A 275,659-nucleotide genomic window follows, 5' to 3' on the forward strand; every position below is an offset into this window, starting at 1 on the left:
GCGAGCTCCAGCCCTCAGGGTGTGACTGACCCTGTGTCCTGAGTGTGTCTTGGCAGGGACCAGCCTTGGCTCCCAAGCAGGGGGAGGGGCAGCAGCCAGGGCCTGTCCTGTGAGCCAGCCTCTGTGCTGTGGGCCGGGAGGCGGAATCCACTGCTCTTTGCGGGGGGGTGGGGTGCCCGGCGGGACCCCCACCCACCTCACACTCACCTGAAATGTGACTTCCTTTGGAAGCTTCTGGTTGGGTTGAGCGGTCTTCCTGGCAGCCAGCCTGCGCGCCCCCACTGCCTGGGTGGGGTGCCCTGGTGGGCTTAGAGGAGCAGACCTGGGCTCCCTCCCACCCCCACCCCTCGTTGCTCCACCCTCATCCGTAGAACGGGGGAGGTGGTAACAGGCTCTCCTGGTGGTTTCCCCGACTTCCCGCCTTCGGCCTGACCACAGGCTCTGTGCACTGTTGCTGCGGGTGAGAAACGGCAGATAATAACTGAATAAACAAGCTGCTTCCAGATCCTTCCACGTTGGGGAGAGAGCACATGGTTAGCATGCACGAGGTCCTGGGTTCAATTCCCAGTACCTCCGCTGAAAAACCAAATAACTAACTAAACCTACTCACCTCTCCCCGCAAAAACAGAAATTCAAAAAGGAAGGGAAAAAACAAACGTGAAAACTGACTTCAGATCCTTGCAGGTCCAGTCGCGTTTGTTGTGCTGCTGTGATTTTCTGGAACCGAGTGAGGAAATCAGTGCTCTTCTGTTGGGGGCAGCAGCTTGGGAGCAGCAGGGCTGCTTCTGCAGACATGCGGGCTGCGTGCGGCGGGGACACGGGGACCTGCCAGGGCCACACTCACCACGTCTGTGTGACTGCAGGGCTGGCCAACGGTCCCGACGTGGGGGAGACGGACGGCCTCCAGGAGTTGCCCCTCTGCAGCTGCCGGATGGAAACCCCGAAAAGCCGAGAGATCACCACTCTGGCCAACAACCAGTGCATGGCCACCGAGAGCGTGGACCACGAAGTAAGTGGGTTTGTGTCCGCACTGAGCTTGGCCAGTGCCCCCGGTGAGGGAATCAGAGCCCCGTGCCTGGTCTGGGGGACGTTTGCAGAGCTGTCTCCACGTGGCGGCCAGCTGGCATATGGGCAGGGTGCGTTGTGTTCTGTTGCCGCCGCCCCCCCATGCCACTCCTCAGACCCCTTCCCTCCTTGAGAAGAACTTTCCATGATGGAAAAGTGGTGGCCGACCTTCTGAACCTGCTCCTCAGATCCGAGTCACCAGCATGTGGGTCCGCCCCTCCCTCCTGCTCTCAGGGTTTTGACCTAGTGTTCTGAGCAAACCCGATTTTACCACTGACTATCTCGGTGCGCAGCTCTCAAGAAGGAGGAGAGCATCGTCTTGTGTAACAAAAATAGCAGTAATTCTGTTATTACACAATGCCTACTTCAAAGTCAAGTGTCTCTGAAAAATGCCATGTACGGTTCTTTCCTCTGGTTGAATCCAGGTAGGTGGGATCCGTCCTGGAATCCGTCTTCCACCTGCTGTAATCGGAGTGCCCCACTGACCCCTGCTGCAGGCCTGGGCTCAGCTGGTCACTTCTGTTTGAGCTCAGTCCTTCCCCTTAGCTCCCGAAAGTGAGGGCTGGAGACCAGAGCACATCCAGGCTCTAAGATTTTAATCTCATTCTGACCTAATTTTGGCAAGAACGCTTGGGGTAGGTGCTGTGAGGTCACCGTGCCGAGTGGGTCAGGTCGTCCATGGCTGCCGCCGATCCCTTGCTTACGGCTCCTTCCCTGCCGTGTCCCTGCCTCGGTCCCCGTTGCCTGAGTCCACCGTCTCATTAGAAGTGCACTGGCCCTGGAATTCTCTGGGTCGGGAGAGCTTTGCTCACCCGCTGGGCCGCTTGGTACCCTGAGATGTGCGTCAGCCTGGGTGCGTGGACTGCACAGCGACTCTGGGGGCTCTCTTTCACTTTCCAGAGCGATGCGTTGGTGTCTTAGCGACTTGCCGCGGGCTTGGCTTTGCTCCCCCGCCCTCCCCGCGCTCGTCCTAGGGACTCAAGCTCTTTTTTGTATTCAGTGTTTGTACGTGAGATTTTTGGTCATAAAATGAAACCTGGATCCAGAAAACAAAACACACGTGTGGCCTGATGAGTCTCTGGGATGGGCACCCTGGGAGCCACCACCGAGGGCGAGAAATGGACTCAGCCCCAAACAGCCGCCCCCGCCCCCCCTCCCGCCCCCGCCCCGTGGTGGTCACGTCCCCATGTTTTCTGGGCGGCATCACCGCCCGTGCGTGTGCCCCAGACGCCGTTGCCCACTTGCCTTTTAATTTACATTTGCCCTCCCTCCTGCCCCTTCTCCCCCGTTTATCTGTGGAGCAGCTGGGCCGTCTGACCTGCCGTCTGAGGCGGTGGCCCCCGTGCCCTGGTGCCTCCAGCCCACGTGCCCCTCGCGCGTCTGCGGCTGTGAGCGGCCTGGCCCAGGCCCAGCTGAGGGCCTGGCTTGCTGTCTTCCTGATGGGAGCAGCTGTTGGCCTCAGTGCTGCGGGCGTTCATTCACCAGCAGTTCCAAGGTGGTGGTGGCGTGCCACTCACTGTTCACTCACAGCTGGGTGGTTTTGCAGACTTGTCGTCCCTCTGCTGCTCCGTTGCGCGCGGGGTGTCTCGAGGGAGGTGGCACAGGTGTTTGAGTCTTTCTCGTTTCCTAGTCTCTCAAGTGATGAGTTTGTTCTCTGTCATCTTCTGAGGTTGACCAGTTCTTTCCTTTAAAACGCCATTGTGAACTCATGTGTTTAAAGCTATTTGACGGACTGTAGTCTTGGTGTCATCATCGTGATCGTTATTAAAGCTTCAGCTCCATCGGACTCTTCCCTAGGATGTGTGAGGTCAAAGCGGTTTTTATGACAAGACTGAAAAGCAAGTGCCTCTTCTGCTGTCTCTCAAGTGCAGCGTGGGGTTTGCACGTCTGCGAGGCCTAGTGTTACAGAATCATCCTCGGGCAGGACACACGGGCGGGTTAGGTTGGGGTCCTGAAGCTTGTGGAGGATTGAGGTTTGTACATTGCAGCAAGTTGTTTAAGAAACTCCCCTTGTAGAGTTTTGCTGTGGTGTCGAGGCAGAATGCCCACGGGTGCCTGCTCAGGGCGCAGAAGCAGACATGAGGCCCCGCTGCTGGTTAAGCCAGGTGTTACTACAGAGTTTTATGCTCAGTGTAAAACAGTGACACGCTTCTCATTGAAATTTCTAAAAATTTTTTATTAAAACGTAGTCTTCATGTAACAAGTTTATTGCTATTTTTAAATTCGGTAATTAAAGAAACTTTTTTAAACATTTTTTTATTGAGTCACAGTCATTTTACAATGTTGTGTCAAATTCCAGTGTAGAGCACAATTTTTCAGTTACACATGAACATACATATATTCATTGTCACATTTTTTTTTAGCTGTGAGCTACCACAAGGTCTTGTATACATTTCCTTGTGCTACACAGTATAATCTTGTTTATCTATTCTGCATATGCCTGTCAATATCTACAAATTTTGAACTCCCAGTCTGTCCCTTCCCACCCTTCTCCCCCTTGGCAACCACAAGTTTGTATTCTACGTCTATGAGTCTGTTTCTGTTTTGTATTTATGTTTTTTGTTTTCTTTTTTTTTAGATTCCACATATGAGCGATCTCATATGGTATTTTTCTTTCTCTTTCTGGCTTACTTCACTTAGAATGACATTCTCCAGGGACATCCATGTTGCCGCAAATGGCGTTATGTTGTCGGTTTTTATGGCTGAATAGTATTCCATTGTATAAATATACCACCTCTTCTTTATCCAGGCATCTGTTGATGGACATTTAGGCTGTTTCCATGTCTTGGCTATTGTAAATAATGCTGCTATGAACATTGGGGTGCAGGTATCATCCTGAAGTAGGGTTCCTTCTGGATACAAGCCCAGGAATGGGATTCCTGGGTCATACGGTAAGTCTGTTCCTAGTCTTTTGAGGAATCTCCACACTGTTTCCCACAGTGGCTGCACCAAACTGCATTCCCACCAGCAGTGTAGGAGGGTTCCCCTTTCTCCACAGCCTCTCCAGCATTTGTCATTTGTGGACTTTTGAAGGATGGCCATTCTGACTGGTGTGACATGGTACCTCATTGTAGTTTTGATTGCATTTCTCTGATAATTAGTGATATGGAGCATTTTTTCATGTGTCTACTGATCATTTGTATGTCTTCCTTGGAGAATTGCTTGTTTAGGTCTTCTGCCCATTTTTGAATTGGGTTGTTTGTTTTTTTCTTATCAAGTCGTATGAGCTGCTTATATATTCTGGAGATCGAGCCTTTGTCAGTTTCATCTTTTGCAAAAATTTTCTCCCATTCTGTAGGTTGTCGTTAAATTTGGTAATGTTTTAAAACTTTCTTTTTTTTATTTCTAACACGTTAAATGTTAATCGATGCACCCCCTTGGACAGAAGCTCTTTGGAACCTTCAGTAATTTTTCCGAGTAAAGAACGTGGAAATGAGAGGTTTGAGAACCTCTGGTCTTGATCTTCTTTTCTCTTCACTTCTCTTGTTCGGCCTGTTCTGTTCAGTTCGGCTTTGCCTGGTGCTCGTGCCCTGCACTAGAGGGGCCCTGGCGGGTTGGTTTTGTTGGGCAGCCCCGTGCACGTGCTAGGACTGGGCGGGGTCTCTCCCAGGCCTTCTCAGGCCCAGGGAGGACTGTTGGGCACCTCGCTGCCCTCCTGTCCTTGGGTCCGCGAGGTGCTGCCTCCGTCTCCCAGCCTTCCACCCCGTCTCGCAGCCTCACTTCCACCCGTTTGTGTTCTGGGTCCTCTGGTTTTGACATCAGCGTCTGTGGGTTTGGTTTTGCCGTTGAGGTGCTGTCTGTTTTTCGTGGGATTTCAGGAAATTCTTAAGCTGGTGCTGTTTTCCCAAAAATATGTTTTATCTTCCAACACTTAGGCTTCCTCGTCTCAGCCCCGTGTCCTTTTGTCTCTTCCAGACACACCGGTCGGTCGTGTGCCTGCACAGCTGGGGCCCGGCGGCCCGGCCAGTGCTGCTCTGCCAACGGGGTGCCCCATGCCTTCAGGCACAGTGGGTCTGATGGCCGGCCCCGGGCTACGTGCACACGTGTCTTGGTGGCTGCACTGTGTCCTTGGCATTGGTGCTGACAACTCTCCCCCCGCACCCCACTCCCTCCTGCCGCCTATGCCTTGATTGGGCAGGACCTCCCGACTGCCCGGCATTGCCGCAGGGCTGGCGGGTTGGTTGGATGCATGTCGGTGCCCCTCCTGCGCGGACAACCGCGAAGAGTTCCTGATGCAACATTTCCGTCTGGCCCTCCAGCCCGCCCGAGCTGACTCTGCGCTTTTCTCTGCATCCTGAAGTCCCATTTCCCCTCTCATCTCCTGGCCTCTCCTCGAGGTGTCATCTGAGGTTTCTTGCTGGGGGACAGGCCCCTAAGCCGGCCTCCGTCCGCATGGAGGTGTCTGCAGGAACAGTGGTTTGCTGGGCCATTACCTTCCTGAGAACCTTTCGTTCTCACAGTTCTGTTGTTCCCTTTGTACCCGTCGCAGGGTCCGTCCCCGGCTGGTGGGCCCTCAGGTCTGGGGCCACACAGTCCTCTCCTCCGTTCACTCCTCAAGACAGTTAGCTTGAGGGGAGGGAGATATGCTCTGAAGACGCCTCCGCCCAAGTCTCGGGGGCCCGGTGTGGTTTCCTGGCATGCGGAGACCACGTTGTCTTCTGCCCGAGGTCTGGTCCTCGCCTGCGCCGGGTTGGGGGGTCACCTCGGAAGCTCTGGAGAGACGTTGGCTCGGTCCTTGGCTGCGTCTTCTCTGCCTTGTCTTAAGTCTCAGGCGGAGCTGCCGGCGCTCTCCCTCCTTCCCGTTCTCTGAACTTGGGAAGCTCTATCTTCAGCACCTCTGTGGGGCCTCTCATGTCTCCTGCCTTGTTTCTGATGCTGAGAGCCCGTTTCTGTTCCCCGCCAGGTCTCCCTCACAGCCTCCTGTGCGGCTTCAGGGTGGCCACGGGGCCTGTTTCTCCGGGCGTCAGCGTCGTGTCTCTTGCCCGCTCCCCTGGCTTTTCCCTGCGCCCCGTGATCCCCTCACTGGAGGACAAGGCCGATGGGCTGGCGGGGGCTGCCAGAAGGCGCCTGGGCAGTAGCCGGCGTGGCTGGGCTGGGTCCCAGGTCTGTGTGGCTGACCGCTGGCCTTGGTCCGGCGTCTTGCTTTGGCCACCTCGACTGCCTGGGGGTCCCGTGGGTTCTCTGCATCCCTGCTTCTGGCCTGGGGTTCTCTCCGTCCGGCCTGGCTGTGTTCCCTGGCATGTCCTGCTATCTTTCGTGTGTCCTGCCCGGGACACTCTCCTGGCGTGGCCAGTGACCACCTGCTCCTTAATGCTGTGCGGGTGCAGCTCCTGGCCACGTTGGTGGTCCTTCTCCCGTGGATGGGGGGGGGATCCGTGTCCCTCTTCATGCTCCTGACAGCCTGCCCCTCCCGTGCTGTGTGTGGCAGCTGCTGGACGCTCGGTGGCCAAGCCCTCCTCCGGGCTGACCGGTCTTGTCCAATTGCAGCTGGGCAGGTGCACAAACAGCGTGGTCAAGCACGAGCTGATGCGCCCGTCCAGCAAGGCGCCGCTCCTGGTGCTGTGTGAGGACCACCGTGGCCGGATGGTGAAGCACCAGTGCTGCCCCGGCTGCGGCTACTTCTGCACAGCGGTAAGTGGCCCAGCACCGAGGGGCAGACGCGGCCTGGCAGCCCGAGCCCCCGGCACCCCCCCCCCCCCGCCCCGTTCCCGGGCCTGAGCACAGTGCCTCTCGCTGGCAGGCCCCTCCGTGGCACCTGGGCTTTTCTTCTTCTGGTCCTTCATCCACAAATGACAGTTCACAGTGCGCGGTGCCTTCCCCCGGCCCACCCAGCCCTCACTCGGCACTGTGGGCTCCGTGCGGGCTCTGTGCTCTGGGCCGAGAGCTCCTCCAGGGCCTCCCGGGACGTGACGCCCGTGTGCCCTCACGGTCCTCCGCGTCCTCTCCTGCTTCTCGGGTCTGGGAGCTGCCGCTCCCGGCAGGAGCCCGCTGCCCTTGCCCTTCTTCCGTCTGGAGGTTTTCTCGCAGGCGTGCTGCCCGGAGAGCCATGGCCTGAGGCTGGCGGTGATCCCCTGGCTTTGTCACAGCGCCTGCTCCTAGGGCTCGGTTCCGAACCTGTCGTCTGACCCGCCCTCCTTGGGTTCCTCTTTGGACCTGGTCTCATAGGCGGCTTCTCCCTGGTCGGAGCGGCCTCTCCCGCTTGACTTTCTCCTCTTTGGGTCCGGGCCTGGGGAGGCCAGCAGACGTGGGGCCTGGTCCCCTCCTCTCCTGGCGGGGGCTGGGAGCTGCTTCCTGGCGGCTCAGTCGTGCTTTGCTCGCTTTTCTGCCCCAGTTCCAAAAGCTGATTCCTCATCACTCTTTCAGGGTAACTTCATGGAATGTCAGCCTGAGAGCAGCGTCTCTCACCGTTTCCACAAAGACTGTGCCTCTCGAGTGAACAATGCCAGCTACTGTCCGCACTGTGGGGAGGAGACCTCCAAGGCCAAAGAGGTGACCGTCGCAAAGGCAGACACGACCTCCACCGCGATGCTGGTCCCCGGGCAGGAGAGGAGCCCTGCACTGGAGGGCAGGGCCGACACCACTACGGGCAGGTGCGTCCGGCGTCCTGCGGGGCCTCCGGGGGGTTCTTCCAGGGAGGCCTGTCTGGCGGCTCCCAGCCAGTCCCCCAGCTGGCTTTGCGGGGGCGCTGGGGTTCACTCACTCAGCGCCACTGTGCGTCCGTCTCTTCTGCCCTCAGCGTGGTTCTGTGGAGTGTCTGCCTGTTCCCAAGCCAGTGTTACCCTGCCCTGCTCGACACGGGGCACTGTTTTCTGTCAGAGCCCAGCACGCCCACAGGCAGCTGTGCAGATGCCTGCACTCGAGTCTGTGCCCATCTATGCCCACGGGTGCGTGTGCAACGTGAAACACCAGTGTCCGCTGCTGGAGTCCATTCCTGCTGCGTCACTTCTTGAAGGCAGGCCCTGGCTGAACAGGGAAGACACGGTCTCAAGGAGAAGGGTTTATGTTGGAAACTTAGCTTTTCTTCCTGAGAGGGTTCTGTAGAAATAGCTGAGGAACTCGTGGAGTTAAACAGCCAGACAGATGGTCAGGCAGGAGGAGGGGTCTGGAGCCTGGCTTCCCCGACGGCGTCTGGCCAGAAGCCAGGGCTGGGGAGCCCTTCCCGAGCAGCAAGACCTGCAGCCTGCATGGAGGGGACCCTCGATGTCTCACTGACGTGAAGGGGCCGTCACACTTCGCTGGCGGTCACTTCAGAGACTCAACTTGTAGACAAAATTAGAAATTGAATATTGGGAGGGGGTCGGTTCCGTCGTGGCATTCTATACTAGTCACGTTAATCTGTAAGTTAATGCTCTTTGAGTCAAAATTCCAAGGGGATTTCCTTCTGTTGGGGAGGGCAGTGGCCTTGGTGGATTCGTCCTGAAGTTCACTCACTAGAGCAGCTCCGAACATTTGGTGGAAAGCCCTGGACAAGCCGCCCTCCCTTCTGCGTGTCCTTTTTCTCTGGGAATGTGATCCTCAGTCGGGCTCTTCCGTCCAGGGACTGAATGGAGGAGCTGCACGGGGGTGGGGGTGGGGTCGGGGATCGGGGCAACTGTTCCATATTCGTGTCGGTTTATGTAAGAGGGAGGGTCTCCCCATCTCTGAACTCGGATCCCTCTGTCTCTTCCCCGAAGCACTGCTGGAGCCCCGCTCTCAGAGGACGACAAGCTGCCCGGCGCCGGCCCCCCCGGGCCCGAGGGCCTCGACCCTACCGGGCCGGCCGGGCTGGGGAAGCCGGCCCCCGGGAAGGAGACCCTGGAGAGCGCGCTCATCGCCCTGGACTCGGAGAAGTAAGGCCAGCTTGGCGCTCGCTCCCACAGGCTCTGCTCCCACCCTCCCACGTGTCTGGCAGTCCTTGCCCCATGGCGTCAGGGACTTGCCCGGCCCTCCTGTCCTAGGCACCTGCACCACAGCAGGGTTGCTGGACAGCCCCGGGAGGTCACTGAGGCGTGTGTCAGTTTCCATCAATGTTGTGCAGCAGGGCTGCTTACGTATTCTCACATTATTTGAGAGAATTATTGCAAGGTATTGTCAGTTTTGTTAAGAGCAGAGTGACCCTTTGAAGTCATAGTGGGGACGTTTCCCCGGACACTGTTTCCCGTGGCCCCAACCTCAGGGTGTCAGAGCAAATGAGGGGTTGGACTGAGCGGTCCTGGTCTTACCTGCGGCTCCCAGATAAGGCAGCCCACTCTCCGCCCACAGCAGGGCCTGGCATCCCTGACCCCCGGCCCTGCAGGGGTCCTCTGCTCACGGCCACGGTCAGGGCTCGGCCTGGGCTGCCATCGCCCTCCTTGGGCAGCGTGTGATCTCTCTTCCTGGGAATTTGTGATGTTGAGACCTGTTCCCAAGTCTCTCAAGCTCTGGCCCTGCTCTTCTGGTGACTGTCCGGCCCCATGTCCCCTCACCAGGCCCCGACTCTGCACTGGGAGGAGGGTGGGCGTGGCTGGGGGTGACATGCTGTCCCCGCCTCCTTGGGGCTCTGTGGACCTCATGCCACAAAGAAACGGTTGGTCTGTGCCCTGTGGCTTGCAGAAGCCTCAGGAAGCTTGTGCCGTGGGTGGAGGAGGCAGCTGATCATTGTTTTTTTTCCCTGTGAGAGGCCTCGGGCCTAGTGTTCATGGCATCCTTGACCCTGAGGACTCGGCACATGGGCACCACCCACCTCCCCAGCCTGCAGCTCAGTGTGTACGGTGTAGGTGTGTGCGGTGAGTGTAAGTGGTATGTGTGTGGTGAGTGCAGGTGGTGAGTGTGTGCGTGGCGAGCGTGTGCGGTGAGCGTGGTGGGGCCTGCGCTCACGCTGTCCTGTGCTCTCTCGGCAGACCCAAGAAGCTCCGCTTCCACCCGAAGCAGCTGTACTTCTCGGCACGGCAGGGGGAGGTGCAGAAGGTGCTGCTCATGCTGGGTAGGTGGCCGTCTGCCCTTCGCTGGGTCCCGCCCGGCTGGCCGGTGTGGTCGGTGTGGCAAGGCCACCCAGTGGTGGTCAACTGGCTACTGTCAGTGGTCACAGTAGTGGGAGCATCCCCTCTGAATTGAGGATGAGCACGTCATTATTAAGTTAAGAGGAAGTGCGGATTCAGTGAAAGCAGAATCAGGGAGCCAGGCTGTCGTGCTGCTGGGGATGTGGAGGCAGGAGTGTCCCCTGTGCTGGTGCTCCAGGAGGCAGGAGTGCCCCTGGGGAAGGCGGCAGCTCTGGGGACAGAGAGGGCTGCGGTGACATTAGTGTGGAGTTGGCTTCTGCAGGCTCCGTGGTGTGTCCCTGCTGTCATGGGTCCTCAGCTGAGCGCGCTGGCCAGGCCCCAGCCGCGTCCCGTGCGGAAGAAGGGATGGTGGTTTGATTCTGAACTCGTGGCCTTGGGCTTGAAGAGGCGATTCAGAAGCCTTGGCTTGACAGCGAATCAAGAAGGAAGGTTAACAGTTTGCTCTGAGGGGAAAAAGGTTTTCCTTTACATTGGCCAGAACGGCGACTTGAGTCATTTCCCCGCAGATTTCGTGTGGTGCTGGGTGGCCTCTGCTCCGGGGTGCCTCTTGGCAGGGTGACCGCTTCGGGAGCTGTGCTCCGTGAGCTGCACTTCCCTCGGGCCTGACCTACAGTGTCCCCACCCGAGGCTCAGGCTGGTGCCTGGTGGGGACACGGGGGAGGCTGCCCCAAGGAGCCCCAGAGTTAGACCAGGAGTCGGGGAAGAGCCTGTGTTGTTGGGGGGCTTCCGAGCAGACCTGCCCATCAGTGTCATCCAGACCTGGTCACTGCCTTCCGGTCTCCCCCCGCAGGACCGGCGGTGCCGTGTGACGGTCCCCTGGGGCGGCAGCGTCCACACTGCCCGGCTGGGGGTCTGCACCGGCCGCCATGCCTTCCTGGGGCCCCAGAGCAGAGACTGCACGCGGAGTAATTGGTACAACCCTGTTTGTTCACAGTCGACGGCATTGACCCCAACTTCAAGATGGAGCACCAGAACAAGCGATCCCCCCTGCACGCCGCGGCGGAGGCCGGCCACGTGGACATCTGCCACATGCTGATCCAGGTCGGACGCGGCCCCGGGAGTCCCCACACGAAGTTACGCGGCCTGCGGGTCTGAGAGCTGGGAATCGGTGGTGCGGGAGGCTTCCGGGGAGAAGCAGCCCTCCTGTCACTCCCGCGGGGACCGGCCTGGTGCCAGCAACCCTGGCTTTTTCTCCTGCCGTTTTCCGCCGTTGGCTCAGCATTGGTTGTTCCGGTTCACTCTCTGTGTCTAGTGTCCTTTTGACTGCTGGGGCAGGAGGCTTGGCCCAGGCTGAGGGTGCCTCCCTCCCGGTCACCACCCCCCATGCTGCTCTGCGTGCTGGCTGGTCAACGCTGGGCACTGTCATGGGGTCAGGGGCATGTCCCAAGCTGAGCCACACCTGCACCTCCTGCCCCCTCGTATCTCTGGGGTGTCCGTTCCCTAACCCTGTGTCCCGAGACTGCATTTTAGGTCTGGTTCTTTACCTCTAGACCCTTCAGGAGTCCTTACGCCCACTGATCTGAAGTTTCTGTCCTGCAGGCTTCCCGCCTGGTCTCCTGGGTTTGGACGTTGGCCTGTCTGGACCCACCGTCTGGGCCCGGCTTTCCCATCACGGGCCGGCTCTCCGTCCTGATTCCGCGTTCTGGGCAGTGCTCTCGGTGTGGCCCTCGGCTCCTCCTGGGGTGATACTCTGCACCACCACGCTTTGACATCCTGAGTCTCTTCTTGCTCGCCGACAGTTCCTTTTCTGTAGCCTCTGGTTCTCTTCTTGCTTCTCCGAAGGTGTCACGGTGTTTTGAAGCTTCGTGCCGCCCCGTTTGTTTTGGTCTTATTTATTTTAGATCTTCCGCAAACAAGTGGAACCTGTTTGTTTGTATTTAAAGGAAAGGACTGAGGGCTGGTGGTGGGTTCCTGACTGGGACCGTCAGCTGGTGGCCTTTCCTGGCATCAGGAGAGGACTGTGCACATGGCTGTCCCCAGGGCGCTGTGATGGGGTCCCCGCAGTGCCGGCCGTCCATGCGCCCATCTGCTCTGCCTCCTGTCCATCCACGGTCACGGCACTGCCTCAGGTCACCGTCAGCCAGAGCGGCGGCCTCAGCCTCTGGTCCTCGCCTGGCTGTGCGGAGACCGCGTGTGTGCTTCACGGGGGTCGAGCTTGGTTCAGATTCTGACTTGTGGGGTCCCTCAGCTTCGTCCCACCACAAAGCCCTGTTTGGGCGTTTCTTCGAACGGCATGTGACCGAACTTGAAGCAGCTCAGGCTTCGTGCTTTCATGGGAACCTCTGGTTGAGCTGTGCTTGCTGGGATTTGGGGCGCTTATTTCTAGTTTCCTACCTTGTGGTTTTGATTCTCAGCCTGTGAAACATACCTTTTTCACTCTTGTCTGTTTCTTCCTCTCGGGTTGACTTTTGCTTCATCTCACTTTTTTTCTCTTTATTTGCTTTCTCGCCCCTGGATGTTGCTCTGTGACCCTAAGGAACTGCGTTCCTTGCTCAGCTGGAGCCTGAGGGAGGAGGGGTGCAGGGGGCACAGGGACCCTGGAGGCCGAGGGGGAGCTGGGCAAGTGGGGGCTTCGGTGGAGGGGCCCTCAGGGCTGCAGGCGTGAGTTCCACAGAGAATATGAGGGGGTCCAGAGCCAGCAGGTGGGGTTCTGGTCACTTAGGTGTCCATCTCGGCCGTGACCGTGAGAGAGTGGCCGAGCTCGCTGCAGGGGAGGCTGGGCTGGCCGGCGGGGCACTGGTGTGGACTTGGAGGCAGTGTCGGAGGGGCGGCCTTTGGGAGACCACCACCGAGAGCGCCGGCCCCCGTTCTGAGAAGTCACGGAGGGATGTGCAGGTCGCCGTACTCCTGCTGAGGGTGGCCGCGACGGCCAGTGCCCGAGGGATTGTTGCAGGACCAGGGTAGGCAGGAGGCAGGGCGGGGGCGGGCTGGCCCCACCGTCCCTAGTGCTGACGGGCAGGGCCGCGACCCAGGCTGCTCTCCGTCGTGGGAGGTGGTTTCCTGGCTTTGGAAGCTGGGTCGTAGTTGTCTTCCTTCGCTTCCAGGTGGGGATGGTCCCCTGTCTTCTGACTCCCTTCTTCCTCTTGAGGAGTTAGCTTGTCACTCCTTTGAAAGGACCTGACCTTCCCCTCCCTTACATTAAAATGTGTGTGTGTGGTGGCGGGGGACATACAGAAAAGTCTTTAAAGCGTAAACCTTCTGGTTAATAAATGGCTGCAAAGGGGCCATCCTGAGCTCGGGTCAGGACTCAGTACCGCTCGCTCCCCAGAAACACCGTGTCCCGCCCCTGACCCCCACCCCCGGGCAGCTCTCCAGGCTTTACTGTGACGATCACGTGTGCGAGGTTCTGTGTGTTTACTGGCATGTGAGCCCCTGAAATAGCGTGGCCTCGCTCTGTCCCGTTAGCTTCGCTTTAGCTGCCCCGTGATGTGAATTCTTTGCCTGTTCCAGTCAAAGAGCTAAAGCCTGACACAGGGCCCAGTCGCTGACGCTGATGCCTGTTCCCGCCCTGCCTCGTGGTTGTGAACAGGACGCTGGAGCCCTGTGCTCTGCTTTGCAGCTTCTCGTGCAGAGTAAGACACTGTCTACACGGGTGGGCGGGCTTTCTTTACGACTCTGTGTAGCCTGGAGTTGTGACCGCCTGATTAGAACTTGATGCCCCAGGCTGCAAGCTCCCTGAGCCTGGGGGCCATGCTTTTGTGAACTTGTCGTCCCCCAGGACCTCAGCAGGAGGGACACCAAACGGATTTACTCTGTTTTGACCTGAATCCAAGGGTGGTGTTTGCCGGAGGCTCAGCTCTGTGGGTGGGCTTTCCCTCACTCTCCCCCTGGCCAGGCTCGGCTCCGCAGCAGGAGGGCTGCCACTGTGTCTGCAGCCGCGGGCCCTCGCAGGCAGCGGCTCCTGCCTCAGTGGTGTGGAGCCGGGTTGACGTTCTTCCATCCACTTCCGTCTTCATTCCGAGTTCTCACTGGGAACTGTGGCCCTACCGCACGTGGCTTTAAATGATGAAGTGAAGTTAAACCCCAGCAGGACTTCACCGTTGTGGGGCAGCTGTGCCCTCGGAGCACCTGCTGCGGGTCACTCCTGTCCTGGGCCCAGAGCTTGTCCCCACGGACAGTCACTCGGGGCTGCTTCAGCCACTGGGCGCCTCCACCTGCTCCCGGATCTGTCGCTGATGTCGCATCCTTACGTGTTGATGTGTTTGCTTGTGTCTGGGGTCTGTCCCGTCTGCTTTGCTTTTTAAAGGCTGTGTAGGCTATAAGCCCCTGAGACATCTTCTCATAGAAAAAGGTGTGTTTTCTGGTGGCTATAGGGCCAGAGGGCCACCTGCTGTAGTGGCCCCCTGCGAGCCAGGACCTGCCGTGGGCTGCACACAAGTGCACACCCTCGGGGCCCTGCGCACATACCCCTCGTGCCCAGAGGGGCCTCTGCGCCCAACATGGGGGACTGCCTGGGTCCGGCACTGGCAATGTTGGCAGTGGTGTGTCTGGCCTGGAGCTGCATCAAGTCCACATGCTGGACACATCTCCTGTGCTCCCCGTCTCTGGGTGGAGACCCCCGGTTGATGCCCTCCCCCTGCCTCCTCCCTGTGGCTCAGAGCTCTCTCGGCATGTCTCTCAGCCTCCCCTGGGCTTCCTGGTGACAGTCACTTTCCTATCAGGGTCCTAGTTTGCTGGGGCGGATTCAGACGAGCACACGGAGAGTTGGTAGTGGGTCCACCCTGCTGGCCCTCACTCGCACCTGAGTCTCAGGGAGCTCTTGATCATCAGACCGACCGTCCAGGTCTCCTAGGCGCTGCTTGGTCGGAGGCTGCCTGGCGTGTGGGCCCCACTGTCCTGGGCTGTCCCCTGGGTGGGCCCGAAGCTGGGCTCTCGCATTTGCTTTTGGTGCCCACGCCCGGCACTCCTGTGCATCAGGGAGAGGCCTGGCCAAGTGTGTGCAGTTTGCAGGCAGCGCCTGGCCTTTCCGCGGCAGAGGGTCCCTCCGGCTCTGTGCATCCTGGCTGGAGTGTAGCCGATCCCACACTGGCCTGGTTAGTGCCTGGCCCTCACTCTGCACCTGTCTTGTGTTTCTAAGTTCATCTGTTAAAAGTCACTGCTGTGGAATCCCACCTCTGCTTTGCCCTCAGGCTGGGCTGTTGGACCCGTGTCCCTTCCCGTTTCCTTCCTCGGGGCTCCGCTCTCTGATCTCAGCTCTGCCCCGAGAGGAGGGAGCCGCTCTCCGAAACAGCACGGTCTCCCTCAGGCCCCTGTTTTCCAAGCCACCATTCTAGGTCTGTTTAGAAATTTCTCACTAAATTGTGTTACTTTTGAAATGTAATTGTTGATAGTAAAAATAGTATTGTTTTCAACCTTATAAATACTAGCTTTTTGCACGTCAGCCGTGAAGTTACTCTCTCCCCCGTGTGGAGAAGGTTCAGGCGCCACTTAATGTGCTTGTAGCGCACAGCCTGCTTTGAAGGTGGGCTTCTCACGAGTCAGACAGCCGTTTACTCTCATATACCTGCCGGCTCTCTGGTTTTCAAGTACACATGCTGCTAGAAAATTAGAGGTTTCTCCAGAATGCACATTGGAAATCAGTTTTTGTTCAGTTAATTTTGGCAAGCGTTAAATTAGCTGGAGGAAGAGGCCTCGGAGGCCACTGAACCAGGTCCTCAGTAACCAGGCCGGGTCTCCGCCTGCCGCCCAGCCCAGCCTTGCTGAGGCCCCTCTGCGCCACTTCTCTGCCTGCCATAGCGGGTCTCACCTTTCTTATTTCTGAAAGTGTTGTCGCTGATGTGCTGTAAACACTTTTTGCCAGATTAACTTAGAAATGAAAGGCTTTCTTTGAACTAAAGGTCTGACGGTGGTAGTGATCCTGTCTCTGAATTCAGGTTTGGGCGGCTCAGCCACGGTCTGCAGGAAGAGCGTAACGTAGCTCCTGAGACTTCTGATTTAGGGGTCTGAGCCCGGGGGGGCGTCTCCTCACCAAGCAGCAGCTGTCACACCTGAGCTGTCCCTTGTCTCACCAGGCGGGCGCCAATATCGACACCTGCTCGGAGGACCAGAGGACCCCGCTGATGGAGGCGGCCGAGAACAACCACTTAGACGCGGTGAAGTACCTCATCAAGGCCGGTGCCCTCGCGGACCCTAAGGTACTCGTGGGCCAGAGGCACTGTCTGGGGTCGGGGTTTCTCACGAGGAGGAGCAGGGCTCGGTAGCCGTCAGACAGACACTGCAGGGTGTCTGGAAGTGGCTGGTTCACCCTGCCTGGTTGCCGGTCTGTTCGCAGGAGATGCTGGTGAGCACTGGACCTGACGGCGGGCTGCAGCTGGTGGGGGCGTGCAGAGGCGCGTCCCCCCTTGCCTGGTGGCTCACCCGCCGTCTTCTGCCTTCGGCCCGAGCAGGTGGGCAGAGAAGAGAAGTAGGAGAAGGCACTCAGACGGGCAGGGGGACATGGAGGGGGCTCTGCTCACAGGTGACGTGCTCCTGTGTGTGGAAAACCATAAAGAATCCACACAGAAGATCGTTAGAACTAATAGGGGAAGTTGTAAGGCACGAAATCAGTACAGAAAGACCAGTTGTGTTTCTGTGCACTTGCAATCAGCTATCAAAAAAGGAAACTAAGAAAACAGTTCCGTTTACAATAGCATCAAAAAGAATAAAACACTTAGGAATAAATTTGACCAAGAAGGCAAAAGATTTGTGCACTAAAACGTTGCTGAAAGAAATTGGAGATACAAATAAATGGAAGCGTATCCTGTGTTCACAGATTGAAGGGAGACTGTGCGTTCATGCCCTGGTGTCGGCGGAGCACTGGTCCCAGGACCTGCCGGTGCTCAGGCCCCTTACTACATAAGGTGTGCCGCAGTCAGCCTCTGCGCCTGGGGGCCTGCACCGGGGATGCTGGTCGTGTCGTCACCACCCAGAGTGACCTGCACTTCAGTGCAGTCCCCCTCCGAATGCCAGCGCCGTTCCACAGCCTGAGACTCATAGCGACTCTCACGGGGCCCTAAACAGCCAACGCAGTCCTGCAAGAGAACAGAGCTGGAGGCCTCACCCTTCTGACTTCAGAACTTATGACTAAGTCACAGTGACCAAAGCAGTGTGGTCCCGGTGCAGAGAATAGACAGCCAGAAATAAACCCGCACACGTGCGATCATGGGATTTTTGCCAAGGGGCTAGATCGTCCGTTAGGAGGAGAGATCGGTCTTTTCAGCAAGTGGTGCTGAGGAAACAGGGTGTCCACACACAGAAGAGTGAAGTTGGGCCCCTGCCCTACAGTGTGTTCAGAATTAACTCACAGTGATCAGAAACTGAAACTTAAGAGCTAAACCCGTACGACTCTTAGAAGAAAACAGGAGAATCTTTGTGACATTGGATTTGGCAGTGATTTCTTAGTTATGACAACCAAGAACAAAGAAACAGTAAAAGAAAAAAATAGATAAGATTAAACTTCATCAAAATTAAAAACTTTTGTGCATCGAAGGACACTAGTCCAGAGAGTGAAGGAACAGCCCACAGCAGGGGAGGAATGTTCGTAAATTCTGTGTCTGAGAGGGGTTACTCTCCCGAGTATATAAACGCCTCCTACCACTCAGCAGCAAAATCCAGCCCAGCTCAAAAACAGGCAGAGTTTGGGTAGACATTTCTCCAGAGAACGTGTATGAATGAATGGTCAGCTCACACAGGAAAAGATGCTCCGCGGCATTGTGAGGCACCACCTCATGCCCTGAGGACAGCTGTTAGTGAAAATCAGAAGAGAAGTGTTGGAGGTGTGGAGAAATTGAAATTCTCTAACGGTGCTGGGGGAGCGTAGAGCGATGCGGTGACTGGAAGGCAGTTTGCTGGTTCCTCAGAAAGTTGAGCTGTGGGTCACTATACGATCTGGCAGTTCCAAAGAAACGGGAAGCAAGGACACGGGCAGGAGTGCCCTCTTGTTGCAGCGTCGCTCACAGGGACCACGGGGTGTCCTCCGGTGGACGGTGGACAGGCCAGGCTGGGGCCATCCCCACAGTGGAGGATTGCTCAGCCTCGCGTCAGGAAGGAGGGGCGTTCTGGTGCAGGCCGCAGCGTGGGTAACCTTGACAGCGTCGCACCAGGTGAAGAAGCCGGACACAGGAGGGCAGGTACTGGTGGCTGCACTCGTGTGAGGGCCCGGAACAGGCCGGTCTGCAGATCCAGAGTAGTGGATCCTTGCCTCCTGGGCACCAGCCTCTGCTTGGGGGTGGAAGTGCCGAGCGAAAAGAGCGGTGGTGCCCCAGCGCTGCGTGGGTGGTCAGTGCCCTTGATAGTGGTCAGAGTGGCGAGGTTTATGTCTGGTGCAGGCGTGTGTATGTAGTTCCACCACAGCAAGAATGGGAAGGAAGTCTCGTAGTCTCACTGTAATACACATTTTTTCCAATGAGAAAGTGACCACACTGTTTATACTAATTTATTAACTCCTTTTTCCCATCAAATTAAATTCTATTTTTTGTTAATAAGTATTATTCTACAGCATTGTTTCAAGTGGCTACGTTATTTTTTCTTGATATAATTTTTAATCTTTACAGATTTGCTTATTTAGTATTTGTCATTTTCAATTTTTATTCTACAGTTATTTAATAGACATTTTCATAGCTAAATCTTTGCACGTGTTTCTTGTTTTTCTTTTTAAGTTCTTTTTTACTTCCTATTTTTAAAACTTTTATTTATTTAATTTTGGGGGGGTAATTAGGTTTACTTACTTATTTTCAGAGGATGCACTGGGGCTTGAACCCAGGACCTTGTGTATGCTAAGTAAGCATCTGCTCTGCCCCTGAGCTACACGCTCCCCACACGTTTGGTTTCTTTAAGTCAGATTTCTGGACGTGGAATTGCTCATTCAGAATACATTCTCATTTTTAAGGCTTTGATACCTGTTTCTGAATTGCATCTAGGAGTGTCTGAGCACTAATTTCCCTGCAGTTTTACCAGTGCCAACTATTAGTGTTTTTTTTAGATATTAACAATTTGATATGCAAAAGTTGTTATTCGTTCCTTTTTTTTTTTTTTAGTACTCTTTTAATTTGCTTCTCTCAAGTGAACATGTTTTCGTGTACAGTTATTTACATGTGTTGTGAATATTTTTTTCAAGCTTGTATTTGGCCTTTGTTCTGGGTGAATTTTGAGATCTGGAAACTTTTAGTTTTTCTGTAAATATGGATAACTTATTAATCCCCTGTCGTGGTGGGTGGGCAAGCTCTGCCCAAGTCTCTCCAGCAGACAGTTTCCAAGCTTCGTCACGGGAGTCAGTGCCCGCCAAGCAGAGCACCACCGAGGGCACAAGGGCAGTGTGCGGGCCTCACAGAAGCAGCTGGCGCCAGCAGCTCAAGGGACTGGAGCAGTGGTGGTTTGGGGAGCAAATGCTAACGTGGGCAGGCTGCCCACGCCCTTACCAGCAGACTGAGTGCAGCAGGGAAGGGCCCTTGAAATTGGAGCCCAGTCAGAAGTTCCTCTGTGTGAAAACCAGGCTGTAGATCGTCAAGCTGTTTGACGTGTAGCTGGAGTCCCAGAACAGAGAGAAAACCAGTGGGGAAAAATACATTGAAGGGAAGGTGGTCATAAATTTCCCAAATTTGGTGAAAAATAACCTACAGATCCCAGAGCCTCTGCAGACCCCTGCTGGACGCACACAGGCTGCCGCCCCCAACCCGCTGTTGATGCCAACACCAAAGACGAAACTACCTAACCTGCAGAAGTTAAGACCAGAGGTTATTTTTGTGATTCCGCATTGGGAAAGATTTCTTCAGTGAGACACAGGAAAGTACAGAAATGACGGATATGATCAGGTGCAACAGAACTCAGGATTTCTGATCAGCGAAAGGTGTCACGAGGCACAGGGAAGGCAGGCTGCCACCTGAGAGGGTTTTGCAGCCATAGAGCATCAGGCTGCCTTCGATGAGGAGGGAGACCAGGCAGCTCCCAGGAGAGGGCGTGTGTGTGACCGAGGGGTGCAGGGAAGGCGCCCGGTCTTTCAGACGCCCAGACACACCCATCCTCTGGCCGCTGAATCCATAAAGGCCATGTTGGTGTCGGGTGCCGTGGCAGCTCTCGCCCGAGGAATCAGGGAAATGGGAACAAAACAGCCAGAAACCACAGCCTCAACCAGGAATGTGCAAAACCGGACCGGTTTTTCAGCATTGACATAATGTGCTACCTGCCCTGTACAAAGGCGAATCTCAAAGTCAGAATGTTGAACTAAACATGAATGCAGAAGGGTATATGATAAGTTACCTGTGGACAATTTAAAAACATAAAACCATCATTTAGGACCACCTACATTTGTAGCAAAAGTGTCAAAAGAGGTGTCAGTGTAACAGTGGTTGGATTCCCTGGGTCTGACTGCACACTGAAATGGGCTTGGATTTGTTTTGAGATGGTTCGGCTACTGTGGTGCATCGAATGTCCTTGAAGAGATGGAGCTGAAAGCCGAAGGAGACGGGCCCCCTGTCCCCGGGAGCGGCTGGAGGCGGTCAGCTGTCAAGAGGGGTCAGGCTGCAGGACCAGCTGCCCCAGCCCCACGGGGTTTCTCTGGTCCTAAATGGCGTTTGTGTTGCAGGACGCAGAGGGCTCCACCTGCCTGCACCTGGCTGCCAAGAAAGGCCACTATGAGGTGGTGCAGTATCTGCTTTCAAATGGACAGATGGACGTCAACTGTCAGGTAAAGCCTCGCCTTCCCCTGCGGCACTCACAAGACGGTCTGGCCACAGGGCTCCCTTGGCGGCAGTCCTGGCCTCGGCCATCCTCCACGGCCTCCCCGGTGAGGTCCTGGGAGGCCTGGCCTTGTCCCCCCCCCCCCCCCCCCCGGCCTGCCCACTGGCTGCTCCGCAGACTCACATACTCAGACTCTGTGCTGCTGGTGTCTGCCTGGGCCACCTGGTGTCCCTGAGGCCTGTGTTCAGATGCTGCTCCCTCCAGCAGGACACCCTCCCAGCCCCCAGTCTTCCTTCCTGGTCGCAGCCATCAGCTGATAGTGCACCTCTCCCCAGGACCTGCCTCTCGTCTGCCTGTGTCTCCACCACTGCTGGACCCCAGGGTGGGCTTGGTGTGGCCTCGGAGCCTGGTGTGGGGCAGGGCCTGTAAGTGCCTGCTGAGTGAGCAGCTGGGAGAGCAAACCCAGGGGCTTCCAGGACGCCCTCAGCTGAGACCCCTCCACCATCCCCTCTTTGCCCCCCCCCCCCCACCAGCTCTCCGGGACCCTCCATACTTAGGAACCAGAGCTCTGAGATGACTCCATTGTCACAGCGGCCCATCTGCCTCCCCAGCTCCTAGGCCCCTCACCCTGTCTGTGAGACCCTCCCAGGTGGACAGAAACACAGCTCCCTATGGTGTGGTTTGTGGGCTCCATGGGCCTGACCCCCTCCTGTTTCATCTTTCATCTCCCATCTGGTCAGACTTGGTGACTCGCTACGGCCGGGCTGGCCCCAGGGGCAGACTTGTGCCGTCTCTGCCGTGTCCCCAGTGCCCCTGGGAGGCCCAGAGTGAGCTCGCTTTAGTTGCAGAGGCGTGTGTCCCCCTGGGAAGTGTGATCAGAACGTCAGGAAGTCGTGTTAGGATGTTTGGAGGATTGAGCCTTTGGTCACCAGAACAAGAATTGGCCATGTGGTTCCCATTTCCCGAGTTGCCACCTCCTGGTTGAAACAAGGAGCTCGTTGGAACCATGACCCAGCCTGCAAGTGGGGTCTGCTGGGGGGCTTCTGCTCCTGCCCTTACCGGAGGGGCGGGAGCTCTTCATGGCCTCCGTTAGTCTCTGGGCTCCGGTGTCCGTCTGTCCGCAGTCCTTGGCTGCTGTTCTTGCTTCGTGCTTGACGTCCGTCCCTGGGACCCGCAGGACAGGCAGAGCTTCCTGCCACCCAGACGCGGACGCTGCGAGTTGGGTCTGCTCTGTGTCACCCTGGCCCTTTACCTAGGAGATTCCGATGTCAGGTGTGCTCGGCGGTCCCGGGCTGCCCAGCAGACTCTGCCTGCGCTCCCCGCCCCGCTCCCGCCCGGGGCCGCCTTGCGGGGTCTGAGCGTGCTGTTCTCAGGCCACGCGTCTCTGGGAGCTGTGCCGCATTTCTGTTTCTTTCTTTTGGAATTAGGACGATGGTGGCTGGACGCCCATGATTTGGGCCACGGAGTATAAGCACGTTGACCTCGTGAAGCTGCTGCTGTCCAAGGGGTCCGACATCAACATCCGAGACAACGTGAGTGTGGCCTCCGTGTTCGGGCCTGGCGAGGGGGCGCGCGGGGCGACGGTTGTGGTGGGGGGAGGGCGCGCGGGGTGACGGCCATTGTGGGGGAGGGCAGGGCGAGGCCGTGAGGAGGGGGCTGGGCGCGCGGGGCGACGGCCGTGGGGGGGAGGGCGCGCGGGGTGACGGTTGTGAGTAGGGGGGCGAGCGTGCGGGGCGACGGCGGTGGGGGAGGGCCTGGCGACCTGGCGCGCGGGGCGACGGCCGTGGCGGGGGGAGGGCGCGCGGGGCGAGGCTGTGAGGAGGGGGCTGGGCGGGGCGACGGTTGTGGTGGGGGGAGGGCGCGCGGGGTGACGGCCGTTGTGGGGGAGGGCAGGGCGAGGCCGTGAGGAGGGGGCTGGGCGCGCGGGGCGACGGCCGTGGGGGGGGAGGGCGCGCGGGGTGACGGTTGTGAGTAGGAGGGCGAGCGTACTGCGGGGTGACGGCGGCGGGGGGGGGGGGGAGGCGAGGGCGCGCGGGGCGACGGCCGTGGCTCCTCCTCCTCGAGGCGGGACCCTGGCGCCTGGCCGTGGATCTGCCCTCTTTCCGCTGCGCCGGCAGCGGTGCGGTGACCCAGCCGGTTCTGTGCTTACTCTGTGTGCGGGCCGGTTACTGGGTGTGAATCAGGGGGTAGTTTCCTGACACCCGGCCCTTGGGCGGGTCTGCGTTTTCAGAGGTGTGTCCGGGCTGTGACCGCGTCACTGACTCCCAGCTCTGTGCTGGGGACCAAGGGCCCCAGGGCACACCCCACACTTGGCGGTACAGGTGTGACCGCTGCTGTCACCGCAGCAGCCTCCTCGGAAGGAAAAGAAGGGGGAAGGGTTGGCTGCACCGTGGTTTCCAGGCTGTAATCTAAGGTACCCGCCGGTGGTTAGTTTCATAGGACAGATTAGTTTGCCTGGAAAACGGGGTTTCGGGCCGAGGTCAGAGGACTCGCCAGTTTCTCTGGGAACAGGCCTCAGCCACGTGTCAGTGTGGCTGTTAGGTCACAGGAAGCACTAGGCAAGTCTGAAGAACTTAAAGTGGGAGTCGTCGGGGACCCATAGGCCAGTGCGGTGCTGGGGGTGGGAGGGTCGTGGGGCTGCTCCACATGAGACCCTGTGCTGCCCCCAGGCAAGAGAAATGGGCTCCCAGGACCCAGACAGGGCGTGGCCTGCAGAGCTGGGTCCACCTTTACAGTTAGCAAGGCCGCAAGTGGGAACTCCAGCACAGACCCATCCGGCTGATAAGGAAATAAGAGGCCGACTGGGCCCCAAGAGAGGAGTCTGAAAGCGCTGTTATGGATGGTGCGTGTCTGCGCGGCACCCCAGGGTGTGAGGCTGGAGGGGGAGCGCACCCACCCTCAGCTCTGAGCCCCGCAAAGACCTGTTCGACGGAAGGATGGAGCAGTGGCCGGTCCTTCCTCATGGCTTCTCAGCCCGGGGACCTTCCCCGCTCAGAAACCGGGGCTGCAGCTCGCAGCCGAGGTCCCAGCGTTGGGAGCAGGAGCGGCTGTGAGCGCGAAGCCCTGGGGGGATCGGGTGAGGATGGGCAGGAGGTGCCCGGTCCCATGTGGCTCCTTGGGGGATGTGGCCATGTTTGGGGCAGCACCAACCCCATGTCCTTAGGCAGTGCACAGCCTCGTGGCATCCAGCGGTGTTGGCTCTGGTGCTGGTTTTTCTCGCCAGAAAGAGCTGATTAAACTGTGTACTCGTTATTTGTGTGAAGAAACTTTACTGTTTTATTTTACCAGCTTCATTGATGCACAACTGTACTGTGTAAAGTGTGCAGTTGGGTACCTGTTTCCCCAGCCTCCCTCACACAGCCAGGAGAGCAGAGGCCACTTACCCCAGGTTTCTTTCCGCGCCTCCTAACTCCCCCCCCGTAACGTCTGCCGCCGGTGGGTTCTCTCTCAGCCCTCTCCTCGCAGGCCTGCCCCGCATCAGTCTCCCTTCCTGTCCCTGCAAGCTGCCCCTGCCTGCTTGTCCTGCTCTTGTGGCTGGCGGCCGGGTCTCCTGGTTGGTGGCATAGCAGCTGTGTGACCTTCCTGTCCAGCGATTCCCCTCCTGTGTGGGGCCTTTCCATGTATGAGAAACCCAACACTTTCACAGTCAGTCTTTATCTTCCCTGGCAGAGGGTCTCTTCAGATCTTTTGCTCGTTTTTCGTTGGATTGTCTATTTTTCATTCTTGAGTTGTGAGAGTTTTCATGTATAGTGGATATGAGTTTTTGTCACCAGTCCTAATCTCTGTCTTTGGAGCAGTGTGAGGTCTGCATGGTCAGGCCCCATTTATCCGTTGCTCCTGTGTGGACCGTGCTTCGCTGTCCTGCTGGAGAAGGCGTTGGGATTAGCCAGGACCTCAAGCCCGTCCACACCCTGTAGGGTTAGGTGCTGGCGCCCCACACGGGCCTTGGCTTGTGGCCTCTGGCTGCTTCTGCAGTGTGTTTGGAAAGCCACCCTTCCTCTCTGGAATTGCTCCCTGGCCCTCTGCCGCGCTCAGGGCCCAGGGATGGGCCCGATCTCCTGGCCCCAAGCAGGGCGCCTATCGTTGGGCCAGGATCCGGCTTCCTGATGACCATAGTAGCTGTGTGGTCTGCGGGGAGAGCCCTCCAGGAGCAGCTCCCGGCTCCCTCCCCAGTGGTGTGCATTCCTCTCCACTTTTCACTAAGCACTGCAGCACGTCGTTGGTTTACACAGCAGTGACCTTTTGAATAGACAGTGACAACACAGGTCCCGTGCATTAGCCGGTGTCCCCTCTCCTCTAGCTCCTCCTCGCCTGCTTGGTCCCTCGTCCATGGCTGCATTTCCTGTAGTGCCGGGCACCTTGTGATGGATCCACTCAGCCTTTTAGTACCCATGAGGTCCTTATTTTACCTTCACTCATGAAAGGTATTTTGCTGGATACAGAATTCTAGCATGACAGTTTTTAATTTCAGTACTGGAAGTGCATTGCTTCCCTGAGTCCTCACACGAAATGTTTCCAGTGAGAAGTTCCCAGTGGCGTCCTTGTCTCTATTTCTCTGGACAGAACTTGCTTTTTTTCTTTTGGCTGCTTTTGAGATACTGTGTTTTGCAGTTTGATCACGCCATGTCTGGAGGGGTGCATGTGCTCAGGGTTCGTGGAGCTTCTAGGATCTGTGGGTGCGGGGTTTGCATCAAACTTGGAAGTTTCCTGGTCGTCATTTCTTCCAGGGCTGCTTCTGCCCCACCCACTTCCCAAGGCCCCAGTTCAATGGGCGCCACGCAGCTGGAGCTGCTCCGTGCTCGCTGATGTGCTTTCTTTGTGAGTTATTCTCACTCTGGGTCCCGGCAGGGGCTCTGTGCTCTGTCTCCAGGCTTGCGGCTGTCTCCCCTACGCTGACCCCGCTGCGCTTCCATCAGCCCTTGTGGTTTCCAGCTCTGAGTGTCCTGCTTGGGTTTTCTCAGTATTTTCTGAAATACGTCTCTTCTCAACATACCAGCTGCTTTGACTTCCTCGTTTGCTGGTCTAACCTCTGTGTCTGTTCTGGGTTTGACTGGGCTGGTTTTGCTCTTCATTGTGAGTCCAGTTTCTTGGATCTTTGTGTGTTTGGTCACCTTACGCTGGACATCAGACATTGTGAAATTACCTCGTGGGGAATTTGTATTTGTGGAACTGTCTCCATCCTTGCTCTGGGTTCGGCGAAGCTGCTTGGAAACGATCCAGTTATTTTGGGTTTTGCTTTCCAGGTTTGTGAGGTGGTCCAAGGAGCTCTCAGCCTGAGGCTGGCCAGCCCTCCTGTTTGGGGCCAGTGCTGAGCCTCAGGTGTCCCCCAGAGGTCCAGGGCAAACGCACAGCTCTCCAGAGCCCCTTTCCTGCCCCATACTGCTGCGAGATTCCCTGGGCCTCCCCTCCTCCTGGCCCCTCGGAGCAGTGAGCGGTGGTCACAGGCCCCTGGCTGGTTTCCCTCCCGGGGACAGCCCTCCGTTGCTGGTGTCCGGTTCTTGGAAACTGTTCTTTCACATGTTTTGACTGTCTTACTCTTTGGTTCTTTCAGGTATGGGGTGAACTCTGTGGTCCCTCTTGCCCCAGCTGTGCTGGGACCCCCCCCCATCAGATTTGTAGGCCTGTCACAATGTGACAGGTGGACCTCAGAGAGGCTGGGAGGTGGCACGGCCCACTATGAGAAGGCTAGGGGCCTAGAGGGTTCTCAGGACAGATTTCTGACGATAAAGACACAGACCCTTCTGATGAAAGGAAGAGGAAAGAGGGCCCTAAGGAGACTGTTTGGCACAAAAGCTCACAGATGTGTGGAGGGTGGAGATGAGGGTGGGGAGCTTCTGAGAGTAATACTCGGGGAGGGGCCAGACAGGGGCCGGCTTCTCAGGGATCCTGAGTGTGACCAAGGCAGCTGCATTCCTTTGGGAAGGAGAGAGAGGGGTGGTGGGGGGCACGAGACCACTTAGCTCCTACTTCACTCTTTTCTTTCCCGAAGTTCATGGGGCTGGAGGGGAGAGTGGACGCAGGGTGGAGGTGGGGCGCAGGGTGTCCGTGTGGTGGGTGGGCGGGCCCGGCCCCCTGCTGGCATGCATACCTCTGGCTGGTTGTACCCGAGGAAGGAGGGAGAAGTGGAGCTGGAGGCTCATGAGGAGGGGCCAGAGGCTGCTCAGCCTGGTGGCCCGGCCGGGGTGTGCGGGGCTCTCCTGTCATTCCGCTGTGTCCCCAGCAGCACAGGCCGAGCGTACCTGCTGCTGTAATTACAGCCGTTGCTGCCAGGCAGGGCCGGGTGTTTTCTCCTTTCCATGTTTATTTCTCAGTTTAATTTTATATAAGTTGTTCTTTACTTTCCTGTCCTTTGCACGTTCAGTGTTTTCAAAATTGCAGTGTACTGTAACTTAGTGTGATAGTTTTATAGTCATGTGTATGGTCTGTGTGTGACAAACCATGTATTTTTCACATGGCACAACTATTTTCCCCATTTCTCTTTGCTTCATTAATGATTTTTATTTGACAGAGGCCCTGACGAAATAAAACTTTAATTTCATCAGGGTTATCTGTTCAAATCTTCTACAAGTATAATCCTGTCCTGCAGTTATAACTCTGCTCCAAAGTGAATGTGGTTCTAAAACTAAGTAAAGCACCCTAGACACTACATTAGTGACATGCTGTATTCAGGGTGGTCTGATTCTGGCTGACTTTTTCTTCTACTTGTGACATATTCTGTACTGTGACAATGTCACTTTTATAATGAAAACAAGATAAAACAACAGTCTTGGCGCCGCATGTGCCCTGGCCTCACGCGCCCACTGTCTTTTGTGCAGGAGGAGAACATCTGCCTGCACTGGGCGGCCTTCTCGGGCTGCGTGGACATCGCCGAGATCCTACTGGCCGCCAGGTGTGACCTCCACGCCGTGAACATCCACGGTGACTCGCCACTGCACATCGCTGCCCGGGAGGACCGCTACGCCTGCGTCGTGTGAGTGTCTGCGGGGCCCTGGGGAGGTCAGCATGGCTCGAGGAGGATCCTTATGGAAATCCCCAAATCCCCAGGTCGACCGTGGCGGGCCCCCACTTGGGGCCGGAGGAGTGGTGCCCACGGGAGGGCCAGAGGGGCTTGCAGAGCTGCTCGGGGTCCCCTTCGTCCATGAGTGCCCCCCAAGTCGCTCTTGTGTCTGCTGGGCGCTGACTGAGCACGTGGCCAACTGGGCGAGGTTTACCTCTACCATCTCTGCCCATTTATCCTGAGGGTGCCTCTGAATGGAAAAACTGAGAGAAGTCAAATACCGGCCTAGTTCTTATGTGCTCTTTCTGCCAAGGGGCAGGTGACTTGACAGTAAGTGTGGGGGAGCAGGGTGAGGAGCTCTCGGTGAGCACAGACTGGTCCTTCTGAAGCCAGGGCACCTCCCTTGCTCTCCCTGACTGTAGTTGCCGTGTGCATCTCCCTCGCTTCTTCACTTGTGGGTCTGATCATGGTGTTGATGCGTTGTTCTTCAGCCTCTTCCTTTCACGAGACTCCGACGTCACCCTGAAGAACAAGGAGGGGGAGACGCCACTGCAGTGCGCCAGCCTCCACTCGCAGGTGTGGAGCGCCCTGCAGATGAGCCAGGCACTCCGTGACGCTGCCCCCGACCGGCCTGCCCCGGTGGAGAAGATGGTGAGCAGGTGAGCCTGAGCCCGAGGCCGGGTCCACGGCGAAGCCCCGGGCCTCAGGGTTCAGCCCAAATCTCCGGGCCGGGCCTGGCTTGGGGCAGCACTGGTACAGGAGGGTGACTCCCACTTCCCTCTCAGAGACATCGCTCGGGGCTATGAGCGAATCCCTATCCCATGTGTCAACGCTGTGGACAGCGAGCCGTGCCCCAGCAACTACAAGTACGTGTCTCAGAACTGCGTGACGTCCCCCATGAATATCGACAGGAACATCACCCACCTTCAGGTCAGCGGGGGTCCTGGGGAGGCCCGTCGCAGGAGGACTGCGTTGTGGGGCTGGGGAGGCTAACAGAGCTTCCAGGGAACGGGTCCTGTGTCCTGTGCCGTGAGCCCCCAGGGCTGACCCGGCTGCCTTTCCCTCTGGCTGTTGGCCCAGGTGCCCCGGGTCCCCTCCCTCCCGGGCCGCAGCCTGGTGCCTGAGCGCTTTCTCCTGCCCGCACTCCCCCCTTCCTAGGGGCTGCACCCCAGGTGTCCTTGAGAATTGGGGCGGGGGGTTGTGCAGCTCTGTTCAGAAAGCACACGTCAGACTCCGGTGCGGCGTGGAGAGCTGGAGCAGAACTGCCGCGCCCCTGACGCCTGCCCGCCCGCCCCCCAGTACTGCGTGTGCATCGACGACTGCTCCTCCAGCAACTGCATGTGCGGCCAGCTCAGCATGCGCTGCTGGTACGGCAAGGTGAGCCCGCCGGGCCTGCCCTGCCCGGCCCCGGGGTGGGAAGCTCGAGGCCCCTGGCTGGGCAGGGCCTGGGTGTCCTGGCTACAGGGGAGACATAGGCCCCAGGTGGAGTCTCCAGAGTTGACACTGGGACATGGGTAGCAGCAGAGTGTGTTGTCTGAGCGGAAGGCTGAGGGTGTCATAAGCAGGGTTCACATGTCCGCCTGTGCTCTCTGCGGAGGGGCAGGTTCTTACTGTTCAGAGTAGCCTCTGAAGCTGCTGGGGCCTCAGTCTCGGCCTGTACAGCCTGGGCACTGCCCCATGGCTTTGAGGCGTCCAGGTTGTAGGACAGAAAGATAGGTGCCTGATGCCCCCAGAGCTAGGGGTTTGCAGGCAGCAGGGCCGAGGGTGCAGAGTGGCAGTGGGTGTGGGCAGGTGGTCCAGCCTGGAGGCTGCAGGACAGGAGTCCAGGGCTGCTGGCCACTGAGGGAAGTGGAGGATCCCCCCAGCTGGCAGCCTCAGTGAGGCTGAGAGGATGAGGGGAGGCAGAGAGGCTGATTGGGGGGAACAGAGACTGGCCACAGTCGGGGGACCAGGGAGAGCTGTCCAAGAGGTTTCAAGTGCTGCGTAGAGCTCTGGTTGGAGCCTCCCAGTGGACTTGGACAGAGCTCCTATCACCCTAGGTGTAGAGTTGACCAGGAGCCGTGGTTTCCGGGCCAGGGCTTTGGTCTGCAGAAGTGCATTGGTGTTTGTTCAGCGAGGGTGCTGAGCGCCGGGCCTCACTGCGTGTGTCCCCAGGACGGCCGGCTGCTGCCCGAGTTCAACATGGCCGAGCCACCCCTGCTCTTTGAGTGCAACCACGCCTGCTCCTGCTGGAGGACCTGCCGGAACCGCGTAGTGCAGAACGGCCTCAGGTGAGTGCCGCCGGGGTGACACCAGGGTCTCTGGAAGTTTGGACGCAGTTGAATCCCTTAGCAGCTCGCTGTGTCTCACGCGGATGAAAGGGGCATGTGGCTGGGTGCATGCGTGTGCGTGCGTGCGTGTGTGTACGTGTGCATGTGTATGTGCGCGTGGAGGGAGGTGCACCCCAGCCCTCGGCCTCCGAGGATATTACAGGTGTTACAGAGAACAGAAGCCCCACCTCCTGCCTGCCCGGATGGCTGAAGGCGTTGACAGGCTCGCCAAGCAATTTCCAAGCCCAGAGCTGCAACGTCGGCCCTGAGTGCGGCCACCCTGACCCTGTGTTAATGCGTGTGGGGTCCCCAGTGCTTCGTCCTCTAAGTGTCTCACAGCCGTGGGGCACAGCTCCTCCCTCAGGCATACGGGTACCTGGTTCACTGACTGCCCAGAGCCAGACCCTGGGCTTCTTGTCATGACCCGTCCCTCCGTGAATGTGCCCAAGATTTGAAAAATCCAAGGTTATAAGGGGAAATTCATATACAATGTAAGTTTAGCTGAATAGTATTTTGGGGTCTCTCAATATCAGTAATTTTATAGTACTCGTGACCAGTCCCTACTTCTGTGGCCTTGTGTGGCAGGAAGTCCTTTGTCCTTTGGGGGTGAGGACAGACATGCTCATATCCCACAAGGGCCACTGGACACACAAATGCAGGTGGGATGCCCATGGCTCTCAGGGCCTGGGCGAGGCCTCCATGCCTTCCTCTGGAGCCAGTCCCGCCCAGTGGTTGCCACACTGCTGGAGCTCACCTGCATTGCAGCCTGGGGCCAGCAGACGTGCTAACCCCTTTGTCCTGTCACAACCCCATGGCTTGGCTCAGACCTGAATTCATGTTAGGGGCGAGGACACAGGTGCATAGAGGCTGGGGCTGCTTTCCACACGCAGGCCTCCCGGCCCCTGGGGGTGTGAAAGGTGCCATGAGTGACCCTTGGTACCCAGGTGTGTGGGGTTGGGGCTGCCCTTGGGGTCGCTGCTCCATCGCACCTGAAGGTCTGAAGTATCTCCGGACAGGAGAGCTGGTTACTCACTTGTGTCCTGATGTGAGTGTGAGCTGTGCCGTGGAGTGTGGCTGTGAGTGGCTGACCCTGTCTTCCAGGGCGAGGCTGCAGCTCTACCGGACGCAGAACATGGGCTGGGGCGTGCGGTCCCTGCAGGACATCCCCCTGGGCACCTTTGTGTGCGAGTAAGTGCGTGCCTGGCCGCTGTCCTGGGGCGGGTGCTGCTGGGTGGGGGGCCCCAAACTCACTGAGGGGGCAGCCCCGCCTGCCTCTGGTGTTCTGCCTGCACTTTCTCACCATCCTGTGGCTCACTTGAGAAGACCCACCGGCATTTGGAGATTTCGGGGGTCTGTCATCTTGGATCCCTGGTCAGATGGAGAGTTTCTGTGTCCTCATCTTCACAAACCCAAGTTAAATCCCAGTTTGGTCCCAAGCAGAATTGTCCATGATGCTCAGGCAGTTGTGTTGGTCCCTGTGGTTGCTCTGAGTCAGGGGTAACCAGGCAGCTCGCCTGCACTTCTCCAGGTACGTCGGGGAGCTCATTTCTGACTCAGAAGCGGACGTGCGGGAAGAAGACTCCTACCTCTTTGACCTTGACAACAAGGTAATGCGCCAGGGGTTGGGGCAGAGGGGTGGGGGTGTGAAGGGACTGTCAGCGTGGAGGCGTCTGTTCTGGCCAGGTAGGGCATTAAGGAGGTTCGCCCAGCGTCCAGCACTGGCCTCCCTTCTGGGACCTCGACCCGGGAGGTCCTAAGCTTGCCCAGTGAGCTTGGTGTGAGAGCGAGGGGTCTGGGACGCACCACTGAGCACCACCTCCCCGGTGTGGGCTAGAGCTGCCGAGCGCGTTGGGGCCAGGCGTGCGGGCTGAGGGCCACACGCGTGCCCAGGTGGGTGCCTCCTCCCATGGCCCCGGCCATGGATGCAGGTGGGGAGTGGGACCCAGGCTTTGTCCACCGCAGGGCCCTGCTCTCCAGAGCCTCTGAGACCACTGCATGCTGCCCCCTCGCCCCAGCCTCGGCCCACCGTCCCTCTCTGAGTGTCACAGGAGAGAAGCCTGGGCTCCGGGAGGCTGTGTCTGGGGCACGGTGACCCGTCCTGTGCTGCGTGCACGTGCGGAGCTGTAGCCACGTGGTCACCCCTGCCGCCACATCTGCTAAGTGATCGGCCTCTTCCTACTTGGGTTCTTATGGGCTCTGGATCACGTCATCCGTGGCTGCTGGCTGCCCCGGGTGGGTTGCACGTGTAAGCTATCCCAGGTCACGTCCCCTTCCCTTGGGGTTCTCAGGCGTGTCTGCTCTGTTTTCTCTCTTGAACTTTCTGTGTGAGTTTTAAAACCGACTTGCCAAGTTCCACAGGACTCTGTTAGGGGTGTGATCGGCACAGCCCCGAGCTGTGGGCCAGGTCGGATCACCAGGTCTTCGCCACCACTTGTAGGTTGTGAACACGGAGTATCTCTTCACTCGTTCTCACTTTTAAAATCACCCCTAATAATGTTTGTTTTTGTTTTGATGTAATTTGTATTTTCTGTTGTTGTTTTTAACAGTAGGTTTGACAGGTTTTTTTAAATCAACTTTATTGCCAATAATTTGCATCCAGTGAACCTTCTTCGGATGTATGTTTTAGTGCTGACAGGCGCGTCTGCCGCTATAGTCGCCTGCACAAGGAAGACGTGGCCACCTCTGTCACGCCGAAACCCTCTGTTGGCCGGGGCCCCGTGGCTGGAACCCTGTAGGTGAAATCTGGTCGCTCTCCTGTGTCTGGCTCTGCGCCTTCCTGATGGACTAGGTGACTGGGCCGGCCGGCTGGGCTGCGCGCTTGCCCTGGGCAGACCACTGGTTCCAGTCTGTGCTGGGAGTGGCCTGCGTTGGGCTGACTTGGCATCTGTGGGTGCACGCGTCTGTTTCTCTTAGGGCGAGTTTTTGGGGTGGAACTAGCCATCCTGGTGGGTGTGCTCAATCGCTTTAGAAGAAACACAGTTCCCACGGCGGTGGTCTGTGCCACCCACACTCTGCCAGCCTGGAGTGGTGCTCGGACCCTGACCAAGGAGGCCCTGGGCGCAGAGCCCTGCTCACACCCTGGTGGGGGCCTCCTTGGTCTTTGTGAGCAGCAGTTCGCCAGCCTGACGGGGCCTGACTGCCAGGCCGCAAGTCGTCAGAGTGTCACAGGAAATCTTTTTTTTTTTTTTTTAATATTTTTTTTATTGATTTATAATCATTTTACAACGTTGTATCAAATTCCAGTGTAGAGCACAATTTTTCAGTTGTACGTGAACATACATATATTCATTGTCACATTTTTTTCTCTGTGAGCTACCTTAAGATCTTGTATATATTTCCCTGTGCTATACAGTATAATCTTGTTTATCTGTTCTACAATTTTGAAATCCCAGTCTATCCCTTCCCACCTTCTGCCCCCTTGGCAACCACAAGCTTGTATTCTATGTCTATGAGTCTGTTTCTGTTTTGTATTTATGCTTTGTGTGTTTTGTTTTTTTTTTAAGAGTCCACATATGAGCGATCTATATGGTATTTTTCTTTCTCTTTCTGGCTTACTTCACTTAGAATGACATTGTCCAGGAGCATCCATGTTGCTGCAAATGGCGTTATGTTGTCGGTTTTTATGGCTGAATAGTATTCCATTGTATAAATATACCACCTCTTCTTTATCCAGTCATCTGTTGATGGACATTTAGGCTGTTTCCATGTCTTGGCTATTGTAAATAGTGCTGCTATGAACACTGGGGTGCAGGTATCTTTTTGAAGTAGGGTTCCCTCTGGATATATGCCCAGGAGCAGGATTTCTGGGTCATACGATAAGTCTGTTCCTAGTCTTTTGAGGAATCTCCATACTGTTTTCCACAGTGGCTGCACCAAACTGCATTCCCACCAGCAGTGAAGGAGGGTTCCCTTTTCTCCACAGCCTCTCCAGCATTTGTCGTTTGTGGGTTTTTGAGTGATGGCCATTCTGACTGGTGTGAGGTGATACCTCATTGTAGTTTTGATTTGCATTTCTCTGATAATTAGTGATATTGAGCACTTTTTCATGTGCCTATTGATCATTTGTATGTCTTCCTTGGAGAATTGCTTGTTTAGGTCTTTTGCCCATTTTTGGATTGGGTTGTTTGGTTGTTTCTTATTAAGTCGTATGAGCTGCTTATATATTCTGGAGATCGAGCCTTTGTCGGTTTCATTGTTTGCAAGAATTTCCTCCCATTCCGTAGGTTTTCGTTTTGTTTTACTTATGGTTTCCTTTGCTGTGCAGAAGCTTGTAAGTTTCATTAGGTCCCATTTGTTTATTCTCGCTTTTATTTCTATGGCTTGAGTAGACTGTTCTAGGAGAACATTTTTGAGATGTAGGTCAGATAATGTTTTGCCTATATTTTCTTCTAGGAGGTTTATTGTATCTTGTCTTATGTTTAAGTCTTTGATCCATTTTGAGTTTAATTTTGTGTATGGTGTGAAGGAGTGTTCTAGCTTCATTGATTTACATGCTGCTGTCCAGTTTTCCCAACACCATTTGCTGAAGAGACTGTCTTTATTCCATTGTATATTCTTGCCTCCTTTGTCGAAGATGAGTTGACCAAAAGTTTGTGGGTTCATTTCTGGGCTCTCTATTCTGTTCCATTGGTCCATATGTCTGTTTTTGTACCAATACCATGCTGTCTTGATGACTGTAGCTCTATAGTATTGTGTGAAGTCTGGGAGAGTTATTCCTCCAGCCTCTTTCTTTCTCTTCAGTAATGCTTGGCACTTCTAAGCCTTTTGTGGTTCCATATAAATTTTATTATGATTTGTTCTAGTTCTGTGAAACATGTCCTGGGTAATTTGATAGGGATTGCATTAAATCTGTAGATTGCCTTGGGCAGTGTGACCATTTTAACAATATTGATTCTTCCAATCCAGGAGGATGGGGTATCTTTCCGTTTTTTAAAGTCTTCTTTAATTTCCCTCATCAATGGTTTATAGTTTTCTGGGTATAATTCTTTCACCTCCTTGGCTAGATTTATTCCTAGGTATTTTGTTACTTTGGGTGCTACTTTAAAGGGGATTGTTTCTTTACTTTCTTCTTCTGTTGATTTATCGTTAGTGTAAAGAAATGCAACTGAGTTTTGAACATTAATCTTGTAACCTGCTACCTTGCTGAATTCTTCGATCAGCTCTAGTAGTTTTTGTGTGGACCTTTTAGGGTTTTCTATATATAGTAACATGTCATCAGCATATAGTGACACTTTTACTCTTCTTTTCCAATGTGGATCCCTTTTATTTCTCTCTCTTGCCTGATTGCTGTGTCTAGGACTTCCAGGACTATGTTGAATAGGAGTGGTGATAGTGGGCAGCCTTGTCTTGTCCCAGATTTTAGTGGGAAGCTTTTGAGTTCTTCACCATTGAGTACTATGCTGGCTGTATGTTTGTCATATATAGCTTTTATTATGTTGAGATATGTTCCCTCTATACCCACTTTAGTGAGAGTTTTTATCATAAATTGGTGTTGAATTTTATCAAATGCTTTTTCTGCATCTGTTGAGATGATCATGTGGTTTCTGTCCTTTCTCTTGTTGATGTGATGTATTACATTGATTGATTTGCGTATGTTGAACCAGCCTTGTGTCCCTGGGATGAACCCCACTTGGTCATGATGTATAATCTTTTTTTATGTGTTGTTGGATTCTATTTGCTAATATTTTGGTGAGGATTTTGGCATCTATGTTCATCAGCGATACTGGCCTATAATTCTCTTTTTTGGTAGTGTCTTTGCCTGGTTTTGGTATCAGGGTGATGGTGGCTTCATAGAATGAGTTTGGGAGTATTCCATTCCCTCCTTTTCAATCTTCTGGAAGAGTTTGAGAAGGACTGGTATGAGTTCTTCTTTGTATGTTTGGTAGAATTCCCCGGTGAAGCCGTCTGGTCCTGGACTTTTATTTGTAGGGAGGTTTTTTTTATTGCTATTTTGATTTCATTTCTAGTGATCATTTTCTTCAAGTGGTCAGTTTCTTCTTGATTCAGTCTTGGTGGACAGTATGTTTCCAGAAACTTGTCTATCTCTTCTAGGTTATCCAGTTTGGTTCCATATAGTTTTTCATAGTATTCTCGTATGATATTCTGTATTTCTATTTGTTGTAATTGCAGGAACTCTTGATGAGCCCGATTGGGCCCTTCGCGAATGTTTCCCCCAACCTCCCCTGCCCCTGCCCGTTTCATGGAGCAGAAAACACTTCTCATTGTTCCTGCTTTATGTGCCCTAAGAAAACTGCTGCAAGGCTGTGAGGATCTTCTCAGAATTTTTACATTTTTAGCAAAATTATGTTTGGATCCACGATCTGTTTCCAGCCAGCCTCTGTGTGTGGTTGAAGATGAGATTCGAGGTTCACTTTTTTTTTTTAAGTCACTTTTTTTTTTTTTTTGGTGAGAACAGTTAAGGTTTCGTCTCTTCTCTTAGCAACGTTCAGTTCTACAAAACGATCTCATGAACTGTAGTCACCATGTTGTACGCTGGATTCTCAAACCTTTCACCTTGTAAGGTGACCAGCCTCTTGTGGTTCCCCCACTCCCAGCCCTGGTGACCACGGTTCTACTGTGCTTCTGTGAGTTTGCTCCACATGGACAACCTGCGGTGCATGTGTCTGGCTGCTCCCTTCCCACAGCACAGTGTCCTCGACATTCGCCTACGTGTCCCAAATGGTGGATTCCTTTTTTTTTGTTTAAAGGCTGAGCAGTGCTCCATGGTCTGTATACACCACATGTTTTTCATCTTTTCATCCATTAGTGGACACTGAGGTTGTTTCCATGTCTTGGCTGCAGTGAACGCGGGGGTGCAGACGTCTCTTCAGGATCGTGGCTTTGTCTCCTTCGGGTTAATACCCAGCAGTGGAAGTTCTGCTCTTAGCTTTTTTGTTTTGTTTTGTTTTTAACATTTCTTATTGAATAATAGTCATTTTACAATGTTGTATTAAATTCCAGTGTAGAACACAATTTTTCAGTTGTACGTGAACATATATATGTTCATTGTCACTTTTTTTTTTTTTTTTTGCTATGAGCTACCACAAGATCTTGTTTATATTTCCCTGTGCTATACAGTATAATCTTGTTTATCTATTCTGCATTTTAAAATCCCAGTCTGTCCCTTCCCACCCCCTGCCCCCTTGGTAACCACGTTTGTATTCTATGTCTATGAGTCTGTTTCTGTTTTGTATTTATGTTTTGTTTGTTTTTAGATTCCTCATATGAGCGACCTCATATGGTATTTTTCTTTCTCTTTCTGGCTTACTTTACTTAGAATGACATTCTCCAGGAACATCCATGTTCCTGCAAATGGCATTATGTTGTCGGTTTTTATGGCTGAATAGTATTCCATCTTATAAATATACCACATCTTCTTTACTCAGTCATCTGTTGATGGACATTTAGGCTGTCTCCGTGTCTTGGCTATTGTAAATAGTGCTGGTATGAACACTGGGGTGCAGGTGTCATTTTGAAGTGGGGTTCCTTCTGGATATATGCCCAGGAACGGGATTCCTGGGTCCTATGATAAGTCTATTCCTAGTCTTTTGAGGAATCTCCATACTGTTTTCCACAGTGGCTTTCCTTGCTTCCCTCTCCCACTCTTAATGATTTAGATGTCTTCTTTTACAATTCTGTGTTTATTCTTTTTGTAATTCATGGCAGTTATCTCCTTTCCAGTTTCGAGTTTCTCATTTTTGTAGCATCCTGCTTCTTTTGTATTTAGAGTAGACCTGACAGTTTTTCTTTTAGCATGGGTTTGGTGTCACTAAACTCTTTTAGTTTCTGCTTGTCTGTGAAGTTCTTTATCTCTCTTTCTATCCTAAATGATAGCCTTGCTGGATAGAATATCCTAGGCTGCATCTTTTTTTCATTCAGGACTTTGAATATATCTTGCCACTCCCTTCTGGCCTGTAGTGTTTGTGTAGAGAAATCAGCTGAGAGCCTTATGGGGGTTCCCTTGTAACTCACTCTTTGCTTTTCTCTTGCTGCCTTTAGGATCCTTTCTTTATCCTTGACTCTGGCCATCTTGCTTATGTTATGTCTTGGTGTGGGTCTGCTTGGGTTCTTCCTGTTTGGGACCCTCTGAGCCTCCTGTACTTGGATATCTGATTCCTTTAGGTTTGGGAAGTTTTCAGTCATGATTTCTTCCAATACCTTTTCAATCCCGTTTGTTCTTTCTTCCCCTTCTGGAACCCGTTATGCGTAGATTGGCACGCTTTATATTATCCCATAGGCCCCTTACATTGTTTTCATTGGTTTTTATTTGTTTTCCTCTCAGCTGTTCTGATTGGGTGCTTTCTGTTGTCCTGTCTTCTAGGTCACTTACCCGTTCCTCTGCATTATCTAGCCTGCTTTGTACAGACTTTAGATCAGCTCTCATCTCAGCAAATGAGTTTACTAATTCTACTTGGTTCTTCTTTATAGCTTCTATTTCATTTTTGACATATTTTGTATCTCTAAACACTATTTCTTTTAGTTCCTTCAGTACTTTGATCACTCCTTTTTTGAAATCTTGATCTAGTAGGCCATCAACATCTATTTCCTTAATCGTGCTTTCAAGGGATTTCTCTTGATCCTTTATTTGAGAGTGGTTCCTCTGCTTCTTCATATTGCTCATATCTCTCTGGCACTGTGGCTTAAGGAGTATTAGTTATCTAGTTCTCCTGGAGACGGTGTGCTCTTAATGATTTTATCGAGAGGTCTTTGTGTCTTCGCTCTGTTTCGCGAACTCAGCTTGCTGTTTCCAGAGGCCCTCTGTTGGCGCCCTCTTCTGTGCTGCTCCCAGTGGCGGTTGGCTAGCAGATCACACCCCCTCCCAACACTGGGTCAGGTGCTGAGCTCTTACCCGGTGGGCGGGCGGGTCACACACCCCCCACCCCCCCCCCGTCGATGCTGCAGTCAGATGCTACACTCCAGGGAGGCAGGTGGGCGGATCGCGCCCCCTCCCAGCACTGTTGTCAGGTGCTGCCTTCCTGCCAGGAAAGCGGGTTGCCGCCTGCCCTTTCCTGCAGGTCTCTCCGCTCCTCTCAGCCTCCGGTGGGCATTCTGAAGGCGGGCTCGGAAGACCAGTGGAACGGCCCTGCCCCTGCTCCATCCCAAATCTCAGCTCCTTGTCTTGGCGGAGCAAGTTCTCTGAGGTGTTAGGGCAGAAGGATCCTATCTGCCTCCAGCTGTAAACAAGTTTCAGTCCTGCCTAGGAGTTTGCGGAGCCTGGGTGGGGATTCAGGTCTTGGCCCCGCCCCTGCCCGGGCGCTGCACACAGGAAAATATGGCGGCTGTGGCTGCACCCCGCCTCTCTTCTCGCGAGAAGTGCCAATAATGGTGGCGCAGGTCTGAGGAGACAAAGGCTGTGGCGCCCCTCCCCCCAGGGCACACCAGCCATGTTGCTTTGCTTTTTTCGCAATTTAGGGGGGACCGAGCTTGTTCTGCTCCGTATCCTGTCCCAGCCCCCAGCTGCCGGCTCAGATCTCAGGCTGGGTGTCGTAGGGACCGTTCGTGCCCGTTTAACTCAGTTCTGTCAGTCAAGGGGTGCTCGGGGCAGATATGAGCCTTGGAGGTTCCCCCTCCGCCCCACTGGCCTCTCCGTTGGAGAGGGGAGACCCAGCGAACGAGCGCCAGTTCTCCTTTGCCGCTCCCTCCCCGCGGGATCGGTCCCGCACTGTTTTGCTTTTTCTTCTTTCTTTTTTCCTTTTCTCCTGCCAGATTTTTGGCGTCTTTGTCTTTCGAAGAGGGCGACGTTCTGTCGGAGTTCGGCAGGTGCTCTGGTTGGCTGAGTGGGTCCGTAGATGTGAGTTTTTGGGTGTATTTGTGGGAGAGGGTGAGCTACACACGTCCTTCTACTCTGCCATCTTGCTTCTCCTCTGCTCTTAGCTTTTTGAGGAGCCTCCATCCTCTTCTCCGTGGTGGCCACACCAGTTTGCATTCCCACCAGCAGTGCTCCAGGCTCCCTGCCTCCACCTCCTCGCCGACTCTTCTCATCTCTCGTCTGATGATTTTCTCACTCGTGTGAGGTGACATCTATGTGCTTGTTGTCACGTTTCCCTGATGATTTGTGACGTTGAGCATCTTTTCGTGAGCCTATTGGACATCTGTGTGTCTCCTTTGGAAAAATGTCTGTTCCATTCCTCTGCCTATTTTGTGGGGGGAGGTGATTAGGTTTATGTGTTTACTAACAGGGGTGCTGGGCACTGAGCCCAGGACCTCATGTTCCTGAGCACGCACTCTACCTCTGACCTGCACCCTCCCCTCTTGCTGCCTGTTTTTCAAATTGGGCTGTTCGGGTTTTTTGCTTCTGAGTTGTAAGAGTTCTTTATGTGTTTTGGGTATCAGCCGGTTTTCATATGCATGATTTGCAAGTATTTTCTCCCTTTTGGTAGCTGCCTTTTCATTTTGTTGATGACTTCTTTTGCCGTGAGAAGATTTTTAGATTGATGTGGTCCCACTTGTTTATTTTTGCTTTTGTTTTTGGTGTCAAATCCAAAAAATCATTGAGTCCAACGTCAAGGGGCTTTCACACCTGTTATTTTCTAGAAGTTTTATGGTTTCAGGTCATACATTCAAGCCTTTAATTCCATCTTGCATTGGTTTCTGATTTGGTGTAAAGTAGGGGTTGAGGTTCCCTTCTGTCCATGTGGAGGTGGTTTTCCAGCGCCAGCTGGAAGGTGGGCTGGAGGTTATTCCTTGTGCCGTTGAAGGGTCTGTGTCTGGACTGGAATTTGTCCCTTTGCCACGTCTGCTGACTTGGTCCCATATCGCACTCTCCTGTGGCTGAGTCCCAGACCCCGTGGTGAAGGAGGCCCTGCATGCGTTTCTCTGGTTCCAGGCCCTCTAGGAGTCAGGTTTACACTGCAGTCTAGGCATTGTGTCTTAAACATACCTTATTTAAAACACTTCACCACTGAGAAATGCAACTTGAAATACTGTGAAAATCACCAGAACATGACGCAGATAGGAGGTGAGGGGCTGCTGGGAGAAGGGCCGTGGACCTGCGGGTGCAGGCTCTTCTGCGCACGTGGCCGTGTCACGTGTGGACAGGGCTGTTTTGCTTCTTCCTTTCTTGTTGGTGTCCCCGCCATAAGCCGGGCTGGGATCCTGGTCGCGGCGACAGGAGGGGCACCCTTGGCCGTCTATCGGGAAGTGCGGTCACTCTCGGACTGTGAGGTGTGACGTGCGCTGGAGGCGTGGTGGGCCCCCCAGGACTGTGCTTCTGGTGCTGGTTTGCTGAGGATGTTTATCGCTGGTCTTTCAAGCCAGATGTGCTGAGGTGTAACTACGCCTGCCCTGGGCGTGCCCAGCGCTGTCGGTCTTGACAGGTGTCTCTCGTGTTGCTGTGGGGGCTGCTGGCAGCCTCAGTCTGTGGGCCTCTGCCCAGGGTCCTGGCCGTCCAGCTGTAGCCAGGCTGGTCCTCCTTGCACCTTGGACCCCGGGGACCTCAGGCTCACTGCTCAGTTCTTGGCTGGGAGCAGGGGCCCTGGTGTTGGGATATTTCAGTGCTCCTGTGAATGGGTTTTTTTTCCTGACTTAGTTGCTGGATAAACAGAAATACAGGTAATTTTTTTCAACGAACTTTTAAACCTGTGACCAGTTAAACCCACGGCCGAGATGCAAGTGTCTGCCCGTGAGCCCTTGTGGTCCCAGTGGGTGCGTCATGTCATCAGCACGGGGTTCCCTCCTGGCCGGGCCACGGTGCCGTGGGCGGAGGAGGCTTCCTGAGCCTAGGCTCCCTCGTTCACCAGGAGTTCCGTGGGCGGACATCAGGTCGTGTTCAGTATTTTCTGCAACTGTTAAAATGACTCTGCACCCTTTCTCCTGGTCATAGCGTGCTGAACGACCTGACTTTGTCCATTGTCACTGGTCTGTGACCTCATGTGACATAGGGCACCGTTGCTGCCTGTGCTCAGCCTGGAGGCGTCCACGCACTGGCTCTGTCTGTCCTGCGGTTCCCGAGCCCGCGGGCCTGTCTGGTGTCTGGTTTCTTGCTTATATTTGCTATTTCCCGTGTTGCCTCTTGTTCCTGATTGGTTTCTGTGTGGGATCCACACACTGTTTGTAGACCTGCTTGAAGACGTGTGTCCAGGCTTGGGACTCCCAAGCTGCCTGGGGACCACAGTCATCCCGGGCTGAGCCGTGCCGCTGGCCTCTGGTTCCAGCCAGACCCACCCTGGGTGCCCCCCACCCTGAGGTGCCCCTTGCTCTGGGGTGCAGGGTGCAGGAGGGTCCACTGGGCCCATGGAGGGGGGGAGAAGTGTCCCTGAATGCCCCAAATTGTCTGCCACCCCTGAGCTGCCTCTGTTCCCCTCTGAGAACTGGCTCCCACATGAGCCCACCCGCCATGTTCCCTCTCCTGTCTGGAAGGACCCTCTGTGCTCCCAGGCCGTCTGGGCTGGGGCTTCTGTAGCAGGACTGTAGACCCAAGCATGCTTCTTGATGAGCAGAGCAGATTGCTATGCAGGCTCCTCAGTCCCTCCCCGAGCGGCTGCTGGACCCCTGCACCCCCGACCCCTCCCTCCAGCGACCTCCTTCTCTCCTCCTGTGTTGAGGCTGCTGCTCTGACCCTGGCCTTTCACCCCCTGTTCAGCTCTGTCCACTGGGCTGTGCCCCTGGGAAGGTCCTGGCTCCCTGCGCCCTCAGCCCCTACCCAGCTGTACCGGGTCTCTTCCTGGTCCAGCCGCCCCTGGGCCTGGAGAGCAGCTCCCCTCATCCTCACCCCATGGTCCTTCATTCTGAGCACGTGAAAGGCCACCCCGACCCCCTCCAGCTCAGAGCTCGTGTCCCCAAGTGCTGGTGAGTCCGGAACTGAACCTGCTGGGCCCACCTGCCTGCCCGCCCATCTGAGCCATCAGGGAACTGCCCTCAGGATGTTTCCTGGATCTGACCACCTGTCTTGCACCGCCTGCCCACACCCCTCCCACCCCCAGGCCGTGGTCTGTTCTTCTCCTTGCTGTTCTGGAACCTTCCAAACACCCCCCTGCGCTGTCCCCATCTCCGCCTCAAGCCTCTGCCTGAATTCCCCTGGGTGGCCAGGCACCTGCGCACCCTCAGCATCTCCGACTTGTGACGTGGGTGGGCTCGTAGGGGGAGGGCCTGGGCTTGGGGCTCCCTGCCCCCAGAGCCAGGTGTGGGTGGCTTCTGGAGCAGAGACGCTTTCAGAGGCTAGCACATCCATCCTGAAAGGACATATTTTTAAAGACCTGAGAAAGGTCTTTTGTCGCAGGAGGGATGCAGTGTTCATGGGGTGCGTTCACGGTGACCAGGCTGAGTGGCGGTTGGGTCTGGATGCAGTGTTCATGGGGTGCATTCACGGTGACCAGGCTGAGTGGCGGTTGGGTCTGGATGCAGTGTTCATGGGGTGCATTCACGGTGACCAGGCTGAGTGGTGGTTGGGTCTGGAAGGGCCATTTGCTCCAAGGGCAGGTGGCCCTCACCTGGCAGGGCCTCTAAGCTGGTGCGGCAGGCAGCCAGGAGCCCAGGACACGCCTCGTCAGGACAGGTCCTACGGGGTGTGGCCCTGGGAAGTGTGGGCGGCGTGTGGGGGGCCAGGGGCAGCAGGTGCACGGCACCTGAGGGGTGCATGGAATCCCCACTTGTCCTGAGAAGCCCCAGTGTCCCTGGGGGCCTACCTGCGTGTCCTCAGACCTTGGGCGGGGCCTCCACGTGGGACCCTCACAGGCCAGATGCCTCCCCTTAGGGACCCTGGGAGAGGGAGTGTCCTGGCTGCCTTGGCACCCCCTGGGGGCAGAGCCTGTGTCTCCGCTGCTGCAGGGTCCAGCCTTCTTCCTGCCTCACAGGGTACCTGCCTCCCACCTTGTTTAGCTCTTGTTTAACTTAGAAAGAGAAGAATGGAAAGTGAAAGCATGTTTCACTTTTTCCAAGGGTTCATTTTTCCCAGCTTTATGGATAATTTCTTTTTTACTTCATGTTGTGAAAATCCTCACATGTGCAGAAGTGCAGAAAGTCCGTGTAGTCGAGCCCCTCCTTGGCCCCCAGCCGGGAGGCTTAGGCTGCGGGACTGTGTGAAGTCGCGGTGTCCTGGGGAGCACCTGCTGGTTCAGGGCTTTGGGTCAGCGCTGGATGGCTGACGTCAGCTCTCCAGGGAGAACCCTGCTTAGCTCAGAACACCCTCCCTGTCTTGTCAGGGCAGCCACACGGGGGGCCTGGCTCCACCATGCTCCTCTCTGCGACCGCTGGGTTGGCAGGTTTTGCCCTCAAAACCACCGCCATGAAGGGTCTGGCAGCCCGCGGCCCAAGTGAATTTTCCCTCCCTCTGTCCGTCTGTCCCTCTGCCCTGCCCGGCACGCCCGGGTCTCCCGGCCCCTCAGGATTCTGCCCTTCCTTCTCTGTCCCCGGGGCACTGGGGGCAGCGCTGCCCCAGGATCTTGACGGGAACACACATTCCTCACCCACCCCCGCCTCATGCTGTTCGCGTCGGTATTGAGGGGGCGGCCTCATCCACATGGGGCCATTTGGCCGGCCATGGCAGTTGGGGGGGGCGCCCCTGGCCTGGGCTGAGCGCGTGTCCCCCCAGGATGGGGAGCTGTACTGCATCGACGCCCGCTTCTATGGCAACGTCAGCCGCTTCATCAACCACCACTGCGAGCCCAACCTGGTGCCCGTGCGCGTCTTCATGTCCCACCAGGACCTGCGCTTCCCCCGCATTGCCTTCTTCAGCACCCGCCTCATCCAGGCCGGCGAGCAGCTGGGGTAGGTGCCGTCCAGACCGCGTGCCCAGGGCCCTGGGAGGTGCTGGTGGCCAGGCCCCTAGCTCTGCTCTCTCCCCAGGTTTGACTACGGGGAGCGCTTCTGGGACATCAAGGGCAAGCTGTTCAGCTGCCGCTGCGGCTCCCCCAAGTGCCGGCACTCCAGCACGGCCCTGGCCCAGCGGCAGGCGGGCGCCGCCCAGGGGGCCCAGGAGGACGGGCTGCCCGACACCAGTTCCTCCACCGCCGACCCCCTCTGAGACCCCGCGGCCCAGGGCGCCCAGAGCGGATACTGTCCTGCTACACTGAGGACCAGAGGAGAAGCCACCCGAGGGTCCCGACCTGGCCCAGAGCAGGCGGGCGGGGCTAGAGCAGGTGCCGAGGAGCCTCTGGGACTCTGCACCGGCGCCCCTGCGAGTTCCTGATGGTGGTTTTGTCATTTCCCTCTCTCCGTCGGCCCAGCTCCTCCATGGGGCCCCACCAAAGCCACCGTCACCTGCCAGCTGCTCCATTCGACCTGCCCGCCCGCAGCCCACTTGGCCGGTGCTGGCTCCCAGCTCCCGGCGTGGCACAGACACCGTCCTCACTGCGATCTGAGAGGTCAGGGCCAAGCTGCCACTGACTTTGGAGAAAATTTGGGTTTGCTTTTTAAAGAAATCCTGTATCTAGTCCTGTATCTCAGACCTCTAACACGTTTCTTTCCAAGGAAGCGGTTTGGTGGGTGCCAGAGGGCGCCGCAGCCCACGGAGGCCCTGCACTTGCCCCGCCAGCGCCATGAGGCCGGCACCTTCTGTCGATTTCTAAGCCACATGCTATGATGATGAATAAACTGATTTATTTTCTACCATTACTGAACATTAGGACAAACAAAAAATAAAAAACACAAAATAGACAATGGTGCTGATTCTGGTGTGGTTTCTACTCACCATGTGAAAATAACTATCAACTGTATAAAGAGAACAAAGTGATTTTAGAATAAAATGCAGGAAAAAACTTTTTTAAAATGTTAGTCTTGTAGTGTGAATAAATCTGCCATCACCTTTTGTGCGATGGCCTGCCAGGTCACATGCTTTTTTAAATACTGTAATCAGTGCAGTAACAGTGGGTTTTTTTGTGCGACTCTTCTAAAACATTCATAATGCAGTCATGTTTATTTTTTCTGTTAAAATGTTTTTGACAGTTCTAAGAGCAGTCTTTTGGCTCAGACCATTTCTTGTTCTGTTTTCAATGAAATCAATAAAAAAGTACTTTACTTGAGGTTTTTATTATATCCTGTTTCATCCGGTTTCTGCAGAACACCTGCGCTGTCGGGGGGCAAGGTGCTGGGGGGTGTCACACCCAGGCCTGTGCTCCGAGTCTGAGCAGGCGGACCCCCACACACACACCCCGGCAGAATTCAGGAGGGCCTGTGTGTGCGTGTGCGCGCAGGTCTGCTGTGTGTGTCCAGCGCCCTAGAGGCTGGTGGAGGGTCTGAACCACATCTGTGCTGGGACGTGGCGAGTGAGGCGGGAGACAGCAGAGCTGGGGCCCACCTCCTGCTGTGCAGGCCTGGCCTGTGCCTGTCTCGGGAACCCACCAGTCCTAGCCTCACCCAGAGCTGTGAGCGTGAGAAGTGGCGTGGATGCTCCGATTTTATACATGGAGTCGTTCAGTTAGCAGACACTTTGAGACGTTCACCCAGAACCGCAGCTGCTCCCCTGCACTTTACAGAAGTCCAAAGATGTGCCTCCCCTGTGGCCCTCAGACCAAGGCCTGCGTGGCAGGAGCACAGCTGACCCAGAGGACTGTGTTGTGCCCAGTTTCTGAGGGCTCAGGCTGGGTCCTCAGGGCTCCAGGACCACACTGGGGGGGGCTCTCCCAGGAGCGGGGCTTTCAGACCATGAGACCTCCCAGCCCTGTGCACCACAACCCCTGCCTCGGGCTGGGAGTCCAGTGCTGGGCAGGTGAGGACTTTGTGTTCTGAGGGTCCACCCATTCTGTGCATTGGGCCAGTGCTGAGTGGATAAACAAGCTGTCTGTTGACTTAAGACTCAGTGTAGTTGCAAACCTTTGGGTGCTGGGCAGGCCTGTGGGGTCTGGGCAGTGGGTGTCTGGGCTGCGGTGTGTCACCCGGCCCTGGGGGCTGGCAGGGATCTAAGTGCCAGCAGATGCTCCTCAGCCAGTCCTGCCAGCGGGGTCTGGAGGGAGAGGCCACGGCGGGGCTGAGGGGTGAGCGGTGCAGGGTGGTGGCAGAGAGCAAGGCCACCACAGAGGGGCCACCGGCACCTTGTGGGGTCGTGGGCACAGGCGGAGTCTCCCCCAGGTTGCAGTTACTTCTGCCAAAGGCAAACCTTTTGTTGCCCAAAACCCAAGTAGCACATGAACACTAGAAGAAAACACAGACCCCAGAAGGCCCCTGCTGCCGGCCTCAGGGGGTGTCTGTGGGGCTGGCCCAGCCCTGCGGTGCTCCCCGCCCTGTGTCCTCCCTAGTGGCCATGCCAGCTGTACCCCAAGGTCCATGCAGGGTTTTCCAGCCTCCACTGCTGGAACAGCGCCGGGAAGAAGAGCTCTGAGCACGATCTTCATCGCTTGAGTGATTGTCCTCACACAGAAGGCATTGAAGGGCGCTGTGTAGCGCACACTTGAGAATCTGTCCCCCAAACCCCATCCCTGAAATGAGCTGCCTTCTGCCTCCACCGAGAGAATACACTCCCGTGTTCAGCGTTGAGTGTGGTCAGACTGCCTTTTCTGATCGTCCAGAGAAAACATGACCTTCAGTGCGCCGCACCACGCTTCTCTGATAAACTGAATGTCTTTTATATTTATTACAGATTGACCTTTCCTCTTGCATGAATTGCATTTGCATGAAATGTTATCGTGTGGTTTGTATTTTCCTTCTTGATTTGTACGAACTCTATATATTGTGGCTTTACACCCGTGCTGAACCTGAATTTTTTACGTGGTTAAAACCTGTCTTGGGACCTGATTTTGTAGTATGTTTAGAAAGGCCTTCACCTCCAAATTATAAAAATATTCTCCAGTACTTTTTCCAGCGTTTTATTTTCAAGTTTAGCTCTTGCATCCATGTGGAGCTATTTGGTGTGGAGTGTGAAATAATAAGATTTAAGGGGTTTAATTGAGGAGTCCTTTGTGTGCAGTGCAAGGCACAGGTCTTTTGGGGACCACTCAGTGGGTGTTGAGACATGCCTTTGTCATGTCACCCGCCCCTTCTGGAGACGCAGAACATCCCATTACCCAGGAGACCCGGTCCCTGCATCCTTGAGGCATGCCTGTTCTGGGACCGCCTGTAATTGGAAGGGCAGTCAGCTTATCTTTCTTTCCAGCTTCTCTTGCTCCCCTGCTTCTGGCTCACGTTTCATAGAGCACCAGGTCACCGTCCTTTGTGTCGCTGAGGCTTCCACAGTCGGAATGTTCCAGGTTTGTGTATCCATGCTGCGGTGCAGGCATGTCCGAGTTGTTTCCAGTTTGGGGGCGCTGCAGACATCCTGTGCCAGTCTGTGTCTGTCTGTCTGTCTTGTGTGTCTGTCTTGGTGGATGCCCAGAAGTGGACTTGCCAGACCAGGTGGTGAGTGCATTAACACCACTAGTGGGGCCGGTGCCGCACGTGTCACCCCGCCGTGCACAAGGGTCTTTGCTTGTGTCCCCACTGTCGTTCCATGTCTGTCTCTTTAATCCTGCAGGTTCTGGTGGGTGCATGGTGGCATCTCACGCGTTTTGGTTCATTTCCCCCAAGTGATGTTGGGCACTTGTCAGCGGCTTGTTGCCCACTTGTGTGTCTTCCTTTGCCAAATGCCTGTTACGTCCTCTGTGCCCTTTTGAATTGAGCTGTCTTTCCATTATTGAGCGTAGGAGTGCAAGTGCTCTGGCACAGAGCAGTGTTTAAGTATTTTCTCTCAGTTTGTAACTTCTTGCTCATGTTCTTAGAAGAAATTTAAAGTTTTGACCACATCCAATTTATGTTTTTTCTTCTTTGGTTAATATTTTCTCTGTCGTCAAGTATCTCGGCGAACTGTGAGAACGTGCCAACTTTGAGAAGACACTCTCTTGCTTTCTTCTAAAGCGTCGCAGTTTCACCTTTTATATTTGGGCGGATGACCCACCTTCATTACTTTGCATCAGTAGAGTAAGGTCGAGATCAAGATTCGTGTTTTTCGGCATGGATGTCCGGTTGTTCCAGCCTCGACTGTTGATTTTTTAGGAAGACTTTCCCCCTCCCACTGGCCTGCATTGGCTCCTTCGTAGAACACTGACTGATGTGCTGGTGTGCAGCCTTTATCCCACTGGTCTCTTTGCCTGACTCTGTGCCAGCATTGTACTGTCTTAATTCCTGTAGCTCCATTGTAGGTATTAAAACTGCATGTAGTGTAGGGCCTCCACCTTTGTTCTTATTCTTAAGGATGATTACAGTCATCCCTTGTAATCCATGGGGGACTGGTTACAGGACGCCCTGTGGCCACCAGAGATCTGCAGATGCTCAGGGGCCTTCCAGTTGGTCCCTGGATCCACGGATGCAGGCCTGCACACACAGAGGGCTGTTTTCCACCACTTGGGTTATTCTTCCCATTTTTGTATAAATTTTAGAATCGGTGTATCAGTTCCGATGAACATCAGTCTTCTGAGGAAGACTGGTGGAGTGTTTTAAACTTTAAAAGCCCTCTTTATTGAGATACAGTTTGCATATCATAAAATGTACCCATTTAAAGTGTTTCATTAAGTTTGACAAATTATCTTCTCGTGTAACCAGCACAGTCCTGGACATGCGCACATTTCCTCCCCAGAGCTTTCCTGGTGCTGCTCGTGGTCGCCCCGCCCTGCCCTGCCCCGGGGGCGCACGTTTCCTGCCCTGGGACCTGCGCACGGTGCTGTGTCTGGCTTCTTGGGCTTCACGGGTTCCTGGTGAATTTTGAAACAATCTCAAACTTACAGGCAAACTGCAAGCACAGCACAGACAACTCCTTCCCTCCGAGCCGTCAGGGAGCAGACTGCCGACGTGATGCCCCTTCACTCACGCCACGCTGCCTGTGAAAGCCGGCTGTGCCCCAGTGCCAGGGCTGGTGTTGCCCTGACGACTGGTGATGCCAGGCGTTTTCAGTGCACTCAATAGCCACCATTGTATGTCTTCTCTGGAAAAAATGTATATCATGTCCTTTGCCCTTTTAAAAATTGAATTCTCCTTTTATTGAGCTGTAAGTTTTTTAATATATTCCAGGTGGAGACTTCTTATCGGATATGTGATTTGCAAGCGTCTCCCTTCCTGTAGGTCGTCTTTCCACTTTTGTGATAGTATCTCTTGAAGCACAAAAGACTTTAATTGTGATGAAATACAGTTTATCCATTTTTTCCTTTTGTTACTTGTTCTTTTGGTGCCATGTTTAAGAAACCGTTGCCTAATCCAAGGTCACAAAGATTTACACCTTGGTTTCCTTGTGAGAGGTCTGTAGTTTTAGCTGTTACTGTTTATGGCTTAGCTGCTATTTAGATCTGTTATGAACTTTGAGGTAGTTCTTGTCAGTGGTGTGAGGTAGGGGTCTAGCTGCATCCTTCTGCCTGTGGACGTCCAGTTGTTTCAGCTCCGCTTGTTAAAGAGGACGTTCTTTCGCCATGGAGCGGTGTTGGTGCCCTCGTCAAAAATCAGTTGGCCAAAACAAACAACCCCGTCAAAAAATGGCCAGAAGACATATATAGAATTTCTCCAAAGAAGACATACAGATGGCCAATAAGCACATGAAAAAAATGCTCAATATCACCAATTATCAGAGAAATGTAGATCAAAACTACAGTGAGGTATCACCTCACACCAGTCCGAACGGCCATCATTACAAAGTCCACAAACGATTAATACTGGAGAAGATGTGGAGGAAAGGGAGCCCTCCTGCACTGCTGGTGGGAATGCAGTTTGGTGCAGCCACCATGGAAAACAGTATGGAGATTCCTCAAAAGACTGAAAATAGACTTACCTTATGATCCAGCAACCCCACTCCTGGACATGTGTCCAGAGGGAACTCTGATTCAAAAAGACACCTGCACCCCAGTGTTCACAGCAGCACTACTTACAGTAGCCAAGACATGGATACAGCCTAAATGCCCATCAGCAGATGACTGGATAAAGAAGATGTGGTGTATTTATACGATGGAACACTACTCAACCATAAAAAGGAATAAAGTAATGCCATTGGCAGCAACGTGGATGGACCTGGAGATCTTCATAATAAGTGAAGTAAGTCAGACAGAGAAAGACAAATGTATGATGTCACTTATGCATGGGATCTAAAAAAGTGATACAAAGGAAGTTTTTTAAAAGCAGAAACAGACTCACAGACACAGAAAACAAACTTATAGTTACCAAAGGGGTAAGGGGAGGAGAGATAAATTAGGAGTTTGGGATGAACATATACACACTACTATATGTAAAATAAACAACAAAGTCCTACTGTAGAGCACAGGGAACTATATTCAATATCTTGTAATAACCTATAATGGAAAAGAACCTCAAAAAATATATATGTATAACTGAATCACTACACTGTACAACAGAAACTAACACAACATTGTAAACCAACTATACTTCAATTAAAAACAGCCTGGAATCCAAAAAACAAAGTTTAAAAAGATAAAAAAATTTAAAAAGAATTACAAGAAATTGAATTGCGCATGTGTGTGTGAGTGAACGTTAGCTGGAGAAGGGAACGGGGTGATTTTGCTGGAGCCACGCAGTGTCTCTTACCTGCTTGGTGCAACCAACGTAGACTCCTTTCTCCATCAATATCAGCTGGAGAGCTTTTTCAAAATTCACAACAGGCACCCCCACAGGGTCTATTCACCACGTCTGGCATGAGGCAGCCCCTTTGCTTAAGGAGTCTCCGAAGGTGATTTCGGTGCCCATCCAGCGGGGAGAGCTGCGTGTTTAGACACTTTGAACACGGAGACAGAGCAGTGCATAAGAAGAGGCTGACTTGCATCCAGGGCAGCTGCGTTAACACCGCTGGCCCGCAGTAGGGCTGATCATGCAGATCACGAGATGAAGCAACTCGAACAACAGCTGAGAGAGGCGCGTGGAGTTCACGTCATGGAAACGCGCACGAGAGAGAGCAGCGCGGGAGGCTGTGCCTGCTGACGGCTGGTGGAGTGACGCGCCCCGATGCGGAGCCAGGAGAACACCCGCAGTGTTGTAAACTAGGGGATTTTGTTTGTCTACAGACTTACTAAGTGTGCAGCTAAGATTTAACTAAATATAAAACATTTTTGACAAGATAAAATTTACTTTGTGTTATGTAAAACAAAGCCAAAAACAAATAGACTCACAGACATAGAAACAAGCTTACAATTACCAAAGGGTTAGAGGAGGGGAGGGATAAATTAGGAGTCTGGGATTAGCAGACGCACACTGCTGTATAAAAAATAGATACACAAGGTCCCAGGGTAGAGCACAGGGAACCATTCAGTATTTTGTAATAATCTATAATGGAAAAGGATCTAAAAAAGAATATATGTGTATAAGTGAACCACTTTGCTGCTGTACATCTGAAACATTGTAAATCAACTATACTTCAGGGGTTTTAAAAAGCTGGGAAAAATCAATTGCCAATAGACATTGGGTCAGTTCCTGGACTCCAGCGCCACCCCCGCGATCCCTGCGGGAGTCTCTATGCCAGAACCGCGCTGATCGGACGTCCGCACCTTTGAGATGGAGAGATGCGAGTGCTCCAGGGTTTCTTCTTTCTTTTAAAGGCTGTTTTGGCTACTCTAGGTCCTTTGAGTTTCCATCTGAACTTTAGGGTCCGTTTATCCGTTTCTGCAAAGAAGCCAGCTGTGGTCTGATGGGATTGTGTTGACGCTAGCCGGTTATCCCTTTTAAAATAGACCTTTTACGGAGTTTTTTGATTTTCAGAAAAGCTGAGAAGATAGTGCAGAGAGTTCCTGAGCACCCCGCACCCCACGTCCCTCCTGCCGACATCTATTGTTAGCCATGTGGTGAATGTGTTACAGTCAGTGAATTAGTATGATGCGTTGTTATTGACTGAAGTCCACAGTGTGTTCAGATTTCTTTAGATTTTACCCAGCTTTTTCCATTTCCAGGACTCCTTCCTGGCGTCATGCTGCCTGGCTGCCAGGTCTCCCGAGGGCCCCTTGGCCGTGGCGGGTTTTCATGGTGGTGGTGATGGGGAGTGCCGTGGGTGCTGGTCCGTGTCTTGCAGCCCCAGCGTGGCGTCTGTCCAGTGCTTTCTTCCACTGAGACTGAGGTGATGGGCGGGTGGGAGGGGGACACCGTGTTGTGCATTTGCATCGTGTCACATGGAGCTGTGTCCTGTCCACATGACATGACCTGCTGGTGACCTTGGCTGCCTTGACAGTCACTCCCCCCATCGTGCTCCGGAGCGAAGGGGAGGCAGCCACTCCTGCGGTGAGGGGTGTGTTCCCATCCTCTGTCTACACAAATTATTTGGAATTGTCCACACTCAAGCTCCTGTGTCTTCTGACCTGTTTATTCATTTATTTCAGTCGTTTATATCAATATGGACTCATGGGTATTTATTTTATACTTTAGGCATTTATCTTCTCAAAATGGCTCAGTTTTAGCCACAAGGAACTGTTTGGCAGGGCTCCTGTGTACCCTCGGCCCACCCCACCTGTGTGTGTGTGTGCGTGTGTGTGTGTGTCCCCGGCAGTTCCTTTGTGACATTTTCCTCTAATCACTGAATAATATTTCACTGTCTGGATGCACCACAGTGTGTTTTTATTCACCTGTCGAGGGCCATCTTGGTTGCTTGTGGGTTTTGACGATTATGAATGAAGCTGCTGTGAAGGTTTGTGTGCAGGTGTTGGTGTGGAACACCAAAACTCAGATCTACACAGACAAAGAAAGTGTCAGAGAGGGAATAGAAGCAGGGAAAGTAAACTATTTTTATGTTACCTGTTTTCACATCAGGCAGGGAGCTACGTCGGGGCGAGGACGCCGGGTCGTGTGGTCAGACTGTGTCGCGCTCTGTCGGGAACTGCTCGGCTGTCGTGTGGCGTGGCCACCCCCGTCCTGCACCCCACCGGCCACAGGTGAAGGTTTCCACACCCTCACCAGCATTTGGGGCCGTCAGCTTTCTCTTCTGGTTGCGTGTTCTTGTTTTAATTTGCAGTCGGTGCCCAGATGACAAATGACACTGAGCCCCTGTCAGTGTGTATCTTCTCCGAGGTGTTCTTTGCGATCTTTTGCTGTTTACTTGGGTTCCTTGTTCTCCTAGCGTTGAACTTGAGGGTTCTGTGTGCACTTTTGGACGTGGCCCTTTGTCAGACGTGCGGTTTGCAGGTACTTCCTCCTGCTCTGTGACTCATCTTTGCTCCTCTCTGTGTCTTTTTGCAGAGCAGAAGGTTTTAATTTTTCAAAGTCTGAGTTATCAGTTTTTTCCCTTTTGTAAATTATGCTCTTGTTCCTCTAGGAAAGAAATAATCACCAGACCCGAGGCCGCATAGGTTTCCCCTGTGTTTCTTCTAGAAGTTCACAGTAGGATTGCATCTTGTGCCCAGGCCTGCGACCCATCCTGAGGTAGTTTTTGTGAAGGGTGTGAGTCGGGTCTGTGTCCAGAGTTTTTTGTGTGTGTTGACGTCAGTGGTTCCAGCATCACTTGTTGAGACGACTACGGTTTTTACATCGAATTGCTTTTGCTCCTTGGTCAGAGTTCAGCTGGCTGCTCGTGTGGGTCTCTCTGGGCTGTGTTGGGTTCCGCCCGCAGGTGCGTCTGCCCACCGTGTCCTGCGTGCCGTAGCGTTGGGGGAAGCCTTGATGGTATCAGCCTTCTGACCTTCCTCTTCCTCGGTCTTTGTTGGCTCTTCTCCGCCTTTTGACTTTCCACGTAAGCTCAGAATCAGCTTGTTGCCGCCCACAGAATAGTTTGCTGGAAGTTTGGTTGGGAGCGTGTTGACTTCATCGGTCAAGACAAGAGGAATTGACATGGTAACCGCACTGGGTCTAAGAGTCCACGAACACAGACTATCTCTCCATTTATCCAGATCTTTGAATTTTTCATCAGTATTATGGTTTTTTTTTTTTTTTTTTTTTTTTTTTTTGCAATAGATCCTGGGCCTACTTTGTTGGATTCATACCTATTTCCTCCTCTCGATGTTTTATTGTATCTATTACAGTTCTTCTTAATTTAGTGATTGCACCAGAGTTTGCAGTGTGCGTTTGTGACTAACTTGAGCCCACGTTCAGGTGACGCTGTGCTTCGTCACGGGTGGTACAGGGGCCGCATGACAGAGTGTGCTCCCAGGTCCCTCTTCCCGGGCGTTGTCACGTGCTGCCATCCGTCTCACAGACCCGAGGGTGTGAGAAGAACCGAGCTGGCTCTTTCTCAGCATTTACGCCCCTCCTTACGGTGCACGTCTGTTCTCGCACGTCTGCTTTTTCCACCAGAGCACGTAGCACACTGACTGCGGCTGCTTTAAATTCCCTGTCTGACAGTTCCCAAGTCGGGGCCCCGTCTGGGCCTGGCTCCGTCTCTTCTGTTTCTCGTCTTTGCCTTGCAACCTTGTTGAAAGCCAGAATGATGTGTGTGTGCTGGGACGTGAGATAGCAGGCCTTCAGCCTGAGGTTTTGTGTTAATCCGACCGGTAGCTGGGCTGTAGCCGTGGGTGCCAGAGGCTTCCGTTTCCTCCAGGGCCTCTGTGCTAACCCGCTTCTTGTGTGGGGCTTGTCTGTACCTGGCCGCTGTTGGGGCTGCGGCCCTCACAAGCAGTGACAGGCCGCACAGGGGGCCGGGGGCGGGGCTGGTGGCTGACGCCCTCAGGGGCCCTCCGGGCCCTTCCCCCGAGCAGGCTGTAGTGACCAGCTCTCCAGGCGGGTTTCAGAGGGGTTGCTCCCTTCCCCAGCCGGAAGTGTGAAGGTTTTTCCTGGCTCTTCACTGTGAGCGCCTGGTGGCGCCCCAAGAGGCTACACCCGCAAAGCAGGGGCCCGGCGGCTTCTCAGTCCCCTCCGAGTCCGCGCGCTGCCTCCAGCAATGTGTCCGAATTCCTAAGCGTGTCTGCCAGGCCACCAGCAGGTTCCGGCCGTGACCGCCTGTCCGTGCCCGTCTGCGGGTGTCGGGGCCGGGGGGCCCATCCTCTGACCTCAGCTCTCTGGCAGGTTCAAGGAGAGGCATGGGTTTTCAGTGTGTTCAGCTCCATCCTTACTGCGATGATGGGAGGGACGACTCCCAGGCTCTTCACGTGTCAGACCTGAAACCCGAAGTGCAGGTATTTTCCAGAGAGACTGAAGAATGAGAGGAAAGGTATCTTATCTTCATGCCCATTTACAGTTTCTGGTGCTCCTCACTCCTTCCTGTGGATCGAAATTTCCAACTGCTGTCGTTGTCTTTAGCCTGAAAGAACTTAAAAAAATATTTTTTTTTTGGCACAAATTTTTCTGGCAATGAATTGTCTCCTCTTTCATTTGTTCAAAGGTGTCTTTGTTTCACCTTAATTTTTTTAAATTTAATTTAATTTTTAAAGTTTTTGTTTGTTTTGAGGGGGAGTTAATTAGGTGTATTTATGTATTTTTAAATGTACTTTTTGTAATGGAGGCACTGGGGATTGGACCCAGGACCTTGAGCGTGTGGAGCACGTGCTCTGCCCCGGAGCGCCCCCCTCCCTCTCACCTTAATTTTAAAGGTCATCTCAGTGGGTCTAAAATCCTAGGTTGGATGTTCGCTTCGTCTTCTCAGGGCTTGGGAGCCGCGACCCCACTGCCGCCCGGGCCGCCTCATTTCTGGGGAAGCAGCCGCGGTGGCTCCGCAGTGCCCCAGCTCCTGTTCCCCCTCCAGGGCTTCTCCGTTTTAGATGTCTTGACTTCCCATTACAGACGGGCCATCGGATTCTTTTATAGCTTCGGTTTCTGTTGTGAGATTCACTCTCTGTTACGTCATTACGGTTATGTGTTCTCGTAACTCTTTGAACATATTTATGGTGGGTATTTTTCACCTCTGTGTATTAATTCTGTCATATCTGGTTTTGTTTCTCTTGACTGATTTTCCTCCCCATCAGGGCACGGTTCTGTGCTGCTGTTCACGTCGGGTGCTTTTTACTTGGACGCTGGGCAGTGTGCGCCCTGTGCGGCTCAGCGTCTGGCTTTTGTCTGTCTCTGGAGCATGTAAGGGCTTTGCTCTGGCGAGTGGTTGCTTAACTTTTAGACCAGCTTGCTCACTGCACGTCCTTTTTTAAAACGCTTTCCTGGAGGAAGGCCTAAAGTGGCCTTTGCTCTGGGACCAGTTTGGTTCTACATCTAAGCTGTGGCCTCTCTAGGTTCACAGCAGGGTTTTTCTCCTGTGCTTGCTGGAGCTCGGATGTCTCCCAGTCCTGCATGAGGGCGCGTGTGTTCAAGTCGCAGCTGCTCAGCGCTCTGCGGGGTCGCGGTGAACACGAGCGCAGCTTCGTATGCGGCAGAGACAAGGGCCGCCCCCGGCGGACTTCTGCAGCTCTGTCTCTGCAGCCCTTCACCTCTGCCCTCAAGTTCCGGCCACCGGGGCTTCCCCAGACTCGGGCCTCTCCTTCTCGTCTCAGCAGGAGGGTTTTCCTCTCCTCGTGCCGTGGCTGGGAAGTCGTCCCCTTTGCACAGCAGCCCAGGGCGAGTGTGAACGAATGTGCTTCCTCCTTTCCTTTTTCTCGGAGCTGGTGTCCTGCACTTCCTGTTGTCGGGCATCTGAAAACAGCTTCATGTATTTTTAACCAGTTTCACAGTTTTTATGACAGGATGGTTATCTAGTGCCAGCCACTTCTTTGTGACGGAAACAGAAGAATAACGGAATTTTACTTTCTTCCAACGTGAAAGTCAGGTTTTCTAATACCACTTGCTGACCAATCTCCCCTCTCCCACGAATCTGAAGTCTCACGTGCTCGATTACGCACACACACACCCCCCGCCGTTTATATTCTGTTGCACTGCACTACTGCTTCATTCTATTCGTGTGTGTATTCTATTTCCTTATGAGTTTATGTTTTTAAATAGGAAACATCAGTTGTAAATACAGAAAGGAAACAAGTTGGAGCTCCGCTCACCGCAGCGTCTTCCTCAGATTAGCCACTGCTAACAGGTTCGTGAATGTTCTCACAGACGCTTTGTATCAAAAGCAGTAAGAGAACAATATGTAATGTTCTGAAAGCTCTTCCTGTTTTTTTTTTTTTAACATAGTTCTTACCATGTCCAGACACTGTTCTGAAGTGTCTTACACACACGATCACTCAGTTCTCACGAAGATTCTGTGTGGTGGGGTTGTCCCCGCCTCAACAGGCGATGAGACAGGCGTTCGGGACGGGGCCGGCGGCCACACAGCTGCAAGTCCGGCGTCGCGGGTGGAACCCCAGGTGCCTGATCCCAGAGCCCATGTCTCCCGGGGCTGCTCCCGGAACCGGGTCCATGAACTCCCAAGCCTTTCCCCACCTGAACCACTGTCTTCCGTGGTGCGCTTGCAAGTCCGTCCACGATTCTCTGTGTCTCTCTCCGAGAGGCGGCTTTTCATGTCCTTTGACTGTTGTCAGTGGGCTTGCTAATTTTGTTTTTAAGTTGAGCTGGAAGAGCTCTTTGGAAATGAAGAAAATTCATCCCTTATTTTGCGCATTGGTATTTTACAATGTGCTTATTTCTTCTGTTTATGACGGCTTATTTAAAAACACGTATCTGGTTTTGAGTGCTTTTTTGCTGCTGCCTTGCAAGAATTTCCGTTTCTTCTGCAATCCAGTTTGGCAGCCTGTTGCCTGAATCTGGTCGTCTCCAGGCCCTGGCGGTGCAGTGTCACTGGCGCGGCAGCCCCAGGCGTGGCTGCCCCGAGGCGCCCAGGCCGGTGTCGCACTAGGGCTTCCTGCGCTTTAACATTAAACCCCTTTCTCCTCTCCTCGCCATTTTACTTTGTGTTTGCGTCAGTGTGTCTAGAATTTCTCTTAAGGGGGATGACGACACAATGTGATTATTGTCCGTTTTTATGTTGTTGGGGCTGCTCTTTTATTGTTCTTTTCTATTTGTCGCATCATTTTATTTGTTTGCATGTCCAGGTTATCTTTTGTCACAAATCTATCAATTTCCTTCCAACAGTTTTTAAAAATCCCACTTCTCCAGGGGGAGCATATCCAGAAACAGACGGCTCCCCGGTCTGAAACTCAGGAGAGAAATCTGCACTGGCTGTAGGATCTGGGAACCACCAGGGAAGAGCGGTGGTCCTCAGCCTCCAGGGGCAGCTGAAAGGCCGGGAGACGAGTGTGGTTGTCACAAGTGAGGACCGCAGGGGAACTCAGAGGCACCTGGCAGGGATCCCCCAGGGCACCAGCGGCCCCCACGACAGGGATTCCCTGCCTCCGAGAGCCAGTGGTGCCGAGCTCGACCCGCCCTGTGCTGGAGAAACTAACTGAAATGGCGGGGGAGTGTGGTGAGGGCAGTGGGAGTGTCCAGGAGGCACCCAGGGGCACCAGTGAGACGGTGTCTGGCTGAGGACTGAGTTGTCCAGGCACAGGGACGGCAGGTGGCACCTTTGAGGGACCTGTGGACCAGGAGGACTGGCGTTGATTGAGCAACAAGGCCAGAGAAGTGGGCAGGGCCGGCAGCTGAGGGGAGACCGCAGAGGGCCTCGGGCGGGGTGGTGTCGCAGTCAGGGCTGCAGGGAATGGGAGCACACTGACAGCGGGGTGGGGCGGGGCAGGCGTGGGGACAAGACGGGGCCCCTGCCCCACCAGGGAGGAGGCGGCACTGGCTGAGCTGCTCGGAAGGCGGCTGTGGTGAGGAAGAGATGGAAGAGATGGAATAGCAAAAATTCTGCTAAAGAAGAAAACAAAATGGGAACGTTACCTTATTGTAAAGCTTTAGCAGTGAATTCAGGGCAGCAGAGATAGATAGACACATCGATCATCTGAGCAGAGTGGTGACAGCTTCATTGTAAAAAAGCATTTATATTTTTATTTCAAATTTTTATTGGGGTAAAATTCATGTAACATAAAATTTACCATTTTAGCCATTACAAATGTACTACTGTTCAGTAACTTTAATACATTCACAATGTGGTACAACCTTCACCACTGTCTAATTTCAGAAAATTCTCATCACCCCAAGAAGAAACCCCGCACCTGTTACCCCCGTCCTCCCCGCCTCTGCTGGAAACTGTCATCCACTTCCTGTCTGCGGACTTCCCTGTCCTGGAAACAGTCCATGAAATAGTCCTGTGCTAGGTGACCTTGTGTGTCTGGCTTCTTGCACTTGGCACGACGTCTCTGAGGTTCATCCGGGACGAGGTGGGATTAAATGACCCGGATTTTATTGGATTAATTGGATACTGTTCTTACCAGAGAGGAACTGGGAGGGCGTGAGGGGGATTGCGAGAGTCAGACTGTGATGCAGCTCTAACTTTTAGTGACAAGAAAGGGACAGAGGCCGGTGGGACACCCCGGCCCTGAGCGTCTGAGGCCAGCTCAGCAGAGCCACTGCAGAGCCCTGGCCCCGCCCGAGGCACAGCTGTGGTGACAGCCCAGCACAGCGTGGCCTCTTAACCTGCCGTACTTCCTGCAGCTGGAGGCTCGGGGCACGTTTTCAAGGAAGCCACGATGTTTAAAATAATAATAATGTCGTGTGTGTGTGTGTGTGTGTGTGTGTGTGTGTGTGTTTTAAAGAAAGGCTGAAAATGAATTGGTTAATCATACACGTGAAGAATCACATAAACCTAAAACAAAGGAGAAGAGAGGAAACAGAGCAGATTTTAATGAAATAGAAAACAAACATACGATAGAGGCAATTAATAAAGCCAAAATCTGGTTCTTTGACAAGAGTAATAAAATGGCAAACCTCTGGCAAGACTGAGACAGAGACAGACAGACAGACAGACAGAGACAGAATACAAAAGGAACACAGCCACAGACACGAAGTAGATTAAAAAGATACCATGAACAGCTTTAGGCTAGTACATTTCTGGAAAAATATACCTGAATGAACACTGACCCAAGAGGAAATAGAAAACTTGAGTAGTCTTGTAACTGCCGAACAGATTCAGTAATTAAAATCCAGAGGAAATACCAGTGAGTTCAGCTGAACTTTCAAAATACAGATTCTCTGTAGAAATGCTCCCCAGCTCACTTATAAATCAGGCCAGTGTCTTATAACCTTGGTGCCAGACTCTGATAAGAACAGTGCAAGCGAGGAAGAGTGTGGGGCAACGTCGTTCAGAGACCCAGCCGCAGACACTCTAGGCAGACGTCAGGGACGAAGTCTCACTGGTGTGTAGCAGCAGTGATCGGTCACAACCAAGTCTGACTTAGGAACTCGAGGGCGAGAGGCTGGTTTACCTTTAGGAAACCAGCTCCCACAAGCCGCCAGCCCCGCAGGTAGAAGGAGAGAGAGCACGTGGGCTCAGTGCAAAAGAGCACCTGACGGGCCCTCGTCTGTCACGACGCACCTCCTAGAAACTAAGGCCGGGGGACGGCTTCCTCCCCTGGTGAAGTGTCTCTGCTTTTTAAAAAAGAATGTAGCAACCCTTGTAATGGTGAAAGGTTGAAAGTGTTTTATTTCAGACGAGGAATAAAACAGTGCCGCTGTCACATCATCGGACCACAGGAAGATGAGAAGAAGAAACAAAACATAGAAGAATTGGAAGAGAAGAAATGAACCATTGTTTTAAATGTTATCTGCATGGAAAACAAAGAAATCTAACAATAAATTATTAGAATTAGCCAGAAAACTTAGCAGTGTTTCTGTGTGCAGAGAGCAGCGCATTTCTAAACATGAGCAGCGGGAAATGTGACTGTGAGATGGAACCGTTCATTCTAGTACGAAAACATAAAATACCTCGGAATAAACGTCATGTCAGTGCGACCTTCGTAGAGGAAATTATAGAGCTTTACTGAGATAAACTGAAGACCACCCAAATAAATGAAGATATATATTTTGCTTATGGACTGAATGTCTAAATATCACAAAGACACATTTTTGCCCCAAATGATCTATTGATTCCATGCACCTCTTGTCAAAAGCCTGCTTGTGTGTGTATAGTCTAACAAGTTGATTTTAAAAATTATACAAATTAAAGATTAAGGACAGCAAAAATTCTGCTAAAGAAGAAAACAAGGTAGGAACATTACCTTATTGTAAAGCTTTAGCAATTAATTCAGGGCAGCAGAGATAGATAGACACACCGATCATCTGAGCAGAGTGGCGAGCCCAGAGACAGACCCACACGCTCACAAAAGCTTGATACATGCCACAGCTGACTTTGCAGTGGGGAGGGGTAGATACCTTTCCATACTGAGGTTCTGACAATTCAATTACATAGAAAAAAAATCAAAGTGGACTTTGCCTCACATACGGAGAAATTAGGGGGAATGGGGTCTAAAATGCAAAAAGCCAAACGTGCAAATTTTAGAAGAGAGGAGCATGTATTCTCAACATTCCAACTGAATATACAGAAGAATATTTTCAATAAATTAAGAATTTTCTGTGATTCAAAAAACACAAAACATAAAGGGAGAGTTGGATATATTTGGACACGTTGTGGTTGAGAACTTCGGCACATCAGGAGTGAGGGAAGATTTTGCAACACGTCAGCCTGACAAAGTGTAAGAACGTCTACACGTGAGTAAGAAGAAAGACGATCCAGTTGAAAAGTGGACCTGGGATTTGAACGGGCACCTTGACCAAGGGGAAGCCGTAAGTGGGTAACGGGTAGGCGGAGAGCTGCTCGACCTCATCAGTGGTCAGGGAAATGCAGGGTAGACGCCGCTGCGAGGTACTCTGTATGCCCACTAGATTGACAAAAATATGGACCACAGCGGAGTGTCGGGGGCGCTGGGCCTGAGCGCTGCCGGGGCCGCTCCGGGCACCGACGGGCAGCAGCACGCTCCCCTGCGGCCCGAGAACCATGAGGGCTGTCCGAAACACCGGAAACCTCAAGCAGCAGAATCTCCTCGAAGTAGAACAGACAATTCATCATCGCACAGAGGGCTGATACACGGTTACAGCAGAAGGTTCACGTGTGTGCGGGGACAGGCACGTCGTTGAGGGGAAGGCAGGCTGCAGACGAGTGTCTACAGCTCGGCTCTGTTTATGTGACGGAGAGGAGCAGGCGCACCTGTGCAGGTGCTGCGCGGGGCGTCCCCACAGCAGGGAGAGGGAGGGAGAGGGGTGAGCAGGGGCTCAGGACGGAGGAGGCTGCTGTGGGGAGGGGTCTGGAGGGGCTGCGGGGCTGTTTCCTGAGCTGGTCGGTGACCGCACAGGAGCTTGTGGTGCTGCGGGTCCTCAAGCCTGATACGCATTTTATAACACGTCTGTACTTGTAGTTTGATTTCAAAATGCACACACAGAGATGGGGGCCGTGAGGGAGAGTGTCAGAAGCAGAGGGGCAAGGGCAGGCCAGAGAGGGTGCAGGGCCCTGGTTCAGAAGGGCTGGGCTGCACAGTGTTTGATGGGTGAGGACACAGGCAAGTCCCTCTCCTTCACGGAGCCACTCCTGGCCTCTGCACTGCTTGCCCTTATTATTTTAAAAATTAACCATTAATTATATATGAAAACAAAAAAAATTTTCTCCTAATTTTCCCTCCCCAGCTCCCCTCTGGGAACCCAACATGCAGTGGCAGAGGTGGGACCTGGAAGGGGGGTTACATCCTGGTTACAAAGCATAAAAACCAATAAAATATTCAGAAATAAATTCAGCCAAGGTAAGACCTCTATGCTGGACAATAATAAGACGTTAAGGAAAAAAGCTGACGACACAAGCAAATGGGAAGACGTCCCCCGTACCCCCTGCTCACAGGTCGGAAGAGTTCACGTTGTTCCAAATGTCCACCACGAAAAGCCATCTCTAAGCTCCGTGTAATCCTGTAAGAAGTTCCAGTGGCATTTTTCATAGAAATAGAAAAAAGTCTTGAAACACGTCTAGCACCCTGCGGGCCTCAAATAGCTAAAGCAGCCTCGAGGCAGCGGAGAGCTGGAGGCACCACACCTCCTGGTTTCAGACGGCGCTGCAAGCCGCGGTCGTCAGGACAGGGTGGCGCTGGCACGGACCAGACACGGACCAGACACGGACCGACGGGGCGGAGTCAAGGCCCAGAAGTGAAGCCCCGCGTATGTGACCAAATGATACGTGACACGGCGCCGAGGACACTTGGTGAAGGACAGTCTGCTCAAGACGTGGTGCTGGGAAAAGTGCATGTTCACACGCGGAGTGAAGATGGGTCCCGTCTTACAGCACTCACAGAATTAACTCCAAATGGATCAAAAACTTAAGTGTAAAACCCGATGCCATAAAGCATAGGGGAAAGTTTCTTGACACTGGTCTTGGCAAAAATTTTTTGGCTATGACGCCAAAAGCACAAACAACAAAAGCAAAAAATCAGCCAGCGGGATTGCTGCAACCAGCTGCAACCAGCTGCAACCAGCGAAGGCAGCCGTCGCCAGACGGAAGGGCCGTCTGTAGAGCGGGAGGAGATGTTTGCAGACCAGGGTCTGATAAGGGGTTAGCATCTAAAATGTATAAGGCACTCTTACAACTCAGCAGCCAAAACCCCAAATAATCTAATTTAAAAATAGGCAGAGGACCAGGCATTTTTCCAAACAAGATGTTACAAATAACCAGCAAGTACTTGAAGAAGCGCTCGACGTCACTAGTCATCGGAGAAGCGCGGATCACAACCACAGTGAAGCGTCGCAGCTGTCGGGATGGCCGTCACCAGACAGACAAGGGGCAGAGAGGGTTGGGGAGGCCACGGGGCAAAGGGGGCCCTTGTGCATTGTCGGTGGGAATGCACATCGGTGCAGCCTCTAGGGAGTCTCCTCAGAGAAGTGAAAACGGAGCCACTGTGAGATCCAGCAGCCTCACTTCCGGGATTTGTCCAAAGGAAGTGCAATCGGGGTGTGGAAGAGGCATCTGCACCCCCGTGGTCGCAGCAGCGCTGTTCGCGAAAGCCCAGACATGGCGATGGTCCCTTTGCCCACTGATGGATGAATGGACAACGAAGGTGTGAGAGAGGTGTCCAAGGACGCATACGAGGTGCAGACAGCCGTAAAAGAGGAAGCAGTCCTGCCACTCGTGACACTGGGATGCGCCTAGCCTCGAGGGCGTTGTGCTGAACAGAGTAAGTCAGGGAGAGACAAATGCTGTGTGATCTCATATGCCAAACCGAAAAAGGCCGAACTCATAGGAAGAGTGGAGCGGTGGCTGTCGGGGGCGGGGGCTGGGGGAAATGGGGAGCTGCTGGTCACAGGGAAGAACTTGCAGTTAAGATGAGTAGGTTCTGAGCATCTGTGTCCTGCGTGGTGACCATAGCTAACAATGCTGTACTGTACACTTGGAAGTTGCTAACAGAGTAGCTCTTAAGCCTTCTCACTTCAAAAAACTAAAGGTAACTTTGTGAGGCGATGAGTGATGAAGGTGTTAACCAGCCTAACTGTGGTCCTCATTTCACGACACGTATGTGTGTCAGATCAGCTCTTGTGCATCTTAAACTCACACAGCGTTGTATGTCGATTCTGTCTCAATGAAGCTGGGGGCTGGGGGCGCATCTCAGGAGGACGGAGGACGTGCGGGGCCGGGTCGGGGACAGTGAGAGAGTGGTTTCCACGCTGTTGCCAGGCACGCAGCAGGACCAGCTCGGGCCCCTGAGGACTTCCTGGGGGACAGTAGGTGACACATGCCTGTCTGGTGTGTGGCCTTATGCAGGGGCTGGAGCCTGGTGGAGGCATCCCCAGAGGTTTGAGGTGAGTAGGACAGAGGGTGAGGGACCAGGGAGCCCTGCCAGGAAGGGGGTAGGGGCAGGAGACCCTGAGGTCATGGGTGAGGGAGCCAGCCGGAGGCCTGGTGGGGGGAGGGGTGCAGCTGAGGGGTGACAAGGTCCAGGCTGTGTCCTGACTCCCTCAGGCTCAGTCTTCACCCCTGTCGTCGCACTGTCGTCCCACCACGTTCTTCAGTGACTCTTTTTTGCGGCCCTGGATCTGGGTTCAGACCTGCTCCTCCTCCGTCTGACCTGCAGTGCCCTTTTCTCCCTCCCTGAAGTACCCTGTTTCTGGTTTCACTGATGAAGCAGAGCCATCAGGAGACAGTCCCCTCCCCCTACCAGTTAATCCACCAGCCCACCTGTACCCACGCTGCCTCACCTGTCTTCCCTTCCGCTGCAGCCATGAGCCATCTCAGTGCCCAGACCAGGCAACACATCTTTCTTCTTGCATCAGCCCCTGTCTCTCTGTGGAGTCATTTCAACCAGCACAGTCCGGTTACTTCCCTGCCTTCAGACGCACACAAAACTCCCTCAGTGCCGCGTCTCTCTAGCTGTTGTTCCATGTCTCTGCTCCCTTTGTAGGAAAACTCACTGAACAGACTGTGCACCTGCTGTATGCACTCCCTCCCCCGAACAGGCTGTGCACCTGCTGTATGCACTCCCTCCCCCGAACAGGCTGTGCACCTGCTGTATGCACTCCCTCCCCCGAACAGGCTGTGCACCTGCTGTATGCACTCCCTGCTGTATGCACTGCCTCATGAACCGTTCTTGTTAATGCACTCCACTCAAGCTGGTTCCCACTCCTCTGTGGGAACTGCTTTTGTTGAGGTAACAGGCACCTCTGTCTTTCTGTGCCAAGGACTGATTGAATGTTGGCCCTCATCTCTCGGGATCTCTCGGGATCTCTCAGTGTGTTGTCAGACCATGACGACTTCTCTCTAGACACGTGCCCCTCCTCATGGCCCTGGAGCCCTCACTCTCCCATTCCTCCCCTCCCGCAGCTCCCAGCTCCGGCTCCTCCTCTTGTCTCCTTTTCATGCTCTCAGTTCTCGCAGGGCACCCAGGGGCCTCTACGCTGTCTACACTTCCTCCCTCATGATGACAGCTTCGGAGTCAGGCAGGGCTCTGGCAGGGCAGCACTCTCAAAGGGACCGCCTACTATGAATTGTGAGGGAGCTGTGAGTCCTCCCGGGAGAGGACTAACGGCCCCAGGCATTGGCACTGATCCTAAGCTTGCAGAAACAAGGATGGGGCGGCCGTAACCTGATCGGGGAGAGAAAGAGGAGGGATGAGATGGCCCCCGACAGGGGCTGGACCTGCAGTTGAGGCTGCTAGCCATCCTAGGTGGTCCAGCAGGAGGGAGCCAGGAATGAAGACCTTGACCTCGCTCTCTCGTTCCTCCAGGTGCAGAGGGGCCACAGGTCGAAGGAGTGAGCTCTGGGGTCACCATGTAGCTAAGTAGGACTCTGTGGGCCTTCCCAGGCACAGACACCCCTACTCCGGGTCCCTGCCTCTTGTTTGTAGAAAGGCTGTAGCGCCCTGGGCCTTCCCCAAGTTCCAAAGAGCAGCATCTAATCAGAGACGCGATAAAACGCAGAAACAAAGGAAAACAAGCAAGAAGAAATAGTAATAGTTAGATATAAAACAAAGTCGAGCCCTTGTTCCCCTCAGCACCTGTAGATCATATTCTGAGCCATGTCTTTGAGTTGTTTGACGGACACTGAAACCCCACCAGGTGTTAGACCTTTACTGCACGCTGCCCACCGGCACACAGACTCCAGGCGGTTAGAACCAGACTGTCCATGGTGCTGGTTCCCAAACATCACCCAGTTACCTCACCACCAACCAGTCAGAAGGGTGTCCGAGAGCGGATCACACACCCTGAGGACCCCCCCCCCCAACCCTGTCTTTAAAACCTCCTCCCTGAAAGACCTGAGGGATCCTGGGTCTTCTGAGCATGAGCTGCCTTCTCCTTCCTCGGCCCCACATTGGACGCCCTGCTGTAAATGCTGCACTTTCCTTCACCACAACGCAGTGTCTGTAGACTGGCTTTACTGAGTGCGGCTGAGTGGACCTGAAGTTTGGTTTGGTGACGTGCACAAGGTCAGCACATGGCACAGAGCACAGTGGGGGTGGGCGGAGAGGATGGGAGCGGCAGACAGGAAGTATTCACACAGATTCCCGATTCTTGTCTTCAGCTGTGACCTCCTGCAGCCTTCCCTTTTTCTTCCCAGCTGAGTAAACCCTGATTTGTCTGGAGCCAGTGTTTGCCCACCTCAGTGGAAGATGGCATTTCCAGTCTTCTTTGTGGTGCATTGGCTTCCCCACCCTCTTGAAGCCAGGAGTGGTACATGGCCCAGGTCTGCCCAATAGAATTTAAAGAGAAATTTTCTGGGAAGTGTCTGAGAAAACCTTGCTTTGCTATAAAACACTATCTTATGTTTATTTGTTTAAATGGATGTCATTTTTACATCTTCTCCTTCCTTTCTATCTGGGATGGTGGTGTAAAGACATGATGCCTTGTGCTATGGAAGCCACTTTGGGCCTTGAGGCAACAAGCACAAGGACGTGTGGGAGAGAAGGATGGAAAGAGTCCATATTCCTCAAATGGCATACTTTACAGCCTTTTATTACACGAGGTTAACACTGTATTGTATAAGTTACTGATACCTGGGAACTGGGTTGCTTACCTCTGAATACATCATAGGAGGTACATGTGCTGTGCCCTGCAGTCTATTCTGCACTCAGCAGCTGGAGCAATCCTTTTAGAATAGGAGTCAGATGACGACCTCTCTACTCAGAGCTTTCCTTTGACTTCCTCCCATCACACTAAGAACAGAAGCTGGAGACCCTACCTCAGTCTGCACGGCCCCGAGATTGCCACCCCAGGGCTTGTGTGCTCAGTGTCTTGGTCTCACTCTGCCCATGTCACGTCTCTACAACCTTCAGGACCACGCGGAGATCACTTCCTGAAAGATGTCTCCTTGACTGGGTGGTAGAGAAGCCGCCTGCACCATCTCTTGAGATCTTTTCTCCTTGTGCTGTAGTCAGGGCACTTGCTGCTGCCTGGTGGCGCACACGGTATTGATTTGCTCTCCTTGTGTTGGGGGAGGGGACACTTGCCTTCCCTCCTCTGTCACTTACCAGAAGTGATTCTGGAAAGTCTTCTTATCTGAACGTCGTGAGAACCAAATGAGCAAATTGTGTGTGAATCGAGTAAAACCACTGCCTGGCACAAAGTAAGCCCTGTGTGAACATTTGCCATTCCTTATGTAAGAATGTCTACTCCATGAAGGCAGAGCTGGGAACCTGGTGCCTAGCTTCTAACAGGTGCTTTGTGGGGAATGCAGACTGGATGGATGGATGGATGAATAGCATACAACAGGTTCTCTTCAAATTTTTTACAAAAGGAATGGTGGAACACAGGAATTTCTGAATTGAATTTTGGAGCTGATTCAGTGTATGCTGATGGGAAGGTCTTGGATTTGGTTGAGCGTGGAGGGGACCCTAGGACAGGACTGAGCATCCTGAAAATCCAAGACCAGGGAGTTGAAAGCATCCTTTATACGGATGTTGAAGGCCCAGGGAAGATGGCAGGAGAGGGCCCGGGAGCCAGCATCTTCTTGGAAAAGGCCAGTGGTCACCAGCGAGGGGGAGGGGAGTTGAGGATGTTGCTGCTGGGGGAAGTGAAGTGTGGAAAGAACCGTGGGGAATAAGGGGCCTAACCCTCCTCATTTTGGGCTCCAGCGTCTGGCAGCTGGTGATGCCTCCTGAGGGGAAAGGAGGGGTTCGTTTGTGCTGCTCAGCAAGCCGTCGAGGTCTCCCAGCCCCGCCCAGCTCCTGGCCTCAGCCGCCCAGTTCAGCATCTGGCCAGCGCCCGGCTGGGGCTCGAGGCCCGAGGCCCGAGCCTGGCGAGCGAAGAGCGCACGCTCGCCGCTCCCGCCCAGCCTGCGCGCAGCCGGGGAGGACCCGAAGGCCGAGGCGCAGCCCGGAGGGCCGGCGGCCGGACCGGCGGCGGGGCCAGGGCGGGGGCGGCCGACTGGGAGCGGGGCGGGCGGGATCCGGGCGGGCGGGGCTGGCGCGGATTGGCCGGGCGCTGCCACATGACTGGCCCCTTATAGGGCGTGGTGCGGGCGGCGGAGACGGGTGCGGCGGCGGCCGGCCGGGCGAGGTCCGGTGTAGATCCGGCGGCTCCGCGGCTGTTCCGCTCCGAGCGCCAGGCGCGCCCCGCGCCCTCCCATCCCCGTGGGGCCTCCGGGCCGGGGGATGCGCGCAGCGCCCGGGAGCCATGGTCCGCTTCGGGGACGAGCTGGGCGGCCGCTATGGGGGCACCGGCGGCGGAGAGCGGGCCCGGGGCGGCGGGGCTGGCGGGGCGGGCGGCCCGGGCCCGGGGGGTCTGCAGCCGGGCCAGCGGGTCCTCTACAAGCAATCGATCGCGCAGCGCGCGCGGACCATGGCGCTGTACAACCCCATCCCGGTCAAGCAGAACTGCTTCACCGTCAATCGCTCGCTTTTCGTCTTCAGCGAGGACAACGTCGTCCGCAAATACGCCAAGCGCATCACCGAGTGGCCATATCCTGCCTGGGGCTGGGCCGGGCGGGGGCCGGGGGCCGCCCGAGGTCGCCGGGACGGGGAACGGGCGCGGTGTCCGCGCCCCGCCGGGTCTGGGAGGGGCGGCCTGGGCAGGGGGCCGGGGCGGGGGCCAGTCGCGTGCGGCGCCCAGTGGCCATCTTTCCCGGGGCTGGAGGAGGGTGCGCCTTGGGGAGAGGCGCATCGGGTCGGCTTCGCGAGGAGGGGGCGGGGCGGGGCTCTGGGCCCTCTCGGCGCGCGGCGCGCGTGTGTGTCTCTGTGTGTGTGTGTGTGTGTGTGTGTGTGGTTGTGGTGGTGGCAACCGCAGGAGCGGGGTGGACGCTGGGCGGAGCCCCCTGCCCCTGGGCTTGTTCCTTCGTTCCTTCTGTCAGGGTGCAGAGCGCGCGGCTAACCTGGAGGGCACCCGAGGGCGACTCGGCGTCTGTGTAGGTGTGAGCATCCCGTGGACGCGAGCTCGTGCGCGCGCCTGGCTGCAGGTGCCTGCGTGTGTGTGCGGGCATAGCATGAACCCGGTGCTGCGCGTGCGTGCGTTCGGCACTCTCGGTACATGTATGTTCACGTGCCTGTGTAGGTACATGTGGCTACGCGTGTCTTTAGGCTGGAGTGTGCGCCTGCGCGAGGTCCTTCCTCCAGCCTTGCGCGGGGGGCGCACAGCCCCCTCCCTCGGGGCGCGGGAGCCGGGCGGAGCCGCGGAGGAGGCGCTGTCCGCGGTGCTGACGGCCGCTCGGACTTGCGGAGGGGCTGGCGGCCGCCACTGCGGAGGCGTCCCTCGTGGCGGCCCCCTAGGATGAGGGCGGGAAGGGCGGAGTGGGCTCCTGATACGGCCATTCTCGGCCCCTCCGGAGGCGGCCTCGGCCTGGCTGCAGCACTGCGCGCTGTCGGCCTTGGCCTCCTGGCCTCTCCTCTTTGGCGCCTCCTGGCCTGTCCTTAACCCACGCACTCCGTTCGAGTACATGATTCTGGCCACCATCATCGCCAACTGTATCGTACTGGCTCTGGAGCAGCACCTCCCTGACGGAGACAAGACGCCCATGTCTGAGCGGCTGGTGAGTGCGGTGGCGGGCCTGAGGGCGGGGCGTGGGTGGCGGCAGCTTGTCTGCCTCGGAGACCCCTTAGGATCTGTGACTGAGTGCAGCTGCCTGGAAGGGTGGTCTGGGCAGCTCCTGTCTCCTTCAGTGGAGGAAAAAGATAGAACCCGGGCAGCTAATACCTCCCTGAAGGGGCGGGGTGGGGGGTGGCCAGCTCAGCCCTGATGGGGAAGGGTGGCCTGAGAGAGGCCATTTTAGCCAGCAGCTGCTCTGCCCAATGCCACTAGCCACCCTTACACCCTCCTTGTCCACAGCCTTAGGCCTTGATCTAGGAAACTTGGAGCTAGAGCTGGGGTGTGGGGGTGGGGATCCGTAATGGCCCAGGGTAAGGAACGTCAGGCTCTGTGAATGGGGGTGGGCTGGCCGCCCACCCTTCCCTGCAGGGCTGTGACAGTCTTCGGCCTCTGCGGTGCAGCCCCCAGTCTAGGGACTGTCAGCCTCTCCTTCTGGCTTGTCTTCTCTGGCTCTGCCTGGAGCCCCTTCCCATGCGCGGCGCTCCTTCCCGGACTTTCCTCCCAAACATCCTGAGTCGTCTTCACCGACTCCTGCCAAGAGCTGCACAGACCCCGGTGGTGTCCCCTTTTGAAGTTCAGAGTGGCGGGAGTCAGGGCACCAGGTCAGGGTCCCTGGAGAGTTGGGGCACAGGGAAGGGTGGTGTTCAAGGAGGTGGGCCCCATTCCAAAGTGAGCCCCCAGCCACCCCCGCTGCCCTGGCCCCTTTGCCTGGGCTTGGTGTTGGCTCCTGTGGGCCTGAGAGACTGAGCTTCAAAGCAGAGAGAAGGAAAAGCAGGTGCAGGGATCTGGAAGGGGCCTGGGGCCTGGCTGGAGAGCTGCTGGAGGTCCTGAGGTCCCTCAGGAGAAACCACTGCCCCATGGGCACCCAGAGGCCAATCCCTCTTCCCCACACCGTGGCTAGCGGCCGACCCTGTCCCCGCTCCTTTCCCCAACTTCAGCGGGGATAAAAACAGAGCCTGTTCAATGCTCTGCACAGGCCCTGAACTCCCGGTCAAGGGGTGGGGAAGGGGAGACAGAGTAAAGCTGCCCTGGGGCTGCTCTCAGCTGGGTGGGGCACCACAAGAAAGCACAGACGTGACAGCCAGGAGACCAGGGGTTTCACTGAAAAGTCGTTTCTCCGCGCATGAGGAAGCCAGGAGGGGTTTCTGTTGTGGGGGTCGGAGCAGGGAGTGTGAGCAGCAGCGGCACAGACACACCACCAAGCAGAGTGGGCGTGGCCCCTGTGCTCGACTCTTGCCCAGGTGTGGAGCCAGACTGGGTCACTTGGCTTCTTTGGGCCCCAGGTTCCGGCTGGTAACATGGGCCCCTTGCCTGCTGCGTGCTGGTGGAAGGTGTCCACTCTGCAGGCCAGGGAAGAGGGTGAGAGAGAACTGGGGTTTCAGGCAGGGAGCCTCGATTGCCAGGCCACAGGGCGTGGTCATTTTTCCAAGGAGGTCCAGCAGGGGTGGGGCCAAAGGGAACCAGGCCAAGGGGTAGTGGCGGGGGTGGGGTGGGGCAGGGAGGCCAGTGTACAAGCAGTCAGCTCGGGCCTGTCCGAGCTTGAGTAAGCCAGCTACGCATTCAGCCAGGTCTGAGCTCCTGCTCCATAGGTCAGGGAGGGTTTGCTTTGTGCAGGAGGCGGTTTGGGGGCTGAACCACTGGGAAAGCGAGCGAATGTGCTTGGAGGCCTGAGGAACCCTTGACTGATCCCTGTCCTGTGTGCAGGCACAGGCTGGAGGCCTTTAGAGTGGACAGAAGGCCAGAACATGGCGGGGGCAGCAGCGGGCTGGGCTCAGGCCTGAGGCTGAGGGGCTGCTGCTGGGAGGGGGCTGTGGGGTGTAGCCGGCTTGGGGTAGGGTCTCCACAGCCCCCTGTCTCTGGGGGCTTCCCAAGTGGCCTTTTCCTGGAGCCCCAGCTTGCAGCCTCACTCTGGCCCCCTCAGCCCCTTAGCTGAGGGCGGTCAAGGGTGGGGCTGGGGGAAGAGCTATGAGGGGAGGGATGTGGGCAGGGGCCCTGCCCCATCTCCTGGCTGCTCTTCTCCTTTCCGTCCAGAGGCTTTCTATAAGCATCTGCTTGCTGAGGCCCAGCTGTTACTCACGAGGTGGTCCGCAGCCTCTTCTCTTGCGGAGAGGGGACCCCCAACTCTACCAGACCAGAAGCCTCCGGGGGGTGCTCTCTGACATGAGACAGCATCAGGGTAGTAGGACACAGGCTGGGCCCCTGGGGCGGCAGATTCCGCCCTGCCCTGCTGCGGGTCAGCTTTGGGCGGGGGTGGCCCAGGTCGGACGGGAGAGCCCTGGAGGGCAGGCTTTTTGGGGAGGGAGGCACAGGCTGCCAGTCCTGAGTGGGAACTGGTGGCACCCACAGGGAGCCAGCCGGGCCCTCCCCTCCCCTGCAGCCCCGGGCAGCCAGTCCCAGGGCCCCTCTCTGGTGGAGCAGCCTCTGAAGGGCAAGTCCTCCTGGGTTCCCCTAGTCCCGAGGGCAGGACCTTCCCAGCACCCCTTCATCCACTTCTTAGAGCAGCAGCCCTGGAGCGCAGGTGTCCGGGGTCTCCATGCAGGCTGCTTCCCACGCTGACCTGTGTCACTGTGGTCTGGCTCCCGGGGCTCTGCCTGCCATTCTCCCCAAGTGTGTGGTGCCCAGTCATGTACCACACCATCTGTGTGACTGGTGCACACAGCTTGTCCCCACCTTGCTCAGAACTAGAGGCTCCCCCCACCCCCATCGGTTCTCTGTTTGTTGATTGACAGGTTGGAGGAACGGGAGACGACCCACTCCTGACCCCCTTCCTTTGCTCATATGGTTCCCTCTGCCTGGAATTCCTTTCCTTGCCACACAGCTAGTGCCTCACCCTCAGAGGCTCTCTGAGGCCCAGCTGTATTTGCTCCCACCAAGACTCACATGCTTTGATTAACCAGAATATGTGTGCTGAATGGCTGAGTGGGTTCTGGGCTGTGCTGCAGGGGCTGGGGTGCCATCCAGGCTGGGGGTAGCGCCCAGAATCAGACCCAGGTCACCTCTGTGCCTCTAACAAGCTGGGAGTCTCTGGCTCGGTTCCTTGGCCTCTCTGTGCTTCCATTCTCTCCAGCATGGGGACGGTGACAGTATGTGACGCACACGGGGCGTTGTGACTGGGACCGCCCCAGTGCATACAGGAAAGCCCACATTGTAGTTTACCCTGCCAGGGCTTCTGGAGCTGGGAGCCCCGCCCCATCGTGATTAGGTGTTACCTGCTGTGGGGACAGGGCCACCTTCCCTGCTGCGGGGACTTGACAGCGAGCAGACAGGCCCATGAAGGAAGTGTCAAGCCGAAGTCGGTGGGCCCCATGGCTGGGTCGGGGGGTCGGAGCTGGCACAGCAGACGTGGGGCCCTCGCCAGCCGTGTGCTGGGCGCTAGTGACCCTTGCTCTGTGCTTCTCCCCAGGATGACACGGAGCCCTATTTCATCGGCATCTTCTGCTTCGAGGCCGGGATCAAGATCATCGCCCTGGGCTTCGTGCTGCACAAGGGCTCCTACCTGCGCAACGGCTGGAATGTCATGGACTTCGTGGTGGTCCTCACAGGGTGGGTGCTGGCCCGCGGGCACTCTGCATGGGGCAGGGCGGGCAGCAGTGTCCACGCCGTGGCCCTGATGTCCTGGTGGTCCTCACAGGGTGGCTGCTGGCGGGGCGGGCACTGTTTCTCCCCAGGAGGTGCCTGAGCTGCAACCTTTGCTGAAGGACCACTGGCCGTGCTCTGTCCTGGGGCAAAGCTTACCGAGGGACCACTGTGCTGTGGCTAGGCCCCTAGGGTGGGTGAGGGCCCTGGGCCTTATTTTGGAAACCCTGGGCTCCAACCTTGCTTCTGTCGACCCATGACCTGGGAGTCACTTTTGTGCGCCTGCATTTCCTGTCTGGAGGGCTCGCCGGCTCGCGTCTTCCTGGGGCTCTGGGGCTGAGCTTGGACGAGGCTGCGCCTGTGTCTTGTCACGGTTTCTGGTTCCAGGAAGGTGCTTAACTGGTGTGTCCCACCCTTCCCCCACTCTCCTTCTCAGATGGACCCTGATGATCACCAGCTTGTGATTCCCAAACAATCCAAGAGATCCGGAAAGTCGATTTGGGATGGGCCGGGTTTGGGGTGTGGGGAGAACGCTCTGCTCTTCATCATGGAGCCCCCCTCCCACTGCCTTTGAGGCCTCAGTCTTTGCACCTGCCTGATGGTGGAAACTACATGATGGGTACTAAAGGGTCTCTGCCCTGTTTCAGTGGCTGATAGGCTGAGGCCGGGCTGAGCTGATGTTGCCCCGGCTTGGGGGGGATGGAGGTGAGTGCCTAGGGAGTTGGCCCCACAGAACCTGTTTGCACAGCCCAAGGCCCAGGGGCCCCACCCTGCGGGACTGCCGCTGTTCCTCCTGGGGCCCTGTGGTCTCACGGAGGCTGGGAGCCAAGACCAGGGAGCCCAGAATGCCCCTTCCAAGGGAGAAGCCCTGGTTGTGACTGGGGCCTCCGTCCTGTGCTGCCTGGTGTGGGTGGGGATGTGTGCGGAGACGGTTTGGCTGAAGGCAGGGGAGGGAGGGGGTGATGGGGAAGCCCCAGGTCTGGGGCTCCAGCCTCTGCAGGCTCCCTGCTCGTGAGGATAAACAGACTTGGCTAAGTGGTCTCTGGGCTCCTGAATGAGGACCTGCCCTGTCCTGGCCCTGCCCAGAGGTGCCCGGACCAGAATTGAGGTGGCCCTGTCCTCAGAGTCACTCCCTGGAGAGATGACGGAGCTGTCGGTGGGCCCGCCTGCCCCTGCTTTCCTCTCGGTCTTTGGGCCTGTGGCTCCAGCCTGTCACCAGCTCTGATGGGATGGGCACCTCTAAAATCGGATAGAATGGATTTTCTGGGCAACTCTCTGATTTTCTTCCATTTTTTCCAACTGGCTGAGAGGGGAAGGCAGTGGGGAAGTCTTCTGTTGGGTCATGGTTCTGCAGCGCAGGGCTCCGTCCACACCTGCCGCTGGCCAGGGGCGCTCCCTGCCCGCAGCTGGGCGAATTTGGGGCCTTTACAGAAAGCCCTCTGAGGTCTGCTGGTGTTGCTGGTGGGGGCCCGGTGAGTCAGCTCCCCAGGGGCAGGGTGCCCCACCCCAGATCCAGTGGGCTCAGTGTAAGCTGTCGGGGAGCCTGCTGGCTGTTTACATCTCTCTCCCTCTAGACATGTGTCCCTGAGGGCAAGAATGGTGTCCTACTGTTCAGGGCGTCCCCAGGGTGGCTCGGGGCAGGACCCCAGGAGAGGTCATGGAGCGTCTGCTGGGTTAATGGGTTATTGAAGCGTCAGCCTCCTGGGAGCTGGGCGGGTGGGGGGGCCCTGCCTCCTGGGGTGCTGTCCTCAGGCTTGAGTGGGCCGCTGGGAGCTAGGCGGGGAGGCAGGAGACCCCACCGACCCCTTGGCAGGACCCCTGGGTCTTCCAGCCAGCACCTCCTGACTCCTGGTCCAGGGGGCCCAGTCCCTCCGGAAGGGCTGGGGGGACCTCCTGAGGGTGCGGCTCTCCCTGGCCAGTTGGCCCCCGGGCTCCAGACGAGTAGGATGGGCTCACCTGGGCGCTCCGGCAGGAGGGCCCCAAGGTCCTGAGACCTTGGCTCGGCCCCGACCCAGCCTTGGAGACCCGCCCTTAGTCCGTCTCTTTTCCTGTTTCTCCACCTGCTCCCACCTCCTCACTGTTCACGGGGGCCTCTCCCCCTCCCCGCCCACTCTCCCTGCCGCCTCCCTGACTCACTCTCCTGGTCTTTGTCGCCACATTTGACCTCCTCCGCCTGTCTGACCCTTTATCTCTTCTTCGCCTTTTCTGTGTCTGTTTCTTTCCCTCCATGTCTGTTTCTCTCTCTCTCTTTCCTCTCTCATTCCTCCTCTGTCCCTTTCTGCTTTCTGCCTGTTTCGTGTCTTTCGTCTGGGTCACAGAGCCTCTGCTCTTTCTGTGTCTGCAGGAGGAGGAGGCTGGGATGTGGCACCGATGTTTCCCAGGCCCCCTCTCCCGCACCCTGCCTTCAGCTGGGGAGGGTGACCTGTGTTGAGGGGGTGGGCACATGCTGCCCAGAGTCACATGGGGGAGCTGCTTGGTTGCTTCTGATCGTGACACACACAGACTTGTGAACCTGTGTGTGAGTGTGTACGTGCGTGCATTTGTATGTGTGTGCATGGGTGTATGCGTGCACGTGTGCGCGCGTGTATGTGTGTGGGTGCACGATGGAGGGGGCCCTGGTCCGTTTTTTGGGGTGAGTGCTGGCTGGTGGGGAATCCAGGGAAGAGCCCTAACCCTAGCCCCTGCTGAGCTGAGGTCCCTATGGATAGCTGGGGGTGTTATTTCTCATTACTCTGTTGTTTTTAATTAGGGCTTATTTAATTGGCACTCAGAGGGCTGGAGGCCGGTGGTGGGAGGGGAAGACTGGCGGGGGAGGTGCTGTTGCCTGGTGAAGCCCGACTTGTCCCCCGAGGCCAGCCGGGGTCCCTTCTGCCTCTGAGGCTGGCATGTAGGTGGCGGGTGGTGCCCTGGGCGGGACCAGGGCCCCAGCCCACATCAGGGCAGCCTCTTAGCCTCACAGCTGGGCCTGGAAGCTCAGCCTGGGCGCGGGGTCGGGGTGCAGCGGGCGCGTTCCTCTGGCCACTCGAGCTGCCCCTTCTGGCTTCCCCACTCATTCCTCGCTCGGTGGTCACTTGTTTGTTCAGAGTTGTTGCGCCTTTGCCGGGTGCTGAGGACACAGTGGTGACCGGGACCCCCGGCCCTGCCCTGTGGGCTGTGTTCTTGGGACGCCTGCCTAGCTCTGCCCTGTTCCTCTTAGTACCCAGAGCCTCCTTGTAACTGGGCGTAGCGCTTAAGTGTCATATTTGGGGCTTCCAGGCTGTTTCCTTTGCCCTCGGCCCTGAAAATATGCTGGGCAAGGGCAGGTCTCCACGGCCTGGGGCTAGATGTGCGCGGAGACCACTCGGTAGGTGAGAGTGAGGGCACCGGCACTCATTTTCCCACACAGAATCCGGGTAAAGGAGGACACAGTGGGGGCTGGGAGGCTGCTGCCTGGCGTAGGGTGGTCAGAGAAGGCTCAGGAGTGAGGTGACCTTTGAAGGACATGAGGTGGTGAGCCACCTAGATGTTTGGGGAGAGGTGGTGGCTGGAGGTGTCAATACCAGGGCACAGGTGTGTCCATGGCCTTTGGAGCCTGAGACCAGGCAGGGTCCCCTGGGGAGCGGGGAGTTTGGAGGAGAAGCTGCCCATGATGGAGCCCAGGGCCCCCCTGACTTGATACGTTGGGACTGGCAGCAAGGTGGGTGGGGAGGCAGCAGAGTGGACGTGGACGGTGTTCCTGGGAGGAAGAGCAGAAGAGGGGGGAGGATGGACAGTCGAGAGTGGCGGCCGGCGACTCGCACGTGGAGGGCTCTTGCCGAGAGCAGGAACGGGCGGGGTGGTGGTGAGCACCCGTGGCAGCTCCGCCACCTTTGAGGGGGTTTTGAGCGGAGGGAGTGGGCAGAGAACTGGGCGGTGGCAGGAGGGAGGGGAGGGGCGGACGGGCTTCGTTAAGTGGGCCCACGTGGTCCAGGAGGCGAGGACGGACGGGCGACGCAGACCGTGCCTGAGGGAGTTCCCGGTGGATGGCGGGGAGGTGGGATCCAGGGTCCCCAGAGTCCACGCTGGTCCCTCTGTGACAGTGGGCGGTGGGAGGATGGGCTGAGTGTGCGTGGGGCCGGCAGATGAGAGAGAGGAGGTGCTGCAGGAGCCTCTGGCTGTGCTTGTACCGAGGCCAGAAGCCCCGCAGCTGGGGTGGGGGGTGGGAGGGGGTGGAGGCTGATGGGCGGGCACAGGAGGGAGGGGGAAGGGACGGAAGGGTGGGAGGAGGGAGAAGGGAGGGACCCCTCCACCCACATCCCCGCCTCTCGCCTTCCCTCTGTCTCCTCTGTTCACCTTCCCTCCTCCACCCCTTGACCAGCTGGCTGGCCGTCCATCCTCTCCTTTGCATTGGTCAAGTGCTCTGGTTGCTGGGGACACAGCAGTGGACGCGGCGGCCGCCTCCCTGGGGAGACGGAACAGTGAGGGCAGTGAGGAGCAGAGGGCCAGGGAGGATGGTTCCTCTGGGGTCAGGGACGGTCTTGAAGGAACACCTTGTGCAGAGGAGCAGGCAGGAGGACAGTGGGCCTCCCGATCCTGGGCAGGGCTGAGGGTGGAGGTGCGGGGAGGCTGCGGCCTGCGGTGAGTCAGGGGCCGCACCGGCTGGAGAGCTGACCACGGGGAACAGTGACCCGGGTGGTGGCCGTGGGGGCTTGGCCCAGGTGGCCTGGAGGAAGTGCTGGCCTGGTTGATTGTCCACAGGAAGCCCACTGGCACCCCGCATGTGGCACACAGGTGTCTACCCCATCTGTAACCACCCACGTGTGTCCCAAATCCTGTCGCCACCCCCCCCAAGTCCCTCAGGAGCCCCCAGCCCACCTTGGTCCTGACGGGTTGATTCCACCTGGGACTTGGGGCTGGGGAGGGTTCCCTCAGACCTCAGGGACCTCTTCCTGCTGGCAGAGAGCCCCAGAGTATCTGGGGCGCAGAGGCCCCCAGTGTCCCTGCCCCGTCCTGGCCCCAGCCTGGAGGTTCCTCAGGGACCGTGGAGAGATGTGTCCTGGCTCAGGCAGGTGGCTCCCCAAGGGGACATTTCCAACCACAGCCGCTCATTTCACTCCAAATTAAACTGGGATTTCTTTCCAGGACGTGTAATTAGAGCTCAGGGTCCTCCCTCCCTGGACTGGGCCTCCTGTGGGAAGAAGAGGGCTTGTGGGCTGCGAGCTGCCTGGGGAGGGCAGCCTGCCCTAGGGCGTGCACACAGGCCTGCTTCCCAATTCCGGGTTCCCGGGAGGCCTGGTGGACACCAGTGACAGAAAGCTCCCAAGAGCTCCGGGGAGGGCGCCGCCCCGGGGCAGGAGGGGTCCAGCAGGTGTGGACCAAGGTGACCAGTGACACCGTCCACATGGAAACCAGGAACTCTGCCTTACCATGGGTGGCCAGTGACTACACAACCGACTGTAGGGTGACCTCGTTTGAAGTAACAGGAGACACCGTATGTGCGTGACCAGCGACACTGGGCTTGCACATGGGCTGAGCACGGCGCGTGTGCCAGCGTGGGCTCTGGAGCAACGTCGTGGCCATCCCAGAGCCAGCTCCACGTGGGCTCTCCCCGTCCTGTGGCTGTGATTCTGCAGGCTGGCCCTCCGGTGCCCGGTCAGGTTGGGGGTTGCTGGGCTTTCTTTGCATCCCCAACGGAGGCTAGAAATGGCTGGGACGGGGGAGGGAGTGAGCCCTGACAGATGGCTGCTGGGGCAGCAGAGGGAGGCTGTCGGGACCCCCACTGCTGGGGGTCTGAGGTTGGGGTCCCTCTGAGCAGCGTCCGTGAGGCATCGCTGATGATTCTGAGCGGGTCTGGCCACAGGGCTCTGCAAGCTCTGCTGTGCGGCGGTGTGGTTGAGAACTCTACTCCCAGGGTGCCCAGCCCCCAGTGTCTCCCTCCTCACAGTAGCCTCCCACTGGGCTGCTCAGTCCTTGGGGACAGGCTGAGCCCCGTGCTAGACTATGTAACTCATGAGCCGGTGGGCAGGGCAGATTCCGGCTGGGTGTTTAGTGAGGACCAGCCTAGTCCCCTGCTTGCTCTCTGTGTCTCTGCTCTCCTGCTCCCCACCCGCTGCTTTCTCTGGTTTAGGGTTCTTTGCACTTTCCTGGCTGGGGGCAGGGGGGTCCTGCCTGTGGACCCCACTCCACGTGTGGAGGGACGTGGCTGAGGGAGAGCCCCCACCCGCCCAGCGCCGAGGGCCTGGCGATCCTGGGCAGGAGAGGGAGTCCGGGCCTGCCCGGCCTCAGACCTAGAGCTCAGCTGAGCTGTCCCGGGGGTTCTGGTCCTCGGTGCTCTGGCCCTGGGGCTGCTGCAGCCCAGTGCCCACTGGATCCCAAGCCTGGCCTGCTATCTGTGCCTCTGTGCCTGGTGGACCTGCAGAGGTCAAAGGAGGTCAGGTTCTTGCTGGCTGAGGGCGGGAGCCTTCACGGTGGGTGGTGGATACACCTGCAGCTGTTGGGTGGAGTTGGGCTCGGCTGGGCCTTGGATTTTCCCTTCCTGCCCAGCTCTGGCTGCTTCCCTGTCCCCACATCACACTGGTGAGCCATGAGCTGCAAATTCACACTGAGGTGAGAATGGTTGCTAATGTCTTCTTGTGTTACTAGGCCTGGAGCCAAAGCCAGTCCCTAGCCTGGAGAAGCAGCTGGGAGAGCAGATGCAGGCTGGAGGGACAGTGTTCCCTGCCGCTCATCCACCTCCCCACTGGTGCTCCCCACCTCCCCGGCTCCTGGGCTCTTCTCCACCCTGAGCCCCGCCCTTGCCCACTGCTTCACTCCTGGGCCGTTTTCCATCCCAGCTGCTTGTCAGACAGATTCCCTGCAGGCCACCTGTAACAGCTGCCTGGGGTGTCCTGTCCTCACCAGCCAGCCGTCCTGCTGCTGCCCCACTATGCGCCTCCTTTCTCCAGGTCTCAGCCCCATCCCTGGGGCGGCATTCTGGGAGCCCCCATCACTCCCGGCAGTGTCACCCTCTCCCCGGAGAACAGGAGCCCAAGCCCTTGTCTGTCCGGCCAGAGGGGTGCTGGGCTCTCCAGTCCCTGCTGGACGTGGGTTTGTCTTCTCAGCTCACATCCTCTTCTCCACCTGGCTGGCCTCTCTGCCTGTTTCCCGCCCCTAGAGGCTTCCCTCCTGGCTGCTTCACGGCTTCCCCGTCCCTCTGCTGACAGACTTTCCCCTGGAGAACTGCGTCCGTCAGAGCGCCACGGCCGGGGTCAGGGACTGAAACAGCCGATGTTTACAGTCTCCCAGTCTGGAGGCTGGACGTCCAAGGTCAAGGTGCCGACAAGGTTGATTTAGGTGGACTCTCTTCCGCCTTCTCCCTGGGTCTTCACGTGGCTGCTCTGCTGTGCAGACACAGGTCTCTGGTGTCTCTTCCTGTTCTTACAGGATACCAGTCCTGTGACATTAGAGCCCACCCATATGTTCTTGTTTAACCACTTACCTTCCAAGAACCCCATCTCCAAATACAGTTCCATTGGGGGGTTAGCACTTCCACAGAGGAATTTGGGGAGACACCGCTGAGTCCATGGCAGACGGCTGGTCAGACTCCAGGCTCCTCTGGACTAGCCTCTCTCTGGCCCTCTCCACAGTGCGCTGATGCCCAGTGTAGGGCAGGTCCTGTGGGGCTGAAATCCCACTGGAGAGTAAGGATCCGGCCTTGGCGCCTGTGGGTGCAGGGTGCCATATGGCTGGTCCGGGCATCCGGTCTGCCGTGTCTGGCATGTTGTGGGCTCAGGTTAAATGTCTGCAGAATCCAGCATCCTTCCCTCTCCACTCGCCCTTTGTCTGACTATGGTCCTCTCTCACTCCTCCTGATCGTCAAGCACTGAGGATGGCCTGGGCCCCCGCCCACCCCAAGACCCTCTCCAGCCCGGACCAGCCTGGGGTAGGGCACTGCTGAGCCTGCAGGAGGCAGGGGAGGCCCTGGGCGTGGTGCAGCCTCCTGTCCAAGGGAGGGAATCCCTGAGGGAGCCTCCGGCAGGGCACCCCCCCCCCCGCCTCCCCCACATCTGCTGCCTCAGGCCCTGGTTCTGAGAAAGCCATGTGGAGGGTGGGGATGGCCTCCGAGATGAGCAGGAAGTGAGAGCTAATCAGTGCTGGGCACAGCGTCTCCCCTGGGACGCCATCTGAGACCCACCAGCCCCGAAACACCAGGCTGATGTGGGACACCGAGAGGCACCTGCTCGGGAGACGCCTGGCCACCCCCAGCTGCCCTCTGGCCCTGCCCCTGCTCCTGGGGGTTGGATTTGGTCTCCGTGAGGGGCTTTCCTCCAAGGTGGTCACATACTCATGCTTCTCCGGGTCCACGGCCTGGGCACACAGGCAGTGTGAGCCCAGGGCCGTGGGAGGAGGCAGGTGGGCAGCGGGAGCTCCTGAGACGTGAAAAGGGGGGTGACAAATAGAAGCCGACTCTTCTGTGAAGCTCCCCGCGTGCTGGCCGCTCTCCTCATGTGCTCACCCTACAGGCGTCCCCAGCTAGCTGCTGTTAGTAACATCCCCTCACAAAAAGTTAAATATTTTATTCCGCGCTAATTGTAGACTCGCAGTATGAGAGAGAGTGCTGAGTGTAACGTCCTGTAAAACCGCAGCGCAATTTCACAGCCGGGATGTCGGCATCAGCAGCCCAGGCACAGACCACCCCCGCCGGGACCCTGCCTGTTGCCCTTTCGCAGCTGGTCCCACAGCCCTGCGACCTCACCGCTCCTTAATCCCTGGCAGCCACAATCCAGGCTCGTGTCCATAACGTTGTCACCTCAAGAACACTGTATAAATGGAGTCATCCCTTTGGGGGCCGGCTTTGTGCACGCAGGGTAGCCCTCTGAGGGTGGTGGAGTCCGACTGCTGCACGTGTCCCTGGCTGCGCTCTTCCCTGCCTGTGGTCTCCTCCACCAGTCACCTGTTGAAGGACGTGTGTTGTTCCCGGTGTCTGAACACCACCCACAAGGCTGCGCTGCACGTCCTGCACAGGTTTTGTGTGAACATAAGTTTCCACTCCTCTGGGATGAACGCCCAGAGGTGCAATTACTGAGCCATATTGCAGTCGCATGTTTGGTTTCTAAAGAAACTACCAAACTGTTACCCAGAGTGGCTGTACCATTTTACACGTTTCTACATTCCCACCAGCAAAGAATGAACAGTCCAGTTTCTCTGCATGCTCGCCGCTGTCTGGTGGCGTCCCTGTTTTTCATTTTCGCTGTTCTGATGGGCATGGAGTGATGCAGCACGGCGGTTTTGGTTTACATTCCCCTAGTGGCCTGTGATGCTGGACAGCTTGTGTGCTCACTTGCCGTCTGTGTCTGTTGTGTTGAAATGTCAGCTCACATATTCTGCTCAGGTTCTAACTGGGTTGTTTGGTATTTTTCGATTATCTCCCAGTCTGTAGCTTGTTTTTCCTCCTTGTAACAGGGACGTTTTGCAGAGCAAAAGTTTTAAATCTTAATGAAGTACAATTCATCCGTAGTTTTCTTTTATGTGCAGGGCTCGTGGTTTTAAGTCTAAGAACGCTTTGCCAGCCCTAGGTCATGAAGAGTTTCTCCTGCTTTTTTCCTGAAGGTTTTATTATTCTACATTTTGCACGCAAGTCTGTGATCCATTTGAACTTAACTTTTGTAATAGGAGTGAGGTTTAGGCGGAGGGATTTTGGTTTGTTTTCTTTCTGCACGCAGGTGTCTAGTTGCTTCAGCACCAGCTATTTAAAAGGCCGTGTTTCCTCTGTTGAATTATTTTGTGCCCTGTCAGAAATCAGCTGGGCATGTTTGTGTGGGTCTCTGCTGTCATGGATCTCTGTGTCCGCCCCTCCAGGGTTTCTTGTGGTCTTGATCACTGTAACGACGTAAGTCTTGAAACTGGGCAGATTCATTCCTCCCACTTCACCCTTTTTTAAAAAAAACACAAACTTTCTTTAAAAATATTTTTGTTTATTTGCTTCCATATAAGTTTTGGAATTAACTTGTCAATATATACACAAAATCTTGATAGGAATTGTATAAAACCTGTATGTTAATTTCCAGAGAATTGATCTTTACTATGTTGATCCTTCCAGTCAATGAACATGGTATGTCTCTCCATTTATGCAGACCTTATTTCAGGGTTCAAGTCCTGTGCATGTTCTGTTAGGTTTGTATCTAAGCTTTACTTTTATTTTTCATGGATACAAATAGTATTGTATTTTAAACTTCAGTGTCCACGTCTCCATTTCTAGTGTATAGAAAACAGTATGTTTTTGTATGTTGATCTTTAATTCTGCAGCCTTGCGGAATGCACTTGTTAGCTCCAGGAGTTTTTTTGTTTTGTTTTGTTTTTGTTTTTTTTTAAGAGTCTTTGGAAGTGTCTAGGTAGACAAGTGTGTCGTTTGCAAACAGGGACAGCTTTCTTTCTTTCTTTCCGATCTGTGTGCCTTTTCTGAATTCCATTTCTGCCTCGTTACCCTGACCAGGACCTCTGGTACTAACCTGAATGGGAATGGTGAGGGTGGACATCTTTGCCTTGTTCCCATCTCAGGAGGGAAACATTCGGACCCTCCCCATTAAGTGCAGTGTCTGTGTAGGTCTTATTGATGCTCTTCATGAAGTTGAGGCAGTTCCCTCTATTCTTGTTTTTCTGAGAGTTTTTGACATGAGTCAGATTTCTTCGTGTCAGTGTCAGATGTCATCAAAAGCTCTTCTGCACTGATGTGACCCCGTGACCTTTTCTTCCTTGGCCTGTTAATATGGTGGATTACAATGATTGGTTTTTGGGTATTGAACCAGACTGACATTCCTGGATCAAACGTGGTCATGGTGTATCACTCCTTTCTATGTACTGCTGAATTGTATTTGCTAACATTTTGCCGAGTGCTTTTGCATCTGTATGTATGGGGGCTATTGGTATGTAGTTTTTGGTTTTTGATACTATCTTTGCATGGTTTTGCTATCAGGGTAGTACAAGCTTCATAGAATGGATTTGGAAGGGCTCCCTTCCTCATTCTGTTTCCTGGGAACCATTGTGTAAAAATGCTGTGAATTCTTTTTTAAGTGTTTGGTAGAATTCTGCAGTGAATCCAGTTGGGCCTGGAGACTTCTTTTTTGGGAGTTTCAAGCTTATGGATTCAATTTCCTTAACAGCTATAGGGGTATTCAGATTATATATCTCCTGTTAGGCGAGTTGTGGTAGTTTGTGGGTTTTCTTGTGTGTCTGAGGACGTCGTCTGAGTCGCCGAGCTGTGTGTGGGGCTGTCCATGGCAGTCTCTCGCCGCCCTCTTGGCGTCTGCAGGGCCTGTGGTGGTGGCCCTTGTCTCGCTTCCTGTGTTTACTTCTTCTCTCGCAACCTCCTCCTCTTTTAGGGGGAGGGTTAGTCTTGCTAGAAGTTTGTCGAATTTATTGATCTTTCAAAAAACCAGCTCTTAGTTTCACTGATTTTCTTTCTTTCTTTTTTCCCCCTCCTTTTACTTCTTTCTGCCCTTGTTTTATTATCTCCTGCACGCTGCTTGCTTTGGGTTTGTTTTGCTCTTCTTTTCCTCTGTTCTTGTGGTGAGAGCTTAGAATAGTGATTATACTTAGATCACATCCCTCTTTTCTGGTGTGTGCACGTAGCATATTAAATCTGCCTCTCAGCACGCTTTGGCTGTGTCTCACACATTTTAACATGTTGTGTTTTCGGTTTAATTCAGTTCCATGTGTTCTTAAATTTTCCTTCAGGCTCTTCTTTGACCTATGGATTGTTTGGAAATGTGTTGTTTTGTTTCCAAATGTTTGGAGATTTTCCAGTATCTTTCTGTTGTTGATTTCTAGTGGATTTCATGCGGCCAAAGAACATACTCTGTACTTTTGAGTATTTTAAATTCCTTAAGGTTTATTTTAGGCTTAAGAGATGGTCTGTCTTTATGTTTCATGGGCGCCTGGCAAGAACGTGTACACTGCTACTGCTGTTGTGTGGCGTGTTCTGTAGATGTGGGTAGATCCTGTTTGTTGAAGGTGCGATACTCTTCTGTACCCTCGCTGTTTTTCTGTCTGGTTGCTCTGTCAGTTGTCAAGGGCCGCTGAGGTCTCCATTTATAATTGTGCATTTGTCTGTTTTTCCTTTCAGTTTTATTAGTTTTTGCTTCACATGTTTTGTGGCTCTGTTGTTGAGTACATACAGGCACACCTCATTTATTGAGCTTCACTTTATCGCAGATAATGCACTTTTTCCAAACCAAAGTCTTGCAGCAACCCTGTACTGATTGAGTCTATTGGCATGATTTTTCCAACAGCGTCGGCTCACTTTGTGTCTCTATGTCACATTTTGTTAATTCTTGCAATATTTCAAAACTTCCCAAGAGATTACAGCTCGTCGAAGGCTCAGACAATGGTTAGCATTTTTTAGCAATAAAATATTTGATAATTAAGGCATGTACATTTTTTAGACATAATGCTGTTGCACACGTCATAAACTTTAGTATAGTGTAAACATACTTTTACACGCACTGGAACCAAACAAACTTGCACAACTGACTTTACCACGATAAAGCCGTGGCTGGAACCACGGGGTCTGGAACCGGACCCGCAGTGTATCTGAGGTGAGCCTGAGCACATTTAGGAGTCCTGTGTCTTCTTGGTAGATTTTATTTTCGTATGTCCCTCTGTCTCTGGTAGTTTCATTCGCTCTAAAGTCTGCTTTATCGATGTTACAACAGTCCCTCCACCTTTTCTTTGATTAATCCACCACAATATATCTTTTTAAAAAAATTTTACTTTCAACTTGCCTGTATCATCATGTTAGAAGTGAGCTTCTTATAGACAGCCTATAGTTGGGTCATGTTTGTTAATCCACTTATGCCAAGTCTGTCCTTTATTTGGCTTATTTAGACCATTTCCACATAATAGAATTGACATGATAGAATTATTGCTCTGTTAGGGCTTAAGTCCACTATTTTATTTTTTGTTTCTATGTGAGTTCTCTGTTTTTTCACTTCTCTGATTTCTTTTTCCTGCCTGCCTCTGGGTTACTTGGACACATTTTAGAGCTCCGTTTTGATTTATCTGTAGTATTTTTAAGTGTTTCTCTTGTGTAGGGTTTTTAGTGGTTGTGCTAGATATTGCAGTGTGCGCATAACTTACTCCAGTCTATTGGTGTCATTTTACCAGTCTGAGTGAAGTTTAGAAATCTTATCAAACTCATGTCCCTTTGCCCTCCCCAACTTATAATGTCATTATCTTAAATAGCTCCTCTGCATGTGTTTCGAACTTTATCAGAGTATGCTGTAATTTTTGTGTCAACCACAAACACCATTTAGAAAACACAATTAAGGAAATTGTATTGTATTTACTCATATTATTATTCTTTCCATTTTTCTTCCTGCCTTATGGTCAGTGATTCCTATTTTCCCGTCATATTCTTTATATTTAGAGAACTTATTTTAGTCATTCTTTAAGGGTAGGTCTATTGGTAACAAAGTCTCATAGTGTTTCTTTGTTTGGGAATGTCCTAGTTTCTCCTTCATCCCCGAAAGATCTTTCTGCTGGGTATGGATGTCTAGGTTGACCCTTCTTTTCTTTCCGCATTTAAAAATGTTGTGCCCCTTCCCTCTGATACACGTGGCTTATGATGAGCAATTCACTGTCCTTTGAATGGTCTTCCCTTAAGGTAAGGTGTTGTGTTTCTCTGGCTACTCTCAACTTTTATATATACCTCCACTTTTGTTATGGAAGTTTTCAGAGGGTAGTTGGGGAGTACAATGAACGATGCACATGCTCCACCTAAATTCAATAAATTTTAATTTTGTCGTCTTTTTTCTTCCTGTGTTACATGTTTTGCTGGGCCATATAAAAGTTGTAGGTATTATGAAGCTTTGCCCCTAATATTCCAAGAATAAGGACACTGTGGACTTCCTGTGGAAGTACAATGACGTTACCATACCTAAAAAATTTTTTTCATTTTCCAAATTTCTAATTTTCACAATCAAGATTTTTCCTTTGTCTTTGGTTTTCAGAAGTTTGACTGTAACATCTCTAGTGGATATTTTTGAGTTTATTCTGTTTGGGATTCGCTCAGCTTCTTGACTCTGTGGGTTTAAGTCTCTTGCCAGATTTGGGAGGTTTTCAGCCGTTATATTTTGGGTGCTTTTCCGCCCCACTGCCTTCTCCTTCCCTGGGATTCCGGTGTGTTTTGTAGTCCCGTGAGTCCTGGAGGCGCCCTCCGCCCACCCCCACCCCTCCTCCACCGTGAAGCCTTGCCTCCCCCTGCCCTTCCCGCGGGGCAGTTTCTGCTTCGCTGCGACTCAGCCCACGGAGCCAGCTCTGCAGTGGGGCCCGTCCCCCCGGCTTTGCACGCTGGGGGCTGTGTCTTTCAGGTGTGAGCTTTCACTTGATCCATCTTTATGTCTTTGGTGGTGCTTTCTGTTTTTCTCAGTGGTTTCAAACATGTTTGCAGTTGTTTGTGGAAGCGCTTTTATCATAGCTGCTGCAGAACCTTTGTCAGGTAATTCCAACGTCTCTGTCGTCTCTGTGTTGGCATCTGTTGATTATCTTTTTCGTTCAGTTTGAGATCTGCCTGTTTTTTTTTTGATGAATGAGTTTTGATTGAAAGCTGGATGTTTCCACTTGTTTTCTGGAGACACTACATCTTACTTAAACCTGTTCTAGCTGGGCCTCCGATCCTGCCCTGTGAAGGGACCGGGGCCTTCCGCCTCACCACTTGTGTGCTGGGGAGGAGTCCAGGCTCCCTGCTTGACCTCACAAGCAGGGAAGAGGGGAACACCCCGCTCTACAGACTAGAAACTGAGAGAGGCTCAGAAATCTGTCCTGCAGGAGCCAGTGGGGATTGCAGCTCAGCTGAGCCAAAGTCCAGGCTCCTAACCACTGCGACCCTGACTCTCAAGAGACGCACAAGGAGTAAAATTTACTCTACAATGAAGAGTCTGATGGCAGTGACCTGGAGGCACTTCCTGCTGGGGTTTCCACGGCTGCTGGGAGTGGGCATCCTGGGTCACGGTGACCTCAGTGGTCAGAGCTTTGCTGCACTTGGCCGAAAGACCTCTTTCAAACTGGACAGAGCACTTCAGCCGGCCTAAGGATGCGACGTCCACCTGGGGGGACGTCTTCTCACAGCCCTACAGTGGTCACCCCCTGTGCCCAAAGGAGCTTGGGGCCTGGAGTCCTTGCTGTGCACTCTGTGTGGCCCCCCGCCCATCCTGTAGCCCAGTTTATGGGAGGGATTGGGGAGGGTGCTCACACGTGGCTGTGCCGTCCTGTGCTTCGGGCAGTGACTGTGACCACTTCTGTTCTGTGCGAGGTTGACTTCCATGTGAGTCAGAATTTGTCACCTTGTGGGGCATGAGGCACTGGGTAGTGTCCCAGCCCCACCTTTTCTTGGGTTGTGAGCCTGGACAGTCGGATGTTTTCTCTGAACCTCAGTTCTTCCTCCGTATTATGGCTTTGGAGCAGGCTCAGGGCCTCCAGTGCAGGGATGTGGGGCCCCAGAGGCCCTGGACCCGTGCCTCATGCTCTGTTCAGGGCTGAGGTGGGGTAGGGGAGGACGGAGGAGGCTGAGGCGTCTTTGGCCAAGAGCTGCAGGCTGTCTCCATGGCAACCGCCAGCAGCCTCCTGGGCAAGAACCAACACCCAGAGTCAGTGACAGAGCAGCTCCTGGAGATGCTCCTGCCTCTGCCACTCAGCCCCTGGGTCTCCCTGGGCTGGGGCGCCCACCCTACTGGGCCTGGCCTGGAGAACCCCACCTGCCCCTTGTGAGCCAGGGACCGGCGTGCAGGTGTGGTGCCTCTTCTGAGTCTCCGAGCCCAGGTGCTCATGTCAGGGTGGAGAGGCCGTGGCTCCCCAGCCCCGGCTTGGCAGGGCCTGAGCTCCCTGAGGGGGGCTGAGTGGCGCCACTGAAATGCATCTTGCTTGGGCCCCAGCAGGGATGGGGCCGGCTTGGAGCCAGAGCTGATCACGATGTCTCCAAGGGGAGGGGGCACCTGCACTCCAGACCCTTCTTGCTGAGTTGTTGTCCAAACTGAGGTGTTTTCCAGAGTCCAGGGGATGCCTGCAGCAACTGTGCTGGCTCCGCTGCCCAGCAAAGGCTGTCCTGAGTAGCTGGACACATGTGGTCGTCCTGTCTCTCTCCCTTCGCTGGACTTGATGGAAGCCTCAGGACGAGCTGCCAGGCTGGCCGGGGTTTCGGGGGTAGGCGGAGGCCGACCCCTCCCCATCAGTAAAACACACTGAAGGGCAGGCTGAGCCTCTAGCCAGTACGTAGGATATGCGGCTCCAGAGACCCAGGGGGGCCCCCCGAGGCTGGGTGCCTGGGTTAGGGGAGGGGTCCCGTCTGCCCTGCACTCGTGTGACTGGGGGTGCCCATCCACCTCGGGAGCCCATGGGAGTGGGACTTCCCGAAGGGGTGGCTGCTGTGTCTGTGGTCCCGGCAGTGTGTCCCTGATCCTGGGGTCCACACTGGGTGCTCATGTGCCCAAGGGGCTGTGTGTCCTCAGGCCCAGGCCACGACCTTCCACCCTGCAGCTCCGTGTGAGGGGTGGCCTGGGCCTGGGGCCGGGGCCTGACGGTGGTCACAAGCTTGGTGTGGGTGTGCTCAGGGGCCCGAGTTCCTGAGTATTTTCTATATTGTAATCGTAACTCGCATAAAAATGTGCACTTCACATTTTTGTTCGGTATAGCAGCATAGTTGGGTGAAATTCACAGTTTACTCACCCTTTTATAGTGTACAAGTCAGTGGTTTCTAGTGTCCTCAGAGCTATGGAACCGTCACTGCAGCCTCATTGTGGAACATTCCTGTCACCTCAAGAATGAAACCCCTTCCGAGCCCCTCCCCGCCCCGCCGGCCCCCAGGAACCGCTGGTCTACTTGTTGTCTCTGAATTTGCCTGTTCTGGGTGCTTCGTGCGCCGCGTGGCCCTTTGTGTCTGGCTTCTTTCACTCGGTTTGACGTCTTTAAGTTTCGCTGTGCTGTACGTGGATTCTTCCAGTGTCACTCTGGACGCGTCCGGCCCTGTGTGCCGGACCCCCGGGCCTCTGCTCCCTGCTGCTTCTCTGCTGCTGAGCACGGAGACGCTTCTCCTTGGCCTTATTAACTTCAGGAGTGGGATGCCTGTCCTTGTAAACTCGGTTTCTTAATTTTTGTTGTTTCGGTGGGACAGGCTCTCAGAGTGGACTGACGGAAAGCGTTCCGCTTTGCCATGTTGCTTTCAGAGGAGAGGTATTAGTTTGCATTCCCACCAGTTCCATTTGAGTCTGGTTTCATGCCGACTTTGCCTTCACTGGATGTTGCGCTTGTGAAGCCCTTGGGGGTTAGCTGGGTGCAGAGCCCGGCCTCACGGCTGTTTCACCTTTCTGTTCCCACGACTCATGGCCTGGGCCCGCTCACACGTTACTGAGCTGTGCTTCCCATGTGACGTGTGTGTGGGCTCTTTGTGTTCAGTGTCGGAGGCCTCGGGGCTGCTGTGCTGGCGTTCACCGGCTCGTGCTTCCTACCAGGTGCGGCTGGGCGCGGACGCGGAAGGAAGGAGTCCCCGCCCCGCTCCCGGCTGGCCTCCAGGATGGCTTTCCAGGGTTTCCATCGAACCTGAGACTTTGGGAGCAGTAGGCGCCCGGCAAGTCCTTGCTGAACACAAGGATGAATGCTATGATTTCCTTTTTGTTATTGTTCTTAGTACCACATATTTCATTAAAGTACCTCAAAGTTATTTTATTATTTTTTAAAATTTCAGTGGAGAATACACATTTTTCTTTTCTGTATAAGTAAAAAATACTGGTTTTTCTCACTTTAAAATGCTCCTGTGGGAAAGAATGAAAACAATGACCCATCACGCCACGGTCCTCGAGCTCTTTCTTTCAGGCTTTTCTTATGGGTAGGTTTTAAAAACCCGCAGTTGGCACCACACCCCCGGGATGCAGCGCATCCGGTTCCTGTCACGGGCAGGCTGCCGCGTGCAGATGTGCAGGGACCCCGGGGCTAGTGTGCACGCACCGCCCACAGCTGAGTGGGCTCTGGAGATGGTTCCTCCGCCGTTCCCCTCCTGGTGAACAATTATTCCCGATTTTGCTTTTATAGAAAAGATCGGAAAACGTGCCTCCCTCTGTGCCCCACCTCGGATTATTTCCTTGGGACAAATCCTGGAAGTTGGAGGACAATTTATTTCCTCTGTAAATCATTAAAACCCCTGCACTTTCCCGTCATTTGGTTAAGCTTCCTCTCCACATACTGAAGTGCTTTGTGCTGAAAGGCTGTTTCTGCCTTTCAGCGTGAACCCATCTGGCCTGTGGTCCCGTTGCTGAGCTCAGCGCGACATCTCGGCGTCTCCGGAAACAGGACCTCCGCTCTTTGCTCTTCTTTTCCACACCTTTCTTAAAGCTTTTTGCCTGTTTGGTTTTCCAGACAAATTCTGAAATCATTCTGTCGTAGTTCGAAGGGCTCCTTCTGCGGTGTTGTCTCAGTCATCGAGACCCTCGGTTGATTTGTGGGGAACCAGGGCTTAGGAATGCGTGTTTGTCTGCCCGTCGGGGAGGAGCGTGAGTCTTGGTGTGCACGCGGTCCTCCCCTTCTTGTAGACGAGGTTTTGCAGTTTTCTTTGTTTAGGATACTCTCAGTTTAAAGTGACGCCTCCGTGGTTGGTGCTTGATGCCACTCTGCCGAGGTGCGTGTTTCACCAGCTCTCGGACCGGCCCCTCCTGGTCGCACTGGGGCTTTGGGGCCCGGTGCTCGCCCGGCCCGGGCTGGGCCTGCTGCCGGCGCTCCGGGTGGAGCTGGGCTGCTCTTGCTGATTGATGGTGGTGGGCTTGCAGCCAAGTGCGATTTTTCCAGCCCAGATTTCTCAGCACTGTGATGACAATGTCTGAAGATTGCTTTTCTGTGCCTGTTTTTGTTTTTTTTTTTTTTTCCTGTAATTGCTTTTGGCCTCATTGTGTTGTACTTTTCTTGTAAGTCTGTGTGCTGCTTTCCGTCCTCTGTGGAAGTCGGAGGGGGTGGCACTCGCAAACCTGCAGAACGGTGTTTAAGCTGATGCTTCTGGCCATCGGGTCCCCCGCCTTGAGTGGGCGTCAGAGCCTGCAGGGGAGCCCGCCCGCAGAGGTCGGGCGGGGCCCGCACTGCACACGGCTGCTGGCTCCCAGGTCCTGGGACGGCACTTGGAGGAACTCCGCCCTTGACCCAGTTCCTGGGAGTTCTGTCGTCGTCTTCCAGAAATAGTCACCTTATCTGTTCCTTCCTTAGTTCTTAGTCACATTCTGGTACGTTAGCCAGAACTCTTGAAATAAGATGAAACGAGAATTATGGTAGTAATTCTTATTTTATTATCTGATTTAAAAGGAAACCCTTCATGTACATGTGGGCTTCTTGGTGCTCTTGAGAGCTGATTCTGTGCATAGAAAATATTGCTCAGAAGTTATTGTAAATTCTAAAAAATCATCATTCAATTTATTTAAGTTACAAATCCAAAAATTTAGTTCTTTAAAGAAATTTTAGATTTAATTTGTGACAACATGGATGGATCTTGAAGGCATTATGCTACGGGAAAAAAGTCAGACAGAGAACTAGAAATAGAAATACTGTGCTTATATGTGGTGGGGTGGTTTGCTTACAACAAACCACCCCACCAAACTCATCGAGAAAGGGATCAGATCTGTGGTCACCAGAGGCGGGGGAGGGACAAGGGAAGGGGAGCTGGAGGACGGTGGTCAAGGCGCACAAGCTTCGGGCTGTAAGAGAAATAAGAGCCGGGGAGGTGACGGACGGCGGACTGCACGGCGGCTGCGGCCACCACTGGGTGTGTCTACAGGAAGGCCGGCGAGAGAGCAGGTCCTGAGAGCGCCCATCACAGGGGACTTTTCCTTTCTCTCGCATCTACAAGAGATGACGGATGTCAGCGAAGCCTCCTGTGGTGCCACTCACAACCACGTGAGTCAGACCACCATGCTGTGTGCCTTAGACCTTCACAGGGACAGGCGTCAGTGATTTCTCAACGAAACAGGGAAAATAGTAATTTTTTAAAGATTCAGCTTATTAAGTTATAGTTATACGTTTGTGCAATTTTTAACAATCACTTTCAAGGAGACACTAAGTAGTGTTTTATTCCATTTCAGAAGTTAATGTAAAACATGTAACATTTCATTTATGAATTTATGATAACTAGACCTTCTTAAGTGCGTAAGTATTGTATATGCAGCAACTTAGAGTAAATACAGTGACTCGTACATTTCCAGTACTTTTTACAAACTTAAAGTCACAAGTCTAAATCAGTTTTTCCACTAAAAACACTCGAATCACAGGCTAATGTGGTGCTAAAACGCAGCCCAACGTGGCACGTTGGTGTGTTCTGATAAATTCTGTTAATCGTAACACCGCAGTGCAACACAAGAGAGTCTGATTTTCATAAACATTTCTGTATTTAATTCTGAGCTTCCTGGGAGTTGAATATTGCTGTCCACCAAGGGAACTGTCACCTCAGAACAGAGGAAGCAGAACTTTCCTTCCTCCGTCGTCGCTCCCAGCTTGCCTCCTCGGAGAGCTTTCCCGGGGAGGAAGAGGACAGGCTGGTCGGGGGCACCGACATGGGAGTGCCCCGGTGGCTGCAGCTGGGCTGTGGTTTACTCCCTGAGGCTGTGCACATCGCTTGGGTAGATTTTGTGTTTTCATGGCTCTCAGGATTGTAGGCATTCTTGCCTGGGTCTCAAAGCCTTCGAATTCTTCATTAAAAAACAAAAGTGGTGTTTTCCAGTCCCACAGGACTGTGACAACCGGCAAAACCGGTTTCTGTATCTTACCTGTCTTTGCTGGTGCGACCTCTAAGGCCTTTGTAGTGACAGTTCGGGTTTGTCAGGGTCTTGACGCCCGATGCCCTGAGAAACCGCTTTCCCTCCCGTGGAACGTGTGTCTTCCCTGGACGGCGCCGCCCCATGGTCTGCATCTCTGCAGGGAGCCTGCTCATGTGCTGCTTTAAAATGCACGTCCCCTCCCTCACACCTCCCTGTCAGTCGGCACTTAGCTCTGGAGATTTCTCTGCAGAAATAAAACATTGTGGACATAATTGAAGTCTTCTGAATACAGCCCCTCAACCAAATTCTCTGTATCTTCCTTCTCTCCTACCTTCTGGGGTAACTGCTGCCCTGATCTGTGTTCTTTATTCCAGTGCACAGGTGTGGGTGTTCCGACTTTTACCAAACACATCCGTATCTGTAAATGATGTGCAGCCTGGTTTGCGTGGTTTTAGTTGTGTAGGTCTGTAATTATTCCACAACGTGCCTTTTCACCCCTCAACAGTGTTCTAAACGTTTCCCAAGTTCACCTGGGTAGGTTTATTCAGTTTTACACGCTGCTCACACTTGACTGCAGCAACGGTCCATCGTGCGCAAATACCACCAACTGCTCTCGCCGAGCCGCAGGCTCTCCCACTCTTCGTGGTGACGGGCGGGGCCGCTGCGAGCGTGCCTGCTGCGCTCCTGCACGCGTTTGTGTGGCACGTCTGGTGTGAAGTTAGGCTTTCTGAGTCACAGGGATGCTCACTTAAGATTTTCTGGAGGCAGCCAGACGCTCTGGAAAGCGGTTCTCCAGTTTTCTTCTCCACCAGCCGGGCCGCCGCTCGCTCAGCCCTGCTTGCTGAGTGAGGCTGTGAGGCGGTGCCTCTTGGTCAGTTTAATCTGAATCTCCCTGATTGCCAGGGCTTTTGAACATCTTTTCTCCTTGGTAACTTGCTGACTTTTCCGATAGGTTATTTGTATTTTTCATATGAATTTACAGGAATTCCTTATATCTCCTGGAAGCCAGTTCTGTGTCCATTGCAAATGTGTTGCATTGCAATGTCATTCTCCTTTCGTTTCCTCTGTAATTTAAATTTTATTGTAGTCAGATTTATCAGTGTGTCACGTTAGGTTTGCCATTTTAATGTGTTATTTAGGAACCCTGCCCGATCTCATAATCATAGAACTGCTCCCATGCAGTTTTGCTTTGTTTCGTTTTCCCAAAGTTTTAAAGTTTGCTCTCTGCACTTAGGTCTTTTGAAATATTCCAATTTTTAAAATTGTGGCAAAATACACATAACATAAAGTTTACCATCTTCATCATTTTTAAGCATGTAATTCATGGTATTAGACGTATTTAAAATGCCATGCAGCCGTCACCTCCACCCATCTCCAAAGCTCTTCGTCTTGCAGATATGAAGCTCTGTACCCATTAAACCGCCCCCATCTCTCCCTCCCCTCAGACCCTGACAGCCACCATTCTGCTTCCCGTCTCCATGGTTCTGGCAACTCTCAGCACCTCATAGAAGTGGAACCCGGCAGTACTTGTCTTTTTGTGACTGGCTCATTCACTCAGCACAGCGTCTTCAAGGCTCAGCCACATTGCCCCGTGTATTAGTTTCTCCTGCCTCTTAAAGGCTGGGTAATATTCCACTGCGTGGAAACACATAGTCTGGGTCTCCATTCATCCACTGATGGACACCTGGGTTCCTTCCACATTTTAATGCTTCTGAATAATGCTGCTGTGAATCTGGGTGTAAAGAATATCTCTTTGAGACCCTGTTTCAGTCCTTTTGAATATATACCCAAGAGTGGAACTGCTGGATCATATGGTAATTTTACGTTCAACTGTCAGAGGAATCACCATTCAGTTTCCCACAGTGGCTGCGCCACCTTACGCGCCCACCAGCAGTGCGCAAGGATTCCAGTTTCTTCACATCCTCTCCGACACTGTTATTTTCCAGTTTTTCTTTTGTGTTTTGAAAGTAGTCATCCTAATGGGTGTGACTGGTATCTTATTGTAGTTTTGATTTGCGTTTCCCTAATAATTAGTGATGTTGAGTACCTTTTCAGTGTGCTTAATGGCTTCATGTGCTTAATCTGTATGTCTTTTTTGGAGAAATATTCATTCAAGTCCTTTGCCTATTTTTAAACTGAGTTTTTGTTGTTGTTGAGTTGTGATAGTTCGTTATATATTCTGGATATTAATTCCTTTCTGGGTATGTGATTTGTGAATATTTTCTCCCATTCTGTAGCCTTTCTATTTACTCTCTTGATAGTGTCCTTTGATGTACAAAAGTTTTATATTTTGATGAAGTCCAATTTTTGTATTTTTTTCTTTTATTGCTCATGCTTTTGATATCATTTCCAAGAAATCCTTGCCAAGCCCAATGTCATGAAGATTTTCTCCTGTATTTTCTTCTAAGAGTTTTATAGTTTAAGGTCTTACATTTAGATCTTTGATCCATTTTGAGTTGCTTCTTGTATTGTATATTGTATAAGGGTTCAGCTTCATTTTTTTGCGTATCAATGTCCAGCTTTTCCAGCGAAGTTTGGTGAGCAGACTCTCTCCCCCGTTGAATGGCCTTGGCACTCCTGTTGAAATCAGCTGACTGCGTGTGTGAAGCTTTGTTTCGAGGGTATTAGTCTACTGCTCTGGCTATTCAGGATCCCTTGAAATTCCACATGAGTTCTAGGATGAGTTTTTTATTTCTGCAAAAAGTGTCATCGGAAATTTGATAGGGATTGCACTGAATCTGTAGGTTGCTTTTGGTAGTATTGATGTCTTAAAAATATTGTTTTTCCAATTCATGGACATGGAATGTCTTTCTGTATGTTTTGTGTTCTTTAATTTCCTTCAGCAGTGTTTTGCAGTTTTCAGTGTACAAGTCTTTCATCTTTTTAGTTAATTTTATTCTTAGGTATTTTATTCTTTTTGATGCTATTGTAAATGGATTTAATTTTTTTTTCCTTTTTTGATTGTTCTTTGTAAACATATAGAATATAGCTTATTTGTGTGTGTGTGTGTGTGTGTGTGTGTGTGTGTATTGACTTTATATCCTGAAACTTATTGCTGAGTTCATTACTTCTGGTGATTTTTGGTGGATTTTCTATAAATTTAAGGTTTGCTACATGTAGGATCTGTTGAGATTTTTACTGGAATTGCATTGAATTTATAGATTAATTTGAGGAATGATGTTGAATTGTCTCATCTATTGATATGGTTCATTGCTATTATCCCTTTTTTCTTCAAGAATGTTTTGTGGCTTTTATTATCAAGGTATCAAACTTATTTTATTGAGTTTATTCCTAGATACCTTATAGATTTTATTGCTATTATAAACAATATTTTATGACAGCTTTATTAAGGTATACTTCACATACCATAAAATTCACACTTTTAAAGTACACAATTCCGTGGTTTTCAGTGTAGTCATGGTGTTGTGCAACCCTCACCACTAATTTTAGAACATTTTCGTTTCCCTAGAAAGGAGTCCCATACTCGTTAGAAAGAGCTTTTAAAAATTGCATTTTCTACTTGTCAGTGAAAACAATTTATTTTTAAATATTTGTTTGGTATTCTATAACCTTGCTGATCTTTCTGCTTAGTTCTAATAATTTTTCTGTACTGTGCATGCTTTTGGATTTTCTACATAGAAATCACATTATCTGTGAATAAGACAGCTTGTTTCCTCCTTTCTGATCTTTATATATTTTATTTCTTTCCTTGTCTTTTTGCCTTGGCTAGGACTGCCGTATGTTACAGACGGTGCACTTCTGTTAGCACGGATTTTAAGAGCAACAGCACTAATGGTTTTTAGTAGATACCTACTGTCAGTTTAAGGAATATTCTAGTCCTAATTCTTTTCATCATGAGCGACATCGAAACTTTATCAGATAATTTTTCTGAAATTTTTGACACGATTATGCAGTTTTTATTTTGGTTTCTAACGCGGTGGATTAGATCAATACTTGCTCTGCTACTGCCCTGCCGCCACGTCCCTGTGACAGCCCAGCTGACCATTATGTGCTCTCAGAATACGTACCTTTGAATTTGATTTACTCTGATATTTTGTTTAAGATTTGTGTTCATAATTGAGATGTGTGTAACCTTTTCCAGTCTTGATGTCAAGACTGCCCCATCATAAAATGAGTTGTGAGTTTTTTCTTACATATTTTATTCTCTGAAATAGTTTGTGTAACATAGAATTATCTTTGAATGTTCGTCGAACACACTTGTAATATTGACTGGGTCTGCCATTCTGGCAGAGAAAACCTGGATCCAAATTCTGTCTTGCAAATGACTTTGGCAGAAGTTCGAAGACACCCCCGAGACGCTGGCCGCCTGCCGGCGCACCTGCACAGCCGCCTCTGTCTCCTTTCGAATGTGGGCAGACCTGTGGGGTTGATGAGAGGCCACCACGCCTGTGGGTAGTCTGTGAATCAGCTGACTCTGAGTTACCAAAAGGATGGGCCTTGTCAGGTGGTCCTTGTAAAGGAATCGGGCGCTTCCTAGAGTCAGAGATTTTAGAAGTGAGAGAGGGATGGCCGAGGGGCCTCTAGGAGCTAAGAGAAGCCCCCGTCTCACAGCAAGGCCGCGGGACTCCATTCCTGCTGCGAGGAAATGGGCTTTGCAGACAACCTGAAGGGGCTGGAAAGCATCACTTTCCCTAGTTTAGCCTCCAGATGACCAAGCAGCTGGCTGTTTGTTACCTTGATCTGCACCTTTGAGACCCTAAATAGGGAATTTAGCCACGATGTGCCCTGAATTCTGACCTGCAGAACTGTGAGCTAGTAAATGGGTGGTAAGTTTATATAGAGAAATGCAAATCAGAACTACAATGAGGTTTCACCCCATACCAGTCAGAATGGCCATCATTCAAAACTGCACAAACGGCAAATGCCGGAGAGGCTGTGGAGAAAAGGGAACCCTCCTTCACTGCTGGTGGGAATGCAGTTTGGTGCAGCCACTGTGGAAGAAGTATGAAGATGACTCAAAAGACCAAAAAATAGACTTACCATTGTATCTTAATTTTGATCCAAGTTACACCTCAAATTTTATTCCTACTTCCATCTATTAAGAGTAGGGGGCGACAGTCCTTTTTCACCAAGAGTCCATGATGCATTTTAAAGGTAGAGCCAACAGGAGTGTTAGTGATTTGCATGTGGAGTGTAAGAGCGAGAGGAGCCAGGGATGAAGCCTTGGTTTTGGCTTCGGTAACAGTTGACTAGTGCTGTTCACTGAGAGGGGTGAGTACTGGGAAAGGAGCAAGGCTGGGAGAAAGAACAAAAAGTTCTTTGGTCACCATGATGTACCAACTCTGAACTTTAAAAGAGTACATGTTTTAATACTTATATTAAAGGTGAAAAAAGAATTCTTTAGTTTACTTATAATGTTTGATATACTTTTTTTGCTATCCAAGTGGAGATATTTAAAAGTCAGTTGGATGGATATGTGAACCCAGAGTTCCAGATTTGAATTAAAGAGATAAGTTAGTAATAAGCATACAATGGTATTTAAAACTTGAGTGGGTCATACATGGTGTGAGACCTAAGGCATCCAATTTTTGAGTCTGGTAGAGGAGACAAAGCTGGCAAAGAAGACCTGGAATGGACTCCCAGGGTGTTCAGAGGAAAACGAGAAAGTCGATCAATGGGTGAGAGAAGGAGCCATTTACAGAAGGAGACTTACCCACTGGGATTGGCAAGACGCTTGACACCACATTCCAGTGGGGAGGGGCGGTGAGAACGTAGCTGGACGAAGCTTAAGAGAGCTGGCAAGGTAAGGCAGTGGGGAGGCCAAGGCGTGATGCTCGCAAAGAGCTCTGGCTTGAAGGGAGCAGAGAGGCGTGCTGGGTGAGGCAGATATGGGATTTTCTGTTCTGTGTTACCATGGGAGACATCAGGATAACGGAACTGAGTGTCACGCTCTTCCTGAGCCCTCCGAACCCTCTGTTCGCCTTCCCCACTCTGCATTCCCGTGTTCTCCTGTGGGGAGTGAGGAAGGGGACATGTGGTACCTGCTCAGAGGTCCTTCAAGCCCCATTTTACTTATGCTTCACTATCACCACCTGTCATGAGGCAGCTTGGAGTGCAGCTGGGGTTCGCTGGGGCATGGCTCAGGCTTGGGCTCAATTGGAGGACAGGGGCCGGAGACCAAGCGTCCTCTTAGGGGTGATGCCTGGAGGGATGGTCGTGCTGGTAAAAGCCATCACTTTAATTACTGATCAGGACGTCTGAACTCAGTTCCTGCCCTCCCCTGCCTGGTACACCGCACGCCCTGTGCCAGCCCTGTGCTTGGACAGGCACAGAGGTGCCAGTGCTCTTGGAAGGACAGGACATGGGTGGTAGGAGGGACGTGCCCTCTTCTCAACTTGATGTGGAAGCCCTTATGTCCCCCCTTCTCTTTGTTCCTGCCAGGATCCTTGCCACAGCTGGCACTGACTTTGACCTGCGGACCCTGCGGGCTGTGCGTGTGCTGCGGCCCCTGAAGCTGGTGTCTGGGATCCCAAGTGAGTCTGCGAGAGCGGTCAGGCCCGGCCGCTCGGACGCTGACCTCCTCCCCATCCCCAGCGTGGCCACAGCTGGGCCCTAAACAGTGGGCCCTTTGGCTTTGGTGGCTCTGAGCTCACCACCCTTGACCCCGGGGAACCAGGTGTGAAGAAGGGAGGGGCCGCCTCCTCCAGTCTCTCCTCCTCTGTGAAGCCCAGAGGTACCTTGGCTTCCCTCCGCGGAAGCTCTGCTCCTCCTCATGCCCACTGCGGTAGTTCCAGCTCTTTGGTTCTTTTCCTGAGGTTAAAGGACAGATGGCGACTGACTGAGGCGGTGGGGCAGGGTGTCCGGGGGAATATTCAGAGGCTGCGGGAACCACCGTCTTGGCTCCGGCCGGGCGGGGCCGTGGGGACCTGCAGCCGCGTTGACGTGCTCCGGGGCTGGGCTGCTCCAGAGGCCACGCGAGGGCGGGCGGTGCCCAGGGCTACCTTGTGAGCCGGTGACCGCAGGGTCCCCGTTCCTCCAGGCCAGCAGAAGTTTGGGTTCCCCTCAGGGCCCGGGTGGCAGGGCCCTGGGGCTGCGTCCCCTGAGCCCACTGCAGAGAAGACTGTTGGTTGGCGCTGTGTTCTGCCCCCAAGACGCTGCCTGGAAGGGGCTCAGGCCTGTAGCCCAGAGCTGGGGTGAGGCTGGAAGTGAGGGAAATGAGGTTCAGCCCCCTCTGCCCAGTTCCTCTGGCCTGGACACACTAATGCCTATGGTCAGTGGTAAAGTACTCCCGGGACCCCCTGCTCTCCGCTCCCGGGACCCCCTGCTCTCCCTTCCCGGGAACCCCTGCTCTCCCCTCCCGGGACCCTGCTCTCCCCTCCCGGGACCCCCTGCTCTCCCCTCCCGGACCCCCTGCTCTCCCCTCCCGGGACGCCCTGCTCTCCCCTCCCGGGACCCACCCCGCTGCTCTCCCTCCCGGACGCCCTGCTCCTCCCCGGGACCCCCTGCTCTCCCCTCCCGGGACCCCCTGCTCTCCCCTCCCGGGACGCCCTGCTCTCCCCTCCCGGGACCCCCTGCTCTCCCCTCCCGGGCCCCCCTGCTCTCCCCTCCGGGACGCCCTGCTCTCCCTCCCGGGCCCCCCTGCTCTCCCCTCCCGGGACGCCCTGCTCCCCCTCCCGGGCCCCCCTGCTCTCCCCTCCCGGGACGCCCTGCTCTCCCCTCCCGGGACCCCCTGCTCTCCCCTCCCGGGACCCCCTGCTCTCCCCTCCCGGGCCCCCCTGCTCTCCCCTCCCGGGACCCTCTGCTCTCCCCTCCCGGGACCCCCTGCCCCGAGCTCCCAGCATTCCCTCATCTCTTCTCTCAAGACTCTGCTCTTGCTCCACCCTGAGCCCTCCATGGACTCGTAGGGCTCAGCAGCCCACACTCCCCACTGGAGCTTCATACTGACACCCCCCCCACATTGCTTGTCCCCTACAATGGGACGCTACTCTGTCCACCTCCCCCAAGACCCTCTGTCCCCTGCCTCAAGGACTCTCATGCAAGCACTCACTGTTCTGCCCTTCCCCCAAGCCTTCATGCTTCCCGGCCACTCCCTGCCTGGTCCCTACGCTGGGGGCCTCCAGCTGTGCCCTGGGTCCTTGCGAGCGCTCACCTCTCAGCACTGCGCCCAAGACCCTCAGCCGTGCCCACCCAGGCTCTTGCCATCTCCCCTCAGCCGTGCCCACCCAGGCTCTTGCCATCTCCCCTCAGCCGTGCCCACCCAGGCTCTTGCCATCTCCCCTCGTCCCCTGCCCCCACAGCCCCGCTGCCCACTCTGCCCTCTGACGGCCCTGCTTTGCCTTCGGCCCCAGGTCTGCAGGTGGTGCTCAAGTCCATCATGAAGGCCATGGTCCCGCTCCTGCAGATCGGGCTGCTCCTCTTCTTCGCCATCCTCATGTTCGCCATCATTGGCCTCGAGTTCTACATGGGCAAGTTCCACAAGGCCTGCTTCCCCAACAGCACAGGTGAGGCCAGCAGCACCCTCATTCACCCAGGACACACGCACGGCTCCAGCACGAGGGCCTTCTCGGTGCCAGACGAATGAGGTGGACACAGACAGTGACCTGACAGATGTGGACGTAAAACAAGTACAGACTGTAGTAACTTCTAGGAAGGAAACAAGAAGAGTATTTAAGTAGAATAACTTAGGGGCCTGCTTCACAGGGAGTAGCCAGGGGGGCCGCTGGCAAGGCGACAACTGGACAACGACGTCTGTGTGCCACCTGCCAGCAAGCGCCAGTCACAAGGAACAGTGATGCGGAGGGGAGTCACGTGGGGTCGAGATCATGGTGGGGCTCTGACAGAGGTGGGAGGACACGGAGGGCTTGAGCGAGGAGTGGCATCGTCTGATTTTTCTGGCTGCTCTGGGGAGGCGAACCCTAACAGGGCTGATCTCGGTCCAGGAGAGATGGTGGTGGGGGCCAGGCTGTTTGGTGGTTGGAATAGGTCAAGTTCTGGGTAGACTTTTGCAGTGGGGGTCTGCTGGGCCAGCAGGGGTTTCTGGGCTATTGTGTGTGGTGCGTAAGAGAAGAGTTAAGCCTGACGCTAACGTTCGTGGCTTGAGCTACAAACACATTAAAGGAGAAAACCTGTTATGATCATCTTAATTGATGCAGAAAAAGCTTTTATTAAAATTTAAATCATTCTTAGTTTTGAAAACCTCTTACCAAACAGGAAATAAAGGGGAATTTCCTTAAATGCCCTAAAATTTCCTGCGAACATCATACTTTGTTGTAAGTCTTGAGAGCTTTCCCTCTAAAGTTAAGAGCAAAATAAAGGCACACATGGTCACGTCTGGTCCATGTGGCATTGGTGGTCGTGGCCGGTGCCATGAGGCAGGAAAAAGAAGAGAAACCCTATCGAGAATATGAAAAGAGGAAATAAAACTTGTCATTCACAGAGAATACAGTCATCTCCAAATAGACAAACAGTGACTTCCTAGTCTTCTTCCTGAGCGTTTATTAAGATATTTGGAGAGAGGAATAAAATTGTGTGACCGGTTTTGCCTTTGAATCCTGGGATATTTGTTTTCAATCCCACCAACTCCTCAAAATTCCTCCTACACCGATAGGAGGAATTTCCAAGTGTCGTGGCACATTTTCTAAAATATCTTTTCTACCTTTCTGCTAGGACTCTGGCAGCGAGGGGGTGAGTGTGTGCCACTCGCCCCCCTGTTCCAGGGTTAGCTCTGGTTGTCTGCTGGCTCTTCAGCGTCTCTCTGTGGCCCCTGGCTGCCGGCTAGACCGCGGGCCAGAGGAGTGCGTGCGCTTTGTCGGGGCCAGTGCGGTGAGGCAGGGCCCTGAGGCCCAGCCATGCTCTGGGCCTGTGTCGGTGGGCTTTGGTCGACCTGCCTGCTGAGCGCCAGGACCACAATGCTGAGTCCAGCTTGGTTCTGGTTCCAAAGTGACGGGCAGGTTTGCACGTCATGAGACTCTTGGTGGAGGTTTGGCCTCGAGGGGAAGAGTCAGGGTGGGAACAGCAAGAAGAATTGGAGATTAGGAGCTTGTTGTTTACTTTAAGGTGGACGAGTCCTGAGCATGTTGAAAGAATGGTGGGCAGGTTCTGGTGTGGAAGGAGAGGTTGACCAGTCGTTCCTGAGAGGTTTAGTCTGAGGGGCGGTGGAGGCAGACTGCAAGCAAGAAGGAGCTGGTGCAGGCGCCGGACGGAGGGCAGGAAGAGGAGGGAGGGTCTCCCCTGGTGCCTAATTCCCGCCCCGAGATGAGCCCCAGCAGGGGTGGAGAACTGGGTGCTTCTGAGCTCAGAGCCTGTGCTCCGTTCTCCCCTCCAGATGCAGAGCCGGTGGGCGACTTCCCCTGTGGCAAGGAGGCCCCGGCCCGGCTGTGTGAGGGCGACACCGAGTGCCGGGAGTACTGGCCGGGGCCCAACTTCGGCATCACCAACTTTGACAACATCCTGTTTGCCGTCTTGACGGTGTTCCAGTGCATCACCATGGAGGGCTGGACCGACATCCTCTACAATGTGAGTCGCGTCCTGGCCCTGGAGCCCCTGGGGTCCCCCTTGGGCGGTGCTTCTGCCCAGCCCCAGGCTCCCTCCTGCACCCCACCCTAGGACGGAATACAGTCTGCCTTCAGATGACTCCTCCAAGGGGCCCACTGTGGCCGGTCCGCCTGGGCCCTGTGGTCTCCAGGACAGCTTCTCTTAGAAAGTGGAGCTGGGGGCCTGGTGGTGGCAGTGAGAACAGACAATTCCAGGGAGAAGCTCCTACCGCTGCTGGTGAGGATGCCGTGCTCCGAGCCAGCCCTGCACGAGGGGCTCAGTCTCTGCACATAGACCCCAATGTGCAGGCGATGAGACCGAGGTGCGGAGAAGCTAGCTGACTTGCCAGGCCCTGAGGCCGGCAAGCGGCTGCAGGCGGAGCACGTGAGGAGCAGGGCCGAGGCTGAGGGAAACTGCCCCGAAGGCGCTGGGGTTCTCAGGGCGGGAACCGGCGTGCTGTGCGTTTGTTCCCTTCCCACTGGGTTGACCTGGTACTGTTCCCTCCCACCTTCTCCGCCCTAGGATGCCAGCCGTCCCAGCGGCGCAGGTCCCCCGGGGTTTCCTGGTGACACATCTCGCTCCTACCTCCCCTCCACCCTTGGCTCTTCTTGTGGACTCTGCCATCGACTCAGGGGCAGACCTCTGTCTCTTTTTTCCTGTGATGACCCCTCACCCTGCAGAGCTCCCTTCTACCCCCCACCCCGAGCCCTGTGAGCTGCCAGGGCACGAGGACAGTTAGATTAGTGGGAGGTGGAGACAGAAGGTACAGAGGAGCCAGGGACTCGAGAGGTCTGGCTGGAAGGTGCGACTGGTGGGTGGCTGTGTTCTGTGGAGCCGGAGGTGTGTTCTGCTCGGGGACAGCGCGGGGAGGGGGCTGGGGCACGAGGTACTTCCCTCTGAACCTGTCCCTTGTGCACTGAGGGCGGGGCTTGGGCCACCAGCCCTTGGAGCCTCATCCCCCCAACCTGCCTCCAGCAGCCTTGTGCTTCTGGCACGAAGGCTGAACAGGAGGAAAGGGACAGACTGGGACCCTGTGCTCTGTGCCTCCTCCATGGGTTCACGGAGACCCAGCGGATCCCAGGGCCAGGCGTCCAGCAGGTCTGGGGAAGTGCTGGCTGAGCAGGCAGGTGGCAGATGAGGAGTTAAGGAAAACTGGCCAAGGTTCCCCGAGCCAGATCCCTCCTTGGAGTGGGAGTAGTGTCTGATGACAGGCGCTGTTTGATCGAGGTACAGAGGAACGGGGACAAAGGCGGTGATGAAGAGCTTGGCTGTTCCTCCCTGACAGCCGATCCAGGAACAATTTCCACAAAGACGAGCCCTAAAAATAGCTCTGAGCTGGCCACATCCCTGCCAGCCCTGCCGAAACAAGGGCTGCATGAGCAGGTGTCTACAGCCCTCCGTGCCCAGCGGGGCTCGGGCAGTGTGGTCTGTGCCTCCCAGGCGCGGGGTGGGCAGGAACCAGGCCCCGGGCAAGGGGCACTGGTCAGGGCGGGCCCAGAGCCTTCGCCCAGCATGTGTTTCTACGGGCCCCTGGGTGCCGGGCTCTTTGAGACAATGTGTGCCCGGTGGTGGCAGGAGGCCTTGGATAAGTAAGGCCTGATGACGGCACCTGCTGTGAAGACGGCGAGGGAGGCTGAGGGCAGAGGGTGACAGATTGGGGTCACTGGGAGGGCAAGGCCTGGGGGAGTCTGGAAGCCAGACAGACGCTGAGGGGCGGGGCTTCGGGGTGCAGTGCCGGGTGTGAGCTGGGGACAGGACCCAGAGCCGGGGCCCAGAACTATCCGAGAGGATTTGGGAAGGAGGTTCTTTGGAGGGAGAGCCTGCCCTCCCCTCCAACCCAGTGCGAGGGACGTTCATTGTACCCCCAGACGTACGCTCCTTGGGTGAGGCCCCCGCGGCTGTGCCTGGGACTTTGGGGGCAGGAGCTACGGTGGGCAGAGGGAGAGAGGGCACACTCAACACCTCCTGTGGACCCGCTGGAGTGGGGAGAGTGGGGAGGAGTGGGGGGGTCTCTCAACAGAGGCCGACTGCTGGAACACTGATGGAGGGGGCGCCAGGTCCTCCAGCTGGAGGAGCGATGGCTGGTCGTGAAGTCAGATGGGTCCTGCAGGAACCCACAGAGGAGCCTCGTGGGAGACGGGTCAGCAGTAAATTCCTGCCAGGCCTGGAGACATGGGATTATCTCGGGACAGCGAGCGTCACCGTGCAGGGAAGAGCTCGCTGTACCGCCCTCCCCGCCGCCCCCCAGCTGCTTTGAGTGTGGGGAGGTCAGCCACCCACAGCAGGCTGCGGAGGGAGGAACAACGCGTGGAGGGGCAAAGGGGGCCACGCCTTCCTCTCCCGTTGAGAGCGGCCAGCTGTGCCCGGCAGCCACGGAGAGTGGCTGTTCTCAGTGGGAAGCACGTCTGGCAGATTTATTGCCAGCTGGGACCAGACACTAAATTATGAGTTGTGAATGTGTTTTCTACTTGACGTGACTGCAGAGCTTTGTGTTACCCAGAGTTATCAGAAAAGTCACGGGACTCGTCCAGACCTTCTTCCCAGGGTGTGGCCACGTTCAGAGGGACAGTAGGAGGTGAATGTTGCTGGCCTGGCTTACGACCGTATCCACGTGGCTTTGCACATACTCACCGTACAGGTTTCACAGAGGTGTGAGGAAGGGGTGCTCAGGTACGTAGGTGCAAAGCCTGTTTTGACATTCGTGCCGACGTGGTTTGCTCCCTGGTTGGATGTGATGTTTAATGTCAAAGAAAGAGGAATCTGAGACAGCAGGGCTCGAGCCACTGGGGCAGGTGGTGCCTGTTGCTGAGAAGGGAGAGCGGAGAGCGGGCATGATTCTCTGGAGATTCATGCAGCTTGCTGTGTGTGTCAGTGGTTTGTTCCTTTTATGGCCGAGTGGCCTTCCAGGTGCAGGTGGATGCAGGGTTTAGCATTCACCTGGTAAAGGGCATCTGGGTTGTCTCCGGCTTGGGAGATTATGAATAGAGTTGCTCTGCACGTTTGTGCGGATGTAAGTCTTCATTCCTCTGGGTTAAATGCGCGAAGGTACAGCTTCTCTGTTGTACAGTAGTTGCATGCGTAGTTTTTAAAGAAGCCAGAGCCTTCCCAGAGGCCTGTGTTCTCGTACATCCCCACCAGCAGTGCGTGAACACGCTAGCTCTTCTGCGCCCTCGCTGGTATTTGGTGTTTCTCACTTGAGCCATTCTGGTTGTCTGCAGAGATACGTTGCTGTGGTTTGAGCTTGCACTTCCCAATGGCAATGTGGTTAGGCACCCTTTCACACTTATTTGCCATTGGTGTATCTTCTTCAGTGAGCTTCGTATCTTTCCCTCAGCTCCGGACTGTTCTTGGACGTAGAATCTGTATGTGTTCTAGACACTAGTTCTTTGTCAGATACGTGGTTTGCAAGTGCTTCCTCCTCATCAGTGGCCTTTTCGTGGTCTTCACCTGCTCTTTCACAGAACAAGCACTTTTAAATTTGATTAAGTCCAGTTTATCAATTTTTCCTTTTGTGGACTGGGCTTCTGGTGTCAGATCTAAGAACTCTTTGCCTAGTCCTAAATCTTGAAGATTATCTCCTATTTTTTTCTCTGAAAGCGTTATTATTTTACGTGTAAGTCTGTTACCCATCTTGAGTTAATTTTTGTGTGAAGTGTGAGGTTTAGGTCAGGGTTCTCTCTCTATCCCTCCCTTTTTCTCTCCCTCCATCTTTCACTCTTTCTTTGGCCTTTGGACATCCAGTTGCTCCAGCACCACTTGCCGAAAGGGCTGTAGTTCCCCTATTGAATTGCTTTGCACCCGTGCCAAAAACCAGTTGGGCATCTTTGTGTGGGTCTCTGTCTGTTCCGGTGACCTGTGTGTCTGTACCCCTGCCACTACCACACAACCCTCTTTACTGTAGCTGTGTCATAAGTCTTCTAAATGAGGTCGGCCGATTCCTCCCATTTCATTCAGTTTGGGAGAATTGGCATCTTTATGGTGTTGGGTCTACCAATCCATGAACATGGTATATCTCTCCGTTTATTTAGATTGTCTTTGATTTCTTTAATCAGCACTTTGTAGTTTCCAGCATACGAGTCCTGCATATGTTTTGTTAGATTGTAAATGGTACTGTATTTTTAATTTTGGTGTCTATATTTTCATTGCTAATGTGTAGAAATGCAACTGATTTTTGTATGTTGATCTTATATCCTATAATCTTGCTCAACTCACTTACTCATTATAGGAGACATTTTGGGGATTCCTTGGGATTTCCTGTATAGACAAACATGTCATCTGCAAACAGAAATTTCTTTGTTTTTGATCTATATGCCTTTTGTTTCCCGGTTTTTGCCTTATTTCACTGGCTAAAACTTCCAGCATCATGTTAATTAATTAAGAGTGGTGAGAGCAGACATACTTTCCACGCTCCCAATCTTAGGAGAAACACATTCAGTTTTCACTATTAGAGTGTAATGTTAGCTGTCAGTTTTTTGTAGATGCTGCTTATCATGTTGAATCAGTTCCCCTATGCCTACTTTTCTGAGACTTTTTATCATGTATAGGTATTGGATTTTGTAGAATAATTTTTCTGCATTGATATGAGTTTTTTGGTCCTTTAACCTGTTAATATGGTGGATTACACTGACTGACTTGAGTATTGAACTAGCCTTGCCTTTCTGGAATAAACCCCACATCATCATGATATACAATTCTTTTATATATTGCTTAATTCTGCTTGCTAATATTTTATCAGAGATTCCTGTGTCTATATTCATGAGGGCTTTTGAGCATAATTCTCTCTCTCTCTCTCTCTTTTTTTTTTTTTTTTGTGCTGTCTTTGGTTTTGTTATCAGGTTAATACAAGCTTTATAAAATTAATTGGGAAGTAGTTCTTCCTATTTTTCTAGAAAAGATTGTATATAAACGGTGTTATTTTTTTTTAATGTTTGGTGGAATTCTACAATCTAGGTCTAGAGATTTCTTTTGTGGATTTTTTTCCCCAAATAACACTTTTATTGGAATATAATTCACATAACATGAAATTTACTACATTAAAGTGGTGAATGGTTCAATAGTTTTTGTATGTTCACAGGGTTGTGCAACCAGGGTTTATTTCTACATTATCAATTCTATTTCATTGATCAATATGTCTAAGCTTTTTTGGAGGGAGGTTTTAAAAATCACAATTTCACTTTTCTTACTAAGTATTGGACTGTTTACCTATTTCATATTGGGTGAGTCGTGGTAGTTTGTGTCTTTGGAGAAATTGATCCAAATGTTGTCAAATGTATATAGAGTTTTTAGTAATATCCCCTCATTATCCTTTTGATGTTTGCTGGGCCTGTAGTGATGTCCCCTGTTTCATGACTGATTGGGCAGGGCCCATTGCATTGTGGAGGGCAGTGTTTTACTTTATCAATTAAAATAGTTAATTTCATCCAAAATCACACTTGCAGAAACACCCAGAGTAATGTTTGACTAAGTATCTGGGCACCCTGTGTCCCAGTCCAGTTGACATAAGATTAACCATCACAACATCCATCTGACTGTCTTTTTAAATTCAGTCTGTGTTCTTCCTGAACACACACGTAACAAATGTGTCACCTGAACACTGGACATTCTTGGTATTGCGTCGTGGGACCTGGGTGCCATTGAAATACCCTGCTTCAGCTGGCTTGCTCTGAGCATTCTGTTGGGGGGTGGGGGGTTGCTGCCTTGCTACTGCAGGGGGGAGTAGAAGTCCTGCTTCCCCATCAGGCCTCTGTTGACACACGGTGGGGGGCTTTTCCTTACTGCTACGTGGGGTGGTAGTTCTGGCTCCCACTGTGCCTCTAGGATACTCCCGTGGCTGGGAGGGTTAGGAGTGTGGCCTTGTTCCTGCTCCCCACATGGTCTCTGCACACTGTGTGGGGTGGGGTGTGTGGCCCCATGATTGCTGGGTGGTGGTGAAAGTCTGATTTCCCCTAGGCCCCTCAGAGGGGAGGAGCTGGTGCGGCTCATTCCTGTCACGTGGGGGTGGAAGTCCAGGCTCCCCACGTGGCCCCCACTGACGCCACAGAGGTGGGGTCGGATGGTGGCCTCGCTAAGCACCTGTCGAGGGGGACGTCCCGCCTCCCTCTTGTCCTCTGACCATGCCGTGGAGTGGGGGTGTGGGAGGTTGGTTGCCTTGGGAGGGTGGGCTTCTAGGCTCCTTCCTGGGTCTTTGCTGGCAGGGGTGGAGGTGGTACCACAGTGTTTTCTGCCGAGTTTGGCTGGAGTGGTGCAGTTATTGTCTGTCTTGCTCGGCCGCCCCCGTCCTGGCCTTTGGTTAGAAGGGGAGAACTGCCTTTTGCTGGTGCATTTTTGTGTGTCTGTTGGCATTTCCGGGTTGCAGGCTTTTCCAGCCCCAGGCCTGTGATGTGTGAGCAAAGACAAAACGAAAACCCAGGGAACTACGATGGGCCCAGAGGTCCCAGCTGGTTTGCTTTCCTTTCTCCACTTTTCGGAGTCTTCTGTGAAACGTGCATTTGCTCTAGACGTAACGTCCAGGGTAGTGATTGTGCTCAGTGGGAGACGTAGGGAACGGTCTGTCTGCTCCAACTTCCCAGAAGTGCAAGTCCGTGTTTGTTTTGTTTGTTTGTTTTTAAGGATGACAGAGTGGTTTGGCTACTGATGGGAGTGCTGCATTAGAGGGGAAATTGCAGCAGCAAACCCTCAAGTCGGTGAGGGATGCTGAGACGGCAGCAGCGACACCTCTCCTTTTCCCGGAAGGAGGCGGGTTTGGAGGGTGGTCGGCACAGCCCATAGGTCAGAGGTCAGAGTTGCATGTGGGTCTGGCAGAGGTGGGGTCAGGGAACACGGACAGCACTTAGAGTGAGGAGCCTGAATGTCTACGCTGGGTCGAGGCCCAGGGGCCTTGGCGGCCAGCCTGGAGCCAATGTCCAGGAATCGGAAGCCACAAGCGGCAGGCAGTTCAGGGGACCCAGGACCTCCGGGGACAGAGTCTGCAAACCCTGCCTGGCCCAGCAGACGCCGGAGGGCAGGACTCCCCACAGTAGTGCCTGGAGATCAGCCCCAGCTTCAGGCAGTGCCCGACTCTCCACCTGCCTCTGTCCTGAGCGGGGCCCCGGCCTCAGCTTGTGAGCTGCCTCTGGAAGGAGGAGGAAAGGGCCAGGTGGTCGCTCCCACGGTGCCCACCATCTCGGCCCACTTCCAGAACTAGACTTGTGCCGGGGGAGAGGCTCTCCGCCCCTCTCAGCCAGGTCCACGGGGACTCCTAAGAACAAAACAATGGAAGTGAATTGGGTTTTGTGGGCTGTGCTCTCAAAATCTAAAGGTCTGGAGGAGACGGCCCCTTTGCGCTCGGGCATTCGGAGCACACTGTGGTGCTGGGCTCTGTCTTAGGCCCGGCAGGTGGCGACAGCCATTCCCGGGGGACTTGTGGGCTTGCTGCTGATCTGGGGGAAATGTGGCACAGGACTCGCTGCCTCTGAGCTGCGGAAGCTGCCGGAGACCGAAGGCAGGCTTGGGCTAGGGTGGGTGGGCTTCACACAGGAGGGACGTCATTGGAGCTGCCTGGCAAGTCCAGCAGCCTGGGAAGTGGGGCAGGTGTCCCACGGGGGCCAGGCACGCAGCCCTCAGGGTACCCTGGGCTCCCTGGGACTCTGCCTTGTGTTTCCACGTGGCTGGGCAGCAGCCAGGGGTGCTCAGCTCCATGTCCCTTGGGAAGCCACAGTCCCAGAGAGAGCCGTGCGGGGCGGGGCAGGCAGGTCTGGGAGGGTCCTGCCTGTACCACCCCCGCTGCCCTGCCTGGACTCCCCCGTGACTCCCCCGCCTGGCCACTGCCAGGTGTCTGAGAAGGGGCTGGGCACTCGCGGCTGGGGCTGGGTCTGGCCCACCTGTCCTCACCTGCTCTTGCTTCCAGACCAACGACGCAGCCGGCAACACCTGGAACTGGCTCTACTTCATCCCCCTCATCATCATCGGCTCCTTCTTCATGCTCAACCTGGTGCTGGGCGTGCTCTCAGGGTAAGAGGCTTTGCGGGCTGTGTGCTGCCCTCTGTCTTCAGGCCAGGGGCACAGGTTACGGAGGGGGGGCGGCACGTGAGGTTGGGGGAGGCGGGCCTGGCCCGGCCCGGTGGTCACTCGTGCCCTGCGTCCGGGGCGCTAGCCGGCCTTTCCTTTGTGCTGCCACTCTGCCCTCTCCCTCGCCGTCCCGGGCCTGGCCCCCTTGCCCCCGTGCCTCTAGCCCTTGGCCTTCACCCTGGCCCCTGGTGTGGGGGGCCGCTGTGGCACCGGGATTCACGGTGGGGTTTCTGAGCAGCTGAGGAGACCCGAGAGCCCTTCTGCGGCTGCACTGGAGAAGGGCTGGAGCGGCCCTGGGTCTGGCTGCGGCGACCAGGCGCTCCGCCCAGCCCTGACTCTGGCTCACCCTCCTCTGGTCACGTCTCGGCTGACCTCCAGGAGAGGACAAGGGAGGGCCAGGGCTGGAGTCTCTCCCGGGGAAAGGCTTCCTGACCCTCACTGGGAGCGAGCTGTCGCACGCCTGTGGGCGCACAGTGCCCCCCTGCCCTCCCTGGGCTCCTGCCCTCACACAGGGCCGAGGAGGCTGTGCTGGGAAGGGGGTGGGGACGCCGGGCCTGCTTGCCTCCCCACCCAGCTCCGCTGTCAGATTCCCTGTGAGGCTGGAGGGGGATGTTTCCGCTCCTCCCTCCCCGAAGTTTCCCGCTCAGGCCCAGGGCTCCCGGAGTGGGCTGGTGGGGAGCCTGGTGGAGCCCAGGGCAGTTACCATATCGGCCTGGAAAGCAGCAGCCACAGAGGGGACGGTGGCTGGGGCCCCAGGGCTGTGTGCCCTGGCTCTGAAGCGAGTCCTTAGTTGCGGGCCTCTCCTGTAAGGGGTATGAGTGCCACTGGCAGGTCTTCCCGAGCATGTCCACAGGGAGCAGGCGGGCCCACAGCCCGGGGACGGCTGTAGAACCCTAGCTGGGGTGGGGCGGGTGGGGGGTCGCACGGTCTGAGCTGGGTTAGGGAGGCCGAGGGAGACTGGGGCCCAGAGAAGGCTCCTGCAGAAGGGGCATCGCAGCTGAGACCCAAAGGGGACCAGGAGTGAGCTTGGCGGAGGAGGCAGGAGGAGGGCCTTCCAAGTAGAGAACTGCTGGAGGGGAGGCCCAGGGGGTGAGGAGCCACAAGCTGTCGGGGGAGAGGGCGCGGGGCTGGCCGACAGCCAGGCTTGTGAGGAGTGTGGGCTGAGGACAATGCGGAGGGGAGGTGGGCGGGACACGGTGGGTCCTGATCGTGGGCTGACTCTGGAGAACGTGAGAGAGGACGGGGGGAGGGGCCCTGAACCCTGTGTTTCGCAGCCCTTCTCCCACCTGTGAGCACCCTGGCCTGGGGACAGGGTGGTACAGGATGATTTTCCTCATCAGTCTCGGCTGAGCCCTCCCTCCGTATCCAGGTCCAGTCGAGGAACCCTGGGAGGTGGGAGGTGGCGTGGGCCCCTCAGGCCAGCGGTCAGCACACAGCTGGTGGGTCCCAGGCTGGTATTGGATGTGGCCACACAGCCTGGAGTGGGGAAAGCTCGCCCTGTGGGGCTTGGTCCAGCCACGGCCCTACTACATCTGAGTGAGAGCTGTGGGAGGGGCCAGGCTGGAGCTGGTTCAGCCTCGTTCTTCACGCCCCGGGCTCTGATCCTCCCAGCACCACAGAGGAGCAGAGTCAGGGGCTCCCTGTGGCCCCCCTGCCCAGGGAGAGCTGAGGCCTGGGGAGGGCAGCCCCACGGCCGGCCCCCATGTGAGAAGCGGCTGCGCGGCGGCCGGGCCTTGGCGGCTGCAGCACGTTCCCGCTGAGGCTCTTAGACTGACTCTGCCAGTATTGTCCGCCCCTGCCGCCCAGGCCTTCCTACCCTCAGGCGTGGCCAAGGGGAGACCCGAAGGGACCCTGTGTTCTTGGAGATTCGGGGCTTGGGAGGGACGAGAGGTCTTGTCAGTGCCGGGGTTGCAGCAGCAGCTCAGGCCCTGGTGGACGCCGGTCGCAGGCCTGGGGTCTGTCCTGGTCAGAGCCAGGCTCTCCCTCTCACCGAGGCAGTGCAGCAGGAGTCAGGCTTGCCAGGCCCACTCCACCCAGCCCAGAATTGGCTTCTCCTGGAGGCTGGAAACGGGCGAAGCTTTTGCCATGGGGGTGTGCCTGCCCGCCCTCTGGGGACCTGCATTGGGCCTGAGCTAGGGTGTTTGCGTGTGCATGTGTGTGTACTGTGTGTGTGAACGGCTTCCTTCTGGCCCTGTGAGCCTAAACGCTTGGCTGGGAGGCTGGGGACGTGCGGCTAAGGGCTGAGGAGGGCAGAAGCTCTGTCTCCTGCTCCTCCGAGCCTCAAAGGTTTGACTCTAGAACGTTTTCCTGTTGTCTCTGGCCTGCCCTGAGCCAGCCCTCTTCCCCTGTTCCTGTCTGTCCCTCCTCCCTCTGTGGCTCTGGGTCTGAACCAGCAGAAGAGACAAAGTGGAAGTTCTCCTCTGGGGTTCTTGTCTCTGTAGCATCTGTGCTCAGAGGACAGGCCTGGCACTTGGAGGGTGCATGCCAGGCCCGCTCTAGGCAGAGGGGTGCGGGCTTGTCCTGGCCTCTGGAGCCCGTCTCTGGGCACTGAGGTGCACCAGGGCCTGAGCATGCAGGGGTCTGAGGAGGGAGGGTTCGCCTGGGCCCCTTAAGTGGTCGGGTGGGAAGAGGCCAGGGGGTGGGGGAGCCACCTGGAGGGGCCGCCCGTGGCCTGCACGTCCTGTCCCAGCCTGGACAGGTTCCTGATTCCCCCGCCTCTGGGCCGCACGCTGCCCCCTGATCTGCTTCCTGTTCTGGCCCTGCGTGTCACAGAGAGTTTGCCAAGGAGCGGGAGCGGGTGGAGAACCGCCGGGCCTTCCTGAAGCTTCGCCGGCAGCAGCAGATTGAGCGGGAGCTGAACGGGTACCTGGAGTGGATCTTCAAGGCTGGTGAGGGCGGGACCTGCACAGCTCCTGGCTGGTCCTCTGCTGGTTCCCTCTCCCCAGGTTCCCTCTGGCTGCCAGCTGGGGTCCCCTGGCCCTGGGTGGCTGAGACCCTCTGGGGGACAGAGCTGAGAGGTTCTGAGAAGGCTTCGTGGTGAAGAGGGGTCCTACGTGGCTCAGCCAGGTTCCTGGCCCCAGACGGCCCAGCCTGGAGCTTGTTTCTGCCGGAGCCCCTTCTGCGCCCCTGCCTTCCCTCCTGCAGCCCAGGCAGCGCCCTTTCCTCTGTGTGGAGCACCCGCTCCTGGGGCCTTCCCAGTGCTGAGCTCACCTGTGGGAGGGCTGGTCTCGGGAGGGTGTCTGGGAGAGGGCGCCAGCTGGCCCTCTTCACAGGGCACTGTCTGTGGGACACGTGGGGGTCAGTCTTGGTGGAGAAAGCTGGCCGCTGGAAGGCTGAGGGCTGAGAGGGCCGGTCTTGCAGGCAGAGGTGGCCTCCACCTGCTCAGTTCCTGGGGGTGCGTCCTGGCCAGGGGAGGGGACAGGAAGGCTCTGGCCTGAGGGTGTGTCTCACTCACAGAGGAAGTCATGCTGGCCGAGGAGGACAAGAATGCGGAGGAGAAGTCCCCGCTGGACGGTAGGTGACCGCTCTCAGCACTCGCCCAGCGCGCCTTCTTGGCCCAGGAGGCAGCGACGTGGGTGCACGTCTGCTCTGCCAGGCACCCGCACACCCGTCACGTTAACACGGTCCTGGGCAGAGGTCGTCTGGCTGCAGGCCCTGTAGTGGTCAGCTGCACACTCTGGGGGAGCTGTGTGCCATGGCCCAGAGTGGGTTCTGGTGGCAGCGGGCTTGGCGCGGGGGTCAGAGGAGCCTGTGCTCACGCACGGCCCCAAGAGCTGTGTGGTGCACATGGCAGCTTCCCGTGCCTGCGTGTGCTTTCGCGTGAGGATGTGACAGTGAGATAGAATCCTGGTCCTCGGTCCCGCTCAGCACATTCCTCATGCTCAGTAGCCAGACGGGGCTGTTGGCTGCTGTACTGATGAGAGCACTTCTGGAAGCTTTAAAACTGCCGGTTTAAACCAAGCTGTACCGGCCCTGGGGCTCAGGGTGGCGCTGCCCCGGAGTGCTGTGGGAACGAGGCCGACATAACCTTGGTCACCGGCCCCGGCCACCAGCACAGCCCAGGGCAGGGAGGCTGCTCTTTTCCCACACCCACTGCTCAGGACAGGGCCAGGCAGCGTGGCCATGCCCGCTGTGGTGGTCTGGGCGGGGCCCACACCTGGGAGGGGTCAGGCCTGCATGGGTCCCTCTGCAGCCTTCACCTGATCTCTCTGGTCTCAGCTGGCCTTGGAGTGTGGACATTTCCTGGTCTCGGTGGCAGCCAGGCCTTTCCCCACTGCTGTCACCATGGAGAGGACAAGCAGGACCCACCCTCGAAGTCCCACCCTTGTCCCTTTTGCTCTGAGGACCAAGAGGGGCCCATGGGAACCCTCCTGCCCCCACTCCCCAGCATCGGCTCCGGGGTAGGAGATGGGCGATCAGGAAAGGCTGTCCCTTGGGTAGGGGATAGTGTCATGTACCGGCCCTGAGGCAGGCCAGCTGGGGACTCGAGCTCATGCCCACACCTCTTTGTTTAAAGCAGTGCTGAAGAGGGCGGCCACCAAGAAGAGCCGAAACGACCTGATCCATGCAGAGGAGGGGGAGGACCGGTTTGCAGACCTCTGTGCTGCGGGTGAGTCTCCTGGGTCCTCCTGGCTCTGCGGGGCCTGCGACTGTGTGTACAGTGTGCACCCTGCTCCCTCCTGTCACCAGGCTTCCCAGCCCCTGGGGCCACCCTCCCCTCCGTCCCCACTGCCCACCCCAAGTGCTGCTCCCTCCTGTGTGTGCGGGTGTCTTTATGGGGCTGGCCCTGGCGGTGGGGGGGGGGGCTGTGTGTACAGCCCCTGCAAGTCCCCTCCTGCTAGTTCATGTCAGACGCTTTGAGGGCTGCTCTTGGCTCTGTGGTCCCCGATGTGGATGTGGAGCCCCCAGGCACGTCCCAGGGCCGAGGGCCGCGTGTGTCACTGATGGTAGGGGCTGCCACCTCGCTTCTAAGCCCCGTGTGTCGTCCACGTTCCCGGGACCTGCCGCCTCCGAGGGCTTGGCTTCATCTCCGACTCGTCAGATGGTGCAAGCGAAACCCGGGTCTTTTATCAGGCAGAGCCTTTTCGGTTGCCTTCCTCTCAGCCTGGTACCAAGAGTCTCGAACCAGAAGTTCCCAGGCCTTTCCCCGCCCAATGCCCTGTCATTGTGGCTCCGCGGCAAAAGGGACTCGGTGTGGGAGGGGCCGGCCCTTGGCAGTGACAGCGTTCACCACCGGTGCCAGTCAGGGCCAGCCAGGACCCCCTTGTCCCCCCGCCGTGTGGGAGCGGGCTTGAGTTGGAAGAGCTCTTTCCTGTTACGTTGTTAGTTTACAAGACAGAGCTCTCGAATGACAGTATCTGAGTGTTTACTTGTTTGTTTATCTATTTATTTATGCCTTCCCTCTGTGTCCCCAGTAAACCCACGTTAGTAGCTTGGGGTTTGTCCTCGTTTCCAGACATTCATCTCAGATACCACTCCTGAACGCACGTGTTCCAGACATGCTGTGGGGTCCGGGGTCTTTTCACGTTGCAGAAGTAATTTCATGCGAATTTTTCTCATCAGTGCCTTTGCAACCCCCTCCCATCAATTAGTCTGGTTCGAATTCGCTCTCGTAAGTGGCTATGTGGTGTCTGTTGTCTGGGCTCACCGTCCTGTGTTCCGCTGCTCCTGTGCGCGGCCATGCGTCCACCCCTCAGGCTGTTGCTGCCCCCCAGGTCCTTCACCACCGGTCCTCCCTCACCAGTGCTTTGTCTCCGTGAGAGGCCTCCAGGGAGCAGGGCTGCTGAGGGAGCGGTGTCTGCAGCTGTCAGGGATGCGCAGGGAGGCTGTGAGGTCACGCTCCCCAGCAGCACGGGAGACGTCTGCCTGTGTCCTGTAGATGGTGCGGCTGCTTTTGACTTTTGCCAGTTTGAGGGCAATTTGATGCTTTTAAAGTGATATTTTGTGGGGACTATAATTCTCATTTCACTCACTGCTAGTGATTTTGAACCTCATTTTTTCTTTTTTATGGAGGCACTGGGGATTGAACCCAGGACCTCATGCATGTGAAGCATGTGCTCTACCACTGAGCTACACCCTCCCAACTCTCTTTTAATTTTTAAAAAATTAATTAATTTTTATTGACGTATAGTCAGTTTACAATGTTGCATCAATTTCTGGTGCACAGCATAATGTTTTAGTCACACATATACATACATATATTCTTTTCCATATTCTTTTTCATTTTCATTATAGGTTATTACAGGATGTTGAATAGAGTTCCCTGTGCTGTACAGTAGGACCTTGTTGTTTGTCTATTTTATATATAGTAGTTAGTATCTGCAAATCTCAAACTCCCAATTTATCCCTTTCCACCCTCTTTCCTCCCTGGTAACCATAAGTTTGTTTTCTATGTCTGTGAGTCTGTTTCTGTTTTGTAGATAAGTTCGTTTGTGTCTTTTTTTTTTTTTTTTTTTTTTTTTTTAGATTTCAGATATAAGTGACATTATATGGTATTTTTATTTCTCTTTCTGGCTTACTTCAGTTAGAATGATGATCTCCAGGTCCATCCATGTTGCTGCAAATGGCACGATTTTATTCTTTTTTTATGGCTGAGTAGTATTCCATTGTATAAATATACCACAACTTCTCAATCCAATAATCTGTTGATGGGCATTTGGGTTGTTTCCATGTCTTGGCTGTTGTAAACAGTGCTGCTATGAACATTGTGGTGCATGTCCAAACCTCTTTTTAAATGTTCGTTTCTCATTCGAATCTGGGTTTTGGTGACTCTTCATATATGCTGCACATTTTTCTATTAGGTTGTTTGTGTTTGTTAATAAGAGACCAGTGTATGTTGTGGATCTGAATTTTGTTAAATTAAAAAAAAGTACTATGTGTGTTATATTTAAATAGCTCCCTCTGTTCCTATTTTACCTAGAGTTTTATTCTGATTTTTTAAGTGAATTGGAGAGTTATAAAAAACTTTTTCTGTAGCTTGGAATAACTTAAATAACACGTAAACTACCTGTTCTTTAAAGCTGAGAGAATCGTGTACCTAGCTAGTTAAGAAACAAAAAGAACTTGGACCAGTTTTATAAATTATACTTTGTTAGGAGACCTCACATTTGCTGCCTTTTCACACTTGTTTCTGTATAGCAGAGCGCAGGGTTCTCTTGTAGTTCTTTTGATGGCTCCTGTCTGCAGTCACTTGCCTGTCCATTCACTCAGCACATGTTTATTAAGTGCCCAGATGTGCTGGGAACTGCCCGGAGCCGTGGGCTGTAGCCCTGAGCCAGGCGCAAGCCCTGAGTCTTCTGGAGTTTCTGTTCCAGTGCTGTGTGTGCAAACGGAAAAGAGCAGAGAAGGAGGGGGCTTGGAGGGCCTGGAGGTGCTGGGATTTTAAATAGGATGGCCTTTGAGTGAGGAGCTGAGGAGGGAGCTAGCTGGTCAGCCCAAGGGACACCGGAGACAGAGTGTCCGGCATCAGGGTGGGAGGCCGTGAGCTGGAGTGGGCGGGGCAGGGGGCAGGAGAGGAAAGGGGAGGAAAGGGGAGGAAAGGGGAGGGTCCCACGGTCCAGCACGGACCCTGGCAGCCGTGTGGCCTGCGGGGGAGGCGTCATTCTGCATGTGGCGCAGAAGCAGGACCAGGTCAGAGGCTGTCGTGCGGATCCAGCGGCCGGCGGCTTGGGTGTGAGGGAGCAGCTAGGGGTTGGGGCTGGGTTCTAGGTGTGTTTTGAGGACCAGCCCATGGGGTTTGCTGATCAATTGTTCACATGGGTGGAAGAGGGAGACCCCACGAGTGGGAAGCAGCCGGAGTAGCCCTGCCTGAGGGGCAGTGGGGGAGTCCGGCTCAGACTTGGTGGGGGGGTGCGTGTGGGAGTCAGTGGGGCTGCCAGGTGGCACCTGTGTGCTGCGCTCTGGCGCTCAGAGCTCTGAGGCTGACTGGGCTGTGCTGACTTCGGTTTCACTCTGTTCCGGCTGTTAGCACAGTGACCTCTGTTTTCTCTCTGTTTTCTGAATTAGTATGGTGTGAGGTTAGTATGTACTAATGATCATTTAAAATGACCAGATTTTGGTTTCCTTCTATTTTTTGTTTTTAATTTTATTCTTTTCATTTTTCATTTTTATTAGGTTTATCTTTCTACATTATCTTTATTTATTTTATTATCACTTTTCTAACTGAAAATGTGTAACCCGTGCTTTTTTCCTTCCTTCTTTAATAGGGAAGCAGGTAGGCTGCGTCCTTGCCTCTGCCCACAGCTGCGCCTGGGGTGTCCCCTGTGCTGCTGCTCAGATGGCGGCTTCTTTACTTTCCCCTGAGTCAGACGTGGTCTAGGAGCGTGCCTCTTAATTTACAAGTAGTAAGGTAGATCAGCCACCTTTTTATTGTGGCTAATTTTATCAGATAACGACTGGAAAATGTGGCCAGTACATCTCTGTGTTTAAACTTTTTAAGCTCCAAGTTCATGACTGATTTTAGTCTCACTGACAGAAGCGCAGCAGGGTGCGCCTGGCTCTGAGAGCCACCAGGCTTGGTGAGTCTCCCAAGGGCAAGGGTGTGCGCTGTGGTCTTTGTGTTTACCGCTAGACCCGTGCAGATCTGAGAGGGCGCGTCACGCATCCCCTCCTCATCTCAGTGTTTATCAAGTTTCCCTTGCATTTCCTTTTTCCCTTGAAAACCTGTGTGTGTGTGTGTGATAAGAACACACGATGAGGTCTGTGGACTCAAGTGTGCAGCGTCGGTAGCTAACTGCCGGCCCGGGCGCAGTGCGGTGCGGCAGGTTTAGCGCTGACCCATCTCACTGGGCTGATGCCTTACTCCCGTTCACCAGCAGCACGTGAGTCAGCTCCCCCCAGCCCCAGGTCGTCAGCGTCCAGTCTTTGGTTTTATGAATTTCACTGTTTTAGACGCCTCACGTGAGTGTAGTTAGTCACTAAGCATTTGTGTTTCTGAGTGTAGCTTGTCTCACTGAGCGTGGTGTCCTCAGGGCCCACCCAGGCTGTGGCAGAGTGCAGTTTCCTTTTTTAAGGCTGAGCAGTATTCCACTGCATGTACAGACCACGTTTGTTTATCCACTCAGCTGCCAACAGACACTGCTTATCTGTTGTGAGTAGTGCTGCAACGAACGTGGTCGAGATCCAGATTTCAGTTCTTTCGTATGGATGGATGGATAGGTTAGGTGTCCCCAGAAATGGGAGAGCTGGATCATGTGGTACTTTTATTTTTACACGTTTTTGAGGAACCTCCATACTGTTTTCCCGAGGAGCTGCACCAGTTCACGTTCCACCTGCCGTGCACGAGGGCTCCAATTTCTCCACATCCTCAGCAGCACTAGCTGTTTTTTTTTTTTTTTTTTTTTTTGGAAATAGCCATCCCGACAGGTGTGAGGTGATAAGTCACTGTGGTTTTGATCTGCATTTCCCTGATGCTTCCTCTTGTGTTTCCGATGGCTTTTGTTTTTGTGTTTAGCCAGTACGTGCTTTGGTAAAGAGAGGGTTTGTGACCGTTACGGCTTCTTTGTAAATTATGCTTTTGGTTATCACACATGCCTTCTTTATCTGTTTAGTTCCTCTGCTGACGGGTTTGCTGCCTGCCATGAAATGTCACGACTTAGACTTCTTTTTACTACCTTGCTGTTTGGGTTTTAGCACAAGCTACCGTAACTTGCCTGGCATCTTTGCTTTCCCGTTCATTTTTAACTCTTGACCATTTCAAGTGTTCATCTCGTAAACAATATTTAGCTGGGTCTTGCTTTTTTTCAACCGAGTCTTGGGCCCCTGTTCCCAGCAGGAGCGTCCAGGCTGCTCTGTTCGAGTGCTGGCTGGCGCCCAGCCGGCTTCCTTCCCCGCTGCTGCTGTGGATCGCTGCGGTTTCAGGGTGTCTCCGCTCTCCGCCCACAGCTTTGTGCTTCCAGCGAGCTGCTGCTTCTCAGGCTCCCCCTTGTGAATTTCTGATCCTCCCTCTGCTGTCCCACGGATGGTTCCCTTCCTTCCTTCTCCCATAATCGCAGGCATCGTTTACTGTTTTAGTGTTTCTCTACCATCTTTACCACCAAGATGCATTATTTCCATAACAAAATCGCTCCATTTCCCATTTCCCTGCCCAACCCCCAACCCAATCGGATGTGACCTTTGCAGAGTTTCCCCTCCCCCCTCCTGGTTTGAGACTGTTTGGGGCTTTTAGTTTTAGGCTACTTGCCCCGGGGGCCCAAGAAACCTGACTTGGCACTTTCCTGGGGCCCACCCTTCCTGCTTCGGTGGCTCTGTGTCCTCTCCTCTGGTCGCTGCTCACCACGGGGCGGTCCTGCTGGGTCGGTTGGCAGCTTCCCCTCTGACAGCTGTGCAGGCAGGAGACTGACCTCTGCTCGCACTCAGGTGCCCTCCTGCCTCCCGCTGACCAGGGCGCTCAGCTGCCCTGCTCGCTTCTCTGGTTCTGTGTTCGCCCCGTCCTGGCCTCTGGTTTCCTGGCCGCCATTGGCTTCTTTTCCGCGTCACTAACCCCCTTTGCTGGGGTCTGGAAGCCGGTGCGCCTGTCGGCCTGCAGGCTCAGGTCTTTCTTCAGGGGAAGATGGTTTCTTCCATTTGTGTAGTTATTTCATCCCCTTTCCTGTTCCTTTTGCTCCTGGAATTCCTGTAACTTCATGTTGTCTCTCCCTTTGCTCCTTTAAGTCAGAGCCGGGAGCTGGTGGGCTTCAAGGGCCACGTGGGGGATGTGGTTTGGTGAACACAGATGGCTGTGGGTGCCGTCGTGTGGTGCCTCTGACGAGTGAGGATGTGTGTGGTGTCCGCCCGAGGGATAGCGGGCGGTGCGGGGTGGCAGTGAAAGGACGGCCAGCATCTCTCGAAGCCTCGCTCGCAGGGAGCCGGGCCGCCTGGCCTCCTGGGGCGCATGCAGGGGGGTCCCCGTGGAAGACGCTTGTCCCCCTGGCCGTGTCGCAGGGAGCCGGGCCGCCTGGCCTCCTGGGGCGCATCCAGGGGGTCCCCGTGGAAGACGCTTGTCCCCCTGGCCGTGTGTGTGCACAGTGCAGTTTGCTTGAGTCAAGTGTTCCCTTGCCCCTCCTCTTGAGGGTGGCCCTGTGTGTGTTTACAGGTGTGCACCCGTGTGCATCTGTGATGTGTCCTCAAGGGCAGGTGTGGCCAGGGTCTGGATGTGCCAGGCACGTGTGTGTGACTCTTTCTAACTGACTGAGTGGGTGGTTGTGTCGGGGGGCGGGGTCACTGGACAGGCCTGTGTGTTGGTTCTGCTGTGTGGGTCTCTCTGTCCTGGGCACCTGTCTTCCCTCTGTGCCCCACTGCTGCCTTTGAGGAGGGGGCAGCATGTCCCCTCCACTGGCAAAGTGCAGCTCTCAGCAGGGCTGGCTGAGAGGTCCTGCTGAACGAGCCTGCCCTGAACAGCTGGCTCTGGTGTCTGCTTGTGGACTGGGGGTCTGTGTTCTGGCTCTGCCAGGGGAGCTGTGAGGGGCCCATGGTGTGGGTGGGGTGGCATCTAGAGTGCCAGGAAGTGGCTGGTAGGGCCCTGCAAGGCCCTGGTGGGGCTGATTGAAGGGTGCTCTCCTGGGGCCCTCTTCCTGTGTCTGTGATGGTGCCTTCTGCCTGCTGCAGCTGCTCAGCTTGTAGGCAGGTCACTCCAGAAGCCTCTGCCGTCTTCACTTAGCGAATCCGAGAACACATTTGCTCTGATAGCACTGGTCTGACAACACTGAAGACGCTGTCAGTGCCATCGCGGGTCTGGGTGCGCACGTGCACACACGCCTGTGCGGCACACCTCCCATCACTATGTAACGTGCGCCCACACCTCCCCAGGCCTGTTGGCCAGGCCGGGTGTTCAGAGCAGACTGGGTTTGAACACACACATGCACTCAAGACCTCCAGGCACCCACAGTGACTGCTTGCTTGATCGTCAGGTGGTGTGAGGGGTTTGTTGGTAGCTGGTGGCCCTGTCCCCCTAGAGCTCGGTCTGACCCGGGGGTTGGGCACAGACCAGGCCAACAGGCCAATTCAGAGCAGCTGGCATGAGGTTATGATTGTTGTCTGGGGGCTGAGGACCCGGTTCAGTTGGAGTGTCTGGAGAAGGGCAGCGTGGGAGCCCTGGGTGGGGCAGAGGTGCTGAGCACAGAATGGGAGAGGCGGTTGGGTTTGGCTGGTGAGTGGGGGAGGAGCCGCTTCCTTGGCAGACTTCCCAGAGACTGAATATTTGGGGCTTTGTGGACCACTTTTAGCTCTGCTGCTGGACCAGATGCAAACGAAAGAGCTTGGCTGTGGCGCAGTAGGACTACCGAGCAGGCAGTGGCTAGTGGCTACCGACCGCTGAGCTAAAGAGGGACAGAGGCCAGGGGGTTCTGGGGACCAGAGAGCGGCTCCAACCCAGGTCTTCCTGCCGGAGCCCAGCAGCCATGGAGGCCACCAAGACTCCCGTTCCCTCGTTTGTGAAAGCGGGGGGGGGGGTGGGTGCAGGGGTCATTAGCACAGTGTCAGTAGCAGGTCTGACGCACGTGGGGCCTGGGACGGAAACTAGCGCCTCGAGCCGGGCCTGGGCTGGGGGCACGTGCCCTCGAGGGTGTTTCTGTGGGGGGCAGTGCGTGGGGGGGGGGAGCGTGTCCACGGGGGCACGGATGGGTGCCGGGCGCGTGTGCCTGGCCCCCCGTGCCCTCAGAGAGCCCCCTGTCCCCCCAGGGCCCCCCTTCGCCCGCGCCGGCCTCAAGAGCGGGAAGACGGACGGCTCGTCGTATCTCCGCAGGAAGGAGAAGATGTGCCGGTTCTTCATCCGGCGCATGGTGAAGGCACAGAGCTTCTACTGGGCGGTGCTGTGCGTGGTGGCCCTGAACACGCTGTGCGTGGCCATGGTGCACTACAACCAGCCCCAGCGGCTCACCACGGCGCTGTGTACGTAGCCGGGCCCGGGCCTCCCCCGCCTCCTCCCGAGCCACTTCTGGTCTGCAGCTGGCCTTTGCTTAACGCCCAGGGCAGGGCCCCTGCACTGACCGCAGCACCCTGGGGGCCTCTGCAGGGGGCCTGCTGTTCCCCGGGCCCGAGCGCCCCGTCCCAGGGCTGCCCCGGCCCTGTGAACTGGGATAGCCCGCTGATCTGGCCAGACCCTGTCCCCAGTGTAGTGGGAAATGAGTGAGGGGTCTGGGTGCCAGGGGAGGATGTTCGTGGGATGATGCGTCCTCCCTCGAGAAGGCTTCAGACCCGGGGACCAAGGGAGCTAGCTCCTCGTTTCTGTCTTCCCCGGATTCTTCGGGAGAGAGTCCTGGCTCCCAGGGCTCCCCTGTTTCACTTTTCTTTGTGGTTGGTTGAACCTGGGTGTGTCCAAGACCAGAGCGACTTGCAAGCCTGTGTCCGTGAGCCTCAGGACAGGCCTGGGGCTCTGGGTCATGACCTGCCCGGCCCTGCTACATGTTCCAGGCTGCGGTGCTGGGCTCCCTGCCCCTCCCCAGGGACCAGGTTGGCCTTCATACCCAAGGGCCCTGCAGGGCATATGAAGCTAAAGGCCTTGCTTTGTGGAGCCTCTCAGGAGCTCCAAAGACACTCCCCTGATGATTTCTGTCCTGCAGTCAGTGCTTCCTCTTCCCCATCCCCATGGTCAGTGCATTTACCCTGCCTAGTGTCTGCGGCCAACCTGGACACAGGGCCTGCTCTGGGCCCCCCACAAGGGCCTCATTCTCTCCCTGGAGCCTGTGTGCCTGCACCCACCTGAGGTGCTCAAGACAGCCTTTTCTGCAGAGAAGAGCCCTCCTGGGTCCCAGTTCTGGCCCCCAGCAGGCCAGCCGTGCTCCCTTCTGTTAGATCGCAGAGCCTGGTCCGCCGTGGACTGACGGCTCCACAGCCACTGGGAAACATGGGCGGGACTCCGGGCTGCTGCTTCCCAGGCTTATGTTGAAGCCCATTGCTTGTATAACGGGAAAGGGCAGAGGAAAGCAGAAGCGCACAGGGACGTCCAGCGGACAGGCTGGCTCAGGCTCCTGGCGGGGTGAGGGTGCAGGCCAGCCTGAGTGCCTTGAGCTGGGTGCTCTGGCCCCTGAGTGTGTCCTGGGGCTGGTGGTTTGGTGGCTTGAGTCCTCAGGCTGAAATTTCCCGCCCCTGGCGGGGGGGTGGGGGCCAGGAAGACAGGGCTTCCTCCTTACTGAGCCAGTGGTGCGGCTGCTCCGTGGGGCCTCCCAGCCAGGCCTTCTCTTCCCACAGGGGAAGCTGGTGGTGCCCAGGAAGTCCTGTGGTGACTCCTTGTTTCCTGGGGATTGCCCCGCGTGGGCTGGGGGCCGCCTGCATGGCCTGGCCGCTGTCTGGCATGCAGGAGCACAAGGCTGGGAGTGCCCGGTGCCGGGCCAGGCCGTAGGTACCCCTGGCCAGGAACCTGCACCGTCCTGCTCTGTCTTCTCTGTGGTTTCCTGGAAGTTCCTGAATTCACTGGCATCACCTGGGGAAAGCGGCTGGAGGGAGAGGGGGCCTGTGCTGGGTCTGGACACTTCTGCCCAGGGCCCGGGCTCTGTCCTCGACAGCTGGCTGGAGTGAGGCAGGCTGGTCCGGGAGGTAGTGAGGCCTTGCAGGAGGAAGAGGAGTGCTCCCCTTCAGGGCCATCCTCGTCAGAGCTCGCCGTGGGCCTTGGCCTGAGGCTGGCCGCCCCTTGGAGAGTGGGTTCTTTGCATCTTGGCTCCTGTCCCTCAGGTGCGCTGGGGACCCCAGAGACCGACGCTCGAGCTGCGGAGGGAGGGAGGGAGGGTCCTCCTGTGAACCCCCAGGCCTCGTGAGAGGGCCCGGGCCACCCTCTGCGCTGTCCCTCTGTCCCACAGTGTGTGTGTCACAGCACAGGCACTGCTGGACCTACCCGCTCTGCTCCCCGCAGCCTGTGGGCTCCTGGAGAGAGGGGTCTGTCCCCCATGCCGGCTCAGAGCACACCAGGGCCTGCTGGTTGAGTGAAAGATTTAGGACTGCATGGACCAACACCCTTTCTTGGCCCCCAGGCCGAGCGTGTGAAGCTGAGGGTCTCCTGCTCAGGAGAGCGGAAAGGCAGGTGGGGTGCTGGGGGCTCTGGTCCTGGAGCCCCCTTCCCGACAGCTTCCCCTTTGGCAGTTCGTGTGCTTGTGTCTGCAAACTACTCCCACTTTGGTCTTCTGGGGAGCAGGGTGGGCATCTGGGCTGGTCGGCTGGAGGTCGCAGCTCTGTGGCCTCTCCTCCCAGGACCTGAGCTCCTTTCACGGTGCCCCTGAGGTGCAGGGCAGGTGCCTCTGTGACCTCATGTGGAGGGGCTGTGGGGCTGAGTGTTCCGAGCGGGACTCAGGACACAGCTGTCCCACCGCCCCTCACAGCTGCTGTCACCATCTCCAGGCCCAGGTGCCAGGCGCTCAGGCAGTGTCAGGCGGGGGTCAGTGGGCGTCCACGCCTCTGGCGTTGCCCTCTCAGCTTCTCCAGGACAGTTGCTTTGCCTCCTCACTGCTCATTCTGTGCATGGTTTGAGAGCCCTTGTGTTTTTCTGACTAGCTCCGGAGGCCAGGCCTTCTAGGGGTGAGCTGCTCCCGGGAGTTGGTTGCCCATGTACTCATGCCACAGGAGGAGGATCCCCACCTGAGACCTTGGGCCACACAGGCCATCACGTGTGGGTCTGGGGGGCCTGGTGCCCAGCGGGCAGTGGGACTGGTGTCTCTGCCCAGCCAGGGTGTAGGCTGCTGCAGATACACCCTGCTGAGGCGGCTACGTGTGTGCAGAGCTTGGAGGAGAGCAGATTTCAGGGCGCGGAGTGACAGCAGGAGGTGTGTCCCTGCCTCCCCCATCTGTTTTATCAGGAGATGCTTGAGCTCCAGTCTCCCAACCAGTCTGGAAGCCAGAGGCTCTGGCCTGGGACTGGACTCTCAGAAACCTGCGTTCACCCCTCGGTCCTGGGCCCCCTGCGGCAGGCTCTGCCCTTGATTCTGAGCTGCTTCCAGCCTCTGCGTCTCTGGGGACAGAGGGCTCAGCGTCCAGAATGATGGGTGGGTCCCAGCTTGGGAGGAGGATCAAACAGTGACCTTATTCGGAAGCCTGGAATTCCTGGTTTGGCCAGACAACGGCTGAGCCCGGCTGTGTCTCCTGCACTCCGTGGCCTCGAACAGCTTCTGGACTGACTGTTTCTTCTTGCTCTGACTCCGCCTTCTGCTCAGGCTGGGTTAGGGACAGTGTCTGTGTGCTTTGAGCACGGCCCTTAGCTCCAGGGTGGCCTCCCTTCAGTCCTGAGGCTCCTGAAGGGTTAGCACCACCAGGGGCAGGACCCCTGGGCTGAGGCAGGCACTGTTCACCACGGCTGCCTGCTGGGGTCCAGCCTGAGGGAAGATGAAGGCACCCACAGGAGTCCCTGTGTGACTCACAGACAACGCGGGGGCGGCTTCCCCAAGGCCCCCGGCAAGCGTACTGCGTGGGCCTGGGGATGGAGGCTTGCATTTGGTAGGGTGAGCCCGTGAACAGTTAGAACCGAACACGGTGCTGGGAGTCCAGAGAAGGACCAGGGAGGCCTCCTGAGAGACCTGGCGTTAAGGCCAGCAGTCCTCAGGGAAAGAAAGGAGTTCCCTCAGGGGTCCTCGTGGAGAGATGGGGGTTCCGGCCGGGGAGCTGACATTCTCCACCTGCAGTCAGTGCGTGGAGCGGGGCGTGAAGGTGGGTGGCCAGGTCCAAGGCTGTCCAGCTTCTCCACGGGGCTGGGGCGCCCTCTGCCTGACCACCTTAGGTCCTCCTCGGGGGGACAGGGGCCCTTGACCCCAGAGCTTCTCCCAGGGTCAGTCCTGGGAGCCTGTGTGCGTGTCCCACAGGCACTGGGCGCTCAGCACCTTTCAGCTGGGAGGGAGCACCTCTCTGCATCATTCCACTCTGTTCATTATTCTGTCCTGGGCAGAGATTAGGGCGAAGGGCCACAGACCAGGCCTGGAAGGCTCAACCCCAGGCCCGCCTGGGGTCTGGTGCCCTCCAGGCTGGGCTGGAGCCAGGTCGGAGGGGCTGCGAGCTAACGCCCTCTTCTCCGGCTTCTCCTAGACTTTGCAGAGTTTGTTTTCCTGGGTCTCTTCCTCACAGAGATGTCCCTGAAGGTGTACGGCCTGGGGCCCAGGAGCTACTTCCGGTCCTCCTTCAACTGCTTTGACTTCGGGGTGAGTGAGACGTCTGGTCAGGACGCCGGCTGTGTACTCGAGAGGGCGTGCAGCCCCTCCCGTGGTGCCGTGCCCGGTGTGGGCGGGGGTCTGCGACGCAGAGCCCAGGCGTCGAGGGGCCCGTGAGCCTGCGTGGGCCAGAGGGGCCGTCTGAGGCGGGGAGGCGCGTCTTGCTGGGGTGCCAGCTGTGACTCCCTCCCTCTCTCCCCTGCCCTTGTTACGGAGTCTCAAGACCAGCTCAAGGCTCTGCGGCCTCCCCTGGGCCTGGCATACAAGCTTCTTTCAAATACGCTGCCAGGGCTCAAGGGAGCTGTGGTCCTGATGCCTCACCGTCCTGTGGGTCCGGCCCTGGGCACGTGCACCAGTGTTAGGGGAGGACTGACAGGCCGTGGTGGCCCAGCCCTCCTTGTGAGGCTGGGGGGAGCAGTGAGCCTGGGTCTCTTCCCCAGCCTCTGCCGGTGAGGGAAGCCTGGAGGGCAGGTGTTTCTGAGGCTCACTGCGAAAGGGCAGGGGGAGGGGCAACACAGAGACCACTTCCCTGGGCCCAGCAGATCATGCAGGACGCCTCCCTGGTGCCGAGCCCAGAGCCCAGGGGTGGAGTGCTGTTGACGGCTGCCCAGAGCTGAGTTCTGACCCGGTGGAGGCTCTGACTGAGAAGTGGATGTGCTGCAGTCCAAGGGAGGCCTTGCAGAGCCCCCAGTAGCCAGGGAGGGCGCCCGGACCTAGGTCGGAGGAGAGCGTTCCTCTCGTCAGCGCTGCAGCACAGTTGGCAGACTGTGTCAGATCTTCGCGACGACTCACTTCATAGGTGAACAGCTAGAGACGCTGTGTGACGGGCCCAAGCTGCCCAGCTAGTTAGTGTGCCGGGGGTCGGTGCTGAGCCCAGGGTTCCCCCGCACACGCCACGCTGCTTGATGTCTCTGGGGAAGGAAGGCGATGGGGCCCAGGGTGCGCCCTGAGAGCCGTGGACACCTGCTGCTTTGACAAGACGGTCGAGGGGAAACCAACTCTTCTGATTCTCTGCCCTCCTGGTTCCAAAGAAAGCTGCAGTGCACGTGGGCAGAGGGAACCCGGAGAGGGAGGGAGATTTCAGGGAGACGCCCATCTGGGAACTTCCAGAGCCCCGCACGCAGGAGTAGTTTGCACATAAGCTAACAGAGGAACCCAGGGTCTCTCGTGGGTCACAGTCCAGCTGGCGCTGGGTGTACAGTCCTCCCGAGGCTTGGCTAGGGCAGGAGCGTGCATTCAGGCTTGTCACACGGCTGTGGCCAGGCTGGGCTCAGCAGATCTGCTCCCGTGCCCTCTCATGGGTGTGGTCGGCCTCGCTTCCCAGTCGCATGGGCCTCGCCACGTGTCTCACGGCTACGGCAGCTCGTGACGTGAGAGAGACTCGTAGGTCCCAGGACAGAGGCCGCAGGAGCCCAGGCTCAGGAGAGGGACGCCGTCAGCCGGCTGTTGTGCTTGCCAGGAGGGAGTCACTGGGCCAGCCCTGCTTTTAATGGGGGAGAGTGTGACACAGGGACGTGGCACCAGGATCGCTGGGGGTGTCCCGGAGGCTGCCTTCTGGGCCCGTGATTCGCACCCCCCCCCAAGTGTAGAATGCACTCCCCTCTCTCCCGCCTCCCCAGAGTCTCGTCCCGTTACTGCGGCAGAGCCGCGTCACCCGCAGCACACCCAGCCTGGTGGAGGCTCCTGCAGCTTCTCTCAGCCTGTAGGCCATGAAACTAAAGGGACAAGCTGTCTACGCCGCACCCAGCTTGGGTGGGACAGGCAAGGGGTCGCTGCTCTCGACATCCCTGTTCAGGAAGGGGAGCGTGGGCTGCCCAGCTCGCCACTGGGCCACAGCAGCCCTGGAGCCCAGCTGGGAGGTGGTGGGAGTGCCCTGATGAGCTCCTGCGGCCTGGGAAGCCCTCTGGCTCTGGGCTTTGTCCTGAGTCATCTTCCCTTTCCATGCAGGGTGGTGAACGTTTTCAGCTGAGGTTTTTCTCAGCCTGCTTCCTACTAGTAGAATTTCGGGAATCCAAAGGCCTAATTTTGTACTGTCTCTGTCCGATTCAGTTCAAACTGGTGATGTTTTTGTGTGCATAAGCCTTGTAAGAACTTCACGGGTACGTTGTGAATCTTCTTGGAATTTACCCCGTTGGACAGAGCTGTGCCCACGACTCTTTTAGAGGTCAGCCCTGCTCGGCCTGAGCTCCTGCTGAGATGACCGAGCTCAACCTGCTTCGGTGTCCTGAGGACGTACTGCTTCACGCAGCCCATGTGGGAGGCACACCCCGTGTCCCTTGGGAGGGCCTGAAGGTGGCTGCACATGCTCCCAGGCCCTACCCTTGGTCTTTCGGGGTCTTACGGAAAAGCCACAGTCACGCGCTGGGCTTCATCTCTAGGCTCCGGGCCATTTCTTAATTTTGGCATCGTCTGCTCTCTGGAGAGGCCGAGCATTTCCCAAACTAGCAAGTCTCGGCTTCTCCCAACAGGAAGTCCCTCGGTTCCCTCCCTCCCCTCCGACACGAGCGGCAGGAGGACACCAGGCGGCATCAGTGACTCTCGGCAGAGCCCTGGCTCTGGGCCGCACGTCCGCTCCTCACGCAGCCACAGGCCCCGGCGTGCCCCGCTCCGCCAGCCCCCTTTCTTGGGCACCTGGGGTTCTCCTCACGTTCCTGTGGCATCCTCGGGGTCCAGCATTCCAGGGGGAGTGCTCAGGGGCTTCAGGCCTCCGCTGACTGCTGCTCAGGGCCACTCCCTGCTCCCAGAGCCCCACCCCCCCCCGGCACTGGGGTTTGAATCACGCAGCTCCTCACTCCTGTTTCCCACGTCTGGGTTGACTTTTCTGTCCAGGTGGCAAGTTACCACAAGGCTTAATGGCTAAGGCAGCAGACATTTGTTCTCTCTTGTTCTGGCGGGTTGGCAGTCAGGCTGTGACTCACGGGTGTCCCTCCCGAGGTCCTGCGGCCCAGGCTCTGTGGGGCTGCAGGGCTCCCATCCACGCCCTGCTCATGGTTCTTGACAGACCTCGAAAGTCAGCCCCCAGGCTCACCCCAGTGGCCACAGCCACCCCAGTTCCTGGTGTTGAGGGCCACCGCACAGGCTGCCCAGTGTCCCCTCCGCCCCCACGCAGCTGTGACACGTCTCAGGGGTGACGCCCGTCCCTTTGTCCGTCCTGTTTGCCAGAAGTGGGTAGCGAGGTCCACCCCACCCTCAGGGGACAGACTGCACCAGGAGTGGGTTCCCCGGGGGCTATCTAGGCGCCACCTTCATCATGAACCACTGTGGACGATGCCGAGGAGGGATGGGCAGGAGGAGACCTGGTGGAGCCCAGCGCTGGAAGGAGGGGGATCAGCCCAGGGCACAAGGCGGGTGCTGTGATGCTGAGGGCAACTGGTGGTGGCGATCGGGCCACCAAGACCAGACGTGCTGAGCTGGTGCGAGGGTCGTAGTGGTGCGGCAGCTGGGGGCATAGCTGATGTCCTCGGAGTGACGTGTGTCCCGGCGGAGGAACGCGCAGCGGGGGGCTGTGCATCTGGGGTGACTTGGAACGGGTCCCACCAGCAGACCAGACGTGCGGGGTAGTGGACCGGTGTTGACCCACAGGGGCCCTGGCACAGTCACCATTCTCTCAGTGGCTTGGTGAGAGTGTTGGTTCCGTTGCAGTCGACACGAAATGGGTGGGAGTGACTGAAACCTTGGAGGATGTGTGAGCCAAATGCAGTGAAATGGAATTTAAGAGACTGAAGCTAGACATGGGAGTCCTCCACACCAGCTGCAGAAGTCGGGTTGGCGGGGGTGAGAATTGGCCGCACACACGAAGAGGACACGGGCACTCATGCCGACCGTGGGCCTGGGTGTGCCCCCCGAGGCGTGGCGGTCAGGGAGGGAATTCGGTCTGGGTGCCGTTGCTGTCCTGCCCAGGGGAAGGCTGGTGAGGGGTCTGCGGCGCCCCAGCCCCACTGCCCTGTCCTTCCTAAGACCCTCACGCCAGACCCTGATCAGGGTGGCCCTTCACAGGGCCCGTCTGAGGAGCAGCTGGAAGGGGGGACGTGCCTGTTGCTCACAGGCCCTGGTCCACTGACACGGACGGCGCCCAGGGTAACTCTTGGTGAAAACAAGAGGGCGGGCTCGTCACAGGCTGTTCTTGGTGGTTTCTGGGAGAGGACAGGATGCAGTTCTGAACTGGGACGCTCAGGGCAGTGACAGGACCGGAGGGGGGAGTCACGAGGAGGCCGAACCTGCTGGTCGGTGTGAGAGCAGCCCAGCAGGCAAGGTATCCGACGTGCTTGCTCTGGAGCCCCGGAGGAGTGTGGGAGGCTCCCCTGGCTGTGACGAAGCCCAGTGCGGGCCTTGGACAAGGAGACTTTCAGGTCCGCCCGGAAACCAGCAGGCCGGACCCGCTGCGTGTCCTGTGTCCTCCTGGTGTGTCTGGGTCGGGGCAGGACGGGCACCGGCCCTGGGGGCCTGCAGCTCCCTGGGGGCTGCACCTCGTGCTGCCTTATCTGGCTTGAGCAGCAGACGGGAGGCAGGGTGGATGCTTGTGGAGATGCAGCCACAGCGCGGCGAGGCATGTGCCCAGGCTGACCCGTGTCCCCTGCAGGTCATTGTGGGGAGCATCTTCGAGGTGGTCTGGGCGGCCATCAAGCCGGGAACCTCCTTCGGGATCAGCGTGCTGCGGGCTCTCCGGCTGCTGAGGATCTTCAAAGTCACCAAGTACGTGGTTCGAGTGCTCCTGGGGTGGGCGCAGCACCCTGGGGCAGCTCAACAGCACTGCCCTGGGGACTTGTGGCGCCGGACTTGGCCGCAGCCGTAGGGAGTCTCTCTGTGGCCTGTGATTGGTTTAGAGGCAGAAACAGTCATAAAGCAGCCTGCGCTGGGGCAGCGGCCCAGCAGGACTTGGTCTTGGCCTCGGGGCCACGTCTGCCCTCAGGGCAGTTTCCAGCTGGACCCAGTGTTGCCAGCAGCAGGGTTCCTGATCCTCTCGTTAGCTTGTTCCCCACGGTTTCACACTGTTTCCTCTTGAAATCAGCAGTCCTGTATTTCAGCTTCCGGAGTGTGGCCCTGCTCCATGGTTCGCGGGGAAGCAGAAATGAGCAGTGGAAGTTCTCTGGTTGTGGCCCCTCAGTCTGCCCGCCTGCCCTGCAGGCCCTGCCTCCCGGGGTGGGAGGTGGGCTTCCACTCGTCCTGGCCCTCATGTGACTCCGACCTGACTTGAGCTCCCGGGCCTGCCTTCTCCACCAGGGCCGACCCTGCCTGGTCTGTCCTTGGTGACAGGGCGGTGCCCTGACCGCGCTCAGTTTCATCCCACGTGACTCCTTCCAGCCCCAGAAACGGGTCGTACCCAGGGCAGAGGGAGACGCAGTCAGCGCAGGGAGAGCCAGCGTGGCGGTGGCGGGAGGCAGGCAGACACCCTCACACACGACTGTCCTGGCAGCGGCAGAGCTGCTGTCACTTGGCGGGCTGGAGCCGCGGCCAGACACCACAGCGGGGGCCCGAGACCCCAAGGCTGCCCCATGAGCAGCTGGAGCGGGTGGCCGACACGTGCCTGGCATGGACCTCCGTGCAGCGTTCTGGGCAGCCTGGGTCATGACAGCCACGGGGCTGTCCGCCCTGAGCCTGTGCTGGAGGCCCCGGGCTCTGGGCCACCCCTCCAGTGGCCGACCCAGCCTCTCACTGCTCCTCTGGCGTCGCCAGGACGTTGAGGTTCTCCTGGTGTCTTCCAGTCTATTTTCCAAACCTGAGGTCACTCGAGGTCACGGCAGTGTAGCTGCAGGAGTTGAGTCCAGCGTGGCCCAAGGACACTGCTGGGTGCTCTGCACCACGTGCCCCCAGTTCTCCACCACCTTCATGTGACAAGTGCCGTCCTCACCTTGGTTGAGGGGCCTGGAGTCTGAGGAGCCCCATTTCCTCCTGGACCTGGACCCCTGCCCACCCCAGGAGAAGGCTTTCCTGGAGTCTTCCTGCCCACCTTCCATTACCTCTCTCGCACCTGGTGAGAGGACCTGGGGGACAGGTGGGCCTCTGTGATGCGGGCCCCAGGGAGGAGGACATGGTTTTCGGGGCCAGGTGCCCAGTGGTGGGGCGACATGGGGAGATGGCTGCCGGTCCTGCAGTCCTCCCCACGCCCGGGCAGCAGGCCCGCAAGTGCAGAGCACAGAGGCACGTGGTACGTCTCCCTGGGGGGCTGATCCCAGTGTGCGCTCTGGGCTCTCCTGGGGGAGCGGCTGGAGGGGCCCAGGCACCCAGGGAGCCATCAGCAGCTCGACTTCGGGGGACCTGTGTGCCACTGGGTCCAGCTGAATGAGAGGGACACGGTCTCTGACCTCCAGGAGACTTTGGGGGGTGGCTGCACACTGTGTCCTTGGACCTGGTGAGCGGGCACTCGTGGCAGCTCACACCCCGAACTGGCCCCGCTGCGCTGAGGCTCTTTGCACAAAGAACTGCCTCTCCTGTCGGACGGGGGACAAATCGTCGAACCCTCACTTCCTGAGGCGCTGGCCGGAGGGGTTGGGGGAGGGGAGCTGGGCCATCCTCCCTGAGAGGACAGTGCCAGGAGCAGGTTTGGGAGGCAAGGGCGGGTCCCGGCTGGACGCGTCGTCTCTGCTGGAGTCCAGCTGACAGGTCTGGACCTCGGGAGAAGGCTCCAGCTTCACCGGCAGGTGTGAGTCGGTGTCTGGCGCGGCCCCCGGGCGGGACCAGACCTGGCCACCCTCCCGCAGGTACTGGAGCTCGCTGCGGAACCTGGTGGTGTCCCTGCTCAACTCCATGAAGTCCATCATCAGCCTGCTCTTCCTGCTCTTCCTCTTCATCGTGGTCTTCGCCCTGCTGGGCATGCAGCTGTTCGGGGGACAGTAAGTGATGCTGGGCCCCAGCCGCCGGCCCTGGTCTCCCCTGAGGGCCTCGAGTGGGCTGCTGACCCTGGCACCGGGACACTGGCAGCCTTGGAGGCGCCGGCTCCTCCCAGCTCCGTCGGGGCTGCCTCTTCCCAAGACCCTTGTTTTCTCAGGTTCAACTTTCAAGACGAGACTCCAACGACCAACTTCGACACCTTCCCTGCTGCCATCCTCACCGTCTTCCAGGTAAGGCTCCGGCTCCTGGCCTGCAGGGAAGGCGGCCGTCCTCCTATCATCCCCTTCCTAGCGCCGCCACACGACCCGGACGCCGACGTTCTGGCAGAGCCCTACGTGGAGCAGACGAGATCGGTCAGGAGCGAGGCACAGGCAGCCTCTGACGTGTGGCCCTCAGTCTGGGACCCGGGTCGGGGGGGCCGCCTGAGACCCAGGTGGAGCTCTGGGGGTCTCCGGGCTTCAGCCATGCACCTCTCTGCCTGCCCCCGAGGCCTGGGGCGACCACAGCTGTCTTTTATTCTCCGAGAATAAAATGCCCTGCCCCTACCAAGCTTCTCCCTCCATGGCTCAGGCCCCAGTGGCCCCTCAGTTCTCCTTCGAGTCTGGAAAACATGCCCCTCCCCCCCGTGGCTCCCTGGGAAGCGAGGCCTTCGGCCCGTGTTCTATGTGGCGTGGCCTCGGTTCCAAGGGACCGAGGTGCTCTCCCCTTCACAGAGCTGTGGCCCCATGGGTCCCCCGACCGGCCTCTCCTGTACGATAAAGCCGAATGTCCCTGCCCCACGAAGACTCCTCGGCCACGTCTGAGGCCAAGACAGGCAGGGACGACGCGCAGGGGAGCCCTGCAGGTGCATGTGCTCTGGCCGGGGCCCTGCCTGCCCCTGTCCTCGGTGGCTCTGACGCTGCCCCCAGCCAAAGCTGGAGCCACAACTGGTACAAGGAGAGGGTCTGCGACCACCTGCTTTCTCCCTCTGGCCTCAGGGGAAGCCGGGCAGCTCTTCTCCCAGAGGCAGGCACTCTGCTCCCGGCCGGGCAGGACCCTGGCCATTATGGTCCTGCTCGCTGTCTGACCGTGCCTCTGAGGGCCGTGGCCTCGCCCTCCTCTGATTCCCTGCGTCGGGATGCTCGTCAGTCAGTCCGTCCTCACCTTCTCTGAGGGAGGCAGAGAGAGGCTAGGCTCGCTCACTTGCCGGTGACGCCCCAAACTGCGTCTCCCAGAGGTTTCTGAGGGTGAGAGGCTCTGTGCCCCTGGGGACAAAGGCGAATTGTCCCCTGCAGGGGCCTCCAGCAGAGGGTGGCCGGACCTGTCCTGAGCAGCGCAGTCTGCTCAGTGGCGGGAGGGAGCAGGCGGGGGTGGGCAGGGGTGCCTTCTGGGAGAGCAGCAGGGTGGTGGGAGGAGCCGGGGTAGGAGAGCAGTTTGTGATGGGCGGGGGAGGGGCCAGGTTGGAGGGGCCTTAAAGCCAGGCCAGGGGGCTTTGCCCAACTGGACTGTCACAGGGGTTTCCAAGCAGGGAGGTGACTTGCTCCACAGTAAGAGCTGTGCTTCGCTGTATTTATTCCAAGAAAGGACCCGAACATGCTGATGGTAGTGGTGTGGGAACCAGGGGAAGGAGAGGCCAGAGCTGTTAGAGTCAGACAAGTTCTTCTGATCAGACGGCGCTCTGATGTAGACCTTAGACCCCCCTGCTCTGAACGTAGCAATAAGATAATACATGTTAGAAATTAAAAGGAAGCAGCCAAGCAGAAAGCAGTTTCTGGGGACTAGAAATGGAACAGCGCTGAGAGACGGAGACCAGACGCCCGGGGTGAGGCTGGGATGAGCTGTGAGCCCCCAGGAGCCTCCTTGACGGCTCGGCAGCCCCGGAGCCGGGGTGGTGTCGGGCCCTCCAAGGGGGCTGAGCTCTAAGGACTGACTATTGGCCAGGCCAGGCCTGTCACTCACACAGGAGACACTGGCCGGAGAGCCTGAGACCCCAGGATGGAGCCCTGCTGAGCAGGGTTGGAGAGGGCACAGGGAGGCATGTGGCCAGAGAAAGAACAGCTCGAACTTCGCTCATGATGAAGCTGCCCCGCGGTAGGGTCGGGGGTGAGCCGCTCCTGAGATCCGGAGGCGCAAATACAGGTGCCTTTAAGATCCTCCAAGATTTAAAGGAAGAGCTCAGCACCAAATATGAAAGAAAGGCACTTCAGACCCAAGGATATCTGGTGACTATGAAAAATAACCAAGTAAAAATCCTAGAAATAAAGGATACAGCCATTGAGATAAAAATTGAGGGTGGGCCGTCCACTGACATGGTCCACACGGGAGCAGGTGAGCTGCAGGTGTTTGGGGTGAGCCCGTGTGGCTCGGAGGGACGAGAGGGTGCCGAGTGTGGTCCAGAGGGTCGGGCCTGACCCAGCCGGATGAAGAGGAAGCCTTCAGATCTGTTCTGGAGACAGAGTTCCTGCAAGAGAGCGCCCTCTGTTGGCAGGCCTCTCATGAGCAGTGATGCTGGACGGTCTAGGGGAATAACTTCACAGGGGACGGCAGTCCCTGTCGGCCTGGAGTCCTGCCGGCCCACCCAGAGAGCCGTGGTGGAGCGGGAGGTGGAAGAAAGCAGCTGAGACTCAAGTCCGAGAGGGGCCGCCCCAGCGTAGGGAGCATCGCACACTCGCACACTCGGGTGCGCTTGGAAGAGCGGTGATGGGAGGGAAGGGAGCGCTGACCCAGGGAGAGGTAGGGCCCCCCCTGCTGCCCAGAAACCGGCCACGAGAGCCCCGCCCGCCCTGGCGCCTGCTGACAGTTCTACGAGGGGATTCTGCTAAGTGTTTAAGAAAGAGCTTTCTCCCGTGCTACACGGACGACTCCACAGAATATAGAAGGAAACACCCGGCCCATTTCTGAGGCTGGAATCACCTCGGGCGGACCCTGTGTGGAGCTCTCTGCGCTTCCTGGACGTGGGTGACTGCGTCCTTTCCCAAGCTGGGGACGTGTCAGTGGCCACCCCTCCGCAGAGTTTCCCAGGTCCTTACTCTCGCGTCCCTCTTTTTGGGACCCCTGCAGTGTGAATGTTAGAACGCTTCGTGTTGTCCCAGAGGGCTCTTAAGCTGTCCTCATTCCTTTTTATTCTTTCTTCCGTTTTCTGTTCTGAAGTAGTGATTCCCACTGACCCGTCTTCTGCCTCGTTTAGTCTGTTGTCGGTTCCTTCCAGTGTGTTGTTCATTTCAGTGATCTTATTCTTCACCTCTGGGTGTTCTTTATACCCTCCAGCTCTTTGCTAAAAGCTTCGCTCTGTGCGTCTGTGCTCCTCCTGAGTTCTCCGAGCATCTTGACCACCATTACCGTAAGCTCTTCCTCGGACAAATGGCCTGTCTCCTCGCCACTTATTTCTCCTGGGCTTTTATCCTGCGCCCTGGCCTGGGGGATACTCCTCTGCCGCCTCATATTGTCTATCTTTCTGTGTGTATTTTCAGGGAGGTTAGTTACATTTCTCGACCTTGGAGAGGTGGCCCCCTGTGGGGGACGTCCTGTGCGTCCCAGCAGTGCAGTCTTCTCTTGTCACCCGAGGGCCAGGGTCCAGCTGGTCCCAGGGTAGAGTCTGGCCCGTGTGTGTGGACTCCTTCCACAGGCTTTGGGGTTGTTGTTTTCTTATTTCTGGTGCCTGCCCCTGGTGGGTGAGGCTGGACTGGAGGCTTGTGCAGGTTTCCTGGCAGGAGGAGCCGGTGCCTGCCCACTGCTGAGTGGAGCTTGGTCCTGGACCTCTGGTGGGCACGGCTGTGTCCAGAGGCCTTTGTGGCTCAGGAGGTCTGCTGACGGCTGGGGCTGTGCTCCCACCCTGTGTGGTGTTTGGCCTGAGGCTTCTCCTACAGGCTGCTTGGTGGGGCTGGGTCTCGGTGCTAATGATCCAAGCAAGACATCAGCCTCCAGGAAAGCTCATGTAGATTAACACTCCCGGAGTGTCCGCCACCAGCTTCTGTGTCCCCTGAGTGAGTCCCAACCGTCCCCCACGTCCCCAGGAGACCCTCCAGATCCAGCAGGCAGGCCTGGCCCAGGTTCCTATGAAATCACTGCCTCTGCCCTTGGCCCTGGTGCATTTGAGTTTCCGTGTACGCTTCCCAAGCAAATGGAGTCTCCGTTTCTCCTAGTCCCATGGGGCTCCTGGCACCAAGCCCCCTTGGTCTTCAAAACCAGGGGTCTTCTCCTCCTCCCAATGCTGGAACCCTGGGCTGGGGAGCCTGGTGGTGGGGGCTCAGAGCTCTCACTCCCATGGGAGGGCCTCTGTGACTTAACTGTCCTTCAGCTTGTGGGTCACCCACTCGGGGGGCATGGGGCCCAATTATATCGTGATCATGCCCCTCCTACCGTCCTGCTGTGGTTCCCTCTTTATGTTTCCAGTTGCAGAAGATCTTTTTTGCTAGGTTCCAGCCTTTTTTCGTTGGTGGTTTAGCATTCAGTTGTGGTTTTGTTGCAGTCATGAGGAGAGGTGAGCTCGTGGTCCTACCGCTCCGCCATCTTGACTGGAAATCCTACACGTTAATGTTTTATTTCTTAAGCTGGGCAGTGGGTATCCTGAGGTGTGTTCATTATTCATTGAACCTTTCTGAATGTTTGAAATGGTACATAATGTAAAATTAAAGGGATACAGAAAGATACACTAGGTAAACATTAGCCAGTGGAAAGCTGGTGTAATATCGCACCAGCTGAAACGGAAGTTAAGGCTAAGAAAAGGCTTCAGGAAAAATAAGCAGCTAGTGAACTGCCTGACCTGACAACACGGCCTAGAAACGTGTTGTTAAAAACTGACAGAATGACACGAAGAAATCAACAGCCCACCGTCTTTTAAGCATTCGTAACATATCTCTATCAAACTGAAGAACGAAATGGATGAGAGATGAAAGGTTGTGCAAGGACTCGTGAACACAGCAGTCAACGACGTGTACAGAACTCTGCGCCCAACTGATGGCGAATAAAATAGCCGTTCTCTGGGGCACACGGAACATTTACGGAAACTGGTCACTTGTTAAATCACAGAGGAAATTCCTACACATACCAAAGAATTGCTACGCTTCCGAGCACATGCCTGTTACTACTTGAGTAAATACAAACCGCCAGTAAACAGTCATTTAAAATCTTGCCCATATTTGAGAGCCGAAGGATTGCGTTAAAGACGACATCACGGTGGACATGATGAAACACTGAACAATAGCACAACTTGCAGGATGAGGCTGAAGCGACATTTAGAGGAAATTTTATAATTTTAAAAGCACTTTTCGGGGGGAGGATACAGCTCAGTGGTGGAGTGCATGTTTAGCTCGCACGGGGTCCTGGGTTCAGCCCCCGTACCTCCACTAAAAATAAATGAGTAAATAAACCTATGTACCTCCGCCTACCAAAGAGGAAAAAAACAAAATACAAAACCAAAATCCAACAAAAAAGCAACACCAACCAAACAAAAAGCAATCATCAAAATAAAAGAATGACTGAAAATAAGTGAGTTAAGTACTGATCTTAAAAATCTAGAAAAAAGAAGAAACCAAAGAAAAGTTGAAAGCAGGAGAAAATGTAGGACACTAGTGAAACAGAAACTTAAAGTACCAAGACAGCAAAAGCATCTAAAGCTCCTTCTCAAGAGGACTAATAAAACTGTGGCTTTATAGCAAGACTGACCAAGAAAGGGGCACAGATAAGTGTGGCCTGACGCAACAAACTGCTTAAGACAAGAAGAAGGAGAAGGACTCACAGCTGCAGAACACACTCGAGGTGATTGGGGGGGGGCACGGACCACTGCGCGGTGAACAAGCTACAGGGTGTGCGGTCCGAGGCGGGACAGAGCGGGTACGTCACAGAAACTGTAAGTGGAGTGTAGCCCTTAAAAGTCGTGATCACTATCTGTGCACCTGTACCTTGTATCATATGGTACCTCAACTACACTTCAAGTAAAAAAATTTTTAGTATGCCGAAGGGAAGGCATAACTACAGAAAAGGAGAATATTTTCTTAAATCCCACAAGAATATTTATGCCAACAGATTTGAAAACTTAGATGAAACATGCACTTCTATACGAAAACATCAATTGCTTAAATTAGCTCGAGAAGAAATTAGGAACCTGGATGATTTTATAACCATTAAGGAAATGTAATCTGTAGTCAGAGGTCTCCTCCTGCCCAGGGCCTGGTGAATTATAAGGTGGCTTTGCCGAGCCTTTACAGAACAGGTAATAACTTACTCAAACCCTCTCGGAGAAGGCAAGAAATCATTTCGTGAGGCTAGTATGACCTTGACACCACGGCCAGGCAAAGACAACGTAAGAAAAGCAAAATGCAGACCATGTAAGTCTGTCAACCGAAAACCTGCAGGAGGCTGCCAATAAGAAGAGAGTTTGGGGATCGGGAGACAGATTTGGGTAAAATCAAAATGGTGTTCGGGGAAGAGAAAGAGTCAGGGCTTACAAGATAAGAGCCATGAGGCTGTGCTCCTCGGTTCAGTTCCTCCGGAGAACCCAGACCGGCACAGGCTTGGAGACGAGGCTCTCTAGTGGTCAGGCGCTGAAGGCAGCGCAACGAGGTAAGAAAAAGGAAGTGGAAGGGGTGGGAAGGAACAGGCAGATCGTTACTGTTTGCGAATGATGTGATTATTTGCACAGGGAACCCAGGAGGATCAACAGAAATAACAGGGTTCACCAGTGTTGCCGAACACAAAATCAACATGCAAAAAATAAAGCCCTTCTCTATAACACCATCGTTCAATTAGAATTTTCAGTTAAAATGAGAGATTTCACTTGCAGTCGTAACAAAAGCTGTAAGTTACCCAGAAGTAAATCTACAAAAAGCATGCAAGACTCTCATGGGCGAGATTTTAAATTGTTATTAAAGGCCCCAGAGAGCTGACTACACGGAAGGATATATTTATAAGTGGGAGAGCCTTACCACGGTAAAGGTACCAGTTCTCCCTAATTCAGTCTATGGATTCATGCAGTCCTGATCCGAATTCCAGCAGGACTGCTCTTGGAATTCAGCATATTGATTTTGTGGGAGAGTCAATATCCAGACAGCCAGGCAGTTCAGGAAGGAGTGATTAGCTCCACCGCCCGCCGAGACTCCTTGTAACGCTAAGCAGTGGAGATTGTGAGGTACGAGGACAAAATGTCAGAAGAACAGACACGAGAGCCCTGCGCGGGGTGGTTATGTGACAGAGCAGGTCGCCGGGGGGGGAGGACGGGAGAGTCAGAGATGAGCCTCCACTTGGCAAGAAGAAGATCTTCACCCCAAGTGTGTGCAGAGCGGTGACCACAAACTCCAGCTGACTAGAAACCCAAGTGTGAGAAACCAGACTTGTTTGTTTTGGGGGGAGGTAATTATGTTTGTTTATTTATTTGAAAAAAACAAATTTTAAAATGATTCGAAGAAAACCTGGGAAAATTCTTTACAACTTTGGGGTGGAGATTCTTAAGTTACAAAAAAACAGAAACCCTAAAGAGAAAGACCGATACATTTGACAACGTTAAACTGTTTCGTAACACAAGAACCAGGTAAAAGCAAAGAGGAGAGCAGCAGACACACGGGGGCACCTAAAGACCTCAGTAAGAAAAGCTGTCGGAAACACAAGCCAGGGTCGGAAGGCCGCAGAGGAGGTCTGAACAGACACTGAGCACAGGAGCAGATGTCCAGCCTCCTCACTCGCCCGCTCACCCCCACCAGATGAGAACCATCGAAGGGTGTGACAAGCCACGGCTGAGATGAGGCTGTGGGGAAGACGCAGCCTGCGTTGCTGGTGGGACTGTTACTTGGATAAGCACTTTGGAGACGTCTAGTGACGTCAAAGGTGTGTAGCGCCCACGAACCAGCAGGACCAGGTCCAGACAGACGTCGTGCGCACAGTGAGACACGCTGGCGAAGGCCATGGGAGTTCCTGTCGGGGAAGATGGGTGAGTATGTGGCAGGAACTGTGCAGCAGTTTCCAGGAACAGTGGGCCCGTGCGCGTGTCCACACCGATGAGCTTCAAAGATACAACAGAGTGAAGGTTCAGGCTGGAGAGTGAGGTGTGCAGTCTGACTCTTTCCTGTGCTGTGTTTTGTTGATAGATGCACGTGTGTCATGTGGTGGTGCAGGACGATGAAGTCGGGGTGCCCACCAGCTGCACTGTCCGGGTGCCTGTCGGGAGTGACCATGGGCAGTGGGGCCTGATGCAAATATGACAGAACGCTAGCAGTTTCCGTCTTGGGTGTGCGCACACGAATGTCTGTTCTCTTTTCTTCTTGTGCTTTCCTCAAAATACAAGTAAGAAAGAGACACGTGCTTCCTGATGGTACAAGGACTGCACTTGGCCATGCTCGTAGCCTGGACCCACCGGGCTGAGGCCGGTGGGAACCTGGAGGGCCAAGGCCGCGGCTGTCGTCTGGCCTTGAGCGGCTTGTGCCCCTCCCTGGGCCTCAGCTTCCTCAACTGCGACAGTGACCAGAGACTGGGCGGCTCTGGGAGGAGGGGACCTGCTGCCTCCGGTCTCCTTGCCTTTCTCTCCTGCTGGGGGCTCCCTTTCCATTCTTGGCTGAAACCCAGAGCATATGCATCTTGTAAGGCCTGACCCAGCCCAGCAGCCACGTCCTGGAGTTTTTCTGAGGCCTCTGGGCCAGCCTGGCCTCCAGAAGCACCATCGTGTAAAACCTGTGTGTGCACACTCGCACGTGTGCCCGCAGGCTCGTGCCCTAGGCATGCACGTGGGGCCGCGGGCGTGCGGGCGAGGGTGGTGGTGCGGGCATGCCCAGGTGCTCTCCCTCCCGTAGATCCTGACCGGAGAGGACTGGAACGCAGTGATGTACCACGGGATCGAATCGCAAGGTGGGGTCAGCAAAGGCATGTTTTCGTCCTTCTACTTCATCGTCCTGACGCTGTTTGGAAACTGTATCCTTCTGGTCAGAGCTTGGCCTGGGCCGCCTCTCCCCTTCCTCCCACAGGAGGACCTGGGGCGGGGTCCTTCTTGTCAAGGGTGGGTCATGACTGAGGGTCAGCTTGAGTTACGTCCAGATGCAGCCCAAGCTTGGGCCCGGAGGAAGCATGAGTTGCAGGTGGGGATGAACAGGGGTGGGGATCGCGGTCAGCTTGGGCAGAGTGGTCAGAGGGGTCAGCGGGTCAGGAAGGAGTCTGTGGGGCGGCATGGGCTGTGAACCCTGAGGGCAGCCATTTGTTTTGTTTTGTTTTGACTTTAATTCAATAGTTAAGATTTGTCACTGGGCTTTTAAAACCTCTCCCCTGCAGAGAAATGTAGAGAGTTTTTCAGTGAAGAGGCCCTGGGGCTTGTTTCAGGGGCTGCATGGGAGGGAGGGCCTTGGGGTCAGGGCCAGCCCAGGGCTGCTGCCCCTGTGTGTCTCTCTGGCTGGGCCCCAGGGTCACCGCCTTCATCCCGCTCTGGGGCTGGGGGAGGCTGCTGCGGGCGCACGGCTGTGGTTAGTGCCAGGCGGTGGCCGCCCAGCCTCAGCGTCCTGCGGGCTCTGCTGGAGCCCTGAGCAGGCTCGTCTTGGAGGCGGTGCCTCTGAGTCTCGGGGGCACCTCCTTGCCAGGCGGAGGGCCTGGCCCACAGGGGTCACACTGGCCCAGAGCCCCTGGGCGGACGGCTGCAGCCATTCTGTGGAGGACCCGCTGGCACGGGCACCCGTCCCCAGGACTGGTGAGTTTGACTGAGGGGAAGGGCTGCTGGCATCGAGTGGGCAGAGGACGCCCGACGGCAGAGCACTGCCTGCCCGGTGTTAGCACGCCGGGGAATGAGGTAATCGGGAGGGCAGCCACCTGGCCGGGGAGGGCCTGTGTCTGCAGGGACTGCGCGGGGGTGCAGCCCAGGGGCCGGGTAGAGGACAGTCTGGAGAGGTGCTGTCCCGGGAGCACAGGAGAGGACAGGGCTGCTTGGCGCTGAGGTGGACTTGTGGAAGCGGCAGCTCCAGCCACAGGAAAACAGAAGCAGCTCGGGTCAGCGGCAGCACCAGGGCCTGACCCTGGAGAGATCCGAGAGGGACTGGGACTGGGCGGGAAGGAGGCCCCACCACCAGCCCCCCTGTGCTGGGCCACTGGGCCCTGCTGATTCTGGGGCCCTGGTGAGTTACTTAGCTTCTGTGGCCTCTGTCCCCTCCTTTCTGACTGGTGCTGCAGGCGTCCCGGGACTGGTGGGGGCAGAGCCCCTGCGGCCTGCCGTCGGCTTGGCTCGGCACTGCTCCTGCTACCCTGGAGGGAGGGCACCTCCAGGAGGGGTCCCAGGACTCCACTCTGGGAAAGGAGGGAGAGAGCAGACCCCGGCAGGTGTCCGTGAGCCCAGGTCTGCCTGGGGGTCTCTGCTCAGGGAAGCCTGTGTGCAGCCTGTGAAAGCGGGAGGTACGCTTTGGGAGGCTTCTCCCATTGGCCTGAAACTGGGGAGAGGTGGGGGCAGAAGTAGGCAGTCCTTGTGCTGTCCCAGGAGGCAAGACAAATGAATCCAGCACAGTGTGAGCTTCCGGCTTGGAAAGCCGGACCTGAGGGGCTGGGCGGGGGAGGGCTGTGTGGGCGTTAGGGGAGGCTGGATGGTGTGAGGTGGAGTGAAGGGAGCTGGTGGGGGCCGGGGGCCATGGGGCCCTGGCGGCCGGGCGGGGCTGTGTCTGGGGATGACAGGCTGGAGGGGCTGGGGCGAGGGAACGTGGGTCAGAATCTGGGAAGCAGGGAGGAAGCCCTGGTATGACCATGTGAGAGGGTGTGGGGCAGAAGTGTTCCCTTCCTTAGCTGAGGCCAACCAGACACCCTGCTGAACGTCTTTCTGGCCATCGCGGTGGACAACCTCGCCAATGCGCAGGAGCTGACCAAGGTACGTAGGTACGCAGGCTGGGGTGCCACCTGCAGCCCAGGTACAGTTGGGGTGGGAGGGTCAGTCCATGTCACCCTGGATGAGGCCAGAGAGCCATGAGGAGGGCCAGGTCCTGGATTAAGGGCTATGTGACCACTGTCTAGAAGTGTCTCTCCAGGTCCTGAATGGGCAGGGTTAGGCTGACACCAGGGCTGTGGGGGTTGACGCTGAGGAAGCCAGGAGACAGACCATGCCAGGAAGGCAGAGGACTGTGAGGGCAGCTCCGGGGGAAGCCAAGACCTGCGGAGAATGGCCAGGAAGGTAGGAGGAGGTGTGGGAGCCAGAGGTGGCTGACGGGGTGCAGCCGAGAGAGCCCCAGAAATGAGAGGGGTCATGAGGTGGGAGTTCAAGCTCTGAGGACCCTAAAGGGCAGGGAGGGGCCCCCAAGCTCATCCCCGGGAGGTGAGGGGCCCCCGAGCTCATCCCCGGGAGGTGAGGGGCCCCTGAGCTCATCCCCGGGACGTGACGGGGCCCTGTGGTCAGTCTCTGGTGTAAGTGGTTGAGCCTGGACAGTCCGTGGGCGGTGCTGTCCTCAGATGCTGGCCAGGCTGGTGTGTCGGGGAGCAGCTGGTGCCCTTCTCAGCAGGTTGGTGCCCCAGCAGGATAGCTCTCTCTCCAGGCTGTGCCCAGTGGGAGCCAGCTAACATTCATCACTCACCCCTGGGCCTGGTAGGGGATGTGGTTGCACATGTCTCCCCTGTGGTTCCCCCCAGATGACACAGCCCCCTGCCTGGTTACCTTCCCTCCCTCAGCCCTGGTCAGTGCAGCTGGCTGCCTGCTGTTTCAGCCTCAGGCTGGTGCTTTGACAAGCCCGGCTCCTGGTGCGGAGGGCGCTGCTGCTGGTCAGGGCCCCTGCAGGCGCCCGTGTGCCGGCTCTGTATGCTGGCACGGCCTGTGCGTGCACCTTTCTGTGGGCGTGTCTGTGCTGGTGCCCGCCGTCCCTGGCAGACTCCCGCTTGTGCTGTACCTGTGCGTGTCTGACACAGTCCAGTCCACTCCGGTCCCACGCATCCCAAGACTCTCAGCCCTGTCCCCATCCTGGGGCCTGGCACAGGCCTTCCCTGAGGAAGGCAGCTTCTGGATGTCTCTGCCGGCAGCAGAGAGGCAGGTGTCTGGCAGTGCATGCTGTGCAGGTGTCCAGGTGCAGGCAGTCCATGCGGTGTGCCTTCCTTTGCTTCTGCTCAGCCTTCCTCCTCCCCTGCCCAGGTGGGCCGGGGCAGTGTCCTCCCTTGCTCGCCTGCTGGCTTCTGAGGACTCGGGAACCCCACTGGCCTGCCTGTGTCTGTTGTCAGCGAGAGCTGAGACTGAGCCTTGCTCTCCAGACGTGGCTGGGCTGCCTGGGCTGGGGGACCAGTGCACCCACAGAGCACTTCTTGGTGTCAGGATTTCGGGGACCACGTGAACCAGGGGTGCCCAGCAGCACTGAGTCTGACACCAGCTGTCCTGGGGCGAGTGAGCTTGAGCTCAAAGCTCTCACTGCTTCTTCAAGGTTGCCAGTGGGTGTGGACACACTGAGGAAGCCATGTCCTTGGGCCCCGCTCCGTGCACAGACACCCTGTGTGGAGGACCCTGGGGGCAAACTGCCCTGATTCAGGAATTCCCTTTCTTTGGGAGCTGGAGCAGGTAGAGGCCTGTCTGTTAGGCTGTGGGGAGTTCCTGGGCTCTCCTTCCTTTATATTCCCACAAATATACTGTAGCGTCATTGACTTTCTGAAGTGGAAGTAACTCAGGTCGAGTCTGTAGAACACCCAGTGGAGCGATATAAGAGGGCCGCACAGCAGGTGGAGTCTGCAGCGGGAGGAAGGGCTCCCCGGAGCTTCGGGTGGATGGGGTGGATGTAGCTTTCCCTCCTCTCTGGGCCTGAAGCCTGACGGTCTCTTCTCCATGGTGGGAAATCTGCAGGCAGATGACAGAGGACTCGGTGCCATTTCTGCACCTCTAAAAGCAGATTCAAGAACGTTCTGGGACATGTGGGGAATGCCAGCTCCCAGGAGAGCCAGGGGGCTTGGGACTGGGGTGATGGGGGCAGTCAGGGTGGTCCCAGCAGTCCAGCTGGACGACACGGAGACCTCAGCCTCCTCCCGGGGCCTGTGGACTCAGCCTGGAACTGCTTATCTGGATCCCAGGAGCAGAGCATGTTGGTTTTGCCTAATGATGTGGGGTCGGGGCTGGAGGGTCTGTCCCGATGTCCACTCCCCTCCCCATGGGGAGAGCAGAGGCAGGGCACACATGAGCCACACCAGCCCTGGTGGCAGAGAGCCATGGAGTCCTCCCCAGGAACTCGGTGGTGACAGGAACACAGGGCCAGGTGCTGCACGTGGCCGTCCAGGTGTGAGGGGAGCAGGAGGGGCCGCTCAGTCACAGCGTGGACAGGTGGACAGGTGGACAGATGTGGTCTGGTGGGTCCAGGGGGAAGGCTCGGGCTGTGAGGTGGCCCTGCTGTCCACTCCTAGGGACAGTTCCTTTGGGCAGTGGAGCCCTGCCCCCTGCCCTCGCTCACAGCTCTGGAGCCGAGCCGATTCTCCAAGTGCTCAGGGGAGGGGAGCTGGTGAGGGATGAAGGAGGGATGGGTTTGCATTTGGATGGAATGATTCTGAAGTGCTGGAGACCGACACCCAGGAGGGTCCAGGCAGCAGCTGGGTCTCTGTGGCTGGAGCTTCCAGGTGGGGCCGTCGTCAGCTGTGGGTTCTGGGAGGTGGCGCTCGGGGAGCAGGCGCTGAGACAGAGACCTTGGGGTTGTCACCTGAGCAGCAGCAGAGAAGGGGGTCCCTGAAGGCCACTAGAGAGCTCGTGGGGGACTGGTGCTCAGTGCTGGCGTGTGGGGGGGGGGGGTTGTGCTAACGAGGAGCCAGCTGCCCGGCCCCGCCAGCTCAGGGTACGGGAAAGACTCGGGGCTCCGGGTGGAAGAGCTGGCGGCGTCAGGGTGGACGCAGCACTCTGAAGCTGGCTGTATGCTTCTGTCCGTTCAAACAGGATGAGGAGGAGATGGAAGAAGCAGCCAATCAGAAGCTGGCTCTGCAAAAGGCCAAAGAGGTGGCCGAAGTCAGCCCCATGTCTGCCGCGAACATCTCCATCGCCGCGTAAGGCTCTTGAGTGGGTTGTGGGTGGTGGCGGGGCTGCGGTGGAGTCCCACTCCTTCCCGAGGCTTCCTCAGAGGGCCCTGGCCCTGGCTGGAGCTGGTTGGGACAGAGCCCCTCCCCTGCGGGACCTCTGGGTGAAGAGACCACCAGGTGAAGCCTGCTCCTCGCTGGGGTGGGGGCGCGCGTCGCCGGGCCGTGGGTGGGAGTGGTGTTTTCAAGGCGTCTGCTCCTCAGCAGTCTTGGGCGGCTCCACGGGCACCCCCAGGGCAGGGAGCAAGGAATTAATGCGTCTGTTGTGCAGCGTTTCAGAATGTTTTGTGAGCCAGCAGACTCACAGTAGTGCTTCATCAGCCCAGCTTCCAAAAGGGCCTGAGTTTCTGGTGCTGGGACAGAGGTCAGAGGAAGCCTCTCTGATGAGAGGCAGTACCGGTGGGGCGAGACTTCCGTGGGGGACTCGGGTCGCCCCGAGGTCCAGCTGAGCCTCACGGCACGTTGCAGAAGCACTTTTGGGGGACTACAGACTTGGGAGTTGGGACCGAGTGCCCAGCCCAGGACCAAAAGCTGCAGTGGGCTACGGGAGGTCAGCCCCAGGGGAAGGAGGCGTGGGGGGAGGCAGCGGAGTGAGGCCCAAGGCCTGGTCCCAGGGTGACCACGGGAGCAGAGAAGGGCCTGGGGCCAGACCGAGTCCACCCTGGAGCTGCTGGCCCTGCCTTCAGCCCCGCGCTCACCCCCAGCACGCCCGTCTCCCGTAGGTCCCTGGGCCCCGGCCCCACAGCTGCCTCCCTCTCCTGTACGCACTGGGGTCAGGGAGCAGACAGCCTCGGCCCCTCTGTGGGGACAGGCTTGGACACGGTGAGTGTGCGCTGGCACGTGGATGCGTCTGGGGGAGCGGGAGTGTGCACGCACACGTGTGAGGGCGCGTCTTAGCCCTGTTCTCACCCGGCAGTCACCGGGGCCACGGCCTGTTTTCTAGGAGGGTGTTTGCAGAGGACCTGTCTCTAAGCCAAGCAGAGAGTAGGGCCGTTGGGGGAGAAGAAGGGAGAGGAGGTTCCAGGCCCTGGGAGCCCAGGCAGGGGTGCGAGGGGTGCAGGGAGCCAGGCAGGACGCAGCAGCCACCACTGCACAGCTCCTGGGGCGCAGTGCCCAGTTGTTCCGGAGTTCTGTTGTCTGGCCAGGGCAGCTCCTCGGTCTGCTTGGTCCTGGGCTTCCTGTGATGCGGCCGACTTCCTGCCACGGCCCTTTCTCCTGAGCTGTGCCAGCTGCTGGCGGTCTGCTGTGCAGAGGACATGGTGGGGGCCTGTGACTTACCCATGTATTCACATGGGCCTTGTGGGGTTTCGGTGTGATGTCTGCCCCTCTCCTGGAGGGGAGCGCAGTGTCCTGTGTTCCCTGCTGCAGCCCAGGGCTGCCCATGCACCCTGGGGATGTTGGGGATGGTGTGGTGGGGCGTCCGCTGCCATCTGGGCCGAGACCTGAGAGGCAGGCCCTCGGCACAACTTGGGTAGCATGTCAGGATACCAGGAAGGGGGCTGGGGGCTCTTCCTGGCCCTCCACCCCGACCCTGTCCGGGAGGCTGCTGTGCGGGGCAAGGCCGTAGGGCTGCACCCCGGCCTCGGGTGTACACGCTCACCACCGCGGTGCTTCTCTTCTCTGGGATGGGCTTCCCGGGGGACAGGAAGGTGCCCCGCCTCACAGCGGGTCCTGGGCTCGGCGCGGCCGATCTGCGTCAGGGCCAGCCTGGGGTGAGTCCGGGTGTCGGCCCCGCCTCCCCTTCGTGGGCCAGCTGTGTGGGCCGTGTCCTCAGCCCACTCTGGGACATGCAGTCAGTCTGATGTGACCCCTGTAGATCCCCTGCCGCGGGGGGCCTGGCCCAGGGCGTGGAGGGTGGTAGGTGTGAGGGCGTCGTGTGATTGTTGGCTGAGAACTCGGAGGGCCGGAGATGCTGCTCCTGGTGTCCTTCTGTCCTGTCTGCCCCGACGGTTCCTGCTTTCCTGGGGAGTCGTGTGGGATGGACGGGCAGCACCCGCCTCCCCCCATTCACTTCTATGCCCAAGGGGCTGAGGTGATGGGAGAGCAGTCCCCCGAGGGACCCCGCCCTGACCTGGCCCCCGAGCCATGCTGTGAGGTCTGTGAGGCAGGGACGGAGCCAACGTGTTCTCCGGCAGCCTCGGATGCTGAGGTGCCACCAGTGGTGTCTAAGAGGCTCCATCGACTGTGCCCGAGGGGCCGAGGCTCCGAGCAGGACCCCACCTTGGAGGGCACCTGCGCCCCCCACGGTCGGCCTCAGGGGATGTTCACGTCAGGCTCCTGGGAGGGAGGGAGCTCAGGCTGGTGTGGTCCCCCTGCTTCTCTCGGCTGTGTCAGCCTCACCATCACTGGGACCTGTGAGGGCTGGACCACGCGCTGTTCCCTCACACGCCACCACACACGATCACACACCCACACTCACATGATTCACACTCATACACGGTCACACACACGATCACACATGATCAAAAGCAGTCACACATGTTCATGCACACATGCTCACACACAATCACACGTGTGCACACACAGGTTCACATGCACACACATCCACGTTCACTCTGAGCCTTGTTCTCTCAACCTTCACACGCTCTCTCACGTGTTCAGTCTCGCACACATGCTCATAACCTCACACGATCTCACAGCTCACACCCACTCACACACTCATTCACAAGCTTACACACTCAGCCACACACACTGATTTGCTCACTCCCTTGCACACCCATGCGTGTCTGCACTCAGGGCGGGTAGGCGAGTGAGCTGCTCTGAGCTCCTTACAAGTGTGTCGACTCAGCCTTAAGAAGGCATGGCTGGGGCTCACCTGGCCCTCCCTGGGGGAAGCTACTTCGAAGGGGAACGATTGTAAAGAGATCTCTGGTTTCTCTACTGGTTTTGGAAATGCTTCCAGAAAGACACTTGGAAGTGGCTGGAGTTACACTCAGGGGGAGGCGGGTTGGTGATGGATCCTGTTTGCCCCTGGGAAGGGCCACGTGAGCTGGAAGAAGCCGGCTTAGAGCCTGCAGAGCTGGGGGCTGAGTAGGGCGGCCAGGAGGCAGGTGAGGCCCTCGTGTCAGCCGGCTCTGCTCTATCTCGGAGGCCAGGTGACCGCAGGCTCAGCCCTCCCCGGCGCTGTGTCCCCAGGCACCAAGTCTGGTGGGGGCTGTCTGGGGCTGCGGGACAGCGGTGTGAGCCCTTTCCAGCCCCCCTGCCCTCCGGGGGCGCACGCGCGCGCTGTGGACAGGCCCCAAGGTGGCGCTGCTCATCTTCCCGCCCTGGGGCCGCTTTTCTGCCTGCTGCTCTTTCTTTCTCAGCCTCTGTCTCACCCCGAGGTCTCGGCTGGCGCCCATTCTGATGGAAGCGCCCCGGCCTCCTGCCCGGATGCACGCTGCAGCCCGCGCCCTGGCCTGGCGTGGCTCACGCGTGTCCAGTGTCTCGCAGGACTCTCTGGTGTTCTCACTTGTGTTCTGTTTTGTTTCTTGCATGTGCAGTTTTGTAAAGCAAACTCGAGGTACTGTATCTCGCAGCTCATCTGTCTCCAGCATAAACTCACCGTGAGTCTCTCTGCTACGACCCCCACCTGTGGCTTCACGATAACTACACGCAGCACCCCTGCCTCTAACTCGCTCTCCCACTTTAAGTCATTTGCTTCTTCGGGGGCAGCTCTAGGCTAGCCGTCTGCAGCCTGGCCGGGGTGGTGGGCACACTTCCTGACGTCCCCGTGTCCTGCTCACGGGGTCAGGCTTTCTGAGCTCCGCCCCTCCTCTCCCTCCTGGTCTCTGTCCTCTTGTCTGCTGTCTGTCCCTGTGCGGTCACTCTGGTGTCTTGAGCAGATCTGCTTCTCCTGAGGTGACCACCACTGGGCGCCGCTGTGGGCCGTCTCCTCATGGCTGCCTTGGATAGAGCGTCCATCAGGGGCTCACTTAGGACAGTCGTGGGTCCTCCTGCTGCACTCCCTCACATGGGCGGGGATGTCTCTGACCCTTAGGAAGTCCTTGTTCTAGCCAAGAGCAGAGCTGCCGTCTGATTGCGAGGCCAGCTGAAGCCTGAGGTAGAGCCACAGAAACCCCAGGGTGGCTCTGCTGTGGGTGACTCTGGTCTGACTGTCCCCAGGGGCTCCTTGTTGAGGGTGAGGCCAGGCCCTGCAGGTGAGAGGTCCCTGGAGATGGCCGGGGCCCTCTGTGCCCTAGCAGTGGTGGGAGCTCCTGCCTCCCTGAGCCCTTTGCTCCCTCTTGTCAGCACAGAGCTGGGCTGGGCCCTCCCACGAGCACTGGGAGCCGCTGGCTGCGGGGCCCCTAATGTCCCCGGGGAAAGAGCACTGGGTCCCAAATGACTGATTCACAAAGTGGCACAGGACGCGGACATCTCATGATGGTGCTGCACTGATGCGTTGCTGCATCAGTGGTGCTGCTCCAGGTGGCTGCACGTTGTCGCAGCTGTGGGTGACGATGGGTGACCGGCTTTCTCGGCGCAGAGACCCTGAAGCAGGGCCACGCCACAGAGGCTTCTTCTGAGTCCTGCAGGCATCCCGCCCACGGCGTCTGCATCTGGGCGGCTGTGCCGGGGCTGGAACGTCGTGGGGTGGCCCTGCCCTGTGGCTCCTTAAAGAGCCCTTTAGAGGAGGACTTTGCCCGGATCAGAGTCACCTGCCACACTGCACTGTAGGTGGCGGGCCCATACTCACATTGTTGAGCTGCTTGTGAGGGAGAGGTTCAGAGTGAGACGTGGATGCTGGCCACACTGCTGCGTGTGCCAACGGAGCAAGGACAGAACAGCAACCGGGCAGGTGCGGAGAGGCCGCACACAGACTCAGAGACACATCCAGAGAGGAAGCCAGCGGCACTGCTGGGGGGCAGTGGGTGCAGACAGTCTTAGGTGGTGTGAGGGCCCAGGGAGGCAGAGACCTAGCAGGAGCAGGACCAGGCAGAGCCGCAGCAGGGAGGTGGCACAGGCTGCCCCTGGGAAGTTAGGAGGAGAGCCTGCTAGCCTGGTGGCTCCCTGTGGTTCTGGGTTGAAGCCAAAGAGAGAGAAGGTGGGTCTGTTGCAAGGTGACCTCAGGACTGGGGCAGCATGGCTCTGATGCTGGAGAGGCGGGTCATCAAAGGTTGTGGGTCAGCGGGTGGCCAGGGGGCTGGCAGTTGTCCCCCACATGTCATCTGGGCCCCAGTGAAGGACAGGCATCCACTCTTGTGCTTTCATACTTCTGAGGTGCTTCCCCAGAAACGGCTTCCCACCCTGGAGCCTGGACCAAACCTACAGAGGGGCAGGGCTCGGTGGTGCTCAGTGGCCAGGGCCCTCGGCCGTGGCTCCAGGCTGTGCTGTCTGTGCAGTGGGGGCCTGACGAAGCCTCGCGTCTCTTTAGGCACTTTCCCCCTTTGCCCTTGCATGCGTCCGATCCTGGCTCCGTCACAACTCACTGTGGACCCTCTGTGAGCCACGTCCTCTAGGCTCAGTGTGACATGGGGACAAGAGCAGCACCGAATCCCTGAGGTAGCTGTGAGGGCTGGACACAGTGGCCGCTGATCCAGGTGCCACAGCCGTCACTGTTCTTATGCTGCCACTGCTGCCCTGACAGGGGTCCAGAAATCTCCAGAGGCTGAAGGATGAGACTGGCCTCAGAGGAGGTTTCCACTTGGCCAAGGTGGTGCTGGGGTCACCAACTCTGGGGGCCTTATTCAGCAAACACCCCACAGTGCAAAGGGCTCCCCATGCACCCCGGGCTGTGGACCCCACGTGTGGCCGTGGGGTGAGGTTGGAGGGCAGGCAAGGCCTCTGGAAGCCTGTGCAGTGAGGCCAGAGCCTGGACCACGGGCCACTCCTGACACCAGAGGGCTCGCGGACGTGCAGCTCTCAGCCCTGTGGAGGGAGGGGTTCTCCATGGAGCCAGCAGAGAGGAGGGCACTGGTGACCACCAGAGGTGATGCCTTCCGCCCCAGCCCTGACGGCTGGGCTCCTGGGAGCAAATGGTCATTGAGCTGAGGGGCAGCTGCCCAGCTGGGGGACTGACCACCTCAGGGAGAGTCCCAGCACGACTCGCACAGCCTCCTGAGAGGGCCAGCTGCCCGGGCCCTCACTCCCTGGGCTCTTGTCCACTTTGCTCCTGATGACTGCCTCCTGTAGGGTTCCCTCTCCAACACCCCTGTCTCCCGGCCAGTGGCTTCCCTTGTTGGGGTGGAGATGGAGAAGCCCCTGCTCGAGCAGCTCTGCTCTCTGCGCGCTGCAGGGGCTCCCCACCTCCTACCTCTTCCTCAGTCCTGCTCCATTTGGTCGCTGCCCTCTTCTCTCCCCATTTTGGCCTTCCTGGCAGGCAGGCCAACCCCCCACCCCCACCCCGCCCTGGTAGCCGGTCTGCCACATCATGCTGGTGCCGATCATTCCCACTGCCCTGCACCTTTGGTCCCCGCTGGCACTCTCAGCCTGCGGGCACCCCAACCCCAACCCCGAGGCGGGCAGTGCTGATTCTGTTACCCTGGGTATCCGCATAGACTGCCAGGGTGTCCAGGGCTCCTGCCGCCCTCCCCCGTCCCCTCCTCCTGTGCCCTCTGCCATCCCTCCATCGCTGTGTCCATCTGTGGCTTCCCCTGCGAGGCAGAGAGCTGGGGAGGGGGTGCGGCGTGGGGGGGCTCCGCTCATGCCGGTCTCCCCACAGCAGGCAGCAGAACTCGGCCAAGGCGCGCTCCGTGTGGGAGCAGCGGGCCAGCCAGCTGCGGCTGCAGAACCTGCGGGCCAGCTGCGAGGCGCTGTACAGCGAGATGGACCCTGAGGAGCGGCTGCGCTTCGCCACCTCCCGCCACCTGCGGCCTGACATGAAGACGCACCTGGACCGGCCGCTCGTGGTGGAGCCGGGCCGGGATGGCCCGCGGGGGCCCGCGGGGGGCAAGGCCCGGCCCGAGGGCGCGGAGGCCGCCGAGGGCGCGGACCCGCCGCGCAGGCACCACCGGCATCGCGACAAGGACAAGGCCCCGGCCTCCGCCCCGGCGGGGGAGCAGGACCGGGCGGACGCTCCGAAGGCGGAGGGCGGGGAGCCCGGGGCCCGGGAGGAGCGGGCACGGCCGCACCGCAGCCGCAGCAAGGAGGCCGCGGGCCCCCGGGAGGCCCGGAGCGAGCGCGGCCGCGGCCCGGGTCCCGACGGCGGCCGGCGCCACCACCGGCGAGGGTCCCCGGACGAGGCGGCCGAGCGGGAGCCCCGGCGCCACCGCGCGCACCGGCACGCGACCGAGCCGGGCAAGGAGGGCGCGGCGCCCGGGGCCAAAGGCGAGCGGCGGGCTCGGCACCGCGGCGGCCCCCGGGCGGGACCCCGGGAGGCGGAGAGCGGGGAGGAGCCGGCGCGGCGGCACCGTGCGCGGCACAAGGCACCGCCCACACACGAGGATGCGGAGAAGGAGGCCGCGGAGAAGGAGGGCGAGGTGGAGGACGGCGACAAGGAGAAGGAGCTCCGGAACCACCAGCCCAAGTGAGTCCCGGCAGGCGGACACCCGCGAGTGGTGGAGGGAGTCGGCCGGCCAGCGCGCGGTTGGAGGGGCTGCGTCCGCAGGTTATGGGCGCAGACCTGGCCGGGTTGGCCCTGTTTAGGCCATCCCTGTCCTCTGCCTCAGTCCCTTTCTGGGGTGCTGACAGGCCTGCCTTGTAAGGGTGACACGGGAAAAGCTTACCATGCAGTGGTGCGGGTTGTGTTCAGTGAACCGCAGCCCTCATCTTAGGGGACCCAGGAGGAAGAAGGCTAAGGGGAAATTGTCGGGACTGGTTGGAACACGTTAACTTGGAAAGAACAGCGACCCACGGAGAAGAGGAAAATGGGGACACTGAAGGAAAGAGTCAGGAGGGCCTGAGGGAAGCCCAAGGAGCACGGGGCTAGATGGTGAAAGGGGAGGGGACAGGCTACGTGGGACACCACAGAAAGGGCCCCCTCAGGCCAGCCCAGCTCTGTCCCTGGATGGGCCTGGATCTGACTCTGACTCTGTGAGAGCCCTGCGGTCACAGGTGCTGCGAGGCTGATGGCCGGAGTCTCACCAACACCCAGACCTCCTACAGCCAGGGGCCGCTGCTCAGGATCAGCCTCCCCGCTGTCTCTGCATGCAGGCTCTGTGCTGGGCCGTTGGCCTAGGGGGGCCAGGTGGGGGCCTTGGAGATGAGCTCTTTCAAGCTCTTCATTCTGCAGACAGTTCTGTTCTTCACACATATTGTGATGTCAGCCATGCCTGGCCTTGTGAGTCAGTCCCTTTTAGGTACCATTCAGACCTAAAAACACAGAAGTGTATAAGGTGATGAAAACTCTACAGAGGAGGTGGCCAGGGATTTATTTGATCTGGATAGAGGTTTAAGAAGCTGGGTTTTACAGATTGAATAGAACTTTGGGGTTGCATCAGAGTCTGATGTGCATTCTTGGTTGCAGGGAGCCTCACTGTGACTTGGAGGCGAGTGGGGTCATGGGTGTGGGTCCTGTGCATGCACTGCCCAGCACCTGTCTAGAGAAGGTGGAAGAACAGCCAGAGGATGCAGACAATCAGCGAAATGTCACTCGGATGGGCAGTCAACCCTCGGATCTGAGCACCACTGTGCATGTCCCAGTAACGCTGACCGGCCCCCCCGGGGAGACCACGGTTGTTCCCAGTGAGTATCTCCCCAAATCAGTGGCGCAGGACCCACCGTGTGCAGGCCCAGTTTGCTTTCCCTTTTCCCTCCTGCTGTGTGGAGACACAGCATGCCACTGTGAATTGTTCCCCAGTTGGAAAGCCCTTTGCTGTCACCGTCAGTGCCTTGATGGCCCTTTGCTTTCCAGTGCCCCAGAGGATACATGGCATTTAAGCTCTGTTCTCCTCTCTTCCAGAAATGTTTGCAAGTTAGCAGGTAAGTGCCAGGCATGGCGTTAGGGTGCTGAGGACACAGCAGGAGGGGGCAGGACTGCGCTGCCTTTGTGGGGCTTGTAGTCTTATCAGAGAGACAGTCCACAAAATGGTCATGACTCTTCATAGTTGCACAAACACTGCTGAGGATTATGGCCACAGGCTTGGCTGGGGTCTCAGGGTGGTGGTCGTCCCACCTGCATGCTCTGTGGTCCCTGCTCTAAGGCTCCTCCCAGGCCTTTGCCCGAGTTTCCCGTTTTCTCCCGTCCCTCCTTCACACTGTTCACGAGGTCCTGGTTGAGCCGCCACTCCATTACTGACCGTGGGCAGGCACTGAGGGTACAGGGTGAACAAGGTGCCGTTCCTGTCTTCAGGTCACTCTGTCCAGGAGGGAGAGACCTGCAGGGGACTGTGCGCAGGTGTGTGGGTGTTTTGTGAGTACTGAGGATAGAGAGAACATTCCCGGGGGAAGGGAAAGCCCACAGAAGCAGAAGTGACTTGGAATTCCAGGTACAGACCTGGCACTGCCCAGGCCTGCCTGTGTGTGCAGACGTGTCTACATGCAGACGCACGCACACGCCCACTGTCTCGCTCAGGTGCTCCCACCTGGGGCCTGTGGACCAGTGTATGAGGCCAGGTGCGACCGTGGGAGGCTGCTGGCTCTGGCTGCTTAGCCTCCCCTTCCTCTCTGATTTCCTAGGAGAGAGCTTTCCCCGGTCCGTTCTGTTGTTTCACCTGCACAGGTCCTAGTGCGTCTGTCTTCCCAGACTCCCAGAAATCAGCCCCCGGGTCTGATTCTTTTCAGATTAGCTTGAGGACAAGCCCAGGGTCCCTACCTGGCTTCTGTCTACAGGGGTCCAGGTGTAGCCCCTCCCCCCAACCCCTGGCCACCACTGACCTTTTTCCTGTCTCTGTAGTCTGCCTTTTCCAGAATGTCATGGTTGGAATCATGTAGCCTGTAGCCTCTTCAGGTTGGTTTCTTTCACTTACCAATGTGCATTTAAGGTTCCTCCATGTCTTCACATAGCTGGATAGCTCATTTCTTTTTAGTGGTGAGTAATATTCCATTGTCTGAATGTACCAAGTTTACTTGCCGTTCACCTCTTAAGGATACCTTGGTTGCTTCCAAATTTTGGCAGTTATGAATAAAGCTGTTGTAGGTACTCATATTCAAGTTGTTGTGTTCACATAAGTTTTCAGCTCATTTGGGTAAAAACTTAAGAGCACGACTTTTCGGGTTATGTGGTAAAACTATGTTTAGCTTTGTAAGAAGCTGGTCTAACAAATTGGCTGTGTCATTTTACATTCCTATAGCAACGAATGAGAATTCTTACTACCTCACATCCTCTCCAACAGTTGGTGTTGCAGTGCTTTGGATTTTCACCATTCTAATAAGTGTGAGATGATATCGCACTGTTTTAATTTGTAATTGTTTGATGACGTATGATGTTCAGCTTCCTTTAATGCCGACTTTTCAACTGTGTATCTTCTTTGATGAGGTGCCTGCATATACCTTGTGCCTAGTTTTTAATTTTATTTTTTTTTTGAAAAAAACTTTAGAGACAATTTTCTAAAGAGCAGTTTAAGGCTCAAAACAAAATTGAGGGGAAGGTACAGAGATTCCCATACGCCCCGTGCTCCTACACATGCATAGCCTTCCGCATTATCAGGACCACTCACCAGAACGGTGCTTTTTTTTTTTTTAAACCAACGTGGAACCTACATTGACACGTTACAATCACCCAAAGTCCGTAAGTCACATTAGGGTTCACTCTTGGTGTTGTATATTCTGTGGGTTTGGACAAATGGATAATGACATGTGTCCATTGTTATAATATAATACAGAGTATTTCCACTGCCCTAACAGTTCTCTGTGCCACGCCTGTTCACCCCTTCCCACCTCCCACCGACATCTAGCAGCCGCTGATCTTTTCATTGTCTTAACTATTTTGTTTTTCCCAGAATGTCATAGAACTGGAATCATGCAGTCTGTAGCCTTTTCAGATTGGCTTCTTTCACTTACAGATACACATTTAAGGTTCCTCCATGTCCTTTCATGGCTTGATAGCTCATTTCTTTTTAGTGCTGAGTAGTATTCCATTGTCTGGGTAAACCACAGTTCATTTATCCATTCAGCTCCCAGAGAGCATCTTGGTTGCCTCCAAATTTTGGCAATTATGAATAAAGCTGCTATAAAAACTTGTGTGCAGGTTTTTATGTGGACAAAAATTTTCAACTCCTTTGGGTAGATACCAAAGAGAGTGATGGTTGGATCATATGGCAAGAGTATGTTGTTTTAGAAGAAACCACCAAACTGGTTGTGCCATTGTGCATCCCACTAGCAGTGAGTGAGAATTACTATTGCTCCACATCCTCGCCAGCATTTGGTGGTGTCAGTGTTCCAGATTTTGGCCGTTCTACAAGTGTGTAGTGGTATCAGATTGTTTTAGTTTGCGTTTCCCTGATGACATTTGATGTGAAACATCTTCATATGCTCTTTTACCCTCAATATACCTTCTTTGGCGAAGTGTCTGTTTAGGTCTTTGGCCCATTTTTTAATCAGGTTGTTGTTTTTGTTGTTGAGTTTTCTGGTGTCTTTGTGTATTTTGACTTTTATCAGTCATGTCTTTTCCAGTTAGTTGTTTGTCTTCTCGTTCTCTTGCTGTCTTTCGTGGAGCAGAGGTTGTTAATTTGAGTGAAGTCCAGCTTATCCATTACTTCTTTCACGGGTCATATTTTTGGTGTTGTGTTTAAGAAGGATCACCACAGCAGTGTTTTGCATTTCACGTTTAGACCTGTGGGCCATTCTGGGCTAATTTCTGTGAAGGGTGTAAAGCCTCTCTAGGTTCTTTTTTTTTTTTTTTTTTTTGCACATGGATATCCTATTGTTCCAGCACCATTTGTTGAAGACACTGTCTTTTTTTCCCAGTGTATTACTTTTGTTCCTGTGTCAATGGTCAGGTGACTGTTATTTATGTGGGTCGATTTCTGGGCTCTCTGTTCTGTTCTGGTGATCTGTTTGTTCATTCTTTCACTGAACTGCACTCTTTTGATTATTATAGCTGTGTAGTAAGCCTTGAAGTTGGGGAGTGCCAATCCTTTACCTTTGGTCTTCTTCGATATTGAAATGTTGGCTATTGTGAGTCTTTTGCCTCTCCATATAAACTTTAGAATCATTTTGCTGATATAAAATAACTTTCTGGGATTTTGATTGAGGTTGCACTGACTCTATAGATCAAGTTGGGAAGAACTGACAACTTGACAATATTGAGTCTTCCCCATCCATGAACATGGGATATCTCTTTATTTATTTAGTTCTTTTATTTCATTCTTCAGAGTTTCGTAGTTTTCTTTATAGAGACCTTGTATGTATTTTGTTAGATTTTACACTGAAGTATTTCATTGGGGGGATGCTAATGTAAATGGTGTTGTCTTTTCGATTTCAAATTTCACTTGTTCATTGTTGGAATAGGTAAACAATGGACTTTTGTATGTTAACCTTATATCCTACAACCTTGCTAAAGTAAGTTATTAGTTCTAGGAATTTCTTTGTTGATACTTTCAAATTCTCTACATAGATGATCAAGTCATCTACAGAGAAAGACAGGTTTTTGCCTTCCTTCCCAATCTGCATGCCTTTCATTTCCTTTTCTTGCCTTATTGCATTAGCAAGGGCTTTCAGTATGGTGTTAGAAAGGAGTGGTGAGAGGGGACATCTTTTCCTTGTACCTGATCTTAGTGGGAAAGATTCAAGTTTGTATGATGTAGGTAGCTTTAGGTTTTTTTTGTGTATTCTTTATCAGGTGGAGGAAATTCCTTCCTTCTATTCCTAGTTTGCTAAAAGTTTCTGAGTTTGATTTTGTCAAATGCTTTTTCTGTATCTGTTGATATGATTGTGTGATTTTTATTTTTAAGTTTGTTGATGTGATGGATTACATTTATTGATTTTTGAATGTTGGACCATCCTCACCTACCTGGGATTAATTCCACTTGGTTATGGAATGTAATTCTTTTTTATACTTTTTTGGATTTGCTTTGCTAATATTTTACTGAGAGTTTTTACATCTATGTTCATGAGAGATATTGGTGTATTGGTTTTCTTGTGATGTCTTTTCTGGTTTTGGTATTAGGGTAATGCTGGCCTATTTCTCATATACAGCATACAGTCTCAGTCATGCATGTGTATACATATATCCATCTTCATTTTCTTTTTCATTAAAAGTTACTACAAGATATTGACTTTAATTCCCTGTGCCATACAAAAGAAACTTGTTTTTTTTAAAACGTATTTTTATATATGGTGGTTAACGTTTGCATAATTTATTATCCTTTTAATGTCCATGGGATCAGTAGTGGTGTCTCCTCTTTCATTTCTGGTATTAGTAATTTTTGTTTTCCCTTTTTTAACTTAGCCTAGCTAAAGGTTTATCAATTTTACTGATCTTTTCAAGGAACCAGCTTTTGGTTTTGTTGATCTCTTGGTTTGCTGTTTTCAGTTTCATTGATTTTTGCTCTAGTTCTTATTAATTCTTTTCTTCTGCTCACTTTGGATTTAACGTGCTCTTCTTTTTCTAGTTTCCTGAAGTGGAAGTCTAGATGATCAATTTTAGATCTTTCTTCTTTTCTCATTTATGCATTCAATGCTATAAATTTCCTTCTAAGTATTGCTTTTGGGTTTTCATTTTCATTCAGTTAAAAATAGTTTTAAATTTCTCTTGAAATTTCTTCTCTGACCCATATGTTATTTGGAAGTGTGCTGTTAAATCTTTGCATATTTGGGGATTTATCTTTCTGTTATTGATTTCTAGTTTGTTACATTGTGGTCTCTGAAAACAGACATTTTGCCCACTTTTTAATTGGGTTGTTTGTTTTCTAATTGTTGAATTTTAGGGTTCTTTGTATATTTTTGTTGTAAGACTTTCATCAGAAATGTGATTTGCAAATATTTTCTCCCAGTTTGTGACTTGTCTCTTCACTCTCTTAGTGCCTGGTGCTTTTGGTTGTTACTGGTGGGAGGGTTAATTTGCTGGTCCCTGATATTACTTCCCTGGTATAAGTTCTATTGCTTCTGCTAGGAGCATAAATCTAGGCTGTTGACTTTTATATGTCAATTTTGTATCTGACTACTTTTCTGAATCCTCAAATTGTTTATTAGTTTTAGTATTGATTCTCTGTGTTTTTCCTCAAGTTTTGTAAATACAGAGTTTTGTAAATATAGTTCTAACTATTCCTTCCCCAGTCTTAGGCCTTTCTTTGTTATTTTTTTTTGCCTGATTACCACAGGCTAATGTACTGTCAGATGACAGTGGAGTTAGTGGGTACCCTTACATTGTTTCTGCCTACACTAAGTACAGTTCTGGTTTGGGGCTTCAGAGGGGTGTGTGTGTGTGTGTGTGTGTTTGTGTGTAATCGTGTTGTTGTATTCGCTAATTTCTATTTCAGTATTTTTTGTGTGGAATAGACTTTAAATTTTGCTGAAGGTCTTTTCAGCATCCATTGAGATCACACATTATTCCTCTTAAACTTGGGGATTTATAGTAGTAAGTTTTCAGATCTTGAACTGTTCTTGCAATCTTAGAATAAACCCCACTAGATTATCATATTTATTCTTTTAATGGGATGTTGGATTCTGTTTCATAATACTGTGGGGGATTTTTGGATTGATACTTCAGAGTGAGATGTGTTCTGTAGCTTTCTCATATTATGTTCAAGTATCATAAGGTTTAGGTATTAACGCTCTGTAGTTATCTTTTGTTTAACTTCACTAACCCATTTTTGAAAATCAAATGTTGTAGTGGGAGTCTCATTTCCCGTTATTTTAAGTGGGAAAAATTGTAATATACTATAAATATTATAATGTATTATAATTGTACTAAAAAATCCCCAACCAATTTCTTAAAATATAACTAAAGCACAGTTAATCACTGAAAAGTAAAAACTATCACATTAGACATAAAACACTTAACACATCGTTTCCTGATCACCACAGTTAAAATAGCTATTCACAAGCAGTTTCTCCAGACACCGCCTTCACTGAAACTTGTTGTACTTTTCAAAAACATCCACACATGATTCTCAAAGCCAACCAATTGAATTTGGAATCTTGCCTGAGAGTTTTTCCCCATGTTTGAAAAGAACGTGGTACTGAATTTTGGGGATGTATACATTTTTCCTTCCTAAACATCAGCCCCCCAAAACCCCAACAACATGAATGAGAGATATATATATTCTACTGAAGTGTGGGTCTCATGAAACTAAGAGCGATCTGTTGGGGACTTTTACCCAGGGGGATGTTCTGTAGGGTGTACCTATTGTTGACTCACAAAAAGAATTAGAAAGTTTTCTTCTTTTCCTTCTCGGGGATAGTTTAAAAGTAGCATTAGGATTTTTTGGTCTTTAAAGATTTGGTACAGTTCCTTTGTGAAATCATCTGGGTTTGCTTTTTGTTTGTTTGTTAGGATAGTTCTTTGATAATTTCTGTTTCGTTATGACGTTGGTCTGTTTAAATTTTCTTACCTCCTAAGATCAGTTTGGTAAATTATAATTTCCTTAGAAACAATCCATTTGATCTAGTTTTTCCAATGTATGAAAGAAGTGTCCTAAGTTTTTTAAAAAAAACTTCCTCTGGTTCAGTGTTTTTTCCCTCTTCTCATTTTTTATCCTTTGTATTTTGTGTTTTCTCCCCTCCTTATTTTCTTAATAAGATCAGTTAGTGGTTTATAAATTTTGTGGGTTTTTATTAAAAAAAACAGCATTTAAATTTATGTATACCATAGTTTTGTTTTTTAAATCATTGCTTTCCAATTTTATTTTCATTATTCCTGGCCTTCTGCCTTTTTTTTGTTTTACTTTGTCATTCCTTTTCTAGCTTCTTGAGTTGGAGATTTGCTTTATTTTATTCTTTAATTTGTATTGTATGATTATTTAAGGATATGAATTTTCCTCTGATCACTAATTAAATTGTATCCTATAGATGCTGACATTGGGTGTCCTAATTTTCATCATATTTTAAAGAAATTGTGTAATTTTGGTCTGAATATCCTCTTGGTGTTTATAGATTCCTTGGGATTTTCCATGTAAAGAATCAAGTACTCTGTAAATGAACAGTTTTATTTTCTGCTTCCTGATGTGTGTGCCTCTCATCTCCTTGCCTCCCTCATTGCGCTGGCTGCACCCTCAGTGCCGTGCTGGAGAGCGGTGGTGAGAACTGGCACCCTTCTCTTGTTCCGTCCTGTGGGAGGAGGATGCCTTCCTCCATCTGCGTCTGTTGATGTGATCACGTGCTTTGTCTTCTGTAATGTGGTCGTTTACACTGATTGGTTTTCAGATATTAACCTGCCTTGCATCCGAGGGACAGACTCTACTGGTCATTCTGTATAATTATTCTATATGTTGCTGAATTCAGTTTAATAATATTTCTCTAGGGAGTTTTGCTTCTGTATTCATGAGGGATATTGGTCTACAGTTTTCTTCTTTGTGCTCTTTGTCTGGTTTTGGTATCAGAATAATACTGAATTCATAAAATGAATTGAACAGTAGTCCTTATTCTGTCTTTTGGAAGAGATTATATAGAATTGGTGTTAATTCTTTATATGTTAGGTAGAATTTTCCAATGAAACATTTCTTTATTGGAATTTAAAAACTTTCCTTAGTACAGGTATGTTATCTAGTCACAGTAGGTGAGCTGCCTTAGTCGGCACTTTTGGGGGAGCCAGCCCATTTCGTTTAGGCTGTCAGACTTATGTGGGTGTAGGTGCTTGTGGAAGTCCCGTGTTTCTTCTGATGTCCTCATGGTCCGTAGTGACAGCCCTGACCTCATTCTTGATACTGGTCATTTGTATCATCTTTCTTTTTTCCTTTGAACTTTTCAAAGAATCAGATTCTTGTTTCATTGATTTTCTCTATTGTTTTCCTCTTTCCAGCTGCATTTGGTTTCTGCTCTTTACTATTTTCTTTTTTCTCTGCTTTGGGTTTATTTTGCTCTTTTTCAGTTTCCTGAGATGGGAGCTTAGGTTGATTTGAGTTTTTTCCTCTTTTCGCATGTGAACATTAGGTGGTATAAATTTTCTTTTTAGTACTATTTTAACTATGTCTCACAGATTTTGATATATTTTAATTTTCATTCAGTTTCATTTAAAAAAATTTCCCATGAGACTTCCTCTTTGACTCCTAGATTATTTAGAAATATGCTATTTAGTTACCAAGTGTGTGGAGATTTTCCTGTTATCTTTCTGTTTAGCTTCTAGTTCGATTATTTTGTGCTCAGTGAACACATCCGGTATGATTTCAGTTGCTTAAAATTTATTAAGGTTTGTTTTATGGCCCAGGATCTGGCACATCTTGGTATGTGTTGTGTTTCTGCTTGAAAAGAATACGTGCCCTGCTGCTGCTGGGTGGAATACGTGCCCTGCTGCTGGGTGGAGTCAGATCCCGTTGGATCCCACTGGGCTGTGTGCGTGCTGATTTTCTGTCTAGGTCTGTCACCTTTTGAGAAGGAGGTGTTCAAGTATACAACTGTAAATGGGGATTTACCTATTTTGCCTCTCAGTTTTATTAGTTTTTGCTTTACGTATTTTGAAGTTCTGTTCTTGAGTATCTACACATTTAGAATTGCTGTCTTCTTGAAAGATTGACCCTTTTATCATTGTGTAATGTGTTTCTCTGCACTTGATAATTTTCTTTTCTCTGATGTCTACTTTATCTGATATAAATATATCCACCCTGTTTTTTTAAATTAATATTTGCATAGTACATGCTTTTACTTTCAAACTAACTATATAGTTATATTTTTAAGCTAGTTTCCTATAGACAGCATATAATTGGGTCATGTTTTTCATCCACTTTGTCAGTTCTTTTTTTTTTTTTTTTTGGCATATTTAGACCATTTACAATTAATATATGTATTCTGGCTTAACTCTGCTGTTTTACTTTTTGTTTTGTTTGTTCTTTCTGTTTTTCATTTCTCTGGTTTCTTTTTCATGCCTTCCTGTGGGTTATATATATATATATATACACACACACACATACATACATACATACATACATACATATGTATAAGAATTCCACTTTATCTGTAGTATTTTTGAGTGTATCTCTTTAAATTGGTTTTTTTAGTGGTTGCTCCAGATATTACATTATATATGACTTGTCCTGGTCTACTGGGGTTGTCATTTTACCAGTTTGAGAAAGTATAGAAACCTTACCTCTCTTTTTCCTCCTAAGTATAGTTGTGTTAAACATTTCCTCTACATACATTTAGAAGCACATTAATGTGTGTTAAATTTTTGCTTCGATTATCAAACAGAACCCAGAAGCCTCGAGAGGAGAAGGAAAGTGTATTGTATTTACCCATATTTTTACTTTTTCTGTTGTTCTTTCTTCCTTCATTCCTGATATTCCAATAGTTCTTCTTTCATAATTTACTTTCTGTTTGGAGGACCTTCCTTAGTCATTCTTTTAGGGTAGGTGACAAATTCTCTTAGTTTTCCTTCATCTGAGAATGTCTTGATTTTCCTTTCATTCCTGAAGGATATTTTCACTGGGTATAGAATTCTAGGTTGACAGTTCTTTTTTTTTCAGCACTTGAAAAAAACGTGTGCCTCATCCTTCTGACCTCCATGGTTTCTGATGAGAAATCCACTGTCATTCGAATTGTTTTCTTCCTATAGGTAAGATGTTTCTCTCTCCCTGCTTTCAAGATTTTTTTTCTTTGTCTTTATATTTCAGAAATTTGATTATGATGTATTTTGTCATGGGTTTCTTTAGGTTTATCCTGTTTGGGGTTCACTCAGCTTCTTGAATTTGTAGGTTTATGTCTTTTGCCAATTTTGGAAATTTTCCATTCATTATGTCTTTGAATATGTCTTCAGCTCTGCCCTCTTTCTCTTTTCTTTCCAGGACTCTGTTGACATGAATGGTAGATCTTTCATTTTAGTCCCAAAGGTCCCTGAGGCTCTGTTCACTTTTTTCGGTCTATTTTCTCTCTGTTGTTCAGATTGAGTAATTTCTATTGTTCTGTCTTCCCGTTCACTAATTCTCTCCTCTGTGCTCTCCATTCTGCTGTTGAACCCATCTGTTGAGTTATTTTTCAGTTCCATAATTTACATTTGGTTCCTTACATACATTTTCTCTTTCTTTGTGTGTTTTTAACTGTCTGTTGAAGCGTTTCTATGGTGGATGCTAGACAATTCCAGCATCTGTGTTATTTTGCTGTCTATTGATTGTCTTTTCTCATTTAAATTGAGATTTTCCTGGTTCTTGGTATAACAAGTGATTTTTGATTGAAATGTAGACATTCTGGTATTATGTTTTGGGGCTGAGTCTTATTTAAATCTTCTGTTGTAGCTGGGCTGCTGTGACACCACTCCAGCAGGGCTAGGGTTGGGAGCTGCTTCATTGCTCGCAAGTGGGGTAGAGTACCAGGTTCTCCACTTGGCCTCCATAGACACTCAGCTGGGCTGGGAGGCTGGCTCCCCACAGCGCCTCCACTGATGCCATCTTGTCTGGGAGAGGTGGGAGGCCTTGTTACCACTCCCTGTATGACCTCCATCGACACAGTACAGGTTGACCTCATTACCTCTGGGTGGTGGTAAAAGTCCTGACTTTCCTCTAGGATTCACTCTAGCAAATGAAAAGAAGGAGATGCCTCATTGCCTCTGGTAAGAATCGAAGTCCAGGCTACCCATGTAATCTTTTCTGACGTTTCATGGGTTGGGAGTCTTGTACCACAGGGTGGGTATGAAAGTCCCTGCACCCACTTGGCTCTCTCTGATATCACCTCAGCAGGGGCTTTGGGATACCTTCTTATAGGCTGATGAGGGTGGAAATCTAGGCTCTCCCCTTGTTCTCTGCTCCTATCAATGGAGGTAGAGCTGCAGTTTTTCCTGTGATGTCAGTGGAATGGTTATTGTCTATGAGTTTCCTACCTGGATGGGCTGTGCACCTTTCCTGGTCCTATCACTAGAGAGAGCTGGCTTTTAAAAATCTGTGCCTGTTGGCATTTCAGGGTTGCTGGCTTCTCCAGTACCAAGGATATATGAGGCATAAAGGAAAACCCAGAAAAGAAAACCTATTGTGTCATTCTGCAGGCCCCAAGATCCCTAGCAAATCTGCCTTATTTCCACCTCTCAGAATCTTCTGTTTGCCCTATATATGGTGTCCAGGGTTTTTAGTTGTGCTTGGTAAGGTGAATGGAAGAACGTACTTCTGTTACATCTTTCCAGAGGCTTAAGTCCTGAGTTGATTTTTACATATGGGGGTTGAGGTTCTTACTATCCCCCGCCCGCCAATTCGTGCCCATCTGCTCCATTACTATTTGTTGAAAAGGATATTCTTTTCCAATGAATTACTTTGATACTTTTGTCAAAAATCGATTAATAGGTGTTATTTCATTTCAGGAAAAATTTCTGCGATTACAGTTTCAAATGTTAGTTCTGTTACATTGTTTTATTTTTGTTTTTCAGGCATTCCAGCTCTACAGATGTTAAATCTGCTTTGCCTGTCTTCTATATGAATTTTTCTCTTAACTTTTTGAAAACTCATTCCTTCGTGTTTTCTCTCTTGGCTCATTTCACTGCTGCATTCTTGTTCCCTTTTTATAATTTCAGCCATACCTGTTTTCCCTTGGACTTACCTGTTATCTCCTTGTGATTTCTGAGACAATTTTGTTTTTCTCTTTAACTTCATTTCTCAGTTTTGTCTTTTTTTTTTTTTTTTTTCTATTTCTCTCCTGAGTTTGGTCAGCTCTCGTTTCACATCTTCTAGTTGTCCATACATTTTTATTTGGAGCTTTTGAATATGATTTTCGGTGTTTTTTCGTATCGAAAATTGCTTGTTTAAGTATATTTAATTTATGTTGGAAAGTTATGTTATTGTTTTCCTCTGCTTTGCAGATTTTTTTTTTTTGGAGTGTTTTTATTAGCTGAAAAAATTTCATCCTTACTTTCATATTTTCTTTTGTAGAAACTTTGTATGGATGTTGGGTTCATTTTTCTGATAATGGGGAAGTATGTCACTGTTTCTTGGACCAAAAATTACATTTGATTTTATGGAGAGTAGGAGAGGGGATTGGCAGCTTATTTGATTTCTAGTTCAAGAACCTCCTCTTCTTTTATTACAATGAAATCCAGCTTCTTTTTTCAGTGGTGCCTTGTGGGGAGTGTTTATCTTATTCTATGATAGAATCCTGTCTCTGGAGGACCCTGGACGTCAGACAGTTGTTTCTTCTTTCCCTCCGCCCCTGAGCCACGAAAGCACACCTCTCCCATTGTCTTCTCAAGGTTGCCACCTCCAGTCCTGCGTACTTTCCAAGCCCTTCCTTTCTAGTCCCAGAAGCGGTGCTCTGACCCACCAGGTGGCAGACCTGTTCTCACTGTTTCCCTGCTGAGAGTGGGCCCTCTTGTCTGTGGATGTTGTCCGTGCTCCATCATCAGGAAGACCCGCCTCACTCTCCCTCCTCCACACTGTCTCTGTCTGATGCTGCAGGTCTCAGAGGTTTGTTTTCCCACTTACATGCAAATTCACGTTTGTGGTTTTCTTATTTCCTGTATGTTGTCAGCATGGACTTGGGGCGGGGGGGGGATTGTATTTCCTCTCCTTGTCGACCATGTGGTTCATGGAAGATATAGGGAGAAATTTGAGTGTAGATGACTGGCGTTTTGTATGGGAGCCTGCCTGTTACCTTTTTAGTTTCTGCTGGATTTGTAGTTATGGCCACATTTATATTCTAACTTCCTTCCTTCCTCCCTTCCCTTGATAAACCCTTGTCCACTAAAGATCTGTCAGTTTAAACGGGCTACCAAAGTCCCAACTTTGGGTTTCTTGAGAGTTTCTGTTGCATCTTTGTTTTCTGTTCCATTAATTTGTGTTCTTATTTATTATTTCCTTTTTTCTGCTTCCTTTATGTTTATTGTAATATCTTTCCTCATTTATTAGTTGGATATTCAGCTCTGACACTTAAGTCTTTCTACTTTGCTAGTGTGTTTATGGCTTTAATGTTCACTCTAAGAATCATTTTAGTTTTATGTTACAAGTTATGAAACATCATATTTATTTCTTCTAAAACTTTTTCCAAATTTTACTATGATTTCTTGTTTGATCCGTAAGTGTAAACATACTTACTTGTAAGTATGATTTTGAATTTCCAAATGACAGAGATTTCTTTGTGTGTTAACAGTTTTTTTCTGTTAATTTCATTATTCCGTCTTGTGTTTTATCACTCCTCTTATTTCAGATCATCCGTTTGGCTTTTTTTTCCCTTCTGCTTGAAGAACGTTGTTTCCAGGTGTTTTTTGTTTTGATTTGTTTTTTAGTGAGGTTTGATGGTGATAGATTCTCTCAATTTGCCTGAAAAATCTTTTTGCCATTGTGAAATTAGTTTCAATTTGTGTGGAATTCTGGTTTGTTAGTTAATTCCTCTCAGCATCTTGAGACTCCTCCACTGTCTTCTGCCTCCTGCTGTTTCTGTTGAGAAGCTAGCTAGTCATTTGTCTGAATTGTTCCTCGCATGGCTCTGTCTGATCTCTGTGGCTACTTTCATAAACACCTTTTTATTATGGAAAATTGAAACACTGAAAGTAGAGATACGTGGTCATGAACCCCCGTGTTGCTGCCACTCATGTCAAGCAATTATCCATGTTTGCCCCAAATGTGTTTTACTTCTCTCTCTCTCTTTTTAAAAAAATCATTCTAGGTATAGCTGTGTCTGTAAGCATCTCCAGCAGTTAAGGGTTTAAGAACCACAGTAGCATTATTAAACCTTAGGAGAGTTGATGATAATTCCTTAGTATTATCTGGTACCTATCCCAAGTTCGAATTTTACCAGTTGTCTCAAAAATAACTTTTTACAATTGATTTGTTTGAATCAGGATCCAGACAGGGTTTGCTCATTTGACTTTGCCCAGTCTGTCTGCCTCTGTTTTACTCTATACTCTTTTGTACATGCCATTTATTTCTTCAAGAAACTGCAGAATTTGCCCTGTTGCAAGATGGTGTCATTTAGCACATTCCTCTAGCCTTGGTGTCTCCTGCTCACTGGTAATGAGACCTAAAGCAGGCCTTCTGAACCTCGGCACTGTGGAGGCTTTGTTGCCGGGGGCTGTCTTGTGCATTTTAAGGTGTTCCGCAGCATCCTTGGCCCCTCCTTTCTGGATGCCACGGCACCGTGCAGTTGTGACAGCCAAGAAAGTAGCGTCTCCAGAAATTGCCAGTTATCCCTAGGAGGCAGAGTAGCCCGTGTTTGTGAACCGTAGGTCTCGACTGTATCCACTTAACCCTGGGGAGGCCTCGTGGGCATAGGTGTGTCCCTCCTGTCACGTTGCGCCAGGAGCTACGTGAACACCTGGTGTTTTCCTTTGGGCAATGTTAAGACCCATCAGTGGGCTTTGCCTGATCCACCCACTGTAAAGTTCTCCACCAACTTTTCCCCTGATGATTTAGTAGACACTGATAGTCGTTACCCAGACCCACGATTTTATCAGGCATTTCACAGTCGTGAATTTATAATTCTATCATTCTTTCTGTGTGTATTATTCTGACTTTTTCTGTAAGGAAGAACTTAGCTCACCACATTTGGTCACACTAAAATGCACTTTGCGTTTGTATTAGCAAGATACATGGCTTAATTCTGTCTTAATAGCGAGTTGGTGCTGCAGGAACTTCAGATACAGTCCTTTAGAGGTTTAACAAAATTATCGCTAAGAATTTTTGGATTTTAACGCGTTTGTCCTTTAAACTCACTGTTACGTTTGCTGCTCAGATGGTTCTGTCTTTGAACAGCGGGAGCCTCTGAAAGTCGGCTTTTCTCCCTCTTTACATGCCTGCTGTGGTCGCTGCCAGCTTTCTGGCTGTCGTCTGTGACAGCACGTTCTGGGATCATCCTGTACCTTTCCTGCCCCGGACCTGGAAGTGCCGTTTCCCCACAAAGCCCTGGGTACTGGACACCTGCTGTTCCTACAGATCCCTCCCCTCCCCTCCCCTCACGGTGCTGTGCCTCCAGCGGCCCCACCTTCAGCTCCTCTTCAGAGGAGTGCCCTGCCTGCTGGGGCTGGGAGGTGGAGGTCCACGAGGGTTCACGCCCCCCAGCTGGCCCTAGCGGAGGAAGGAGTGGTGTGGGAACGGGAAAGGCCAGCCCTCTGGCTTCAGGTGGGACAACTCTGAGGTTTAATTCAGATCCCAGAGTCCCCACTGTTGCAGGGCTTTATGTGAAGCTGCGCCCCTGCCTGGCCTCCTCCTTTGCCCGGCTCCGTGCTTCCTGCTGCCTCCGCTTGCTTCCCTCGTGCGTGGACCCTCCTCTCGTGGCCTGCTGCTGCAGAGCGTCCGAGACGCTGTGGCTCCTTTGTGGCTCCTTTGACGAGAAGTGGTGTCACTCAGCAGAGTCGTCGTTACTGCTGGGCTTCTCTCGCCTTCAGGCTTTTTAGGACTTTTTTGTTTGTTTGTTTTTGACGAGAAGAAGAATATGCCGTTTATTCTTGTGGCGTTTGTAATTCAAATGTAAGATTGTAGGATTTTTATTTGATGTTTTAGATTTTGTATTCTTTGTACTCTCTTCTCTTTTACTGAAAATTTTGTCTTTTTATCCTTTTTTAGAACAGTTTTGGGTTCACGGTAGAAGTGAAAGGAAAGTGCAGAGGTTTCCCATGTGCTGTCTGCCCCAGCACACACAGCCTCCCCACTGCCAGCACCGCCGCCAGACGGGGCATCTGCTGCAGGCAGTGAGCCTGCGTCGGTGCACCGCCACCCCAGGCCGCTCGTTCACGGCAGGGCTCTCTCTGGTGGTGTGCACGCTAAGGGTTTGGACAGATGTGCCGCGACGCGTTATCATTACAGCATGCAGAGCAGTTTCACTGCCCCCTAGATTATTTTTTTTGTTTTTTTACTTTGTTTATTCTGTTTTTAAAATGGAATTGTTTTAAAAATTGTATTTTCTGATTGTTTTCTCCTACCATACAGAAACACAGTTTTTGTCTTTTGAGTTTGTGTCCAGCCAGAGTTGCCAAACTGTTCTAAATAGTTTTTCTGTAGATTATTTTGTTCTCTGTGTAGACACAGTTGATACTGCCTATGAATATCTAATTTTCAACACACGAGCTATTTAAAATCAGTTTCTCAACTTCCAGTTGTAAAGTGTAAATCTCAGTTAATCTTTTGGTTTCGGATCGTTGCCTTAGATTAGAGATTCGAGAACAGGACCAGCGGGACGTTTCCTTGGAGACACTTTCACGGTTGCTTTGAGGCTCAGCTTTTGCAAGTGTTTCCTGGACCCCTAAGAGAAAGGTGTTTTCTTTAACTGGGGACACTAGGCATGTTTGTGCTCGTCTGCTGTATCACGTTTGTTAGTTGTATGGCTGAAGTTTCTGTGTACTCACTAATACTTTGCTAGGCTGACCCGTCGGTATTTGAGAGAGCTGCACTGAAATCTCTGTTTACGCCTGCTGTCGGGTCTTCCTGTGTGTGTGTGCGTGTGTGTGTGTCTGTGTAAATACATGCACATACTTGTATTTTGCTTGGTATGTTTAATGCAGTTGTTTTGAATGCTTTGAAACACGCCGTTCAGTACAGATGACCAAGTACTCGTGTATGTGTCTCTAAAAGAGCAGCTGTGTGTTTCTGAATCTTGTTAGGCTTTTTCTTCTATTTCTCCTTTTTTCAAAAACAGCTTCTGTGGAAGTCTGTGTGTGTGCTTTCTGCGTTTTAAGCGGCTCTGTGTACCCTTAAAGTTGCTGTGTGTTACTGGAGCTGACCTTCGTTTCATCTCGTGGCGAGCTGCTTTCACTCTAACGACGGTTTCTTTCTTCAAGAGTATTTTTCTGGTGTGAGTATATACCGGAGGCTTTTTGGGGGTTTTTTGATGCACGTTTGCCAGGTGTATCTTTTTCCCTTTTCTGACTTCCAGCCTTTATGGGGCCTTGCATTTTAGGCTTGTCTCTTGGAAACCACATATAACCTATTTTAAAAATGTCCATCTGGATAATCTGTGTCGGTCACTAGCCAGGTTCCATCAGCTTGTGTTTATTGTGGTTATTAGTTTACTTGGACTTGCTTCATCCTTTTTAGATTGTGACATTTTCCCTATGCTGTTTTCTCCTATAGTTATTAAAAATCTAGTTATTTTTATTCCAAGTTCTAAGACCCTAGAGCAGCAGCTGCAGTCACCTCTCTCCCAACTTCTTTGTTATTGTTGTCCAGCATTTTAGTCCTTTTTCTCCCACAAAATAGGTATTGTTATTGTTTTGACTTCATAGGGGTTCAGAAGGCGCCTCCCCAAATGTGTCACTTTTGCACAAGGATTATTTTGAGCCAAAGGTAATTGAGACCTTGTGAGTTTAAGAGAAACTGCTGCCCCTCCCTTTAACCACCTAGAAGAATTTAAATTGGGGATTTTTGCCCGGAAGGAGTTACTACCAGAGAGAAGTGTTGTCTGAGTGGCCCCATCTGGATGGCAGGGCGACCATCTCGTCACCAGAACCCGACTCTGCTCCGTGGGGTCCTGTGAGTCACCCTCCTGTCCCTGGCAGCCCCAGAAAGCCCCGGGCCCCATCCTGCCCCTTAGCTCAGGGTGTCGTCCAGACCTCATTCTACCTTTCTGTCTCTGAACCTCTCGTGTACGTGTGGTTCCCACATGTACGAGGTGACCTTTGATTTTCTCCTGTTCGTCTGTCTCATGTCAATGTAATTCTCAGACCAGCCAGAAGAACCTAGAAGCATGAAGTTCTCTTCCTCCCCAACAGCTTTGTAGAGATTATGTTTATTTAGATTCGCCAATTTCCTGCGTCTCAGACCTTCCTTTAATATGAGTTTCTGTCTTCCTCAAGTACAGACCTCTCTGCTGTGACATTATTCATGCGTGGTATTCTGAAAATGCCATGTACTGAAAATAATAGGCTTTGCAGAAAACATAAGGTTAAGAGCAAATTATTCAAGATATGTAACTCTGTTAACCACTGTATATAAAAATAGATAAAAAATAAATTTCTTCTGCACAGCGCAGGGAACTATATTCACTATCTTGTAATAACCTTTAATGAAAAAGAATATGAAAATGAATATAGGTGCATATATGCATGACTGGGACATGATGCTGTACGCCAGAAACTGACACACTGACACTGACTTTTTAAAAGAAAAAGGTATGTAACTCTGTAACCAGAACACGAACAAAACAAGAACAATCCGAATACAAAATAATAGCAAAGTTGTGTCTCTTTGCATTTGCCCCCAGCACCCGGCCTTCAGCCCTGCCGCCTCCTTTGAGAGGAGCCTCCTTGAGGGCGTTTGCTCCTGGCGAGCCCAGTGTGCTGCAGTGTCCGGAGGGTTAGCTGAGGGGCTCACTCTCGGCCCTTCTCTCCTCTCTGGGGTTTTGCCCCTTGTCGTCCCCAAACCCCAGTCTTCTGCTCTTCCTCCCGGTGGGGGTGTCGCTTTCCGCCTGGGTCCTGCTCTCTCGCACTGCGAACAGGAAAGGAGCCCCGGGTGCGCGTGGGGTCACCCCCTGTGCCCCCTTCCTCCCAAGGGTTGTGCCTTCTCGGGTTCTGTCCATGCCCCTCGGTCCCAGTGCCTTGGAACAGTTACGTTCTGTATTTGTTCACCTTTTATAGTTGCTTTCAGTAGGACGGTGGGTCCATTTTAAGGCTCTCTGTCAAAGGCCGTGGAAAATGCTGGGTCAGCTTTATAGACTTCTGTTGCTTGCTCATTTTCTAAAGGTTCATTTTTTATTTCTTGACATATTTTTATCTAGTTCTTTTGTATTCCTCATCTGAGAGCACTTACAGCTGGAGCCCAGTGAGGGTTATCAGCCTGTGACTTGTCTCTGCTTTTGCTCACCGTGCTTGTGTTATGTGTATGTTTGCTGGTACTTCATGTGTGGTTGACCGTAACCCCCGGTTTGTGAGGTGATTAAGCCTTGCAGAAAGAAGACTTGTTTGACTACTTTTTCTATCCTCCCAGCGACGGTACACAGCTCTAGGAGAGCAGTTCTTTCTACATCGTGTATGTCTTGGAACATTAGGCGTAAGTTCCCTTCAAGTTGGGAAGAGCGGTCTCGTCGGTGGGGGCTCTGCGGGCCAGATGAGGGACGTTTCTGGGGGAGAGGACTTACGTGTGCTCCCCCAGAAGCCCAGGGCGCCGCAGCCCCTTGGAGGGGGCAGCTAGCGTGAGGCCTCACTCGGCCTCCTTGCCTTGCAGGAGCCCGAGGCCCAGGGCTGTTACCCCAGCGTCAGTAGATCATGTCCCCACAAGTCCTCCCTCAGCTCAGCCTCAGTTTCTCAGTCGGGAAGGTGGGGTACAGGTACGTGCCAGCCAGCGCTGCTGTGGTGAGCGGGGCCCCCGGCACAGCCGGCGCGCGCCAGTCCTCAGAGACTGTTCTGCCGTCTTTCTTCCCCTGTGTGTCTAGCCATCAGGCTTGGTTGTCTTGTGTTAAAATGAAATAGTTTTTGTTGCTGTCAAGTCTTTCTTTTCTTTTTAGTAACCTGCGTCCCACAATGAATTTACTCAGTCTGCTGCAGTTCGTGTTTGGATCTTCTCCCACTTGTCTTGGTCTGAGTTCACGTAATTGACGATTTCTGTTGCTGTAGTGAGTATTTCAGGAGAAGTATTTCATTGGCTCTGGCATCTTGATTCCACTTCTTTTGAGCAGGAAAATTCTTCATTAAGTCTATGTTGAAAGAAAAGGGGGGGGGGGTGTACAGCTCAGCGGTAGAGCGCATGCTTAGCGTGCAGGAGGTCCTGGGTTCAATCCCCCGTGCCTCCGTTAAGATAAATAAACCTAATTACCCCCTCCAAAGTCTGTATTGGTTATTTTTCCCCAGTTTACTTATCTTTGGGCTTGCTTAATTGTTGTTGTGGAAGAGTCTGAAAAGTTGTGGTTTTAAAATAATAAATGTTTCTTAATTTAAAAGTGATACATGCCCATCTTGGGAAAAATTTTAGTGTTAAAAGCATAGTGAAGAGAGTTAGAACTGCCGTCAGAAGGCCGTCCAGAGAGCGCCACAGCTGCTGCTGCTTCGGGGTCGCTCCCCTCCCCGTGTGTCGTTTCCGCAGTTGGGCCCGTCTGGGACACACCAGTGTGTCGCCCGTCTCTTTTTTTTTTAACCGTATCATAAGCTTCTTCTCTTGTCATGTAAACTGTTTGCAGACATTTTAATATCCACAGTGTGCTTCCTAGAAGCACCGCACACTTAATCTGTCTCCTCTGGTTGTACGTTTCATAATCTTTTGTTATTGTGAAAGAACTTGTAACAGACTTCTTTGTGAATCCAGGTTTTTGTGTGCATGCTTGATTTCCGTAAGAGTTAATGTCGTACAAATTAAGTCTACAGAGGATTTTTTAGGGCTTGCCAAATTGCTTTCTTAGAAGATTATGTAGTTCATGGCTTCAGCAGGGAAATTCGCTGGTGTCCGGTAGGCAGACTGTAGCTGCTGCTACGGCTCGTGCTGTGTTCATGTTCAGCTGGAGGCTTTTTCTCTGGCCCGGCCATTCTCTGCAGGACTTCAGAGGGGCCAGCGGTCGGGGGAGAAGCTGGGAGCCTGGGTCTTCACAGAGGCTCTTTTTGCTTTTATGTTTCTTCTAAGAAATAAAAGTGAGGCGGACAGTGGGTGTTGGTTCCAAGTCAGTGCCCTGTCTCGCTGGGTGTCCCTGGGGTCTCAGGAACCATTACCTGCAAGAGTGGAACGTACAGTAGGTAGTTACAAATGAAGAGCTGCTGTGAGAAACATTCTGTGCATGAACAGCAAAATCTTCTTAAAAAGAACAGTGGTGACAGCTGTTCTAACCCTGGGGATTTGATTTGCTGGTGCCGAGCTGGGGAGGGGTTGCTGAGAGCAGAGGACGGGCTCTAGGGGAGGGGATAAGGAGTGAGGGGCAAGGGCCAAGTGAGGCCAACATGGAAGCGTGTGCTGTGGCCCTGCCCTTGCCCCCGGGTCAGCGTCCTCTGAGGCCCAGGCCAGCAGCTCAGACTGGACCACCCAGCCCGGGGAGCGTCTGAGGTCCAGCCTGGCCCCTGCTCCTCCCTGTGCTGCTTGCCCTTCTCACCAGGCAGCCACATGGCTCCTTTCCCCAAAGGGTGACCCCTGCACTAGGGGGCGGGGGGAGCCTACTGGCCCTGGTCTCTGCGGCTGAAGGGGCTTTGCCAATCTTACAGTGTCTAGATTAATGGCCCCCGAGGAGGCAGAGGCACCACAGCCAAGGATGCCCGCCGTGCTCGGTGCTGCTCCCTGGTGAAGGGAGAGGTGAGGAGGGGTCTCTGGGATCTCTGAGGCAGGCAGCCCCAGGTCTTCAGTGCTGTCTGGGTCCCGGCCGTCGCCCACACACCCTTTGCTGGGTGGTCCCTGGAGGCCCGCCCCGCTCACCTGTGGGGTTGCCACGGGGACACCTGTGTGTTGTAGGCGGATGTGCGCCACGCCCCTAACTTGGTGGCTTTGTGTCCTCACAGGTGGTAACGTGGACCTGGAGAGCCAAGCAGAAGGGAAGAAGGAGGTGGGCGCTGACGACCTGATGAGGAGTGGCCCCCGCCCCATCGTCCCACACAGCTCCATGTTCTGCTTAAGCCCCACCAACCTGTGAGTCGCGTCACCCACTGCCTGCCCCCTTCATCCACGTGCCCGTGATAGCAGTGTGCACCTGACATGACCTGGCCTTTTACATGTATTAACATCACCACGGTGCTCCGCAAGGCACATGCTGTCGTCACCTACTTAACGGGCAGGGACACGAAGCCACAGGGACGGCCCGTCCATCCCCAGGGGTGGATTCGGGGTTTGAACTAGGCTGTTGTCCCAGCACCTTGCTCTTAACCCCCCGCCTCAGCACCTCTTCATCTCTGAACACGGGCACCCGTGTGCACGCCTTGTTCACTCACGTCAGTCCACGCAGTGTCCCCTCTGACGTGTGCCCTGCTGCCCCGGGGCCCCTTCTCCACTCACCAGCTGCCTTCAGGAGCCCAGGCAGTGTTCACGTGCCCAGCAGCCATCGAGGCATTGCCACACGTGGTGATGCGCGGAGCAGTCGAGGGCCCCTCCCCTTAAGCTCACATGCTAGTGGGAGGGACGGACAGTGGATGAGACAAGTAGCGGAGGGTGTGAGAGTCTCCAAGGTGGGAAAAGTGGAGAGGAAACACCGTGCAGGGACGGGGGCTGCCGACTGGAGGTGGGACGTGAGACAGGAACAGAGCGGAGAGCACGTGAGGCACAGGCGACTCGGAGTAAAGCGGACCCCGTGGACCCAGGGCTCAGGGCAGCAGGGTCCGTGGCCTTGTGCTTGCTGCGTCCGTTACCTCCCCTCCTTCAGCCCTCCCGTCGCCCCCACATGCTGTGCACATCTACCGGGAGCGCGTCTGCTCAGGGTGAGGAGCAGGATGGAGGTGGACACTGGTCTGGCCCCTGCCTCTAGCCTTGAACGGGCCCAGTGTGCGAAGGTAAAGCAAGGAGGTTCAGTGCTGGGAGCAGGGGAACGTCAGGGAAGCCTTCCTGGAGGAAATGAGAGATCACAGTTGAAACCTGAAGGGTGAACGAGAGTTAAGATGCGGAGGGAGGAACATGCATTCTTGGAGGGAGGAGAGAATTTACACTGAAAGACTCCGGACTCAAAACAGCGGAAGACAGAGCTGGGTGGGAGAGCACGGGGGTTCCCTGGGCTGCTGTGTGTCTGTGGGGAAGCAGAAGGTGCACAAGGGGCCCTGAGGGGCTGGAGAGGCTGCACGCGGCAGGGGTGGGAGGTGCCGCAGCTGGACTGCATCGCTGGCAGGGCCTTTGGCAGGAGGGCTAGAGGCGGAGCCCCCGTAGCCAATGGTCACGGCTCTCAGGGTAAGATGGTGGTGATTTGATGAGGGCCATCATGGTGGAGAGGTTTGGAAGTCAGATGGTCAGGGGAAATTTTGGAGGTAGAATCTGCAGAATTCTATGAATTAGAGGTGGAATGGGAAGATGTCAGGGACGATGGGCAGGGTTTCTGCCTGAGGCCTCGGGGCCCACTGAGCTGGGGGCGGTGAGTGCAGACCTCGCAGAGCCTGGCTCATGGCCCGGTGGACTTGGGGTCTGAGCTAGGGTGGCCGCTCAGCCACGAGATGGCCCGGCAGCTGTTGGTTAGGGGGAACGAGGGGCCGGGACAGAAGAGGGCCTGAGACGCAGATCGAGTGGGGGGGGGGTTGTCTCTGCAAGGAGGGAGCAGCGGCAGCAGGTTCGCGGGGGCCTTGGGAGGGTGGCTCTGGTGAGTGGGGGCGGGAGCTGGACAGCAGTGGTCAGGCACGAGGAGGACAGAAGCATAAAGCCCAGGCCCTTCGAGGGGGAGAGTGATGTGGTCGGCTGGGCTGGCGTGTCCTCGGGAGCTGGATCGTCAGAGGAGCTGGTGGGGGCGGGCGAGCCTGTGGAGGCAGGAGGGGCAGCTCCGCGAGAGCGCTTCCTTCGACGTGGCTGGAGCGACGTCCACTTCATGTGCTCACCTCCGGGGATTGGCTTTCCTGTCCCCTCGAGGGGCTTCGCTGACCCCTGGTCGCTGTCTGCTGCTGTGCTGAGCGTCTGAGTCTCCTGTTGGTTTACGTCTGCACTATTTACTGGTGTCCTGCTCGCCGCGGTGACCCCGTCCACAGCGTGCCTGAACAGAGCAGAGTTGGGGTCAGTAGTGCTGACCGGTGAGTGGAGGTGGACCAGTGGCAGAAGTGCAGCGTGCACACGCAGCCTGGGGCTCAGACAAGGGTGCCGCGCCTGGCGCAGACCCGGAGGTTCCTGGGGCTGGAGGGAGGCCTGCCCTCGCAGGTGCTGGTGCTCAGCCTCTTCCTCCCTGCACAGCCCCTCCGTCCCACCCACGGCAAACTTGCGCACCTGCGAAGCCACAGCAGCCCACACAGCAGGGGTACGAGCGGCCGAGGCTGTGCCCAGTGGGACTTCCTGAATCAGTTCGGCCTGCAGCTGAGGCCAGCAGACCCTTGCTCTGGGCTTCTGCTGCCCGCCCACCCCCGTCCTGGGACGCCCTCTCAGGAGCCTGTCCCCATCAGTCACCTGGCCACTGTCTCCTGACCACAGGGCCAGAGCTCGGGTCTGGCCTGGCAGCTTCCTGCAGGAGGGCCCGCCCAGCCCACCCACCTGGGCCCTTGCTGCCCCTGCTTTGCCCCCAGGCTCCGCCGCTTCTGCCATTACATTGTGACCATGCGGTACTTCGAGATGGTCATTCTCGTGGTCATCGCCTTGAGCAGCATCGCCCTGGCGGCTGAGGACCCCGTGCAGTCAGACTCGCCCAGGAACAACGTGAGTGTGGCCAGCGGGCTGCGGAGCGGCTGGGTGGAGCCGGGGTCCCGTGGGAATAGGGGGCCTGGGGCTGCTGGGTCGGCCCGCGTTACAGGCAGGACCCGTTGGGATGGGCCTCCTCCCCTCCCCTCCTCTCCCCACGACGACGACGACGACGACGACGTGGCCCTAGGCCACCTGGCTGACGGGATGTCTGTTTAGGCGCCTGGAGGGAGACCCGGAGCTGCTGAAGCGGCCCTGGCGCGTGCTGCGGGCCTAGCCTTTGAAAACAGCCTCTCTTTTGGTTCCAGGCTCTGAAGTACATGGACTACATCTTCACAGGCGTCTTCACCTTTGAGATGGTGATAAAGGTCAGATATGTGGTTGCCTGGTGACCTAGAGTGGGCTGGGTGGGGAGCCCGTGAACTCCTAGGAAGGCGTGGGTGAGCGTGCCCTGTTGTGTGCTCGGCGACAGAGGCACACTCATGTGCGGTGCCGGGGGCACACGCGCTGCAGGTGGAGGCTGTGTCTCATGGAGGCCCTCGTTCATTACGGACTCACTGCAGCTCCGGCAGCCTCGGAGCTCACAGGGCTGTCCCTGGTCTCCACTGCCTGCTAATGAGGCCTGTTGACCGAGGGGGACAGGCCTCCCTTAAAGTGCAGGCCTGAGCTCAGCCCCGCCCTCGGTCCCTCGAGCTGAAGGGCTGGCAGCTGGGCAGAGGGCAGTGGCCTCAGGGCCAGAGACCACGGCAGGTGGGCGCTGAGTCTTAGATGAAGAGCCAGCCATGTCGCTGTGACCTTTGCTTCTGTCTCCGTTTGTGACGGGCTCGTTCTTCATCCACGTCTAACGAGCGCCCTGTGCGTGTCTGCGCAGGCTTGTGTGCGTGCGATCGAACGTGCACACACGTGCAGGCTCTGAGCGCGGGGCGGTTCCGGTGTGCAGGCGTGAGGCTCAGGTGGCTTCTCTTTGTGGCTGCAGTCCTGGGGGAGACGTTACTCCATTTCACAAGCCAGGATACTGAGGCCTAGGGACTAATGTGCCTGCCAAAAGCCACCCCTTGAGGAGGGGCGCAGTCCACCAGCACTTCCTCCTGTTGCACCGAGGACCCCCAGGGTCGTGGGGGGAGTGAGCTCCCGGGCGCGGAGGAGGGTCTCAGTCCAGACCCGGGGGAATGGGGGCCCCTGGCAGAAGCGCAGCCAGTCATGACCCTGCAGGGTCATTTAGGGCAACAACACAGAGACCCAAAGGCCAGTGAGGCTCTCAGGGCGTGACCTGGGCTTGTCCCCTCCCCTGATAGCATGTGACCTGGGCATGTCCTTTTCCCCCTTTTGGAAGTCATCTTAAATTTATCATCTCCCACCCTCTTATCTCTGGGCCCTGACCTTGCCTCCCTTTTCTGAAACATTCCGGGCCCTAACGTGTGTTGTTCCCCTTAAGATGATCGATCTGGGACTGCTGCTGCACCCTGGTGCCTACTTCCGGGACCTGTGGAATATCCTGGACTTCATTGTGGTCAGTGGGGCCCTGGTGGCCTTTGCCTTCTCGTAAGTACCCCGTCTGCTCTGACTCCGCTGCCCTCAGTCCCCTGGGCCGCGACGAGCAGGGGTGAGGGAGGAAGGCCCCGCCATCCTGCCTGGCCTCTCTGGAGCTCTGTCCTCTCTGCGTGGGGCTGTTTGTCCCTGACGTACCCTGTACTTCTGGACTGGGGCGGGCAGGCCTCTGACTTGTCGTGTCTGCCTCCGGGGCCCTTCAGAACAACTTCCTGTGCCCTCACCGGGGCCGCATGGCTCGCTCAGCCAGAGTGGGTGGGGCTGGCTCGGCTCCTTTCCGAGCCTTCCTGGGGTGAGCCTGATCTGCTGCCTCAGGCCTGCGTGGCGTGGGCGAGGCAGGTCTCGGGTGGGTACTGGGCACGTTGTAGGGTGAGAACCTGAGACAAGGAAGACCCCAGGTGGACACAGATACTGAGGGCCGGGGCCACGTTTCCTGAGCCCACGGGGAGGGTGCTGGCGGGGCTTCGCCCGGAGGCCTCCTCACTGACTGTCTTCTCTTTGTCTCCTGTTGCTGGACTCTCGGTAGGAGCTTCATGGGGTAATGCCTCCCTTCCGTCCCCTCACACCACCCCACATCACAACACACCAGCAGCCCGTCGTGGGCTGTTTCATCACCTCCCTCGCTCATTTTCCTCCACCATCCGGGCTGCATGCTGCCAGAAGCCTTGTCCCCAGGCCACGTGTCCCCGCCTGGCCTCTGGGGGCCGGGTTGGGGGCTGGGGCCGAGCAGGCTTCTGACTGAGTGCTGGAGGCCGGGACACGTGCTTGGAGGGCAGTGGGGGCCCCAGGCTGCCAGGATGTCGGACATTCCGAGGCGCTTTCCAAAAGGTCTCCTCTCTGGCTTTCTTTCCTCTCTTTCCTTTCCACACAGGCCTCCCTGAAATGCCCAGCATCTCCCCTGGGGCTCTTAACTGGCCCTGTATTGTTAAAAAAACAAACAAACAAAATTCCATTGAATAAATCTGAAGCTCTAGTTGGATTTGTTCAGTGGTCGATGGGTCAGGCAGCGTCCCATGTAGTTAGCAGAAAGGCTGCACGTGCTGGAGCTGCGCAGAGCAGGAGGCTCCTATAGTGAAGGGGGGACAAGGAGGCTGACAGAAGAGAAGAAAGGATTTTGGGGGGCCAGTTTACCTCACTGGTGCTGACTGGGAAATTCCAGAAATTCCATTCCTGGTAAAGACTGAACCTGCGATTAAGGCCTGGTTTGGTGTCCTGGGGACAAATCATGTGATTTATTTCTCCTCCTCCTCCTGTCTTCTTTCTCCCTCCCCTTGCCCTCCCCCTCCCCCTTCCTCTTCTTCCTTCCTCCTTTTCCTCTCCTCCCCCTCCATTGAAAAAAAATAGTTTTCTCCTTTGATCAGATTGTCAGCTTAGCTGAGATGTGAGCATCATTTGAAGTGTCAGTGCCGCTCAGCCGCTGCTCTGCAGTTTTGGCCGCTTTGCCAGTCTTTGGCTTGGCATCCATGGGTCGTGATGCTTCTGCCGAATCCCTGGTGTTCACAGCTTCATAATCCTTACATGTTGGTCATTTTCTTCACTTCTTTTCTGACAGTCCAGAAACTATTTGCTTGATGGTCATCAGCTGCAAACGCGCACTTGAAGCTTTGGAGAGAATGTAAAGAACATGCCAGGGGGATTAGTAACAGGGCAATTCCTAATGTGTGGGGCATATTTGGCACAGTGGGCCCAAAGACCAAGCCAGTCAGAGAAAGACCCCGTTGAAGAAGTCACCCTTCTAAGCCAAGGAGCTTGCTCAGTGACCTAGGGTGACTGGGTTTCCGCTTCCCCAGAAGTGTCACTCTGATACAGGAATAATGAGGGTGGGGTGAGAGGAGGGCCACGTCCCAGACCTTGGCCGAGTCCCTGGGACGCACCCTGCCAAGTGTGGGTCCTTGGCTTTGCCAGGAAAGAACTCAATAGTGAGCCACAGTTGAGTGCAAGCAGAGTTGTTCAGAGAGTTACTCACTCTGTAGACAGAGTGCAGGCGGTCTCAGACCAGAGAGAGGGCCCATGCAGTGTGGGGTGGCTGGTTTTTCCCAGCTCAGTGACCTCATATGCTAACAGGTGGGAGGGTTATTCCAACTACCTTGGGGAAGGGGCTGGGCTTCCCAGGAATCCCGCCACCACACCCACGTGCTGACCTTCCGTGGTCAGCCTTGAAGCTGTCCTGGCACTGGCGGGGGTGCCATTTACCATGCTGACGGGCCGCAGTGAGCACACAGTGAAGCCCTAGGTCTACTGGAAGTCAAATCTCCCGCTGTCTTGAGCCTCCGGGTCCACAGGGAGTTGCGTCTTCCACCGTTTCGGTGCTAATCGCTGTGTCATTCCTTGAATGTGCGTGCCCTGCCCCTTCTTTTCCTTCTGGTCTCTCTTCTAGGTGGGTTGGCCACAGCGGAGCCTGCTTCTCGCTCAGCTAAAGATAACCAAGGGCTGTCCGTCCAATCATGGGGACCAACCTTGGCCAGGGAGTCTCAGGGTCTTTGCTGGGCAGCTGACGTCGTAGCAGGGGAATCTGCAATGTCTCCAGGAGTGAAGGAGAGGTTTCTGGTCGTGTTCTCGTGCGTGCTCACTCCTAACAAGGCAGTGGGCTTGTTCACAGGGTTTGCTCTGTTTACCCATTTAAGCCGGGGTTCGGTCGGATTTTTAACACTCGTGGGAAGAGAACGTGCTTGCCTGAGATAGAGAGTCTTCCCGAGCGCCTTGCAAAGACGGGTGCTGCGGGTGTGCTCTCCGAGGGAGTGTGGACAAGTCCGATCTAGGTGGTCATGGCAGGTCAGGATTGTCAGTGACAAATCCAGCAGTCTGAACAGCTAACCCCGTCAGCAATGGCCTGGGAGATAAAGATGCGGGGTTGCCTTTCCGTGCTAGTGTGGGAAAGGGCGGGAGAAGGGTGGTTTCGGGAGGAGTTGCCACGTGGAGTCTGCCTGGAAGCTGTCAGCTGCCTCTCTTCCTCATTGATTTGACTTGGAGGGTAGTGTCAGTTGCACGACGTGCATCTAGGCTTCAGGCCCCTGAACTTTGGCTGCCACCTGGGTCGTGAGGGGAACCTGGACAGTCCCTTCCAAGGGGATTAAGGGCAGTCTTTGTTCTGACAGATTCCAAGTCAGAGGAGTGGGAGAGAAGCTGGAGACACTAGCGTGGTGGGTCTTAGCCAGAATATTTGAGAAAAGTCGGAAGCATTCGGAATCCAGTCCAGTTTTCAGAACATCAAAGACAATACCTATAAAGGGGCAAACATAGCTTTTCTCTCTACAATACCCCAGTTTTTTTTTTTTTTTTTTTTTACCACCGATAGCCACAGTAAAACTAGTTTGTTTGTATTAAACTTGGCCCGATTATTTATATAAATGCAGCAAGAAGAGTGACTGATCATTTAAGTGCTTTTGAGGTTGCTTTGTTGAAACTTTTCATAAGGAGTCTCAGACTGAACTCTCCGGAAGCCTTCAAAGCCAGGAAACCGGTCCAAGGTCGTGACCATCAGGTTTTCAGTTAAGCTGTGGTAGTGCAGCCGGTGTTTCCGATTGTGTCCTGTGACAAGGAGAACAGATTCTTACTGAACTTATGCAAATAAATACATTGTCATGAGAATAAGAATACCCACTGACATTTTCTGAATTCTGGAGGGATCGGGTAGGAAGAAATAGTAAATGTTCCATCTTTGTTCACAAAGGTATATCTTAAGCGAATTATTGATAGCTTAAGAGAAAAGATCTCTTTAAATATGGAAAATTGTTGAAGAACCAGCAATGTTTTAAACACAAAGTCATAAAAATTACAATCATCTTACATACTGTTTTTGCACATTTGTAAAAGTCTCCCCACCAATGTCTATACATAATTTGAGTCCTTTGAATGGTACTGTGTTGGGCAAAGGAGTACAGAGACCAACAATTGGGGTTCGCCACGGAGCCAGCACAAGTCTCCCACAGTCCCAACTGTCTTGTCTTTATTTACAGCTATTGTTTATCTATCTTAATTTCTCTGATGCAGTAGCAGACTGGCCACGTTACAAGAACATCCGGGTGGCAAAAGTCTGGCAATGAGGGGTCACTTTTTGCAGAAGCAGAACGGACTCCATCCACACGTGCCCCAGCCTTTATGGATTCTCTTGCCGCTGCCCTTGCATGAAAGTTAGCCAGGGAATTTCCCTGGGACCCAAGTTCAGTCCATTTAGTGTGAGCCTCAATTCTGATGATGACAATCTCAGAAGGAACTAAATTTATATCATTTAATTTAACTTAGCAGAACTCTAAAGTTTCAAGTTACAAGGAAGATTTTGGAAGCTATTTCTTGGAACACATACCATGAAGTATAATTGTGGCTAAGAGTTTATCTGTAGACTTTGATCCCACTTAATGCCCATCTAAGCCCTTTCTCCCAGCATGTTACGTTAGATTGCCTCCAAAGAGCTCACAAGGCGCCAGACAGGGTCAGCCATCATCCTAAGTGATTTCTTTTTCGCTGGCAGAGTTTGCAGCCGAGTGTCATGAGTCTGACCAGTAAACCCAGGTATGATGGGTGGAAGCAGCTGAGGGGCCGTCTGGAGGCTGGGTTTTCCCGCCTGGGAGGGGAGGTTGGTGTTTCAAGGGGAGTGTCACCAGATTCTGCAGTGTAGGCCTTGGGTGGGTCTTGGGGGAGCAGCAGGGGCCGGACACCCAAGCTCTCTTCTCCCGACAGAACTGCCTGGGCCTTGCAGCTCAGTCTCCCAGAGCTTGGCTGGTGCCCCGGGAAGACCACTGAGGCCCTGCCCCTCGCCCACGTGCAGGCCCCTGGGGAACTTGGGGGATGTGAGCAGGATGGGGTTGGGCCCTCAGTTCTGAGCTGGCAGCCGCTGCCCCCACCCCCCAAATGGGGCGTGGCCTCCTCATAGGAAGCCTGTGAAGGCCTCTCAGGAGACCTTCCCTGCAAACCCCTGCCCTTGCTTCGGGTTGGTGGGAGGACCAGCCCCACAGTCTGACGGTTCCTGGGCCGGCTCTGCCTCCCGTGCGAGGGCCCTGACCTGGGCCTGCGGTCGTGGACTTCAGGGCTTGCTCTGGTGCCGGGAGTTTTCCTCACCAGCCCTCCCCCTGCCTGGATTTTCCTGTGTCAACTGGAAAAAAATGCACGATCTTGTGAGTTGGGTTACATTTGAGGGCAAAATGAGGATGATAGCCCAGGAGACAGCCTCGCAGACAGCTCTGAAGAGCTGCTCCAAAGAGGTGGGGGAAACTCAGGGTTATGTACGATTTTAGTGAAGGGGGTTTCCTGCAGGCAAGCACACGTTTTGGCAGAAGGTCGCTCCCAGTCACGAGGAGCAGATGTCTCCATTCATGATTTCAGTGCTTTTCTAGATATGAGGAGATGCAAGAAACGGGACTCAGAAAGTCTCCTTCTGAGAGTGCCTAACTGTCTGCAGACCTGTCCTCCAGCGTTGCCAGAGCGCAGAGCGCTGCACTCCTGGTCTCTGCCCTGCCCGAGCTCTGGTCAGGGGTGCTGGAGGTCAGCGGCTGCTGTGCCCGGGGACTGCATCCTTGCAGAGGCCGCCGGCCAGGGCCAGGTTCAGCTGGCACCTGTCTGCCCCTTCCTTGATTTCTGCTTCTCTCTGTCTCTCTGTGGCTCTTTCCCCCTCTCTCCCTCCCTCCCTCTCTCCCTTGGTTCACCATCCTTTCTTTGTCCACTCCCGTCTCTTGCGTTGCCTCTGTACTCACCGACTTTGGTCTCTTTCTTACTCTCCTCCCTCCCTCCCTCCCTCCAGGCCTTCCTCCCCCTTTCTGTCAGTTTCATGTCCCTTGGAGGAGTGTCAGGGCAGCTGAGAGAGGAGGGCAGACCCGGATGTGTCCCCGCTACCTCCCTCTCCCAGGAGTGAGAGGCTGGAGAGACCAGCCCTTCTAGAAGCTCCAGCACCTGAAGGATGTGGTGGTGCATGGCTCTCGGGCTCTTAAGTGCTGGCCCGGGCTGCTCTGCGGCCCTGGTGCAGCCCCTCCCTCCTCTTTACTCCTGCTGCTGGTCTCAGCTTGGTGGCTGAGCTGGTGTGGGGGTGGAGGACGTGGGCGGGGAGAACGGGGGTCTGGAAGCTCAGCTTCCCTTGCACTCCAGGTGCTGCTGACCTGCCCCAGCCCTCTTCCACTCACGTGCGGCCTTGGCCCGGCAGCTGCAGCAGGAGACACGGGGGCCTCTGGGGCCTGCAGGGCCAAGGCCCTCCATTCCCAGGTCCTCTGCTCGGGGCCGGAGACAAAACGCCAGCAGGCTTTGTGGGACCGGGGCACACGTGTGCGTGCTGCCTGCCCGCATGTGTGGCTTCTCCCTTCTAGAGGCTCCAAAGGGAAAGACATCAACACCATCAAGTCCCTGAGGGTCCTGCGTGTGCTGCGGCCACTCAAGACCATCAAGCGGCTGCCCAAGCTCAAGGTGAGCACTCGGACGGGGGCTTGGGGGGGGTGTGTGGGTACACACACATGTAGGTGTGTGTGTGCTGCGTATGTGCGTGCATTGTGTGTTCATGCGTGGTGTGCATGCACGTATGAGTTGCACATGCGCGTATGAGGTGCACGTGTGTACATGTGGGCGTGGGGTGGGTGCACACACACGTGTGCTGTGCATGTCAGCAGTGTGTGCATGTGTGTACCTGTAGCTGGCCTGGCCCACAGCAGCTTCCCATGTGGCGTTTGGACAAGCAGAGCTGAGGGGAGGCTGGGCTGCGTGAGCGGGGTGGGCTCTCAGCTCTGTGACCCTCCCCCAGGGAGAGCTTATCCTCCGCACAGGGGCACGGAGGTGGGGGGGCACAGTGTTGTCCTCACAGCTGCGGTGCAGGGAGGAAGGGCTGCTGAGAGGGTGAGGTCAGGGGAGATGCAGGGAGGGCCGGGGTTCCAGGGAGGCCCTGAAGTGTGGGGGTGGCAGAGATCCTGGCCGAGGAGGGAGTGCAGACCTTAGCCCTCGGAGGTGTGCTGCAGTCTCACAGTCCTTGAGCTTGTGCTGGAGCTCACTGAATCCTCCAAAACTGTGTGCAGTGAAGTGTTAGGAGCGGCTTGGAGGTGCAGGCCGCGGAGACAGGGAGCAACGTGTGGGCTGCAGGAGGCCACTGGCTTAGCGCCCGTGTGAGGGGGCGGGTGTGGGGGGCCCGGGGGGCCCAGAGGCCTTCGGGTCAGGTGGGGACTTGGATCTGGTGCACACCGGGCCGGTGGGCAGGGGCTGCCCTGCCACGGCAGCTGCTTGTGTCTGGAGTGTGCCTGGTGGTCTCAGGAGACGGTTGTGGGTCCGCCTTTGTGCGCAGCCAGCGCAGGCTGAGGGCGTCTCCGGGGCTGTGAGTCACAGCATCGCGGCTCTTCTGCCCCACCCCGTTCCCACCGAGGGGCAGCCCCAACTTGCCCGCTCCCTCCGTGTCGGCCCCTCGTCCTGACCCAGACCCGCAGCATCGGGTTCTCCTTGGCGTCCAGTCCACCTGCCCACTCCACCTGGCCCAGGAGGGCCTCCTGAGAGGGTCCGTGGTGGCAGGCGGCTTCCCACACCAGGGCCGCTGGGCCCCGGTGCAGATCCTTCCTGCGGGCGAGGCCCAAGCGCTCACGGCCCCCTCACCCCCAGGCGGTGTTCGACTGCGTGGTGAACTCCCTGAGGAACGTCCTCAACATCCTCATCGTCTACATGCTCTTCATGTTCATCTTCGCTGTCATTGCCGTGCAGCTCTTCAAGGGGAAGTTCTTCTACTGCACGGACGAGTCCAAGGAGCTGGAACGGGACTGCAGGTACCGCGGGGCGGGGCTCTGTGCCCTCCTCAGGGGGCTCGTGGGAGGTCCAGGCTTGGTCGGGGTCAGGGGCCGCCAGGCTGGAACCGCTTCCCCGCGGCTGTGAGCCCTGCCCCGCACCAGAGCCGTCGGAGGGGCTGGAGAGGGGCTCGGGCGAGGGGGAGCTGGCGTGGACGCTGCTCTGGACGTTCCATGCGCACAGAGTCACAGTGTGTGGCTTCTGTCTGCCTCACATCACTCAGCGTGGCGTTCTCGTGGTTCATCCTGCTGTGGCCGTCGCAGTGCTTCATTCCCGCTGGGGGTCAGATGGGACCGTTTCTGTGCTTAGACCGTGCTTTATTTATCCGTCTGCCTGTTGGTTGTTCCCACATTTTGGGTGTCACGATCACTGCTGCTGTGAATTCTTTCGGTGGGTAGGTGTCTTCATTTCTCTCGAGAAAGTACCTAGAAAGGAAACTGCTGTGTTGTACGCCGAATCTGTTTAACAGTTTCGGAAACTGCTAGACTGTTTTCCAAAGTGGCCGAACCAGTTTATATTTCCCCCAGCAGTTCTGAGGGTTCTGATTTCTCCACATTCTTGCCAACACTTGTTATTTTCCTTTTAAAAATTTAATTATAGCCATCCTGGTCGGTATAAGGTGGTATCTCACTGTGGTTTGATTCGCATTTCCCTGGTGACTCATGATGTCAGCTGCCTTTTCATGTGCATATTAGCCATTTGTCTGTCTTCTTTGCAGAAATGTCTGCTCAAGTCTTTTACCCATTTTTTGATTGGGTTAATTGTCTTTTTAAATAACTGACTGAAATAGTTGCTTGTATATTCCTGGCACGAGTTCCTTGCCAAATAGACGATTTTCAGTATGTTGTCCCCTTCTCTGTGTTGACGATGTCCTTTGTAGCCCGAAAACTTTATATTTTGCTGAAGTCCAGTTCATCCCTTTTGTTTGCTTGTGATTTTGGTGTCATATCTAAGACCCCATTCCCAAATCTGAGGCCCCTGTGGTTTCTTCTAAGAGCCTGTTAGCTGTAACTCTTACTCTCAGCGTAGGTCTTTGATCCACCGTGAGTTAATCGTCATGTGTGGAGTGAGGTGGGCGTCCACTTTCGTGTTTTCTGCGTGTGGAGACCCAGTAGTTTCGGCACCGTCTGTTGAAGAGACTGTTCTTTCTCTACTGAATGGACAACCCTTCTCAGAGGCCAGTGGACCGTAGACACGTGTGTTTGCTTGCATCCTTTGTCCTTAACCTCTGACCTCCTCTGTGTCCCGTCCACAGGGGCCAGTATCTGGACTACGAGAAGGACGAAGTGGAAGCTCAGCCCCGACAGTGGAAGAAATACGACTTCCACTACGACAACGTGCTCTGGGCCCTGCTGACTCTGTTCACGGTGTCCACGGGGGAAGGCTGGCCCATGTGAGTGTCCGTCTGGCTCCTCGTGGCGCGTCAGGCTGGAGCAGAGGGGCGGCCGGGACAGGGAGGCTCATGCTACGGGCACCACGGAGCAGGCAGCCCTGGGCTCTTGTGCTGTCAGGTGAGGCGCGGCCCTGCCCTCCCGGCGTGGGCGGCCGGGGAGGAGGAGGAGACTCAGCCGGGAGCACAGCAGCGGCTCCTGGGAGCCCGCTTCCAGCGGCTGGAGGCCGGAGGGAAGGTGGGGCTCTTCACCAGCCCGCTGGCCTCTGTTAGGGGAGCCCGAGGGACGTGTGTGTCCAGTGCCACACTGGGTGGCAGCGAGCTTCCTCTGGGGCTCGGAGGACCACCCCTCGGAAGGTAGGATCGGCACTCTGCCGAGGGGCCCTGCTGAGCCCGGGGCTTTCGGAAGACAGATGGAGCTGGGTGTGAGCAGGGACCTGGCGTGAGGTGGGAGTGAGCAGGGCAGGGCAGGACGCCTCTTCCACCTGTCCTCCTGAGGCTCAGACCTCGGCACCCGGAGGCCTCCCCTTGGAGGTCCTCTCCCAGCCCTGAGTACAAGCCCTGTGGGGAGGCAGCGTGCCTCCAGCAGACACGGTAGTCCTGGGGAGCGGGCTGGGGCCCACAGCATGGCAGCGCCGTCCCTGGGCTGCGCTGTGGAGAAGCCTCACTCGTGATGCAGCTCTTGGCTCTCCCAGGACTGTGTCCTCACGGGCTCCCCTGACGCTTGGCGTTTGCTCTTGGCCCAGGGTGCTGAAGCACTCGGTGGATGCCACCTACGAGGAGCAGGGCCCGAGCCCCGGGTACCGCATGGAGCTGTCCATCTTCTACGTGGTCTATTTCGTGGTCTTCCCCTTCTTCTTTGTCAACATCTTTGTGGCCTTGATCATCATCACCTTCCAGGAGCAGGGGGACAAGGTGATGTCTGAGTGCAGCCTGGAGAAGAACGAGGTGGGTGGCCCTCCTGCTCCGCCTGCACGTGAGCTCCCCTGGGGGCAGCGTGGGCAGGGCCATGGGGCCCCTTCTGCGTGGGAGTCACTCGTTATTGGGTGGGCTTTGACTGCCGCTGCCGCCTGCACGGGGGCAGGAGGGACCGTGTGTGGCTGTGGGGAGGCCTGGGAGAGGCCTCCTCTTGTTGGGCTCTGTGTGGCCGAGGGGCCAGGTGGTGTGCAGGGGCCGCCACCGTGTCTGAGCCCTCGGTGCTCCTTCCCCCCCGTGCAGAGGGCTTGCATCGACTTTGCCATCAGCGCCAAACCCCTGACGCGGTACATGCCCCAGAACAAGCAGTCTTTCCAGTACAAGACGTGGACGTTCGTGGTCTCGCCGCCCTTTGAGTACTTCATCATGGCCATGATCGCCCTCAACACGGTGGTGCTGATGATGAAGGTGTGGGCCTAGCACGCAGGCTGCGGGTGCCGGCGGGGGGAGGGTCCGCACCCGACGGCCTGTGCGGGTGCCACTCGCGGACTGTCAGTGTGGACGCCTGTGGAGGGAGCCCAGGTGGGCTGCGGGCAGAGCAGCGGGCTGCCCGCTGAGCTGACGGGAGGCCGTCGTGGTTCCCAGTGGGGTGGAGGGTGGGGTAGGTGGCGCAGGCAGCCCCGCCCGTGGCTGACGGCCCCCCTTCCCCCGGCAGTTCTACGATGCGCCCTACGAGTACGAGCTGATGCTGAAGTGCCTGAATGTGGTGTTCACGTCCATGTTCTCCATGGAGTGCGCACTGAAGATCGTCGCCTTTGGGGTGCTGGTACGCCCTCCGCCCACTCTGGGCCTCTGCTGGGGGACCTTCCGGGGACAGTTTGGAGCTGGAGAGTCCCTGAGCCCACAGAGCACACGTGACCCTGCAAGGGCCCTGGGGAAGGGGCTGCTCTGAGTCCCACGCACCCCTCTCACCCCAGTCCTGGCGGCAGGTGGGGCTGAGTCCACTCCCAGTTCTGCCCCCGCCTAGGCCCCGAGCTGCTGCGTGCCTGGCTGTGCTGTCCGCACCGGCCCTGTGCTCTCCCACCGGGGTGGCCGGTCTGTCCCCTCGCCCCTTCTTGGTGAGGGCCCACCTTCTGCACCCCCTGCCTGGCAGAGCCCTCGTCAGCCACCAGCACTAACTGCCCTCCTTTCTCTCTAGAACTATTTCAGAGATGCCTGGAATATCTTTGACTTTGTCACTGTGTTGGGAAGTATTACTGATATTTTAGTAACAGAGATTGCGGTAAGTAGCGTTTCTTGTCCCCAGTGGTTCCCTTCCAGAGAGCGCGCCCTCACATCTCCAGGCCCTGCCCGCATCAGCTTCTCCTCGTGTGGGAGCTCCCGGGCCCCCGATGGGTCAGATGGGAACTCCTCCCCAGAGGTGGAGTCAGGGTTGGGTGCTGCCCCGGCAAATGCTTTTTTGTTGGATAAAAAATTGGTTCCCAAAGGTCTTCCAGACTGGGGGCCTGAGAACCACCTGGGAGCTCCTTGGTAACGACTGGCCAGGAAGACGAGGCTCTTTTGAGCGTGTCTGTGTCCGACGTGTGCATGTCTAACAGCGGGCACTGGAAACATACACACTCAAACCAGCAAGAGTTTAGAGTATGTGAAAGTGTGAGGTTTGTTTTACACATACATACACACGCACGTCTATATTGTGTGTGTGTGTGTGATCACCCGTTGGAGATGCCCGTTCTTGTCGAAGTGTGTGGATTGCATCTAAGACCTGACTGAGTCCTGGAGCACGAGCTTGTCTCAGCAGATCTCAGAGAGCGTGAGTCACAGGCGTGTTGGCACAGCGCACTGCATTAGAATTTAATGGCAGATCCACACTCACTTGTCTCAGGCTGGATTCTCTAGAAGCAGCACTGAGGTAGGTCCTTGTACAAGTTATTTCTCAGGACGTGTTCCAAGGCACAACCTGCAGGGGGAGGCTTGGGGTGTGGCTGTGACTCCAGCCAGGCGTCGGGGGCAGTGGTCTGTCCCCAGCGGCTCCGGACACGGGGTGGGCTACGCCTTGGAGCTGTCACCACTGTGCCCATCGGTCCTGGGCTGAGGGCCCCTGGGTGTGCCCTGAGTGCAGGGAAGTGCGCTGCTGGGGATGGAGGGATGGTGGTGCCGTCAGCACGGGTCACTCAGGGTGCAGGGTGTGTGTTCGTGGCCCCGGCTCTGCTCGGCTCTGCCCTTACCTCGGTGGGTCACTTCGCTCGTCTGTAGGGCGGTGCTGGTCGCAATCTTGGAGGGAGGGTGGTGAGAGCACCTGCTGCCGAGGTGGTGATGTGCGCCATGCCGTCCTGCTCTGCCCCTGCGCCCCCACCTATGGCCATGAGGTGACCTAGCCCCTCCTGCTGTGTGGCCACACCCTGTGCTGCTGGCTCCCTTGTGGTCCAGGCCCTGTTCAGACTGGTCCTGGGAACATCTAGAAAGGCCCCGTGACCCCCGACTCCGACAGACTTCCCCCTGCAGGGCCTCATCCAGCACCCGGGCCAGCCCAGGGGTGCTGAGGAAGCCAGAGGGACACGGCCACCATGGCCTTCGGTTTCCATAGTGGAAGCCTTCCCCACTCCTTTGAGCCAGGACCAGAGGTTCGCCTGACTGAAATTTGTGGGGGTGATGAGCACAGAGTCCACATGGGGCCCCTGGAGTGGTGGTGAGAGGGCACCTCTGCCTTCAGCCTTGGTCTCCTGGACCCAGGCCTTTGCAGGTCGGGTACCCGCAGTCCTCTTGCAGGACGCCAGCCCAAGCCCACGAGGTCCCTCGCTGAGCCAGCGTTTTATCTTTGTCTGTGAGAGGCTGTCAGCATTTTGTCAGGGTGATCTCCGGGGTGGTGTGGGTCCTGTCACCTGCTCCTTTGCACTCGTCCGCTTGCTCTGAGCTGCCGTCACATCGAGTCCCACGTGGGTGGATCTCTGATAGCAGTGCAACGGCAGAGGCAAACTCACGCCCAGGATGTCAGTGATCCCATTGGTGACGGCACTGCCATTTCAGGTGAAAAGTTCCCACGTAGGCAACTTATCGCCAAGTGGTCCTCGTAGAAGTGGCCTCTGCTCAGAGTGGGCTGGTGTCCAGCAGTGGCCGGGCTGGGGCAGCCTTGCTAAGAAGGAGCCCAGCCGTCGGCTGGGCTCAGCCTTCATCCTGGCCGTCGCAGTCACCGAATTTGTGGACTGACCGTGTGAGCGCGGGCTGGGGAGGACAGAGGCTCGCTGCATCCCGGGCCTCCTGGTTTTAGTGCCCCTGCAGCTGTGGACGCCCTGGTGGACACTGACGTGATGCAGAGGCCTGCACGCCTGCATTCCCAGGGCCGTCTGGGTGGCTCTTCCCCAGACCTGTCCCTCCAGAGGGCTGGCCACACTTGCTGCGGGCACCCTCTTCTGACTCACACACCCACAGCTGCGCTGTGGTGCGTGAGCACCACCCAGAGCTCTGCCTCACCACTGCCTTGCAGGCCGAGCCTGCGCCTGTCTGTTGAGCCAGCCCCTCCATAACCAGGTTAGAGTTTTTCCTCCTAGTTTTGGGAAGCAGCCCATGATGTGTGGGGGTGGTTGAGCTGAGGAAGAGACAGTGCAACAGAGCGGAGAGGCATGGGGCTGGGCCACCTGTCGTGTGCGTGCCCTCTGGACTCGCTTAGGTGTGGCCCTGATGTAGCACCTCCCTTGCACACTGATTGCTGGTGGGCCTGCAGCACAGCGCTCACGAGGACCAGCTCTGGTATCGCAGACACAGATGTCTCACGGTCAGACAGCCTGCAGGACCCAGCAACCAGGAGTGGCCCCTTCTCCTGTCTTCTGCAGATAACGTGAATCCAGGTATCTGCACTGACTTCTCTGTGGGGCCTCCAGGGCCCCATGGGGTACTCGGGTACCACAGATACTCCCAGTGCTGTGGGGTCTGTTGGTCTCATGGCCCATGTGGCAGGGCTACTGACACTGTAGCGTGGATCCGCTCGAGAACCTTCTTCTTCTTTAAAGCCAGCAGCTTTGTGTCACCTGGCAAGTGGGTCACAGCAGTCTTTCTTCAGTGGTGCGTGCTGTCTCCAGAACCCACAGGACCTACCGAGAGGAGGAGGTGCGAGGCGCAGTCACTGACCTGTTCTTTACCTGGGGGTCCACGTTCAGGCATGGTTCACACCACTGGGTCGTAACAGTCCTGTATGTTAGGTTTCTGCCTAAAACATGGGGAAAGGTCATTTCGATCCCAGACATGTTCTTCTAGAGGACAGAAGAAGAGTGAACATTCCCTGTTTGTTTATGTAAGATTAGTACAATCTTGACACCAAAGTTTTTTTAAAAAATAAGAATGTAAGAAAGGAAGGTCATGATCCACACTCACTCATTAACTTAGATGCAAAGTTCCAAACAACATGTAAGCAAACCAAATCCAACAGTGTACAGGAAGGAAGTACAACGAGGTTTATGCCAGGAAAGCAAGATCCTACAACAGAAGGTCTGTCACTGTAACTTACGTGAGCGGGTCGAAGGACACTATCGATGTATCCTGTCACAGGTGCAGAAAAGACCTTCGATGACATTCGGGTTTTATTCACGGTAAAAATGATTAGCAGTCTAGGATTTATTCACTTGATGAAGAGCATTTACGAAAAAGCCCTGTGCAAACATTATCTGTAGTGGTGAAATTTGGAAAGAATTCCCTTTAAAATAGAAAGGGACAGTGACGTCTGTAACCACTACTTCTGTGAACACTGAACAGTATTTCAACAGTTCAGTAAATCACGTGCCAGTTCCAGGAGGACAGAGGCTGTTGTCTGTTTTCTTCGCTGCCATATTCCAGTGCTTAGAATAGTGCCTGACACTTTGTGGGTATTCGGTGAATACTTGCTGAATGAATAAGACAAGAAAAATAAATAAAGCATGTAAGGGCCAGAAAAGGAGTAGGTAAGACTGTCATTATTCAAAGATAACATCAGTATCTATGGATGAAATCTAGAATAGTCTGAAACTGATTGAAGTGTTTCACGAGTTTGTGAAGTACAAGATACTCGAGTAAGTTTGCTGCATTTCGTTACAACATCAGCAGTCCTGACAGTACACCTAGCAAAATATGTGTGCAAGATCTTTATGTGGCAAATTATTAATATTGAAAGATATAAAAGAAGACCTGAGTAGATGGAGTTATGTACAATGTTAATTAATAAGCAGTGTCCATGTCTTAGAGATGACATTCCCCCCCAACTGATCTGTAGATTCGATGCAATTTCAATAAAAATACCAATGATTTTGGTTTTGTTTTTGCTTGTTTGGCTCTTTGCTTTGGAATTGGACAAGCTGCTTCTAAAATTTATAGGAAAGAGGAAAGGCTGCCAAATAGCCAAGGTGTTTAATAGTCAGGTTCTGGGGCTGGTGTGGGAGGGAGGCCGCTCCAGCCAGCGAGCAGACCCCCTGGAAAGCTGCGACAGTTGAGGGACAGGAGCAGCTGGAGAAGTCAAGGGCGAGCGTCAGGAGCCTGGAGTCAGACTCGCCTGTGCATGGAAACGTGCCGTGTGACCGTGCCGTGGGGGGCGTAGCTCGTTGTCAGTATAGGGAAGAGCAGAGATTGGATCTCGGTTCATAGCATTCACAGATGAAAAGCCTTACATGTAAGAGACAAAACTTTAAAACGCTTGGAATAAAATGCAGGCGATTTTAAGAGTATCTGTGGGGACTGGTTTGTTAGGCAAAATACATGCAAAGCACCAACCACACTGAGAGAGAATCGTGTAAGATCCAGAGTTTCTGTTTATGCAACGGAGAAAGGCCAGTCCTTGAACAGGGGGAGGGTGTTTGATGGCAGCCCTCTGCTCATACATTTGAAGGTATTTGTGCAGCGCCTTCCACCGTTCTCAGTGCTAAGAGAAAGGGGCTTCATTCTAGTGATGTTAGGGACTGGCCCAGGGAGAAGGCCGCGCAGGAGAGGGGCGTCTGAGACCCTGAGAGCTTGGACTGTGTGTTCAGACAAGATGCCCCTGGGATGGAGAGCCCAGGGCAGGTGGAGGGTCACGTGCAGAGGCCCCGGGGCTGCGCGGCCCAGCAGGGGTACTGGAAGGTGCGAGGCGCTGTGGCCGCACAGGCGAGGCCTCACGGTCAGAGTGAACTTGGCTCTTCTTTTGAGTGAGGCTTTTGTGGAGAGGGGTGACAGACACACTCTGGCTTTAGGGCCGTACCCTAGGCGGCTTTGTTGAGGGCACAGTGCAGGGCACAGGCAGAGGCGCCCAGACGCCCTGGGGCGCCCGGAAACGCCCTGAGAGGAGAACTCGGTGCAGGTCGTTCATCTGGGAAGCGACCCCAGAGGGCAGGGGAGCAGGGAAGGCAGGCTGTCCCCTGCCGTCCTCATCCTGTGACGGGCCGGGCGGCCGGGCTGTTTTCACCAGCTGCTGGGGAAGGGGCACCGAGGGTCATTTTCTAAGTGGGTCACCCTTTATAAATGTTGGGCCCTGGGCCTTGTGTTCTGGCCTGGGGAAGTTCTCAGGAACGGGCATAAGTGGTGTTGGCCTTTGAGGGTGTGCATGTGCCGAGGTTCCTGCGCGGGGCCAGACAGCGGAGCTGGGACCCTGGGGCAGGGGACGGGGAGGAGGACACTGTCATGTCTGGAAGTCATTTTAGGGTAGAGCTGCAGGTGGTCAGGTGAGGGTGTGAAAGATGAGCCAAGAGTGACATCAGACTTCCCTCTGAGCACCTGGGGGAGCGGACCGTCCTTGACTGAAAGAAGCATGAGGAACAGGCTTGCCGAGGACGGTCAGACTGTGCTTCACGTGTCACGCTGAGTCTGTTGTCTGTCCTGGCCAGTGATGTAAGACGGGGAGTCTTCGTGTGTGTAGGACAGTCTCGGATCCGTGAGACCGGATGAGATCGGCAGGGAGAAGAGCTCGAGGACCGACACTGAGTGACATGGGCGAGGCTGGAGGGTGGGCTTTCCAGACCCCAGCGGAGGTCAGTGTGCAGGGTGTGCAGGGCTCTAACGTAGCAGAAGGGACGGCTGAGCACTTCACAGAATAGAAAACACAAGTGGCCGCAGGGAAGGACGCTCAGCCTTGTCTGTAATCAAAGAAACGCCAAGTGAAAGGACCCTGAGATGTCGTTTCACACCCTGCAGTTTGGAATACGAGCGTTTTGGTGATGCCGCCTGTGGGTGAGGGTGTGGACCCTGCTGAGGGGTTTGGAAGGGGGGCACACGTGCGTGGCACACGCCCGGGTGCGCGTACCGGAGCGTGTCGGGCAGGCGGGCCTGGAGACGGTGTACACCAGGGTTTGCGGCGGCAGGATGGCATATTGACGGCGACGAACGTCCTTGTCAACAGGGCTCTTCCGGGTCAGGGCTTGCTCTCTGTCAGGGCACAAGTCCGCCCCAGCCTGAGGAGGCTGTGTCCAGTGGAATTCGTCACAGAGGCCACAGACAGGCAAGTAGGATGCATTTTAAGAGTCTGAGATAAAACAGTAAAGAAAAGCAGTTATTAATGAGAGTTCAGGGTAGTTACCGCAGCTGAGAAGAGACCAGAAGGGCTTCCAAAGGGATGGTGACATTCTGATTTTTAAGCTGGATGATGAATATATGGGTATTTTATGACTTTAGTTTAAAATACACAGATGCATGTACATATACGTGTGCATATTCTTTTGTTTACATGAGATGTTTCATGGTTTTGAAAAGCTATTGATCTGAATAATGTAGGCAAAAAGCTGGAAGCTGCCATTTTAACAAAAAAACCAAGGTCGCTTGTTCCACCGGCTGCTGGCCCAGGTGCTGCCCCTTCGCTGTGGGCTCCTCACCCAGGAGTTCGACCGCGGTGGTTTCTGACAGAAGCCCCTCCTTGGGCGCAGGAATCTCTGTTTTCCTGATAAAGGGATCCGAGCCCTGGGCTCCCAACTGCAAGGATGGAGCTGGGGGCAGAGGGGGGTGCCTCTGAGAGAGTGCCCTCGGTGGGTGGGGGGGGGGGCAGGCAGGGCGCCCAGACAGTGTCAGATGTGCCGCTTCTGAGGGCACCTCCCCACAGAGAGGCAGGTGACCATCACCCCCAGCATCTGTCTCTCAGCTGCTGGACACTCGAGGCAGGGCCGCTTGAGGATGTTTGAGACCTCAGTCCCAGCAAGCCCCCGAGGGCGGCCGCTGTCACTCCTGGATGCCTGGCGGGGCTGGCGGGAGGGCTGACAACAGCCTGGTCTGACGGCTCAGCTTCTCCGGCCACTGGTGCTTCCAGAGGTGGGTCTGCACCTGCTCTGCCTGGAGGAGAAAAGATGAAAGGAAGCCATCCTGTGGCTTTTGGTGTCTTTTTCCTTTTTCCATTTGTAGTCGCTTCATATGTTACTTTGTGGATGCACTTTTCTTTCCTTAGGCAAAAATATGAGTGTCAGTTCCCACCCCCAATTTAAAAATCGATATAGGTCAATAGTCTTAACCAGGGTCACACAGAGAACGCACTCCAAGCAAGTGTAAAACTGACATTGATTTCTTTGCCTGGAAATAAAAAAAAAATAAGTGTCTGTGAGTCATCTTTGGATTTGCATTACAAACAGGAATGCAAACGATGCCCCTGTCTGCATAATCTACAGACTTCAAAAAATTTTTTGATTTGATGCATTTTAAGCAAAATAAGAAAGTTTACCAAAATCCTTAAAGTCTCCAGTGACATTTTCAGAGTGTGAGTGTTTGCTTGTGCTGATGACTCATTTTCTCTTTTGTTTCCTGTTTCTGTTCGTGACTCACCTTAACCTACCTGCTGACTCACGCCACCCAACCAACATACAATGCGAAAACCATGTCTCCGTCTGTATGTTGTGCCCTCCTGCGCAAACATCGCAATCTGTAAATAACACGCAAACACCCATCCATGAAAACATCACATGCAGGAAACGGTTGGTTTCATGACTTTACACAGTTCTTGAAGCTCCTGCTTTGCTGGCCCTGCTCCTCTCCTTTCTCTGTTTCCTGTCACCCCGCCCCACCCCACCCCGCCCCGTGCTCGGAGCCCGGCTGCACCTGTCCCTCTGGCCTTTCTCGCGCCCTGCCAGCTCCTGGGTCCAGCAGGGGCTTCTGAGGTCCTCCAGGGACCATTTGATCGCAGGAACTGGCCTGGGGCCAGGAGAGGAGGAAGGGGCTCGAGTGAGAGGCTGGTGAGCGCCTGGGCAGTCTTTCTGCCGGGACCGGCTCAGAACTGGGGAGGTTTTGTGGGATGTGAATTTGGACCTGATCCCTGTGACGTCCCTGGTTTCTGTCGCACCATCCCCGGCCTCCTGCTTGTCTCCGTCACCCACGGACAAAGAGGGCTCGCCTCTGCCCGGCGGCCTTCCTGGACGGACCCTTCTGTGGGGTCTGGCTAGGGGCCCTGGCCTGGGGACATTGGCCTGACTGAGTAGAAGGAGGGGCTCTGCCCCAGGAGACAGCACGGATGCACGCGAGCCCCCAGTCGGCGAGCTGGTGTGGACTGAGCAGGTGGTGTGGACAGGGCTCCCTTCCAGGCCCTCAGGGATGTCTGAGGGGAGAGCAGGCCACCGGGAGCCGGCTACCGGAGGCTGTGACTGGGAGTTCACGTAAAGGAGCAAACACTTGAAACCCCTGCTGCAGGAATTGAGTGTCTGTGACACAGGGCTTCACAATCAGGGCAGAAAAGCCTGAGTTTTGAGAAAAAGCCATTTGCTGCTGCAGAAATAGCAGGCGACACTCTCTGTCTGCACAGGCTCCTGCTCACTCCACCCGACCTGTGCTCAGCCCGTCCTGTCCTCCCCCTTCTGCGCCCCTCCCCGCCCTCACGGCACATCCCTGCCCGGCGTGCGGGGCACCCGGGGCACCCGCTCTCCCTGCCCCTCCGTGGTCAGTCCCCTGAGTGGGAGAGCAGCTGTCCAACGCACTGCCGGACCTCCCCGCACGCGTGTGCGCAACCTGAGGGGAGGCCCCGTGTGCTGCGACTCTGACCAGAGGCAGCGATGCTCTTGGATGCAGGAGACGCGGGTCTTGTTCTGGGGTCAGTCGATCACCCTGTGGGCTGGTGTTTCACAGTGCGTAGGGAACCTTTAAATTCCTTTCCCCAGTGTTCCTCACTACCTGGGTGTGATGTCCGAATGTCTCTGTCCTGTGGGGGAGGAAGCTGACTGTCAGTGGACCTGGGGACCAGTGTCCCCTCGAGGTGCTTCAGCTGCCGTATTGAGGGGTGCAGAGCTGACCTTCCCTGACTGGGGGGTGCAGTAAGGAAGGGCCTGGCTTGGCGGCGGGTGAAGCTGCTCCTGGGTGCGACAGAAACCATGGACTCTCGGGGGCAGGGCAGGCGTGTCCACCTCCCAGGACTGGCTGAGGCCAGAGGTGACCGTGCACCGCCGTGGGAGGCTGCCGTGTGCCTGCTGTCCCTCCGTCCCGCATGCCGTCGGTGTGGTGGTGCTGGCAGCCCCCGCCCTGGGTGCAGCCCCAGGGGCTCAGCCCGTCACACTCTGCCTGGAGCGCCCATGGCTGTGGTCACCGTCCATCCTCATGGCTCTCCAGGGCTGTCTGTCTGCTGGCACCCCGCCCTCCCCTCCCGAGAGAGAACAATCTCCACAAACGGGCCTGAGGCTGAATGTGTCCTGCGCTCACACGAGCCGGGATGTGGATAAACGGCGCCTCTTCCTGCCTGGTCTGGCATCCGCCCCTTCTTTCTTACCCAGAAGCCTGTACTTTCCCCCAGCATCTTCAGGAAATACTCTTGTCTGTGCCAACTGTCTGAGCAGACCGCTCTGGGTCCTGGCCCCTCAGACCCACCTGTGCAGGTGGTTTCAATGTGGAGACCCCTGGGGAGATGAGGCACTTGGCAGCCCCTCCCTTAGAGCTGAGCTTTGCTGTCTGGTGTGGAGGACGTCCTGGCCCTGTAGACAGAGTCCCCCTTCTGTCCCCGTGCTCGTCCTCCTGAGGCGGCTGGCTCACCCGAGGGCCCCCAGAGCCCGTGTGGACCTGTCTCCTCCCTCCTGTCCACCTCAGAGATTCTCCTTCCCCAGCACAAGCGGGTGAGGGGCTGCAGGGAAATGAGTGCACCCTCCAGGGTCACACCTGGGATCCACTGCTGCCTTCTCAGTGATCTGGGCCACAGTTGTCCCTCCTTGTGCCTGCCAGCCATCCCCTTGCCCTGTGCTTCGAAACCTGTGAGCCACCCCTCGGTGTAGTTCTAAGTCCCTCACCAGCAGAGACAGTCCAGAGTCGCTGGGGGGAACCAAAGGTGCCAGCCCCTGAGACGAGGCAGACAAGGAGTGGGTTGAGGCCACTGTCCCTGGAGGAAGGAACAGGACCCATCCCTCCAACTGAACGTCTCGTCCCTGCCAGGACCAGACAGGCAGCCCTGGACGGAGGGCGCGCGGCTCCGCGCAGGCCCCGTGCCTCCTGCACGCGCTCCCGCTGTCGCTGTCTCATTCAACACCTGTGCTCTCTTTCCTCGGTACTTGACCACTGAGTCTGGCAACACGATGTGTCTAGCCTGAGCTGCTTGCATATTTTTTAAGTGGCAAAGTGGCAGGAATCTGCTCTCAGGCTGTGTGTGAGCACCTGGTCTCTAAGCAGACAGGGCAGCAAGCCACCCGGGCCCACGAGCACCCCCATCTCCTCGCCGACACTGCCCAGAGCCGTGCCCCCAGAAAGGGAAGTGCCGGTAACTCAGGTGCTCCCAGGTCGTCTGCGGAGTCCAGAGGTTGTCGGTTTATTTTGTGCTTGATTTCGGACCCTTTGGGTGAGGGAGCAGTGCTAGGTGGCTTGGGTTCTCTGGAGCAGAGACCAGTTGTGGATTGCAGAGGTGGCTTCCCTGGGGTGAGCAGCAGGACCACCGACACCTGCAGCTCCTGTGGTGACCAGTCTCCAGGCCCCTGCAGCTCTCCAGAGGAAGTGTCTGCCCTCTGCTGGGTCCCAGGCAGGGGCTTTGCTGGCCTCATGGGAGAGAAGGGCATGGCCACCAGGCCTGAGGCAGGGCCCTTCAGAGGCCTCGATGGAGAGGCAGCCCTGCCTGGCACCTGGGCTGCTTGGCCGTGTCCTGCAAGAGGCAGTCAGTGTTGGAGGCCCAGCCACGGGGCGTCTCCTGGCTCCTCCGGGCAGCAGGGAGCGGCTTCATGGAACCTTTCTCTGTCCCTCCCTATGGAGGGACTTCCTCTGGTTTGCTGCATGAGAAGTGGTTTGCAGTGACAAGCTTCACTCTTGGCAGGTTTCCTGGTGGCTGACTGCTGCTTACACTGCGAGGCCGTGACCTTCTGTTTCAGTCTCTCTCCTTCCCGCTTCCTTTGGGGCCACCGTGACTGGGGATAGGTGGGTGGGGAGCAGCTGCCCTGGGCCTGCGGGAGGCAGGTTCCAAAGGCCAGAGCGCAGCCTTTCTTCCCTGCAGAACAACTTCATCAACCTCAGCTTCCTCCGCCTGTTCCGTGCCGCCCGGCTCATCAAGCTGCTCCGGCAGGGCTACACCATCCGCATCCTGCTGTGGACCTTTGTCCAGTCCTTCAAGGTGAGGCCAGCCTGGCCTGCGCTCCTCCGGGGTGGGGGCGGGTGCACAATTCCCACTGGGACCGTAGAGCCTCTTCATGCTCGCGGAAGCCCGGGGTGGGTTTTATGACGTGGCTTGTGTGTGAAGGAAGTGAGAACGGTCGCCCGGTGTGGGGGGCATGGTGGTCGTGGGGTTGGATCTTCAGTCAGCAGAGGTCCGTGCGGCCCCAGGGCCCGGCTGCCACCCGCTCTGGGGCACGGTGTGGCGGCCCCCCCTGGAGCTGCACCCTCGTGTCTCCGCAGGCCCTGCCCTATGTGTGCCTGCTCATTGCCATGCTGTTCTTCATCTACGCCATCATTGGCATGCAGGTGGGTGTGCGCTCGTGGCCGCGGGCAGGTCGGCCTCTCGGACGTTTCCGTGAGCCACGCGCTGTCTGAAGCACTTTATGGCCTCAGTGCCCAGAAGGACTGTCGTGTGGACGAGGGCACTGAGGCACCAGGGCCCCGTGGGCGAATGCGCTGCTGTGCCCTCAGTGGACTCTGCTGGGCTATGTCCGGCGGCCGGGGGGCATGTGTGAGTGAGTGCTGGCCCCACAGTGGCAGAGCGTTTGAGCACGTCTGCCTGGTGCCCAGTGGCCTGCCGGGCAGCAGCAAGTGATTCCTAGTCCAGCAGCGATTCTGAATCCTTTGCAGGAGATTCTGTACCGCTGAAGAAAAAAATTCAGCAGGATTGTATCAGAGCACGGTACTGGTCAGATGCAGCTTGCGTAACTTAGATTATTTTTATTTTGCCAAAGAACCCTGTCAGCTATTTGGGAGAACACTTACGAGACACCAGGTATAAACCGTTGGCATCTGGCCTCTCTCTAGTGGGGGAGGGGGTGGGAGGAGACAGTGTCTTAAAGTTTGCTGAAGACTGAACTTTTAAGCTCTGTTTTTAGGGATTGAAAAGTCCTCTTGCTTAGAATTTGCTGAGATCTGTCATTGTTTAACACAGTTATGTAGTTTTTCCTGCTTTGGTCTGTGGATATACAAAACGTGTCACTGGTCTTTGTTCTTGGTGGTGATGTGATAATTCGTAAATTTTCAGCCAGATTCCAGACTGTAAGTTAAGTATCGTTACTGACTCGTTTGCATTTCTAACCCTGAAAGAGATCAGTTAAAATGATTAAGAAGCTTATTGTGATATCTGCACAGATATGTGAGAAGGAACTTCCGAGCCATGTAGCAGAACTTCGCCAGGACAGTGACTGCCTGGGGGGCACTGATGAGAGAGTGAGCATTGGGAGGCTCCCTTTCCGCCGCGCAGCAGAGCCCGCGCAGACGTAGCTCTGGGTCCCAGCCTTGCTAGTCGTGCGGGCAGCCGCCAGGGCAGGCCCACAGCCGGCCAGCACACGCGGAGCCGTGGGACGCTCGTGTGCTTGCCTTTCAAGAGTCTCCTCCACCCTGGAGACGCTCAGACCCCTCCAGCCCCACAGCAGCGGTGGCGGCTTCGTTGGGACTTCTCCGGCTGAGGGCAGCGTCCTGTCTCTTGTGCGTCCTCACCCGCACACACACACCGCCTTCTGCCTGGAGACGGACGCTCCCGAGGACACAGCGTGTCAGGCTGCAGCCTCCTTGTCCATTTCAGGTGTTTGGAAACATCGCCCTGGATGACGACACCAGCATCAACCGGCACAACAACTTCCGGACGTTTCTGCAGGCCCTGATGCTGCTGTTCAGGTGAGCCTCTGGGAGGGAGGCCGGGTCAGTGGCTCCTTCCTCATTCCGGGTTGGGGGCAACCCCCGGGTCCCCCTCCAGCCCCCGATCCTGCTGGCTTCCCTGCAGTGGCCTTTCCAGTTTCTCCTCTCTCTCTGCGCCTCCTTCCCTAGGGCTCCTGGGCCTCAGGACAGACTGAAGGGAAGCCCCTGAGAAGGTCAGCCTGAGTGCCCCAGGCCAGGCCGGCCTCCACCACCTTGTCTCTGCTCCGGTCAAGGCTGCAGCCTGAGAGGTCTGGGTGGACAGGTGTCCAGCAGGGCCTTTCATGGTGTGTCGGCCCCAAGCCTCCCTCTGTGCACCTGAGTGATTTCAGGGGTCGGTAGGGTGAGGGAGGGGGCAGCAGAGAACTGTTATCCGCAGACCGTGTGGCCGCTCTGACCCAAGGAACCCAACTGGCCGAACTGCTGGTCCGAGGGCCTCCACCTGCCGCTGCTGCTCATGGGAGCTGCAGTTCCTAAGTTTCTGGGCGTAGCCAAACTAGGCACCAGGAGGACCACAGACTCGTTTAGGGCCCAGAGGCCCGCCTGCAGAGGTGCACAGGACGGCTCCCAGCAGCTGTTAGCAGCTCTTAAACGTGGCTCTCCTGAGTTGAGAACGAACTTGTGGGCGGAGGGGAGAGGGTAGAATGCGTCCCCCTGCCTCCAGCGCCCCCTCCCTTGCCACGACACTGCAAGGGAGAAGAGCCCTTTCTTCAGTGATTCATGGTGAGGGGGCCTGATGTCAGACCCGGCCGTGGGCCCCTTCCTGAGGCTTCATCGCTTCATGCCATTTCTGTAAACATGTCTGGCTGCTGCCAGGCCTGCTTCTGGGCACCCAACACAGCTCGCCCTTGCAGGTGTGCCCGGGGGACCCTGGAAGTTCTCCTCTGTGTCGGGGCGAGCTCCGACCCAGGCCGGCTTCGCTGCGCTGCCGGGAGAGCGCGCCGACTGTCCCCCGTCAGATGAGCAGCGTCGTTAGGCTTACTCTTTCCCCAGGCAGCGTCGTTTCTCTGGACTTCAGTGATTACATTGATTTTACTTCTTCACTTACTGCCATCCTGCCTCATGCCACAAGAGGTCTGAGGGGGCCGCCAAGTCAGTCTTCGTTTTACGCCCTTGGTCTCAGAGGTCTCCCTCCCTCCCTCCCAACCTTTTTGCCACGTGTGAGCCTCCTCACCATTCAGGCCCAGCACAGGCCACCCTCAAGAAGCCCTACCCCTGGCCACTGTCACTGGGGCGTGGGCCCAGCTTCTCCCAGGGATGACCACACAGGTGCCCAGGTGGGGACCCAGGCCAGAGGCTGCAGTGCTAGTGACCAGTGCCCAGGAACAAAAGTCCACACAGTAGGGTCCTCTGTCCTGGCTGCTCAGGGTGGGGTGTTCTTGATGTGATCGAGACACAGCCGAGTCATTGGTCTGACCTGCTGGGCTGCTGGGCTGGGGGAGCGAGGATTAGGTTCTGACCTGTGGTTAGTGGACCTGCAGGTGAGCTGGGGGCGAGGATTTGGTTCTGACCTGTGGTTAGTGGACCCATGGGTGAGCGGGAGACAGGGGGTGTTTTCTGGTAGGAAGCTGTTGTAGCAACTCAGGGAGTGATTGTTGCTTCACCCAGGGTGGGTAAGAGGTGGGAAGCGGTGAGGTTCTGGCTGTTTTTAGGGCAGGGGAACAGATGAGCAGGATGTGGTGAGAGAGAGGAGGCAGGACCACTCCCTGGACTGTGGCCTGGGCAGGGGGACTGTGGAGTCACCATTTCAGGATGAAGACTGGGTGTCACATGCTGGGGAGGAGGTCCCAGGGCCTGGAGGGAGCTCACCGTGGTGCCGACCTCTGGTGCAGTGGGCTGTTCTCAGTAATTCCTGCTTTCCCAATGAATGATCAGTTTGAAAATCGAATGCCAGAGAGGCATCTGTTTCCCAGACCCCACTCATGTGTGGGTTCCCTGTGGGAAGCGAGCCGGCCCTCCTCAGTGACCGGGCTCCCTGGTTCCTCCCCAGGCCGTCCTGGGCCGCCCTTTCCTTCGCGGCCTCACAGCTCTGCCCTCTTCACAGGAGTGCCACGGGGGAGGCCTGGCACGAGATCATGCTGTCCTGTCTCAGCAACCGGGCCTGCGATGAGCTCGCCAACGCCACTGAGTGTGGGAGTGACTTTGCCTACTTCTACTTCGTCTCCTTCATCTTCCTCTGCTCCTTTCTGGTGAGTCCTGGGCCCTGTGCCCATCCCAGCGCTGGCATCTGCCTATCTCAGACCATCTTGGGTCCCCCACTCTCCTGCTGGGCCTCACCTTTGATCCGTGCCATGTTGCTGACTCCGTGTCGACGGCCCTCATTTCCCCAGAGTTGACGACTCATTAAGCTGAAAGGACCCAGTCAGCAGTGAGCCCCCGCGGGCCCTGCCTGTGCCTCCATGGAAGGAGCTTTACGCTTCCGTGGGGGCAGGAGTCCCTCAGCTTCTGGAAGGACTTGCCCCATGGTCATAAGATACAAAGAAGCAGTGCTCCGGCCCCATGCTTGGGGTGGACGTGCCACAGGAGACTTGTGGGGTTAGGTGGGAGGTGTCAGTGGGCCGGGTCCCGGGTGTGGATTGTGTTCCACATCAGCAGAAGCCTCTGGGAGTCTTTGAGCCGGGTGTGACATCATCTGCTTGACATCTTAAAACCTTGCTCTGGCTTCTGGCTTCTGGCTTCTGGTCGGGAGAGGCTACAGAGTGGGCAGGGAGACAAGAAGGTGAGAGCCGCCTGGAGAAGGCTGGGTGTGAAGGGAGTTGTGTGGAGTTGGGCTGCATTTTAAAGACAGAGCTGATTGATGATTGAACATGGACAGGAGAGAAAAAGAGGAAAGATGAGTCCTGGGGCTTACTGGGTCATGGAGTGCGTGGTTCTTCCCCCGAGATGGGAAGACTAGGGGGCTGCAGGCATGGGGTTGGGGAGGGAGGGAGAGAGACATGGGGTGGACCTCTGGGCTGGAGATGTGGATTTGTCATCAGTGTCTGGCGTGCCTATGGGCTGGATGACGCCCTCTAGGCCCCTGCTGCACACTTGTGGTCCAGAGACCCAGGGTTTAAGCACCACTCGAGCACTTGTTAGACCTGCAGATTCCTGGGTCCCTCCCAAGACTTACTGAATCAGGATCTCTGGGAAAGGGACCCAGGAATCTGAGTTTTAACAGGCTCCTCAGGTGGTCTGTGTGTGCTAGACTTCAAAGAGTGGTGGCCTAGGGAGAGTGTTGTTGAGAAGAGGGCTGAAGCCCAACCCAGGGTATTTAAGAGACAGAAGGGAGTATGGGACCCAGAGTGGAGAAGGAGCAGTGAGGCTGGTAGAGAACCAGATGGGGACAGTTCCTGGGAGGCCAAGGGAAGAACACGTGTCAAGTGGAGGGAGGATCAACCATGTGAAGTGCGGCTGGGAAGTAAAGTAAGTGGACATGGAAGGGTAGAGGCCATGCGTAACCTTTGCATGCAAGAACAGTTGCTTTGGCATGTTGGGATCAGAGCAGGTTCAAGAGATGATGAGAGGCCACGAGCACGGCAGGAGCAGACAGCTCCTGTCACAGTGGGCAGTGCTGAGCACACACTTCAGATTTACAGTCGTAATTCTCAAGCAGGACCAGTCAGCACAGTTGGTGCTTTTTCTCACTGCCTGGCACCGTGGATAGAGAAGTGCGTCATCCAGAATAATGAAGAGGCAGGAACAATTTCAGACTCATTCTATGAGCCCAGTATTACCTTGACACCAAAACCAAAGACACTACTAGAAAAGAAAACTGCAAACCAGTACCTCTATGAATATTGATGTAAAAATCATCTACAAAATACTAGGAAACCAAATTTAACAGCATGTTGAAAGGATTGTACACCCTGACCAAGTGGGATTTAGTCCTGGAATGCAAGAATAGTTCAACATATGAAAATCAATGTAACACACCATATTAATTAACAGAATAAAAAGAAGAAAACCATGTAATCATCTCAATTGATTTAGAAAAAGCACTGGAAAAAATTCAACCTCCTTTCTGGATAAAGTACTCAATAAACTAGGAATAGAAGGAAACCACCTCAACATAATAAAGGCCACATGTGAAAACCCATAACTAACATCACTCTCAGTTAGGAAAACTCAAAGGTTTCCCTCTAAGATCAGGAACAAGGCAAGTTCACCTGATTTCACCACTTCTGTTCAATATGGTCCTGGAAGTCTTAGCCAAAGCAATTCGTCAAGAGAAAGAAATAAAAGGCATCTACATTAGGAGGGAGGAGGTATAATTGTTTCTCTCTCTCTCTTTTTTTTTTTTGCAGATGACATGATCTTATATGCAGGAAACCTTAAAAATTCCACAAATAACCTGTCAGAACAAATAAATGAATTCGGCAAAGTTACAGGACACAGAATAAACACACAAAAATCAGATGCACTCTATACATTTAAGGCGAACAATCTGAAAAGGAAATTAAGAGAACAATTCTTTTTACAATAGCATCAAAAAATAAAAAAGAACTGAATACTTGAGAATAAGCTTAACCGAACAAGTGAAAGACTTTAAACACCGAACATTACAAAACATTGTTGAAAGAAGTTAAAAAAAGGCATAATTAAAGGGAAAGACATCCCATGTCCATGGATTGGAAGATTTAATTTTGTTAAGATGTCAGAGGTATCCAAAGTAAACTACAGATTCAGTGCAATACTTATAAAAACCAATGTTTTTTTTTTATTGTTCTACAGAAATAAAAAATTCTTCTTCCAAAATTCATATGGGATCCCAAGGGTCCACGAATAGCCAAAGGGGAAAAAATTGAAAGAGGACAAGGTAGGAGGTCTCACACTTTGTGATTTACAAAATCTGTATCAAAACTTCAGTAATCAAAATAGTATAGTACTGGCATAGAGATAAGCATACAAACTGATGGAACAGAATAGCGTTCAGAAATAAACCCTCACATACATGGTCAAAGATTTCTTAAATGGTTGCCAAAACCATTTAATGAAAAAAAGATAGAGTTTTCAACAAATGGTGCTGGGGAAACTGGAAACTGGACATACTCATGCAAAAGAATGAAGTTGGATCTTTACACTGTATATAGGATTTAGCTCAGAATTGATCAAAGTCCTAAATGTAAGAGCTTTAACTATAAAACTCTTAGAGGAAAACATAGAGGGCCAATCTTAATGACCTCAGATTTTGCAAAGGACTCTTATATTTGACACCATACTCATGAACAAGGAAAGAAAAAAAAAAAAAGAATAATTGGACTCCTCAAAATTTAAAATTTTGGTGCATCAAAGGGCACTACTATCCAAAGGAAAAGGCAACCCAAGACAAGGAATGGGAGAAAAATTTTGTAAGCCATATATATGATAAGAGGTTACTATCCACAATATGTAAAGAACTCTTACAACTCAACAACAGAGAGACAACCATATAAAAATTGTCAAAGTACTTAAATAGACATTCTCTGAAGAGAATGTACAAATGAAAAGATAAGATTCTCAACATCACTAATCATTAGGAAAATGCTTATCAAAACCCATGAGACACTACTTCATACCCATTAGTACTTGTTATTTAAAAAAACAAAAACAAAAACAAATATAAATGAAACGAAATAACAACTGTTGGCGAGGATGTGGAGAAATGGATACCCTTGTGCACTGCATGTGGAAATGTAAAATGGTGTAGCCACCATGGAAAACAGTACAGTGTTTTCTCAAAAAATTAAACATAGAATTAAAGTATGATTCAGTAATTTCACTTCTGGGCATATACCCAAAATAATTGAATGGAGGGACTCACATAAATATTAGAAATAGTCACATATGTCCATAGCATTGTTCACAATCGCCAAAGGTGAAAGCAGCCAGGCGTTCACCAGCAGATGGCTGGACAAAAAAGTGTGATAAGGACATGCAAGGGGGTATTACTGAGCCTTACAAAGGAAGACAGCTCTGACACATGCTGCAGTATGAACGAACCTTGGGGACATTGTGCTAAGTGAAATACACCAGTCACAGAAGGAAAAATGCTGTATGATCCCATTCACGTGAGGTGCCTGGAGTAGCCAAATTCATAGAGACAGAAAGTAGAACGGTGGTTGCAGGGGATGAGGGGGAGTGGGGAGTTAATATTTAATAGGGATGGAATTTCAGTCTGGGAAGGTGAAAAATTCCTGTAGACACATGGTGGTGATAATTTTACAACTTGATACTGAATATCACTGACCTAATTTCTTTACAATGGTTAAATTGGTGCATTTTTGTCATACATACTTTACCACAATAAAAGTGATAGTAAAGAAAGAATTAACTTCAATTCTACTCAAACTCTTCCAAAAGATGGAAGAGGAGAGAACAAGTGACGACACAGTCTATGATGCCAGCATCTCTCTGATACCAAAGCCAGGCAGAGATGCCACAAGAGGAAACCACAGATTACATTCCTCGTGAATATATACATGTAAAAATCTTGAACAAGATACCAACAGACTAATTCCAACAACACAGTAAAAGGATTATACAGCATGAACAAATGGGATTTTCCCCAGGAAGGTGAGGAAAGGATGGCTCAACATATGAAGACCAATCAATGTGATGAGGGATAAAAGCGTGTAATAATCTCAATAGATTCAGAAACAGCATTTGACAAAATGCAACACCCTTTCATGATTAAAAAAAGAAAACTAGTAAACTCAGAGTAGAAGGGAACTGCCTTAACACAGTAAAGAGCTTCTATGAGAAACCTAACATCACGCTCCATGAAATACTGAAAGCTTTCTCTCAAATATTAGGAGTAAGACAAAGATGCCCACTTCAATCACTTCTTTTCAGCATTGTGATGGAAGTCCTACCCAGAGCAACTGGGCAAGAAAAAGAAATAAAAGGCATCCAAATTGGAAAAGAAGGGGTAAAATGTCTCTATTTGCAGGTGACACTATTCTGTATACATAGCAAATCCCAAAGGACACATGCACAGACACAAAAACGACTAGATCTATTAAGTGAACTAAGCAAAGTTCCAGGGTACGAAATCAACACGCAAAAATCAGCTGTGTTTCTGTACATCAGCAATGAACAATCTGAAAAGAAAATCAAGAAGATAATTCAATTTCCAAAAGCATTCAAAATAGCAAATTACCTAGGAATAAACACCCATAGAGGTGAAAGACGTGTACACGAGGAACTACAGAGTGTTGCTGAACGAAGGAATCGGGGAGCACTGCTGACATGGCAGCAGTCCCTCAAGGTGATCTGCGTGTGAAACGCAAAAATCACCATCAAAATTCCAACGGCCTCTACCGCAGAAAACGGAAAAGCCAGTCCTCAAGTTCATGTGGACTCTCAAGGGGCCCCAAATAAGCAGCACAGTCTTGAAAAATGAAAAGCTAGAGCCCTCACATTTCCCAACTTCAAAACTTACTCTAAAGCTACAGTAATCAAAACAATGGAGCTGGTAGATATCTTCCCAAAGAAGACATACGTGAAAAGATTCTCAACATCACTAATCTTCAGCGAAACGCAGATTAAAGCCGCCGTCCGCTACCACGGCACACCGTTAGAATGGCTGTCATCAAAAAGACCAGAGAAACCAAGTATTGGCAGAAATGGAGAGAAAAGGGAACCCTTGTTCACTGTTGGTGGGAATGTAAATTGGTGCAGCCTCTGTGGAAAACACTATGCAGGTTCCTCCAGAAGTTAAAAAATACAACCACCATATGACCCAGCAATTCCACCTCTGGGTATACATCCAAAAGAAATGAAAACAGGACATTGAAAGAGTATCTGTGCTCCCATAATCATTGCAGCATTATTCACAATAGTGAAGATACGGAAACAGCCTACATGTCCATCACCAGGTGAATGAAGAAAGATGTCACACACACACACGCACTTGAATCTTATTCAGCCATGAGGAGGAAGGAAATCCTGCAATCTGTGAGACGTGGATGGACCTTGAGGGCGTTACGCTAAGTGAAATAAGCCAGACGGAGAAAGACAGATACTGCGTAGTGCTGCTTACATGTGGAATCTTTTTTAAAAAGTCAAAATCTTAGAAACAGAGTAGAAAAGTTGTTGCCAGAGTCTAGGGGTGAGAAAACAGGGAGAAGTTGGTAAAAGAGTACGGAGTTCCAGCTGCATCAACAAAGTCTGAGTCTAATGTAAAAGCTGGTGAGTATAGCTGATAACACTGTGTCGTGTAATTGAGACCTACTGAGAGGGCAGACCTGAAGTGTTCCATCACAGAAAGATAAGCATGTGAGGTGGCGGGTGTTTGGTTAACTGGGTGGATGTACACTTCAAGTGTCCTACACGTTTATTTGCCAGTTTGCCTCAGTAAAGCGGGGGGTGACAGCAGTGTGGGGCGGGGTAAGTGTGGGCCAGTGGGATAGGACTGAGCAAGCCCAGGTGTCTCAGGCCAGTTGATTCTGATGAGGATGCCAGCACCACTCAACATGGAAAGAACAGTTTGTCTAGCAAATGGTGAGGAGCTAACTGGGCCTCCAAATGCAGGAAAACAAGGCTGGACCCTTACCTCATTCCATGTGAAAAAAATTAACTCAAACTCGGTCAAAGACCTAAATGTAAGAACTAAAACTGTAAAACTTTTAGAAGGATAGAGGGGCCATCTTCATCGCCTCAGATTTGGCAAAGGATTCTTAGATCTGACTCTCAAATCATGAGCAAGAGAAGAAAACATAGAAAAATTGGACGACTCAAAATTTAAAACTTTTGTGTGTTAAAAGGACATTATAAAAAATGAAAATGCAATATAAGGAATGAGAGAAAATACTTTTATAAGGGCTTGATACGCAAAATATATGAAGAACTCCTACAACTCAGTAACAGAAACACAGCCAACCATGTAAAAAATGGACAGAGAATCAGAATAGTCATTTTTCCAAAGAAGATAAACAACTGGCCAAGAAGCACAGGAAGATATTCATATTCCGTGTTTATTAAGGAAGTGCAGATAAAAACCACACTGAGGTACCATTTCACACTCAACTAGGATGGCTAGAATAATGTGTGTTTTTTTTTTTAAACGGAAAGTACCAGGTGTTGAGGACATGGAAAAATAGGAGCTTTGGTACATTGCTGATGGAAATGTGAAAATCAACAGCTCCTGTGGAAACCGGTTTTCCTCAAACAGCTAAGCACGGAACTACCATATGACCCAGAAATCCCACTCCTAGGTACGCACCCAAGAGAAATGAAATGATGTGTCCACAGAGAAGTCTGCACATGAATATTTACGGCGGTGTTGACCGTAACAGCCAAAAGGTGGAGACAACCCACATGGATGGTCTGTCAACGGAAGAACATGTAAACAGATTGGGGTACAGACCTGCAAAGAAGTATTACTCAGCCACAAAAAGGAATGAAGTTCTGACGTGCTGCAGTGTGGATGAACTTCAGAAACACCACACTAAGTGAAAGAAGCCAGACGCAAAGGTCATATATTGTGTGATTCCTTTTATGTGCAATATCCAAAACAGGCAAATCCATAGACGCAGAGAGGAGACTGTTGGTTTCCAGGGAAGGGCAGGATGGAGGAACAGGGGCGATGACTGAGCGGCTCAAGGTGTTCTCCTGGGTGATAAGAAGTTCTGCAACCAGGGGAGGGGCAGTAGTCCACCGTCATGACTGCACTGAGTGCCGCGGGAGGCACTCGCCAGAATGGGTGGTTGTTTGCTAAGTGAATTTCAACTCAATCTAAGAAAACAAAGCAAACAGCAGGGTTATACTGTAGAGCACAGGGAACTATATTCAATATCTTGTAGTGACCTGTGGTGAAAAAGAATATGACAACGAATATATGTATGTTCATGTATGACTGAAGTATTGTGCTGTACACCAGAAACTGACACAACATTATAAGCCGACTATACTTCAATTAAAAAATTAAAAAAACAGAAAATTAAGCAAAAAAGCCCACCAAAAAAAAAAAAAAAAAAAAAAAAAGAACAAGAAACCTGCACTGTTAACTCCAGAGTCACTGCTTTCCTTGAAGGCTACCTGGGAAGGGAAGCAGGCGGGGACCACGGTGGGGAGGACACCCTGGGTACAGGACAGATAGTGGGTGAGGGGCGTGGAGGGCCTGACCTGGGCGTGGCAGTGGAAGTAGAGGGTACAGGCCCTCAGAGGGCTGAGTTCTGGGTGGGGGTTGGCTTGTGGGACCGAGAACCAGGGACAGTGCTGCTGGTGGTAGTGGCCGTGTCAGGAGGCCTGGGGGTCCTCTGTGAGGCTGTGGGGGAGCAGATCTGGCAGGCTCTGGCTGAGTCAGAGTGGCCCCCGTTGCCCCAGCTTGGGATGGGGAGGGGCCGGCTGCAGTCTCTCTGCGTCACCTCCTCCCCTTCCTGTCCTGCAGATGTTGAACCTCTTTGTGGCTGTCATCATGGACAATTTCGAGTACCTTACGCGGGACTCTTCCATCCTAGGGCCGCACCACCTGGACGAGTTCATCCGGGTCTGGGCTGAGTACGACCCGGCTGCCTGGTGAGTGCCCCGTGCACCGGGGTCCCACACGGGGCTGGGCTTCCCTCCTGCTCCCGGGGGCCCACTCGCTCTCAGCCTCCCTGTGCTTTTATCTGCGCCCTGGGCTGAGAACGCCTCTTCTGAGACTGCAGTCCCGCTCTGCAGAGGTGGCTGGGGGTCGTGGAGGGTTGTCAGGGGTCTGCGAGACTCGGAGCTCCTACTGAGCAGGACCCCCGTCTTCTCACAAGGCCCACTGCACACGGGGTTGTAGGGGGGAGGGGGCGCCGAAACGCAGAAGAGCCTTCTCTCAGGGTCTCACTGTTCTTGTGAGTCTGAAGCCTCCGTGGGCAGAAATAACGTGGGGCGTTGGGACGTTCTCCTCGATGGGCTCAGGGCTCTCCCTTGCTGCTGTCTCCCTTGGGGATAAGAGCTACGCGCACCTCTGTGTCACCAGCCCAGGGCGCAAATAGAGGGTTCTCGGTGAACGTTTCTTAAAATCAGATGAGCTGCCAGGGAGGGTCTGGTGTGTTTGGTGGGAAAGGGTTCCTGCGTTGCTGGTGCGTAAGTGAAGGCTGATTCTCTTCCAGACAGGCTGGAGTGTCCTGCAGGGAGTAATTTGGGGTCAGGAAGTTGTCAAGGCCGTGTTCCTTGGGACAGCACAGCAGGGTGGATCTGCCAGTTTGCCCGTTTGTCTGTTCAGGCATCACTCATGCACTCCCCCGCTCACTCATTCCTTCACTCTCTCGAGCTGTTGCTTGGGTAGTTACTGAGGGCTTTGTACAGCAAAACCGAGGACACTGAGGGTGTGAACTGTGCACCAGTGGGGGGTGCGTCTGGCAAGGCCCGCCCTGCAGGGGGACGAGAAGACTGTGACTGGGGTGCAGCCTCTCCCACCTCGGCTCCCTGAGGCTCCTTGGCCTGCACGCGGCCCCTTGCACGGCTCTGCGTTTGGTCCCCCCTTGCGTGGTGGAAGCCTGGAGGGGACAGTCAGGGTCCTGACTGGGAGGACCCTGCTGCCCGCGGAGCACCTGGGGCTCAGCACGGAGGATGCTCTGGAGCTTTCTGAGCCCCGAGACCCCAGGGCCCGGGAGTTCGGCTGGGCTCCCATACCCGCTTCTTCTCCAGCCTCCCTGGAGCCCCCACCCCGTCACAGTGAGGGTCCAGAAGGCGCCGTGCGAGGCCCTTCCCAGTCTGGGCGGCACCAGGAACCCTGGTGCATTTCCAGGCCCAGAGCATCTCTGAGTGTTTTCCAGTGTAGTGAAAAGTGCACGGTTCTCACACCGGGCAGAACAGACATGGCTGTCGTCTGTGTTTCGTGTTGCACGTGACTGTTTTCGTGGCCTTGGAGGGTCCGATCATTCTCCTGATGCATCAGCATGTCTGCCTGCAGCACATGCTGGAGTCCACAGGCTCAGCGGTATCCCTGGGTTCTCTGGTCAGGATGGCCCCACCAGGTCGGAGGGGAGATTGGCCACACCTGCGGCCTGGGCCTCATCAGGCAAAGGGCAGGAGAGACTCCAGGCTGATGCAAGATTGAGGCTCGTTCCAGGAGGGTCCTCCTAACTGTGGTCCAAAGAGGTGCTGCTGTTTCTGGGCATGTTTTTCCTAGAGATTTGTGTTGCAGGAAGACAGACATTGCATAGACGGTGACTCAGACTCTAGCAGGCCAGTGCAGGCCTGCAGGAGGGGGTGGCATCCCCCAGACCTTCGTGAACTGTAGACCCAGGACTCCCCCGTCAGCTACAGGTGGAGCAGAATTAAGGCAACGAGAAGCAGACCTGGGCCAGACTGCAGCTTTGTGACTGTGTACGGGGGTGGGGCTCAGACTCTTCCCCAAGCCCAGACTTCTGGAACTGGGGCCTCCGGAAGGCATGGACACTCAAGGATGTGATAGGAAAGTGCTCATGGAAGAGTAGACAGCAAAGGACAGGCCTCACCCCAGAGCTGCCGCCGACAAGAGCTGCAGGCTGGAAGTGGGCTTGTGGCTCCCACGCGTGCCAGGCAGTGGGAGGCCTGGCAGGGGCCCTGAACACACTGAGTCTGGACCCCACGTCCGGGCAGGACAGAGCGTGCTCTGAGAGGCAGAGATGTCACCACCTTTATTTCCCAGGGACCATTCTGCCCCCTCCTCACTCCTGGGGAGACGAAACAACAACAAACTTTATGAAGTATCTTGAGCTTTCTTGTGTATGTGTGTTTTTACCTGTGTAGCTACGTGAGCATGAGCACAAGAGTGTGCATGTATGTTCTGTGTGTGCACGGGTGTGTGTACAGCCACGTGGACGTGAGTGTGTCCGTGTGCAAGCAGGTGTGTGCGTGTGTGTGTGCGAGTGCACCGCATCTTTGCGTTTTGCACCTGTGTGCACGTGTGCACGGGCGTGTGTGTGGGGTCAGGGAGCGGTTGCATCCTGGCACACCCCCGCCCCCCTTTCGCTGTTGCTGCAGCTCTTTGTGATGAAGTGTAGAGACTCAGAAGAACTGCCATCACCCCTGCCGTGAGCGACCTGTCTGCTCCTCCTTGCGCTCGTCCATCTCTCCCTGAGCCCCGCCACGTGCTGGGGCCCGGGGTGAGCAGAGGAGCCCTAGTGTGAGGCAGGGCGGGTCTGTGGAGGGGGAGGCCGTCTGGCTGGTAAGTCAGAGGAGGTGGCAGTGGAGCCAGCCAAGGGCGGCAGGGCGGTGCAGCTCCAGAGAAGAGGTGGGGGCCGTGGGGAAGGGGCCTGGCTGGCTGGCTGGAGGGGGGGAGTACATCGCAAAGGGGCTGGAAGGATGGCTGGGAGGGGCTTTGACTTTGTTGTATGGACAGCAGGAACGGTTTTGGAATCAGAGTGACAGTGTTAAGCCCTGAGTTTGCCTCTGGCAGCATCTGAGGGTTTGATGGCAGGAGGGAGGAGATGGGAATGGGGGTTGCTGGTGGGTCTGGGGCTGCACCAGGCCTCCAACCTCTCTTCTGGTCCCTGGGGCCAACAGGGCTGGCAGGCACCTGGTGGGAGGCCACGGGGGAGTCCTCTTTGTGCCTCTTCTCCGGAAGTAAATGCAGCACAGCTTGGAGCTGATTAGACTGAGGGGCCATGGTGCAGGAAAGGAGGCGTCAGTGTCGGCCAGGGCGCCCACTCTGGGAAAGGGCGGTCCTTAGCTGGACCAGCAGGTTCCAGGGAGGAAAGCCAGGTGTATGTGTGTGGGGGAAGCTCAGCCAAGGAGGCCCTGGGGACGCAGGTTCTCGGGGAGCGAGGGAGGGGCTGCCAGAGAGGGGCGGGCGGGGTTGGGGCAGGCAGACCAGTGGCTGTGGTGTGTGCAGAGTGCGGGCCCCAACAGGCCAGCGCTTTTTTTGTAGCAGAGTGTCTCCTGCCTGCAACGGGTTCCAGAAATCAGCTTGGGGTCACCACACCTCCTGGGGCATTGGAGCCCCAGGCCCAGCAGGGGCTGCCTGTCACCCTCCCCTGCCGCCCCGGCTGAGCGGGAGTGCCGGCCCTTCCTGCCTCGGCTGCCATAACCTGTGACGTTTCCTTTCCGGCTGCCAGATTCATTATAAGGATACATACAGTGTGCTGCGTTGTGTTGCTCCACCCGTGGGCTTGGGGGAGAACCGCCCTCGTAGGGTGGCCTACAAGGGTTGCTGTTTCAGAACCTCCCTCCAACATACTTCCTCTTCCCTGCCCGAAATGCAGGCATAGCACACACTCCCTGCCTGACTTGGAAATGACAGCACCTCGCCTCTGCCTCCTGCTGCTCTGCCCCACGCCCCCTGCACTCCGGCCTTCTGGACGCTTTCTAACTCCCAACCCCTCCAGCTGGCTGGGAACAGGCAGCCTTGTGAGACACTGCACACAGAGCTCTCTGGCTGGGCCGTGAGGACGAGGGCCAGCTGCTGGGCAGACATGAGGGGCCAGGTCCCACCTGTGCCAAGAGAGCACCTAACTCACCCGGATTTGCCTCTGGTTTCTTGAGGGTGGACTGATGGTCAGATAGGCCAGAGGTCCAGGGCCCTGGAGGAGGGGGATCTGGGCGCAAGTAAAGCAGGACCAGCTGTACCTCTGCGTCAGAGGAGCCCAGCAACCCAGGGGGGAGGAGAGGGCAGAGCCCCAGAGACGGGCCCTCCTGTTTCACCTCTGGATTGATCCACTCTGCTGAGCCCATGAGCCCTGGGAGGAGGGCCAGGCCCTGGGGTGGATGCATCTGCCAGGAAAAGGCTGTCCCCTCTCTCCTGGGTGCCCTGAACCCAAGCAGTGCCTGAGACAGGTGTCCCAGGTGTCGGGGTGAGGCTTCAGGCCTGTTAGCCTGTCTGCCTCGGGAAGACGAAGTCATCACCCTGGACGCCGCCCTAAACCTGGAGCCTTATCCCGTATGTTCTAGTGTGGTGAGACAGCTCTTTCTGATCTGGCATTGCCTGTGGTTTGTATCTGAAAGTGTAAAATCAGAGTTGACACCCCAAAGTCACCCCAACGCAGCCCCATCATGCCCTCCATGTTCTTTGGTTCAGATGCCACCCTGTCTGCTCCCCACCTGGGCCGGAGCGCGGAGGTGAGGCTGGGGGCACGGACGGGATCGAGTCAAGCAGAGAAATCCCTCGTTTGACTTGTTCTGACTTTTGGCATTTAATCCGACGCTGGTTAACTGGGTCTGTTTTCTTGTCTGCTTCCTCCCACTCCCCCGCTGCACCCCTCCCATGGACCCCTGTCTGCCTCTGTCCTCTGGGCCGGGCCTTCAGTGGGCGCATCAGTTACAATGACATGTTTGAGATGCTGAAACACATGTCCCCGCCCCTGGGGCTGGGGAAGAAATGTCCTGCTCGAGTTGCATACAAGGTAGACCCCAACCCCACACCCCGCTGGCTGGCTGTGCTGGGGCTGGACTCCTGTCTCCTCTGGGGCTTGTCCGTCCGTCTGTCTGCTGCTCTGCTGTCTCACTGTGTCTGTTTTCTCTGCCCTGACCAGCTCCACTTCCTTCCCAAACAGAGGGAGACAGACACCATCAGGTGTCTCTGCACCGGCCCCTTGTCCCCCAGGGCTGCCCCAGGGAGGCTCAGGAAGATGGAGCTAGAGGCCACCACCTGCCTTTTCTCCTTCCCTTCTCTTCCCTAGAAATGAGGGAATGACCAGCTTTTTTTTGACCGAGGCTGTCTTTGTTCTGGGCTCAGGACAACACTCAGCGCCTCTGTCTCCTAAGCCCCTGACATGGGTGGAGTTGTGCAGCCCTCAGGGTCTGACCAGCGGAACAGAGGCCTGTGAGGCTCTGCAAGGTGCACTTGAGGACCACCCCCAACCCCAAGCTCCGCACATGCGGAATCTCCCCGGCCTGGCTGCTGTCTCCTGGGAGGAAACGTTGTCTCCAGGGCTTTGCAGGTCCATGGAGGGAAGGAGGCACTGCGGCCTTAAAGGTGCCAGGGGTTGGCGTACTGCTGTCACTCCTGGGGCCTCAGGGGCCCTTCAGGGTGAGGATAGCCCCTCCCCCTGAGCTGCAGGAGCTGAGGACACTGAGGACATCTCCAGCCTCCCTCCTGGGCGGACAAGAAGGCCATGAGGCCCAGCCCCAAGCCCACTCCCTCCTGCCCCTGTGTCTGAGTCACCCCCCTTGGCGAGGAGGGCCCTTCCATCCTCCAGCACTGCCGCCGCCCCTCGTGCTCCTGGGACTCAGTCAGCATGCTGGAGCCCGCCTGCTGTCCCCTCTCTCTGAGCAGGCTCCCCCCAGATCTCTCGTCCCGCGGGTTCTCTGTCCCACTGCCCTGTTGCTGGGCCTGTGTCCGTCACCTGGCTCAGCACAGCCTCTGGCTTCTGAGCGGCTCCTCCAGGCCACATGCAGACACCTCTGGTGTCTCCCTCAGCCCTCCCTTGCCCGGCACACGTGTCGAGCCTGCCTGGAGGCCCTGCATGCAAGGCTATAGCTTTGTCCCCAGGAAGGAGAGCTCTGTCCATGCTGACACCCAGGGCCTGGGTGGGCAGCCAGGGCTGTGACAGGGTGGCCTTTGGAGTCCTTCCCAGCTGTGCTGGCAGCTCCAAGGCTCTGTGCATGAAGAGACCAGGTGAGGCCCCGGGGTGGGCAGTAGTGGAGAAGCTTGGTGAGCTGGCGGGGGGGGGGGGGGGGTCCAGGAGAGGCAAAGAGTGCTGGGGCTGGAGGGTCCAGGCCCAGGACAGAGATGCCTGTCTGTTTGCCCTGGCCTTGGCCCTCTGCTGCTCCCGAAGATCCCTGGCCCTCCGAGGCTGGGCAGGCGAATGGAGGCTCTGGTAAAGGTGCCCTGGGCAGAGCTCTCCTCACTTGGAAGTCACCTGCTTGCTGCTCCTTCGCGCTGGCCCCTGACTCCCCAGCTCCCCTGGAGAGGAATCCCTCAGCTCCTCCCATCCATCCGTGTTGGTCTGTGGGACACTGTGCTCTAGGAAGCTGTTTTTCCTGGTGTGCGTCCCACAGGTGACCACAGGTCCTAGGACCATGATTGGACGTGCCACATGGGGCTTTGCCAACATTTGGGGGAGAGTCTGGGCCTGTGTCTTTAGCCACCTGCCCTTCATCAGGCTAAAGATTGGACTTGGGGCCAGGGTGCCGGGGACCGGCCTGGGGGTGAATGCTGGCAAAGCTCCCACCCACCCGACCTCTCCTGGGTCCGGGCACCTGTAGGGACCACTCCTGGGAGGCCATGCCCAGCCTCAGCAGCCTGGAGCACCGTGTGCCTGTGGCGGGGGGACCCTGGTGGCCTGGCCCTGACCGGCCCCCTCGTCCCCAGCGCCTGGTCCGTATGAACATGCCCATCTCCAGTGAGGACATGACCGTCCACTTCACGTCCACGTTGATGGCCCTGATCCGGACAGCGCTGGAGATCAAGCTGGCTCCAGGTGAGCAAGGCAGCCGTGAGGGGAGGGCAGGGAGCCAGGGCAGCGTGACCGCCCTCGAGGGCTGCCCCAGGCATGTGTGCAGGACAGGGGAGGGGCCAGTCTGGACAGGTTGGAGGACAACTGCCCACGCCGCCCCTGCAGACACTGACCTTCTCCGCTGAAACCATCCCGCACGTTAGCACCATAACGATCCCATTTTCAAGTAAGGAAACTGAGGCGCAGTGAGATTAGATGACTGTCCAGGTTACCACGGGGCCTTGGCGCTGGAACACAGCCTGACCCAGCTTGACCTGACCCAGCGCCCCGCACGGGGTGGAGAGTCTGTGTGCCTGCTCCCCCTTCCCCATAGTGAGCTCGCCGACAGGTCCGCGCGGCCTGAGCCAAATCAAGGAGGAAATGAACCTGCAGCATGTCCACCCCTCCCTCCCCCTTGTGTGACGACTGCTTCCCCTGCACAGGGAACAGGAGGGTCACCAGAGGGGACCTGCACTCCCACTGCCCACGCCGCCTTCCTCCCTGCGTCTGTGCCCGTGAGCTTGCCGTCTCCTGTGTAGTGGTTGAGGCACGGCTCGTTGCCCCTCCGCCTGCACACTCCGTCCCACGTTCCTCGTCTACCCAGGAGTGTCGTGCCAGAAATCCTGTATCTGTTCCTTGCCCCGTCGGTGTTCTCTTCCTGCTGGATTACTTCTGCCCATCCACCAACGCGCTCTTACTTCTGCCTTCAAGGAGTTCTTCTCTCCCTCTCTGTCGACGTCCCTGCTTTCCTTCTTTCCTTCGCGGCAGCGGGGGAAGCGGGTCTGCACCGTCCTCTTGAGTCCTCCGTCCCTGGCCTGCGGTCCAGCCTTCACGCCGCAGAGCTTCGCTGGAACTGCTCTTGCTAAGCTCCCTGGCGGCCTCCAGATTCTCAGCCCTTACCTTGTGGACCGTCTGTAGTCTTCTCTCAGCTGTCACTCCCTTCTGTTTGAAACCTCTTTGTGTCTCTCTCTGGTTTCTCCGAAGGGCACTGTGTGCCTCAGACACACAGTCTCACCTTTTCCATGGCTTTAAATGTGAATTCTAATTCCGTATTTTTAGTCCAGGCCTCCTCCCAAACCCAGGACTTGTGCACGTGGACTTATACATGATACAACTTGTCTACTTGTACAGGTTCTTCACTGTCTCTACTTGGAGGCTCAGTAAGCGCCCAGAGTTCACGTGCCCAAAGTTGAGCTCCAGATTCTCACAGTCTTCCGTCTGAATCAGTGGACACTCTGCTCTTAGAGTTGCTCAAACCAAAGCCTCTGGAGTCCTTTTTATTTACTCCCTTTTTTTGTACCCCAGTTCTGATCTATATCTGAACAGTTACCGTGCCTTCGACTCCATCCACTTTCAAAATGCACCCAGAATGCCATCACTTGTCCACCCTTTCGCACGGCCACCTCCTGGTCCGAGTCGCTGTCTGTTAGTTCTTGACTGGGTTGTGGAGTGGCCTTGTAGCTGGTCTGCTTCTGCTCTTCCCTCTTGCAGTCTGCCTTGAACACAACAGCCAGAACGATCATGTTAAAAGTCATACTGGTAAAATGAGTAAACCTCTAGTTAGACTAATCACGCAAAAAGAGAGAAGAGAAAAACTAACCAATATGAGGAACGAAAGCGCGAACGTCACTACAGACCCTGCTGACGTTAGACGGATAACAAGGGACCTCTGTGAACAACTTTATATCAATAACTTCAACAACTTAAATGAAGTGGAGGAATTCCTTGATGCAAGCTATCAAGCTCATTCAAGAACAGATAACCAGAGCAATACTGTATTTATTAAATAAATTAAATTCATATTTAAAAATCTTCCAACAAAGAAAATCATAGGCCCAGTTGGCTTTATTGATGAAGTCTCCCAAACATTTAAGGAGGAAATAATTCTATACAAGCTTCTCCAGACAACAGAAAAAGAGGATGTTTCCCAATTTATTTTACAAGGCCAACATTACTCTGATACCAAATCTAGACAAAGACATTACAATAAAAAAATTTACAGACCAGCATTCCTCATGATGTTCAACAAAATTTAGCAAAATGAACATGATGAATAAAGTAGGGTGTATCCCTGGAACGCAAGATGCAAGACGGGTTCAAGTTGAAAAAAATCAATCAATATAACAATATATTGAAAAAGAAAATATATGATCCTCTCAATAGATCCAGAAAAAGCTTTGACAAAATTCAGTATCCCTTTATGATTAAAAAAAAAAAAAAAAAAAAAACCTCTACATAAACTGGAAATTAAAGCATACCTCCTCAGTATGACCAAGGGTGTCTGTGACAAGCCTGCAGCTCATGACGTGCTTCACAAAGGAAGCCCGGCTCCTTTACCCCTAAGGTCAGCAGCAAGGCAGGGGTGTCTGCTGTCACCACTTTTGTTTAATACCATGCTTGAAGTTCTAGCTGTTGTAACAAGTCAAGAAAAGGAAAGGTGTACCAATCAGAAAGGAAGAAATAAAACTGCCTCTATTCACAATTGACACGATTATCAATGCAGAAAATCCCAAAGAGTCTAATAAAAAGTTAACAAAACTGAGGCATCTGCAAGCCAAGGAGCACCAAGGATGGTTGGGAACCAGAGACAAGAAAGGATCTTCATTAGAGCCTTTGGAGGGATCACAGCCTTGTTGACAACTTGATTTTGAGCTTCTGACGTCCAAAACCGAGACAATAAATTCCTGTTTTTAAAGCCATTAAAAAAAAGTTATAAAAACTAGTATGTGAGTATAGCAAGGTCAATATAAAAAGCAAATGTATTTCTGTAGATTAACAATTAAAATTGAGGAAGTTCCATTAAAGTTACACACAAAACATCAGCTGTTTCTATATTGCTGGATAACTTTTAAAGTATATATGCTAGGTTATATGCTGCAAATTTCACAGTATCGACTAAAGGGATCTTCTCTGATAAATAAATCAAGCACTATATCATGTTCATGCATTCAAGACTCAATATTGTCAGTTCTTCTCATGCTGATCAATGGAATCAATGTTATCCCAGTCAGAATCCCCACAGGCTTTCTGGGTTGAAATTTACAAATTGATTCTAAAATGTACATCAAGAAATCAAACAATCTTGAGTAACAAAAACAATTTTGAAAAAAGAATAAAGTTGGAAGACTCACCCTCCCTTAGTCAAAGACTTTCTATAAAGCTGCATCGATCAAGCTGTGTGGTGTTGGTGACCAAGTAGAGACACAAGTCAGTGGGACGCAGGAGAGACCCCAGATATAGACGCACACTTATATACAGTCAGTTGATTTTCAATGAAATTACAAGACAATTAAGAAAAGATAATCTTTTCAACAAATGGTGCCAGAAAAATTTAGACAGCTGTATGCCAAAAAAGAGTTGACGTTTACAGTCCTAGTCTGCCTGGGCTGTTGGCAAAATACTGGAAGTGAGTGGCCTAAACACAGAGATTTATCTCCCACAGTCTGGAGGCTGGATGGCCAAGATCCCGATGCCAGGCAGGGAAGTTTCATCCTGGGGCCTGTTCTCCTGGCCTGCAGGCGGCCACCTTCTCACTGTCCTTTCACGTGACCTTTTCTCTGAGTGCACGTGGAGTAGGCAAGATCCCTGGCGTTTCTTGTTACAGGACACCAATCCTACGGGCCAGGACGCCACCCGTATGACCTCATTTCATCTTAATTAATTCCTTCTAGGCCTGATCTCCAAATACGGTCACATCGTGGGTTAAGTCTTCAGCGTATGAATGGAGAGGGCACACAGTTCAGGCCGCAGTGCATACCTTTCACCTTCCACAAAAATTAACTCCAAATGGATTATACACATAAATATAAAATGTAGAATGATAGAACTTCTTGCAGAAAACACAGGTGAAAATTCTTGGCAATTTTGAGTCAGGCAGATTTTTCAAGACACAAAATGCATGAGCCAGAAAAGGAAAACCTGATACGTTGAACTTTATCAAAATAAAAAACTTTTGCTCTTCAGAAGACGTATAAGAAAATGAAAAGACAAACCAAAGAGTTGGGGAAATATTTGCAAAAAGACGTATCTGACACAGGATTGGTTTCCAGGACACGTGTATATAAAGGTCAGTCACAACTCAGTAGAAAGTAAGCAGCCCAATAAAAGTGGGCGAAAGGCACGAGCAGACATGGCACCAGAGAAGGCGCACAGAAGGCGCACAGACGCGGAGAGACATCCGGCATCATCAATCACTAGAGAAGTCCGACATGCAGGCACAGCGGCGCTACACCGCATGCCTGCCGTGACGGCTAAAGTACTTGCAGAAGTGGCAGCACTGAGTGCTGGTGAGAACGCAGAGAACTGGAAGGCTGAAGTGCTCCTGCTGCGAATACAGAGTGGGGCAGCCGCTTTGGGAAACAGCCTGACAGTTCCTGACTGTGCGGCCCAGCCTTCCCGCTCCTGAGGGCAGTGACGTGAAAATACGCAAGCACGCAGAAATCTGGATGCTGACGCTGTGGCCGTGTTCATGACCACCCCGGCCTGTGAACAGCTCAGGTGTCCGTCAGGTGGATGGACCCACAAACTGTGAGTCAGAACCCAGCGCTAAAAACGGACAGACCGCTGGTACACGGCGCACGTGGGTCTCAGATGCACCGGGCCAATGAAAGAAGCCAGCACGCCATGTGGTGCTGTTCTTGTGACTTCTGAGGAGGCAAAGCAGCTGAGACAGAAAGTACTCAGTGAGGCGGAGCCCGGGTGCAGTTGCGGTCGTGGGTCCACAGCGGTGCATGTGGGGCGGTGGGAAAGGCGAATTGTATTGTGTGTAAGTTACACCTTAATAAATGGGATTAAAGCAGCCGGACCGGAGTCCTTCACTCCTTGGCTCCACCGCTCTGCCTGCTCCCCCTGGCCTTCCTGGCCCCCTGGTCCCCTTCTGCCCTCAGGGTACCACGAGCCCTTTCCTGACCATCCAGTCCAAAATCATAGCCCTCTGGCCTTTTGCTTTTTCCAACATACTGGACTTTTAAGTCATGGCTACTTTCCTGTTGATTAAAATCAAGCAGCTTCACAAGGGCGGTTTCTTGTGATTTTGCTCCGTCACCTAGGACAGCCCGTGGCGTCTGGCACACCTGGCACCTTTCTGGGCTGAGCACTGCGGCCCCTCCCACCTGTCCCTCTGGCCTCCCACACCTCTTAGGCAGATTCTGACCTGCCTCTATGTAGCTCTTCCCCGCACGTTCTGGCCCAGCCCAGCCCTGCCTGCTCCCAGGGGCTGTGGGCAGCTGTCACGTCTTTCCTCCTTTCCCCACCCCTCCTGCCCCAGCTGGCACGAAGCAGCACCAGTGTGACGCAGAGTTGAGGAAGGAGATTTCCTCTGTGTGGGCCAATCTGCCCCAGAAGACCCTGGATTTACTGGTGCCTCCCCATAAACGTAAGTGGGGTGAGGACCTCTCCCTGCCCACCCCCCTGTGTGTCCCACCCAGAGGCAGAGCAGGGCATCCTGGGCGAGGGCGAGGGCTCAGTCGCCTTGGAGAGGTGGGCTCACCTCCTCGGGTCCCCAAGGCAGGGCCCTGGGGCTGTGGGAGGAGATGGTCTGGGCTGTTTCTGTTGGGCAGACTCAACACCCCTCCCCTGCCCCCAGGGTGGGCAGTTCCCTTCAGAAAACCCAGAGGAGGGGTAGGGAGATGCCTGCAGAGAGGGTGAGGTGCCTGAGATGAAACTGAGCCGCAGCCTGTGGGGTGGAGCCGGCAGGGCCTCAGGAAGAGGCGTGGGGCTCCAGGTGGGCCAAGCCCCGCACTCCTGCCGAGCAGTGCGGTCCTGGAGCCCCCGGGGGGCGCTGGCTGCTCGCCTCAGTCCTCCCCACGTGCCCCCTGTCTCTTGTGTTCCCTCCCCTGCCTGCCGGCTCTCCAGCTGACGAGATGACAGTGGGGAAGGTGTACGCAGCTCTGATGATATTCGACTTCTACAAACAGAACAAAACCACCCGGGACCAGATTCACCAAGCTCCAGGAGGCCTGGCCCAGGTACCGGGTTCCAGGAGTCCCAGAAAGTAACTTCCTTCAGGTGTTTGACAGCAGAGGGAGCCCACACCCTTCTTGGAGGAGGTGCAGCGGGAAAAGGAAGCCGAGAGGCGCCTCTCTGGCTCCAAAGTCAGAAACCTCACACCGCCCTTCTGCTCCCGCTGCTGGTTGCCTGGTGGGTGGGGAGCCCCTGACTTGGAGAGCTGGTGTCCAGGGGCAGAAGAGGGGCTGGAGAGCAGAGGCTCTGGGCATTGCCACTGCAAGTGGTAGAAGGAAGGTTGTGAGGAGCACGTGAGATTGTTTGGGACGTGCAAGGAGGGCCTGTTTACCCTGAACACAGGCAGGGACCGAGGAGGCTAACACCCTCAGGCCCAGGGTCACACTGTGTCCCCCTCGTGCCTCTGAGGGGGACACTTCAGGGGCCGTCTTCCTGAAGCCATCCCTCACAGGTGACGCCTTCACCGCACTGACGCCTTCAGGGAGCGTGGGTAGACTCCTCGTCTGGGAAGTTGTCTGATGTCCAGAGTTTACAGGACACACCCCTGCCCTCCATTCCTTTGTCTGTGCACACACACACCCCACCCCTGGCCCTGGAACCTCCTCAGAATCCTCACAGCCTCTACCAGTCGATTCAAGGGATCGTGAGATGAAATCTCTTTGCCATTTGTAATCATAGCCAGTCCCCAGATGTCGTAGGGAGGAACCAGGGCCCCAAGAAGTGAGATGACTTTCCTGAAGTCACTTGCAGGCCAGCTTGGGAATGGGCTCCTGCCCGGCCGAGACGCAGGGGTGGGACTGGTGCAGGGTGGCCAGCAGCCTCTTCCCGTCCAGTACGGTGTGGTCAGGGCGGGTGGCTGAGCACCACGTTTCCCGGCCCCAGAGACCCTCCTCCTCCCTGCGTCCCTTCTGCAGATGGGCCCTGTGTCCCTGTTCCACCCTCTGAAGGCCACGCTGGAGCAGACGCAGCCAGCCGTGCTCCGTGGAGCCCGTGTTTTCCTGCGGCAGAAGAGCTCGGCCTCCCTCAGCAACGGTGGGGCGGTGTGAGTACCGGGTGCTGTGAGGGCGGCGGGGAAAGGCAGGGCCCCTGGTTCTCCCACCGCTGCTCTCACTCCTGCTGCCACTGCGTGCCCCTCCCAGGGGCACCACCGGGCTCCCCGTGGGCAGCGCTCCAGCACAGGGAGCCCTTAGGCCCGTGGCCACGCACCTCCACCCATGTGCTTCATGGGGGTCTGGCTGGTCCAGTCTGCTGCCGGAGCAGTTGCTGTGGTGGACCTGAAATTGATCCTGGTACGTTAGACAGGCGCTCCGACAGCACTGAGGTCCCCTGATCTAGACTGTCCTTGCTCAGCTGTCACCTCCCTCCGTGGTGCCTGTTTCTCTCTCAGGTGAGGGTCTCTCCTCTGACTCCTTTGATGCCTGCAGGCCATTAAGAAGGTATTTGCCTCCACCTCAGGTCCTCGCCCCTTCTGGTTCTGTCTTCCTTTAAGACTCTTTCCTCTCAGATCTCCATTCTGGTACTGATTTCTGAGGCAACAGTATTTCGTAAGCAAATCAGTAAGGCCCTTCCATAGCACGTAACTCCTGCAACAATAATTCTCAGTGACAACCCAAACCAAGTGATATGACCAGGCTGAGCTGCACTGGAGGGCGGGATGCTCTCCGCCACCCGCCAGGCCAGGCAGCCCGCGTCTGCTGGTGTCCCCCTGGTTGCGCACAAAGCTGGATGCATGCTCTGTCTCACCCAGAAAGGGCTGAGGGTGGGCCAACCTCCATCCTGGGGAGCAAGCATGGTTAGGATCCCCGGCTTCTTCCTCTCCTGTCCTCTCATCTTCCTCTCATGTTTTGGACATTCTTTTTGAAGCCTGATTTTGGGTCATGGCCTGCCAATTGGGTAGCTTTTGCTGCCGTACTTAGGGAGCCAACCTGGCCGTGCTTCAGGCCTGGGCCTTGGCCAACTCCTCTGGGGCCAGTGGGCCCAGGATAGCTTATGTTCACCTCCTGTGCCTTGGAAGCTGGAGACGAAGGCCAGGGTACAAGCATTCAGGCCTTCCCTTGTGCCCCTCCTAGGCTGGAGCTCATGGGATGGGGGTGACACTGCAGGGTGTGTCTGGAGGTGGAGGCCCTGCAGAACACTGGGAAAACTTGGCTGAACTGTGAACACTCCCTTGTGAAAACCGCACCCTGAAGAGTGCATGCAGACCCTGGGGACTGCCCCTGGGAGGCCTCTTGTTCCCACTCTCCTTTCTCCATGGGGGTTCAGATCCCATCTGTGTGTTTAAAGTTAAACAGTGGACTCTGAGTGTGCGTGTGTGTTGGAGGGGAGAGGGTGGTGAGCAGTCTTTTTAGATTGACCTGATCTTTTAGTTCAGGAAAATGAATGTCACTTATTCCCGTGGTTATAACTTCTACAGAAATCAGTTTCCACCCCTTTTAGTCGCACATGAGAGAGGGCCCCCTGGTCAGCTGGGGCCAGGCAGAGGGGGAACTTACTGAGCCGTCTGAGGCTGGTGTCAGTGCCCACCTGGCCTCGGCACGGCATGACCTCATGGGTGACCAGGCCTTGGAGCAAGCTCTGTCCTGGCCATGCCCCCTCCCAGGCCCAGCCTTTCCGAGGCTGCAGCAGCTCCAGACAGCACACTGCACGGGAGATGCTTTCCAACCTGGGAAGGTGAAGGATGTTCTTCTCAGAAACCCAGTGATGGCTGGTCTGGTCATCAGTGTGGCCAGCTGAGCCCGCCAGGCTCCACCTCTGGGCTCAGAGTGGGACTGTTGCCACCCAGCTTGGTGACTGAGAGCGTGTGCGATGCCTCTTTGAACGCGAGAATGAGCAGAAACCCAGGCAGATGCTGGGCAGTTTTGATGTCACTTGGAAGACGTGATAAGTAAGAGACACTGGCGGGGAGAGTGCAGGTGGGTGCGTTGTGTGTGCCGGGAAGGCCTCTGAAAGTGGTCTCACGGATAGGTGACACTTGCTCCTAGACCTGAAAGGCAGAAAGTCTCCATGGCTGGGGGTGGGGGAAGTCAGAGGGCCGTGGGCTGTCAGGGCTGGCTGTGCACAAGTGCAGCAGGGTGCCTGACACGTGTGTGCACGGCCTCGTCCTTGCCACGAGTGACTCCTGCTCCCACTGTGCCCATGAGCCCCTGTCTAGGGCCGGATGTCCCAGACCAGGGTCCTTTTCTCTGCCCGTCCATTGCTATACCTCTGCTTGGGAGTGGCCACACACAAGGGGCCTCACCCCTCTGGGCTCTTTCTAGCCCAGAACAAGGCAGAGGGTGGTGGTGGAGGTTCCTGGCAGGTTGGAGACAGGTTTGTGGGGAGAGGGGCATTCTGTGGCCCATGGACTTCCCGGCCAAGAGGACAATCTTCTCTCTGCCACAGACAAACCCAAGAGAGTGGCATCAAGGAGTCTATTTCCTGGGGCACCCAGAGGACCCAGGAGGTGCCCTGCGAGGTGAGGACACCTCTGGAGCGAGGCCACTCTACGGAGATCCCGGTGGTGCAGACAGGAAAACCGGTGAGGGCTCCCAGGGCTGGGGGGCCGAGTTGTGGGTTGGGTGAGAGTGAGCTGGTGAGGGTGAGAGTATGATGGGGGGTGAGACTGGGATGGGAGAAGGAAGAGTGGGGTAGGGTGGGTGTGACTGGGGGCCTGCTGTTCCCCCAGGCTGTGGATGTCCAGATGCAGAGCATGGCCCTGAGAGGTCCTGACGAGGAGCCCCAACCCGGGCTGGAGAGCCAAGGCCGAGCAGCCTCCATGCCCCGCCTGGCAGCAGAGACTCAGGTGGGTGGCCTGGAGGGGTGGGGTCATGGGAGGGCGACTGGGAGTGAGGAGCCTGGCATGGAGGAGCTTGTGTCCCACAAGGGGCTTTGCTGGGGTGGAGCCTCTCTGACTGTCTGGGGACACCATCAGCCCAGTTGGGAACCCTCAGAACGCGATGCTGGTCCCGAGAGGTGCGGCCAGGCAGCCAGGAGCCTCCACCGCCCACCTGTGTGCAGCCTCCTGCCTGGGCACTGGGGCCTCCACTCATTGCCCCGTGCCCCTGACACAGCACAGCCTTTCCCTCCCTCTGGGACGCAGCCTCACTCCTCGTCTGCCCTCCCCTCCCCTCCCCCCCCACCGAGCTCTGGGATATCCTGACCATGACCCCATTCTTTCTCTGGATTCTGGAAGCAGTGCCCCTCCCAGCCTCTGTTCCTGCTGGGCCTCCTTTGGGGACCGGGTCGGAAGCTCCCAGGCAGGGGCTGAGCGTCCCTCTTCCACTTCCTCATGCCCCTCCCCTTGCCTCTGCCCGCCCCCCCCCCAACCCTGTGCCCTCCTGGCCTGGCCGCCCCCTCCAGCGGCCACTTTGGTGCCTCTTCTCCTTCCTCCGAGCGTGACCCCGGGAGGTGGCTGTGGGTGAGCTCGTCTGGAAGGACCTGTTTCGGCAGGTCCTGATCTCAGCCCTGGGAGCAGCCTCACGGGCCTGCATGGACAGACGGGCTGGCAGAGCCAGGCCCACAGCCTCCCTCTTCCTGGCATCCCTGCGGAGGCCAGCAGGCTGCCTGGGCCCCGCCCGGCCTGGAGAGACAGGCACATAAACAGCATCTTGTGCAGAAGGCTTCCTCGGGTGGGGAGGGGCTTTCCAGAGAGGGAGGGCCAGGAGGCCCCTGAGCCTCAGCCCCCGTGGGCCTTCCCAGGGACCCTGCTGGGCCTGCAGGCCAGGCCCTCCTTGGCGCAGTCCCAGGGACAGGCACAGCCTGCGCCGTCTGGGGAGATGCCCCAACTTCGGCGACTGAGTCCCAGGCGTGTTCCTCCCTTCCTCCCGTGGGACTTGTCTCGCTGTCTGCCGGCCTCCCTGGGCCTCCCCCAGACCCCACCCTCAGGCTGTGCGCCCACCCGTGTCCCCACCCGTGTCCCCACTTACAGCCTGCCCCAGACGCCAGCCCCATGAAGCGTTCCATCTCCACTCTGGCGCCCCAGCGCCCCCACGTGGCTCATCTCTGCAACGCCGCCCTGGACCGCGCTCCGGTCGGCCAGGCCGCCCCCCACCACCACCACCGCTGCCATCGCCGCAGGGACAGGAAGCAGAAGTCCCTGGAGAAGGGACCCAGCCTGTCCGCCGACACGGATGGCGGTGCGTATGAGGGGGGGCCCCGCACGTCACAGTGGCTTGAGTGGGGGATCCAGGAGCCCTTGGGGGGACCCGCTTCCTTTCTGTACCTCACGACCCCACTACCAGCCTGAGTCTGGAGACCTGGCAGCTCTCACCCACCCACCCACCCACCCCCAGCTCCTCCCTGGGACCCCTTGCTGGCCAGGGGGGACCCAGTCTGGGGTGGGGAGGGGTGTTCTGTCTCCCAGCCTGGCTTGGCTGTGCTGATTCTCTTCTCCTCCGGCCAGCACCCAGCAGCACTGCGGGGCCAGGGCCGCCCCCAGGAGAGGGGCCTGCAAGCTGTCGGCGGGAGCGCAGGCAGGAGCGGGGCCGGTCCCAGGAGCGGAGGCAGCCCTCCTCCTCCTCCTCTGAGAAGCAGCGCTTCTACTCCTGCGACCGCTTTGGGGGCCGCGAGCCCCCACAGCCCAAGCCCTCCCTCAGTAGCCACCCTACGTCGCCAGCGGCCGGGCAGGAGCCAGGACCCTCAAGACAGGTGCGCCGGGTTGGCAAGGGCTGCCCCTCACGACCTTTGCCCCTACGCCCTGCAACCCCAGGCCGGAGCTCCCTTCCTGTCCTGGTTCCTAGGTCTGAGCCTGCATTCCTCCTCTCCTGGCCCTGTTCCATCCCATCCAGAGGGCCCCAGACCCTCCCGCTGTCCAGTGGCATCTTTACTTTCCTTCCCAGCTGTGGTTGACTGGGCTGTGGTCTCCTCTCCCTTGGCTGCGTGCCTGTCCCTTCCCGCCACCCACCTTCTCCAGACCACCATCCTGGGCCCAGCCAGCACCGCCTGCCACCCGTCTCCTGGGGCCACCCGGGGCCCATCCCCTCCTGTCCCTTCTCCGCGACTCTCACCTGCCCACCCAACCCTCCTTGACTTTGCTTTGCCCTGCTCTGTTCCGTAGGGTGGTGGTTCGGTGAACGGGAGCCCCCTGCTGTCAACATCTGGTGCTAGCACCCCTGGCCGAGGTGGGCGGAGGCAGCTCCCCCAGACCCCGCTGACCCCCCGACCCAGCATCACATATAAGACGGCCAACTCGTCGCCCGTCCACTTTGCCGGGGCTCAGACCAGCCTCCCTGCCTTCTCCCCCGGCCGGCTTAGCCGCGGCCTTTCAGAACACAACGCCCTGCTCCAGAGAGACCCCCTCAGCCAGCCCCTGGCCCCCAGCTCTCGGATCGGCTCCGACCCCTACCTGGGGCAGCGTCTGGACAGCGAGGCTGCCGCCCGCACCCAGCCGGAGGACACGCTCACCTTTGAGGAGGCTGTGGCCACCAACTCAGGCCGTTCCTCCCGGACTTCCTACGTGTCCTCCCTGACCTCCCAGTCCCACCCCCTCCGCCGTGTGCCCAACGGCTTCCACTGCACTCTGGGCCTCAGCTCGGGCGGCCGGGCGCGGCACAGCTACCACCACCCCAGCCAAGACCACTGGTGCTAGCCGCACCTCGGCCGCCACAGCAGGCACCTGCCCGGCGGGCACGTCCCAGGCGATGAGTTTTATCATCCATGCTGGGCTCTGGGGGCACCGGCGGCGCTGAGCTGGGGGCAGCGGCCCTTGGGAGCAGGGCCTCGTGCCGTCTCCCTCCTTCACACCGGATGGATCGCTGAAGCCCCTTTGGAGGGGGCGTGGCTCTCTCTGGCCCTCACTTGGGCCTCCCTGGGTCTCAGCACAGGCCGGACAGAGGATGCGTCTGTGTGCTGAGTGGGCAGGGACAGGACCAGGATCCCGTGCGTGCTGGGAACCTTTCCCAGGAGGCCTGAGGCCTGTCGGGACCATCCTTTATCTAGACGTGCAGTAAGAGGGGCAGGCGAGACTCAGGGCAGAGTTGGTGGTAAACAGGGCAGGTCTCGCCCGCGTCCTCAAACCCCTGTGCCTCCGCACCTGAAGTGGCCAAGGGGCACTAGAAACACTCAGATACTCTGTTCCCCCCCCGACACTGTCACCCTGACAGGGACCAAATCTGGAAACCGTTCTTGCTGTTGATTTGGGTTTTTTTTATCACAATACCCTTCACTCTTTTTTGTCGATTCTATATACTTGGTCAAAACAACAACAACAACAACAACAACAACAACAACAACAACAACAACAACACCCCAGAATAACGGGGAAGGGAGTGTTAACTGTAAAAAGTCAAACCTCCAGGAGGAGCTCAGCTTTTCAGGGCATGTGTCTGTGGCTTACTGAGGAGAGGCTGTGTGTCCAGCCCGGGCGGCCCACCAGACCACCCCTGGATCCCACTGCTCTCGACCAAGTGCCTGACTTCCAAGCCCCTAGCGTGGGCTCCTGGGGGTGCGACGGGAGGCCTGTGTGAACCGCGAGCGGGTTTTGTGGAAACTGTTCGAAACAGCAACTGAGTAGAAAGCTGAGGTGGTGGGGAGCACTCAGAAAGCGTCCAGCAGGCGGCTGTAGCTGGAAGTGAAGCAGCTGCTGCCTGGTTCTCCTCGCACGAGTAGCCGCCACAAGGCAGCGTGGACGTGGCTGATTCTCAGGGATGGGGCACTGGCAGGCAGGGCGTCCTCGCTGGAGTCCTGCAAGTGTCTTCTTGCAGAAGGCCTGGTGGGTGAGGTGGGGGCAGGACAGGGTGGACAGGGTCGGAGCAGGAGAGGGCGGCGTCGGGAGCCCCGCCTGCAAAGAGGCAGGAGCTCAGAGGAGGTGGAGGGTGAGGGAGCAGCTACTGTGCTGAGGTCGGGTGTCGGAGCCCACGCCTGTCAGGCACAGGAAGTGGAGAAGCAGGCGGCAGAGCCAAGTCCACCTCTGTGGCCCCTCTCGAAAGGGGAAGACCACAGTTAAGACGTTGTCATAAAACACTAGCTAGAGACTCTGTTTTGTGAACAAAAGGAGTGTTTGGATGAGCAGATTCTGGTGTGTCTCCATGTTGTGGAAGTGAAATGGTCCCTTTGCTGGATCATCTGAGCCTCCCATTGGCTTTTACCCCACGGTTCTCCTTAAAGAAACTTGGTGTGTGAGGTGTGTGCGTGTCTGTGTGTCCCAGTGAGTGGATGCTGTGAACCCGTAGGGCTATGCAACAAAGACACACATTTATTAGAAATAAAACACACAAGACGCCACCTGTTCTAGGGTTTCAGCATGATTGTGACCAAACCGTTTTATAGAATTTCCTTACTAGAAGGCACAACACTCTGAAACTTTAAGATACCAGAGTATTTTACTCCAATAGGATATAATTAAAATCGGAACCTCGGACTGTGCATGTTATCATTGGGTCCTGTTTCAAAACGGAAGGATGTGAACTTTAAATGCTGGTGTTTTGTGTCTGGTCCCCCAGCCCGTTTTATTTTGAATGTATTCATTCTGTGCAGAACCACAGCTGCTTCCCCGGGCCATGCTGGGTGGAGAATCCATTTTTCTAGACCCGCACAGCCTTGCTGGCTTGTCTGGCTGCTTCTAGACACTGGAATTGGAGACAATTACCAGGAGGGGGAGGAGGTGCTGCGTCTTGTGTTCCCGACTCTGCGTTTCGTTTGTGTGCTGTCTCTTCTCAACTATCACGTTTCCCCTGGAACCTCATAGTGAGTTGCCAAACTTGAAATGCATCGACCAGTTGTCTGCATCTGGAACCAGTCAAGCAGTGGCTGTAGTTTGAACAAGTTATGTGTGCATGTAAAATATATACATATATACATATATTCCAGTATGCGCATGAAGTGTATATCTTCGTACTTTTTGATACAATGTATTCATTTGTTAATTTTTAATTATATTTGATATAAATCAAAGGTTTGTTGCAAAACTTTATATTTAAGAACAGTGTTAAAAAAAAAAAAAAAAAAAAAGAGAAGTCCCAACCATGCGACACAACTGGGACTTGCTTTCAAAAAAACTTTCTGTGATTGACTAGTTTGCTGCCTGAGTAATATTTATCAGCCAAACTTTGGATTCCGCTGTTGTTTCTACAATGACATTTTGTATGAAGCAAAGTCCTTGGATTAAAATAAAACTTAGCAAAAAATCAAAAACAAAACCCTACCACACTGCTGGATGATGTACGCGAAGGGTGCGGAGTCAGGTGGGCGAGCCGTCTCCGTGGGCACGCGGCAGGAGTGCGCAGGGAGCAGGGCTCAGAGAAACTGGGGACTTCTACAACTGGCTTTGGGCCTGGTCACGGCGCCAGGGTGGGTCAGGCTCGGTGTCCGGTGAGGATCAGGGTAGACATGTGGCCGGAGGAGCCAGGATGAGGCCTCACGGTGGGTGTGGTTGTGCTTTAGGGCTAGGAATACAGTGGTTGGGGGGTTAAGGTTTGGTTGAGCAGGCGTTGGCTGAGGTTTGGGGTGCCTGTGTTGGGCGGGTTAGCATGGAGAAGTAAGAGTGACAGGGTTAGGTTAGAGTTAGCTTTGGAGTTGAGGCTGGGGTTTAAGTTAGGGTCAGGGTTAGGAGTTAGAGGTTAGGGCTAGGTACAGGCAAAGGGTTTGTGTATATAAGCACTGACAGTGTAGGGTTATAAGGGTGTAAGAATTAGGGTTTTATTCAATTCACATTACAGTTCATTTTGAAAACGCATAATTGAACAGGTTTAGGGTTCAGATAAAAATGAAAATTACGGTGCTGACTACATTGGAAAAGGGATTGGGGTAGGGTTCAAATCTTGCAGTCTGTTCTGATGTGGACTCGTAGGGGGATTAGGGTTAAGGGCAATGCAGGATCATGGTCAGGCTTTGAGGTGAGGGTTAGGGAGAGGGTAGGGTTCAGAGTCAGAGGGTTAGGATGAAGGAGAGAAATTCAGGTTCAGTGTTTAGTGTTAGAAGTTAGGGTTAAAGGCTTAGGGACAGAATTAGGGTACATTGAGAGGGTGAGGTTTTTGAGGGATCAGGGTTAAAGGGTCCAGGTTAGAAGGTCAGGGTTCGGGTTGGGGGTTAGGTTAGATGGGCTGAGTCAGTGTCAGGGTTAGAACCAGGGTCAGGGTTAGGAGTTCAGGAGTCAGGGTTGAGGATCCTAGGGGTCAGGGGTTATTAGGGTTTAGGTTTAGAGGTTAGGGTTAGGGAGTTAGGGGTAGACATTGTGGGGTTAAGGTTAGCAGGTTAGTGTTAGGGTTAAGAGTAACTGGCCCTTGCCCCTCCCCACCCCACCATGTCTCTGAGGCCTCTAGGATGGACAGGACTCGCCCAGGGCCATTCATGAGAGTGGGGGTTGACCTGGACCTTTGGTTTTCTGCCCCCTAGTCCTGGAATATTACAGTGGAAGAATGAAATGTCTGCTCCGGTCACTGACTATCTCAAATCCACTCAACCTCAGTCAACAGGTTGTTAAGGCCTCAGAAACTACACAGGGACTCCTCCCACCCTCCCACCTGGCCCCACTCTGCCCAGGCAGTCCCAGGTGAGCACAGCTCTGACACAAGGGTACTCAGCAGATACGTACGGATTTATACAGGACTAGATGCAGCGACCTGCCAGCCCCGGGCGCTGCCTTCTTGAGAGCTATGGGCCCTCCTAGGACTGCTGGATCTTTCATCCCATCTGAGTGGGCTGAAGTAGACATTCAAGTCTCCGGAAAGCCCTTGACCTTTAACCATCCAGGCAGGCATCTGTGATCCTCCAGCTCAGGCCAGCCTGGGCCCGGTCACGCCACCGTGGCCAATTATTGAGTTGACCATGCTGCTGGGCAACAGAACAGCTCCCTGGGCAGCACAGACACCCCTTGGGACGTTTCAGTTCCTCACATCCCCGTTGAGAGACAAGGGCCTCCTCCCTTTCAGCCTGCTAACCTGCCAAGAGAGGTAATAACCCTCCAAATGTTGAGTGTGACTCTGGCCACAATGACCATGCAGCAGACTGTGCCCCTAGAACCCTTTGGCCTTCGTTACGAGAAACGTTTGACATTCACACTCATTAAGAATCAAAGATGTGGGAGCACCCGGGCCTCCCCACAGGCAGTTCGCACGGAGGCCACACATCCTTGGAGGACCATCCTTGGATGTGTCAGGGCTCAGCCCCTGCGGCCTCTGGACGTCCTCCATCTACAGGTTCCACGTTGTGGAATAACCCTTGAGCCTCTCACGGCTTCATTGAGCAGGAATTTCCTTACCATCCTACGTTTGGTCTCTGCTCTTTGTAAAGGAGTGAAGGAGACTGGAAAGTGAGTCAGTTTGTTCTTCGGAGACGGGTGATCAGTGTGGCCAGAGGTAGGCATGACTCGTGGGCTCCCTACCTCCCAGGGACAGGAGTGAGGTCTGTGTGCCTTTTGCAAACAGAAGAGCTTCTTGCCTTCATAGCAGGAGCACTGGATGGGGGGGGGGGGGCTCAGCCCGTGACCCTACATCAACTCCTTCCTTCCTTGGGCTTCTGATCCCACAGCAGCGCAACGGGCCGTCAGTGGCGTGGAATCTGCTGCTGTCCCCAGCCCCGCCTCTGTCCTCATGTCCAAGTCCAGCACCTCAGCTTTCCTTTGGGAACTACTTCTCACCTGCTTCCTGTCCAAACGGTTGCAGAGGGCAGATCCTGTGTTCCACCCACCTTGAAGATGCATGTATGATCCAGCTCTAGCCAATCCCATGTTCCATCCTCTTTGTGTTCCGATGGGTTCAAGGATGAGCAGGTGACCCAAGCCAAACCAAGCCAAAGACATTTTAGACTGTGACTTTTCATGAAACCCAAGGGAAGGTGAAACCCTTTCAGGTAAAATGGATGATGAGTGCTGGAGTTGCTGGAGGCCCAGAGGCAGCGGGAGAGACTGTGCCTGTGAATGGGGCCACCCAAAGGCGCTTAGCTGGACGGAGGGTTTGGAGAGGGAGCAGGGCACTCTGCGAGCGTGTGAGACCTCCTGGCCCTGCCAGGTCCAGACCTAGACTTAGACCTGCCTTTGCAAGTATTAATTTATTTCTACCAGTTAAAATACTCATTTATCTTACTTAAGTGAGCATCTTCAGTTTGGGGAGAACATCAGTGATGCCCCCCCGAACCCTCCCTGCTGGTTGCTCCTGCGTCCGAGCACCAGGCTTCCCAGCATCACCGCCTTGGAAGAGATGCGCGGGCAGGAGGGAGCCTCGCTCTGCAGAGGGAAGCTAAGGCTGCGGGGATCAGATGCAGGAAACCCGTGGGGAGGGGTGGGGGCAGCACCACCGCCTTCAGCTGCAGCTTCTCAAAGGGCCCTGGAGGATGCAGACGTGGCCTGACTCTGACTTGAGAGCCGTATCTGAAGAGTCTGCCTCGAGGGGTTTAGCCCATGTGGGTGGCTGGGGTCTCAGTGAAGTCTTGGGGGTCCTGGGGCTCCGGGAGAGCAGCCCCTGTGTTCCCTCTGCCCTGGGCCCGGCTCCTCCATGCTGCTGGACACCCACTCTACTCCCAGAAGCACACCTGCCTCGAGAACACCTGCTTCACACGCTTTTCAATTGGGAAACATCTGAATTGGGCATTCCTGGGTAAATCAGTTAAAATTCCTCTTTCATTTTTACCCACATTATACTATTACTTCAACCAGGCATGTCCCTTGTGGATGGAGGACCGAAGTCTCTAAGAACAAAAGACCACAGTTTATACTTTTTTCTCTTCTTTCCCTGACCCGATCATGAAATTCTAGAAATAAACTGGCAACTCACGTTTGCATCTGTTGCTGCATCTAGACAGATGGTCATATCCAGGATCTAGCGTGTAAGCAAATAGGCATGCCTAGAACATTATGTCCAGCTGTCACCTGCTAATGACTGACATCTAGTAAATGTAGCTTTTCATTAGATGGATGCAGTGCCTATCAGTCAGTCCTTATGATGAAGAATGTGGCAGGTTTTGCATGTTCTTTACCAAGACACTTTTTTGCAATGCCTTTTAAAATAAATGTATTAGATTCTGTAATTAATCAACTTAGACCTTGTTAGAAGGCTGGCATTTTCAGTGACTGTTTTATAAAGAGCAGTGAGATATGCCAGATTTCCTACTCAGCCTCCACCTAGGACCAGCTACAGTATTCAGTGGTGCTGTATTGAGCGCCTGCTGTATGGTAGGTTCTGTGTTTGACCTGGCCCTGGTTAACTCCTGTTATTTTATATGATGTTTAGATCTTCGGATGGAGGACAAAGATCAGATTGTCTTGTGGATTTTAAGCCCATGAGTGAGTTTTTCTTGTCTCCTACATAACCTTCCTGTGCTCTCAGAAGCATGGCTAGGTATGGGGGAGATGGGCGTCACCCTTGGAAACCTGGCCCCTCTTTGATGTCACTGTTGCCTGTCCTCAGAATCCCTGGCCAGGCCCCAGACTTGCTCCACAGCTGTCGCATCACTGGTGTGCGCGTGACTGTGCACCTAGTCAGGTCTAGTGTACAGCGTTTGCCTTCATCTCATTTCAGTAAACACTGCTACACAAATGGGTTCTTGCGTCGCTTCCAAACGCTTCCAAAGTTTCCAGAGTGTTCTATTATTTCCTTAGTGCCATGCTGCTGGATGTTCCGGTTTTCTTTTAAGCTATAATAAATAACAATTACCGCCCCCCGAAACCCCACACGTGAGTAGTGTTTGAGATGAAGGTGCCGTCTTAGTAGGCGTCAAGGAGCGTCACCTGATTTAGTCTCTCCTGCCCAAAAAAAGGGTCCGGGGTGGGGGCCGCCCTCATTCTCAAAGCATGCACTCACAATCCAGAGCTGGAAGTGAGGCTTCCTGCCTGCCTTTCAGGGAGCGTACAGTTTCTGAGGTATTGGTTCCAGCAAAGAGGCCCTGTGTTCCCCTCCCTCTCTGACTCAGACCCTAGGTCTGGGCAGGTCCAGGAGCATCTGTCCTTCATGGTCGTCAATCTTGGGAGATTAACTATCACCTCACTCTGACCCACCTCTCAGAGGTCTTCATGGCAGGGTCCCCTTCAGGTGAGTTTGAAGTTTCAGATGGGCAGAGTGTCACCTGGAATTAAGCCCCACCGTGACCCTGAACCCAAACCACGAGCTGCCCGTGGGTCTCAGGGACGCCCTCCTCCAGGACGGCGTCCTCAGTCAGAAACGAGGCCCTTTGTGCTCCCAAGTGGCCCAAGTGTGAGGGAGGTGCTTGGTTGGGCTGTGGTACATCAGCTTCCAGAGGCTTCCATCCCTGCCTCTCCCAACGGAGGCCCTTGCAGGAAAAGCCCCCCAGGTCCTTCTCTTTCAACTTCACTCTTCTCTCCCTCATTTTGGAAGGTTCTGAAACACATCCTCTTGTTCCTTTCTCAAGCTGCTGTGTCAGAGTTTGAAACACCGCCAGGGGACCTCAGAGCCCAGTGCTGCCCTGGCTCCATCCAAGGGGCTCAGGTGGACAACAGAACCATTGCAGGCCCCGCCCATGTCCCCACAGGGAATGAACCCCATCAGGGCATCGGGCTCATAGACTTCAGGAGACCACGGCCCTCAGGGCTGGTCTCCTCCTTGCTGTCACCTGCTGGTCAGAGGCCCAGGTGCCCCGTCCTGGCTCCACCCTCTAGGGCCTGGATTCTGGGACAGCTTGTGGGTAGTGCAAGACCCTCACACTCGTCTATCTGGCTGAGGGTGAGAATGTCTTAAAAGGTGCACTGGCTGATTTCGGGGGTTTGAGTGTTTCCAGCAGGTATGGGGTGGGGAGGAAGGGGGCTTTCCCAGGGCAAAGAGCCGTGCCTTCCCCCTCCCAGTCCATTCCCCACACCATCCATCCAGGAAGCTCAGATCCAGGAGCACGAGGGCCAAGGCTCTCCCCTTGCTTATCCGTGGCTTCCCACTCCCACAGCGAGAAGCCTGGCTCCCACCCTTTATCAACTCATTTCTGTTTTTCAGGTTACATGGGCAGTGGTCCCAGAATTGTTAGCTACTATACCCCGGGAAGAACTTTATAATATAAAGCCCAGTCTTAAAGTACAGTCCATTTTGCCTTTAGTTTACAGATTCCATTCATTTCCAAAGTTAACTGAGATCAGAACATTTTGCCCAATGCCTGACAGTGAATTTTTTCCACCCATTTCTAATACAATTAGATACTATGTTACATTGTGTGTTCCATCCTCCCACACTCCTACACCCTAAATAACCAAATTTGAATAGATTATGGTTTATACCTTGGGCTGTAAAAATCAGAGGGTTTAGATAATTGCATATCCATCACTGAAGTATCACATGGAATACTTCAACCGCACCCCCAGGCCACGATCTGTTTATCTCCGTAGTTTTGCTTTTTCCAGAATGTCATAAATGGGGTCATATTGTGTGCAGCCTCCTCAGACTGGATTCTTCCCCTTAGCAGTATGCACGTAAGACTCACCCATGTCTTTCTGTGGGTTGATGGGTTCATAGCTTTCTGCTGCTGAGTAGTATTCCATCGCATGTGTATGGGAGGAAAAAATTTCCCACTACCCTTCTGCGTTCTTGGTTCAGATCCCCTGGTAACAAAAGACAGATTGCCAGGAGAAAAACAAATAGAATTTCAATGGCATTCGTACCTCCCAAATATATGGGAGAGACCCAGGAAAACTGAGTAGCTCCCTGAAAAGGCTAAAATTATCACCCTAAGTACTATTCAGCTAAAAACCAAAGAAAGATGTTGGGGGAGCCAGTTATGCACGGCAGGTAGCCATGCAAAACTCAGTAAACAAGGCCATGCAGATTTAAGGTAAACCTTCTCCGCTGAGGAGTTTCTTGAGATTTAATCATCCTTCTATTCCTGGTACAAAGAGGGTCACGCTCATACAAATGGAGATTTCCCTAGTAAATATAAATGTCCCTCACAAAAGGGCAACCTCTACTCAGTTTTCTGAGACTCTTGTGTGTCTTTTTAAAACAATTAATCAGATCAAAATATGCCACATAGGCCTGTTTTTGGCCCTTGACATGGATGTTCCCCAATTTGCTTATGCATTCATCTGTTGAGGGACATCCTGATTTCTTCAAGTTTTTAGCCATAATGAGCAGAGCAGCTGTGTGTAACTGCATCCTTGTTTGCATCTGGACACAGTTTTTCGAAGCAGTTGCCTAAATACTGGAAGCATGATTGTTGGATGTGAGACTTGATTGGTTTTGGGAAAAAAACAGCCAGACTGTCTTCCGAAGTGGCTGCACAAGCATTCCACCTGCAGTGAAGGAGAGCTGTCCTCCTCCAGCAGTTAGTATTGCTGTATTTGGGGAGTTCAGCGTTCCTAATAGGCATGCTGTGGTATCTCATGATTTTAATCTGTAACTCCCTCATGGTATATAATGTTGAGTATATTTTTGTTTGCTATCTGTGTGTCTTTTTGGTTGGTGTCTGTTCAGATATTTACCTATTTTTGATGGGGCTGTTTGTGCTAGAGGTGTTTATCTATTTTGTGACAAATCTTTTATTAGATAGGTCTTTGCAAAAAACGTTTTTCCTGTTTGTGACTTGTCTTTCGATTTTTCAGAATAAGGCCTTGCACAGAGTAGAAACCTTTAATTTTATAAAGCCCATGATATTACCTGTTTTTCTTTGTGGATTGGTTTTTTGTGTTGTGTGTTAAAACTCAAAGATCATGATCTGCATGAACAAACTCAAGGTCGTGTAGATTTTCTTCTACGTGTTGTCTATAATTTTGACTAGTTTTGCATCTTCAGTGTCTGTGAATAACTTTGAGTGAATGCGGTGTTAAGTTATAAAGTTTGCGTCCGCATTCATTTCATGCCATACGGTCTCCAATTAACCGTCCATTAACTGTTCTGGAGAAGTAAGGGATACCGCCTCTGTTCCAGTTTGGATTTCCACAGCGTAAGGGACTCGGCAGCACCCCCCAGCAGGGGGCGCGGTCTCCCCGGGGCGGTGAGCGGGGCCTGCACGTCCCGCACTGCCCACAGGGGGCGCTGAGCCGCGCCGCTCACCCGCGCCGCGTGCGCGTCCCGCGCTCGGCTCAGACCGCAGCTGAGAGCGGTTGCGCCTCAGCTGTGCGGGGGCAGCGCGCTGCAGCCCGGCGGGTCAGCGTCTACGCGGCAGGGGCTCCGCCTCCCCGGACCCGCGGGGCTGCGGCTTCAGGACCACTCGAGGCGGCGTGCACGCGGGCAGGAGCAGGTTTCCTGGTGGCCCAGCGCTGCCGGGGTGGAGGGGGAAAGGTGAGGAAAAGTGGGGAGACGCTACCCGTGCACGGCTGACGGCTGTCGGGGTGGGGTGTCTTCCGGGGACCCGGGAGGGGACTGGTGTGGAAAACCGGGGTTTTGGTCAGTTTTGTGCGCCGTGCGGATGGCATGTGGGGTCCACGGCTAATGTTGTGGGGACCGTCCTCTCCCCTTGGTGCGGCCGAGCCCCTTTGACGTAAGTTCCCCGCTCTCATCCAGGCGTGTTTATTTCTGGGCTCTCTGACCTGCGCCTCTGGTCCGTGCGGCTATTTTCGTGCCGATTCCACGCTGTTTTGGTGACTGTAGCGTCCTACTTAGAATGAAGTCAGGGAGGGAGGCCCCTCCAGCCTATTCTCCTTTCTCAGGGTCACTTTGCCTATTTGGCGTCCTTTGTGGTTCCACACAAATATTAGGGTGATTTGCTCTATTTCTGTGAAAAATGCCATTGGGATTTTGGTGGGGATTGCATCCACTGTATGCATTGCTTTCGGTAAAACGTTCATTTCAACAATACTACTTCCTAAATTTCATGAGCATGGGATGTCTTTCCATTTATTTTGTCTTCAACTTCTTCATGAATGTCTTAAAGTTTTTAGTGCGCAGGTCTCTCAAGTCAAGAAATTTATTTCTAGGCATTTTGTTCTTTTTGATGCAGTTGTAAATTGGATTATTTTCTTTCTCTTTCTGATGGTTCATTAGAAATACAGTTGATTGTTGTTTATTGATTTTGTGATTGTACTGAATTTATTTATTTGTTCTAACAGTTTTTTGGTGGACTAATGTAGAAAATTGAAATTTAAAAACCGCACTCTTTCTTTCTTTCTTTTTTTTTTTTTTTACTGAAGTATAGTCAGTTTACAATGTTGTGTCAATTTCTGGTTTACAGCACAGTGCTTCAGTCATACGTGAATATACATATACTCATTTCCATACTTTTTCACAGTAAGCTACTACAAGATATCGAATATAGTTCCCTGTGCTATACAGTATAAACTTGTTTATTTGTTTTATGTATACCAGTCAGTATCTGCAAATCTCAAACTCCAAAATTCCACTGTTTTCTGTCACATCCAGGTCATCCACAACACCCAAGACACAGCAGCTCCTAATCTTTCACAGTGCCTGTAAATTACACGTGGACTCCCACAAGGGCGATTAGCTTCACAACTCTGGGTGAACTGGGTCTGGGTGAGGCGTGGCATTTGTAAAGAAGTTTGATGTTTTGTCTGCTTTTCTGGCACAGTTATTGACATGCTGCTTTGAAACGTTACTTACTTTCCAGTCATTTTGAACATATAGAAACCTTGCGATATCGAAACAAAGTGCTGTCTGTCTCTGTACTCGGATTCCCCAGCCATCCTTCCTTTACTGTGTTTGCCACCTCACACAAAATACTGCAGTGTGTTTTACTCAAGACAGGGACTCTCCCAGAAAACCAGCATGTGACCTGCGAGTGAGGGATCAGTATGGTCTCCACACTACAGTGCGACCCACAAGCCCGTTTCAGCCGTCACCAGCTGCTCCAGCTCTAGGGAAATGGCCTTTTCCACTTGGATCCAGTTGTCTTTTCTCAGAAATGTTGCTGACACTTCCCCTCATTTTCACAACCTTGATGTAGTTCAAGGGCACAAAATGAGTACGATCTGAGTGGCCTTTTCTGTGGACTTCTTTCACTTAGGATGTTTCAGTGTTCATCCGTCGTGTACCATGTATCAGTACTTCATTGATTTTTTCATTATGATTAAAAACGTAACATCTAACATTTAAATGATTTTATGCATACAGTGTTACGGCATTAACTACGTTTGCATTGTTATGAAAACATCTTCACCATCTATCTCCCGAACTTCTTCATCTTCCCCAGGTGAAACTGTATTCAATCAGCACAGACTCCTCTCAGCTCCTCAAAGTCAAGTTCTGTCTCTGAATTTGACTCATCATTTTGTTTGTGTGTTTTCACTAGGAAATCACCCTTTTATTCTAGAGTTCCAGTTGGATGCAATAGGTTTCTCTTCTTTGATTTAAAAATTTTCCTCTTTTTCTAGTTTTCTACAGAATTGTCACAATTAATTGACAAACATGGGTACCTTACAATTAACTAAAATCCACATTTTATTCAGGTTCCCTTCATTTAACTCCTCTGTCCGAGGATCCCCACCAGGGGATCACATGGAAGTGAGTCATCATGTTACTTTAGGGTCTTTGTGGCTTGGACGTTCTCTCCTGCTATCCTTCTCAATGACTTAGACGGTGTAGAGGAGGACCGGTCCGGTATTTCACAGACTGTCACGCACTGGGGTTTACTTGGTGTTTTTCCTGTGATTACAATGGGGTTATGGGTTTCAAGGAAGCAGCTCACAGAGGTCAAGTGCTCTCTATATCATTACTTTGTATCATGGGAACGCACATCAAGGCGATGTATCACTGTTGCCCTCCTGGTCGAGATAGTGACTGTCAGATTTTTTTTGACTGTAAAGTTACTTTTCCTCCCAAGTCTGTACTGTGTGTCTTCTTTGGGATGAAGTCACTACCTGGTACCCACACTTCAGGATGGGAGTTAGCACCACCTCCTTAATGAATGGCTGAGTATCTACATAAGGTATTTGGAATTCTTCCACATGGGAGGTTTCTATTCAGTGCTCCTCATTAAACACACACACACACACACACACACACACACACACACACACACACACACACACACAATGTATCATTTATTACCTATTGTGGACACCCCACCTGGGTAGTTATTTTAAGTTTTTGGTTATAATCCAGCAGTACAGGTTTTGGTTGCTCCATTCATTCCTGCTTTGGCTATTGAGAGCTCTTTCCATTGGCTTCTGTTTCCCTCTGACATAATTCCATCTTGTGGGTTTCTTTTTTTTTTCTTGGCACACATCTTTTTGTGTGCTTGTTGACCATTTGTATTTCTTGTCTGGAGAAGCATCTGTTCAAGTCCTTTTGTATGTAAAAAATTGTGTTGTCTTCTTGTTGATGATTTGTCTGAAGAACAGACTCTTGTCAGATATATCATGTGCAAATATTTTCTTTCATTCTGCGGGCAGTGTTTTCACTTTCTGGATAGTACCTTTCGATTCACAAAATCGAGGAACTTTTTAAAATGGTGGAAATATAATCTACCCATATTGTTACATGGGTATTGTAGCCTTCTGCCTTTGCTTTCTGTAACTTCCCACTCCAGCGGTAAGAAACCTGGCTTCCACCATTTGCCATTTGTTGAATTCATTGCTCACTCCCCTGCAGAGCACAGATGTAGTAGTTTCAGTATTGCTAGCTACTGCCAGCACGCATCCTCCCTCAGGCCCTTCGTACTACATACTGCGGAGTGTGGTGTCCATGTATGGTACAGTGTGCCTTTGTTCAACAGATTTCATTCTTTTCCATAGCTGATGAGGTCAGGTACCTTTTGCCCCACTGCCAACAGTGAGGTTTTTTGTTTTTTTTTTTTTTCATACATTTCTAAATCAGTTAGATTTTTGGTCACATTTTCTGCTCCATCCTGTGACACTCCTATGCCCTACATAACTAAATTTGAACAGATTATGATTTACTTGTTGGTCTGTAAAACTACATGTGTTTAGACTAATGCATAGTGGCAGGTACCCACCACCAAAGTGTCATGGGGGACACGTCAGCCCCCACCCCATAACCTGCCTACCTTCTGTGCTTTATTTGTTCCAGAATGTCAGAAGCGGGGTCATAGGGCATGTGGCCTCCTCAGACTGGATTCCTTCACTGAGCAACATGCATGTGGGATTCACCCGTGTTTTTTTTTTGCGTAGGCTGGTGGTTTATCCCTTTCCATGTCTGAATGGTATTTCACTGCATGTATATGAGAGGAAAAGTAACTTCCTCCTGCCCTCCCAGGTTCTTGTTTGACGGCCCTCCCCATTTGTAATAGAAGACATACACAATCATACATATGCATGTAATGCAAATAGATATAATATTTTTCTCTCCAAAATTTTAGCCTTGAGTCAGTAAAACTGAGTAATACAAAATCATCTGTGTAAATAAAATAGTAGGCTCTGAACTGTGTTTCTGGCAGATGGAACAAGAAAGACTGCTTGTGTAGTGAGAGTTAAAGGTTTTTACTAACATTTGGGGAGAAGACTTTTAAGATTTAGATTTGCCTTGATGTGTAATCTTATGGAGGCTGTGGACTAAATTCTTGACTAAGGAGTTTTTTGAAATAACTTGTGGCTGTCTTGGTGTTTTGTTTTTTTTTTTTTTTTAAAGCCAATCTGAGTGGATAAAATATCCAGTTTGTCTACAATTATACAAATATTAGTACAATGGGATATAAGAAAGTTTGTGATAATGTTCATCAGTCCACAGATGAGTGACCTTTGCATTTCTTCAGGGTCCTAAGACGCCCCACAGAAGGGGTTTATGGTCGGTTTACTCTTGGTCTCTCTCCTGGGGATAGAAGCCACCCTGATGAGGGAATTGATGGCTCTGGTCAATTCTTAGAAGTTCCTGCTTTTATTCAGATTAGAGGGGCTCCAGGAAGGCTTTCCTTCTGCAGCTGTTGAATCCCAGGTGTCTCCAGCTGGAAGTGTCTTTATGCCAGCTGTGGGGTTCTGCCTGGCTTTCCATTCCTTGAACTTCGTTCTTTTTCGAGATTCCTTCATCTGTCCTGAGCCCCTTGCCTTTCTCACATGAATTGCAGATTGGTTGTCCATGTCTGCAAAACACCACCTGGGATCTGGGGAGGGGTTCTTTGAATCCTTAGAGTTGTTTGTGGAGTATTGCTGCCTTAATAGAATTAAGCCTTCTGCTCCATGAATATGGGATTATTTCCTGTGAACTTAGGCCTTTCTTAATTTCTCTCAAGAAAATCTCTCATCTGTTGTAGTTTTCAGTGTCCAAGTCTGATACTTCTTTCTTACCTCTACTGGATGCTGACTCAGGACATATATGACCTCCTGGAGAACCTCTACCGCCACAGAGCTGACTTGGAACTGAGTCCTGAGAAGGTTTTCTTCTTTACTGATTTTTAACTCCTTTAGAATTTATTCTTTTAGTCTCATAAATGCTTATTATCCTTGTAATCTTTTAAATATCAGAATAATGTACTTTAATTTCTCCATAGATGAGTAATGAATGGATCACACTTAACATAGGATTTTAATCCTTTTAGAATTAGTAAAGTAACACAGACACATTATAAAAAATTGAAATATCACCTAAAGGAGAAGAGGAGAAATCTGCAAATCCCACCCGCAGAGGTGACCATCATGAATGGCTTGGTGCACATGTGTCAGTCTCTGTCTCTCTCATTGTCTCTTTTAATCTCGGTCTCTGTCTCTCACACACCCAGGATCAGATTAATTTACATCAATGTTGATTTCACACGTATGTGGTCACACAGATGGGACCCTGGATGCAAATGGTGCATCCACCTGCATCCACCCTGAGGGCTCCCCTGACGTCAGGTAGAGACCCTGGACCCACTTCTCCAGTTGCACATCATTCATTCATCCACGTGAGCCAGAACTGATGGATCCCATCCCCTCTCCGTGAACATTAGTGTTGCTCCCAATTCCCTACTATTTCAACCATCTCTGTGATGAACACCCTTGAAAAGACATCTTTGAAAGCTTGTGCAAGGACTTTGGTGGGATCAGCTCTAAGGACCAGCACTGCTGGGAAAGGGATGCACCTGTGGCACTTTGATGTGTCCTGCACACTGTTCGCCCAGAGAGGAGTGTCCACTCACTCTTCCCTCCAGGGGATCTGCTGGGGCCCTTGCCTCCTCACGTTGTCACCAGGGCTGGTTGTCACCTGACTAAAGACCTGCCAGTGTGATGGTGGCCAATGTTGTCTCCACAGTGTGTCCGTCTGCCTGTGTCCTCACCTGAGAGGTCGAGCGTCTCTAACACACACTGGCCGCCTGCACTGCCTCTCGTTGGAACTGCCTGTGTGTGTTCTGCTTCTGTTTAGAACACCGGGGTTTTGGACCACAGGGATGTGAAACCTTTCTCAGACCTTGGGTTATGAGGAATGCTTTTTCCAGGTTGTGGTTTGTCTCTCCAGCTGTCTTTCTTGGCTTTTTCTTTTTTTTTTTTTTGATTTGCTTGGTTTTGTTTTGCCACAGGAAGAGCTAAGCACCTCCCTTCTGTCTTCTGGCGGTGGTGTCACAGGCAGAACAGCAGTGCCTACCCCGAGGTTACGCACACAGCTACGAAAAGGGCTTCATTTTGTACCTCTCATCTTTAATCCACCAGGATTTCCCTCTCAAAGAACAAAAATGGTATTCCAAGTAAAATCAGAAGAATTCACCAGACCCCACTTAAAATATGTGGGCAGGCACAAAAAGCCACCTTTTGTTGTTTTTTTTTTTTAAATTTTTTTATTGAGTTATAATCATTTTACAATGTTGTGTCAGATTCCAGTGTAGAGCACAATTTTTCCAGTTATACATAAACATACATATATTCATTGTCACATTTTTTTTTCCACTGTGAGCTACCACAAGATCTTGTATATATTTCCCTGTGCTATACAGTATAATCTTGTTTATCTAGTCTACATATGCCTGTCAATATCTACAAATTTTGAACTCCCAGTCTGTCACTTCTCACCCTTCTCCCCCTTGGCAACCACAAGTTTGTATTCTACGTCTATGAGTCTGTTTCTGTTTTGTATTTATGTGTTTTGTTTTCTTTTTTTTTTTTTAGGTTTCACAAATAAGCAATCTCATACGGTATTTTTCTTTCTCTTTCTGGCTTACTTCACTTAGAATGACAGTCTCCAGGGACATCCATGTTGCTGCAAATGGCGTTATGTTGTCAGTTTTTATGGCTGAATAGTATTCCCTTGTATAAATATACCACCTCTTCTTTATCCAGTCATCTGTTGATGGACATTTAGGCTGTTTCCATGTCTTGGCTATTGTAAATAGTTCTGCTATTAACATTGTGGTGCAGGTGTCCTTTTGAAGTAGGGTTCCCTCTGGATATATGCCCAGGAGTGGGATTCCTGGGTCATATGGTAAGTCTATTCCTAGTCTTTTGAGGAATCTCATACTGTTTTCCACAGTGGCTGTACCAACCTGCATTCCCACCAGCAGTGAAGGAGGGTTCCCTTTTCTCCACAGCCTCTCCAGCATTTGTCATTTGTGGACTTTTGAAGGATGGCCATTGTGACTAGTGTGAGGTGATACCTCATTGTAGTTTTGATTGCATTTCTCTGATAATTAGTGATATTGAAAAAAGCCACCTTTTGTATGGTTTCATCGATAGGGAACATCCAGGGGTGGTAAAGACACACAGAGAGAAAGAGGACTCGGGGTTGTCAGGGGCTGGGGGAGGGAGGAGGGGAGTGCGTGCTCTGGATACAGGGTTTTACTTGGAGGAAAGAAATAGTCTGAAACTAGAAAGTCGTGATGGTCGCACAGCATTGCGAATTCACCTAATGCTCCTGAGTTGCACAATGTGAAAGGGAGAAAGTCTCAATTTTATTATTACAGACTTAAAACATAAAAATAGATGGTATCGTAAATGATGTGAAAGGAACGAAGGAAAACAGAAAAACCAAACAAAATGATGCCAGGGGAAGGGAAGTAAAGTTCAGGTGGGGGAGCATATTGGTGGTGGGAATTCGGAGAAGACAGCGTTGGGGTGTGCAGAGGCAGCTCAGTCCGAAGGGATGGTGATGCCCGAATTGACTCTTGGTTGCCTAGAGGTACGGGTGCATGAAGAACTGCAGGAGTGGGCTTGGGGTCTCCCTGCAGGGCTGGTGGAATATGACCCAGCTCAGGGTCTCCCGTAGGAGTAGGCACAGGATCTCCCTGCAGGGCTGGGGGGAATTAGACCCTGTCCTGGGTCTCCTGCAGGAGCAGGCTCTGGGTCCCCCTCCAGGGCAGAATGAACTGGACCCAGTCTTGGTTCTCCTGCAGGGGCAGGCGCAGGCGCAGCTCCTCCTTGCTGGCACGGTGTTTCCTCATCTTGCTCTGGGTCTCCTGCTGGATCGAGATCTTTCTTTTTTGGTCTCTGGCATCTCCCCCTGCCCCTGCTTCCTTTGGATATAGTATCTGTTGGAAGTAGGGAGAGCTTTAAGTTTTGTGGAAGTGCTAATGCTGTGAGAGAGGAAAAATTTACCCATGTGCCTCCCTTTCCACGCGCCTTTTCAAGGACAGAAATCTTCCCAGAGCTTTCCAGACAAGTCCCACCTAGGAACTGCCAACAGGATGTGTTCTGTGACTGCATTCTACCAGACAGGTGGTCTGAGGCCAGTTTTTGCTCTGGTCCCAACAGGAGCCTCTGGGGACTCCTCCCTGTGTGGCCCAGCCGTCACCCCTCCCTCACCTACACACATGCATCCAGCCCTGCCCTTCTCACCTTCAGGCTCTGCCACAGTGGGCTCCAGGTCCTCCAGCTGACTCACGGGGAGGTTGGCATGGTGCTCCAGGTTGGAGCTGGGTGTGCTGAGCTGCCTGTCAGCCTTGGGTAGGACCCTGGGGAGTGGCCTGGATGGTGTCTGTGCAGGAGGCCTGCCCCATTCATCTCTGGGCCATGGTCCTGGGGACCCCACCATGTCCATACTGGCCCAGAGCCTGTGCTGGCCCTCGGCAGCGTGGCACACCAGCCCCTCACTCGGGGAGGTGGAGTGGGTGTCCCCGTCCACCAGCTCCTGTCTGATCTGTGGCGTGGGGCTCTGCCATGACAGTGACCAGCAGCCAGCCCAGCCCGGAGGTCTCAGAGCCCTGCCCGGCCAGCTTCACTGCTGCTTCTCCCCACTCGACCCTCTGCTGCCAGATCAGGCTCAGCCCTCGATCTGCTCAGATAGTCACCCAGGAGGGAAGGGATACACCCAGAGGGCTTGGGCTCCACCTTGGATAGTAGGGCCCTGCGCCAGCTCTCCACATCACAGCCCACCATAGCTTTGACCTGGGTTGTGGACATGGCCGGTGCACCAGGCCTCTGACCCTTCCTCAGCCTGCTCTTGCTTGAGGCAGGACCCCTCACCCTGACTGCATGAGTGTCCCACCTCCGCCATCCAGGAAGGGGTCGTAGGGCTACCCGGATGGGGTCCGAATGGTGGCCTGGCCTGGGCCTCCCTGTGGTACCTTTGGGTCCCTCTGGGCAAAGGGCCAAAGGCATCTGGGGTGAGACCTGACCCAATATTGGCAGCATTGGTAAAGGCCCTCGCCGTGCACTTCCGTGAGGCCACGGCCTTGGGATATTGGGACACAACAGAACATGTTTATTTTGAGTGTCTCCAACCAAGTGGGTAGGGGGGCTTCTCTAGAGAGTGGGTGCCTGGTGACCTAGGTTCCAGGTTCTGTTGGTTACTATTGCCAGGTAAGTGAGGTCACTTCCTGGGGTCCCCTTACCCAAGCTTCCTCCTTACAGCAAGCTCCCCAAGGGCCCCTCTGGGCTGCCGACTGCTCACCTCCCACCCTGTGCCATGTCCACGCACAGTGACACCAAGCCAGCCCACCCCACAGCCCTGGGGAGGCCTGGGTGCAGCCAGGGCCCCAGCTCTGAGGACACAGCTGGGTTCAGACCCGGCTCCCCCTCCTCAGCAGTGCTGTGACCCTGGACAAGCCACGTGCCTCTCAGGGTCTCCCCAGTCCCCCATCTGCACCATGGGGGGTCATTCTGGCCTCTGCTTCCTAGGGAAGCCATCAGGTCCATAGGCTATAAACACCTACAGCCCCTGTAACACCTGTGGGCTGGCATCACAGGGAGCTCACGCACAGACTCAGCAAAGGAAGGATTCCACAGAGGGCTGGCGGAGCGCAGAGCGCACCCGACACAGGCCTGGGTCCGCTCTGGGGTCTGGAGAAAGTCACCCTCCTTGCTGCCTGCTTCCCAGTCCCCCCGTGGGCGGGTTGAAACAAAATACAATTCAGACACTGTCCGCTCTGGCGTACGCCTTCCAGGTCCTCCTGTTATGCTCAGACTCAGGTGCCAGTGTCTCACCTCGGCCTGTGTGGTGGGCTGCGCCACCATGGCTCCCTGCGTTCTCGCCTCCTGGTCACTCGGCCTTGTGCGATCCCCACACCCACACCTGCAGGGTGGATGGGCCTTGCGCCTGGGTTCCGACAGGTAGACCGACTTGTGAAAGGTGCGTGACTTCCACCCATTCCCAGCTCCCAGCTCTGTCTCTCAGTGCCTCTGTCTGTCTGTCTGTCTGTCTGTCTGTCTTGTCTGTTTCTCTCTCCCTCTGCCTCTCTGTGTTCCTGTCTGTCTCTTTCTTATGTGTGTGTGTGTGTGTGTGTATTTATACATTTATATTTATATGTATTTGTGTGTGTGTGTGTTGTTAGAGCACAGGTCAGGTCATTTCTAAAGATGCCTGAATGGCGTATTGATTGTTTTGAATGCATATTACTGAAGAAATGACCCATGTAAGAGAGACACTGTCCACCTCCTCTCTGTCGCCCTGTGACATCTCTCCTATGAAAGGTGCACCACCTGGGGGCTGAGGGTGAGGGCTGAGCGCTGCAGACACGCTGGCTCCTGCAAACCTTCTGTTGTGAATGCTGAGGAGCCAGTTAGCTTTACCATGACCAAAGCCAACTCCCCTCTCTGCCTTTTTCTGAGAAAAGGCCTGAGTCTGAGCTACTACAAATTCTTGGGATTTGTTGGCACCAGGACTGACCCTCACTCTCCCGTCCTGCTAGAACCTTTGTACAGACACCTCCACTTGGAGAGTTATCTCACCACAGCCAGCAAATAAACAACATCCAGCCCCAATTTCCAACAAACAAAGAGATACCCAGCTGGTCTCCTCCCTCAGCCACTTCAGAGAGTCATTTTCTTAGAAGTCACTTAAGCTCAAGGACTTCCTGCTTCTCCCTTCTCTGGCACATTGCCACCCCTGGATGAACCCCATCGTAGTTGGCAGGTCGGCACCGCTCAGGTGAGCTGGAGACAACTCCCCAAAGTGGGCCGGCGGTAGCACCGTACATTCACAGTGACCGGCACACCAACTCGGCCACGAACATGGTGGGCCAGAGACCAGGGATGTGCATGTGCCTCTGAAGACCCCTCCATCTACCACCAACTTCTCTTTGTTCTTCTGACCTTGGCTCTTCCTCTTTTCAGCTGATACCTTGCCAGATGGTTCATGGAGAAAGTGGATCCCATCTGGCAAGAGGAGAACCATCTTCCCAACACATGAGAAAAGAACAAGCCTGGGCCCTCACCCACCCTGTCCCTGTCTGCCTGCCCAGCCCCGTCATGGCAGAAGAACATGTCCCGTCTCCTGTGCGAGGCCAAACCCCAGGGACAGGACTCAGAGGTGAAGGAAGCCTGAGCATTGTTTATAGCTTTGGGTCCTTTTACAGAGAAAACAGCAAAGAGAAAACAAACAACTCCATCCCCCCAAAGCAGCAGGTGAAGAGGGACGTGGGGAGCTTTCCCCTCCGTCTTCCTGGCAGCAGGAGACAACACATCCATCCCCCGCCCCCACCCCCACCCCCCATGGGAGACGTCCTCCCTCCTCCTGGCAGGAGAGTGACAGTGTTATCGTTCCGCAGGAAAAGATGAGAAAGAGCGAATTCTGTACACACGGACCTTGTTGACTGTGATTCTCATCCTCCTCAGCCTCCCCATGTGGTGCAGTTCCTCTCCCACAATCCCCTCTCTCTGTTCAGCCCAACAGGAAAGTATTTAGGTTTTGCCACTTCTCTGGGTGTTCCTTCACCTCCTTATCAGGACGGCCCGGGTCATGTAAAACTTAGGGGTAATAAACGTGTCTGCTTCTCTCCTGTGAGTCTGTCTCATGTGCACTTAATTCTCAGGACGAGCTGTCAGCTCTGCGAGGGTGGAGGGGTGGTTTTGTCTCGGCGACATCTTTCTTAGTGGCATCTTTGAAACTGACCTCCTTCCTTGGCTTGACTCCTCAGGATGCTGACATCCTGTGAAGATGAAATGCATTCTTACTATACGATCCAGTCCTCCAACTCCTTGGTATCGATGGACCCAAATGGGTCAAATGCTTACATCTACACAGAAACCTGCACCAGGACATTTAAGGCAGCTTTATTCATACCTGCTAGAAAGCTGGAAGCAACCAAGATGTGCTTCAGGAGGTGAATGGACACACAGACAGGGCTGCATGCATGCAACAGAATATTCCTCAGAACCAAAAAGAAGTGACAGATCTATTGAGCCATGGGGAGACAGGTGGGGCACCTTAAATGCCTGTTAGTCACTAAGAGAAGCCAATCTGGAAAGGGGGCACACCTTGGGGTCCCAACTACATACGAAATTTGAGAAAAGGCAAACCACGGAAAGGGTGAAAAGATCAGTGCGTTGCCAGGGGTTTGCTGTGGGGTGGACGGTAGGCGGTGATAAAGTGGTTGAGCACAGAGGATTTTTAAGGCAGTGAAACTATGCAGTGATGGTGTCATGGTGAGATACGTTTGTCGAAACCCATAGATTGCACGTCACCAGGAGTGAGCCCTGATGTAAACTCTGGGCCCTGGTGATCGTGATGTGTCCGTGTAGATTCAGCAGTCGTGGCCGGCACACAGAATGTTGACAGGACAGTTGGGGGCGGGAGGCTCTGAGCACCTGTGTGTGTGTGTGTCTGGGACTGGGGGATGTGATGAGGGGAGCAGCAGGAGCAGAGCAGGGGGCGTATCGCATTTCTCTGTACTCTGCTCAATTTTGTTGTGAGCTCAAAACTGCTTTCAAAAAAATAAAGCCTATTTAAACAAAGAAACGCACAGTCCAGAAGCGTCCCATGGCTGCTCCTCTTCGAGTCCGCAGTTTGTCTGGGCCACGTGAGCGTGGAACTTCCGATGACATCGTTTTTCCACAGTGCATCCTTTTAAAGTTTTATCTGACGTCTGCTTTTTATCTCATCACCCTTTTTTCTTTTGTAAAAATATTTTTTCTTACTTAAAAAATTGATGTGTGAATGACACGTAGTATTGTATTAGTTTTCTGGTGTACAACGTAGTGATTCGATATTTCTGTGTGTGACAAAATGATCACCAAGGTGAGTCTAGTTACCACTGGTCACCACACAGGGTTTGCACAGTGTGGCGGACCCTATTCCCTATGCTGTAAATCACATCCCATGACGTTTGTTGTATGGCTGGAAGTTTGTATCTTTTAATCTTTCTCACCTATTGCACTCGTACCCCCAACCCTCTCTCCTTTGGCAACCACCGGCATGCTGTTGGGATCTATGAGTCCATTTCTATGTCCCTGTGTTTGTCTGTTTGTTGTGTTGTGTACACGCTACATAAAAGTGACAATATAAGACTTCTCTCTTTCTCTATCTGATACATCTTGCCTAGCATAATGCCCTCTAGGTCCATTCCTGTTGTTGCAAGATTTCATTCTGTTTTATGGCTGAGTCGTTTTCCATTTTGTGTGTGTTTAAAAAAATGTGTGTGTGTGTGTGTGTGTGTTTGTGTGTGTGTATGTATATGTACACACATACTCACACAGAAAGATACCCCCAAGTGTAATTCCTGCATTATATGTTCTGTTTTCAGTCTTCTGAGGAGCCGTCGTACTGTTTCCCACAGTGGCCGGAGCAACGGGTGTTCCCAGCAGAAGTGCGGAGGGTTCCTTCTCTCCACGTCCTCACCAGTGCGTGTCGTTGGCTGTCTTTTGGACGATAGCCATTCTTTCAGGTGTGGGGAGGTCATCTCACTGCAGTTTTGATGTGCATTTCTTTGATGATGAGCAATATTGATCATCTTTTCATGTATCTGTTGGCCATCTGTGTATATTCTGTGGGAAAATTTTTGGTCTTCTGCCAGTTTGCAAATAAGGTTTTTGGTAGTTGAGTTGTGTGAGTTTTTTGTTGGTCTGTTCTGGATATGAACCCCTTTCAGATGCATTTTTTTTGTGAATATTTTCTCGCATTCAGTAGGCTGCCTTTTCATTTTGTGAATGGTTTCTTTTGTTGTTCTAAAGCTTTTCAGTTGGATGGAGTCCCAGTGGTTTATTTTGCTTTTGTTTCCCTTGCTTGAGGAGACAGATCCAAAAGATTATTGCTAAGACTGATGTGAGAGAGCTTACTTGCCTGTATTTTCTTCCAGGAGCTTTATGGCTTCAGGTCCTACACTGAAGTACTTGATTCATTTAGAGGTGGTTTCTGTAGATGGAATGAGGAAGGGTTCCAGTTGGTTCCTGTGCATGTAGCTGTCCAGTTTTCCCAGCACCACTTGTGGAAGATGCTGTCTTTCCCCCATTGTATATTCTCACTTCCTTTGTCATAGGCGGATCAACCACATAAGCATGGTTTTATTTCTGGCCTCTTAATTCTATTCTGTGAATTTATGTGTATTTCTTTTGTGCCAGTAGCATATGGTGTTGATGATTCTAGGTTTGTAGTAGAGTTTGACACCAGGGAGCATGACAGCAGGGTTTGTGCTTCTTTCTTAAGATTGTGTTGATTATTCACGTTCTTTTGTGTTTCCACACACAGTTTAGGATTGTTTGTTCTGGTTCTCTGAAACATCCCGTTGATGTGTCGCTAGGATTGGCGTCGAATCTCTAGACTGCCTTGGAGTGTGGGATCCTGTTAGCAGTACGATTTCGTCCAGCGCATGAGGACAGTGCATCTTCGCACTGTCTGTGCCGTCGGTGCCTCCCAGCTGACCGAGTGCAGGTCCGTGCCTCCTGGGCCAGGTGTGCTCCTGGGTGTTTCAGTTTGGTTACGGTCATTGTCAGCAGTGTTGTTTTCTTAATTTCTCATTTGCTACCTTGTTGTGAGTGCATAGAAATGCAACCGGTTTATGTCTGTTTGTTTAGTATCTTGCAAGTTAATTGAATTTTTTGATGAGTTCTGTTTATCTTTCAGCGTCATCTTCAGGATTCTCTATATACAGTATCGTGTCATCTACAAACAGTGACAGATTTACTGTTTCCTCTGTCATCAGATCTCTTTTCTTTTTTCCATCTATTTACTGTGGCGGGGACCTCCTAGACCATGTCGAATGAAGGTGGTGAGAGGGGTCAGGGCTAGAGTTGGGTTTGTGCATAACTGGCCCTCTTCCCCTCCCTCCGCCTCCATCTCTCTGAGGCCTCCAGGAAGGACAGGACCAGTGCAGGGTGACGTATGGCTCAGGGAGCTGAGCTGGACCGTTGCTTTTTCTGCACCCTCTCCCTCCCCCACGGGGTCCCGGGCATATTTTTGTGCACTACCTGTGTATCTTCTTTGGCCAGGTGTCCTTTAGATCTTGCCCTATTTCTGACGGGGTGGTCTGTGTTAGAGCTCTTTATATTTTGAGACAAGTCCTTCATTAGATGTGTGTTTGCAACTCTTTGTCTTCCAGTTTGCGACTTGCCTTTTGATTTTCTGAATAAGGTCTTGCACAGAGTAGAAATCCTTAATTTTATAAAGTTAATGATATTCCTTGAGTTTCTTTCTGGATTGCCTTTCTGTGTTGTGTTAAAACTCAAAGCTTATGATCTACATGACCAAACCCAAGCTCATGGTGATTCTCTTCTGTTTCCTTCTATAATTTTGAATAGCTTTGCATTAGAAATTTGTCTATGAATAATTTTGAGTGATGTGGTGTAAGTTGTAAAGTTTGCATCTGCATTCATTTCATTCCATACGGTCTCCAATGAATTGTTCCTTAACTGTTTTGGAGAAGTAAGGGATTTTGTTTCCATTTGAATTTCCAGTTTAATGGATTCAGCAGTTCCCCCAGCAGGGGGCGCTGTCTCCAGCGGACTGTGAGTGGGGCCTGTATGTCCTGCACTGACCATGGGGCACGCGCGTCCCACGTGGAGTTGGCTCTGCACGCAGCTGAGAGGAGTTTGTCTCCTCATTTACCGCCAGGGCTGCAGGTTGGGACACGCCGCGGGTCAGCGTCTATGCAGCAGGAGCCCAGCCTCCTTGGGACCCACCGGGGCTGCAGGTTGGGACACGCAGTGGGTCAGTGTCTATGCAGCAGGAGCCCAGCCTCCTTGGGACCCACCCCAGCTACGGCTTCAAGACCACACTGGGCAGCGTCCATGCAGACAGGAGCTGGGTTTCCCGATGACTCAGGTGCTGCCGGGATGAGCAGGTGAGGAAAGATGGGGAGAAGCTCCCTGTGTGCAGCTGATGGTTTGTGGGGGGTGGTCTTCAGATAACCAGGAAGGGCTTGGTGTGTAAAAGCAGGTTTTATAAGTTTTGTACGCGGTGTAGACGGCATGTGGTGTCCAGTTTCCCCAGCACAGCTTCTTGGGGGACCGTCCTTTCCTCCTGGTGTGTCTGAGCCCCTTTGTCATACCTTAACTGACCTAGTCCCCGTGGATTTGTTTCAGGGCTCTCTGTTCTATTCCTCTGGTCCATGTGCCTGTCTCTGTGCCAATTCTGTGCTGTTTTTGTGGCCAGCTTTGTGTTGTAGTGTGAAGTCAGGGAGGGAGATGCCTCCAGCTTGTTCTCCTTTTTCAGGAATAAGAATTAAAATAATTATAAGAAAGTGTACAATAGACGCTAATTTGGGTTCATGCAGCCAAAGAACAAAACTGAAGCTGATATCAGTGCAGCACAAGCTTTATTCAGTGGTCAAAGACTGGAGCAGATCAACTTCTCACCCACGTGGTGAGAGGGATTTGATTTTAGAGTAAAGACAAAGGAGGAGACTGCTTGTGTCTCAGCTGGGGAGCCCTTCTCGGCTCTCTCTGTTGGAGCAGCTGCAGTGCCAGCCCCTCCTGAGGTGAGCAGTTCTGGGGTTTTGGGCAGTGCCGCCTGGCCTGGTGAGGTGCTCAGTGCCAGGGAACCCAGGAGCCAGCAGCCTAGCCGGGGTGCCGGGGACCCTCATGGCCCTGGCGGACGTCTCTCCCAGCAGAAGCCCAGCCAGAGTGGGGAAGCTCTGGGGGACTACAGGTGGGAGGGAGCCACCATCTCACTGATGTTTCAGAAAGTTGGGATGGGATGTGAGATGCACTGTTGGGGCAGGAGCTTTGTCAGGGCCTGATGGAGGAGCCGGGCACAATATCCAGCTCGGGCCAGGGCTGTAGAGGGGAAGTCCTGTGGGAACAGGCTCTGGAGGAAGAGCTGACTGTCATGGAGGCACAAGGAAAGTGGGGGACTGGGAGGCCCCAGGTGTCTGGGCTCAGCAACCAGGGGAGGTGGGGCTGCCTCCTGGGTTGTGGGGAGTGGCAGGGTCACAGTCCTGTGAGGGGCTTCTTAGCCTCAAGGTGAGAGGAGGACGCAGTGGTTAGACAGATGCATCTGACCTGGGAGAGGGGCCCAGGGAGGAAGGGGAGAGGTTGAGTGGGAGCAGGTGGGTTACAGCAGACTCCGTGCAGGGGACTGTGGTCCTGATGCAAGCAGCTCAGAGCCAGAGAGGAGTGGCTGTCAGGTGCTCAGCTTCACTCTCCTGTTCCTTTGTAAAACCACTGTGTCAGAGTTTGAAACACCACCAGGAGACCCCTGAGCCCACTGCAGCTCTGGCTACATCCAAGGGGCTCAGGTGGAAAACAGAACGACTGCAGGCCCCGCCCATGTCCCCACAGGGAACGAACCCCATCAGGGCACTGGGCTCAAAGACTTCAGGAGACCACGGCCCTCAGGGCTGGTCTCCTCCTTGCTGTCACCTGCTGGTCAGAGGCCCAGGTGCCCCGTCCTGGCTCCACCCTCTAGGGCCTGGATTCTGGGACAGCTTGTGGGTAGTGCAAGACCCTCACACTCCTTTATCTGCCTGAGGGTGAGACTGTCTTAAAAGCTGCATTGGCTGATTTTGGGGGTCTGAGTGTTTCCAGCAGGTATGGGGAGAAGAAAGGGGTGTGAGGTTCCCACATCGGTAGGGCTTTCCCAGGGCAAAGAGCCGTGCCTTCCCCCTCCCATTCCATTCCCCACACCATCCATCCAGGAAGCTCAGATCCAGGAGCACGAGGGCCAAGGCTCTCCCTTTGCTTGTCTGTGATTCCCATTCCCACAGCGAGGAGCCTGGCTCCCACCACCTGCCCTTTATCAACCAATTTCTCTGTTGCAGGTTATGTGCACAGAATGGATTTCAGAATTGTTAACTACTACACCCCGGAAAGCACTTTATAGTAGAAAGCCCACAGGTTAACAACGGTCCGTTCTGCCTTTGCAGAAGAAAGTCTGTTCATTTCCAGAGTTAACTTAGGTCAGCACCTGTTGCCCCACCATCAACTGTTTTTTCCACCCGTTTCCAATACATTTCATAGATTATGTGTCACACTGTGTGTTCCATCCTGTGACGCTGCTACACCCTAAACAACTAAGTCTGAGTAGATTACGATTGAACTTTGGGCTGTACAAATGTGTGGGTGTAGACAAACGCATAGTGACAGGTGTCCATCCTAAAGTAAGACATGGAACACTTCAGCCCCCCCACCCCCCACCCCATGATCTGCTCATGTACGTAGCTTTGCCTTTTCCATGATTGTCATCAATGGGGTCCTACTGTGAGCAGCCTCCTCAGAATGGGTTCTTTCACTTAGTAACATACAAGTGAGACTTACCCGTGCCTTTCCGTGGGCTGACGGTTTAATTTCTGTTGCTGAGGAGAATTCCACTGCGTGTGTGTGGGAGGAAAACCTGTTCTCCCTCTCCCCTTCGAGGTTCTTGGTTGACACCCCCCAGCCCCTAATAAGACAGATTACAGGGAGAAAACGAAGCAAGTTGAATAACGTGTATACCTCCTGTATACAGGGGAGACACCCAGGAACACTGACTCCCTCCCTGAAACGGCCAGAGGCATCACCTGAAGTATGACCTTCAGCTGAAAACAAAAGCAAGGCCTGGGGGAGGGAGGAAGTCGCTTATGGCAGGTTGTCATGAAAGCTCAGCAAACAAGGGTGTAAGGTTTAAAGTTTGTGTCCCCGTTCACTTCATTCCATATGGCTTCCAACTGATTGTTTCTTAAGTATTTGGAGAAGTTATGGACATTTGGCTCTATTTCAGTTTGAATTTCCAGTGTAAAGGATTGAGCAGAGCCGCTGTCGGGGCGGGGCCTCGGCTGGCTGTGAGGGCGGCTGGGCCCGCGCTTTCCCATTGGCTGGCCGGGCCCGGAGCCCGCCTCCCCCAGCTGCGGCGGGAACTCGCTTGCGCTCTGCCCGAGGATCTGGCGTCCTGCGCAGCTGACTTGAGCCGCGTCTCCTCTGGACCTGCTGGGGCTTCGGGACAACTGGGGGTTTTGTCCCCGCTGACAGGAGCCCCGTCTCCTCAGGATCCAACAGGAGGTGCTGCACTGAAGAGAAGGTGAGGAGGAAGGGAAAGAGAGGGGAAGTGAGGAGAAGCTTCCCGTGAGGGGCTGACGGCTGAGGGGAGGCCCTCCTCAGAGGCCCCGGGGGAGGAAGGGCTGGATGTGGGAAGCTGTGGGTTTTAGTCAGATTCTGTGTGTGGTGCAGAGAGTGTGCCGCGTCCTTCTTTGGCGTGCGGTGTCCTGTTTTCCCAGCACCATTCATCGAGGGGACGGTCCTTTCCCCGGTGCAGGTTCCTGGCTCCTTTCTCGTGACTTAACTGACCACATCCCCGTAGGTTTGTTTGCGGACTCTCTCTGGTCCATGTCCCTGTGGTTGTGCCAATTCCACACCTTTTTGGTGACTGTGCTTTTGTAATGCCGTGTGAAGTCAGGGAGGGAGATGCCTCCAGCCTGTTTCCCTTTTGTAGAATCTCTTCAGCTGTTCAGGGTCCTTTGTGTTTCCACGTGAATGTTAGGAATGTTTGTTCTGTTTCTGTGAAAAATGCCGCTGAAGTTTATTTTATTTTATTTTATAGAAGTATAGTCAATTCACGATGTTCTGTTATTTTCTGGTGTGGGGCACAGTGATTTGACGTGCCTGCTTTGAGTCTCAGCAGTGCCTTGGGTAGAATGGGCATTGTAACAACATTAATTCGTTCTGTCCGTGAGCACAGGGTATCCTTCCACTTATTTGCGTCTGTTCAGTTTCCTTCCTCAGTGTCTTAGGATTTTCAGTGTGCAGGTCTTTCACACCCTTGGCTAAATTTATTCCTAGGTTATTTTTTGGATGCAACTGTAAATGGGATTTTAAAAAATGTCTCTTTCTGATGTTTCATTATTAATGTATAGAAAGACAACTGATTTTTGTGTATTGATTTTGTACCTTGTGGCTTTATTGAAATGATTTATTAGTTCTAACAGTTTTTGATGGTTTGATGTGGAAAACTAGAAATCAGAAATCGCCCTGTTTGGACTCCATCCAGGTCCCCCACAGCACCTGAGACACAGCGGCTCCTAATCTTCCCACAGTGCCTCTGAGTTACACGTGGACTCCTGCAAGGGCGACAAGCATCAGCACTTTGGGTGAACTGGGTCGCGTTAAGGGTGGGCCTCTATGAGGGAATCTGATGTCTTCTCTGCTTTTTTGGTGTGGTGTTGCCATGGTTGTTTTCAAAAGTAATACAGTTTCTAATAAAGTTTCTTATAAAGTTTTCTTACAAAGTTGCATATAAAATACTTTAAACAGCATTATACGCAGTACTCGCATTTGCCACCTCACATGGAACACTCCAGTGGGTTTTACCTAGCACTGGGATACTCCCCCAGGGAACCAGCACATAAACCCCAAATGAAGAGATTGTACGGTTCACCTTGTAACCCCATCCACAGGCCCGCTTCAGCCTTCCCCTTCGCCCCAACTTACGGAAATCCCTTTTCCATTCTGTGCCAGTTTTCTTTTTCTGAAGCTGTTACTGAGAGTTTCCCTCTTTTTCATCCCTTAGTGGATTTAAGGCCCAAGGTGAGTACGATCCGGGTGCCCTCTTCTGTGTGTCTCCTTTCACTTAGAATGTATCCAATTTGAATCATTACTGATTCATTCACATTTTTCATTATCATTAAAAATACAGAACATAGCATTTACCATTTAAACATTTAACTATGCAGGTCTATGGTATTCACTAAATTCACATTGTTGTACAGATGCCTCACCATCCGTCTCCAGAACTTCCTCATTTTCCCCAAGTGAAGCCCTGTGTCCAGTGAACACTGACTCCCCTCAGCCCCTGGCAGTGACACTGTTTCTGTCTCCGCATCTGACTTCTCTGGGTGCCTTGTACAAGGGGAATCCTGCAATATTTGTCCTTCTGTGTCTGGCTTGTTTCACTTAGCACAGTGACTTCAAGATTTATCCACGTTGCAGCATGTGTCATAATCTGCTGACTTTTTAAGGCTGTGTGGTATCCCACTGTGCATACACCACATGTAGTTTATCCATTCACCCGCTGGTGGACAGGTGAGTTGTTTCCACCTTTTGCTGTTGTGATTAGTGCTGCCGTGGGTATGGGTGTACCCATTTCTACTCCAGTTCCTGCTTTCGAATATTTTGAACATATATCCTGAAGTGGCATTGATGGATCACACGTCAACCCCAAGTGTAAGTTTTTGAGGAACTCCCATGCGGTTCTCCACCGTGGCTGCACCATTTTAGTCCTTCATATGGCAGAATAATATGGCAGTTTATGGGTGTACCCAGTTTGTTTATCTGTTTAGCCTTTGATGGACATTTCAGTTGTTCTACCTTCGGGGCCATTGCGCATAGTGCTGCTGTGAATATGTGTGTGCCTTTTTTCGTTTGAACACCTGTTTTTAATGTTTCGGGGTCTATATCTAGGAGTGAAGTTGTTGAACCATAAGGTAACTGTGTTTTTATCTGTTTGAGGAAATGACAAACTGGAAACATGGGCTGCACCATTTTCCAGTTTTTCAAGTAATGTTTAGAAGTTTCAGTTTCTCTACATTTTGGCCAATATTTGTTGTTTTAGTTTTCTTGACTGTAGGGCTTCCAGTGTGCTTGGGAGGGACGGCATTATGGTATTCATTTACATTTCCATCACGGCTGATTTTTAACATCCTTTCATGTGCTTGTTGACTATTTGTCTTGTCCGGAGAAGGGTCTGTTTTTTAAAAAATTATTTAATTTTATTCATGTAGTGGTGTTTTTCTTTTTATCAGGTAGAATTATTACTGTTTGACTGCACATATACATTATATTGCATGTAAATACATATATACAATATACTGTACTTTTTTTTTTAGCTTATATATAGAGAAGGGTCTATTTAAGTCCTTTTACCGTGTTAAAAATGGGCTTGCTTTGTCTTTTTATGAGTTTTAAAAGTTCTTGATACATTCTTGATAAAGTTTTTTTTCAAGTATATAATATACAAATATTTTCTTTGATTTTGTGTGCTGTCTTTTCAGTTTCTGGATAGCATCTTTGATGTACAAAAGTCTTTAATTTTTACCACTCTTTAAATTTAAGCTTTTTGTGTATCTTGAGTTAATTTTGCATGTGGTATGAAGCAGGGATCCAACTTCATTTCTCTTAGAAATGAAAAAATGTCACTGGGTAGACAATTGCCTGGCACCACTTGTTGAAAACACAATTTTTCCCGCTATTTAATCTTGCCCACTGTGGTAAAAAATCAGTCAGTGCGTGTGTCTGTTCACATTAGAGTGTTGCTCTGGATACATGCCTAGCAGTGGGATCTCAGACTTTTCTTGCTTCTGACCTAAGCAGGAGGAGGTCACTATGTGGAACGGACACTTCAGGAGACGGGGCTTTAGCTCCTCCTCCTTGATGGATGTCATGGATTATTAGGAACACTTCTGCATAGGAGTTTTCTATTGAATCCCATTTATTAAAATTAAAAAAAAAAACTATGTCATCATTTAACTTCACCATTGTGGACACCTGGATAGCTATTTAACTCTCTTGGTTATAATCCAGCACTACCGGTTTGGTTGCTCAGTTTATTCCGGCATTGGCTATTGAGATCTCTTTCATTGGCTCCTGTTTTCTTTGAGATCATTCCATATTTTGGGGTCCCCCCCCCTGGTATTTCCTTGATTTCTGAGACAAGATTCAAGATTATACTGGCTCATACATTGACTGTCTCAGTCCTAGTATAAGCCGTTTCTTCAAAGAGTCCTGATTCCTTTTATTAGAGAGTGGTATTAAGAATTTACATATGGGAGGAAAATGTTCTCCGCTGACAATGCGGGGAAATGTGGGCATGTGTTCCCACCTTAGTGTATTGTTGTTGCTCAGGGAGCACCCCCCCCCCCCAATCTGCCACAACCACATAGTGTTTTAAATTAAAGTTACTTAGAAATGGCCAAAGCAAGAAGGACACTCTGACCCCAGCTCTATCTCCCTAAAAGCAGGAAGTAAGTCTCACGTGAAAGGTTCAGAGGCGCAAATAAACATAACTTGTAACTTTTTAAATTCACAGCCCCAAGCCCAGACTCTGTTTAGATTCTTCGTTGAGTACCCAAAAGCTACACTTCTTTGGGCTGTCAGTTCCTAACAAATTTATAGTTTTCTAAATGTATAAGATCTGCCTGTTTTCACTACTTCTTACTTCCCATTTCTATGAGACTTGTGTGTGTAGGAATTAAAATTTCTTTTTCTCCTGTGGCTCTGTCTTGCGTTAGTTTTATTACTAGTCCAGCCACAAGAAGTCAAGAGGGATAGAGAGTGAAATTTCCCCCTTCCCAATAGTATACACTCCTAATTGTAAAGATTTCTACGTGGAAATGTCTGTATTGAAATTAAGCAGAAGACGGGTTTATACTGATGCCTCCAACTTGATCCATTATATGGACAGTGTACACCCCCCCCCCCCCCGCTTATCTGTAACTCCCAGTCAGACAATAGAATCCTGGTTCCCACCATCTTCCACCCATTCAGTTCATTTCTCATTCTGCTCCAGACGAGTGGTTTCAGCGTTCTTAGCTCCTGCCCCTGTGGGATGGATCTTACAGATCCCAATGTTTACGTGCAGTATGCTTTCCCTGTAGTCTGCACGTTCCATTCATTCCTGCAGTCACTGAGGCTGGCCCCTTCTGCTCCACCAGCAGCAGTGAGTGTTTTCACACATCTCTAACACAGAGCCTGTGTTACATCCTGCATTCCGTCCTGTGACACTGCTGCTTACTCGATCACTTAACTGACTTGTTGGGTCATACAGACCTATGGGTTTAGACAAGTGCATAATGGCAAATGTCCACCACGAAGTATCGTATGGAACATTTAAAACTCCCACATGAGCTGTTTACCATCTCTTAGTTTTCCCTTTCCCCGAATTTCACATAAATTGAGTCACATAGTGCATAGGTAGCCTCTCCAGACTGATTCTCTTTTTGAAGGAAAATCACATGGACTTGGTATTGACAAGAGAGCTCTGTCCAGTGGAGCCAGGAGCCCATTCAGAACTTGTGACCTATCGTATCACATCTCAGCCTGAATCAAATCCTGAGTTTAGACCTGACAAAGCCTCCCAGGACATCTGCCAGAAACTTATCTGTCTGCCAGAAACCTACCTACTTATTGTACTCTCGGCTGCAAGTAGTTCAGGGCATACTGATCACTTGAGTTTCTAAGCCATTATGAATAGACCTCCTGTGCATTACTTGATGTTCGTTTTCGTTTGAACAGTTTTTCAAAGCAGTTGTTTAAATTCAAGAGATGATTTTTTTTTTTTTTTTTTTTTTTTTTTGGATTCTAAGTTGAGACTGTTTGGCTTTGGAAGAAACTGCCAAACTGTCTTCCAAAGTTGGCCGCACCTGTCTTCCACCAGGACCTTGAATGTATTTTTGTATGATTGTTTTCTACCTGTATACCTTCTTTAGCCGATGTTTGTTTCTATCTTTACCCATTTTAATGGGGTTGTTTGTTCTAGATTTTATTGGTATAA

General features: G+C 54.0%; 2 protein-coding genes, 1 long non-coding RNA gene and 1 other non-coding gene across 30 annotated transcripts in view; 3 read left to right on the plus strand and 1 right to left on the minus strand.

Annotated features, from left to right (window-relative positions):
* The window catches only part of EHMT1 (euchromatic histone lysine methyltransferase 1), a 119,331-nt gene extending 73,323 nt beyond the window's left edge, over positions 1 to 46,008 (plus strand). For 10 of the 21 annotated variants that reach the window (XM_032479067.1, XM_032479066.1, XM_032479064.1 and 7 more), the window contains 18 exons: positions 864 to 1,009; positions 6,553 to 6,696; positions 7,429 to 7,655; positions 8,739 to 8,894; positions 9,924 to 10,006; positions 11,017 to 11,123; positions 16,094 to 16,216; positions 20,641 to 20,742; positions 22,163 to 22,267; positions 27,551 to 27,705; positions 28,224 to 28,391; positions 28,518 to 28,662; positions 28,939 to 29,109; positions 29,887 to 30,002; positions 31,143 to 31,229; positions 31,570 to 31,648; positions 44,569 to 44,744; positions 44,823 to 46,008. In XM_032479067.1, coding sequence (XP_032334958.1) covers positions 864 to 1,009; positions 6,553 to 6,696; positions 7,429 to 7,655; positions 8,739 to 8,894; positions 9,924 to 10,006; positions 11,017 to 11,123; positions 16,094 to 16,216; positions 20,641 to 20,742; positions 22,163 to 22,267; positions 27,551 to 27,705; positions 28,224 to 28,391; positions 28,518 to 28,662; positions 28,939 to 29,109; positions 29,887 to 30,002; positions 31,143 to 31,229; positions 31,570 to 31,648; positions 44,569 to 44,744; positions 44,823 to 45,000 — 2,468 coding nt within the window. In that variant the 3' untranslated portion in view covers positions 45,001 to 46,008. Of the gene's footprint in view, positions 1 to 863; positions 1,010 to 6,552; positions 6,697 to 7,428; positions 7,656 to 8,738; positions 8,895 to 9,923; positions 10,007 to 11,016; positions 11,124 to 16,093; positions 16,217 to 20,640; positions 20,743 to 22,162; positions 22,268 to 27,550; positions 27,706 to 28,223; positions 28,392 to 28,517; positions 28,663 to 28,890; positions 29,110 to 29,771; positions 29,844 to 29,886; positions 30,003 to 31,142; positions 31,230 to 31,569; positions 31,649 to 44,568; positions 44,745 to 44,822 lie in introns of those variants that run through there. The other 11 variants (XM_032479058.1, XM_032479063.1, XM_032479065.1 and 8 more) reach the window with 8 other exon arrangements.
* Positions 46,009 to 69,599: 23,591 nt separating this feature from the next.
* On the plus strand, positions 69,600 to 243,008 carry CACNA1B (calcium voltage-gated channel subunit alpha1 B). Of its 7 annotated transcripts, XM_032479047.1 has the most exons (48): positions 69,601 to 70,009; positions 70,968 to 71,073; positions 74,533 to 74,672; positions 101,819 to 101,910; positions 103,726 to 103,878; positions 105,702 to 105,892; positions 113,796 to 113,899; positions 116,729 to 116,844; positions 117,413 to 117,469; positions 118,473 to 118,565; positions 126,611 to 126,820; positions 130,931 to 131,043; positions 135,632 to 135,744; positions 137,751 to 137,882; positions 138,038 to 138,110; positions 146,637 to 146,754; positions 148,608 to 148,675; positions 151,688 to 151,794; positions 155,307 to 155,369; positions 158,465 to 159,268; positions 160,208 to 160,425; positions 182,081 to 182,207; positions 184,757 to 184,886; positions 185,177 to 185,236; positions 186,304 to 186,410; positions 186,943 to 186,954; positions 192,707 to 192,803; positions 193,974 to 194,134; positions 195,409 to 195,546; positions 196,290 to 196,491; positions 196,762 to 196,926; positions 197,174 to 197,284; positions 197,657 to 197,740; positions 208,811 to 208,927; positions 209,209 to 209,274; positions 210,536 to 210,627; positions 212,690 to 212,834; positions 220,997 to 221,124; positions 225,809 to 225,905; positions 227,816 to 227,924; positions 233,206 to 233,313; positions 233,793 to 233,905; positions 234,815 to 234,942; positions 237,282 to 237,417; positions 237,565 to 237,681; positions 238,807 to 239,014; positions 239,281 to 239,525; positions 239,935 to 243,008. In XM_032479047.1, exons 1-48 carry the CDS (start codon positions 69,726 to 69,728, stop codon positions 240,463 to 240,465), a joined length of 7,089 nt encoding a protein of 2,362 aa, XP_032334938.1. In that variant the 5' UTR covers positions 69,601 to 69,725; the 3' UTR covers positions 240,466 to 243,008. The 7 variants fall into 7 exon arrangements, with proteins under 7 accessions (XP_032334945.1, XP_032334938.1, XP_032334941.1 ...); XM_032479054.1 differs by lacking the exons at positions 155,307 to 155,369; positions 186,943 to 186,954 and adding an exon at positions 205,335 to 205,340 and having other exon boundaries at positions 69,600 to 70,009; positions 118,476 to 118,565; positions 239,281 to 239,512; positions 240,109 to 243,008; XM_032479050.1 differs by lacking the exons at positions 155,307 to 155,369; positions 186,943 to 186,954 and adding an exon at positions 205,335 to 205,340 and having other exon boundaries at positions 69,726 to 70,009; positions 118,476 to 118,565; positions 158,468 to 159,268.
* TRNAV-CAC lies at positions 119,964 to 120,035 on the minus strand. Its single transcript has one exon. It is a non-coding gene; the product is annotated as a tRNA-Val (tRNA).
* Positions 243,009 to 250,758: 7,750 nt separating the features above from the next.
* LOC116663002 lies at positions 250,759 to 271,585 on the plus strand. The gene is made up of 4 exons (XR_004319008.1): positions 250,759 to 251,020; positions 266,816 to 267,044; positions 269,900 to 270,196; positions 271,163 to 271,585. It is a non-coding gene; the product is annotated as an uncharacterized LOC116663002 (long non-coding RNA).
* The last annotated feature ends 4,074 nt before the right edge of the window (positions 271,586 to 275,659 follow it).

Source organism: Camelus ferus, chromosome 4 (assembly GCF_009834535.1).
Source record: "Camelus ferus isolate YT-003-E chromosome 4, BCGSAC_Cfer_1.0, whole genome shotgun sequence".
Taxonomy (NCBI): domain Eukaryota; kingdom Metazoa; phylum Chordata; class Mammalia; order Artiodactyla; family Camelidae; genus Camelus; species Camelus ferus.

Excerpts from the sequence above, each read along its gene's own strand:
- CACNA1B (XM_032479047.1), top strand. The coding sequence starts at position 69,726 with ATGGTCCGCTTCGGGGACGAGCTGGGCGGCCGCTATGGGGGCACCGGC. Across the intron at positions 151,795-155,306 it reads GCGAACATCTCCATCGCCGC|TTTTGTAAAGCAAACTCGAG; the intron begins GTAAGGCTCTTG and ends TTGCATGTGCAG. Across the intron at positions 194,135-195,408 it reads GAGCTGGAACGGGACTGCAG|GGGCCAGTATCTGGACTACG; the intron begins GTACCGCGGGGC and ends TCCCGTCCACAG.